Genomic DNA, 235,767 nt, shown 5'->3' on the forward strand with positions numbered 1-235,767 from the left:
TGAAGAGTCCAGTGGCCAAACTTTGCACCCCCCCCCCCCCTGAATTTCAGAAGCGGGGCAAATTTCCCACGGCCCTGCATCTATCGATGGCAGTAAAAGGGTAAAAACGAGGCTTTCCAGCGGACAAAGATTTATCGCTGAGAAGCATTGTTGAGGAAATAATACAGCAAATCTGCACTTCTTTACGTTTTTTTTTTTTTTTTGTGAAAGACAATTAAAACACTAAAAAGGGAAACCGTGTCTCCATTCATTCTAGTCTATTACTTCCATTTTCCGCTTAACTAATCTTGTGAACTCATAAAAGGAGCGTCACATTCTCCTGCCTGGTCGGCATCACTGTCATCCTCCTCCTCACCATCATCATCATCAACAACAACGGCAACAACAAAGAATCCAATTAGCTGCTGCGTGGTTGTCAAGCACGCTTTTGAACAGTTGCAACATCCAAAAGTATGAAGACGAGATTCTCTCCGGCCACCGGGAGCCAGCCCACGGTTTCTCCCCCCCCCCCCCCCCCCCCCAAAAAAAACCCCCAGCAGCAGCAACGATCCTTTTCTTCCACAAAGCAATTTCACACTCGGATTCCGACTTGTATGCTGCCGACCATTGGCTTTTTGTCCTTTTCTTTTTCTTTTTTCGGTGCCTTTCCGACGGCGACTGCTCACGTCGCCGACAAAATACATCAAAGGTGACAGAAGTCTGTTGCGTACACTTTGATATTGTTAAAGGAGGCTTTTTTTGTTCACTATTTTAAAAAAAAGCCTTCCCAGGTGTTTTAATAAGATGTGTGACGTTTCCAAGGACCAATAATTATACTTCAAGTCCACTTATTAGCCTGTTTGGCAGAGGCGGGAAAAGTACTTCGAAAGTGACCTAAATTGTTGTAAATTGAGGGGTTCATTGTTTTTAGTGGATAGCTGTACGTTAAGAATAGGCAAAAGGAGAGCTGGAAGCCTTTGAACGCAGCTTCTTTTTTTTTTTCAGTCTGCTCCGCCGAATACGGAAAATACGGAAGAGGTTAGGGCCAATGAAGAAAAAAAATAAGGTTGGCAAGATTCTCACTTTAATCTCAGAATTCTCACTTTAAAGTGAGAATTCTGAGATTAAAGACCTAGATTACATTCTGTTGTTTAATAATTGCTTTGACATTTTTTTTGTTGGTAGCTTCTGATTGGCTGTTGAAGTAAAGGAAAGCAGGAAGTGATTTAGTTGCCGAGAAGAGTGTTCTCGATCGTACTGCGGCGCAAACGTCCTGCTGAATAAAGCTGCGTTCAAACGGAATCCGTCTCCCTTTTTGCCGCTTCGTAAAGTAGAGCCATACATTCAAAAAAAGTGAACCCCCCCAATTTACAGGTGTTCCCGTACCTTTACGCTCAAATACGCCAAGGTGAAAACGGTGCAAAAAAAAGTTTGGTGGCCGCTAATCTGTGACATCATTGATCAACCCAGCCTGACTCAACTTTCAACCGACTGCAGTCGATTACAAAAAACAAACAAAACAAACAAATAACTTTGCGTGAGAATGTATCCACATGAGCCCCAATTGGAAGAAAGTATCCGAGACAGATGGCAGATTGCAAAGTTCTTTTGTTTGTTTCTTTCCGCCCCTGGTGTCAAAATGCGCTTGAATTCTCTTTGCAAAGGCACAATTGTTGCTCCAGCTGTCATTGGCCGGTGCAGGCGTTGCTAATAAGCGTCGCCGAGCCTCCGGCACGCCAACGTTGGATTTCCCATCGCTCCGTGCCCGCTCGCGCAGGTTTGGAGTCAAAGCGGGCATCGTTCCTGGCGCCAAGGAGCAACACGCAAGCCGTCCTACGCGTTGGGGGAACGGCATGAAAGAAAGTTGAGGGTGGGTGGGGGGGGGGGGCTCCTGGCAAGTTGTCAGGGAGGAAGTTGAAAGGGGCTCGCCACACGCCGACATGACACATGCGCCACCAGATAGTCACGCACGCTAATGTTGGCGGGAGAGCAAACGGCGTGCAGAGCGAGCGAGTGGGCCGCACGCATGGCGGTGCCGGCAGATTTCCGAGGATGAAAGCGGAATACGGATCGCAACGTGAGCGTGAATAGCCGAGAGTCTGTCGTACCAATGGAGCCAAAGAAACGGCGCTGTCAAAACAAACGATTCGAATGCGTTAATGCGCCGAGATTAAAGTGAATCAATTACAGGCTCTTTGAGAGAGCGCGTCACGGGATAAGCTCAGCGGATCCTCGCAGACACCGACGGACGGGGCCCTCCGTGCCGACTGGGTCGACGCGGAGAGAATGCAAAAGCTGTCCATTTTGCTTTGATCCTGAAGATATTTGCCAGCGTTCGCGGCAAAATGGAGTGCCGAGTGTGAAGACGTTCAATCGAGCCACAGCCCCAAAAAAAAAAAAAGACACTTTCCTCCATATCGGGAGTCTGGGAAATGACCACCGAGCCTGAACTGGCTCCCTTCCTCTGTTTTTTCCAGCACGGCTTCTTGAGACATTTTGGTGGGTCTACTCGCGACGGACACGTCTGTCAAATTTCATGTTGCATAGCGCAAATGGCGCGAGGGCCTTCATTTTCCTCCCCAAAATAGCAACATTCAGCAAACTCGAAGCAGCTCACCCTCTGCTGGACATGAAAGCCAAGGATATTGAAAGGACGTTGCGAAAGCAAATCCTTCTCAAAAGCCTCAATGTCAAAACGAGGCGACACTCTGGTGGATTATTGACGGATTAAAATATGCAATGAGGCCGACAGGTACTGTGAAGTCACAGCGCGCATAGCTAAAGTCGTCGGAAAAAGTCCTTGCCAAATGAGCGCCTAAAACTTTCAAGGTCGGGAACGAGTGCGTTTGAAAGGAGGGCGTCGGGACTCTAATCGGCAACCTATTCCCTCTTGCGTCGTTACGAACCGTCTCGCTGACTCGACTGGGAACGGCGGGGAAACAAAAGATACATACTGGCTCAAATGAGTTGCTTCGCTATCGAAGGTTTTTGGGCGGAGCGCAACTTTTTTGGTGGGTCTGCTCATGACGGACACCTATACCAAATTTCACGTTGCTCAGCTAAGCCACCTTCGGGGGCAAAATATTTGTTTTTTAACGTTCCGTAGGACGGACACTCCCCATGATAGACATGTCAACGGTTGACATGTCTTCCATCAGTAAACCCGCAAAAAAAGTCACAACAAGCTGTGTTGGAGCAGACACAGGAAGTCTGCCATTTTGGTTGGAAGCTGACATTTGACTTTCCAGGCCGCCCCTCAGAGATGGACTCCTCAAGCCTTTCTCAGATTTTTATTTATTCATATTTTTCATTTAGACCCTGGTGATGGTTAGACTTGCGGGGCCTTTTCAAAGAGATTTTTCCTCATTCAGATTTGGTTTTGGTGGACATATAAAACATGAGTGGACCCACCAAAAAAAAAACAAAAAAAAAACCCGTCTCAGGAAAGCATGTTTCAAAAGATATCGTAAGTCCGCCATTTTGGTTTGAAGTGAGCATTTTGGACTATTGCAGGGCGTCTCTCAAAGATGGACTCCTCCTTGAGGTTTTGTTGGCTTTTTTTTCGAAAATTCAGCTCCCGAAGCCCATTTGACTGCCGCAGTTGTGTATTTCATTTGGTAGACATGTCTATCATGAATAGAGACCCCCAAAAAAGTCTCAAGAAGCCATACCAGAAAAGACAGGAAGTCCGCCATTTTTGGCCACTCGTTGAGATTTTGTCCCATTTTTCTTCCAATTCAACACCTCTGGGGTCAAACCCGAAATACTAAAAAGGCGTTCACTGCGCAAAATGTGCAAAGCCCGGATCGTAAAGGCCACGACGCTTTGTTTTCTGGCAGTTGTGGACAGAGGCATCATTACGCATCAAGGCAACGGTGTGGTTTTTGCAAATGAGGACTAATGAGCGAGCTGGCTGTCGGCTCGTTTACTCGTTGGCGGCCTTTGCCGGAGTGGAGCTCTTTTTATGCGCGGCCGTCGTGTTGGTACACAATACAGCTGCCCGCTATTCTACCCACTGACGTTACGCAACATCAATGAGATCATCGGCCCGAAAGAACAGCACTCCATACCTGTGTGAGTGTGTGGTGGATTGACACGCGCGTGCGAGCCATGTGTTTTATAACGCCGGTCTTTTTTTTTTTGGGAGATGGACGACCGCAATGTTCTTTTATGTGGTTGGGGCTCAGCAGCTTCGAGGGCGTACGACGTCCTCAAGAAGATGCGTTCTTCTACTTCCCGTTGGCCCGGTTGCCATATACTGTAAATTGCAACAGATCAACAACAAAAAACGGAATCTTAGAACCAGAACCATTGCCAGATCAATGAAAAATTTGGCAAAATGTCAAAATAAATAAATCCAGGTTCCTCAATTGTATCCAAATCATGAGAAAAAGTAAATCAACAAATCTAGAAAAACAACTGATGGTGACATTTCTTTTGCCTGCAGCTTACTGAGAAACTGTAGAAAGAACTGGTAGAAATGAATACAGTAAAAAATATCGCACATAAATATTAAAAAACAATTGTACCGATTTTTTTTTATTTTTAAGACAAACCATTTTCCAGGGATTAAATGTAAATGCGTCATCCTAAAACGTTCAATACAGCTGACAAGTACTTGGACAGTCATTTGTGTGTGACACTCACCGGTCTGACTGGTGAAAAGGCATGTCCCAATATTTTTGTCCACAGAGCCTGCGTCTCATGGGGGGGGGGGGGAGGGGGGGACGCTGCACCTGTAATGTGCGTCGGCGGCCCCGCCCGGAGAGTTGGAACCATTATCACGCAGGTCGAAGCCGACGATGGAAGTGTTGGTTGCTACGGCGACCGCCAGGGCCTTGCTGCCCAGCAAACACACGCACGCGCGCGTGCCCACACACACACGCACGCAGCGGCAGGAGCAGCTTCTTTTTTTTGGGAGGGTGTTGAAAAAATGTTGCGGAGATGAGGTTGCACATTTGCGGAGGCGTGCGGGTCACCAACTCGCCATTTCATTTCGCGATTACTTCGGGATCGTGCGGCTCACAGGAAGAAAGAGGAGAGCCGTATGCTACGCCGGAGCCGCCGTTGGAGCATCGAAAGCACGGCGCCAAGCGGTTCGCTTATTTTTACACTTGTTACGGCACACTCAAGGACGTTCAAATTCACGCGAGACAAACGAGACGCATGAGGCAAGCGACACAAGACGACGGAGACACACGAGGCTCGACGCATCGGACATTCGAGACCCACGCGGGACATTTGGGGGCGCGACGCATATGAGAGATGAGATACATGAGAGGAACGAGACATGGAGATAAATGAGACGTGACATATGAGACACGACAGACACGAGACATTTGAGACAAGAGAGAGGAGACATGCATGAAATGAGACAAGCGCCAACCGAGACCGTCGACTGGACCCTTTTGGACAAGAGACAGCAGACAACCGCTTGTTAACCGAGACAAGCGAGAGAGGAAGTTGAAGCAATGAGCACCAGCGTCCCCGCGGGCGCAAACGCCATTCAGCCCCTTTGCGTCCGATCTGAACAAGCGAGGCGTGTGGATGGCGTGCCCGGGTTAGCATGCGAAGCGCGTCGCCCGTCATGTAAGATATGTACACACATGAGCCGCAGTCTTGGAGAGCCACTCGCCCGGTCGTCCTACGTGAGGCGGGACGTGACTCGGAATGAATAAGCCCTCGACTACCCGTCAAATCGCGACAGCGCCGGCTCTCCTCGGATTGAATCGCAGTCGCCAAATCGGAAACAACCACAGCTGACCAGGACTCACTATCGACATTTGAACGGTCCCCAAGCGACCGGTCGGGAGAATGGGACCGCGGGCCGAGCGCTACTTGAGGTCCCAGGCCGAGGTGCGCCGGGGACAAGTTGACACGACGCCGATGGCGGGAGGCCGGCAAGCGTCCCACTCGTCACTCGCGCACATCTGCGGAATGCGGATGCCGCCATCCTTTAAGGCATAGGAGTCAAAGTCAGGTCCTGGAGGGCCGCTGCCCAAGTCTCCCTGTTGCAACACACCCGATTCAAATGATCAGATCATCAGCAAGCTCTGCGCAAGCCTGACATTGAACCTGTTCATTTGAATCAGGTGTGTTGCAACAGGGGAAGACTTGGGAAACATGCACAGGAGTTTGACACCTATGCTTTAAGGGGTGACGGATAAATACAACAAAATAATATGATGTGACCCGCATGAAAACGGTGGTATATTTGAAACATAATAACACGACTCACGACGTCCCATCTGGCCGCAACACTCTCTGGTCGTTATGGTGACGTTTAAACGAGCCTTCAAAATAAGATACACCGCAAATTCCAAGTGCTTGAAAATCACGACTCACCATCGCCGCATATTCTGCAGAGTGGGCTTCGTGCGTGGGAATCTCCCGTTGAGATAAATCCGGATTTTAAGTAGGAGTCCTGACACTGTCTATTAAATGTAGCTTTGTTTTTTCTTGAAAGTCGTAGGCTTCTCTTCTGTCTCCTGGCTAGGCTTTTTCCCCTTCCCCCAAAAACCTTTCCAAAGACGTTTTTTTTTCTTTAACTCATTTTGCTAGCTCCCGAGTTTCATTTTAGCGGTAACCGATCACGTGACCGAGAAGCGCTCCTTGACCTGCGTCAAGAGTAACACACTGTAAGACGGATGTGACAGAGAACCCGCTAACTTTTCAAAATAAAATATCTTTCAGATTTCGAAAGAAATTAAACGGAAGTAATGTAAGTCCTTCATTCTTTTGCGCGGCCCGGTACCAAACGCCCCACGGCCCAGACGTCGGGGACCCGTGGTCTTCATCGTCAACGGGTTTTGATCGGCCGCTCCGTCAAACGTGTGGGCTGGTCATTTGGGGTAAAATGGAGGAGAATAACGATGACGCGGGCCCAGCGGGTATCGCTCGTGCGTACCAGATGGCCATCGAGATCAACGGAGAGCCCATGAGAAAAACATGAAGGCATCAGAGACGAGAGACAAAAGGTGACATGTGACACGAGTGACTGATGACACATCCCGTTTGTGACGTGACACGTAAGAGGCACGAGCAATGCGATGTGACACGTACGGACGAGAGGCACGACACACGAGACGTTTGGCATGAGACGCGAGCTGAGACGTGGGAGAGCGGCGGCACCTGGGGAGACCTGCGCCCAGTGACCCCCCCGGGGAGGTAAGATGAGGTGAAATAGGAAGTGGGCCGATGGCGTCGCAGGTGGGCGGCATCAAGACAACTTGTGAGAAGCGCGCGCGCGGGAGATGCGCGGCCGCGGGCTTCGACGTCCTCTTTTCATCCCTCTTTGACAAAGCGCGCAGGATTCGGAAGCAGCGGGCAGAGATGATGATGATGATAATGATGAAGATGACAACGGGTCAGCTTAGATATTTTTTTAGGCTGAAATTGTAATTTAAGTCGGAACAACTTTAAACGATCAACTACGGCAACGTGAGTGAGCACGACAAAGCAAGCTGGTTGTTTTCTATGTTCTGTATTTGGAAAGTCCAGTCCATTTCACTGGAATACATCATGTTTAAAAAAAAAAAAAGTTTCTCAAGATGGTGATTGGAGTGGTTTGTAGGAGGAAGAGGAAGTCACTTGCCTCCACATTGTCCCGCTCACAAGACAACCGAGCGGTCGCTAACTGCGTTGAGCTGCACCGAGGCTGCGAGGAGTTTGTTGCCGTGGCGACTGCCTCCTAACAGAAATCTGATATCCACAAGATCGACGCTCAGCTCCTTTTGGGCCCAGATATTTGCCGGTCTTCAACAAGTCTTGATTAGACTAGGGGGGGGGGGCTGTTTTCATGGGTCTTTCTATCTTCACTTTTGTCTTCATTCGGACATCTTCCTGTTGGCTCGGAATCAGAGAAAGAGAAAAAAAACGGACTTGGTCCTTTGAGAATTTTTTTTTGCCTTCAAGACGTCTTGAGTTGTCCCCCCACTCCTTCGTGTGCTTTGCCGACTCCTTCACTAAGTGAAAAGATTTATTGGCTTGAAATCAGTGCCCTTGACTTGATGCTTGAACAATGTTACATTTCTGTGCCTTCAAAAAGTCCTAAGCTGCATTTTTTTGCCTTCAGTTCTTTGGGGTACCGTCTTGTCCTCATTCACAGAATGACTTTGGTTTTTCAAGTACATTGCTTTTGCCTTGTGAGCCTGTTGCATTTCAATTTTTGATGGCAAATGAATGGAACAGTCAACAATGGCTTCGTCAGGTCCCTGCTAATAGAATACTTTCATCACTTACTAAGTCAGCAAGACCTAAGACCAAGGTGGCAAGCCCGGTCCCAAGAAGAAGCTGACCCATTTTGAAGTAAAAACATCCTAAAAGTGAAAGAAACACAAAGGAAGCCGGCACGTATTTTCTAAATGTTATACTTTATTTGGTAAGTCAATGCACAGTCCTTGCAGTGGTATGCATTCAAATGGAGTTTGGAGCACAGAGGTGCAAACCAAAACCGCAGCGAGCGATCGTCGCCGTCTTCGCAGCAGCAAAACGTACACAAAGCAAAGCAGCCAAGAAAGCAAAGATGGCCGCCGCCGCCGGACAAAGTCACGACACACAGTGCTGCTAAACAGACTTTTCGAATGAATACAGACGACACGAGATCACCATGCGTTGAGCCTCGTTACCCGAAAGGATAGAGCAGATCCCCCCCGCCCCCACCCCGGGGACGGGCAGGGTCGCTATCGTTGAATGCTCGTGCTCATTTACATATTCAAAATACATTCTGAGAGAAGATCCGAGTGGTATTCTCGATATTTCATAGTTTGGCGGACATTTACCATCTCAAGCTCGGACGAAGCAGTTTCAGTGGTTCGCTTCGCATGGCTCTCGTTGCCATCAAAAGGGTCAACACAAGAGATGTTGACTGGCGCGCGGCCACGACAGTCTTCCACGCTTGGAATTTTCTCACGACGTGACCCCGATTTGAGTCGTTTTGGTTTACATCTTGACCGCCGCATGCGTAGCAGAGAGCGCCCTCGGTCAAATGAGTGACATTTGGCAAAATATGCTTGCAATTGTTTTGTCATGTTTTTTGGTGCTATGCTGGCTTTCAAGCGAACTGTGGATGGCATTCCTCGGGGCAATTTTTGCACTGCTTTCAAAATATACATGTATTTTGAGATGCTCAAAGATTAGAGATCATATATGAATAAACAAAAAAAATATTTTGAACAAACAGGACCAACAAAGTTGTAATATTAGAGGTAAAAGTACCTCGAGTTTTTTTCCGCGTCCGAATTTCCAGATTCAGGAATAACGTTGTCCTACTGAGAGAAAGAGCAGAAAGTAAAAAACAACAACAACAACAACAACAAATGAATAAACAAATAAAGACATGTGGGGAATAAAAACGCTGACTGTCTTTCTTGCCGGCTGGGACGCATGACATGTCACTTGTTGGTGGCGCGCTTGGATCCAGTTTGTCTTTAAGAGAATACATCTTCATAAAAGTGTTTCCGTTCTTTTCAATGAGGCCTTCATGCTAAGGAAAAATAAATAAAGGAAACAGCATTTCGATTTTGTTATTAATGGTGCATTCGTGAAAGGGGGGCGGGGGCTGCGTTTAGATTTAGTTTTGAGGATGCGTTCGTGTCGGTCGGGCCAGTTGTGACCGGTGTGCTCCCACGTCAACCAAGTTCCGACAACCCGTCACGCTTTCATTGCGTTCCAGAGTCGTTTGCGTGAATAGTCCCGGCCGCTTGCATGCAAACATCCAAAACAAACCCAGCCACCCAAAAACAAACAAAGAACGTTAGCCTGTTGCGCTGCGGCACAATAACACGAAGTACACGCGACTGACGAGTGGATCTTCTCGTCCGTCGGGGGTCGTGCACGGTTAAGCGCCTGTGCAAGAGAAACTCAAGCGGCCCCAAAGCACAAACGTGGCAGCAAAGAAAAAACAAACACAGATGGAGAGATGGCAGACTTGCTCCAGCTTGTCCTTTTCTCGTACAAAAATTGGCACAGTTTTGTGGGACCGGTGCTGCTGCATCCTCGGCGGAGGCCTACGAGCAAAAAACCCTGCGAGGAGACGCAAATGGAGATGTTACACTCTTGTTTACTTTCAGAAAAAGGCTCTCCTCCGACATGTATCCATGGCGACGCGCTTGTTTTGTTCGCGCGACGGCAGCCAAGGAGAAACTCTCCATCGATATCGCCCAAAGAGGAGAAACGATTTCACAGTGCATTTTTTGGGGAGTCACAGCTTCGAACGCCGTTGAAGAAACGAGTCAAAGGAAAAAAAATAAAAGAAATAAAGCAAGAATTTGGTTTTACAAAAACCTATGATTAAAAAAAAAGTTGCATTCATTTATTTGTCGGTTTTTGTGTCAACAGAAGTCATGACATTCGGAGAATAAAAGCGCTTTAGGCGGAAAACTCGAGACCGCGTGCGTGCATATGAGTGTGCATGTAAATGCGCTTTTTGCGGGTGCACGAGACGTACTCGTCCGAGTCTTTCTTGCTCTCCTCGATGTAGGCGATGGACTCCGAGCGCAGTCGGTTGGTGACCTCGTACGTGCGCAGGGTGACTCCAAAGATGTCCTCGTGGTAGCGGTTCTCGTCCTGCCAACATCGCCGTCAACATTTGAGACTCGTTGTGCTTTTCCTTGGCTTGTTTTCAACTGCGGTTGCTAGCAAATCAATTTCAATGCTGGAAATTCTTTGAAACATCCTCCTCATGATCGGCCCAATGTTGCACAATTGCCATATTCGAGTGGAACGGGGAACCTGCTATGTCATCAATTTAAAGCGATCACTTTTTCTGATTTTTAAAATTTAATTTAATTTTTTTTCTTTTAGAAATGGATAAATACCGATAGCAGATATCGGTATCGGGCAGATCGCAGCCTTATTTTCCAAGTCTCGGGTTCTCATGAAGGCTGCCGGTCGTCGCCAGCGATACATAAGGCGCCCTCTTGTGGCCGTTCTCCGATCAGGAAGTAAACGACACGCAAAGCTGAGAATTGCATCCGTCGGCATCCTCTCACGGGCCCTTTAAGACGCAATGTCTGCAAAGCCATTTCTGTTTTTAAGGTTTATTTTCATGCTTCTAGATTTGCTCCCAAAAATTCGACGCTTATCATCCAACTCGATTTGGGTGCCACGACGACTTTCTGCAGGAGGCATCTCTCTCTATTCTAAAGCGTCTCAGCAGATGACCCCCTCCTCACCCTCAGCTTGCTGATGAAGAAGCCGGCGTCCTCCAAGCTCATGTTGCCATGCTGCTTGACGATCTGCTGCACAGTTTTCAGGACGTCGCCCGCCATGGTGACGTCTCCGCACACGTATATGTGGCCGCCCTCTTCGCGCAAGCACCGGTACACTCGTTCGGACAGGTGCTCGCGGAGGATGTCCTGCACGTATTTCTGGAGAAAAACAAAGAGCGGGAAGGACACCGCGAAATTGACAAGTAAGAATCGCAAAACAAAATACAGTATGTTACTTTTAATCTGATGGTGAGAAACAATTTAGATATAAAATAGGTGAGCACCAAACAAACGAGAGAAACTAGCAGTCCCGGCAGCGGTTGCAGAGAAGAGTCTCATCTCAAGGAGGCGCTATTGCTTCCGGTTTGAGAGTGAAGGTATTGGTCTCAAGAAGATGGTCATTACTGAATGCGCTTTACTTTGGAGTCAGCCAATCCTCCATGAAGTGTCTCCAGTGGGTCCAAAATGCTGCTGCTCACCTCTTGATTGGTACGCATAAGAGAGAGCACACAACTCCAACTGTGGTATCCCTTCACTGGCTCCCCATACATTTTAGAGGTCTTTTGAAGATCCTATTATTTGTTTTTTATTTGCCCTACAAACCGTATCAGGTCTACAGACCAGACACGATGAGAGGTACCGAGAACGAAGCAGAAGCTCGGAGGGGCTCGAGTACGCTCGCTGGCCATCTTTAAAACTCCTTTTATTCTTTGGCTTCTGACCCGGCACGAGTCTTGATTTTTAGTTTGACAGTTTTTCGTGCCTTCCGCTGTCTTTGTGATTCATTTCGTTTCGTTGTATGAATGATTTTTGCTCCATGTACCTTTGGTTTTCCGGGTTCTCTGGAGTAGGCGGTGTAGAGCTCCTTGAAGACCTCCTTGTTCCTGGCCTGGACGGTCTCCTCCTTGTAGATGTGGTCCATCTCGGACTGACGACATCCAAACACCAGGATCATGGGCCACGCTTCCACGCCTGAAAACGGAGACGCACAAAAGCAACGGTTGGGGGCGCACTCGTCGCATCCTCCCCAGCAACTGGAGAGAGGAGCTCATTTGACTTTCACGTTTATTTGTGCCGATTGGTCGGTGAGACTCCGGAGTTTGGCGATGGTTCCATTGCTTTTGATTGTTTCCTCTGACCTTTGTGTTGAAGGTCAAACATCCTCTGCTGCCAGAAGCTCCTGAAGGGGGCGATGCCCGTCCCGGGGCCCACCAGGATGCAAGGTGCTTGGTGGTCTTTGGGAAGCCTGAATAAGGGCGCGCTAAACAAACAAACAAACAAACCAACGTGGAACAAATGCGAAGCTGGCGCCAATTTGTTGCGTTCCCTTCGGTTTTACCTTCGAACGAAACAGGGCACCACTTCACCCTTTTCGATCCTGTTGAGCCATGACGAGCAAACGCCGTGGTGGATCGGGCCTTCTCCGTCTGGAAGGGATCATGAACAAGGGTGAACTTGGACCCCATCTGCTATTTTATGCTTTATTGCCATTCCACATTGCAGTCGATACAAAATAAAAAGAATTACACGTGCATTTGATCAAATCACCTCATTTTCGCGTCCTTATAGCTTAATGCTAACACATAAAGCAAAATGTCATTGACGGGCTAGCATAGCTAGCATCGATGTCAGACTATAAGACGAAGCAACGAGTATTTGAACACCAAACTCACGGAGAGTCAGTTGTTGAAGGCTTTTGGAGGATGGTTTCATTTAATTTCATTTTGTTTAGAGGTGCAACAATTAATCGATTAATCGAATCGATTAGGAAATGGATCCGGCACCATTTTGATAACACTCCATGAAAGTAGATGGACGATCTTTGAGTTTCATCGCAATATGACTTTTGCAAGCATCTGCACCCACTTTGGAAAACATTCAACATTTTTTCGGATGAATGTGATGCACCAAACCAGGAACTGAATCATAATGCGGTTGTTGATGCATCGTCTATGTGAAATAATGTCCTGTTTCAAAAGATTTTTTTTTCATGTGATTCATGAAAAAAAATTGACAGATGAATCGATTATTCGAATAATCATTAGTTGCAGCCCTAAGTAAACTCTTATGAATTTTTTTTTTTTTTCTTCCCGGGGCTGGGAGGGATGTGTGGACTCAGCGGGCCCCGGCGAGCAGGCCCTTGTTTGATTTTGACGAGCAGGCCGGGCGTTTTCCGTCACATTTGCTTTGTTTCGATTTTGCCTCCAGAGTAAATGCGGTTTGGCTCTCATTTATGACCAATTATATTTCCTTCACACACACTCCGGCTCTTTTGGAAGGCACAATGGTGGAATGTTGACACGGCTTAAGCTACTCTTATTGTGATGAGGATTATGACTATTATTATATTTATTATTATGACTGCAGCTTTGAGTGACAACGAGAGCAACGGAGCTCTTTATTGCTGCACTCATGTACTACTGTATGTAGTCCTCTGCCGTCTTAGGCAAAACAATTGAAAACCATTATTTTTACTCGAGTGCGTTTCGGATTCTGACATACACGACGAGTCAAAAGAACGATGCACGTCGCAGTGGGAATAATCACGAAGCCGCTCAGGAGATTCTGTCACGGGAGTGCGGCACGCTAATGGGGCGGACGGGCTTTGCACCTTTGGCCCGGTAGGAGACGACGGCGACGGTGAGGTGGATCTCGCCCGGGTGCAGGTCGGGCGAGGAGCTGATGGAGTAGTAGCGTTGCTGCAGCAGAGGCAGCTGAGTGAGCAGCAGCGTGGATGGCATCTGCACCGACGGGAACTCGTCCAGGACCTCCACCAGGGTGGGCGTGTTGAACCACTTCCACTCCTCGTACTCCTGCAGACCCTGAAAAAGACAGAGCAGAGAAAATACAGCACATGCTCGAGCCCTCCAACACGCACGCGCACACACACACACACGCACACGCACACACACACACACACACACACACACACACACACACACACACACACACACACACACACACACACACACACGACTTGATCTTGCCATGACACCCATTCAGGAATATTCCCACCAAAAAGCCAGGTTTTTATTCATTTTATCTTCTTAAGCAATAACATAGGGCGGCACGGTGGGCGACTGATTAGCGCATTAGCCTCACAGTGCCGAGGTGCAGGATTCGATTACAGCTGCGGCCTCCCTGCGTGGAGTTTGCATGTTCTACCCGCGCCTGCGTGGCTTTTCTCTGGGTATTCCGGTTGTCTCCCACATTCCAAAAACATTCGTGGCAGGCGAATGGAACAGTCGAAATTGTCCTTGGGATCAGTGAAGGATCTACACTGCAGTTTCTGGAGAATACCAGAGTGTAACGTCATAGTAGATGCTATAAACTACAGTGTCACACATCCAAACGCGGTGGTTTCGACATAACTGCCCACTTGGAATCGGAAGGAGCGTTTGTGTGTTCCACACGTGTGTTTTTGGCCTGCTCGACTTCTGGGACAAGCGTGAAAACTCCTCTCTCTCAAAGTGCCGCGATAAGAGGAACGCTTCTAGCCATCTGTGCATTGAATTGTTCCACAAATGTTAAATTGAACCAGAGATTTTCAAGCAATCGGGTTGGGTTTTTGCTATGAAGTGAAATTCTGTGCCAAAGAGGATCCATTTGGTAGAGGAGTGACATAACGGAAATGGATCCGATTGGATTTACCAGGCTTAACGGTTTCTCTGCGGGGACCATGTTTGACGAGCGATATTTCGGGGCAGGCTCGGTTCCTCGGATTTAAAGCAATAAGATGCGCAACTGTTGTGTTTTTCCGGCTGAATCCAAGCAGGTTTCCTCTCTTAGCCGTGCAAACACGTGGAGAGCGCACAGTGCGGCGGCGTCTGCCAACTGTTTGTATGTGTCATCGACATTTGGAAGGGGAGTATTTTAGGCAGCCAAAAGTTGGCTGCCACGACAAAACATTTGACACCCTACTCATTACACAAGAGGTGAACAGCCGGTCGACTCGAAAGAGACAGCCGCCATTCTCAAGTTTCGACGATTGGCCCTCCAAATGAGAGAAAAGATGTAGATTGCCGCATTGGCATTTCTCGCTAGCCGCTACACTGTGAGAAAAGATGCAGATTGCTACAATAGCTTTTGTCAGGAGCTGCGACATTGAGAAAAGATGTGCAGGTAGATTGCTACGATAGCTTTTCTCGCGAACTGCTACGCTGTGAATAAAGTTGCATATCACTCGCCGCCACACTGAGAGCAAAGATGTCATGTTATTCATATGTTCTCTTTAGGGCTAGCTGCTATCCTGTAAGCTAGCGTTTAGCGCTGGCCGCTAGAAATGATTAAGATGTGGACGGCATTTTTTGTTTTTGAATTTTGCGAAGCAACAAATAAAAAGGGTCAATTTCTCTTTTATAAAGCCTTGACTGCAAGCGCCTTCAACGAGGAGGCAAATCTGTGCCACGCGCACAAAGGATGTGAAAAGACAGCTTCAGTTCACATGTAGTTCATACAAAAATAAAAATGGAATGCCACGCCGGGCTTTTGTTTGCTCGACTCGATTCGGATGGCTTCCTTTCCGCGTCTTTATACGTCAACGACGACGGCGCGGATACGTGAGTCACCGCTTGGCCTCAGCCAGATTTGTTTTTTTTTCTCTCCTGCACTGCCAACTGTGGGAGGCACCGGCGGGACGGGAAAGTGAGCGGATGCTTTCAGTGGGACGTGAGTTCACTGACACTGCGTTTATTTCCATCAGGCTCAAGCGTGGCAGCAATGAAAGTGATGTTTCATGTTGGGCATCTGACTATTTACTACTTTGATTATTATTTGTATCTAATCTCATGCAAAAAAAAAAAAAAAGACATCACAGTGGCTATTTTTTTTTTTTTGGGAGGCGGAATGGGGGCAAGAGAGACTAGACTGCCTTGCTTGCCCACACACGATGACTTCACCAAGTTAGCTTTGTCCTTGTCGCCAGAACACTGTACGTGCTTTATATTTTGCTAGCAATTTCACTTATGGCCCTAAAGTGGGCCTTTTAAAACAAAGTGGCTGACTTGATTTTTTTTGGGGGGGGGGGCAAGTCACACTTGACTGCCTTGCTTGCCCACACACACAACAACTTTGCCAACATGGCTTTATCCTTGTTGCCAGTACACAGTACATACTTTATATTTTCTCGTAATTGGACTTCTGGCCCAAAAAAAGGCCTTTCAGACCAAAATGGCTGACTTGAGGCATATATTCACGACTTTTAGTGGGTCTACTCGCGACACGTCGTCTACCACATTTCACAGGTCAAACTGGCATCAGGGGGTGAACTATCATTAGCAGTGGTGTTGAGCCAAAATGGCCGCTCCAAACCGACATAGCAAAGTTCCCATGTCTTTTCAGGCATAGCTTCTTGAGACTTTTTTGTGGGTTTATTTATGACAGACATGCCTACCAAATTTCATGTTAAATTAAACTGGCTTTGGGGGACTGAGTTATTTTAATCAATTCTGGACGGTGGTACAGAGCCAAAATGTCTTCATCCGGGTAAAATCGACTTGTCGTTTCTTTTGGGAAGGTTATTTTTATTTATTTTTTGTGTGAATCTACTCATGACAGACATATCTACCAAATTTAATGTGGCTAAGTGAACCGGGCCTATGGGGCAGAATTTTCCTAACAGCGCACTGCACTGAGCCAGTTTCTGGGAGACACCACAACACATAGATTTAGGGATGAACAGGTTTGTTGATTGTGCGGGAGGGGAAAAAAATCTTCCCAAGTAATTTCAAGGTGGGGGAAAAAAAAAGAATTCCCTACCAAAAAAAATAAAATAACCCACACAGCAAACGATTGAATGATTTCGCCATAGCTTGCCTAACTTTAGGAACTTACCTTACTGAGCACCTCCAGTCTCTTCTTGTGTTTGTCGTTGGTGGCCAGGGCGGCAAACTGCTGCAGAAGGACGGGACTGGGTGGCGTGGTGATGTCAAGGAAGTACTGGAAGGCCTGGAAGATGGTGCAGGGTGGGATGCGGCTGGCGTTGGTCCAGTTACTGATGACGCCTGCCCGGGTCAGCAAAGATAGAGCTTAAGGATGCATGAAGCCTGAAGTCAGGAGCTAACGTTCGCAACTTTTCAACATGACGTTGCGCGTCCATCTCGTGGGGAGTTCCATCCTTGGTCTGATACTTTTCAATATTTACATCAATAATATAGCGCTTGCAATATAGAGCCAAGATGGCTGCTTCAAACCAAAATGTTGACTTCCTGGATATTTTCAGGCATGATTTTTTTTTCTTTTTTTCCCCCCAGATCTACTCGTGATGCACGTCTCCCAAATTTCATGTTGACAAGGGAGATTGGAATCAGGGGATGAGTTGGAAAAAAAAAGAAAATATTTTGGAGGGCGGGACAGAGTCAAAATGGCCACTTCAAACCAAAATGGTATACTCCTTGCATCAGGCTCAGATATGATCATCACTTCCTCATGGGGCATTTTAATATTCAATTGTGGCGTCCTGGAAAAGCACTAGCAAAGGACTTTTTAAGACTTAGTGACTCAACATGCGACTTGATTTTTGACTGTTTGTGTGCTTTCTACTGTCTTTGTTATGCATTTATTGTTTGTTGTTGTGTGAATTATTTTTGCTCCATGCACAGCACTTTGTCTTGTTTTGAAGTGCTCTAAAAATCCAGTCGAGTTAAGTTTTCAGGCATGGCTTCTTCAGACATTTTTGTGGGTCTACTTGTGATGAACATGTGTCACAAAATTTCCCGTTGATAAGGGATACAGAGCGAGAGGGCTGGATTTGGTCAAATATAGAGGCCATTTGTGAAAAGAAAGACCCATCAAAAACTGTTCCGTGGGTTAAAGTGGAGATGAAGTTGTGGGTGCATTAATATGCTGCAAGGATGTTTTTACCCTGACGGTCCAATTATTTCTTTTCCACAAGAAAAATGAGAAAGTGCCAAAAGGTCAGGAATATAAATAATAAATACATAATGATAATGAACAATGGCGGGAGAAAGCACCATGTGCGGGATGATTAATTAAGTGCAGAATGTCTGGAAAATCTTGGCGCCAGCGCTCCAAATCATCACGTAGTCATTGTGTACCCGCATACACAATCGACACCCGAATGCAAAACCCGCAAAAAACACACACCCATTACACGCACAAAATCATGTGCACATGCGCACGGACAAATACACACACACACGTATATACACCTAGCGCGGTGTTCCTCTCCTCCAGGAACTCGACTTTAACGATCTGATTGACATCGGGCGCGTCCTCCAGTTTGTGGATGAGAGCGGTCACCAGTTCCTCGTGGTTACCGGCGAAGACACCCAAATGGTCGCCGGGGTGGTAGCTCAGCTTGTCGTGCTTGTTGGTGTCCAACCGTACGAATATGGTGGAGCGACTGCAAAAAGAAAGCAACAATCTACTAATCCACTAATGGCTGGATTAAAAAAAACAAAACATACTGTAATAATATACAAGAAATGTGAATTTAGGATGTGGTACCACATTGCACGGTTACACGGCAGGCAGCACTGACCTCCACTGGATGCAAAAGTGGCATCATTAAAACGCAGACCATTACCACCCGTGACCGGTGTTGCTATGTTGTTTGTATGCGTTGCTGCTCCTCGTGTGGGAAATAGCAGTTGTTTGAAGGTTTGCGATTACCCTAACAGCCACGCTGACTTTGGTTAGGCCGTCAATTTGGCATCATGCGTTAGCATTAAGCTAGCAGACTTTCATTCGGATATGATTTCAAGCAGCAATGCATCGTCATTTCCCCATTTATCAAACGAGTCCAACGTGTAAACGCAAGAACAATGTGTAAAATTCATGCAAGCCATAAAGCTACACACTCACTTGGATTTGGGACTTTGTAGGTTTTGCGATTCCAGCATTTTGGCTCCGTAAACTGTCTTCTTGTGGATGGTGGACAGTGCTGGGGGGGGGGGGGGGAAAAAGCATTATTTTGCATTACACCAAATGATTGTCATTTATTCATTCATTCATCTTCCGAACCGCTTGATCCTCACTAGGGTCGCGGGGGGTGCTGGAGCCTATCCCAGCTGTCTCCGGGCAGTAGGCGGGGGACACCCTGAATCGGTTGCCATCCAATCGCAGGGCACACAGAGACGAACAACCATCCACGCTCACACTCACACCTAGGGACAATTTAGAGTGTTCAATCAGCCTGCCACGCATGTTTTTGGAATGTGGGAGGAAACCGGAGTACCCGGAGAAAACCCACGCAGGCCCGGGGAGAACATGCAAACTCCACACAGGGAGGCCGGAGCTGGAATCGAACCCGGTACCTCTGCACTGTGAAGCCGACGTGCTAACCACTGGACTACCGGGCCGCTTGATTGTCATTTAATCAATGGTAAAAAAATAAATAACATTTAAAAAAAAGAAAGATTATGCCTTCAGTTAATGCACGTTCATTTCGAATGGACACAATCATTGAATGAAATGCCAACAAGCAGTAAACGAGAATGAAGAGAGTGAAAGTAGCGCCATCGCGTGGACGACCAAATCGAGCGTAATGCAACATCAACAGCATTTGTCGTTTTCGTAGCAAGGCGACACGTTACCGCTGACAGAAAACGGTGTGAAATGTTGCTGCATGCTTTGAATGGGATAACATTTGTGCGGTCCCGCGGACAAATATAAATGCAGCGTGACACCACTTCAAGAGCGACGCATGCTTGGCATTTCAGTCGCCAGGCGGCCAACAGGACGCGCGAGACGCTGCTGCATGCCTGGAACGGCGGAAAGCAGTGGAAGAGATGGAACACGGCCTTTTGGTTTTACCGTCGGTGAGAGCCGGTGCCTCGGCGGCATAAGTCAGGCGGAACTTGCTCTTCTTCCAGCTGCGGTGGTTGCTGATGAGCGAGTCATTTGCTTTCTCGATGTTGACGTCGTCGCCCACGCAGAAAACGTCGCAGGCGGCCTTGAGGTGGGGAAACGAAGGCAAAACGGTTCAAAAGCAGGTGGAGCACAGTGGCTCGCAGCCCTGCCCACAATGGACGGCTTTTATTTTTCAGGGGCCTCGTTTTGTCATGGCCAAGCCTCAAAATAATCAGCAAACGTTGCTGGAGTCGTAACAATTTTGGTGTGCTTCTCATAGGAGCACCAGAGGTTGTTGTTTAGTACACTTAGCCCCCCGGCGCCCCCCCTACCCACCGACCTCAAAGACGCAACTTGTCTTGGATGCTGCCAATTTAAAGATATTGTATTTTGGGACCAAGTCTGATCCTCAAGAATCTTCCTTCGAGGAATGGCTCCGAATGTCCAATCCAGTCAGACCTACCGGAATAAAAATTGTGCTCTTCATTGTCAAAAATGTTGATCTCTCCAAACTACAGCCAATTCAGAGAAATGGCTGCCCATTTAAATAATTATAGCACACGGAAACATTTGATAGTTTGTTGGCCAGTGTCATTGAATGCAATTTGTCCCCAAAATGTCGGCTTCACACCAAAATGTGCACTTTCCAGGAGCAGCCGTTTTCCAGCCGAATGCTCAACAATTCTCATCACACTATTCTCATTACATCTGTCACTAACGCCAGTTGGTTTCAGGCCCCGGAAGACGTTGCCATACGTCGCGTTACGACAGACACGGCCACCGAACTCTGCATTGATCGGTCAAACTGCTGTGGGGGCCGACGGTTTCTAACATCCAAGCGCCTTTTGGGTCGGTGGGGTCGGGGCCCGACGGCCGTTTCCAAAAGGCCACGCGCGCTTGTTGAGCTGGATGCGTTGCAGTGCGAAAGCCACCTTGAAAACCTTCTTGGCCCAAGTTCTGAAGGACTCCTCCTGGCCGCACAGCTCGTCGCCCTCCCCCATGCGGAGGATGCGCTCCCCCCCGAGCTCCTCAAACAGCGTGTCCACGGCGTGGGCAAATGCGCAGAAGTGTGGGTAGGCCCTGGATCCCAGGCCGAACACAGAGAACCTGCGAGAGAAACACATGTGTGCGCGCGTGCGCAAACACACACACCCACCCACACACACAGACACACACACACACACAGACACACACACACACACACAGTGGGGTAGCGTTAGGCCAATGTAAAAGGCCCTCCATCCCCAAAGCAGAACAGGCCTGAAAATCCTGCCGACAACGTTTGCAATACTTGAGCGGTTTGCGTTCTTTCTTGGCAGGCGCGGCGTGCGGGTCTTTGCTGTGGTTTCCGTTGCGCGGCTTTTCCACCGCCGTAACCGTCGGGGGCCCGTCGGGCGCGGCACGGAAGCTGCGTTTCACAAGTAGACGTTGCGGTCGGATGCAGGCTCTCGCTCGCTCGTCACAATCGCGGCCCAATGATTGGTCGCTGCGTAGTTTGACCGGCCACCCGCAAATCAAGCACCCGATGAATCAAAGATGAATTTGCCTTCACCAAAGACGTTATTCTGTTTGCCATTCGTCCAGTCGTCGTCCTTTGCTGATTCCCAACATCCATCTGATCTTTGCATCCCTTCACCCTTTTTTGTCAATCAAAGCATAATTTCTTGCTTTTCAAACATCTGTCCATCCATCCATTAGTCTGTTGAACCATCCATCCACCATCCATCTATGCACCCCGGACGTGAAAATCGGAAGGAAATTGGTTGGCAGCAGTTGTCAATCCTCATCCAACCTTCCCTTTGTCCCTTCATCCACTCATTCACCCATCCTTCCACCCTTTTTTTGAAAGCAGGCTGTGCCAAGCCCCCCCCCCCCAAAAAAAAGCAATGAAGAAATTATAAAAAGTCAGATTGTTGGGAATTGTGGAGTCTTTCCGTACCCACTATATTGGGATTTGGTTCTAGTGGACGTGGAAAATTCCTTTGCAGTGATTGGGGAGTAGCGACTTCCAAATTGATGCCAATTATAAATGCATTGAAAATATATTCCCCTCCCCCCAAAAAAAGAAAACTGGATAAATGGGGATAAATGACCAATTCACATTTTCCATGAAAACAAGGAATACTGTACTGCTATCCCACCCCCAAAATTTAAATACTGGAGGGGGGGGGGGAAGACGAGTATATGGGGGCCCTCCGTATTAAACGGGTAGGGACTGAGTTGGCCAACAAATCATCATAACTGCATTGAGAAGGAGGTCTTTCTTTTTTTTTTTAACCCCCGCCCAAAAAAATCTCAACGCATATCACCAATAATCATTTGCCATGAAAAACAGGGGTTGTTCATCCCCACGGAAAATTTGAAAAGAAAAAAAAAATTGCAATTTGTTCAAACTACGAGCATGCGGGAGTCCACTTTAAATGCTCATTTTCGCTGTTGCCGGTCCCTTACACTGTGAATAGCAGAGGCCCACAAATACATCGGCAAGGTCCACTGCATGTAGGGGGAGGAGTGAGGAAGGAATTCCTAATGCAAAGTTTGGCAGTCTGCAAAAGCTTTAAGAAAGAAATAAATAAAGCTTGAAAGGAGGAGGAGGAAGAAGATTACGGCTGGTAAAGTTTTGGCGTACCTGACGTTGGCCAGCGGACCGGTGCTTTCAAAATCAAGTTTGGCTTCGGGCTCGTCGCTGGATGACTTCCTGGTGTCCGAGTAGGACGACACGCTGTTGAAGCGAATTTTGTAGGTCCTAGGAAAACAGACACACACACACACCAAAAAAAAAAAAAAAAAAAAAGTAAATGAATAAGAATAATACACTTTGCTCCATCCACCTCGTTTGATGTTGTCAAAAGATGACCAAAAATAAAGATAAAAATCATGGCGGTGCCGCCGACCCACTTTCGGTCTTCCGTGTTGGACGTCGGGTGTCGCATCTCCATCAAGGCGGCTCCGAATTTCTACGAGCACATATGAGAGAGTCAAATGATATTCAGCAGCTGGCAGAAATTTGGAAACAAGTTGTGTGTGTGTGTGTGTAGGGGGGGGGCAGGGTGTGGGGGTATACATCTGACAAAAACAGGTTGTGTTCCAAATATGTCTTGCAGGCCACTGTTATGGCTTCCAATTGAGGTTTTGCGCCACAGTTAGGCTTCGAAAGATGGGTTGGTCTCTTGAAGTTGGGTTTCAAGCCAGCATAAAAATGTCAAAGTCCCGTTTGAAGCCGGGTTCACGCTTTCAAATTAGGGTTCCTAAACTTGGTGAGGCACTCAAGCCGGGGTTTCTAACCTGGTTAGGTTTCCAACCAGTGTTAGGTTTTCAAAATAAGGTTTCAAGCTATGGTTAGGAGTTCAAATTGGCATGGTCGATACCACTTTTTTCAGATGGATACCAGTACCATTATTGACTGTCAGTACTCACCGATACTAATTACCGATAACTCTTTTGATATATTGAACTTAATTGAACACAGGAAGAAAAACCCCCCGCAAAGACTGAAGCAAACGACGATTCGCAGATTTTGTTTGCCTTAAGTATCGATGGCTGGTATCGGCGGACTCCATCAGTTGTAAAATACAGGCGGTATTGGTATCGCTATTGATAGCTGGTATCGGTAATCGCCCATCCCTAGTTTCAAACGACGGGTAGGGTTTTCAAATAAGGATTTTAAGCCAGGGGTGGCTAGGGTGCCAAATTGTGGTTTGGAGGCACGGTAAACGTTTCCAACAAGCGTGAGTCTTTCAAAGTAGACCAATGATCCGAAATGTACATTTTTGTCGAAATGCCGATGTAGCAACCTGGGGGCTTGGGTTCACGGTGAATAGGTCAAGAGTGAAAGGTCAATGAGGAAGCTGACCTCCCCGTTCTCAGGCGGGTCGCCGTTGCCGAAGGTGCTGGTCACCACCAGGACCAGCGTCTCATGCTCCAGGTCCACCACGTCATAGTCGTCCATGGACATCACCTGCACACGGACGGGGACAGAAAAAAAAAACGGGTAACTAATCCCATAAATGCCCTTAACTAGAGTCCACATTTTTTCGCCAATCTTTTGTTCACGTCAAGGGTTTTAGTCCACACCGCACTGAAACCCGCCGCTTGAGGAGGCAACGAGCATGATCCCAAAGCCCCCTCGAGCGTTTTGCGGTCCACACATCCGCCTTCCTCTTTGTTATTCGTCGAGGAAAAGAAACCCGGAGGCAAAGCACACAACGCGCAATTGAGTTGTGGGGAAGGGTGACGCAAGGCGCGGGCAAGAGCATACCTTTGCATCGAAAGCGTGTTTGAAGATTTCGCACAGCGTCTTGGCGTAGTCCTGAGACTTGCCCGTCTCGGTGGCAAACAGGATGGTGGCCTTGACCCGCTTGGCCATGGCCGCGCCCATCAGCTTGGCCGAGAACTTCACCGCCCTGGCGACACAAAGGCGAATCCGTTTCGACCGGACGTTTTCGGAACACCGTTTTAACAGACCTTTTTCGAAGGAGCTCCCCATACCGCCGAAGCATTTGGACACTTCTTTTCTGACCCTCATAATTTTGTGTTCTGCCACAAGACAAGCATTGGTCCAAGCAAATTGTCTTAAGCGTTAAGTGTCCCAAACGAAGTTCACGACTTGCAACGTGTCTTGCAAAGATGCCGATTCCATTTCACAATCGGAATGAGAACAGCGTCGTCGTACCGCGGAGTGCAACAAAATGGAACGGGCACAACTTGGGGAAAACACGACACCAGACCGAGCTCCTGTAAGGGGAGCATGGTATGGATTGAAAACAAGAAACTCCACAAACAGATCTACTTTATAACAGACCAGCACATGTGGAGGTGGAGTGGGGGAATCCAGCTGCGGAGCCATCAGAGCGCCACCACATCCCACTGTGCGGGTGCACCGTAATAGAGCATGGGAGAGGGCTTGGCGAGGGAAGCCAGCCAAGGTGTTGATAATTCGGGTTGGGTCATGAATTTGCGAGATCATACGCGTGCGTACGCATCAGTCTGTGGCCTTTGTCCCAGCGGCGTGCCAACAGATGGTCTCGTTGCCATGGAGACGACCCTCCCAAGCAGAAGTGCGGGCCACGGGAGAATGAAGAGATAAGGAGGCTCTCGCGCTTCTGGCGGTATCAAAATTCAAGAGAAGGAATCCAAAATGGCATATTTCGGCAATATCGTTTTCGGGAACAGGACGACAACATTTCAGTCAGCCTCGAGTCTTTCAATGGAGCAACTGGATTTTTCTCCTGCTCCCTAACATGTGCTTTTTATATCAAAGCTGACGCAAATGTTTTGGTGTGTCTTCAAGCTTCCACTTTTGCTTCTTCTACAAATGTGACTTAAGCTGTCTTTAGTGTCAGTACCACTGGAGGCAGCCTCATGATGTTGCAATACATGGGGGGGGGGGGGGGGGGGTCGGAGGCAGGGGGAAATCACACACACGATTTCACAGTAGTGCAAATGATCTTTTGTGATGCTTTCAAGCTGACTCAAGATCATTTCTGCAATTTTCTCCTGAGGGTTTTCTGTGTTTTCTTTCAACTTTGACTTGGCACGGAATGTTTTGCATATGAAAATGCCAACACTGAAGTCATTCAAAGAAACAGGCATGTGTTCAGACGCCCTTCTCTTTCCCACTGCACTTGTTGGCAGTGATCAAAAGACATTTTCCTGTCACAAAGCCAAACAATTGGCCTCTTGAATTTCAACACAGACATGCTGCAGCCCATTTCGGCAGCGCAGTTGCTTGGCACGAGGGCCAAACGCAATCAAACGCACACTTTGGGATTTGCAGTTGACAAACGATTCTAAACGACGAGTGTCTTTGTTGCGTTTGATAAAATTCCATTTGTAACGCTAAAAGATTCATTTTAATTTAATCATTTGCGTGTGGGTGTGTACGTCGTACGGCTGGGATAAGCTCCAGCACGTCCCGCGACCCTTGCGAGGATAAAGCGGATCAGAAAACGGATGGATGGATGGATGATGAGGGCAGCATGGTGGGCGAATGGCTAGCACGTCCGCCTCACAGTGCGGAGCTGCGAGGTGCGATTCCGGCTTCCCAATGATCTCCATGTAATGTTAGAAATACGATGTCGAAAAAAAAGCAAAAAGGCGGCCGACTCAGCCACTGAAAGACGGCGTGCGTACACGAGGTTCGTGCGTCAACGCTAATCAGCCATCTTGCCAACTTCTCCAGGCGATTTTCTGGAACCACTTGCATGCACAAGCGCACCCCGAAACAAAAGTGAGATGAGCATGCCCTTCCTCTCTTCCTTCACACCCCCCCCGCAGGGACTGACTGAATACACCTCGCAGTGGAGTACACAAACGTGATTGTTGTGGCACAACGCGATGGCGTCCGACGTTAATCTCATTTCCTGCCGAATGGCACGTTGAGACAAAAGTTTAACGAGAGAACCAGAACGTGCCATTTCTGGCAGATTCTGAAGAGCCGAAATCTGATGGAATTGTTGAAAAGCCAAACGGTTTGTCATTACACCTAGCCGCTATTCTATTATAGATAATATTCACTCACAGATTTGTGAATATCTTAGATAACTACAGTCGAGTCTAACTTCAGTAATGCCGTTGGACAAGGGAAATGTTTCAAATTCTTTGTCATTTGGGATTTGGACCGTGAAAATGCACTCCTTTCGGTTCAGCTCTGTGTTTGCATTTTGCTCTTTGGAATGGGGGCAGTGACAGACGGACCAATACTCACTTGGCCAGTTTCTTGAAGCCGATGGCTCTCTTCTTGGTGGGCGTCCCGTTGACTCCTTTCCACACGTGACTGTGCCACGGGTCCACCTGAGGCAGACGGGAGAGGTGGCGGCACATCTTAGAGGAAGGCTTGCACTACGGATTTTTCACAACACCACAGGAATGCGCTTGGCTTGAGGGCCAAATGAGTTTTAAGCATGGGTTGGAGTTTCAATGAGCATTTAAAAGACTTGGCGTGGGTTTTAAGTCATAATTGAGGGATCCATCGAGACCCTCCTGGACAAGATTTTAAAAGTTTTCCCATTCTTTTCAACAGACTAAGCAGAATCTGGTGTTGCTCATAAATGATTTTTATTCTTCCTCACTGATGGAACTTTTACGGTAAGTTTGAATACTTGTTCCTTGTACGTCTATGAATGTGTGGTGTAACTCAAGGTTCAATTTTAGGTCCTTTATTGTTCAATTCATATATGCTTTCTCTGGGTTAATTTCCATTGTCACGCTGATGATTACGTAGCTCTACATCTCTGTCTCCGGATGATAAGAGTCCACTGGATGCTCTTTTGAACTGCATTTTCGATATTAAAACTTTGTGAAGGGTTTTAAGCAAGGTCGGTGTTTGAAGGAAGCTGTTTTTGAGTTGGTCTTTTGAAAGTGGGGTTGGAAGGAACTCACCTGGTACTCAAAGGAGGGCGTGAGGCGGTAGTTGAGCATCTCCTGGTGGAAGACGGGCGTGATGCTGCCCGACATGGGCGGCACGATCCACACCCAGTCGCCCGGGCAGCCGCCTCGCACGCGGTACTCGTTCTCCATGTGCTTCATGAATGACTCGGTGGCCGAGTGGTGGTCCACGATGGTCACTTTGCACACCTGAGCGGGAACAAAGGCCTGAAAAAAATGCACAGCCGCCTCCGCTCTTGTCTGGCGACTGCTCGCATCTGGCCTACCACGCACACTATCTTTTACATGCAAAGGCCTGCAAAACTACCTGATTTATTTTCCCGTGCAGAGCGAAAATCTGTGAATGACTGATGGCCACGCAGATTTCATTCAGGGGAAAACAAAGATTTTGCACCCCCAAAACATTCTTGAAATTATGGGCATATCCTGCCGCCAAAAAAGCAATTTGCACAAAAAAGGTGGGTGTCGCCCCACCAAATATACTTAAAAATGTTACGTAATGCTGAAAAAAGATGTGCATAGATCAGGGGTGCCCAAATCCAGGCCTCCAGAGCCCACATCCAGCCATGATCAGCTCATCAGCAAGCTCTGAGAAGCCTGATAACGATCCTGATTGTTTGAATCAAGTGTGTTTCAGCAGAGAGACATCTAAAAGAGGCTGGACAAGGGCTCTTGAGGACTGGACCTAGGCGCCCCTAGCATAGGTGAATCCGCAGGGGTCCCACTTGGCGGTTGCTGCACGCCACAAAAAGGGCTGACGGCAACACACCTGCGCCTGGGTCCTGGATGCATCTAAAACGTTTTTAGATGAGTTAAATTCATAAAGGGCTTCAACTGATTTGGGGAGACTTTCCAAAGCATTCCGTAGCCAGAAATGGGCGATGTTGAGGCACATTCTTGGGAGGACATCAAGTCAACGCAAGCTTTCACGCCCTCCTGAAAAATTTCTGGCTTTTAAACAACAGTCTCGCAGCTGCACCGGGATTGGACATTGAAAAAATCTGCTCCAGGGGAACGTCAGAGTAGGGCCCGCATGCTGGCAATGACTCATCAGATCAAGGCTGTTTTCCAAAGCAAATGAAGGAGAAGAGCAACCCAATCGCGGCAAAGCATATTTAGATGTTGAATTGTTTGGAACAGCCATGAGAAAACAGCCCACAAAGGCCAAGACACAAATGCAAAGTGTGGCAAACGTCCACGATACGTTGGTGTCAAGCATCGGGTATAAAAGCTCCATTGAGCCCCTCATCAATACGTCCTTCCTCGTCCCCACTTTGCCGAGGACACAGCAGTCAAGACCCTTCCATCAAGGGTTCAGATTTCTCAGTCCTAACTAGTTTCCATAACTGACAGTGAGAATAAGGAGGAGGCACCTGAAAACTGTAGAGTACGGCGATGTTAATCTCCACCAGAGCTTGGTCTTTCCACAAGGAGGAAGTCTTCCTGGTGTCTAAGGACATCTTTTTGGCGACATCCTGTGGGCGGATACAATCCGAGTGATGACTGCTTTGGTTTTCATCGTTCAGAATTCCAAAAGCCCACCTCCAGGATGTTGTAGCGGGAGCTGTCGCAGAAGTCCCTGACGCCGATCTCGGTGCCCATGTACCAGCCGCTGAAGGGGCAGCCGGTGAACTCCAGGCCTCCGACCTCCAGCAGCATGTTGGAGACTGCGGGTAGGCCGTACCACTTTAAGTCCAGTTCCTTGAACCACTCGTACCTGGATACAGAAGCAGCATCATGAGTACAGGCAAAACCAGTATTTAACCGAGATGGGAACGAACCGACTCCGGATTTAGTGGTAGAATAATAGTTGTGTCCTCTGACGGTGTTGTGCGCAAGACCAATCTATCAGAGACCAAGACTTGCCCGAGCCCAGAACTCACCGACACCAAGACGAGACCAAGACCGTTGCGAGTCGAGGATGAGTCAAGACCAAGAGACTTCGAAGTGCTCTTCCAGCAAGAGTCGCTCCTTGCTTGGGCGCTGGTGTAAACGCACGTCTCGCCAACATTTGACTATATATGACCGTCCAAGCCATAACTGATCAGGGTTGGAACCCGCCCCGCCCTCCAGGATGTCACTGGCTTGGGAGTTGAGCGCTCTGACCGCCGAGGTCCTCTTCGAAGGCTCAGAGGAGGGGGGATCTTTCTAATGTGGACTCATGCAGCACAACGGCCTTTGGCGACCATCACAGTCACGTTTGAAGGCGAAATAAAAACTTTGTTTCCAAACGTTTTATAATCATTTTTCCCCCAAAAAAAAAAGGCTTCCATTTAACGCACAATTGGCTTTAACTGACGACCCCTCACGCCCCATTAGTGCGGTAAAAATCAGTTGCCCGCCTGGCAAACGGGAGGCCGCAGCCAAAACAAGCATTAGTGCAAACAAGCCACTTTTTGGCCTAACTGAAAGCCCTCTTCATGCTCCACTGGGAGATGGACGTCCACCAGCCAAACTGCTATCTCAATTATAATTGGCTGTGGTTGGACAATTTGAGATGACTCAAAAGAATGCAGGCAAAAATGTAGCGACTCACTTGGGGTGTGTGATGGGCACCTCCAGGACCAGGTCTTCCGGTATTTCAAAGAGTTCGGGGTCGTTGCCGTTGGCCTGCAGGAGGAGGGGCAACACGTCGAAGCGACCCTTGGGCGCCTTCCAGCCCAGTTGCGTGCAAATCTGACCAGCAGGGGATGGGGGGGAACAAAAACAGCACATCAATCCCCGCTTGCCAGCCACCAAGGTTATTATTATTCACGAAAATGAACTAAGCAACTCAAATTTCATTTAGAAAGTGACTTAGGGTGGTAATCTTGCACTCGACGAAACAACCCAACTAATATTATAGCTAATAGTCGAAAAAGCGCACGCACCTCTGTGAATTCCACGTTTGCGGGGTCTCCCAGGATGCTCCCGTCGGGCTGCTTGTAACCGGCGTAGCGGATGAGCTGACTGTTCCACACGCGGAAGTCGCGTTTGCCGTCTGTCCTTTGTGGGAAGATGGTAATCGCCGATCTGCAACGTAAAAAAAAAAAAAAAAAAATGGAGACGATTTATACGTGTTGCTGCGCCATGTGTGTTCAAGTAGCAGTTGATTGAAGGTTTACATTTGCCATGCGACGCTAATTTCTGTTTTCCTGCCTAGGTGGGTTTGCATTGGAAGCTAGCAGTAAGCTAGCAGATTTTGTGTTTTATACAGGTTGGTTGAATCTCCTTACAGACATTAGCCGAGGCGCTCATCCTCACAAGGTTCATGGAGCCGATCCCAACTGCCTTCGGGCAACCGGCCAATTGCGGTTAACGGAATATTTTAGAGTTACCCTTTGAAGTTAGGACGGCCCAAGATAAGATAGCAGACTTATCTGATGTGGTTGACAAGTGTGATTCATAGTCATCATACGGTCATTTGACGTGAGCCAAGTTGCCTCGGCTCTACAAGCAATCGCGAGAGGTCATTTACAGGCAACCAATCGGCTGCTTGCACAATCTTGCGATACTCTGAGGTTGCTTATCGAGACTGATGAACAAGAAAAACTCCTCCTACGCGGAGCAGATGGTGAAAAAAAACAGATTCCCCGAAGTTAAGCTCGTGGTTCGTGTGTTGGGTGGAACGGAGATGTGCCGCCGCCGCTTATCAAAGCAAGTCATCCCTTCCCGAAGGTCAGGCCGCGTCAGCTAACGAGCGTGACGCCGTCGAGTGGAGATGAAGTGTCACATGTGATTACAAGTCACTGGATGGAGCGCTACTGACGGACAGATGGACGCTGGCTGGCTGGATATTTTGTGCCCCCCCCCTTACCTGAGGTTGCCCTTGTTGGTGGCGTACTTGATGTGGTTGCAAATGTAGTTGTACATTCCATGAGCTGTTGTGCAGTCCCTTGCGTCGAAGACCTAAGAGAGGGAAGAACAAAAATAAAGTCCCATTTCAACAGTAGTGGCCAGTAACAAATACTTGGATACAGTATTTCGATGTTTCATGTACAGGGCGGGGTCTGACATTGAAACAGACACCCAATGATTGAAAAAAGATGAAATTGAGCTTATTTGGATTTATGTGGTTTCCACCTGACAGCAGCAATTTGCTTTATAATTTGCAAAGCGGCATGAAAGGGAGACAAACTCCAAGGGTGGCCAGCGCCATCCCCTGACTTCAACCCTGCTGAGGCAGCCAAAAGCTCGCGGGCCACTCAGTTGACGCCACCTGTAATTTGGACCACTGGATCCTCCCCACGCAACGGGCGGCGTTCCTCCAGGCATGCTTGGCTCCGTAGATGAGCTCCGTGTCTTTGAGCTGGTACGTCCCCGAGGCCTCGATCTCCTTGGTCACCTCCTCCAGGCGGTCCGCGTGAGCCTTTGAACTGTACCTGTGTGCAAAGCGGAATCAAAACTTGCACACGGATTTCATCAAATGAATCAGCTCCTCCAATCAAAGGGGGCGGGGGGATGTCCATTCCCGCATGATTTCAAAGTTAGATGATTTTTTTTTTGAAAGATGTCAAGTCAATGGCAAGGCAACTGAACCCACACAACTACAAAGCATTTCACCCAATTAGAACCCTTAGAGAAAGCGCCGATAAAAGTGCAAGATACTTGTGGACTGAGAGTGGAGCGGACTTACTCGTTTTTACCATTGGGGGACCTAAAAAGTTAACAAGGCAATCAATGAAAAAAAAATCCTTCCATGAAAACCTTTCACATAGATGCTGTATGTTGCATTCACACTGCTGCCAATCTTGATTGCCTGCGTTGCTTGATGGGCCGTTTTATTTGAGTGACATTGGATTCATGAAAGACGGGAGAGGAAAAATTAAAAAAAGTATTTTCTTGAGTGAATACTCGTACATACAATGCCGCTTTGTTGGGAATTCTTCACTCCTTCCCTGCTTGCCATACAGAGATTTTTATATCGTGGACCTGGATAGTTGCTTACGAATCCCCGTAAACAGTGAATGGTTCCGAACGACTATATAGAACCATTCACTTATTCCTAATCTCGACTACAGTGAGATTTTTCTTAATGTTTACAGGTCTTGCCTTTTGATGGAGGTATAGTACTGGTCGATGAAGTCTGTGGCCAAGGTGAGGAGCTCCTCTTTGGGCCGCACTTCGTCCGGCTTGCGGGCATGCAGGTTGGGCATCATGATGGAACCCTGGCACACGTTCTCACCACAAGTGGGCATCTGAAACGGACAAACAAAACAAACATGGACAGGTCTATCATAAAAGGATACCTATAAAGGTGTCGAGGACCCGTGCCACAAAATTAACAGGTTTGCCATTTTGGTATGAAACAGACATTTTGGAACACTTCCGTCAGCACCGCCGCTGGAAAGTTTAATAACAAACCAACAAATCAGTTTGTATACTTCCGGTGTATTTTCAGGCATGGCCTCTTCAGAATTATTTGCAGGTCTACCTACGATAGACTCAGCCAAAAAAAAAAAAAATCAAATGAAATCGAGGTCAAACTTGCTCCATGGGATGACTTTTCAACCTAAACGGGTGACTTGCAGTGGACTTTTTTGGTATGGGTGTTTGAGCTTTTTTTTTTCGCGGGATGCCTTCTCACGAAAGACATACAAACCAAATTTCGTGGCGCTGAGTTAAAACGGCCTCAGGTAGAGTGTGTCCAACCAGGCCAATTTTAAAATAACATTTCCTGTATGACTTCCAGACATTTTTGTGGGTCTACTCATGATAGACATCCTCCCTAAATTTCATGGTGCTGAATGAAACTGGCTTTGGGAGCCTGATTTTCAAATGAAAACAAATTCCACAGGGTTGCTACCAGGCCAAATTTTGGATCGGATAAAATGTCCGCTTCAAAGCAAAATTGCAGAACACGGTGTGTTTTCAGGCATGGCTTTTTGAGATTTGTGTTTACTCATCACGGAAATCACCACCAACAATTTTTTTGAACTAAATAAACAAATCCAATGGAGCGCTACCAAGCCAATTTTTGGAAAAAGGTTGCTTCCAACAAAAATGGCGGGGTTTCTTTGAATTTTCTCACCTGACTCCACTTTTTGGTGTATCTACTCATGGTAGATATATGGACCAAATTTCATGCCGCTGAGTGAAAATGGCTTAGTTGAAGAAAAAAAAGAAAAAAAAAAAAAGATTTTCGAAATGACTTTTTCAAAATGATGCTGATAAAGTCGAAAGCCTCGCAAAGCCTGATGACATTCCTCGAGATAGCTGACAGGCGATGAGTCACGGATGCGCCCGCAACAGGACGAAGTGTGGAAAATCCAGACCAAGATGAAGACGAGGAAGAGGAGGAAGCGATGCAAAGAGATTTCTTGCGCAGAGCCCACTTGGATGAGCCTTACGTCAGCTGTCGTTCAGCCTCAATACGCCAGACGATGACGGCGACTCCCGGTGTCAGGCCAAACTTGGCTCGTCTCGGGACGGACACGCTCCCGATGCGGCGGCCAAAATAAACCGGCGGCAACGGCAGCCGCGCCAAACACCACAAGGAAATTGAGCGCGTGGATCAACTAAGCGGGTGTGCGAAGCCGTTCCTGAGCGGCCTGAATGATCTTTCCAGAGCATGCAATATTGTCTTCCCAGACAATAAGAGCACCTATATTACATTTATGCGTGTGCAATATTGCACATGCGTAATAGACGATATCAGTTTTGTTTCGCTTTTTTTTTGTTTTGTAAAATGGGTAAGTGTACGGACAGTATAACAACCGACTGAGGGGGGCGCCATCAAAGGATCATGCCTCGGGCGCCACATTGACACGGTGCGGCCCCGTCGAGAGCACACGGCTAAAAATAAGAGGATATACAGTATTAAAAGCGAAAGATTAGAGCGGGGCGAGCGAGGAGACCGAGAGAGGTGATGGTGGAAAAAACAGATGAGAAAAGGGATGAGCGCGCGTTAAAAATAAAAGCAAATTGGGGGCATTGAGGGCTGACCCCTTTGGAGGCGGAAGACGCTCTCGTATCAAATGCACGACGCTAATAAAACAGCTTGCTCGTCCGCCACTTGTCGGCTTATGGAGAGCCGGCCGGCCGGCTGGCGTTAACCAATTGCGGCAACTTCGCGGTTGCCTGGTAACTGCCGGCAACTGTCAATAGTCAGGCTCGCCGCCAGACGCCTCCCCTCTAACTCCCCCCTTTGGAGGCCATCGCTGAAATGCAGTTTGTCTGTTCAGTACTTTTTTTTTTTTTCTCATTAAGTTTGCTTTATGAGTTTCAACGGGACTCAAAGCAGATTTTCATTCCGAAGCCATTGCGACACCACGCAGATGTTTTGCAGCGCCTGTCTCTTTCAGTCATCTCATTCAGTTGTTGGCCCTCGCCGAGCGGCCTGGACCGGAGCCCCCTTCAAAGCCCCGCTCAGCCATAAATGACCCCCACCTCCTGACTGTGACTCCGCTTGAATCTCCTCGCCGCATTCACGCAGAACCACGTTGTCTTTTGTTTTCAAAATACATTATTAAAAAAAATTAATTGTAATAAGGGAAGGCAATCGATAATAGATTCTTATTTGCATTTTCCACCCGGTTGCTGACAGCAGAGGAATAGAGAATGCACAGAGGGCAAGACATGACTCAAGTGGTTCTAAGTATGCTTCGTTCAACTTAGCAATTAGCATGTTGTTGTTATTTTTGAGAGAAAGAACTATATCGTTTATGTGAATCATGACGTGTACATATTTGGATGTGCAATGTACACCGGTGTCAAATCAATGAGCTTTCCTTCTTGGATGAAGCCGACAGCTTTGGCGGCGCACGCCTGACCTTGCTGGCGCTGTGGTGGAGCGTGTCGTTCAAGACGCTTCCGCTCTCCCAGTTCTTGATCTTGAGGAAGCGGGGGCACTTGGAGGGGCTTCCGTTCTGCAGTGTCTTGGTGGGCGACGTCTTGTCCGAGGTGGGGCCCTGAGAGCAGACGTCCGGCATTATTTTATGCATTAAAAAAACAAACAAACAAACAAACAAAAACAAGGTGATAGTTATTTTGTTCTGCATTCCGATTGAGTGTAATTCCACTGTCAGCCACTAGATGGTAACACTTTTTTTTGGCCCTAAATTTAAAAGAGTGAAAACAGTATTTGAAGATCAGCCAAGTTTTGGTCAAAGCCTGTTTGATCCTGCTTTTTATGTCTACAGAAAACAACAGTTGTCGAAGCATTTTCTAATGAAGAATATTGATGACTTATCTCGATGCCAGTGAAAGTGGAACATCAATTCAACGGACGCCCCCCGGCCCCCTCCAAAAAAAAAAAGATCCAGTCAACTCAAAAAGCCATTAGAGAATTGGACATGGTTGGGTGCAATTCATCACGGTGCCAGTAAGTGGTGCCGTGGTGCCATGAACAGACATTTTGGACACGTTTCTGGCTTGCGCTGGCCCGTCCGTCACAGCTGCTTTGAAAACGAGTAAGCAGGTTAATAAAAAATGCTTTCGGTCAAATCTGAAACGTTGCTTGCAGCCATGTTGTGAGTGTAATCAGTTCACATCAGCAAGGACGCCGCATCGATGAAATGGATTCATGGCGGCGCCCTATTTGAGTTGATGAAGTGCACGATGGGAGACGGACTGACTTTTACCACGCTCCCCATCGACTTCCCGTTTTCATTTGAAGGCCCCGTGATAAATACAATCAGCCACTAACGGCGGCTAACCTTTCAGCTCGCTATTGATTGATCATAGGCCCGCTGTTTAAGATCGGCGGAATCAATCACGCGTGCTTAGTCATTAAGCAGTGCCAAGCCAAAACCTCGCCACTTGCTGGTTGGAAAATCATTTGTGGTATACACACACACACAAGTTTTGACTTGTGTTGTATTTCAACGTACTTCTACTTGTCCTTTTTAAGTGTTTAAAATGCATCTTTTTAATATTCAAAATTAATTTGAACATTTTTACCCTGCAAACTAATGCATTTTTTAAAATTGTCAAAATAAACATAAAACAAAGGACTAACTCGGGGTTCACAATCATTGAGGTATTTATGCAATGCGGTGCTTCACGCACCAACACGCACAACGTTTTGGGAAATGGTTATGCAAAAATAAATAAGTAATCCTATTAGGAAAAAAAAAATCTATGCAGATGAGGGCGAGTGCGCATGACGGCCCAGGAAAGCAACGCGGAAAAGATTGGGTGGGACGGCCAAAGTGCGCACGACTGACAGGACTGCCAATCGTTGACACTTTTGTGGATGTCGGCGAACCTTCTTCAACTGCTTCATTATGCAGGAGGGCGGCAGAGGGGACGGTGGTGTTGGGGGGGGGGGGGGGGGGCATGCGTGGCTAATCCCGCAGTTGAGTGTGAGGGAGGAAAATTTAAATTAAACGGTAAGTGACACAACCTCCTGTTCACTCTCTATGCACGCACGCAGAGACGCACATTTTACTTTCCAGTTAATTCGACATTGCACTGAAATGTACCATTTCAACTGAGACACTTGAAAATTTTTAAACATACATATGCATATATTCATACATACATGCGCATTCACCTTTTGCGCGTTACGTCACAACCGTTGTCGAGAGGTAAGATCGGGCGCCCCGAGCCCGACCCGAAATTCGGGTCGGGCCTAAAACACACACACATGGGTCAAAACACACCCACACACAGAAATAAAGAAGGCTGGCGGGCAAGCAGTTCAGGGTGTTCCCCCAGCTTCTTCCCTGATTTTATTTAAAAAAAAAAAAAGTAAACACGCAGAATTAAAGAGTCCTTCTTTCATTTTTTTTTTTTATTTTGAACATTTTTAATTCTAAAATTACTTGCAGAGTAACACTGCTTTCTTTTAAAAGCATTCTACACAAATAAAAATGATTTGATTTCTTATTTTGCTGAACAATTTCAAAGGCCGCTAAGAATGATTTTTCCTGCACGGAACGAGTGTGACGTTCCGTCTCCCCCACCGCTGTTTGGCGAGGGGTGCTGCCTCCAAAAAGAGGAGGGGGGGGGGGGTGCGTGATGGCAAGCGCCTCGATTTTGCCCCATGGGAGTATTTCGAGGATCAACACAGTATGTGCAGATTAGGACACCATCGGCGTAATCCGGATTTAACGTCGCCGCTGTAGCAACGGCTTGTCGCCCGGAAGGATCTGAACAGGGAGGGGGGGCGGGGGCGTGGGGGTCAAGGAGATGCAGATTTTTTTTTCCCCCCTCCCAGAGGACGCACAAATTTGCCAGCTCACTTGGTAATAGCACAAGTGAGGATTAGAAACTTCTTCTTCTCCTCTCGGCTTGTCCCTTTTCAGGGGTTGCCACAGCGAGTCATTAATTTCCATCTTTCCCCGTTCTCTGCATCCTCTACTCTGACTCCAACTACCTGCATGTCTTCCCTCACGACATCCATGAATCTCCTCTTTGGCCTGCCTCTCCGTCTCCTCACCCACACTACAAATATTGGTTTCTGACCAACAGTGGCAAAAACAGCTTTTAGTGACAAAAACACGCGACTCGGACGCTAATTTTTTTTTCTGCTTACAGTATGTGACACTCCAAATTCTAAAACAAGGTGGAGAACAAATCTCATTTCCTGGAAATACACCAGACAAACACGGCGTGAATCTCACCGACTCATCACAAGGCTCCAGTTGAATGTCGCTGGCTTTTTAACATCAAGTTCATCATTCACTCCATGAATTGCGTCAAGCTTCTCTGGCGATCGCAACACTAAGCTTCGAATAACCGAGCTTCACTCAAAAACTGTTAATGCTGCGCGTATTTATCCGTACGCTACTAGTTGTCAGGTGGCTACATTTCTCAGATTTCCAACGTGTTGGCTGCTCTCTCCCTAATAATTGAAGTGAAGAGCCAAGATTCAGTGCCTCATCTTGAACTTCGCCTCAAAAGCTGTGCTGATCTTAAAATCAAAGCGACGCAAGGCTTCCCTCGAGTGGGGTGTCATTGGCATGACGGTGCTTTCCAATCAAAGTATGCTGAGAAACGCACAGTCTCGAAACAGTACTTTTTCTTTTTTTTTTATGGTCTTTTTTTTACCTGCTCGGCCTCGATGTTGTGCAGCACCACCGGCATGTTGTCACGCCTCCTGTTGTTTTCAGATGAAAGCTGCGGTGAAACTGTGCTTGCCACGCTGACGTCCCTGCAACAGAGGACAAAAACGAGGAGGGGGGCTCAGTCGCACAAGGCACCAACACACTTGTTCATTTTCAGGCATGGCTTCTTGACTTTTTGGTGGGTTGATGCATAATAGGCATGTCTAGCAAATTCCATTTCAAGTTTTAGGGAGTAAATTACACCAAACACTCCAGCCCCGATCCTATTCTCAGCTAAAAATGTCACGCTTTTTACACATTTTCAAGCATCGCTTTTTTTTTTTTGTGGATCGACTCCTGACAGACCTGTCTCCCAAATTTCATGTTGCTCGATGAAACAGGCTTCCGGGCCTGCATTTCAGACAACCTATTAGGAGGTGGACCCGATCCAATTTCCAGCTGAACCAAAACATCCGGTGTCTTTTTGTGGGCCTCTCTATGATAGACCTGTCGAACAAACGTCTTGTTCTCAAGCCAAACACGTTCCATGGGCTGAATTTTTAGGAAATGTTCCAAGTGCAATTTTCAGGTCACATGGCTCCTTGACTTGTGCGTCCGCAGGCATGGCTTCTTGACATTTTTTTTTAACCCCTCATCTTGGTGAAAATGAAAGCTGAGTGAAACAGACTCACTGAAAAAAGTGGACGATTTTGCCGATTCATAATGACAGCATGTGTCACTTTTAATAATGGACGCGGTGTCCTCAATTGCCATCAAGGCTCGTCATCCACTCAAGACGAATACACGTGTGCCTCAAAGGGCCCTCCCCCCTCATTTTTTTTTTTAAACCCTTCAACTTCCCAATTGTCTTCACGATGCGCAGGTTCAAGAAGAGCCTCAAAAACGTCACCTTTGCATGAAATCATTTGGTTCTTCTACTCCTCACGGTGCAGGCTTTCTGCTTCTTCTACTTCAATTAAAATGCCACGATTGGTAGAAGGTGTTTCAACCAACGCCGCTTTTGAAAACTACGAATACGGCATGAACTTTTAGGCTTGTCCAAAAATTTGAGTCTAGAATAAAACCCATTTCGCACAAATCTTAAAATTCGATCCGGTGAATTACAAGGAATAAAAAGCTGTTGTTTTATGGGTTAGAATTGGCCAAAAAGTGACCATGATATAAAGGCAAAAGCTCTTCTTGCACTCAAATAGTCTATGATTGATACACGAAAAAGAAAACAGTAAAATCAGACCCCCACGCCCACCCCCCACAAGCAAAGGCAAACTCAGGGGTTAAAAATGCGCCCTTCCCGCCGGGATGTTGCCTTTGTCTCAATCCACGTTCCATGCTCGTGCACAGTTTGCCTGGATAGATATCGGCAAACCTGGAGCGCTGGAGCCGCGCCCGTTTGATGTAGAAACACGTTTCTGAAGAGCAGACCCAGTCTGGACCAGAGGATCAACTCTCCATCTTTGGCAAAGAGGTTAGTCCTCAACCAGACTGGCAGGCGGCCGCACAATTTTGGGAAAACTCAGATCGGCTCATTTGTTTTTCTGCCTTCTCAAAGCTCCTCAGAGATGTGCCGCCAACTGTTTTCACACGATTACTTCGAGTATGCTGGCAAGAGTCCGCACGCAGAAACAAAGCTGCACGCTGACTTGACGACGACACGCTTGGAGCTCGTCACTGAGAGCACATGAGAAGGTATTCATCCATCCAATCATATGTTGGGATCTCCGGACAACAAAACATTCCCCGAAAAGATTCCCGAGAGGAGATTGCATGCAGGGTTGGCAACAAGTGTAAAAAGTGGTGCAGTTTCGGGCGTTCTGATGGTTTTCCCCGTGAAACGTTTGAGAGAGCGCCACAAGTGCAAAATGAAGTTTCAAGTGATGGAATTCAAGTGTAAGTAAAAGAGGCAAATACCATTTTGTGGAAGTTGGCAAGCGCACCGCAGCCATGTTTTGTTGAATTTAACTTGTCCTGAGTGCCAGAGAAATTGCATCAACAGCTATCGGACGTCCCGGGTGTGGCTGCGCTTAAAACTTGGGACTGCGTACCTGAAAAACTGCAAACACTATCAGCCACAGAGCACTAAAGTGAGTCACGCAGAATCAAATTCCCAGTTAATTCAAAAGGTAATGTAGCATGATTCCTTCTTGTGACTGGCTCCAAGTCGGCCTTTAAGATCATTCAGGAGCTCCAAAATTGCCGCAATGATCTTTGTTTCTGGCAATTCCAAACGCTTCCCAAGACGGAAAATCAGTCACTGCAATTATTCTCTGGTTTGATCAGTCACAACCCGCGTGCTAAATTCACCTATTTTGCAATAACTACTCCCAGGAGGGGGAGGGGGGGAATGAACTTGGGCCGTGCCCGTTCAGTCGAGCTTCCATATTGTTTTGCATGAGCAATCGAGTTCTGGCCCGGTTTTTGTCCTCCATGCAAGCTTTTCGGAAATCCGGACCCTCAGGCCTAGACACTGTTGAGACATGCCCAGATCACCTTAGTTCGCCTCTACACACCAGATAAGACAAAGATAACCGAGGGTAAACATTAAATGCTGTTCACACAGGGCCATCCAGGCCCCCCCCCCTTGTTATTAAATAAATAATATATATATATATATATATATATATTTAAAAACGGTGTAAAAACAATTCATGTTTACTTGTGCTGTTTTCGACCAATTTTTTAATTTTGTTTGACCATGCGGAACATTTGGGTGTACCGAGCAGAATTTCAGATGTGGATTCTGAAATGAGCTTTCATGAATTTCACATATCGCAGACCGAATGAGACAGAACGAGCCTGAGGCAAGCAGCGTCAAAAACACATTCTCCATACATATAATTAAAATCTTTCCCTTTTTTTTTTTTTAACTTACAACTGCATCTTGCAAGATTTGTTTTCTATAGGAACCCATTTGTCTCGTAACAAAGCGCACAAGAGTGCAACTGCTAAATTTTATTTGCTTACAGAATGAGCATTTGTGATTTACAGTAGTTAATAAAGGTGGTCAATTTACACTTGTCAAAAATTTTTTTTGAAGCGAGCATAATTTTATGGCCGTGGAAAATGCTGCTTTTGGATAAGAAAAAGTAGCCCTTCTTTGTTACAACAATTTTTTTTAAAACGACAAAATAAATGGACAATTTATTCATCCCGTGAGGGAAATTAGTCTCAGCAGCAGGCCGCGCTTCTCTTTAGTAATCAGCTTTTTACGTGTGAACGCTCCACAAAATTTAAAGATATATCGCAACAAAATACGTCGGCGCAGCACCGATGCAAATGTATGCCGTGTGTGGGCCCCGCAATTGGCTGGCAACCAGTTCAGGGTGTAGCCCGCCAACTGCGCGAAGACAGCTAGCATAGGCGCCGTACAACGATCGGATAATGGACGGATGAACGGATGCTTCTTGCATGTCTTTTCTTCCCGTGGAAGATGAAAGATACATTTTAAAATTGGGTCACTTCTAGCTTGTCCAATTCCTGTCGATCGCAAGTATTCTTCCGCTCCTCGTGTTTCAAGGATTAAAGCTCGCGCAAGAGATTTGCACAGATAGGGGCCGCGAAATTTACAAATCACCAGCAAACCATAAAACGACGACGCTTCGTTTCTATTGAAGCGCTCAAAAAGGGGGGGGGGGGGGAAGAAAAAAAAATCTCACCTTATTTAAGAACTAAGGTGGCCTCTACGGAATCACGCACTGAACTACTTTTCACTTTCTTCCATCCGGGTGGCCATGTCATCAATATGCGACATGCAAATAAAGTCCTAAATATGCAAAATCGCCCAACGTCCCGATTGCCGACGTCGGATTGGCGGGTGGTGGCTTTCGGTAAATGCGGCAAACTCGACAATTCAATCGAAACCTCGTTGTGGCAATTTATGTTCAAGCGGCATCATCGCGACCAATGAAACGACACGGGAACACACAAGACTCAAGCGCTTACCGTTCAAACGGATGAATTAGCAAGCGCAGGCGGAGCAACGTGACAACGATTTGTGGCAGTTGCGGCAAGAAGGACTAGAACTTCTTGTCAGCGCTGTCCACGCGCGCATCTTAAGTAGCGCCCTCGAGACGAATGAGGCGCGGCCTACCTGGATGATGACGACAACAAAGTGGACATGCTGCCTTCAAACCTTTAAATGGAGAGTGACTTGTGGGTATTCTCGGGTGTGGCGTGACCTCAATGAACACATCTCAAACTGGTTCTTCTGAGCTGAACAAAAAGCTAAAGAAGTTTGCTCTTTTCCTGTCTGGACAACTAATAAGTGGGGGCAAATCATAGCTGTGAGGTGTCAGCTAAGTATGTGACAAAACATCTCGTGGAGAAGTTTGCGGTGCGAGATATTCATCGGCCGATGACGCGTTGCATTCTCTGCAAATGACATGCTCGGGCTGCTTGTCCGGACAGATAATGGAAACTTGAATTATTAATCGCGCGTCAAAACAAACACTTTGAGGTTTCTGGAGTGCCTGGCGTAGCCATTGCGTGTGTGTGAGATCAAAACACGAGTTCGTTCTCATAGAGCGCGGCCATCAAATTTCATGTCCGTGGCGTGAGTCCCCCGCCCCCCTCTCCGAGATCGATGAGTTTTTCTGAATTGTGTCATCACAATTACCTTTTTAATTAAAGAAACCAGTTCTGAGGACAGCTGTGAACGGTTTCGAATGCGTCACCCCCCACCACACTCGGCATGTTTTGGGGTTTTCCCTGAAGCCACAACAGAGCAAACTGCAAAGGTTCAACGAGGAACAGCGTGCAAAGGTCAAGGATGAGGCATTTGAGAAGTTTCTGTCCTTCGCAGAGAAGGCCCGTCCGCTCGCCTTGAACTTTTGAGCTCTCCGAGAGAAATCCTGCCAGAGGGGGGGCATTCTAGAAGGGAATTTATGGTTCCACTGGATGAGATGATTCATTATCTTCAGCGAGAATGCGAGTTAGTTGTTCGAGTTGACTTTCCATGCCCATTCCGACATTGGGGACCGTCGTCAAGATGTTCAAGACTTACCACATCGGTTTTAGTTTGCAGAAGCGGACATTAAAGGAGGTGAGCCATTTAAAAGTGCACGTGCGCAGAATGGAATGGCGCATTCGGGGAAGGATGCTACTTACAGCTGAGATTGCCGGCTTCTCATATTTGGGGTTCAATGACTCCCAAAAGGCGGAAATCATAGAGAAAGAATGAATTCCAAAGCTTGGCTCAGTTGGACGAGGTCACAAGAACCTTCTGCGATATGACTGCCTCCCGTCTCCAAGGTAACACCCCCCCCACCCCCCGGTACCGACCACGAGGGGCGATGTCACTTGCAAAGCAACGCTACCTTGGCTGGGCTTTGAGGAAATGAACGGCATTTTCGCAGCCGGAAGAAACTCAAGTTGACCTTCTGCCACTGGACTTTTTGCAAAGTTTCCTGTTCCCAAACAGAAAGTAGAATTTACAAGCGGTGTGCATGTTTGGGGTGTGGGGTTGTCATTTTTCAATTGCCATTGCATGACTTTCTGCTGCTGTTCCAGTATGTCTGTTGCAATATTCTACGACTCTGACATCACCGGCCAATTGTTCCGTGTTGTCTTGGTCCCGTGATGACTCAAAAATGTGAATGCCCTCTTCAAGTGGCTAATTACAGGCGTCAGCCTTTTCAAAAAAATCTGACGGCCGATATAAAAGATCAATTTAAAACGGAGTTAACTTCAGCAAACTTCAACTTCGAATTCAAATTCATTTCTTGATTGAAATTTTCACTTGACTTTGTAAGAGATGCCGCTGAGAATCAGAACTCGCTGCGCTCCCCCGCCCCCAACCATTAAAAACAAACAAATCAAAATGTAACATTTTGGTGAGATTGAAATTTGGGGAAAATTTTTTCATCCCTGATCGTGATTTACTACCTCGGTTGAAATACTCGACTCGGACTGAAGACAGCAGCGGGGAAGTGGTGTGTCTCACCACTCAAGCTTTTACAACCACACCTGATTTTGCTTTTATCTCTCATGAACGTATTGTTTTGTTTTTCGTTTTTTTCCCCAATACATACTTGCGTCTGTATTTTTCCGGGCGCTCTGACGACGTCTAAAGGATACAGAGCCCCGAATCGATTGGTATTGTCTTGTGATGAAGAGAAAAGACGTTGCGGTGTTGGGAACGAATGATTTGTTTCAGTTTTCAGCCAACTTAACGCATGCGATGACCCTTGAAGCTCGATACAATTTTTCAAAAATAATTTTTTAAAGAAACAAAAGAGAAAATGTTTGTTAGGTTTTATCTTTTTGAAAACACTTTGCTTTAGTTATCTTTAGGAACGCAAGATCGTTTCAGTTTCCATTTTCTTACAAGCCTTTGTTTTTAATTTGTCAGCACTAATGGTTGTTAGCATTGGTTTGTTAGCATTAATAGGTCCAGTGGTTAGCACGTCCACCTCACAGTGCAGAAGTAGCGGGTTCCATTCTTCCTGTGTGGAGTTTGCATGTTCTCCCCGGGCCTGCGTGGGTTTTCTCCGGGTACTCCGCTTTCCTCCCACATGCATGGCAGGCTGATTGAGCACTCGAAATTGTCCCTCAGTGTGAAGGTGAGCGCGGATGGTTGTTTGTCTCCGTGTGCCCTGCGATTGGCTGGCAACCGGTTCAGGGTGGTCCCGCCTACTGTCCGAAGACAGCGAGGCCACGCTCCAGCACCTCCGGCCATCCTTGTAAGGATAATAAAGCGGTTCCAAAAAATGGATGGATGGATGGATATTTCATTAGTTGTTGTTCACGATAATCCAGTAACCACGCTTGCCAGTGAGGGGCAAATAAGTTTCCGGTCGGCCTCTTGGTCCATTCAAAATGAATGTCCAGAAAAACCAGAGTGCCCCAATTGCCGGAAAAAGGCTGAAATATGAGATGAGGGACACACGAAAGTTCCGTCACGCGGTAGCCATCTCAAATGAGTATTGCTGTGCGCCACTTTGCACCTGACCGAGTGACTACGAGAGCAAAATTAGCTCCCATCGTTTTCCTCGAGACAACACAACAAACAGGCGACGAAAGGGCAACCTATTTCCAACCTGAGCCGCGAGGCACGCCGGGATGCCGCGGTATTCTCTTCTCCGACAACTGCGCCAGTGAAAAAGGCGGACCCTTGGATAAGCTTTGAAAATCTTTAGCCTGTCGACTCAAAGCGGTTTAGGAAAGCACCGGCCATCACGGCGTGCCCTGCACTCGCCCATTCGGAGGTGGCCCGGACTTAAACGAGACGTCATTGTCGCAATGAGTCCCATTAGCGCGCTCAGCAAATGTCAGCATGTTTTCCGGATCATTGCGGCGATTCAAATGCGTTTCAAACTGCACGCGGGCGGCCCCATTAAGCGAGCTAGCTAAGCAGGATGTATCTTTATTGGCTTGACCCCCCCCCCCACAAACACATACACACACACACGTCTATGAGAAGGCGATCAATCATCGAAAGGGTAGTTACGGATGAGAAGCCGACACGCATGGACCGATCAAGAATGAGATATTGATCAGGGAGAGACGGCTTGCCTCAATTTGATTGCAATGGGTCACCGGCGCGAGCACAATGGATGCCATGCGGTTCGCGGGAGATGGAGGCAGTCTGGCCGGGAGATGCGTCGGGCAACTTGGACGGCGCTGGAATAATCATCTGCATTAAGTGGACAAAAGGTGCTTTGGAGGGTTTTTCACGCCGCTGTTCACCGCACGCAAGGCAGGACGTGAGCTCGCCTATGCTCGGAAATTCTTGCCGGTAGCGGCAGGAGAAGAATCGCATTCATTCATCAACAACAATAACAGTGACCAAAAAATAAATAAAATAAAATAAAATAACTCTCTGCTGCCAGGTTATTTTTGTTCTCATGCGTGAAAGGCCCGAAAAAAAAGCTCAAGGCCACAATCAAGATCTGCTCCTCTCTACAAATGTTGCCATTTTATCTGTCGACATGAAGTACTTTTCCGATCCTTTCAATTTGTTCTTTGAATGACAAATGACCCCGAAAATGTCATCCAAAATTCGAACAAAGAGCGAGTCAACAAGCACTTGTCTGAAATCAGTCATCTGTGCTGCACTCGGTTGTGGCTGATAAGCTCACAAATCGCACAAACCCCTCCTCGCAATCAACTCGACTGCATTTTGTTCCATCGGCACAAATCAGCAAAACGACGCCAGGCCTCAAACCGCCAATAAATGATGTCATGAGCGTCTCAGTATTCAGCACTCCGAAATCACTCCGCCAAGCTCTCTCCGATTGGATGCGTCGTCTGATGTCACAGCGACGACACTCCCACAAATGAATAAAAACCCGCCCCACGATTCAAGAAAGACTGCCTGAATGGAATGCGGGCGTTTGATGATGCACTTCAACCAAGCGAGCGGTACATTTCCTGGTTTCGATTTAATCTGTGTTGAACCAGTTCTCTTTGTCCTCCCGTTTATGTGGTGAAACCAAAACACGCAAAATGATTGCTCAGAGGCTGTCAAAAGGAAGTGGCCCTTATTTTCTTGTATCTATCTAATATGGTTGGCAACCTCTTGCATGAAATTATTCAATCTTGATATGATTGTATTGATAAAAAACACAGAGCCTCCGGCAACACAGTCCGACACTCGAGTCCTCTTAAAAGGTTTGCATGGGTGAGTCGTCCGCGACAGAAAAATGGTCACGACGCGCCGTACTGCGTTGCTCAATGGAGGCACCTGCTGGATTTTGTCATGATTGATAAAGCGAGTGCCAGAAAGTTGAAACAGGGAAATGAAAACAACTCTCTTTGCATTTGCCAATATGAGATGAAAAATACTTGCACAGGGCGGAGGCTGTGAAGCCTTTGCTTTTCTTTTGGGCTCCCTTTCACATGGGCTTGAAGGGAAGATTCATGCTTCATAACATCTGCGAATCTTTTGGCAGACTGTTCTTTTGGCCACGCGGGCCAAATCAGACAACGTTTTAATTTCATTTGTTGACAGCGTGACATGTAGCAGGGTCCGTCGAAAAGTTCGCGGGGCTGACAGGTGCATTTTTCCAGCCAAATATTTGCAGCGCAACTCGACGCCTGCCCGCCTTGCGTTGAACTTAACCGAGAGGTCCAAGCCAGCTCGTCAGGGAATCCAATTTGGCCCACGCAAAAAACAAACAAACAAAAACACGATTGCAATTGTTGCTTTTCCACCAAAACTATTTTTTTTTTTCAGTAGAAGGTTGCAATGGCAACCACTTAAATGACATTGCGCAACGGGCTGCTAATCAGGACTTGACGCACTTGTGAAGGCTAAAAGATGCCCCCCCCCCACAAAAAAGCGGGAGGGGGCTTGCAACTTGGCCATCTTTTGGCAGTGAAGAACACACTTCTGTGAAAACGAATGTAGCAACGTTTGAAGGGAGCGAACATCGCAAAAGGCCAGTGGACGGCTTCAGTCCAAAACCGGTTGCTTTCATTTCTCGCATGCTTGAAACGTGGCCGTCCACAAGGTAACTTTCTGAGAAATGACCAACTTCAAACGGTTCACCTCATCGCCATTTTTCAGCCGTCCGCATTTTCTCCGTCAACGATCAACGCGGCCAATTTCAACATTTTGTTCCTTCCGCACTCGGTGGCCGACGCGCTCCTTCAGGACTCCCGAGTTCAATATTCAGCTCCGCCATCTAATTCCCATTTTCAAACATCATTCCGACGCTCAGCGCCTCGGTCCGCATTTCGGCACAAATTCAAAGCATTCCAAAGCGGTTCAGCCCAAGTTGAACGCATTCCCCAAATGCCGAAACTGTCAAAACAAAATCCCCCTCCCCAAAGGTGGAGGGGGATTACCTTTCACATTGCTCCACAGATGCAAACCATCCCAACGTCAGGACGTTCATCTCACTCAGCACATCTGCGGAATAATCCTTCTCGGAATTCCGAAAGTTTCATAAACTAATTCTTAAATCAATGCGGAGATTGACTGTATCAATCTCCTCCAGTCGCAATTCTCTCCCCACATTCCAACTTCAAAATGGAAAAAAAAATCCCTGGTTTTAGTCAGGGACTCACTGGACCGTTTTGTGCCAACAGCCCAACGAGCGGCAACGCGGGACTTACCGGGCCACTTGAATCCCGGCGTCCCTGCGGGCGGCGTTCCTCTGGCCCTCGCCGTTGATCTCCTTCTTGGTGTTGCGGATGAGGCGTAGGACGGGCTCGATCTCCTTCAGCAGCTCGTCGTTTTCCTCCAGCCCGTTGCAGAAGAGCCCCCCGCCACCGCCCCGCCCCCCCTCCCTCATCAGCAGGGGGTCCTGGGCGGCCAGGAGCGCGATGGAGGGCGACGAGAGGTTCTCGATGGCCCTGAGCTGAGGCGAGCAATTCTCGTAGGATTTGGAGGGCGGGAAGGCCGGCCGGGTGACCCGCACGGTGCGGGGGCGGCCGTCCCCCGACAGGGTGGTCTCCAGGTGGGTGGTGAAGCCCTCGGGCCCGCGCAGGATGAGCACGGCGTGGCTCTCGGGCGACACGTTCTTCAGCGTCTCCAGGGCGCGCTCGTAGCCGAGATCCACCAGGGGCTTGTTGTTGACGGCCAGCACGATGTCACCCACCTGGACCAGGCCGCACTCCTCGGCCGCCCCGCCCCGGATCAAGTCCGACACGATGACGGGCGGTTTGGAGACCCTCTGCTTGACCAGGAAGCCCAGGCCGCCCACTTTCCTCTTGAAGAGGCGCACCGAGATGATGTTGGGCTGCAGCTGGCACACGCTGGCCTCAGACTCCTGCATGGCTTCCGCGGGGCGTGCGTGGGGACGCTCGATGTGCGCGCGTGTCCCCCGAGGAGTCTCTGAAAGCCAAAAAAAGAGCAAAGAGAGGCCATTCGTTGCAAAGACACAAAAAGCGAATCCACACTCCCCCATTAAGCTCCTCATTTGTGAGGGAAAGTGGATCGGGAAAAAAATAGCAGGCCGTCATTCAAGCATCAAACTTGAAAGCCGTGCGCCACCTACATGAGATGGCAAAGGATACCAAAAGAAAATAAACCTCGTCAAAAAAAAAAACTAAGCACAAACGACATTTTCGCCCCCAAATTGACAGCGCATAAAATGCACAATCATTCTTTTTTTTCTTTATTTGAACGTTTCTGGTTTGGTCCAGAGTCATAAAGTGGATGATAGCGAACTCCAGGAAAAGCGCAGCCTGCCCTTTTCCCATCACACCGGGAGGCGCGCCCAAAGACTTTGGGGAGTCAAGCCGCTCCCTCTTGGGACACCTCGACACCGTCGACCGAGTGAGGGAGGCCCCAAAAGAGGATGTTGCCCTCCCCCGCTTGGCGGGTGAAAAAGGGTACAGGCTGCCCCAATTTTTTTTTGCCTTATACGGCCACTTGCTGTTGACAGAAAACGACATCTGAGCGGGCTCAAGTCATGCCCGATCTCGACGGCCCCACCCGACACGGTGGCGTCATCGTCAGTCGACGGCAGGTGGCAAGATGGTCACCCGCTGACATGGAGCAAAACGCGGCATTTTCCGGTTCAAATTCTGACGAATTGGAGTCGTTCGAGCGATATTCCGGAGTCACGACCGACGGAGGATCCGTCAATCGGTCTGAATACGCCCCTTTTTGCCGACTCCGTGCCCGACGAGGCCTGCGATGCAAGCGCAGCAGAAATAACGGGCCGCCGCCGCGCGCAGAGGCGGAAGCGTGTCTGCGAAGCGGCACTCGGCGGGGCTTGACGTCACGTCCGCTCATTACAAATTAATCAGAGGGATCATTTTAGGCAAATACAAGACGAGGAAGCCTAAATACTTGACACCGGTGCGACCTTTCCCCATCAATAGCTGGAAATCGACCACCAGGAGCTCACCAATAAATTTGGAGAAATATTGATATCGTCGTCAATGAGCCCAACGGTGATGGCCCTCACACAATCCACCTGCCCTGTGTCAACCGCCGAGACCTTCCCGTTCTCCCGGGACATTAAGTGGGAGGTCAACACCAACTCCATCCTGAAAAGAGGCCCAGCCGAGGCTGCTGAGGAAGCGCGGCCTGCCACAGGAGGCGCTAAGACACTTCCGCACAGCGGTCACCGAATCGTATTTTACCGCCGATCACTTTTAGCTCGGCTTGATACTTTGCACATCGTTTCGCAGCCGTCATCATCGGGCGGTACTACCGTACGTCGGTACCCTCGCACGACGGAACGTCTTTCCATACTTATTTGTCATGTCCTTGCGTATCGTCGTCGTTTGTTATTGATGATACGAGGGGAGCAAGCACCACCGGAGACAAATTCCTTGGTCGTTCTACATACTTGGCCAATAAAGAGGATTCCGATTCTGCTTCCCTCCGATCACTCGGAGACGGTGTCCGTGACGAACGACAGAGCGAGGTTGCCCCGAGGCGTGGGAATAAGTTAAGGCGCCGGCCGGCCCTTTAATCCCACGCCGGCCCGAGCGGGCTCCCCGCCGAGGTACGAAATGACCGAAAAATGATGCAAAGCCAGCGCAGCTGGTGGCGGCGCAGCCCGGCTTTCGGGCGCATCCCGTGGCTTTGACTCACGCTCGCTTCCTTGGTAACGAGGAGATGACGGTGTCAAAAGTGGCAAACGCGGCTTCGCGCGCACTCGGATGGAACGCGCACAACGGCGCATACGGGCGTGCGGTCGAGCACAAGACACGTTGGGCCACGGTATGTGTCGTGCACACAAGGGGTGCGAAGCCTTGAGGGGAGACGCTCGCGCACACGCCTGGGAAAATAGATTTGCATATTTGTGTGCAAAATAGCGGCTCGGTCGACCGCCTGTCACAACAACAACACGAAACGGCCGTTTTGCTCGTTTCAGAAAGAAAGCAGAAGTGAACACGCACGCGCCTTTTTCGTAAACGTGAACGGTGGTCTCGTCTTCGATGTGGTCTTTTGGGCAAGGACGATGACGAGTTCATCAACAAAACGGTCAGCTGTTTTTGTCAACTTTGGCGGCAATTTTGTCTAACGTACGAAGGTGGCGGTCGTTGGGAATTTCGGGAGAATCTGTAAATATTCTTGTATGGTAAGCCCAAACATGCATTGTTTTGCTTTTCGTCACCATCGGTCATTGTTGCTGTTCGCATTCATTGAAATAAATGACATCGACATTATGTTAACGCCACGCGTCTCTGCGTAAAATGAACAGCAGCCGAGTCTTCAACAAACCCCATGTAAGCGTTTTCACGAACATGAACGTAAAATTAGGTAACAATTTAGACGATGAGGCTCGTGTTGTTGTAAACACTGTCAATGATTTCGGGTTTTCTTTTTTTTAATATTGACCGCATTGGAGTCCATGTACTTTTCTAAAACAAGACAGACTTCGCGCCAAAATTTTTTTTCATCAATCCAACATTCTCATTTTCGTAAACATCATTTAGCATCTTCATTGACCCAACGCATTTTTTTTTTCTCGCCTTTCTGAATACTGGTCACAATTTTTGGCCTTCTACTATCCCAACACTCATGTTTTCATATGACATTAGTGGCTCTCTAATGCACCAAACATACGTTTTTATAAACAGTTGTTAAAAACTTGACCCAACGACTTATCATCTGGAGTGATCTTCCAAAAAATAAAAATAAAAAATCGAATAAAATAAATGACAACTGCAAAGACATTTTGGGTTGAATTAACCTGCTGAGCATTTGATTGATGTTCAAGCTGCTTACTTTAGTTTGGGCTCGTAGAATTAAAGCATGCCCCATTTTGCACACCGACCCCCCCCCCCCCCCCCCCCCCCAAAAAAACCATGCACAAGTGTGTTGGTGGGGATGATTTTACGGCGCAACAAGTTCTCCATCACTTGAATAACAGCAACCGGCGGAGGTGCGAAGTCCCATTTTCAAGTTGCTTCGGCGCCCTCGCCAGCACATTGCACAATCCCATTTTAGCGCAACCATAGCGTGGAATATCAAGAATGACACAAAAGATCAGCTCACCCGCTCAGAATCTCAGCCGGAACTCTATGGATGCGCTGCAACTCTCCCCCCTGAAGATAAAAAAAAAAAAGAAAAAAAAGAAAAACTTGCTGTGAAACTCCTCAGCTGTATGCGCGGTTCATCCCTCACACACACACACACACACTCCAACGAAAACCAAGAGGAGGGATGGGACAGGGTATGGGGGTGTCAAAAAAGGCAAAAAAAGGGTGGGCGGGGGAAGGTGGAGGTTGATCTCGCGGTGTGCCTCTCTGGAGGCTCGCCTTGTGGCTCGCGCAGCGCTCCGGAGCCTTTTTAAAGCCACGGGAGGAGAGAGAGGGAACAGAACAGACGGGGGTGGGGGCAGTTTTGGAGGGGGGGGGGGGGCGTCGCCATCGCCTGCCGTCATCGTTCAGCTCACGGCGGGAGGCGCTTCGTCCTCATCGCCCCCCCCCCCCCCCCCCGCTGCAGAGAATGAAGATGGAAAGACGGAGCTTGCATCTTCTGTAGACCAGCGACCGCCACAGGGCGCTCGATTTTATTCCTCCATTTATTGAAAAGGGACATTTCATCCATGGGGAGCCGAAGGCTACTTCTCCGGCTCACGTCTTCGGGCCAGAGGTCGGCAACCTAGGCCGCATGTTGGTTCAAGCTCGCAAACGTTGGCCAAAACGGTCGTCAAGACCTTCGGCAGGAATTCGCTCGTGCTTTTCTTGAATGTGTTTGAAATTTCCTCACGCCGAGAAAAGTCAGTGTGCCGTCAGCCGCCCGTGACTCGGACGCCAAAGGACCATTTCACTCAACAAGGCCAAATACACTGGGGGGAAAAAAAATGTCCCGGTGAATGTACTTTTTTTTTAGGGTGGGGGGGGGCAAGCCTGCACACAACACAATCGAATCATCTGGATTTAGATATACGCAACTGAAAAGTGGAGTGTCAAATACAGTACAGTGTACAGTACATATCGCCCCCCCCCTCCCGCCCGTTAATTGCGTGTACTTGAACCTCTGCTTTCCAGCCCATCTTTGACCCCGCCGATGTGATGGCGTGCGTGGGTGCTTCCAGCAAACAGGTAAGCCGGGGCAACGCGCAGTCACTTTGGTTCCCCCCCCCTCTCGATATCATCATCATCATGGCGACTTCCGCCACGTGAGGTTACGCTTTACACCGGGAATAGAACCACGTAATTGTCTTCGTTTATCCCAACCACCGTAATAAGAGTGTCGTGGAGGAGTCCCGCTGCCGTTTTGCCGCTTATCTTGCACGGGACTCTCACGTGTTGATGTCAGTGGACGCAGAACCGGTGAAAAGAAGTGAAATATGCTTATTTTGCGACAACACCCCCCCCCCCCCCCCTTCACCAAGGATGTGCGCTTATGTGCACACACGCACACACGTCATTATGTCGATCACTTCCTGCTTGAGTGCTGCCATCTGCCCTCTCATGAAGCCCCGCGTGCGGATCACCGTGCAAAGCCAACCCCCCCCCCCCCACCCCCCACACACACACTTAACGCCCTCAACGCGGCTCGGCGACAGCTCGTCTATATTCAGCCGCATCAGATTCACTCACTGAAATAAAAACAAGCACTTCCTCACTTGTTCCGTCTCATCGGCGAAAAGGGCAAATAGGCAAGGCAGCTAGCTTTATTTCCGTCGCACGTTTCATACACAAGGCAACTAACTCTGTGTGCTTTAAATGAGAGGCGGGGTCTCCTTGCGGATTCTCCTTCATCACAAAAGGGTCTCAAAGAGATTTTGCAATTGTCAAACCGCCGCTGTGCAGGGGTTGGCTGGATTTACTTTATTTTCCGCGTGTGGCTAAAAAATAAATACCGTATGCTATAAAAGCGTGAGGGGCGGTCCAGTGGTCAACTGGTTAGCACGTCCGCCGTTCGTACTGCAGCGGTCCGGGGTTCGATTCCGGCTCCGGCCTTCCTGCGTGGAGTTTGCATGTTCTCCCCGTGCTGGCGCGGATTTTCTCCGGGTACTCCGGTTTCCTCCCACATTCCAAAAACATGCGCCATAGGTTAATGGAAGCAAGCAAAGGTAGCAACTGAGAAAAGACGGAAGAAAATTGGGGAAATCCTGCAAACGTTTGAATCTGGTACAGAAGACGGCAAGTTGTTTATGCCGTGCGGGAAGGAACGACGCGCTCGTTCCTGCGTGTGCAGGTGCGCCGCCATTTATTCCTTTGTTCTGCCCCTTTGGCAGTCATGTCAATCTCCATGGCGACACGCAATAGGGCGATTCTGCTGCCACTCAATTAAAAAAAAATTAATGAATCAATAAAAAGTACAACTAAATAAAAAGATAAATCGGGAAGAAGAGGACGGATGGAAAAACACTTCAACTTGGATGATGAAGGAGCAGCTGAGAGGAACATGGCAGCTCATTCAAATTTAAAGAGAGAATAGGATGAAAGAAAATGGGGGTTGTGGGGGGGGGGGTGGAGAAAAAAGCAACCTGAGAGAAGGAAGACAGATGACATCACGATTTCATTCAAACTTCGCTTTCTTGAGGGGGAGACTTGATTTCACAGCTCCATCCGGGGAAATGTCGTCTTATTGCACTAAATGTATTTTAACAACCTGGACTGTCAAGTTCATCGCTGGCAACTGAAGCCAAAGGGCAGCCAGCCACCTGCGCCGACTGTCGCTGGCTTCTATTTGGTTTTGTCTCAAAACCTTTCTCAGTGCGTCCTTTACGCCAGGATGCCCTGGACGGAGTCATGAGAGCCTCTCAAGGCATAAGCCATTAAAAGGAGATTATCTTAGTATGGTCAATTGTGACATAGAGTCATTGTGGTCTACACTTCCCAGCGTTTTTTTTTTTCTTGACGGACTTTGCTTTCATGCCATAGTGGATAGCTCTGATGGAGACAAATCTTTGAGTAGCGGGCGAGGAGGCTCAAAGTAGAGCCAATGCTCCACCACATTGAGAGGAGCCAGATGAGGTGGCTTGGGCATCGGATTAGAATGACTCCATGGTGAGGTATACTGGGCAGATCCCATCGGGAGGAGGCCCCGTGACACGCCGGAGAGACAATATCTGCCGGCTGGCCTGGGAACGTCATGGGAAACCTGCAGAAGAGCTGGATGAAGTGGCTCGGGAGAGGGAAGACTGGGCTTGGAAAACCAACTAATCAATACAATTAGTGATGTCAAGATACTGATTCTTATCACATTCCGCCTCTTCACTGCAAAAGGCCAACTTTTTTTCTCGTAATATTATGGTCATTTTAAAATCAAGACTCTAGTCATGATAACCCCCCCCCCCCCCATAATAACAAATCAAAGTATTTCAGTAAAGAAATCTAAATACAACCGAGTTGGGTAAGCTGATCATTTTGTTTCTGCTTCCGCCTTAAATGTGCTCGTCTCTCTGCTTTTTCTCTACATTGTTGTGAACTACGGTACTGAATTCATTTTGTCATATACATAAGAGGACTACGCCGGAAAAACAAACCCAAAAAAAACCATACACGGAGATGATAGACTTCAGCAAATTGCATTAAAATATTGAAATCAATCGGGGGTGGCAGTTAAAGTTTTGGACTTGGCTTTTTTTTTTTTTTTTGCAGTTGGCTCAGTGTAAAATATTGTGCTGATGTACTTATGGAGTTTTGCGTCAAAACAAAGGAAAACACAAACTTATTTCTCTTAATTCTCAGTTTTTTGGGGAACTTATTTACGTGGCCGTGCTAGTGAGATGTAGCAATTAGCAATGCTAGCCTGTTTCAGCATAACTAGTTAGCATGTGGCTATTACAAACCACCTTTCACAATTAGCTGAGGAACAAAAAAAAAGCTCACCTCGTGACACTTGATTCCCGTTTATTTCATTCCATAAAAGATAGACAGCTTCAGCTTTCGTCCTTTCGCGTTGTGACTTGCTAGCTGAAGCACAGGTGGACCTCGTCGGCTCAGATTGGACTGATTCGTTTCATGCTAATTGAGGGGTGCGCACGGGGCACGGCCAGGCCTTGTCTGACTGTAGATGTTTGGACAAAAACGCCAAATGAAGAAAAAAACGATCATTGAAGATGGAAGTGCCATTTGAATTGGGGGTGATATTTACAGCTAAACACTGAACATGTCTTTGTCTTATTTAGTAATTGAAACAAAGGTTTGCACCCCTTGTCATCCAGCCACCCTTGGAATAGTCCGACTGAGTTTTGACAGTTTCCCACTCGTGAGACAGATCAGCGAAATGCTTTTTAGTTCATTGCAGTTTAATCCAATGAAAAAACAAAAACATGACTATAAATTTAAGTAAGACTGAAAATGTTATTTAATTTGTTGGTTGTTTTTTTCCCCCCCTAGTCGAGCCGCAATATGCCTCCATACATATACGGCTGCAGGCGCTTTGCTTTGGTCAACTTTTTTGTTGTCTATTGGCAAGCCAACGGATGAACTGATGCGGTTGTTGTTTGTGTATTATTTTCTTTACGTTGCATTTGAATTCCAGGAAACAGAAAATGAGATTGTAAATGCATGTGGACCGGTTATGTTTGTACGAGTGCAACCTTGAGCCAGGAGGCAAACAAGCGTCTCGTCTTTTCTTTTTCGATGTCACCGACACCTGCAAATGAGGCGAAGTTCAGCCCGAGCCGGGTGGCGAGTGGGCGGTGGCTATTAGGCCCCGCGATGACAGGCGGGCGTCCTTGCTCTTCTTGTCGCCTTTCGAGTGTCCTGACGATGATGTTTTGTGTGGTTGCGTTTGATCTCAGCAGGCGCCAATTAGGCGTTTGGGACAAATTGTGGCCGCACACAAGACTGCGGCGGCTCCATGGCAGGCGCACAAAACTCTCATTTGTGTCTTCAATTTGGTTTGAAATGTGGATTTGAAACCCTACACTAGCTTGAAACCCGAATGTCTTTCTCAAAATTATACGCTGGCTTTAAACCCTAATTGAAAAACTTAATTCTGTTTTGAAACCCCAACAATGTCTTTCACAAAAATGTTTTATATTTTAGGGATGGGCGTAGGTGGGTCGGTCGGGGGTTGGGTCACCCAACCCACGTTTTCAGGGGAAACCGCAAATTGGAGGGTTTTCAGCATTTTCTTTCTTTAAGAATTTTAATGTGTTTACAACAACAAAATATATTTTTGGGGCCCAATTTGACTAATTTTCCGTTTCAATGAGGATCGCTTTTCGGTATTTGCAGGCCAGCACATATTTTGTCCATATTTAAAACGTACTCCTCTGTGCCCCTTCGATCTTGAAACCCTAATTTGAAACTCTAATCCCGTGTTCATAAATATTTTCTCAAGGGCAGTCGGCGTACTTGAATAAACGCACAACTGTCACAGCCTGTTGTCCAAAGAATGTCTCCTTGAAATGCAAATGACACGCCGAGTTAGAAACTAGCCAGGTTGACGGGTTGAGAAGACTTTAGTTTCAAAATATTTTGCTTCAAAGCATACATCGGGTGGGTGTAACTCGCCCTGGGCGGTGGATATTCCCGTTACCTCATTGAAGTTCTTTATCTCGTTTTCCCTCTCACGCAAAACATGTTGTCCAGTTGTCTTCGCATTGGAAATATCATCATAATACAAGCGAATAACAGAATCTGCCTGCAGTATCCCAAGATTACAACAGAGGGGTGTCCAGACTTTTTCTTCCGAGGGCATACATACAAGTGGAGGGACTCAAGGGCCTCATGGACATTCCTCACTCTTAAAGACCCATCCATCCATCTATTATAGGCGGGGGACACCCTGAACCGGTTGCCAGCCAATCGCGGGGCACACAACCATCCGCGCTCACACTCACACCTCGGGACAATTTCGAGTGTTCAATCAGCCTGCCGTGCATGGTTTTGGAATGTGGGAGGAAACCAGAGTACCCGGAGGAAACCCACCCAGGCATGGGGGGGAACATGCAAACCTCACACAGAAAGGCCAGAGCTGGAATCGAACCCACGACCACTGCACTGTGAGGCGGGCGTGCTAACTAGACCCAAAAAACACAACGATGCAAATTTCTGTTCCAGGCGCAGATGTTTTGTTTTATTTTATTTTTTTGATACGCACAGCTAGTTTGTCGGAGTGGACATGAACGAGCCAGGATGGACGATCGCGAGTCACAGTGGACATCAGACAATCACTTTGAACATTAGCAAGTCACAGTGGATGCGAGCGAGCAAGTGCGAGTGGATTTTAGAGAGTCCAAGTGGACCGAAGAAAGTCACAGAAGACGTTGGTGAGTCGCAGTGGATTTTTAGCTAATCCTGGTGACCATTAGCAAGTCGCAGTGGACGTTAACGATTTCTAGTCAACATTAGCAAGTCGCAGTCTCGTTTTGCATGCACATGAACAGATGGGCCGGCATATGAGCGCTGCAAGGCAGGCGAGGGTGACATCTTGTCTTCTTTGTGATCATTATGTAAGCGTTGGACTTTTTCGGGGACCATTGTGTCTCGAGCGTCAGACGTTACTCTCGAGTAGTTGGAGTGGCACCCCTACGGGACTCTCAAGTAATTAGAGCGACGATAAGGCGGAGGATACGGAGGGTGTGTTTTTTTTTACACCTGAGGTGTTGCGTAGCGTATTGCACGTGGATGGCTGTGTCCCGTCCGCGCCGGTGGCGGCGTACAGGTGCTGCACCAGGCCCGTGCCGCCTCAGGACATAAGTCGCCCCGGTGGGATGCGCTTTCGCCCGGCGTCTGCTCTGCCGAAACAAGCTTGCGTCTAATGAAAGGCTTCCTGGACATAATGAGCTCCGTGGGCGTCTTTGAAAAGAATGGGGGGGGGGGGGGGGGTCGCGTGGCCCAAACATTTTGTCCGTGCTTAAGTGACTCCGGGGCATTTTGTGGCTTCTTGCACTACATCGGCAGGAAATAAGACTCATTTTGTTTTTAGTGTTACTGTGCATTTCAATTATTGACGCTCTATTTACTTTTTATTTGCTTCCGGGACCTTTTATATATTTTTACTGGCCATCATTTACTCGCCAATCTGACAGGGGTTTTTTTTCTTCCTTTTTTGTGTGTTTTCGGTGTTGCTTCCACAGAAGTGGACTGGTAACAATGTGACTCGCAAAGGCCTTTTTACACACGTTCGAATTTTTTCAGCTGTTTAAAAACGACCTCAGACGGAAGGATCATCTTCTTGGGATATTCTTAAAGGATATAAGATGGTACTTGGCTCAAAAAGGGGGAAGATTGGGGCAAAACCAGCTCCACTGTCTTTATGCGTGGAGCCGGCCTAAGGTCCTCTTGCTAACGTCAAGCGGCACTCGCTAAGTTGAACTGCGACTCATCCAATGTGATTTGCTAACGCAGACTGGCCAGTAGTGAGACACAATGCATGTTAGCGAGACTCAGCGGATGATTTTCTGTTCCAAGCGAGTCACACTTGGATGATTACAAAGTCACAGAGGACAATAGCGGGCCACCATGCATGTTAGCGAATCACAATTTGTTTCCTCGCAATTGATCTCTGTCCATCTAGCTCGGATAAGAGAATTTCAACATCTATGGGAGTCATATAAAAAAAAAAATTCCTGCCAAACTTCCCAGCGTTCTTATCACTTTAGCCAGCATGCAGCACACCCAAACATTTACGCTCTGATGCTTGTTATGGAGCTGCTCTTCTTGAGATTGTGATTTTTTTTTTTTAACTACGTGCTGGCCAGAGGCTGCCAGACATCGAGGAAGGGGGAAGGCGGAGAGGATGAAGAAGGGAAGAACATATTCCAGAGAGTCCTGTCGTCTGGTGTGTGTGTGAATGTGTTGCTGCTCTGTGTGTGTTCAAGCAGCAACTGTTTGAATGTTTACAATTGGCAACACATCTAAACTAACTGCTGTTAGCCTGTTTTCCCCGTGTCTAGCACCTCTTCAATTTGTCGGTGGTACTTGCCATGCAGGGGGCTCGTCTTTCCACGACGGTCTATCTGGCTCCTTCTCCTTACTTGGCTTCTGTTGCTTGAGACATTGACGAAGCAGATCGTCTATGGGGGGCCACCTTCTTCATGTACACCTGTTGTTCCCATGAGACCTCAGTCCTTGCCCCCAAACCCCTTTTTACTTTGGGGCGGAACCGTCCGTGCATTGTAAGGATCTTTCTTGTCTTGATGGGAGTGGCTTATATGTCTTCCAGGAGCCGGGATACAGTGCCAGTGGGGTATCTGGTAACTTGGCAGGGGGTAGGCGTTAATGGCTTGGCTCTTATTCTTGGCGTTCAGCTGACTATTCCGAATCTATCTCACCCTCTTTTGGTATTTGGCCATGGCTGCCCTCTGCGCTGACTCGGCATGGTTGCTATTTGCATATTGAGATGAAAGAAATCTTTGCATCTCTGTCTATATTGCTGAATTCAACTTTGCTGATTAAAAAAAAAATAAAAAAGTTAAAAAAGCATTCTGGAATTTGTTTTAGAAAAAAACGTGAATAGAGTCACTCGAGTTATTATCGGATCCGCTTATCCCCACAAGGGTCATGGATGTGCCGGAGCCTGTCCCAGCTGTCTTCATGAATTAAACATTCACATTCACAGTCACACCTGCAGACAATTTAGAGTGATCACTTAACCAACCGCGCATGTTTTTGGAAACCGGAGTACCCAGAGAAAACCCACGAACATGGAAACTCCACATAGGAAGGCCGGAATCGAACCCTGCATCTTTGCACTGTGCGGCGGACGTGTTAGCCGTTTGTCCACCGTTCCGCCTCTTCTCAACCAAAGGAAAAAAGTTTGACCCTTGGTACTCAATATCTTTATGAGGGGGAGGTGGGGGTGGAAGACAACGAAAGAGAAAGAGAAAAAGAGCTTTTTTTAATTGTCATCCACAAACGTTGACAAAGTATGAGTGCAAATCAGCCGGTGGAAGGAAGAGGAAGAAGAGGAAGAAAAAGAAGCGAAAGAAGGCATCCTTCACATTCACAATTCCTAAAGCATATACCGTATACTTGATACCGTGTTGTCTTTTTATTTGGGGGGGGGGGGGTACCATATGCTCAATAACGTATATTTGTGTACAAGCAAGAACACAAAAGACATCCAGGAAGGAAAATAATGGTAAGCAAAGAAATGCAAAAACAACAACACTTTCTTCTACATTCAAAAGTAGTCGAAGAAAAAAAAAAAAAAAAAAAGAACCGCACTAATGCTAATCATTCGATTGTTAATAATCATAATCATCCGGCAAAGCTGGTCTATAATCTGTTCTGTACACTTGGCACAAATATGAGATCTTTTAGATACGGCCACTCACATTTGATTGCCCATTGCTCATGTTCCAAAGTGAGGCTGGGTGGATAATTACAAACAACGGCAACCATCAGCCGACACACACACACACGCACACACATACATATATATATACAGTATATATATATATAATGTTCATTCAAATGTATCAAAATCCAGCCCCAATAACCGTGAGGGGAAAAAAAATAAGTGAATCCTCAACCACCAAAAATCTGTGAAAAATTCAAGCGCCCTTATGATTGCAACATTTTAAAAAATGGCCCTCCTCAAATAAGTGAGTGAAAAGGTTCCCGCAAAAAAACAGGTGCAAAGAGGTGTCTTTGCGAATAGTGAAAATCTGCAAATTGTTGAGGCTGACTTATAATTGAAAGAATTAAATAGGCATACACTGTACTGTTACTAATTTGCAAACAATGTAAAAGAAATAACAAACATACAATCCCCCCAAAAAAGTTTGTTTTGTTTTGGGGAGGAAGAGAGGGGGGGGGGGGTTCTTCGATTTTTCATGAGCTGACGATATCTTGTACAAACATATCTGGTGTCGTCCAGTCCCAGTGAAAACTTACAAAAAACAACAGCAGGAGCAGCAGCAAAATCGCTTCGATTCTGCCTTTTTTTTTCCTTTTTTGCAACAATTTCAATTGACATCGTGCGATTGTCTGGGTTTTTTTGGGGGGGGGGGGTGGAGCAAAAAGCAGTCCTCAGCTCAGGTGGGACGTCTGTCAATCAAACGAGTCACAATGATGGTTGATTAAAACTAGCCCAATTGGCAGACATTTTTCTTGTTTGATGCGAATCGTGAAAAATCCAAAACAATAAAACGTCTTTTTTTTTTCATTGACACCAAGTTGTTATTGGGAGGTACAGCACAGGAGAGGAAACATTAGCGAGAAAGTATGCTGCATTACTATTTTGACAATTTATTATCTGTTATGGGTTATTGTTGTGAAAAGTCATGATTTTCAGAGATAAATGGTGTACTTTGTTTTTAAATAGAATCGGAATTTTGGGAGGGCAAAAAAGCATTTTATTGCAAATGCGTACCTGCTTTCAGAGATTTCATTTTTTTTTTTTTTAACATAGTCGAGCTTTTTGTATTTTTCTTTCCAGCGTGTCACAAATCCTTCGGTCTTAACTGAAGCCAAATTCCGATTTTTGGGTTTAGGGTTAGATTTTCTCGAGAGAAAATTCATTCAGAATTTTTATTTTATTTTTTTGCCAAATTCACAAAATATTATTCATTTGCAAAAGAAAGTTATAACTTTTCTTTTTACAAAATGACAGCTTTAAAAAACAAACAACAAAAAAAACATGATATGGCACTCTCATGAGATTTGCTTTAAAACGAAAATAAAGAGATATTTATTAATACTTTCTCCTAATGAAAATCTGCACCAAACTATATGACGTTCCTGCAGGATTTACACTTTTCTGCAAAACCTCTCCAAATGTATTGTATTGTATTTTTTTCTCAGCAAAAAAAAAAAAAAAAAAGGCTAACATTTGTTTTTCAACTTTCTCTTGTATGATTGTGACTTTTGTGACATTTTTTTTCTCTTCAGTGTCCCAAATCCTCTGAACTGAATCCAAATCCCGATGTTTTTATTTTCATGCGCGCATCAGGCCCTCAATGCATCATGAAAAAAAAAAAAATCTATAAAATCGGGGCGCATCAACAGTTACATCTGAACGCCCGGGTGGAAAACCTGTTGACATTCATGCGGCATGGCGCCGACGACCAAAAACAGACGAGAAAAAAAAAAAATATATAATAATAATCCAGCGGCCATTAAAGATCAAGCGCGGGCGGGCAAGCGGGCGGGCCCCAAGTCGCCCAGACTTCCAAAAAGGGATGCTGGCCACACAGTCACGTATACAACAGTCACATTCGTTGCTTTCCCACAAAGACTTGGTCAAGGACAGGAAAGGGTTTTTTTTTTAAAATATCTTTGTGGCGCGCTCATTTGACGTACTCTGCCGACTTCCAGAAGTGTCCCGGGTGCGAAAGGCGGCGGTTGCGCTTGGGCAGTTTCTCCAGCAGCTCCACCAGCTTGGAGAAGCTGGGACGCTCGTCCTGCTCCAAGGCCCAGCACAGCAGCAAAATGTCCTGACACACACAAATAATAATAAGGGGGCGTCAATGCCGGAGAGTCCAGGGTTAGGGTTTCACATTCAGGTTTGAAAAATGGGTTGCGGTCTCATTTTAGGACTTCAAGCTGGGGTGAGGCTTTCAAAGAAGGCTTTTAAACAAGGGCTGGGCGTTTAAAATGGACTAAGAGGCTCATATTAGGATTTCAAGCCATGTTTGATATTTGAAATGAGGGTTCCAAGCCATGCTTGAGGTTGGATTCGGAGGTAATGTGGATTAGTGTTTAAAATGTGGGTTGCAAGTCAAGATGAGGGGCTCCAACAAGGTTGGGTTTCAAATTGGCGTTTGAAGATTGAGTTCGGGTTCAAAAAAAGGTTTCAAGTCAGGATCGGGTTTTCAAAATAGGGCTTCAAACACGGGTAAGGGTTTCAAGTCATGGTTGGGTTTAAAGAAGGTTAAAAAAAAGTTTAGTGGCCATAGGGTTCTTTTACTCGTCTCGTTCTCGTCACGTCCAATTTTGGGCTTTTGTAAATGATCAATACTGAATACGGCGCGTGGATTCTACAAGCAAGCGCCTGTCTGAGCACCGTATTCGAAGGACGATGTAATGGTTCGATGACTCAGTTGTGACTCAATATCGGCTTGGTGAGTCAGTCGTGACTCTGTAGTGACTCGATTTCGACTCACTGATGACTTGTTCGTGATCCGGTAGTGAATCGGTGGCGGTTGGGTAGTGACAGGTTAGCGACTCAGTCGCGACTCTGCAATGACTCGATAGTGACTCAGTCGTGACTTTAACTCGAAAGCGACTCCGCGGCGACTCGGTCATGACGCGGATCGCCCGGCGAGCAAAGGCGGCCTCACCAGGATCTCCTTGCCCATGCCGGCGTGGGCCAGGCTGGGCTTGACCCCGCTGCCGACCTGCCACATGATGACCTCCGCCGGCTGACTCTTGTAAGGCCACTCGCGGGCGTGCAGCTCAAACCAAATGGTGCTGAAACGGAAGACAAACGTGAGCCAAACGGCGCAAAGACGACGTGAGTTAGGCGGGGAGCGATCAAGGGACTTGCCCCGCGGACGCTATCCGCCTCATCTTATACAACCGACCGAAGGTGTAGGGTTTCGAGTCAGGGTTTTTAATGAGCGTTTCAATCCGGGCTCAAGTTTTCAAATGAAGGCTTCGTGTCAGGGTTTCAATCATGAGTGAACGTTTCAAAGGAGGATTTCAAACGCGGCTTCCAGTTTCAAGTTCAAATCGAGAGAGCGGAAGGTAGGACAAAGGCGGAAGGTCCATCTGCGCTGCCACTTCGAGGTCACCCGCTGCCCCGCCTCCCTCCGTCCCCGTGGCGCTTTTGCATATTCATGAGCTCTTCTTTTTTTTTTTTTATTCCCTCACGACTATTTTTATCTCGCTCCAGTGTGACTTTCAGGAGTGGACGGACGGGGCGAGTTGGAACCTGTTGGGTATGCTAATTCCGCGGCCGCCGCTTACTTCCTTTCCAGCGTCCTCAGACATTTTCTCGAGGCGGCCAAGTGACGTAAATTCCTTCCTTCACGCTGGATGCAAAAATCCACTCACGGCATCGACACGGAATAGAAGCGCCGAGTCGAGTTTCCACCTTCAGACGTCGTGTCAGCGCTGGACATAACTCGTGTGTGCAAAGATCCTTTTACACTGCCGGCAAAATTGAGATGATTATGCTTTTTTTCTTTTTGCAGGTTTTGGTTTTCGGCTTTTCTTAGAGACGCAACTGGCGCAGAACGAGAGGACTGAATTTGACCCGACAAATTTTCTGCTTGCCAAATTCTGCCCCATTTTCAAGTCACTTTCCATATAAATGGCACAAACACACGGAAAGGGGAGGATGAAGTCAACCAGGTAAGGTTTGATCTTGCGCCGCGTTAAAAAAGGCGTATCTTGGGGGGGGGGTTCTTTGTTATGGCTCTTCAATACGAACTCAGAATCGAAGGATGATGTGACCTTGGCCATTTTTGCTTTTTTTTTTTGTCGTGGTAGGAACAGAAGCGCAACAAAGGCAAGACGCCATCTGCGCCGAAAGACCATTTTCCACTTCCTGCAAAATCCAGTAATTATCCGCCTTTATTTTTTTAATGCGCCGCCGCACCAACTAAATGGCACCCACAGAGGAGGGGCGGGTGAAGCTTAGGAAGAAGAATCAGAGCTGCAACAGAGCCGGGGCACAACTCGTATGGAAGAGGCCCTTTCGCACTGCCCACATTTGTGCCCGTTTGCCAAAACAAAAATGCTTTTTCCGGCCTACGCCGCCGAAAAGCTTCAATGGCTGCTTCGATTAGCTCAACGCTGAGCCGACCGCTTTGATGATAATACTGCCGTGAGGTCATTCAACGGAAAAATTGAATAGAGGAGCAGCCCGTGCACCAAATGGCGCATTACCGCCATCTACTGCCGGTTATGTGTCCTTTTTTCTTTTTGCTTGATGCATTTGGAGTATGGCCGCACGACTAAGCGGCCTACCCGAACGCAAAGACGTCGGACTGTTTGGAGAAAGGCAGCTTGTCCTCCTCGGTGTCAGGAGAGAGCTGCCGGATGATTTCCGGAGCCAGGTGACACAACCAGCCGCTCGGGATCTTCAGCTTGTCTTCTCTCCGACTACACGGTCGGGGGAAAATTATTATTATATTTTTTTTAATGCCATCTGAGTTGATGCAAGTTGCGACCTATCACCTGCCGGCTTGCAGAACCCCCGAGATGGTGAAGAGGCCGAAATCGGTGATGACCACTTTGCCGTTGTCGTAAAAGACGTTCTTGGACTTCATGTCCTTGTGGAGGATGCCTTTAGCGTGGAGGTAGCCCATGCCCTGCAAACGCACGCATACGGTTGGGTTGAGGTCAGGGGACGGCACTGGCCACCAGCAGCTTTTCCTCCCTTTATGCTGTCTTCCAAAAAAGATGAAGCGTATTGCTGAGCTTCCTTTTAAGGCTGTTCCGCGGGTTCTCGATGGGGTTGAGGTCAGGGCACGGTTGTTTGCAGGCAACCTCAAATTCTTAAATATGGCACGCGTCAGCGTTTGCAACGCACAAGGCAATGCTACAGGGCATCTGCGTGTTGGCGTTGTCGCCGATGTTTCATTACCTTCACCATCTCTTGTGCGATTTGTCGCGTCTTGTTGGCGTCCAGGACGACCTTGACGTCGCGCACCACCGAATAAAGCGTTCTGCCTTTGCACAGGCTGCGAGGAGGAGAAAACACACATGAGAGGAGAACTGCCAACTACCCCCCCCCCCCCCACCCCCACCGAGCCCTCCCACTCCCCAAGCCTGCCCGGACGCTCTGAAAGATTCCGCCGCCGCTTCTCGCCTGCAGCTGTCAGAGTACACAAGCGGAACATTGGATAGATTGGATTGTAACGCGCAGAAAAAAAGTTGAAGTTCCTATTTGGTGCAACGCGCTTCCTTTACGGAACGTTGCATGTTATTTTTTTATTTTATATATATTTTTTTACATTTCCGAATTCCACTTTTGGCGCTGAAGCAATGCAAATTTCCCCATTGTGGGACTTATAAAGGTTAGCTTCACCGAGAAAAATAAACGACAGGTGAAAGTACACGAGCGTGGCATCAAGTCTCCTCACGACTTGGGGGGGATGTCATCACAGCATATTCATGGAAATGTCTAAGCACCACCCCCATGGTGTGCACCTGAGGACCCCCCCCCCCACAATTCCCCCAACCCCGGCTGTGCCACGCAGGTGAGCCGAGGAACAAAAAAATGACCTCGGGCCAATGAATCATGCATACTAATGGGCAACAAAAGCGCGGCAGCCCCAGAAACTCCACAATAGCCATCCGTGATTATGTAACCGCTTGACACATGATGTATGCATGCAGCTATTGCACACGCGTATGAAACGACCGCTCGACTGAATACGCCGATGACGAATGGGCATGCGAAGCATGTGGGCAAGCGTGCGGCCCGACGACTCCGCCACCGAATGTGACTTCGGAACGCGGCAGCGGCGTTGAGGGCGCTCGCGAGCGTTCGTGACGGCGAACGGCCACAAAGAGCGTGCGGCAGACAAGACCGGCCTACCTGGTGATGATGGCCAGATGCGGCGGACTCATGCAGGCACCCATGAAGAGGACCACGTTCTCGTGACGCGTGTTGCGGTAGGCCATCACCTCGCGCTTGAAGGCCTTGAGTTGGTCCTCGTTGTCGCGCTCGATGTCGATGAGGCGGATGGCTACTTCGCCGTGCCAGCGCCCGTGGAAAACTTTGCCGAAGCGGCCCTTGCCGATCATTTCGCCTATCTCCAGCTGCTCGAAGGGGATGTCCCACTCCTGCAGGAAAATGCTGGTCTGGCTGGCCTTGCGTGGGAAGTTGCGGGCCGACAGCAGCGACAGGTTCATCTCCTCAAACTCGTCGCCCGATTCCTCGTCGTTGCCCTCCTCGTTCTGAAACGTCACGGCGACACGTTAGCGAGGCAACTTCGCCGGGTCGGAGCTTGACCAAAAGTTAGCAAAGTGAAAGTTGGTCGGCGCGTCTGTCATGATTAGACCCACAAAAACGCAACGAAAAGCCAAACACCAAAACAAACAGAAAATCTGCCATTTTAGACAAAAATGTACTCGGAACGTCGTAAAATTCAGCCCCCGAAAAATGTGACACTTTGCAACACCTAATTTGGTCGACATGTTCATCACGATGAGACCCACGAAAAAGTCTCAACGAGCCAGGCGGCACACTCTGGAATTAAAAAATCAGCACCTAAGGTCGGTTGCACGTTGCGACATGAAATTTGTCCGATCTGCTTTTTTACGTTGACCCACCAAAAAGTCTCAAAAAGCCAAGCCAGAAAAAAAACAGGAAGTATGCAATTTCTATTTGAAGTCGACATTTTTTGGCTCTGTCGGACTTGTAGAATTCTGTTAGTTGCATTTGGCAACATGATATTTGGTAGGCATACACATAAAAAAAAAAAAAGTTTCAAGATGCCAGGCCTGAAAACACGCCGGAAATCTGCCATTTTGGTTTTATTCTGGCACAGCAGCATTTCTCTAGAATGATATTTCAAAATTCAGACCGCAGCGTCAGTGTTGCTTCGCACCATACATTCTGTAGCCATGTCTATGAGTTGACCCTCAAAAACGTTTTGAAAAATAATCATACGGGAAATGGAAGTGTTTCGCTTTTGTTTGACGGAGACATTTTGGCTCACTCGCGTCTCCGAAATTGAATTGAAAAATTCAGCCACCCTGGTCAGTGTTACTTAGCAACATGAAATTTGGTAGACAAGTCCAGAGGAAAATAAATGTTGGAAGGAGATCGCAAACACGCTTCATTTACTTTTCCTACACAACAAGCGGATTTGTCTGATAGTGAAGCGGGACGAAAGTGTTTCTGTTCCTGTGTCTCTCGGTCTCACTTATTTCACCTTTTGAGTTTGAGGAGGAACACATGAGAAACATCGCAGACAAAAGAGTGAAATGAGGCTGAAGAGGGAAGGTCAAATTTGGGGCAGTCACATTTTCCTCTTCGTGTCCATCATGAGGAGGCCAACAAAAAAAGTCTCATCAGCTAATTTGGGTTGAAGCAGACGTTTTGGTTCACCGGCTTCGTCTAGAATTGTACATATAAAAAATAATTATTATTATCTGCAGCGTTAAATTGGGTAAGCATCTCCATCCAGAGGAGAACCACAAAAAAAAAAAAAAGTGCAGAGAAAGCATGCCGGAAAAAGTTTCGAAGGGCCGGCGTTTTGATTTGAAGCAGCCCATTTTAGGGTCATTTTGGTACTTCAAAATGAAACGCTGCCGAGAAATCTTTTGATACGCCGCTTCCTTTCAAACTTGCGTGAAAGACGAAGGAACGGAATTAACAACGCAGTCACTCTGCGTACTCATTTCGATGCGGGGACCACGAGTTTGCATTTCCTCTTGGTTTGGTTTGAAATATGATGCCTTGATGGCTAAAAAACAAAACAAAAACAAAATTGAAGCTATGAAAGGGGAAAACAGCCGGAGGGGGGCCGGGGGAACTCACCGGATGATTCATTGCGATTTGATTTGAAACATAATGTATTGCAAGGGTGAAAATGATCTATTCCGAGACGCCTGCTGGAATATTCTTCAAGGCAATTTCCTTGGCCATTCCCCTAAATATGTCATTTTTCTTGCGGGAGGGAAGACTTTTCCTTCACGACACTTCTTGCTTCTGACACACAACTTACCCGAGGGCCGAAATGATTCCCGCTTTTTGCAGCCATCAGACAAAAACAAGGCGCACTCAATATAGAAATAGACATGAGAAGAAAGATTGACTCACGTCGGAAGTCGGCTCCACTTCGATTTGAAGCAGAGGGTTTCCCTCGTTGCTGCAAGCACAAACAACGTCTGTCAGAAAATACCGATGGCAAACTTTCCGAGACTGCTTTTTTTTTTTTTTTTTTTTTAAATTTGAGATCAGATAATGAATGTCGTCATGTGAAATGTGGCTCGTTCAGTTCCGACTCAAATTGCAACTCATTCCTTCGGCTGGCTCCACCCTGCCACGGTTTTGATGTCCTTTTCCTGCCCCTTTGATCAGTAGGAGAAACGCAGCCCCTGAAAATTATTTCACTTTGGCACAATGAAATTTGGTAGACATGTCTATCATGTGTAGAGCCACAAAAAAATAAGTCTCCAGAAAGTCAGGTTTGAAGCAGCCATTATAGCCTGAAAGTGGCTTGGGTGCACGGCCTGGTTTCTAAAATAGATAAATAAATAGATAAAATTCAGTCGCTGAAACTTGAGATTTGGTGGTAATGACCATAATGTGTGAACCCACAAAATCGTCTTCAAAATCCATGAACCAACCAACACACAGTCTGCCATTTTAGTTTGAAGAAAACATTTTAGGGGACATTGGGCCAATTGCCCCCCCCCGCCCCCCCCCCCCCCCAAAGTGTTTTCAGAATTCAGACCCCAAAGTCAGTTTTACTTGGGTAGCCATGTCTATCATGGGTCGACCCACAAAATGTCACGAGAAGTGTAACATTTTGGTTTCAATCTGGAAATAAAAACTAAATTAAAAAAATCAAAATAATGGTTTGAGAGCTTGTTATTTTTTTTTTTTTTTTTGGTTTTGTTTTTAGAAATTCAGCCCCTGATATCCCCAAAATGACTTGGTTAGACCCCTACAGGATTTTCTTTTGTGGAGGCTGGGGGTGGTCTTGGGAAGAGCCCCTGATAGTACTTTTGTAAAATAGATTCTCAAAACCAGTCTCGTTTAGCAGCATGGAATTGGATAAAGATGCGTATCATGAGTCGAGCATCACATAGCGCACAGGAAGCTTGCCAGTTTGGCCGTTCGACTCCAACGGGTTCAATTGGTGTGTTGACATGAGCCTTGGATGAGGTTGAAAAGTGTCACATGGTCCTCCTCCGCTATCATTGGCCAGAAAGCCAATCCAATATGTTCCTGCCTCGCTGTGTGGCCCTCTCACATGGGGGGGGGATAAAAAAATAAATCAATAAAAACCCGCTCCTCGCTTCATCACCGTCGTAGGGCGGCCATCTTGACAAGATAAGGACCTGATTTCCTCTAATGAGGAGATCCCGCGGGGACTTGTCGGGGTTCGCCACCTGGCCATTAAGCCGACACGCTCCGGATGCCGCATGTTGGACATTCTCCGCAGAGAACGACTTGATGCGTGTGTGTGCGTGCGTGTGTGCGCGTGAGATGCCAGTTTACTCCACTTGTGAGAGGAAGCGTGGACAGATGCGTAGTTGGGTAATAGATCCGAAGGGAGGCGGGGAGGGCTGAAGAAATAAAAACCAAAACCAATAGGAATACATAATAAAATATGAATGCAAATCAATTCAAGGAAATCTGTGCGCAAAAGCCTATTGGGTTTTTTTTTTCCATCTGTGTTTCACTGGAGACACAACGGAATAACATCCGAGACAAAACTTCTCAAGGTGAAGAGAAACAGAGTAGAAAACGCGACAGGCAGTTTGATTGATTTTTACATTAATGGGATGTCCATAGCGCATCTGATTGAGGTGTCATTCCATTTGGTCATAAATTGAGGGATGACCCGATGATATGGCAAGGAAATGAGTGTGACGCCACCGCGGCCCTTTCAAAATAAAATGAGGACGCGTGGCATTATCGGCGATTGATGAATTCCCGGCCGGCCGCCTTGGCTGGCTCGGGAGCGTCTTGTTGACTCGCTGACGGACGGCGACGCTGATCTAATCAACGTCTGGGTCGAGAGGCATCGCGTCTCCTCGTCTCCTCGCTTCCCTCCCCGCCGAAATGCGCCTGGCGTGGCCGGCGTAGCGTGAAGCCCGCCAAGCGCTAACGTTAGCCCGCCGGTGATCGTCTCTCTCGCTGCTCCACTGAGCTTTGCTCGCCTCTACGACCCGGCCAAAATCGTCACATCGCCAGTCGGAAACAGATTAAAAAAATAATAATAAATAAAAGAAAATAATGCTCATAAGGAGTATTTGATGTGTGAATGCTGGAAAGCAAGACATACTTTGAGTCATATTACACCGCCAAAACATTCCCATTTCTCAACAAACTATCCCCCTGCCTACCCCTAAAAAAGAGCTCATTCGTGAGCTTCACTTTTTCCACAGAACAAAATTCCCAAATTAATGCAGAAATTTAAAAAACGGGGGGAATCCCAGCCCTTCCACATTTCTGTTTCGCGCTCTTGTGAACTAGCATACCTTGCAGATGAAAATCGGGTACTTTCCCGTGCGACGTTTTGAACCCGGCGGCATTAAGTGCGATGCGGTTCATTTATGAATTTTTACTGATGAGCCTCACGCTGCCAGTAGACCTAAAAATAGTCTCATCACATCTGACCAACGAATATCCCGAACATGAAACATCCGAGTCGGTCCTCTGACTGAATATTCATAACATCGTCGTTCAGCGGGAGGCGGGGGATGACCAAATGTTTTCTCAAAGGGGAGTGCCCCCCCCCCCGCCTCACCCCTTCCGGAAAAAAAAAAGATCCACTCTTAGCAAGGGTCTTCAAAAAAGCTTTTTGGGCTGCTGCTTGATGAAGAGGACCGGACAAGCTCATCGGCGAATTTGCCTCGTGATCTAAGTGACGCTGACAGCGCCGAGCAAGAGAGACCGACAACGTGTGTTCCGAAGAGTTTTGGGGCCGCCACCGCTCTCCGACACTCAAGACGAGGCCTTTCAGTGTGCGGGAGCAGCAACAGAAAGACAACATAAGCAATGTTTCGGAAAAAAACAAAACATTTTCCCCTGTCTAAGGTGACGATGATGATTATTATGATCATTTTTTCCAAATAAATCCTTCTTTGTGACTTGTTTCTTGTAATGGAAAGCAGACAATGTACAGTGTAGTACAGAGTATTTGTTTTTGCGGCTAAATGTCAAAATGTTTTTAACCAGTCATTTATGTCGTCCATATTTTTTTTTAAAAATGGACTCCTTTTTCCAGAATTGCACTTTTTACCAAAACGAAGAGAAACTTAGGGAATGTAGCTCTTCCTGTGCACATTTCTAAAGTGATTCCAACCAAGGTAATATCGGCGGACTCACCCCGGCTCCGACAGGACGGGATGCAGGATGACTTGCGGCGCTCTGGTAGGAGGAGCCTCCGGTGTGACGTCTGGGAAATTCAAGCACGGGAGAAAACGTCAGCAGTGGCATTAGCATCAACGCCAAGATTCTGATTTTTCCCTAACTTTTGACGTCACACACCCTTTTCAACATCACACCACTGGATCAGCGCGGCGCCGCAAACTGACTTGCGAGGGCGGGCGCCGTAAAGTTTGTGCCATTCACTTGATTTCTTTTGTTTTTGACCGGACTCGCAAAAGCAGCAGCGGCAGCAAACAATGGCCAAACTCACTTGTGGCAAATGCTAATGAGAAAAACGCATTAGTGGGAATAAATTGAATTGACAAAAGTGAAATGTACAAACAAGCACAGTAAGTGGACTCCTAAGTGGATCATTAGCACCAAAGTGGAGGAATGAGACGGATCCAGCACGCCGCGCTGTGAGGCAGACACGCTAACGCTAGAAGAGTTTCTCGTCAATTTGTGCGGACTTTTTTTTTTTGTCTTGAGAGAGCGCGCGAAAGATCAGGGGTGCCCCAACTCTGGTGGAATCAAAATTTAGCGATTTTCTTCAGACATTTTTGTTGATTTAAAAAAAAATTGGGGTTGGTTATGGCGAGAGGGGTGCGCCAACTGTGCGGAGGTATTATCGGGGGGTGCATAGTTGCAACATGTTTGAGAAAGGCTGTTTTCATCGGTTTCCCAGAAATCTCTGCAATCATTTCGTATTTCGATCGATGCGAGGACCTCTGCCGTGAATGCACTTTGGACTCAAAATGTGTGCGTCTCATCGAGCGAGCGCATAGTGACAAGACGTTGAGGACGCCGGTGAGGTAATTGGCTCCCGCGTGGCCGAAATTAAAAAGATGACTCGGAGAAAGCCGAAAAGTGTGAAGACGGACGGCCGCTGATTATTCAACGGCTTGATGAGCGGGCGCCGAGGAGGCGCGATCCAAACAATAGCCAAGGCAAGAGCTCTGGTTAAGACACAACAAAGACAATTCCGTCCTCAAAGAGCCACAAATGCTGCTTTTTGTCACCATCAATGACGGTTTATTCTTTGGGGATTTCATATCCATACTGTATATATTTTAGATATATTCACTGGGAATGGAAAAGACTGCAAATAGCAAAACGAATGCAAAGGCAACTTACCTGGAAATATGAACTGCTGTTTATATTTGAAGTAACTGGACGCTGCGGAGAGACCAACAACTGCTGTTAGGGTTTCACAATTCTTGTTTTGTTTTGTTTTTTAACGTCAATCATTTTGATTTGTCAGATGATTTGACATGTTCAACGGGAACAACCGTAAGTAGCGTTTGGTCCCAGTGGCCCCCTGGCCCCCCTGGCATCCTGCGGACTGGGGCCCCCTGGCTCCTTATCTTAAGCCAACAGCCTCAAACTTGGCTCTTGAACTGGATGGCGATTGGCAAATTGGTGCCGCTGTTGAATCCGGCTTCTTTCATCGACGGAAGCTGGCTAACGTCAAGCCTCTCCTTTCTCAAGAGCACTTTGAAACAGTCATTCATGCCTTCATCACACTGGATTACTGTGATGCAAATTACTTTGGAGACAGCCAATCCTCCATGAAGCGTCTCCAGTGGGTCCAAAATGCCGCCGCTCGCCTCTTGACTGGCACTCGCAAGAGGGAGCACATCATTCCTACTCTGGTATCCCTTCAGTGGCTCCCGAAACATTTTAGAGTTCTTTTGAAGATCCTATTGTTTGTTTTCAAGTCATGAAAGCTCCTATGCGGGTGCCCGATGCCTCAGGTCTGAGGACCGGACACGATTAGAGGTACCGAGAACTCAGTGGAGGCTCCGAGGAGATCGAGCCTTTTCCGTTACAATGAATAAAACACATTTTTATTCTTTGGCTTTTGACTTGCTTTTTAAAGTTGGACTGTTTTTGTGCTCTCGACTGTCTTTGTGAATTATTTCCGCCGCACGTACAGCACTTTGTATACAGCGGCGGCGGTTGTTTTCAAGTGCTCGAGAAATACAGGTGAGTTGAGTTGAGTTTTGGCGGCACCAACCAGTCAGGTTGAAGTGCTTCTGTTGCCGCGCCGACTGCGGCGAAGGGTGCAGCGGCGAGGGAGGCGTGGCGCTGCTAGGCGGCGGCGGCACGGGAGACGACGGCGTGGACGAGGTGGTGGACGACGGGTTGCTGCTGGAGTCCGGCTGATACGGCAGGGCAATGTGATCCTGTGGACGCAACGGCAAAAGCAAAAAAAAACAACCCAAAAACCTGATGCGAAGGGTACCAAATGTTTTGGAAACGTCAAGACCCCGGTCGAGTCTTTTTCATGTTCAATTTAAATAAGTGTAGGTTTCGGCCTTCTTACAAGCACGACATGATTTCGTGTCTTCATTGAAGGGAACGTTTTTTGTAAACATCAATGACGACGGAAAGTCTTCAAAGACCCTAAATTGTGCGTTTCCCCAAAAATGAACACAGATTCTGTCCTCGCTGAACCTCGTTGACGTGTTGAATCATTGAAGAAGAAACAACGAAGACGAAATTTGAGGGTCTTCTTGCAACTCCGACCGTTTCAATTTTGCCCTTGCGGCAACTTCCGCGCGTTGACCGTGACACGCCGCAATCTTGACATTCCCGTGGAGGTGACGACCGGCGACGGCGATCGCCATGGAAACAGAGCTCATCGGAGATGCCGCAAACACAAAGGAGCAACAGGAGGAGAAGAAAAAGTACAGACGGAAAAGAAGGAGAAGAAGACAGCCAAGGGAAGGAGGAGGAGAATAAAAAGGAGAACAAGAAGGTGAATAAGATCAAGAAGACAAAGACAAAGAAAACAAAGAAGGAGGAGGAGGAGAAGGGGAAGAACCAGGAGAAGAAAAAATAGAAGAGGGAGGAGGAGAAGTGGAAGAAGAAGAACAAGGAGGAGGAGAAGGGAAGAAGGGGAAGAAGACTGAGGAGGAGGAGGACAAGGAAGGCCAAGAAGGCAACAACGGGGAAGGCGAAGAAGACGATAAAGACAAAGAAGATGGAGAAGTCAATGACAAACAAAAAGCGCTCATCTGATTTATGTGGCACTTTTTTGAACAAGCGCTGACAATGGAGACATTTGGCACGCACTCTGGTGGCGCTAAACTCTGTACGGCCCCTCCGAAGGAGAAGCCAGAGCCGAAGAAAAAGAAGGAAGGCGACGGCGAAGGCAAGCGTGCCCCCCCCCCCCCCCCCCGCGTGTGCCGACTCACCTTGTTGATTTTGTTGGTTTTGGGCAGAGTCTGACTGACGTGCAGGTCGCTGTACCTGAGCGGGTTGTTGATGTCGCACGGCACCGACTCGGTTCGCACCAGTCGAGCGACTGCCAGCAAGACACAAACACACACACACACAAATGAAGCTTTTGAGAACCCAACAAAATCCGCCTAACGGCGTTGCAGAAACGAGCATCAAAACTACTTTCATTGGTCCTTCAAACATTTTGTTATTATCGTACTGGAAACGGAAAATTGGCTTGAGTTTATTCATTTGTGTTCTTTACCTTGAGTTACTCCTTGGTGATCTTCTCAGCAGAGAGCGAGAGGGGTATAAAAAAAACAAAAGATAAATGATCGTCATTTTCTTCAAGGGTTTGACGGCCGCATCGACATTTCCTTCACGAGGCAGTTTATAGAAAAGCCGACAAATGTGACGATAATCAGGTGGGGATTAACACCTGCAGAAGCGGCGGTAGGTTAGCTTCCATGCTAGCTTAGCTACCAAGCTAAGCGACATTTACAATGTTGCCGCACGGCCACCAAAAAAAGCTCACATCTCCGAATTCCACCACAAAAATCCACCCATCTTGGATCAGAAGAGATAACGAGACACAAATCTTCAAAATCAGAGTCAATCACAACGTATAGTAAAAATGTTTTCAAATGCCCGCAAAAGACCCGCAAAGCACTGAAACATCTCATTTTGGGTAGATTAAAATGGAATCACAAAAGTAGTAGTTTTTTTTAATTGAACAATGACAGGAAATATTTGAAAATGATTATAAAATGAATAATCACTTTTGAAATGACAAATGAGCAGAAATACCAAATATTTTTTTATTTTATTTTTTTTATCAAGGAAGCTTTTTTTTTCATGTTATAGATACAATAAAAATATTCCAAAAATAGGAGATAGATGCTTTTTTGGGGGTGGGAGGGCAGCAACAATAAAGTGTTGGGGAGGGACTTTACAATAACATTGTAGGAAATTTTGAAACCATTTCTCAAAGGCAAATAGTTGAGCTGGCAGTGAAAGTGACGCGAAGAGAAAAGCACGTACTGTATCTGCAAGATTGCTGATTGTATTTCACTCCCCGCAAAAGTGTTTTTCGTTTTACCTTTGAGGGATTCTCGGCCGCCTCGCTGGATGATGAGTAGATGGCAGGGCGGAGCTTCTTTGGTGCATTTGTTGTGGCACTTCAGCCTAAATGCGTGCGCACATGGTTGCACTCAATTATTGCAAATGTACAATAGAATACAATTGAACAGAATCGATTAAATCCCACAATGGAGACATTCTGCTTTTACAGCAGCAAAGTGGATGCTGCAGCACGACGTGAAGAAACTAAGACGACACATGCGGAGACTTACTTTTTTTTTTTTTTTTTAAAGCCCTGCAGATGTATAAAAACCAGGACAACATTTAGACAAAGAAAATCATCGAAAGCCTTGCTGTCTGTTTCGTAGATTTCGTCGAAGCTTTTTAGTTGACAATGCAAAAGAACGTTCAGAAGGGTGGCCATTTCTTAAAGGTGTGACACGATCTCGAAACGCAAGAGTCCTCAAGAAAGGTAAAAGGCATGTTCAGTGGTCAGTTATCAAATTGATTTGTCATTTCGATGTCATTGACACTTTTGTATTCAACAGTCGAAAAATGTCTTCTTTTTTTTCATATATTTTGCGGTGTCTGGATCTGGAACAGATGAACTGGATTGACATGATTTCCTATGTGACACTTTGCTTTGGATTTTGTATAATTTCAGATTTGGAATTGGAATTTGGAAGTTCAAGTGTGTTTATAGAATAAAACAAAATGTTGATTTGACACACGTGTCTCGATGGCAAACAAAACGGGAAAAGGTGAACTTCGGAAAACGTGTAGCTACGTACTTGCAGTTTTTACATTTGAGTCCAAACAGCATTCCCTTCCCACACACGATGCATGTCTGCGACATCCAGTACTTGGTGGAAAATCTGCACAAGAAGAAGAAGACAACGACGGGATGTGGATGACGGCGACAGGAAAAATAGCGCCGTGACATTTGGGAACGCCGCCTCTCAATCGGAAAGACCTTTCAATGGGGCAAGTGTTGGCCTTCCTCACAAGAGCTGTTGTTGGTGTTGTTGTTTTCCAAAACAACAAAATCAGATTTTAATCGGGGCTGAAAATGTCCAGTAGACCTTCCGAGAATGTTTACGGGCTGAAATTTCAAGGATGTGGACCAATAATTGATCGTCAACTTGAAATTTGGGCTTGCCTGTGATCTGTGTATCAAAATAGGTTTCAAAATGGATGCGTTAGAACCATGAACCATCATAGAGTGGAAAAACACTGTACACCCATTGTTGTCTTATTAAGGCGAGATATTCTGCTGCCTTTTTTCGTTTTGCTGCGTCACACCCCGAAGGTGTTATTTGACAGGCGAGACTGGCGCGTCAGTCACCGTGCGGTCTTCAAAAAGACAAGGGGACGGTGTCAGAGCAAATTAGTCACCTGCCATAAACCAGACGGCCGCCGCGCGCTCAACGGCTGCCGCCGCTGAGCGCGCTCCAAATTGCTTGTTCTCTACGGCTTTCGTTTTTCTGAGAGGTGGCGCCTTCCACGAGCGCCCACTTTACAGGAAAACTAAAAAAGAAATATTCGAGTAAATAGCCGTGGCAAGCTCTGTATTTGCTACCCGTGCCTTCAGTAAGGACTCCGTTAACCTCCCGCATTTCTGCAGCCAATCAAAACTTAAGAAAAATAAGATCTGGTTAACTTCACCATTCAATTGGATTTCCATTTCCATTTGATTCCATTTTGATTTACCCAGAGGTGAAAAGAGTCCTCAAATAAATCAAGTCACTCGATTAAAAAAAAAAAAAAAAAAATCGGAGACATTTTTTTTCTGCCTCCTTTTGTTTGGTGCGCACCGTGACAAGTAAGCCAGCTGCTGCAACAATTCTCGGTATACTTTTATTTTGAAGTTGTTCCTGGCCGCAAGTGATGGCGCGGCGGCAAACTCGACTCGTCTTCCAGACTGGAAGTCGCCACAGCCCATTTCAACTTTAAATTGCGATCGCAAGCTGTCGCCGCCAACATCAACGAAAATGTCATCCTGGAATCAGTTTCGATTGTTAATTCAGGAGACTGAAAAACAGTAATTGATCACGCAGACATTGTATCATATGCGCCTGTTGGCAACATGAACAGCTAGTAGCTCGCAGCTAGCCGCGAAGCGAGTGCCGTAAAGCGCTAAAAAAATTTAGCGGCCTTACTCAAATGTGACGTTTTGGCCGGCAAAATTGCCAATGAGGTTCTGACGTCACTTCACAGTCCAAAACCTACGTACAAATGCTTCTGGACGTTGAAAATGATTGTTCTTTGACCAAGCAAAAATATATACCTTTATACTGTATATATATTATTTTACCTAATCCGAAGACTCAATTATTAGATAGAATTTTAAGTAGGATGTCCGAATCCCAAAGCATTGGATAGCTAGCACCCTAGATTTACCGTAAAATCCGACCTTTAAACCACTACTTTTTTCAGCACACTGAATACTGTGACTAAAACTATGATGCGGGGAATTATTTTTTTTTTTAGGTGCTAATGACGTGGAATTTTGCTCTGCTCTGCAAATAGCTGAGGTGGATTGTACCTCATATTTTCTTTCGATTTAGTCGGTTCCTTTTTCTTATGATGATTCTTGGCGAAAGGTGAAAATGATGACGGCCCCACTGTTAGAGAAACAAGACAACTTGTCTTTCCACAAAACATATGTGCCTGAACAACAAATCACAATCTATTAAATGACGGACACAACTTCACGGATTCAAGTGAACTGACAACAAGCAGGCTAAAACTCTGAATAGAAAAAAAGTTTCCAGCATCCACATCCATGCGCCGAAAGCTGAGAACCGCAAGCACATTTCATGGAACGCATATCTAAATAAATGGTCGCCGCGGTCGGACTTTGCTGAAATTTGTGCGAAGCCACACACCCACCTTGTGGAGGTTGCCCGAACGGGCGCCTTACGTAAGAGGCCCTCCCCTCCCCAGCCCTCCCACACTCACCTGTGTTTGATGGAGTTTCCCAGATCTCTTCGGGGGATCTGCGGGGACCAGCGAGGCACTGACAGAGTGTCTGCCGAGGGGAGACAAAAGGATTTCCTCAACATGGCACAGACGAAGACCAAACTCAAACAGTTCCCAGGTGTCTTTTCAACATCAAACCGACCCGAGCGAGCACCTGCTTGAAGTCAACGGGCAAAGTGCCCTCGGGCTCGCCTTGGTAACGTGATTGGGGTGGGGGGGGGGGGGGGGGGGATTAGGTGACATTTGGGGTTTCCGCATCAATTTTGTTCCAATTTTCCCCTTTTACGCAACTATGTAGCGTCAGCATCCGGTCTGGTCATTGTTTAGTTGCAAGACTTGTTCCCATAGCCAACATTTGCATTTTCCTTTTATCAACCCACTGAAAAATCTAGCCCATTCCAGTGAAAGCATTTTGCAATTTTTTTTCTTTTTTTTCTCGTGATTCCATTCATTTAAAATTCTTGAAAATCGGAATAAAAATAGGTGGATGGAAACCCACCTTACATTTTCCCCTAACATCATGACAATCATGATAACAATATTCACTAGAAGGGCAAACGTTACTCGATTCATCGACAACTAATTGATTATCCAAACAATCGATCATTATTCTTGCTCTTCAATCGTTTGGAGCCATTGTTGAAATTGTCCAAATATTCGGAATGTCAGCTTCTAAATAGTCGAGAATGCTTCGTTAGTTGCAGCCCGAATATTGATCAAAGTAACGGCGATTGTCATTGTGGCCGCAGTCATGCAGCACGACACCCCGCGTGATCTTCAAGAAGCTCCGTGATTGTTGATTGGCCGACTTAGCTCAGACCATTTTAACTGATCTGCTCGGAACTTTATTGATTTGCTTCTTTTTAATGCAAGCGATAATGAGCCCAAAGCATGGCTGCTCCTTGTCAAAGCGCAGGCTGCGACAGTGACTTGCTGACAGTTAATCTCATCTCATGGCTCCATATTGCCCCCCCCCAACCCCCAACACCCCCCCCCCCGCCCTGTCTTCCTGTTCCCGCAGCCCCCGGGGGGCTGCCATCTTCTCGGCGCTCCGATGCGCGTCTCAATTACACTCAATCAAGCTGATAACTCAATTCAGAGCAGGGGCGGTGGGGGGGCGCATGATTGGACGCCACTCAGCACTGCTTAGTGTCTTTGTGAGTCTGCGGAAGGGAGCGCACATATGTGTGCGTGGGTGTGTGTGTGTGTTTTCATGGCTTTGATTACACTAGTACCTTAACTTAAGAGCTTCATTCGTTCCAAGACCAAATTTAATTTACTTGTACATTTCCCTGAACTGAAATGGCATTAAATTAATCCATTCCAGCCCCCGCAAAAAAAAAAGTGTTTTAAATAAAGGAAACGAGCACTGTATTATATAAGAAACAACCAAAATAAGTAAAGCGTATTCATTTAGGGATGTTCAATAGCTTTTGCTTTTTCAGACCGACCACTAGGACAAGTGTTAGCTTTGGTACGCCTACCTTTGATATATAAATTGTTAAATTTGGGATAATTGTGAACAAAGATGATGATTCATCGACGCGTCGCACCAGAAGTGGCGTCCTGCGGCTGAAAATGCGGTGCGGCCGCAGCCTGTGAATTTGGACAAAGCCGATGTCACCACAAGCCCACAAAATACACACAAGTTGGCCATTTTGGTCGTTTCCAGGCCTCCGCTGAAGGCAAACTCTTCCAAGAATACAATTGTTCCCAAATTGCAACCGGGAGGGTTGCACCAAACCATGTTGACCAAACACTTGACTTGATATGATATTTGGCAGGCATGTCTATCATGTGTCAAGCAACCAAAAAGTCTCAAGAATCCACACCTGCAAAAACAACTAGCAAGTCTGCCATGTTGCTTTCGAGTGGTTGTCTTATGCTCATGTTCTACTCTGCCTTTGGGTAGAAAGTAGACATTTTGGCATGGTCGCGACTTCTAAAATGATTTTTAAAAATAAATGAAGCCCCCGATGCCAGTTTCATCAGCATGACAAAGTCAGATATTCTTTCCCGGCTAGTGCTACTGCTAGCACCTTAATCTCTCTCGCTCGCCCCGAAAAGCTGAGCTAGGCTAAGTATTGCCTGGGGGCCACGTCCGATTCGCCTGGAGTCTATGAGGGGCCCTTTCAGGGCCCGTGAAAATAAAAAGTATTATATGCTAGATGATGTTGCAAGCGAGCAAGAGCTACGTTGCCAATTTTGTGACGTTTTCGCTATATTTAGTGACTTTTCGGACACCTCTAGCAACTATTTTTCCCAAAAAGAGATTAGCAAAATGACAACAGAGCCCTTCACGCGAGCGACCGTTTTATTTCCTGCACGGTGGAGGGAAGAGGGCCAAGAGGATTTGAACTTATAATACTCTGCGCAAATCGTCGGTTTCATAGACCGTATGTCTTGGCTGTATGACTTAACATCGCTGTCAATAATATACTTCCCACATATCTCTAAATTTGGCAGTCTGACTAGGAACGGCTAAAAGAGTTGGCGGTTGGCGCGCAAAATGAATGAACGCTTCTAGTTTTGTTTGAAATTCTTTTTTTGCGATGATAACAATCGAAACCATATCTAAACCTGCAGCAGTTTAATGAAAACAAGAAAATGTGCTTTTTCAAAACACATACCAAATGATGTTGACCAAAGTTGGCGTTAGCATGCTAACTAGGTGCTCAGCAAGCGTTCCACTTCCAATTCACTCACTTTATAAAAGATGCTTTTATGTGGGTATTTTTTCCTGTCATGAATTCTCTTGATTCATTTGGCACAAATGGATCCCGTTTCCTCTTCGTGTTCATCTTCGATGTGGAGCGACTTCATTTTGTAGGTGCACTCTTTGCCACCCCTCGCCCCGCATTTAAATTTAGCACGTCCTCTGAGCCAATTTCTACACGCCGAGTCTCAATGGGACCCCCCAGTCGGTTGCTAGGAGACGCGTGACGCAAGGCGACGGGCGGGCGGCCGGGCGGCGGCAGGCGGCCGCTTTGGTGTGGGCGACGTCACCCCGCATAGAAAAACAGTGGCAGCAGTTTGCTGGACCATTTATATCGTGGCCCAACACATCCCACACTCGCTCAGAGTGTGTGTGTGTGTGTGTGTGTGTGTGTGTGTGTGTGTGTGTGTGTGTGTGTGTGTGTGTGTGTGTGTGTGTGTGAAGACACACAGTGGTGGGAAGTAACTAAGTTGAAATACTTTTACTGTCCAGGCGCAATTTGCCAGCAATAAAAATACCCTCAATGACCAAAATACATAAAAAATGACCATGTGAAAAAATTGTCTTCTTTTGTTTCATGGAGCTTGGAACAGTCCGGAGAACTGTCTGTAAAAGTTTGGCTTTTGACCTTTTTGACTCAAGCAAAACAAAAGTAAGTCTTTTCCACAACAAGTTTGCAAGGTTTCGCCACCTCCGATTTGTTTATTTATGTCTCCGAGCAGCGTGTTAGCGCCTCTCGGTGGCGGCCGGGCTATGCGACAGGGCGGCGGGGCCTGGCCCCGGGGGCGCTCTTCATCAATTTTGCACCACACCTGCGCTGGCGGTCAGAAGCACAGCAAACACAATTGCTGGCATGAAATTGGTTGTGGAGGCTTCGAAAAGCAGAGAAAGGCGGCGCGGTGGTCCCAGACCCGTTTATCAGGCTGCAGGTGTGAGCTTGGCTCCAAGACATCAAAAAGGCCCCGATGAGCACAATAAGCGCAGGTTCAATGAAGACAAATTAGCTTTGGTGGGGAGAAACGCCAGATCAAATTGTCTTTGATGTTTGCGAAAGCACATGTGGGAGCTGCATTGGAGAAAATTTTTCAGGTTTTCGAAAGCCTAAAATTGTCTCTGATGTTCACGAAAATGTTGGATTGCTTGGTCGAGTCGAAAACCGTCGGCGCTCTACAAAACATGCAAGACTGCGACGAGCCGGTATGTCAAGAACCGATTAATCGGACAATTGTTTTCTTGGATGAATCAAAGAATTAGATTGAAAAAAAGATGTTTTCGAATTTGATGCCTCCATTCGAAATTTTAAATTGACATTGCAAAAAATGCGGCGACATGAGTGTGTACGGTCGCTAACATCTGTCAGAAAATGGGAGGAAAAAAAAAGGTTGCAAAGGTCTTGTCTTGAAAATAGAAAAAATAACCGCGGTAGCCCTTTGCATTCATCAGACGTAGCTCCCCATTTTCTAAAGTTTGTCGATGACTTGCGTTCGAGACTCCAAGACTACATTCTTTGCGCAAGCACTTCAGGAAGAAAAGATTGCTTTCGATTTTTCGGGACTTTGACGGGCTGAAATGGATTCGGTGACTTGGTTCCTCTAAACTGCGTTGCTGTAACTTTCCAATCAAATGGGCGGAAGGCGGCCTTTGCCAAATTGGGACTCTCATCGGCGAGAAATCGTTTGCGTTGACAGCGAGCCAGATGACAAAGCGTCACGGCCGGACGTCCCGGCATGACAATGAGCCTGCGCCCAACACGCCGCGCTATTATTCCGCCTCATGCCCCGAATGCCTTTTGTTTTTAAAATCTGGCGGCGCTAAATCGGAGGAGATACATCAGCCCTTCCCCTTCCCTTTGACACGGGCTCCATTATTCCCCCATTTATTCCTCAGCTCCCCGCCGTTTCCGCGTCCGCAGCGCCGTCTAATGCTTTCCGCGCCGTTCCTATATAACGCATTAGCTGCGCACAAACGACGCGGCGGCAGCGCCTCGGCTCCTGTCGCCTGCCCGCCTCGGCGCCTCATTGTTCACCGGTGGCAATTTGTGGCGGCGGCACGCTTAACGTCGATCCCTTGAAAAAAAAAAAAAAGCACAGATGGGTTATGGAGATGAGCGCGATTATGGGCCGGGGAGAGGCAAACGACAACACACAAAAGGACCCCCCACCCCACCCTAAAAAAGAAGAAAAAAAAATCAATAATTTTCTCCCGAGATGAGATTGTTTTTGATGTTCGGTTCATTGACTAAATTGTCTGAGGTGGTCAGCTTTGTTGAGGATCCGAAATTGTTTCGGATGCACTGGATTCTTCCGAGACAAAATTATCTTTGACGTTTCTGAAAATCATTCACCGGTGAAGACACTCGCTGTCTTTGACATGACAGTAGGGTAACCGTTGTGGCATTTTTAGAGTGTGCGCCAGTTTAGATATCAAGTGTGTGATTTAATAAAAATAATAACACATCAGATTGCCATCGTGCTTGCTCGTGGACACTCTGGTGGGGAAGCGCAGCGATATTGTAAAGTTTGATCAATATCTTTGCGTCTAGTCTCGCCTTCGCCAAAACAGCGCGCCGGCTATTTTGGTTTTGATTTTAATGCAAGGCCATTAAGAGTCATGGCACTGTTGGTATAAATAAAGTTTGTTGGCGACTCAGTGTGCTTTCGGCCCAATGTTCAACACAGCGCGCCATCGAGAGGAGTCCAAATATACCACAACTGTGTGTTCCAGATGTGCATGTGGAAGTCATGAATGAAAAGGAGAAGCGGTCTCACTTGCAGAGGGCGTTTCGGTGTGCACGGGTGGCGTGGAGGGCATGAAGGAGGGGAAGAAGAAGGATCTGAGGGAGCGCTCGGTGCAGTGCAGAGGCGAGCGCTGGCCGGGTAGGAAGGTGGGCAAGTTCTCGCAGCTGCCCATGCTGCTGTGGATCTTAAGGTTCAAGGGCTTGCTCTTCTTCTTGGCTCTGAGGGAGAAGCACAGAAAAGACGTTGGCACGTTGGCGACTGCGCGGAACGGAGTCGTCCCGCCTGCTTCACTCGCACGCGCATGGTCCGCAGCGCTCAAACAAGAGGCTTAAAAATCGGTTTGAAAACATTACAACTCGTTAACGTTGACTGTGACTCGGGTGTGACTCGCTAACACCGACTCTAACTCATTTTGACTCACCGACATCCAATGTGACCGAATAATTTCTACTCACTCATTTGTAACTCGCTGACATCCACTGTGAAACAATCATCCCCACTGCGACTTGTTTGTAACTCAGTATTATACCCTGTCACCCGCTAACGTCCACTCTGACTCACTGATGTCCACTGTGACTTGCAAAAACTCACTGTGGATCAAAAAATGTTCAGTGTGGCTTGCTAACGTCCACGTGACTCGTGTGTGACTTAATATTATCCACTGTGGCTTGTTTGTGACTTGCTAACATCGACTTTTGACTCGTTTTGTCACAATCATCCATTGTGAGTCTTTGATGACACGCCAACACTCACTGAGACTCATTTGTGATCCACTATCAATCACTGCGAATCGCCAACGTTCACTATGACTACCGGTAATTTCTGTCTCAATTTTATCCATATTGACTCGCTAACTTTCACTCTGACTCAGGACTCTTTGGGACTGGCTAACTTCCACTGTGACTCATTAACATCGACTGGGACTCAATAATGTCCACTCTGATTTATTTGTGACTTGTAACATCCATTGTGGCTCAATAGCATTCCCTGTGACTCAATAATGTCCACGAGGATACACAAAGATCGACTGTCCGCTCGCTAACATCCAATTTGACTTTCTACCGTCCATTGTGACTCGTTTGGTGACTCGCTAACATCCGCTCAACAGCCATCCCACTGAGGAAAAGCACCGCGAAAAGTTCACCCGAGTCAAGCAATCACCACAGGAGCTATGAAAACACGCGTTTGTTTCAAAAAAATGCACAAGGGGGTACGAGTACAGCGAGAGTCACTTTAATCATCATTAAGATACATTCCCCCGCGAAAAGTGGCGGATGACAGAGTCACGCAATTAAATCGAGGAAGCGGTGGCCTGCGGGTTAGCGGTTAGCGCTGCTCCGTTAGCTTTCTTTGTCAGCTGTTCCGATTGGGCCACTTAGGCGTGCCTTTCAATGCCGATGAAAGCTCTTTGGTTCTCCGCCTCCTTCGGATGCGGCGCAGACGTGAAAAGGAGGCGAGAGGAGTCCCCATTTTGGGACTTTTTTCCGAGTGGCTCCTGACGACGTTGGAGAGTTCATTCAGCCTCGGGGAGACGCACGGTTGCAGATTGCAGGCTGCACGAGCCGCACCAACACCACCTGGCAATAGGCAAGAGTCGGGCTGGGGGCCACTAGTCTCTCAGTGAGTGAGTGTGTTTGTGTGCATCTGCGACAATTTTATTTCATTACGGTAGCGCCTTGATTTACGAGGTCAACTGATAATTGTTGGGATACTTACGTTTGAGATGTTCAATACCTTTTTTTTTTTTTTCGGTACGAGCATTCACTTATTGAACCCTCAAAAACACCAAAAGTCTTTCCGATAAATAAAATGTCATTAAACACAATGACAAAAAAAACAACAACAACATTCTTTCTTCCTGATTCAAATCTAAATCCAGCGCCAACTAATGGCAAGGAGGATTTACCCCATGTCAGATTCTTTTGCCTGAAATATCTGTGGCTGCTATCGACGGCAGCCATGATGACCCGATACCTTCCATTCGATACCCGCTGTCAGTGGTCGCCCATCCTTGTTTAAGAAAGGACATTTTTAGTATTTAATGAAAGATGGACATGTTTTGTTGATAACTAACAATTTACAGTTTTCTGTATTTTTGAAAAGTTATTCAGTGGTCTGAGACTGTGCTCTCTCACTGGATGCTGGTGCGCACTTCAGGTCACCTGTGATCAGTCCAAGTCAAATAAAGGCACGCAATTCCATATGAAACTTCTTGCACGCGTTTGTGATCCGCACATTGCAAGGGTCATTGTCGCCGTGGCCATTTTCTTGCAATATATCGTGCGGCCCTAATTATTATGACGATTATTAGAAGTCATTCATCATTTTAATGAGGATTTCATCCAATTTTGTGAAGGATAAATTGTCTGACTTCAATCAAAGTGTTTTAATTGACTCGCCACTGCCGCCGTGGTGCCACATCTCATCAACTCCTGATAGAACTGATGGAACCGTGTGCCGTCTCCACGGCAACGGCAGCGGTTGCCTCGGGCCCACGGCCATTGCTCGGGTCCCTGCCCCCCCACCCCAAAAAATAAACAAATAAATGGGCAAATGTTTGTGCTGAAAATGTTGAGAAGGAAAAATGTTCCGTTGATGATATTTTGTTGACTTGAAGGTATGCAAAATTGAACTTGGTTTTATTTTGATGACAGGACGTTCTCATGAAAATGTAAGTCGTCTCCCCCTTTTTTGAGATGACTTTTATCACGCCGTCCTGTATTCCACACACACTGAAAACTTGTGCAGACGTGGTCACGTTTTCCAATGAAGTGCCTTCCGGGAAGAAAAAAGTTCAGCACTGTGTGACTGCTTAGTCATTTCCTGCTGTTTGGTGGCCAGGCCAGTTATGCGTCCCCACCCCAGGCCGCCACCCCCAAGTCCCCATCCGGCCCCGCCCGTCTCATCAGGCTCGTAAAATATGTCCGGCCGCCTCCTCTTAACACCGGTATAAATTCACAATCATGGCTCAGGCTATGAGCGCTCGTTAAGGCCGCTGACCCAACAGATGACGAACGGATGGAGGGCGCTCGTTCGGGTTTGTTGGTGATCATGAAGACAAGTTTGGCGTTTTAGGAAAGCTTGCCGCACGCCAATGACGGAACCTGCATTTCATTTCGAGTCGATTCGTTTTGGGTTAGGGTGTGTGAGTGGGGGCGGGAGGGGTCAACCGCGTATCTCGAAGCACGTGCACGGATAACAAGTGTTGGGGAAAGGCGACCCTTCGGAAGCGTCGGGATTCGAAATCCGCCACCAGCTGACCCCGATGAAAATCGGAAATTCTGACCGGCTGCCACCTCCAAATGCATCGTCGTTGAGGCCCGAAAGTGGTGGAAGGATGCATGGATTAACGAATGGATGAGATGAATAAATTGACGGATGGCTGTATGGACGGCTGGATGATAACTGCACGGTCGGTTGGATGGGTGTGATCCCCCCCCTGAAAAGGGAGGTGGGTGTGCGCCAGGAAAACAACCATCGCCAATGTGACATTTCCAAACCCAATCTGCAATGCAAAGAAGGTTCTAAAACAGCCCCACGAGCTTGTGCGAGAACTTTTTTTTTTTTCTTTTTCCTTTTTGGATTTGTTTTGACATGTTGCCTTTTTGTCGAACAAGCTATGTGGGGCGCACCAACATCGTGTCAGGATGTCATGTGGGCGCGTTTACGTTTGGTTGCTGTCGGGACGCGTCTGCATTTGGAGGACTTTTCTTGATTTGTTTTGACTTTTTTTTTAAAAAGGTACGCAGAGGAGGTGAGAGGGGGCGCCAGCCAACCCCGTCAGGACCTCGAAGGGGGCGTGCGGCTTGGAACAGTTTGGTAAAGACGCTCCGGGAAGGATTATTGAATAATTGCAAGTAACCATGGCAACGCCTGCTGTCGACTCGGACACGGAGGCACGACATGGAAACAGGTTTGCACAGTGCATCAGTTGCCATAGCGACCGTGGCACTCTATTAACACGAAAAAAGTCCAAGAAAAAGTGTGCTGATGTCTCTTGAGATGTTTCACAACTGCACGTCTGCTAATCATTCGATTAAATGTTCTTGCTCTGTATTAGTTTTAAGAAAGGGAAATTTAAAATACAATCATTTTAATCATAAATAAATGAAGTAAATGAGATGCATTTGAATTTAAATATTTTATCCTTTCATGCACCCTGTAAGTGGAACGTGATAACATGATAAGCTGTCCACTGTAGTGAACGCTGTCCCTGAGAGGGTTAAATAAATGAAAATACATATTAAGTTTTTAACATACATTATTCAAATAATCACTCGATCAAGTAATTGTAAACATTGCGTGCCAAAATAATTTACATATTGAGCAACAAATCGATAACATGAGCTACATGCATTTGCACATTAAAAAAAAATTTTTTTTTAAATTTCTGATTCAAAAAACATAATCAAAAAAAAATCGTTAAAAATGATCCAGTTACAATTTAACCCTTTCATGCACCCAGTAACCTGATAACCTGATAAGCTGTCCATTCAAGTAACCGCTGTCCCTCGGTGGGTTAAATGAACTGGACCGACTGAATGAATAAATGAAAGAACTCAGTCAGCTCATTTCTCATCATCATTTCAGATCAACGTAAACTCTCGATCAAATCTGGACTGACCTTTTCACGTCCTTCTCTTCATCATTTGCCTGCCAATGAGAATTCACGTTAGCGAGAAAGCTTCCCGTCTCAAAAAAGTTGGATCGGAGCGAGTCGCTTGGCCTTTAAATGCCCGCCTGCCTCGCTGCTGCTCACTCACCAAGGCCTTTGTCATTCATTCATTCTTCAGTCCGAAGAGCCTCTCACTTACGCTGCGAAAAGGCCAATGGGAGGCGGAAGAGGAGGCCAAAAAGGTCCCAAAATAACGACAGCGCATTTGTCCGCAAAATGAACGTCTGACGGCCCGCCTCCGCCGCAAACATGACAAACGGACCAACGGCACCAGCAACGAGCTCAGATTGGACAACGCTCTGAATCAAACAATCAATCTTTTCAAGTTTCAAGTGCAAACTCGATCCACAAGTTGTTCCAGTTATCGGAATGAGCATCGCACCCCCCACAAAAAAAAGCCAAAGAAAAAGTAAAGATTTTGTCCTTTGAACACCAAGTTCAGAGTTGCCTTCATGCTAACAAGATTCAAACTGCAATCTTTGAAAAGTCAGGGAAACTAATTTCATTGAGCAACATGAAATTTTTTAGACATGGACAGACCGATTCACTTAGCAATTGAATTGGGTAGGCATGTCTATCATGTGTAGACCCACAAAAAACAAAAAGAAAGTCTCAAGAAGCCCTGCCTGCGAACGCACAGGATGACCACCATTTTGGGTGCAAGCAACATTTTACTAAAAATTGGCTTGACAGAAGGCCAGGGGATTTTTGGGGGAAAATTCACCTCTGGCAGCATGAAATTTAGCAGACATGTCTATCATGAGTAAAGTCTGGAGAAGCCATGCCCCAAAACACACAGCAAATCTGCCATTTTGACTTAGAATAGATTGATAGTTTTGCTTTGTTTTTCAAAATTCAGCCCCTGGGGCTTGTTTCACCGATCAACCTGAAATTTGGTAGTCGACCCACAAAAAATAAAAAATCTCAAGAAGCCATGCCTGAAACCCCCACAGGAAGTGAGGCACTTCGATTTTGGACACCATCCCATGCATCTGATGACAACTGGCACTCGCGCTTGTAAAATCTCCCTCTCATCTCCTCGGGAAGGGGAAAAAAAAAAAAGGCAGCACCTGCAAGTTTTTAATAAGCTCTCCGCGCTCCTCGGGGGGGGGGGGCCCTCGTTCGGAGCGACTTAATTGGCCGGGACACAATAACCGGGGATTAGCCTCCGACCCTGGCAGACATTCTTCGAGCTGCCGTGAAAACGAGAGATGACACCTTCTCTCATTAGGGCCTGACTGCCTGCTCATGAATATGCACGAACGCTGGCTTCGTGCGCTCGTGCCTGATTGACAACAGGAGCTTTGACGACTTGCTTTCAACACACCGGCCCATGCGAGCACAGAGCCACTCAAGTGGACGATAAAGCCAAAGCTAAAGTCCACTCAAAGAGCTCTTCTGTAATGCACTTCGAAGGACAGGGAATGAGTGACGCTCGTCAAGTCGCTTCAACATAGTTCCGCAGAACCAAGATTGGCTTCATGGATGGCGGCAAAGCGCTACTATCATCAAAATGAAGCACCTCATCTCACTTCAACATAGGTTCTTCTGCACCACCGCGGCGGCGTAGCACTAATTGTGCTTAAATGAAGCTCCACGACCCACTTTCACATATTTCTTAGCCAGCACGATGGTGGTAAAGCACGCATTTAGTCTAAGATAAGAAAGATAAGAAAACCTTTATTAGTCTCGCAATGGAGAAATTCCCAATTCACAGCAGCAAAGTTATCAAAGGAAGAAGTAGAACAACAAAATATAGGAGCTAAATCAGGGGTGCCCATTTCGTCGATCGCGATCGACCGGTAGATCGAGGACTGGTCCCAAATCGATCACAAGGGGTGTAGGCCCTAATCATCCTATCGGTCTCATTTTCACAAAAAGTATTGAAAAAATAAAATAAAATAAAGCAGGTAAATCTTTAACCTACGGTGGCGCGTGACCTGCGTCACCGGAATTTGTGAGCGCTCAGCAGTCTGCGATTGCAGCTTGTGATCGGAGCCGTTGCGCTCTATCTTTTAATGTCATTATTCTCCTTCAGAGCTTGTTTCGTGTCCAATTCACTGAGAGCACGGGCAAAGAATAGAAATATCGAGGGCCCAGGGAAGCACTTTAAAACGGTACGCGTGAGCTACGATAGTTAACAGGCTGCAAAAGTGTGTCGCATGCCTCCGTGTCAGGCTGTTGCTCATCACGGCGCGCGTGTGTGTGCGTGCGCGGTAACGGGTCGATCGCGGGTGGTTGGTTGATCGAAAAGTCGATCTTCGGTCCAAAAAGTTTGGGCAGCCTGCCCTAAATGATCTCCTCAGCTCACTCCAACATAGTTCCTGGGCAAATAAACATGACACCGGATGGCAACAAAGCATTACTTTTTTTTTTTTCTTCACAGAGTCGAGTCTCCGAAAAGAGCAGCGAATGTGATCATAGTAGATGCGAATGTGTGGAGGTTTGCTGTACAAATTCACACAGCACTACAAAACGGCAAACCATATAGAGCAAAAGTGGCTAGGGAGTGATTACCCCCCCCCCCACCCCCTCACGACTACAATGTCTCAAGCAGGTTTGTTGTCGACGGCCAAATGAAGCCTAAAACCGACCCAGCAAACTTTCTGTGTCTTTTCTAGCATGGCTCCATCAGATGTATTTTGCCACTGGTGATCCGCATGTCTACCAAACAGCATGTCGCTGAGGTAATGGCAATCCCCCGTCGGCAACGCATCCACCGCTCGCCAGTCGCCTCGAGCGACTTCATCCGCTTCATCTCCAGAGAGAACACAGCTGCCGGGCTCCCAGAGGCTTCGGCGCATCAGCTCACTTGGGCGGCTAATCAATACTGCCGCGCTGTCGGCCTTCCCTGTGATCAAGTGCGCGACGTGCGGCCGCACGCACGTGCCCAATTTGAACCCTGACGGCCTCTGAGCCGCAAATGGCATTAGCGCACCTCGGCGGAACCAGCGCGCCCGGCTCTGCTTCCTGATTAGCCGGCAGTGGCGGCCCCCTGTTCTTACACTCAAATCTGATCAGGGCTCGCAGCGGACGCAAAACGAGCCTCCCCGTCGGGAACCGGGCCCGAGGCCGCCTGATCCGCGCCGGCTGGCTCGTTCTTTGTTTATGGACGGCGGGAATTAATCTGATTGGACTCCGCGGGAAGATTAGCCTCCCGAAAGTTAAGATGAGGCTATAAACTTAGGACTCGGAGCATATCCGCTAAAAGTGCGCGTACAGTGCTCGTGTAGCGCACACCAGTTGACGATAATACACCAGTGCAATTGTGCATGCACATCAAATGCTGTGTAGCTCTCAATATGTCCACCAAAAAACGTGTACGGCAGCAAAGTGATGGGAAAAAAAAAAGATGGAGGCTGTCCACTTTAGTACAACTAACAGTGAAATAGGTCAGGTCAAAAAAGACTGCCCTTATTTGATGTGGAAAAAAAAAATTGTTGAATGAAAGCGAAGTCGTCAAGGTGCAAACATGCACCGGAGGTCAATTGAACACTCTAAATTGCCCGTAGGTGTGATAGTGGCCATGACTGGCTGTCAATCAAAATGATTGGGTTGAACCCAGAAATGAGAGCAAAACTGTCACGCGAGCGTTTGAAGTCTCGACTTACTTGGGCGTGTGCGTGTCGTCCAGTCGGTTGCCCAGCTGGAACTCGTGCGATTTGCTGCGGTGCAGCGCGGTGAAGCCCGGCAGGAGGTGGATGAGCTTGCGGCTGGGGGGCGGCGGCGTGCCCGGCGCCTTGACTTTGTTCCTGCGCTTGATGGGCGGCGTCATGGTGTTGAACACCAGCGGAGTCCGGGGGGGTGCGTGGCCGAAGTGTCTCTGGCGGGGCGAGGGCGGCAGCGAGCGGTGGCCGCCGTCCGAGGCGGGCGGCAGCGGTCCCCCCAAAGGCCCGTCCACCGTCAGGCGCTCGGCATACAAGGGGGGGACCGGTGGGGCCTGGGGGCTGCGGCACGCGTGCTGGTTGTATTTGGACTGGACTTTGGGACTTTGGGACAGCTGCAAGCGGATCCACTGGCTGGGCTCCGGCTGGCACACGGGCGTGTTCTCCTTGCCCGACACGGAGGTGGGCCACTGGATGGACCAATCCTGCTTGGCCTGGCTTCCTGTGGGGAACGAGAGGACAGTTCACGTCTTGTCTGCATTTATTCATCAATTACCCAACGGTCTACAAATGGTGATGCAGAACCTGCCAAATGATTGACAGACAGTTGATTCCACAAAATAAGAAGAAAATGGTCAAATATTGGAGATCAGCTGTATATCCTGTACATCAGGAAAATGGTGTATGCTAGTAATTGTGCATCGTAAAATCCCGTGCATAATATGCATTTGACGCCCCCATGCGTTTTCTAATCTGCTTATCCTCATAAGGGTCACGGGTGTGCTGGAGCCTTTCTCAGCTGTCTTCGGGCAGTGGGCGGGGTACACCCTGAACTGGTTGTCAGCCAATCGCAGGGCACATACAGACAAACAATTACACCTAAGGACAATTTGGAGGGTTCAATTAGCCTGTCATGCATGTTTTTGGAATGTGGGAGGAAACCGGAGTACCCGGAGAAAATCCACGCACGCATCGGGAGAACATACAAAGTCTACACAAGAAGGCTGTTGCTGGAATCGAACCCATGACCTCTGCACTGTGAGGCCGATGTGCTGACCGGTCAAACCCCCCCCCCCCCACCTCCCAAAAGAAATCCCAAATCAGGGGTGTTAATATGACACAAAAACAGTCCAAAGGCACACAGTAGTAAAATCGTGTATACTAGTCACATGGCGTTCAGAGGTCAAAGGGGTCAGCAGTAAACCGGCGCATCGGAGTAAAACACATTCCAGAAAATGGTATGAAATGGTGACCGGCAGTAAAACGATGTCAACCGGTCAAATGCTGAATAGAAATTAGTCAGATGCTGCTTAAATGGCGAATGAGAGTCCATTTTTGTACACCAGTAAAAATGGTTGATGCCAGCCATGTGATATCAAGCAGCAAAATGCTGGAAAGCGCTCAACAGGTGCATGGCAGTCAAATGCTGACTTGACCGAAATGTGCGTGTCTCGATTCCCTATTTTTTTTTTTTTTTTTTTTTTTTTTGGAGTGGGAGGGGGGATTCCATGCACGCTGCGTCGGGTTTCATAAGCGCAGGCGCACATGCTAAGCGTGAGAGCGGGCCGACGCCCAGCTCGTCGGCAGCCGATGGATGAGCTTCAAATGGAGTCGGCACGACAACAAACAGGAGCGGCAAATATACTTTACCTCCGTTACTGTGCAACTTATCCTCCTCAAGTTGTTCTTTAGCAGGAAATGAAACAACAACAGGGAAAAGTCAAGGACGGGGAGGGGGGGGGGTCAGTTTTATAAATCCAGATGTGGAGTCGCTCACACCTCCTCAGTCTACTGCAGTCATTTTAGTCATTCTTCGTGGAGGATAAAGAAAACATGTCTGTGAGTACTAGTACATGATGGGTCGACATCAAGTATCCATTGATTAAAAGACGGCGACACCTTTTGGATTTTCATGATAGTAAGTCTTTATTTCACCTTGACTTTGTTTTTTTATTTTTAATTCACTTACTTTTTAATTCATTTTCGTAGCGAGTTTATAACACTTTTTTGGGGAGGGCTTGGTTTAGTTTTTATTAGTTTTAGTATTAGGGTTTTTTTTAATAAAATATATGGAGTACAAGTGCAAGATTAAAAAAAAAAGTCACTCTGTATTTTGTAATCAATTAAATTCCAACTCCCCAACAACTGTTTGATCTTCTGTGTTCTGTGCAGCAACACTGAAATCAATGCATTTCAAATGAACCCCGAACGCTCATTTCTGATATTAAAGACAAAAAAACAAGAACATATTCACTATGATTATGCTTAGTTGTAATCAGTTTTATAAGCAAAAGATGTAGTTTCTGTTTGTGTTTCGATCCGTTTGTGTTTCGATCACCAACAGTTTTCAAGTGGCAGCGGGGTCCACCGTATAGCAATCGCGTTTCAAGTCCTATTTCAAAATCCACCAAAATGTCCGCTGATATCCCGAAAAACTCGAGTCACTCCGTATTTCAAGGCATCACGTTAGTTTGGGAGCCCGCGGACAGGAAGGGAAATGTCCTGGCGCGGCCGCCATTGTCCCCACGGATGCTCATTTCCGTCAACCGGTGGAGGGGGGCGGTTTCATCTCCCAGTGCGTGCTGACTTTTTTGATGATTTTTTTTTTTTTTTGCTTTGCGACGTCTCAGAGGAGCAACAGGCATCAAAAGCTAACTTCAAACACAAAAATAAACACCGGCAGCATCAACTGAACTCAAATTATTATTATTTTTTTAAACGCACAAAAGGCCCCGCTGGAGTTTGTGAACTCGAGATGCGAAAGGAGCCGACGGCCTTTCCGCAAGAGGAAACGCGATGCTTTTCAGTTTATTTTTGGATTGGAACTCGCCCGCAGCGAAAACCGTATTTTCATTTTGGCTGCCGCTGAAGTCAAAAGTCACGTGAGCTGCGCGGGTCCTTTCCAACAGGATGCTAAATTTGGCTTCGTAGCCCGTGCTAGCGTTAGCATGTCAGTATCTGTCCAAACCAAATTTGACGACCTCCTGTGGAAGTTGTGGTACGGCTTCTCCAGACTTTTTGGTGGGTCTCCTCATGATAGGCGTGTCCACCAAATGTCATGTTTAAAAGTGAAACTGGCTTCAGAACCTGGATTTTTTTTTTTTTTGTATATAAAAACAAGAAGAAAAATCGAGGGGGTTCTACCTGACCAATTTTGGATAAAACTGCCAAAAAAAGTGACACCTTGGCTCCAAACGGGTCGTTTCCAAATGGATGCTAATTTTCCTTTGAATTCCGTGTTGGCGTGCGTGCCAGTATCTGTCCGCTTCAAACCAAGCTTGTGTCTTCTCAGGTAAGGCATTTTGAATTTTTTTTCTTTTTTTTTTTTTGTGGGTCTGCTTACGACAGACATGTCGCCAACCAAATCTCTTGTTGCTAAGTGAAACTGTCGTTAGGGGCTGAAATTTCTATGGATTCCTTGGGGGGAAAGATTAGACAATTGACGTGCCATTTACGTAGCATCCAAACAGGCGGCAGCCTAAACGGGCGGTGGGCAATGTTTTCGAATTCCTCCTCTTCTATGAAATCCAAACATGATTCGTCTTTTAACAAATATGACGATGAACCTGCGTCACATTGCCGCTTTGTGATGAATGAACGAAGAGTCTCCAATGAGCAAGCTTTTCAACTCAATGATTAGCGGTAAATTTAATATCCCCCCCCCCCAAAAAAAGGTGAGAAAAGGCTGTTGAAATGAAACAGGTGTCAGGTGAAAGCATAATTAATACAGCAAAAATGGCACGTTTGTCTTTTTCAGGTTTTTGTCACGTCGGGACCAGCCTAGCCTCCCATTGGTTGCTTGGCAACTGGATGGCAAACTGACATTTATTCTTATTTCTTTTATACCTCCACTTTTTTTTTTTTTTTTTACTGCGCTAACATGCAGATGCGGCGTTACACCTCACTAATTATCTTTATCCTTTTTACAAGCGTGTCCAAAATTTACAGCGAGGCCGGCTTCCAGATATGCAACTTTTTTTCAATTGGACCAATTATTCAACCAATGCCGTAGGTTCGGCCCACTTCCAAGGTTGGACTTGAACCAACACGCGCAGCAGAGAGCGATTGGAAGCGAGCGATTGAAAAGCTGATGGATGGAACACCAATCACAGTCCAACATGAGCTGAAGCCGAGACAACATTTGAAAAGCGGCGAAGAGGATACAACCAGAATTGAGAACAAGAACAATGGCCGTTGAAAAGAAGCACAAATAGCTTTTGTCTCTTTACTTTCTATTTCAGTTTGTCATGCGGTCTATGCTCAGCCCTAGAGGCCACTTTCACTTGGCAACATGAAATTTGGTGGGCGGGGCTTGAATGAGAAGAGCCACCAAAAAAAAAAAAAAAAAAAAACTCAAAAACCCAAACCTGAAAGTGAATTTTCAGGAAATAAAATGGAGGAGGGCTTCAAATAATCTGCAATGGGTGCATGTGCGCGTGCGTGGGCATATATGTTTCAGCGAGCGTGTGCACGCGCATGCTCCTGCATGTGTGCGCGTTCGCCACTGAGTGTGTGTGTGTGTAGTCGTGAATGCGCGTGCATGTATTTGTGTGCGTGTGTTGCAGCTGCCTGGTAAATGTATGAGTCATCCCGTTTGTGGTCCCAAGAGCGGAGAATTCCATTAGTTTCCCTCCTCCACCCATCACGGCAGCCGCAATGCCGGGCGACGCTTTCTCGTCCTCTTAGGCCGTGTCTAATCCGGCCGGATTGTAACAGACACGTTTTATATAAGCAAGCCAGAACTATGAGTCACGGAGAACAAGGGGGCAGCATCTCACACGGACATAATCTGTAATCCTTCATCTTGAAAATGCTTGAATGGGAACCGGATTCTTCCTTTGAGCGGATAAAGAGAAGAGCCAAATGCTCTGGGGAGGCGCTTCGCAACTCGACGGTGCTTCTGAAACAAGGGGGGTTGGGGGGGTAGGCAAAGTACTAAACGACGACCAGTAGGCGGTGTCATTTTGGAAAACAGATGCAAATATAAATGTTAGGAACAAAACAAAACAATATATCAACCCGGCAATTTAACAACATTTGCGTTACGAAGGTAAAGCGCTGGAGCAGAACTGAAAGTTTCTCAATTTATTCACACACACACACACACCAAATGACTGGAAGTGCAAAACAAATGTCCCCTTTTTTTTAACCAGTGTGTGGTTAAAATGAATATAATGCATGATAGAAATACGTAAAAAAATAAAATAAAATAAAACCCACACACAGAGTTGAAAAAGAAATTAAACACTTGAGAAAAAAAAGTGCTGATTAACTTGAAAAGGCAGGCGGGGATATTCGGGGAGGAGGCCGACAGCTCGTCTGTTGCAAAAGAGTCTTCTTCCATCGGCAAATTCTCACTCTGACGGGGGTTTTTTTTGTCTATTTCTTTTCTTATTCGATGGTCCATTTTGGCATACTGATCAAGGGAAAAGTGTCTTTTTCTGCTCCCCCCCAAAAAAATCATAAAGCCGAGATGTCACATTGTCAGTGAGAAGATGAATTTGCTCCAAATTCCTTTTGACCATTTGTGTCATTTTGGGATCGGCTCGCTCATGCTATCGCCAGCGAGCGCTTTCTCATTTGTCAGTCAAAGACATTACGACTGTTTCCTCCTCCTTTTCCGCTTCTGACTTCCGTGACCGGGTTTGCATGGAGCCGCGGATGCCGCTCAGAACGGCTCTGAATGACCGAGTGGAAAGAAAATGCTCCATATAAACAGGGGGAAGAGTTTCTATCATGATGTAGCTTTCACTAAAAGTGTTGAAACTCTCCCAACGACGGTGCTCGATAGACGAATCGACACAACAGCCATTCGATTTGGGACACCTAAAATGCGCCAGCGCCTGCAGCGGCGCTCCGCCTTACGCCGCGCAGGGAAACAACTAGTTTGCACTTCACAGCTACAACATCCATCCAGCCACTCACCCATGCGCAGACCATTCGCATATCAATAACAGTCCGTACAAGAACGAGAATTTGGGTAAAAACGGGACCTTGCTAACTCGATGTTCCACCGTACTCGACTAGACTCAGCGTCATTTTTCAGAGTGTGTTCAAAACAACCATGGCTGCATACAAAGTGCAGTCCATGGAGTTAAGAACCTGACGTGAAAAAAACCAAGACAATTCAAATAGTGAACAAAAACGAAACCAAAAAAAACAACAACCGAAAAAAAATTATACCATAAAAGTTTGAGTCGTTGAAGAAATGTAAATGAAGTTTTGTTTTGTTTTTCCCAAGGGGGGGTAAAAAGTGACTCTTTTCATTCAAACCGTGAGATGAGCCCCTCAAGAGTCTCCATTTTTTCTTCATATTGGCTGTCATCAGAGGGTGCAGGGGTTCCTAATCTTGTGTCCAGTGGACATTTCTCCACATGATGACTGAGGACGAAATTGACCTTTAGGCTATTTTTTTTTCATTCCACGCACGAGCCAAGCCCAAATAGCTTTGACTCGCCCGCCGTGGTCAGTCATTCGTTTAACGACCTTCTGGTGTCATCGTTTTAACAAGCGGGTGGGAGGCTTGCATTTCTCGACAGCTTCGCACATTGCCCAAAAAAAGACGCGTGCCAAGCGTGTGGCGTCACAGTCAAAAACATTTGTGAAGCTAACCTGCAATTGCTGCCAAAAGCTGCACCAGCAAAGGGTTGAGCAAAGGCTGGGAGTTTCCTTTTTTGATTGGGAATCCAAGCATGTAATGACCACCAGACGCCAGTAGATGTCGCCCTTGCGTTGCTTTGGATTTGAGACCAGCACAGCTTTTGAAAAGAAGATAAAAACTAGGGGGTGAATCTTAGCTTGCCCCGTCGATAATGAGGAAAAGAAAAGCCAACAGGTTGGAAGTTGGACCAGTGTGGGCATGTCATATATATACTGTATATATATATATATTATATATAAAGCTTCTTGTTGCTTTCAAGCTTAGCTTGTAGCAGATGTGTGCACATTGCAGCATGACATCTTTGATCCACTGGTGAAAAGGAAACTTTGATTCGCTCCTCTTTCATCTATAACTGCTTCAGACAACAAAGTGTATGCAGGAAAGTGGTTAAGCGTGCACATGCACTTTCATGTGTTGTTTTGTATTATTTTGTCTTTTTTTTTTTGGTTAACTTTTCTTTTGATGGCGGCGCGGACACCCGCGGTGGCTCCTCTTGTCTTGTTTTGTGTTGAGAGGGAGGAAATTTCATCTGTGCTGTATGTTTCACATACAGTACATTTGACAATAAAGTTTATCCTATCCTATCCTATATAATCTCTAGAGACAGACAGACAGACAGACAGACAGACAGAGAGAGAGAGAGTGAGATACTTCTACATACTGTGTGTACGTGTTTTTATCCACTGATTAAAATGTGATTTATTATATTCATTATAATGAATTACATTTTCCAAATGACATCCATCAAATGTCGTGATTTGATAGACAGTGTACGTCTATCTTGTGGATGCTTTTGAGCACATTAATTGTGACTTGGGGGCATAAAAGCAAAGCACAAAGACTTTTGGACGTGAACACGTTGTCACTTCCAAGCCAAGTGAGTCACTTGACGAGCGCAATTTGATTAATTACCAGACTTAATTAGATTCGTCTTAAGCGTGCAATGAGTGTGCGCAGGCAAAATAAACAGGAGGCCTTCAGCGGAGATGTGCTGCCGTTTGTCGAAAAGGTTTTCCTTCAAAGCTGACAACGTGTCCATGAGGAGAATGACTTCCATGTTTATTCTATTGGTGATGGCGCTTCGGAGAAAGATGCCATATGAAGCCGCATCTCGTTTCTGTGTGCGCCAAACAGAAGCACACGTTTGTAGCGATGCTCTACTGCCACCATTTGATCACCCTGTAGAATTGCAATGGTATTGCAAATTTGGTCTTTGTCGCCCCCTGGTGTCTCAACGGAGAACGGCAGCCCTGGGCTCCGCGGTGCAAACAAGAAGGAAATCTCAATAAAAGTCCAAGATGTTCTTTTTCTTCAGGTCACTGTCATTTAAAATATGAATGTTATATAAAAATCGACAATGCACACTCAAGGCGGATTTATTGAAATATGTTTGAAAAAAATTTGTGGACGAGAGAAAGGCAGAGGGCGGCTAACGGAAAGATATGTGTGTATGCTAATTGTTGCCAATTGGAAGGCTGATGGCACGGCAACGTTACACTTGACCCGCCAACGCTCCCAAAAGGAGACAAGTCCATTTTTGAAATCATCATTATCATCATAATCTTATTGAGTAACCCCCCCCCCACCAAAAAAACCCCCACACATATTTTTACGTTTCGTTTTGACCACATGAAGTTTTCAACTGACATCAGTATCCACTTGATTTTTGATATTTCCATTTGAAATGGTATTGACTTGTCTTATTGTTGAGGTTTCAGATGCAATTGTCATGTGAACACGTTCACGACACCAAAACACTGTGTTGAAGTTTCGCAATTTTATTTTGTCTAATGCTTGTACACAATATAATCATTTTGATTTGGATAAATGTTGAAGTAGATGTGTAGTCTACTTCAAAAATGAATTTGGATTCACATGATTTGAGTTTTCAATATTTTAATGCACTTTTCATGGGTTTCAGTTGGCCATAAAGTGCAATTTGATGTATAGAGGGCGACCTATATTAGCCTTTTTTAAAATAATTGTCCCAAGTTTTGCCCATTAAATGTATAAATGTTTTGTCATAAATTAGGTCAGGATGGTGTACTTGCGCTGTTTATCCACGAGATGGCACTCGAAGTGCATTCAAGACAATCGGCATTTTTGTTGTGATGGCGTGCTTCTCACCTTGCGCAAGAATTGCTATTCATTCGTAATTATTGAGACTAGACTAACTTGAGGAGTTAGCCAACCAACAAAAACATTTAACTTCCCTTTGATTTGATTTTAACCATGTGTGTATTCGAAACAGGGTGGAGTTTGCATGTTCTCCCCGCGCTGCCTGCGTTTTCTCCGGGTACTCCGCTTTCCTCCCACATTGCCAAAACATGCATGGTAGTTGACGCCTCGTGAGGATAAAAGCGGTTCAGATAATGGATGGATGGATGGATGGTTGTATTCGAAACGCAAAGACGATCACTGTTATTCTTTTTTGCACGGTCTACTTCCCGGCTTGTTCTCTGGTCAGTTTCTAAAAATGTTGGAGAATGGTTAAATGGGATGAATAAATGTTGGTGCTGATATGCGGAGGAGTTTTATTCATTTCAGGGGTGAAAATTTGAACGAAGAAAGAAGAAAGTTTTTTAAAAAACCGTCTTCCTCTCCTCTGGCTTTTATGCTAGTTGTCAAGCACTTACTGACGTGCGCATTTATCGCCACCCACAGGGAGCTGGGGAAACATACCTGCCAGTAAAACGTGCTTTTCTAAACGTTCATGCCCCAACTGGGTTTATTGATTAGATTTAATTTGACTTTAAATAAGCCTCTCAACAATATGGCTACGGTGGATGTTTTCCTGATTTGTTTGCACACTCCACTAGCCGGATTCGCCGCTAAGCGACTTGCATTGGAGGTCGAGACTTACCGAGTTTATGCGCTCTCCTGAGGCTGGCCAGCGAGGCGTTGAGGCGGGCACATTCCTCCCCGTTGGCGCCGAATTTTTGCAGCAATTCGCACACTTGCTGCTCGCTCATGTCTAGGAGACCCTCCAGCGTCACCCCAGCGGGGCTCATGTCCTGCCAGACCCAATATCAACACGGTCACATTCAGCGTTCCAACGTGCTGGAACCCATCAAAAGGGCAGACTTTAACGGTGTACGTTTTCAATCTTTCTTTCGATGAACTTTGCTTTGTAAAATATATTTTGCCACCACATTAAATATTTCCATTGGTAGGGAGGAAGGAGGATTCGAGGCTAATGGCCCCCTGAGTGGACGCCCCATGGAACGCCATTTTATGTGCCCCCCCTAGATGATTCCATCCGTGTTCTTCTACAGCATAGATGTCAAACTCAGGTCTTGGAGGGCCGCTGTCCTGCATGTTTTCCAAGTCTCCCTGTTGCAACACACCTGATTCAAATGAACAGCTTCAATGTCAGGCTTCTGCAGAGCTTGCTGACGATCTGATCATTTGAATCAGGTGTGTTGCAACAGGGAGACTTGGAAAAACATGCAGGACAGCGGCCCTCCAGGACCTGAGTTTGACACCTATGATCTACAGTATCTCGCCTCCCCTGACAAATATGAGCCGTCAGAGTAACATCACAAGTTACATCATACATGTTGGAAGCATGGGCAGATCTAGAAAACAGATTATGATTTGAATTTAAAACGTTATCACCTCAAACTTTTTTCTTTTTTTTTTGTGGGGGCGGGGGGTGTGGTCAATATTAAAGTGTACTTGCTGGTTTAGTCAATTTCAATGTTGTGATTAAAACTGACAGGCGTATTCTACTCCATCATTTGTGGTGTACTTGCGCGTGTTTTCAGCGTGTTTAATGACAAAGTTGAAGAAAGTGGCCAAAGTGGCCCTCACGTCCTTCCATTTTTCTGGATGCGGATCTGGAGACAAAAAAGTTTGAACGCCCCCTGGTGTACATTGTGTGCACAGCGTCCCCAAATGGACAAAGATAACACCTGCGCCTCATATGCATAATATCATTTGTTACGAATACTGTAAAACATTTGCATGAAATGTTCAAATAAATCGTAATAATACAACGAATTGTTGGTTGATACATGGCAGATTTCATATTTTGCGATAAAGGAGGGATGACTGCCTTGTTGTCCTTTTGACGGATCCAGATTGTTTCGATTCCGCTACAGACAGATGTTCGTGTTTTTGCGAAAAATAAAACAACCAAAGGTCCGTTCTTTTCAATGTATTCATTCAGTTCAGCGCTTTAACAGCCATCTTACTTGCCTATTTTAAAATACACACTTTTTGTGGCCAGTATGTGCAAAAGATTGCACTTTTTTCCCTGGTTTTGACCGTAATAGCGACATCTGCGACATAGCCGGACTGAGAAGGAAGCAACATCAAAACCACGTCCACAGAGCTACTGTAGAGTTAGTGTAGTTCACAAAAACGAACAAAATAAATAACATTTGAAAAAAAACAAGTTGATTCACGAAATGAATTTTTTTTAAAAATGCTTCAAAAAAGTAAATCGAATTGCAACGACATCTTGGTTGAAAAAACAAATGCAAACTAGCCAGATTTATGGTGTGAATATCCTGAGCTTTTATCTTTGTCAGTAATATCAGACATGCACTTGCACGGTTTTTGTTTTAAATGTATTATGAATTAATAAATCGCTATTGCCGTACATCTGTACAGGAGAAGGAAGGTCAAAGTCATTTGAGAATTACAGTTTACTTTACTACACAATAGTGACGTCCACAAGCACTCCATATATTTAAAAAAAAAAGTATACTAAAAATACAAAAAAAATCCAAATGAGTTCAGACTAAAAAAGTCAAAATGTAATTTAGTTTTTTTTTAAAATGAAAACTCAAGAACTATTTTAACCCTGCTACAGAGACAATAACTTGAACAAAGCACCTTAGAACGCTCAGCCACAAAAAAAAAAAAACACAGCATCTGGGTGACTGCCACCAAATGTTTGTTTTTAAAATTTTCACAGTGATGTTGGGCCGCACAATTTGCATATTGCCCCTCCCACCTGCGTGACCTCCTTCCTCAGGTTGACGATGCGGAACCAGTGGCCGAGGCGAGGGAAGTCGTCCAGCTCGGCGCCGCGTTCCTCCAAGGCCACTTTGCGCTTGCACGACAGCTGCCGGCTGAAATATTTCACGAGCTTGCCCTGATAAAACAAGCACAACGACAACGTCAAACAAGATGGAAAAGGAAAATATGGACAAAAACGCAGGGAAAAATAAATAAATAAGCATTACGCTCACATCAGAGCTAATGTTAGCTCACGGCACATTGATGGAAAGGTTCACAGTAAATTTCGGGGAATATTTTCTGTAACTTTCTGTAAAATATCTGGCATATTTCATGGTAATTATCTGGAAAAGTTCACAGCCAACTTCTGTAAACTTTTTCAGTACATTTCTGGAAATGTTTTCGGTAAATTTCTGGAAACCTTCAGAGTAAATTTATGGGAAAGTTCACGGTGATTTTAAGGGAATGTTGGTGCGAAGGAACTAGGTGGAAATTCGTTGAGGAGCTCCGTTTTGACAAATCCCGCGTTTGTCATCTGACCACTATAGGCAAATATAAATCGTGCATTTTGGAGATAACAATGTTTGTAAAGTTTTGTTGAAGTTGCAAAAGTGGGAAAAGTGACCTTAACCTGTTGCTTCGAGCACAAGCCTGATTTCGGTTCAGAGGACAATCTTTGAATTGATTCCGAGTGTAATAAATGACATGAAATGACCGGAATTCACTACATCGGGACCTTAACTTGTTGCAATATGACCCGTATGAAATGTGTTATGCCAAATATGTCATGTTCTCAGCCTGCTTTTATGGCTTCCACATGACAGCGAGAGGCCATCGGAGCGGTCGCGCTTGGACTTGAAGCGACTTTATGGCGATGATACGGCGCGCTTAATGGTGTTTGTTTCTACGCGGCGGCGCGTTGACGCCACGCGCTCACAGGTGCTCACGGCTCAAGTCAGGTTGGGCGCTCAGTCACTGCTGCTTGTCTTTTGGCTTTTTTTTTTTCCCAAAAACATCCGCTGGCGGGTTTATGGACTGGAATGACTGTTCCCAAACAGAAACAATGACAACAGGGCAGATTATGTAATACACTGATGATAAGATCACTGTGCACTCCACCCCTTTGGCCCCATCCACGGGAAGGTATCCGCACGTTGCCTCTTGGAGCTGAGCCTCACCTGGCCCCGTAGGCGCAGGCCCGGCCACCAGGCGGTTCCCAGCGAGCCCGACCTCCAGACTTGGCTCCAAGGCGGGGGTCCCGGTGACCTGCTCTTCATCATAAGGGGGTCATGCTTTAGCTGTCCTCTGTCACCAATTCTGTTCAGGACCGTGATGGACTGAATTTTTCAGCGCTGGTATTGGGAGGGCAGCCCGGTGGACCAGTGGTTAGCGCATCGGTGCAGAGGTACCGGGTTCGAGTCCAGCTCCGGCCTTCCTGTGTGGAGTTTGCATGTTCTCCCCCGTGCCTGTGTGGCTTTTCTCCGGGTACCGGGTTCACAAATGAAGGCGAGTGGAAGATCAAAAGGTGGATCGGTGCAGCGTCTGGTGCGATGCGGACGCTCTATCGGACCGTCATGGTAAAGAGGGAGCTAAGGCAGAAGGTGATCAACGTTCCTCCCCTCACTTATGGTCACGAGCTGTGGATCAAAATCCCAGATAAAAGCGGCTAAAATGAGTTTCCTCCGCAGGGCCTTCTGAGCTCTCCCTTAGAGATGGGCCGAGATAATCAGGGAGCGATTCGGAGTCGAGCCGCTGCTCCTTCGCATTGAGAGGAGCCAGATGAGGTGGCATGTCGCCCTGGCAGAAGGCCCACCCCGGGGACGACCCAGGAAGAGTTGGAAGAAGTGCCTGGGGAGAGCCAAGTCTGAGCCTCCCTGCTCGAGCTGATGCCCCCCGTGACTCGAGCCGGGAGAAAATGGATGGATGGATTTTTTTTTTCACCAAAGTCGATTCAGATCATTGGAAATGCACAAGTGATACATTTAAAAAATATATATGGAATAAAAGAAGTCAGATTTTGTCCCTCAATGCTGCTCAGTATTTGTTTGACTTTGCAATGGGGAGAAAAACTGGGCAAAAATCTACCGGTCATTATTTTACTTTTAATCAAGCACAGGAGTTGAATCGGTATTTCTAGTTTTGCCAGAGTGCTCTTTTTTTATTTTTATTTTTTTTTTATTTTGCTGTACACTTGACAGTAAAAAAAAAGTTTTTACTTTTGTACTAATGCAGTCTTCATTTTAGATTCTATCATTTTTACCTTTAACTGAAGCGCAGGAGCTGAGTCAGTACTTCTATTTAAACAAGTCCGATATTCTTTTATACGTTTGTAGTGAAGTCCATGTCAGATGATGCACTTTTTGTTAGTTTTGTCAATATTTCTACTTTTACCAGAGTGTTTCCGTATAATTTACATTAAAAAAAAACATTTTACTTTTGTACAGGGGAGCGTATGTACTTTTTACTTTTACTTAAGTAGCTACGCGAATTGAACCACTACTGTATATTCCATCCATCCATCCATTTTCCGAACCGCTTGATCCTCACTAGGGTCACGGGGGGTGCTGGAGCCTATCCCAGCCGTCTTCGGGCAGTAGGCGGGGGACACCCTGAATCAGTTGCCAGCCAATCGCAGGGCACAAAGAGACGAACAACCATCCACGCCCACACTCACACCTAGGGACAATTTAGAGCGTCCAATCAGCCTGACATGCATGTTTTTGGAATGTGGGAGGAAACCGGAGCACCCGGAGAAAACCCACGCAGGCCCGGGGAGAACATGCAAACTCCACACAGGGAGGCCGGAGCTGGAATCGAACCCGGTACCTCTGCACTGTGAAGCCGACGTGCTAACCACTGGACTACCGGGCCGCCCTACTGTATATTTGACAATTAAAAACAAAATTGTTCATCTTTCATTTTCTATTGAAGTACATCTCAGCCACTGTACTTTTTGTTTGTTTGTTTGTTTGCTTTGGATTACGTAAATCTGCACTTCTACCTTTACCAGAGTATTTTAGTAATTGATAATAATGCATAGTACAGTAAAATATTCAGTCAGTACTTTATTTTTTTCTTCATACACAAGTTGAATCAGTACTTTGCTTTTACCAGAGGAGCCCGCTGCATGCTCGAGAGCAAAAATTTGGTTATTGCTTTTTAACTTTTGTACCTATAGGCGTTCTCAAATGTATAAAAGTACAGGAGCAGCAAAAAAATTAAAATATATATACAGTATATATCAGACTTACGTTGGTACTGCATTACATTTCCCATCCTGTACTTTGTTTGACTTTTGTTTTTGGCAGGCATTGGATCGGCACAAATACTTTCCACCCGACTTTTATTTTCTCTTATGTTCACAAGTATGTGTCAGCCGCCTTGTTGTGAAATCGAGATTGTGATTACTTTTCCCACCTCCGGTATATTCCTATGGTCCCCTTGCATAACGAGCAAGAGGAGGGGGGGGGGGTTCTTCATGATGGGAAGGTGGGGGCTCTTCCTTTCTTCCTAATGTCCACCTGCAGAATACAACTGCACCCCCCCCCACCTTTATTTTTTTTCGCTTTTTTTCTCGATTTACTGCTCTGCACTGAGTTACGCAATGAGAAACCAAGAAGCCACTTGCACGCACGCGCCCGCTCGTACGTGCGTGCGCGCGCGCTCACTTACTCACCTCGAGCGTGCGCATCTCCTTCTGCGTCAAGTCGTTGGATGTGGCACATTTGGTCCTCAAGCCCTCCAGGCTGGAGATGCTGATGTCGATCATGTTCTGCACCAGCTCGCACTGCTGCAACGCTTTGTGCGCGCTCGCGTGCGCCGCACGCGGGCCGGTCTCGTCCTCGCTCATCGTTCCCATCCACGCACACGCACACGCACACTCCTCACCGCTCCTTTGCGTGCGTGTGTTCTTACGCGCAAGGAAAAAAGGTCCGAAGAGATGGCAGGAGGTGTCGCGGCGGCGTGACTTGCGACTCCATCACTGAGGAAGATGTTGATGCTGATGCTGCCTCATCACGGTGGTGATGGAAGAGGAGGAAGAGGAGGAGGAGGAGGAAGAAGAAGAAGAGGAGGAGGAGGAGGAGCTGGCAATGATGCGAGGATGGCGGCCGGCCGGCCGTCAGGACGACAACGACGATGGACGCGGAGGCTCCAAGGTGGAAAACTGGAGGGGCCTTGGGGGTGGCCTGGGGGGAGGGGTCCTCAATGCGGTTCAAGGCGATGAGGAAGGTGGTGGTGGTGCGGGGTACTCCCCCGTCATGTTAGCCGTCAATCAAAGCCGGGCAAATCTCGCGAGATCACAACCGAAACTCCGAAGCCTACTGTGGCGCTCGCAGGAAAAGCCTAGCTACTTTTAGTCTAGCTAAAGGCATTCACACATTTTGTGACCATTTCAAACAGTTCCAACTTTCCGCTCTTCAGCTCATCAAAAATGTTTTCACAATATCGAAATAACCCCCCCAAATTGGGATTTTGTTTGTATCTACCCATGTGAAACATATGAATAACTCATTTCGTAAATATTCAGCACATTTAAAGCGTTTTTCCCTTAGCTTCTCGATTGCCCCGCCCATATTACCGGAAAAAGCGTTCCCATTGGCTGTCTGTCGTGACGCAAGGACGCTTTTTCCGGTTTGTGTCTCGCGCGGCAAACACGGCGCCGAACAGCAAGTTGGAGTTGCGTCAAAGTTGCCGTTTCTGTTCCACAATTAAGTGATGGCCTCCACCGCGAAAGCGCCGCTGCAGTCCAGAAACTTACCCTGGTGAGCGAGACGCGGAGCCAAGTTAGCGAACGTCGCAAGGCCTGGTGCTTGTGCCGAGCTCCTCTCGGCTTCTCGCTGCATGTTGTCAAGTCCGCTTTCGTTTAAACCCGTGTATGGATGCCCGGTTGTTCTCGACAACATCTTATATCTCGTGTACGGTAGCAGAATTGCTTGAAACACAACATATTCCAATGACCTCCGGGTTCCCTTAGCGCAGGGCGGTGCAACTCGCAAATAATAAGAATTCTTATTATTGTAATGAATTTTAAAAATCGGATGATGCTTAAGTCTTCCTTGCCGGTAGTTAACGCTACAATGCGGCCGTTTGACCCGTCATCCAGGTACATTCCCTTTTTTCCAAGTAATATCAATGTTAGCGGAAAGAGTTTGAATAAAGGAACACAACAGTGTTAAAAATGTGTCGATACGTTCAAAATTAAGAAGTTGTGACATTTTAAAGGCTTCAAAAAACGGGATAAAATGTCCTCGTTCTAATTCTAAACAATGCCTGTGATCAGTTTTTAAGAAAAATAATGAAGCTGAGATCTTTCCTCAAGCAGGTATCTCACCGTGCGCTAAGCGCCAAAATACTACAATTTAAAACGAGGAGACTAAGGAGACTCCACTTGACATGCTTGACGGCGGAGCAGTACCAGACATCGGTAGTTCCATTTCAAACTGGACTGCTTGTGGTCCGTGTATTCTAGGGTGGAAAAATACCGACCGCAGAAACTAGACGACCTGATCTCGCACAAAGACATCCTGACTACCAGTAAGTTCAAAGCCAGTGACATGAAAAGTGACGCCTTCACGCGGTCAAATAACACACAAGCACATTATTTTGCAGTCCAGAAGTTCATCAGCGAGGACCGGCTGCCACATCTGCTATTCTACGGGCCCCCCGGGACCGGCAAGACGTCCACCATCTTAGCCTGTGCCAAGCAGCTGTACAAGGGCAAAGAGTTCAACTCCATGGTTCTGGAGGTACAGTATTTCTTCTCGGCCCCTTTGGCACTTGGTCGTGTTCTGACCGGCGCCGGTGTTACAGTTCAACGCGTCGGACGACCGAGGCATCAACGTAGTGCGAGGGCCCGTCCTGAGCTTTGCCAGCACCAGAACCATCTTCAAGTAAGACGGAGCACGCGTAGTTCCTACTTACTGCTTCAATCCTGCTTTTTTGGCCGACAGAAAGTGGCGTCTGTGGACCCGATGATTGGTGTACTGTATGTTGTGAGAAAATACGTTTGTTAGTTTAGAAAAACAGGATTTCTTGAACTTTAAACACATAGCGAGATCGCTATGCCATACCACATTTTGGTCTTATCCATCGCTGGTCTCTCTCAATCTATTCTTGTTTAAAATGCGTTTGTACTATTTCAAAAGCGTAGTTATATTTTAGAAGTGCCGTAAATGCTAGAATGGCTTCTTTGAATTGTCAAATGTGCGTCTTCAGGAAAGGCTTTAAGTTGGTGATACTGGACGAGGCCGACGCCATGACGCAGGACGCCCAGAATGCATTGCGGCGAGGTAAGCCGGGCGACCCCTCGTGCCGAAGCGCGGCAACGGAGGCAGCGCGTCCTTTCCGGTGAGTCGCGGTCTTAGTCCGTAACGTGTTGTCGTTGCGTCAGTGATGGAGAAGTACACGGAGAACACTCGCTTCTGCCTGATCTGCAACTACCTGTCCAAAATCATCCCGGCGCTGCAGTCCCGTTGCACGCGCTTCCGCTTTGGCCCGCTGTCGCCCGATCAGATGATACCCAGGCTGCAGCATGTCATCCAGCAGGAGAGGTGGGTGGCACCCTTTGCAAAACATTCGCCCGCCTACGCGCTTTCTTTGTAGTGCGGACCTCGATAGTTCCCTCAAAACTTCCCCTGAAAAACCTGAAGTTGTGATTCTGAACTCGGGAAAGAGTGAATCCATTTGCTCACGCACTAAGCTTGTGACGCCACCATTTATTTTCTTTTTGCTGTCATATTTTAGTTTGGTTTTACATTGAATGATGCGGTGGTATTTCTCTCCATTCAAACACAAACACGTTCAGATCATTTCAGTGGGAAGAATTTTCAATCGGGGTGCACCGATAGCGTTATTGAAATGCTCCGATATTAGGACTGCGATACTTGAAGGTCATTAGGAATGTACGAGTTTATCGAGGCACTGTTTTTTTTTGTTTTGTTTTGTTTTTAATATCCAGCATCGACGTCACTCCAGATGGAATGAAGGCGTTGGTCACCTTGTCGTCGGGCGACATGCGAAGATCCCTCAACATCCTGCAGGTGCCCTCCATCTTGTCCTCCGGGTGGCCATTTGGATGTTTGGATTGACGCCTACGTGTGTGTGTGTGTGTGTGTTCGCAGAGCACCAGCATGGCGTACGGCCGCGTGAGCGAGGACACGGTGTACACGTGCACGGGACAGCCGCTGCGCTCGGACATCGCCAACATCCTCGACTGGTCGCTCAATAAAGACTTCAGCACCGCCTACAAGCGTAAGTCAAGACGGGGGGATCCTCACGTGAAATACATCAAATATTCACCACAGCGTATTTTGGTCAAAGATATCGGGAGGGCACAAACAATTACGCAATGGCCGTTAGCAGGTTTTCGATGACAATTGAACAGAAGTGAGGCCTGCCGAGTGACATTTCTGTTTTCACGTTCACTTTCGCGCGTCCGCCAGAGATCCTGGAGCTGAAGACGTTGAAAGGTTTGGCGCTCCAAGACATCCTCACTCAAGTCCACCTGCTCATCCACAGAGGTACGGCTTGCCGTCACCCAGGACGCCGCTTCCAGAGTTGCATTTGTTGACAGTCAATGAGTGGAACCGGAAACGGCTTCACGTGTGCTTTCAACACTTTCAGATTCCTTCCCTAAAATCCAACTTTTTTTTTTCCTGTTGAAAACACAACTAACTTGGTCAAACACCAACATGTCATCTTAAAGGTTCCGCTTCACTCAAAGCGATTTCATATTTGGAGCCCGTATAAGCTTTTGAGGCTTTTGAACATACGGTACGTTGTACTTTATCAATGAAATGATCATGAAAAGATAGCCGCAATCAAGGCGGTTGCGGTTTGAAAGATGACGCCGGTGAAAATCGAGAGGCTCCCAGCAGCTCACATTCACTTCAACGTACGTCGTTAGCATACATTTTGGCGACGCGAGCCACAAGCTAGGCTAATTCATCGTTAGCGACATTAGAAATGCTGATGAAATATCCCCACCTTTTACTTGTGTCTGTTTGTCAATCATTTGAAATGGCCGCGCGCGTGTGTGTGTGTGTATGTATGTGTGTGTGTGTGTGTGTGTGTGTGTGTCCCCTGACTTGATAGTGGACTTCCCGCCTTCGGTGCGAATGAATCTGCTCATCAAGCTGGCCGACGTGGAGTAAGTCACACGATTAGGGGGGAAGGTGTGAAGCGAGCGGCGTCCTGCGCTAACCCGGCGCTGGTTTCTCTGCTTTTAGGCATCGGCTGGCATCGGGCACCAATGAGAAAATCCAGCTGAGCTCCATGGTGGCGGCTTTCCAGGTGGCGCGCAACCTGGTGGTCAGCGAGGCCCAGTGACGGCGTGGTGGACAATCCGACTCCCGCCAGACGCTTCAGGTCAGCCTCATTCACCTTTGCTCAAGCACGGCAATAAATGGGAACAAAAGTGTGCTGAAGTGAAGGAGTTTTTTTTTTATTTTTATTTTTTTAACTTGAGCACATTTGTCAACACGTGTCCACCTAAATTATCTTGGTTACGTTTCCTGATTGTCAAAAAAAAGTCCAATCTTTCCTCGACTTTTCCTGTATTAAATGTATCACTTTTTCCCCACAATTAGTCTCCAACCTGTCACTTTTTTTGTCAAAAGCTGTTGCTTTTCTTTTTTCAAAAGTGCCCCTCAAAATTTCTGATGAATTTTTATAAGGTGAAATGTGTAGCCTATTTGTTTTAAAACTATTTTACATTTCTTCATAAAAATATTTTGCCAAAATATCACATTTTGTTAAAAAGACAAGACAAATTTGCCAATAGCTTCTTTTGTTTTATAAGATTGATTTTTCTCACCCCTAATAAAAAATAATTTAACCATTTTCTTTGACGTATTTTCTTCTACAACCCAACTTCTTTCTTCAAACTATTACTTCCTTTAAAAATAAAAAAAATATTTTTTAACAGCAATATAGAGACAACTTAGCAGCCTCTTTGTGGGCTTCAGGTAAGCTCCACCCTAATCAAGAAAGAGAACAAAAAAAAGCAAAAACAGTCACGGTATGCATTTTATATGCAAAATTATTTTTTATTTGGTGAACATGAAAACATTATTTTCAAAAATGACCAAAACAAATTCCATAAAAAAACATAATAGCATTAAAATGAAGACTTAACACCCCCTCCCCAAAATAATACACATCTTGATCTTTTTGAAAGTAAAATCTTTTCAAACATATTTTGAAAGAAAGCCTTTTTCTTGTCATTTTCCTGCGCAAAGCCCAATTTTCATTTAAAAGAAAAATAAACTTTCAAAAAATGACTTAGAAAATTCACAACATGACAAAATTTCCAGAAGTCTGTTTTGTCGGCTTCAGCAAACCACAACTAAACACAATTCTAACAATAGTGTGCATTTTAGTGCTTTCAATAAAAGTTATTCAGGTTACAACATGCGGTTACACAGCAGTGGTGCGTGACAACCAAAATATACAATCAAATAAATTAGCAGCAGTATCAAATAATGCTAGTGCAATTATAAGAAAATTTGTCATGAAGAGAAACGCCACGTGTGTGTATGTGTCCGCCCGCCCGTCCGTCCAGCCTGCCACTTAGCAATCAAGTCGCGTGTGGGGCGATGTCGCGGTAGGTGAGGTATTCCAGGATGCGCTTGGGCAGGGGGAGCGGTTCCACCTGGTGCGTGGACACCGAGTGGCGCAGGGCGGCGCGGCACAGGTGGCGCAGATCCGGCACGGCCCGCGGCGCCCGCCAGAACCTCACGTGCCCGTTGCGGGTTCTGAAATCATTGCGCGCGCACGCAGACACACACACACACACACACACACACACATGCATGCAGGGAAGCCTCTTCTCTCGCCGCAGCAACATGACACAACGCGTCTTTTTGCAATATGAGTGCCGATATGGCTGTATTTTATTATTTGTTGGAATTAATATTGAAAAAAAATAAAAGCCTGAAAAAATATGAAGCCGCTTGAAGCGCAAAGTATTATAGTAGTATACAAATTAGCATCAATATGCACAATACATTTCAGTTTTTCAACATGAGCACTTTCTGTGAATTTAGTCTTATTGTATTTTCCGATGTATTAGTCTTTGTCAATACAGATTTTTAAATCTCTCAGAAAACTTTAAATATAAAATTCAGAAATTATTTAAACGGCAATCATTTTGGATGTAATCATTTAATTTAAAAACCTGTTTAAAAAAAAACAAACTTACAACATACAATACAAAAATTCAATTGAAAAGACTATTTAACTTTGCATTTTGTTGCAAGGTGTTTTTCCATAATTTAACATTTTCCATACTCATCCAAATGTGTATTTTTATCACTTAATTGATTGGAAAGTTGCCTTGAAATAGTTGTCAAAGGTCACTTGGGGTTTTTTTTTTTTTTGCACTTGGGAAGCGTTTGCCATACTTACCCAGTGGCGACGACTCCCCCTTGTGGATGGTACTTGCAGCACAGGCCGTTGGAGTCGCGGTCGGCTTCCGTCTGCATGCTCAGGCCCGGCTTTCCGGGTTCCCAGATGCCAAGAGCTCTGTGAAGCCGACATGCCCCCGTCAAGTCCACGTTACCCTGACAACCACACTCTGTACGGCAGCGTAGCCCGCCGAGGTCTCTGTGCCAATGCAAATCACCTGTCGTCCGTCACGATGGCCAAGTGCACGCCGCTGGGAGAGAACTGAATGGATGAGATCTGGTTTTGCCCGTAGTCTTCAAAGTAGTCCCTGTGGCGTGAGACAAGCCTTGGTTTGTTACCGTGACATGAGCAGCCCGTTTCGCCTCAGACATTTGGCACCCGGCGGCCTTTCAAAATAAAAGCCCATCTGGCTCCTTACGTGAGCGTGGCCAGCTTCTGCGCCGTGTACGGGTCCCACAGGTCGATCCACCAGCTGCCCCCGCTGAAGGCGGCGGTGGCGAGCAGCGCGCAGTCGGGCGAGAAGTCGCAGGCCGACAGCAGGTAGAGCGTTTTGTGGGCGCCGCCCGTCAGGTTGCGGATGAACGTGTACGAGCGAAGACTCCACAGGCACACCATCTGGTTAAGGACAACACGTAAGCGCAAGTTCGCCAGCGTTGACTCGAAGGGCACACGATGGCAGCTGCCCACCCTGTCAAAGCGCCCCACGGTGGCCATCATGCTGCAGTCGGATGACACGCAGCAGCAGCTGATCCAGTCTTTGTGGCCCGACAGCACATGAACCTTCTTACCTGGCCGCACAAGGGGACGATCAATTAAGTACACGTCGGCTTTCCGGAAACAGCAGTGCTCCTAAGATGTGACCAAGAATAGACACCTTTGAGCGCAAGGTCCCACACGCGCAGCGTCTTGTCGCGGGAAGACGACACGAGCGTCAGGGTGCCGTTGGGAAGGAAGAGCAAGTTGCGCACCACGCCCTCGTGGCCGTGAAGCTCCAACGTGGCCACGCCTCAACCAACACAAAAACATCAAAAGTTAGGCAACATGCTCACCTGGTGCCAAATAAGCAAGTACAAACACGTGTACCCGAGTACATTTTTCAGCTATCGTCACTTTAGTTCAGTATTTGTTTTTGGACCACTTTTTGGAGATCAGACGGACAGATAGCGGTCATACCAGCTCTGAAGTCGGACACCTTTCGACATTTTGTACTCAAACGGTACTTCTACTTTTTAATTAATATTGCTTCAAATGTTTTATGGCACAAAGTTGAGTTAATACTTTTGCTCTCACGGGAGCCTTTTCTTGTACTTGTTCCTATGTACTCAAGTATAGCGTGCAAGTACTTTTTCCACCTGTGGTAATGCGACATCGTCATCGCTGACGCGAGAGCTCACCAGTGAAAACGTTCCAGATTTTGATGGTGCCGTTTTCCAAGCCAGTGGCCAGAAGTAGAGCGTTGCCATCGTAGTTTTTGTTGCCTTTCGATAGCGAGTTGTTGGCACCAGCTGCGGACGACTTGGGGGCTCGAGGCCCGAAGGCCAAACCCCAAACGGGATGGCCGCAACTGAAGCTCTTGTCTCCTCGGTCCATATCACCATCCTGGCCTTCTCTGTGGGTGAGCATGACGAAAACGACAACAACAACAACAAACATGTAAACCATTCTAGAACTGGTCAATGGTTGTTCCAAAAGGAGGCCCCGCTGTGTTTGCCTTCAAACATTTGGACATCAGCTTTTATTTTGGAGGGCGCGTGTGTGTGTGTATTTATTTTTTTTTACATTGTCAAAGTCCCTTGTCATTTGCATCCCTGCTTTCTAAGTATTGAAACTTCCTAGAGTTTCACAAACGCCTCCTTTGAGGTTCAAGGAATATGTCTGGGCAACCACTTTTAACATTATTCACGAAGTGTCATTGCGTTTGGATTAGGTCACTATCGTATGACTAACAGTCGTTTGCTTTGTCTGCCTTTGTAAGATTACATTTTCTTCAGCCAAGATATTTATTACCTAATTGACATTCGGCGACAACTTTTTTTGTGCGCATGACAATTTTTTTCGGTTTTAAATAGCGTCAAATTTTCCTACGTTTTCACTAAAAGTTCGACAACTTGCATTGTTTCTTTTTTTTTTCAAATGTAATATTTTACTAGTTTACTATTTAATCGGCATTTTAAGACAAGGTTTTGCGGACACGATACACTTTTTCGTTATTATGGAGTGTCAAAATTTCCGAGGGTTGAACGAACACCTCATATGACGTTCAGGGCATTGTTTTTATGTGGCAAGTCATATTTTTTAATTGTGAAAAATAATGTGGTTAAGTCCTTTTTGTTTTTGTCTTTTTAAAAAAGATTGCAACATGTTTTTCCCAGGTACTAACAATTGAATCGTCAGTTGAAGCCCCGAATTAACACTTAAAAACAACCTCCTGTGACTTTTCCTCTTTAAAGAGAGCTGCGGCATTTCCCGAACGCCTCCGCGTGAGGTGGAAGGAGGTCGTCACGTACTGCGCGTCGAGGGGCCAAGCGACCACCCACACGATGCCGTGGCCCATGGACCAGGCGAACCAGGCTCCGTCGGGGGAGAAGTCCACGCTCCACGTCTCGCAGCCAGGACGGCCCTCCAACGACGGCGGCCGTCGGGTCTTGAGCTCCAGAATGAGCGCCGGGTCGGAGGAGGCTGCGGACCACCAAAACAACCACTTCAGTGTCCGGGGGCGGACGCTCGGCTCGCCTCGCCTCTTCCCCGGCCTATGTCGCCTCGGTGACGCGTTTACGTACACGTCGGTTGAGGCTTGGCCGCGTTGTTTTCGTTGGAGCACATCGTCGACGCGGTTGTCTTTCACATCGTTCCGCTTCCTAACCTCTCGGCGTCCGTCGAGACAAACAAGTTGGGACTCCGCGACGGCGGCAGCGGTGACCTCCTGTCAGGCATGAAAAGAAGGCGAGCCGTCTTTCAAGTGTTTCCTGCGGATGACGACATGTTTCCGAGGTTTGTCACTGGTCACGTTGTCGGTGCTCCTTGCGTAACGTTGCGTAGCCACGCCTCCTCGGGCTGGGCCGTACTGCGAGAGGTGGGCCGCATGGGAAAAACACCCCCTTCCCATGACCCAACCATGCATCTCGTTCTGGATAATTAAGAGTTGATTTGAATAATGGTAATAAATACCCTAATTTACTGGTCTCCAAAAGTTGTACACCTTAAAAAATGTGTGTGTGTGTATATTGTATAATGTATACATAGGCAACATTGATGTAAACAAATACACACCACCTTTAATAACCATAGAAATAAGCAAAACCTGGTTGATGGCTGTACACATTTTAATATCAACATAAAAACTATTTATTGTATGTACAAAAATTCTACCATGAACCCTTTTAGTCTCCAAATATACAATTGTGAACAATGACAGGCACTGACGTTCCTGTTCAGTTGCATTCTGAAGGCGATAATGCAGGCACGCGTTACTTAAGTTGACGTTCTTGTGGTGCAGTGCCCAAGCAGTGTTTACGCCATCGTTCCACACCAACATTGACACTCACATACTCACTGGGAGCAAAGGCACACTACAATCAAAGCAGCTAACTGCTAGAAAGTCACCAGGTCCGGAGGCTCCTCCCTGGCCTCCGGGTTTCCCGTGTCCTCCTGCTCACCTGTAGGGGGCGATATCAAAATAAACAAACCCCAAAACACAATTGATATGATGTCAAGCCTAGCATCAAGGGTATACCGGACGGGAGGCGATGGACCTGGACCAGCGTGGTCGGGTGGGGGTCCGTTACTGGCGGGAGGCGCGGAACGGCCTGGAAGATCTGCTCTTCGTCAGATTCCACCAGACTCAGCACATCGCCTCTGTCGCCGTCCGAGGACCTGCAGAGGAGCAAAGCGGTGACCGGAAACAATTATTTGGGCCTCAAAATCCATCCTGCACCTCCTTTAATAGTCTCGGAAAAAGACTGAGAAAACTCTGAATATGCTGCAGGGCCTCGAATAGTGGCCACTCCTCCAATATGTGGCATGTCCAATTTATGGCAAACCGTTTGAAAAATAAACACCTCAAATACACACTTCCTTCCCTCCTTTCGGAGAGATTGAGAAGATCAACTCTTCCATTTTTTTGTGGAGTAAATGTCTGTATGTCATTCCTCAAATACTTGCACTTGAAAATATGAACACCAACAGAATGCGTGCGCTTTTTTTCCCTTGATGTCACCATGAGTAGTTGCTGTTGCAGCACTGATGGTGTGAACTGACTGGCAGCAGGAGACTCACCCGAAAGGTCGCCCTGCAACAGAAAAAAAAAGAAAACGGGTCAGAAAAAGTTCTAATAAAACTTTGACATTTCTTTGGATGGGTAGTCAGGATGTTGATGGGGGGGAGCATAGCTTGAAACAATATTTGGGGGCTGTGCACCGACTCAGTCAAGGTACGTGGCTTTAGATTTTTGTCGGAGTCCGCCAACTATGTTGGAATGTTAAAGGAGGTGTATGTCTCAAATTATTTTCATGGGGGTGTGGGTTAACTCATGTGAGATGGGTTTTGAAAGAGGTGTACAGCTTAAAAAGTACACCAACTCTAAAGAGATTTTGAAAATGGTGTGTGGTGTAAAAAATATTCAGCAATTCAGTTGGGATTTTGAAGGGCATGTAAGGCTTGAGGGGTGCGCCACCTCTGTCTCAATGTTGGGGGTGTGGGTGGGTAGCTTGAAGAGATTTTATTTTTGGGTGGCGGGGGAGCAACTCTGTCTTCATGCTGTCGGGTGGCTGTTGCTTTAAAGACTATTTGGGGGGTCTGGCAACACATTGGGGATGTTGCGGGGATTATGTTGCTTACAAAGTACCTTTTGAGAGGAGTTCCTGGCTGAAAGGTTTGCAGTTAAAGCTTTCTTGACCTTCTCAAGGGGCTGCGCCAACTCCGGACAGTGAAGGGTGTGCATGGCTTCAAAAGTATCTTTGGGGAGGTGCGCAAATTCAGTGTTGCTGACAAAGTATCTTTTAGGGCTGCACCAACAACATTTTGGGGAGGAGTGCGGGGCTGAAGGAGCTTTGCGATAAAAGCTTTCCTGACTTTTTCAATGGGGGGAGCGCCAACTCTGTTTGGACATTGAATGGGATTCATTTGAGGGTCGCGCGGTTGCAGTTACCGAGGCAGATGCGATGTCTGTTAGCGAAGAGCAGTCTGGCCGTGACGGCCGCCAGGCCCACAATGAGTGCGGCGACAAAGATGCCAACGATGACGCCCGTGTAGTCGGAGGCGGCTGCCAAGACAAATGCGACAGCACGGCGTCAAGACAAAAACAAATGCGGATACTGGTCGCTCCGCATTCCAATCCTCCCCCGGGCAACTCACCAGTGACGCTGAGATACACCTCGGCCCGGCGCTGCGCCAGAGCGTTCTCGCTGCGGCAGAAGTAGGTACCGACGTCGTCGCGGCTGACGTTGGCGATGGTCAGGCTGTAGGTGGCGCCGTCCCGGCTCAGGGTGTGCTTGGGGCTGGGCGCCAGCGCCGCCCCTTCCGCCCCACGAGACCAAGTGGTGATGGCGGGCGGCACCGAGGCCGACTCGCTACACGCCAGCGTCACACTGTTGCCCTCTTGCGCCCACATCAGCGGAGAAACATGGGGACGCGGCGCCTCTGCAGTATTAGCGCGCACACACACACACACGCTGTTAGCCGCCTAGCGTTAGTTTGGTTGTCGCTTGTTTTGTGGTGCGCGTGCGTCGTGAGCATGCGCATGACGTACCAAGTGTAAGAGAGCAAGCGGCTTCTCGTCCGGCGGCGAGAGCCGAGTGATGCCCTGCGCACCTCAGCGTCTGGCCGCCGGCCAGCAGAGAGCGGTTTAGAGCCACCTGCAAGACGGATGTCGCCTCCGAGGCCAGCACATGGCCCTGCTCGGCCTCGTCCCTGCCCTGGGACCATTTGAGCTCCGGGTCTGGGTAGCATCCGGGCCAGGCGCAGTTGAAGTGCACCCAGGTAGGGTCCGACGACTGAAGCCACGAGCATTCGGGGTGGCGGTCGGAAGCATCTGCACCAACATTAAAGAAAGACAGACTCTCAATAATTGCTGGAGACTTTTTTTTTTTTTTTAATGGAAAAACTATTCCGATTCAAAGCATTTTTAGTTCCACCCTACCAAGCAAAATACTCAATTTTTGAATTTAATTTTAAACGTGATGCTCAAATACTGAAATGTTAGACAGCGGCAGCCTTAAAACTCCTCGTGGTATTGTCCTATTTTTAGTGAAACCCTTGCTTCACGTCCTCATGATTAACGGGCAAAAACAAAGTAGCTCCCCAAATACAGTCACGAGTGGGCAAAACTGCTCCCCAAAGATTTTTTTTTAAGCCTTAACATGGCAGCAAAAAGCCATTTGTGTCAAACTGAAGCTCCTCAACTCACTTCAAAATCGTCCTTTGTCGGCAAAAGTCCAGGCGGCAGCAAAGCACTACTTTTTGTCTCAATGAAGCTCCTCAATTAACTATGCCAAAATGCCATGGGTTCGACCCAAAAAAAAGAACTGAATATTTTAAAAGTTTCTTGATATACGTTTAAGGCATGTGACAATTATGGTGAAAAATACAATTACTTTCCATTTATATATAAGGTTTGACTGCAGCGTATGCAGAGCTGATACTGACAGTAGACGAGCAGCTGCGCGCTGGTGCTGGCGACGACGTGCGTCAGCGTGTTGTTGGCAAGGCACATGTAGAAACCCTGCGCCTCGGGCTGGACGTCTTTCACCCTGAAGTCCAGCCAGGGCGCGGCGGGAGCGGAAGCCAAGGGGGTCCCGCCAGCGGCGTCCACCAACGTCCCCGCGAAGCTCCACGTGAGACTCTGGGACGGGTACGAGGTGGCGGCACAGTGGAAGGACACGCTGGAGCCGCGGTGCGTGACCAATGTGCCGTTGGGCAGCGCCGCGGACGGCACGATGGATAGCGACACGTTCTCTGGACCACCTGAGGGGGACAATAAGACGGCGTCACACTTGATCTTGGGGAGGCAAACATTTTGTTCTATAATAATAAATGAACCAACATTTTTCATTTGAAAAGATGTTTGACTATTTTCCCTAAAATTGTTGGCATTGTTTACAGTGCGTTTATTATTTTTACTCAGGTAAATAAACAAATATTGAAAATGTAAAAATAATAACTCATGATGGCTCGAATTACAGAAATGAGCGGGCCTTTGCGCGCAACTTAAACTTTTAAGTTAAGATCAAATAAATTGAGGCGGCCCGGTGATCAAGTGGTTCGCACTTTGACCTCACAGTGCAGAGGTGCAGGGTTCGATTCCGGCTCGGGCCTCCCTGTGTGGAGTTCACATGGGTTTTCTCCGGGCACTCCGGTTTCCTCCCACATTCCAAAAACATGCATGGCAGGTTGATTGGGCACCCTAAATCGTCCCTAGGTGTGATTGTGAGCGCGGATGGTCGTTCGTCTATGTGTGCCCTACGATTGGCTGGCAACCGGTTCAGAGGTGTCCCCCGCCTACTGCCCAAAAGCACCCCCCCCCCCCTCGCGACCCTTGTGAGGATAAAGCGGATCAGAAAATGGATGGAATGATGGATAAAATAAATTGAACTGAGCTAAACAAGCCGTGACTTACTGGCTACCTGGAGCAGGACACGCGCACGCCACGTCATGTTCCCAGGAAGCGTGGCTTCGCAGCGGTACACGCCCTCGTCGCCCTCCGCCACCCTTGCGAAGTGCAGGCTGCCGTCGCTGAGCACCTGTAACCGCGGCTCGCTGCTGCCGCCGCCGTCCGGCTCCACCTCGATGCCGTCTTTCAGCCAGCGCGCCCCCGAAGGCATCACGGAGCCCTCCGAGTAGCACGGAAGGTGGACGATGTCGCCGGGCGCGGCCGTGACGACGGACGACTCGGACTGCTCCGGCGAGCCCGGCACGCCCGACGTCCAAAAGGCGACTGGAACAAACATGGCCGGTGGGAAGGTGTGGTAGCGCAGACGTGATTGCATGCACGGCCCGAACTCACCTGTAGCCAACACACAGGCGACCACCCACGTCCCCTTCCTCCTCCCCATCATCGCCACGCGATCTTCATGTCCTTACTTAGACCTATTACCCTCCAAAAAACAACAGCAACAAAAAAGTGAAGGAGAGAAGCGCAAAGTAAAAGGGAAAAAAAAAACACCCACCCCCGTCCGACCAGTTCGACCAGGTGACGTAAGCGGAAAAAGGACAGGTGAACTGGGAGGACAACCGGGCGACCATGTTGGTGTCACCTGGCTCCGCCTCCGGAGGACTCGCTTCATATGGGCTGCGCTCTGTTGCCTTTGCCTTTTGTTTTCTAGTGCTCGACTCGTTTACTCGTGAGCGTCGCGGTAGTTTGAGCTCGACTGCATTCATTTTGCTTCCTGCCGTTGCTGGCTAGGCTTCGGAACCAACATGCCACGCCCTGAACACACCTTCTTAAAAGCACAGGTAGCGTTTGTCTGACCACACCAACCAAGACATGATTCAGACCAAGACACAGTACTAAATATCAAAAAATTACCCCCGCCCACGCCCCCCAAAAACCAGAACAAAATTACCACCTCGTTTTTCTTTACGTTTGCAAAAACAAATTCAGCCCCCAAAAATATATTTTTAGAACTTGTACAATAAAACATCTTAAATGTCGCTTGACAAATAAACTTCTTATGGTTTGGAAATCAAACTTAATTATCGACGAGTTTGCTGACATTTTTCCAATTAATCGTCGGCGCTGCATCTTCTGTCGTCCTTTTTTGTTTTCTATCTTTCTTTCTTTAACAGATGAGTGTTTAGCGAGGGTTTGTGGAATTTTGGATGGTGATGGATCGTTACAGAACTGGACTTCAGACGCCAAGCTGTCGCCATCTCCTGGTCAGTATGACAAATGATGTCGCTGACAACTTTCGGAAGTTCAAAATTAACATCGAGCCTTTTTCCATTTATTTTTCATGCTATATTCCGTTTTCGTCTTAAAAATATAAACTGAAAATCAATCTTTTTTTCGACTTTCCCTTACTCCTTTCTGAACATTAACAAGAAAATAAAGTTATATTTCATTTTTGGTGTTTTTGGAATAGCATGATTAGAAAGAAATACTCCCCAACTTCAAAGTCATTTGGCACCAATATATCATAGGATGGTGCTGTAGTGAATAGTAAAAAAAAAAAAAAATCAAACAAGAAACAAAAAGGCAAACTGGGCACGTCATATTCCAAAGTCCTCTCTGAGTGAAGTTCCAAATATGACCAACAGATGGCAGCATTGGCCTTGAGGGGAACCCGCTTGGAAGTTACACGCGCACGCACGCCCCCGACACGGTTGATGTCTTTTATCATTTCATCATACCTGAGGGATTGTGCGGTACGGACAGCAGGTAAGAAGACTTATTCAAATATATTGCCATTTCAATTATGTTTCTTAAATCCACAAATCCAACTTTAGGTCGTCCCACCGGCGAGCGGGTGTGTGTCAATTAGGAAATCCGAGCAACCACCGACACGTTTTCTCTCTCAAAACTGGAACTTAACCCCTCTCTCTCTATCTCTCTCTCTCACTTTTAGCTCGCGCGCTCTATCTCGCTCTCTCTCTCGACTGCTTTTTGTCTTGTTGTGCTTTTAGCTCCTATCAGTACGACGACTTTGTGCCCCTAAAAGGTGAGCAACCGAAGTTTCGGGCTGGGGGGGGGGGGGGGGTGCGTGATTGACACTTCCTACTCGTGGATTAGCCGCTATCTCATGCTAACTCAAAGTCACGTGGGAGTCTTTAAATCGACGTCACTGCACTCGGAGGCGGCAACTTCACCGTCGTGGACTCTCCTGTCGGATGACTCGCATCAGATTTGGATGCTTATTAAGCGCCCAGTGTGCGTTCGCGTTGTGTGACAGGCGACAGCTGCGGCCGGGGCTTGCTTGCTTGGGTTTGCGGGCACCTGCTCCGCGTCGACTGCCGCCGTGGAGGAAAGAATTGAGACACGGACGCGTCGCTCGGTGGTTCTCGCCGGTGCTGCTGGTGAGTTGGATACACGGATGACAGCAGGTGGCGAGGAGGATTTCGGCCGTGTCACGCAATGTGGGTCAGCGTGACAAGTGCGTGGACCACCGTGGCGCTTTCACAGGGTCTTACTATCAATGCCGTGACTGACCCCCTCCTCCCCCCTCCCCCCCAACATGCACCCCTCTAATCCTGAACGACCGCTTTCTCAGGCGTTGATTCATAATATGCGCCATTCTATCGATTTTGCCGACCGACGCGCTGCGTTCAAAGCAAACGCGGTCTTGGTAAAAAAAAAATTAAAAAGCGTCGAAAATGACGTCATCCCCCTTTGGTGCGCGCAGGAGAGCGACAGGCGGCGGAAGCGTTTGTGCGCGCGCGTGCGTGGCCGAAGTGTACGTTGGAAGCCGTGCGCGCGCACGAGCCCGTTGTTGTTGTTCCTCGTTGGTGTTGAAAGAAGCGCGCCTGAGGATTCAGCGCACGTCGGACGTCACGCGCCTTACGTCACCTTGTCATACGAAGTGACCCAACTTTTGCCACCGTTTTGTCGTGCAAGTCATTGGCCGATCAAAGTGTCCGTCATTGTCACAAGGGGCGCATATGATTGGTCTGTTATTTGCTTGGAAATGATTGGTCAGTTGTTTGGAAAATGTGGATTTGTGTTCTTCATATTGCTGACCAATTTTAGTTTATTTTGCCAGTAAGTCACTGTTTGTGCAGTGGTTGAGCGGTCTACATGTCAGTAATTGATTGGTCAGACGTTTGGGAAATGACTGGTTGTATTTTTGGGCAATGAGAATGAATATTCTTTCTTGAATTTTAGTCTACATCGTTTATCCGTCATGCTTCATGCAGTCAATGTGTCAGTTATCCTCGCAAGCAGCAAGGATTGGTCTTGGTCTTTTTTAATGATTGGTCGACTGTTTCTCGCGCGACCAAACATTACCAAGTCTGGTGTTTTGCTTTGGTCATGCATGTACATGTGTTTTTAGCGTTTTGATTGAATGTACAAAAGTGTTTCAGGTCGGTATCGGATGTCGTAGTATCGGCAAGTTTCACATGTCTGGGTGCAGATGTAAAGGATCAGCGGCGCACATCCCCCTTTTTTTTTTTTTTTGTGGTGGTGGTGGTTGTATTCACTTCCTCATGAGGCGGCGGCAGCGCTGCAGTAAGTAGGCCAGGTCAGCCGTCACCATGTGGTCCTGCTCACACACATTTGTTCACGTCAATGTTTGACTGGCACGTCAGCGGGGCAGATTGCGACCACTGATAATGCATAAAACAAAACTCAAGACGGGTATGGCCATGGTGACAAGGTTCAGAGAATAGCAAGCACTAATCCTCTTAAGTGCTATCTTTCTGTTTGCAGATATTGATAATTGTGACCTATTGGGAGCTGCACACACCTCTCACCCAAATGGATATAAAATAACAACCTAAATTTCGCAGCTTACCAAGAACCATGTCAGCTTCTCAAGTGGATTGTCCCAAAACGAGGTACACGGAAATGGCAGTAAATCCAAACTAAATCTGCTTCACCTGATTTTGAATTTCGTCAGATGCGGCGAGAAATCGTTTGGCCATTTCATGCTGCTCTCGCCACTCGGTAAACACATCGGCGCATATCCGGGATATTCTGCTGTTCTTGGCCGAGTCATCTGGCAGGGTTTGCACGCTACCAAATTAGCGACAAGTTTGCAAAACGTATTGGAGCGTTGCCACTTTGCCTGTTTATTAGATTTTTTTTGTGGTGGTGCGATCGAGAGCTCATGAAATATTCAAGCGCTCTTGTCAGGCTTAATGTTGCGCATTGATTGGGTTTAGCGTGTCCAATGAAAGACGGTAGCCGTCACCAGATGACAATGACATCGGAAACAAATGTTTACTTTAGATGTCTCCCCCACCGTGGGGCCTTTTTCGTCGTTACCGGATTTCAAGTCAGTCGTAGGGTTTCAGATTGGGGCTTGTGAGGTGCTACACCCTTGTCCCGTCTTTCCTTAGGGTGGCTCTGGGGCTTCGTCCACACGACGCACCTTGTATCCCCAGATGGGACCTCCAATCGGTGCTTGACACTCTGTACCAGCCCCCCTTTGAGCCCCTGGCTAATGCGCGCCTTCAGTGCTTCCCCTCCTGCGTCCCCTATATCGAGGAATATATTCGTCCATTAGACCAACAGAAACAAGTTCAAGTGAAGACAGTTTGAAATTTTGTTGATTTTGGCAAGAAATAGGAAGTAGGTGCGCAAGATTAGCTAACTACAAAAACATGATGTGGTGGGCCAGATGTGGCTCCCAGGTCTCGGGTTTGACATGGGCACATTGGAGCGAGCTAACCCCTCCCCACATGTAACCACCCCTCTTCCAATTCTGTCTGTCTCCATACATGATCTACATTAGCACCGCCACTTCATCATCATTTAGCGGAGCAGGGCTAATTTTGGAAAGCGTCACAAAAGTCTCACCTTCACCATGTTTTTTGTTTGTTTGGTTTTTTTTCAAAGCCGAGTGGAGTGTGTCAGCCAGACTTAAGATGGCCGACCGTGACGGCCATGTTTGATACTTGTGATGAGAGGGCGACTGAGCCGGGTCTATTTTTAGGAATGGCCAGAAGCGCTCTGGCGGAAGACACGTCATTCTGTTGTCTGAGGCAAGCTAACCTAGCACTCGACAGTCAACCTCTGTTATTTTTGGGAAGGTGCTGATGGGCGGCGGGGGGGGGGGGGGGGGGGGGGGGTTGTCATACATCCCCCACCAAGCAGCTTCCTTCCTCTGGTGGAAACGAACGAGGGCTGCTTTACGCCTCCACTTTTTGCATCAATTTCCTTTCCTTTTACTTTCTTTTCTTATTTTCTTATCCTTTCTTTTCCTTTCCAGATGAAAACCAGCTGTTGGCATTCGCTATGAAATGTAGAAAAAACAGTTGCACAACATGAAATACGGAGAAACCTCGTGTGGTGAATTTCATTTGTTCCGTGAGCCCCCCCCCCCCCACCACCACCCCATTCTCAAACCGAGATCATTGACGACAAACGCCCATTGAAAAGAAAACAAAAAGAGAAACATGATGGCGTGAACATTTGTTACTGGCTGTCACGAGGCAAAAAAAAAAAAAAACAGGAAGTACAAACGAATCAAAATAAAAGCAGTGGCTGGGCTAAACATGGCTCGATAGAACCAATACTTCCTCTTTCAGACTGGCCTTATTTTTCACATTACGGTTTTTAGCATGAGTTAGGCTTCCAAAACGGGTAAGGTTTTAAATGATGTCAATCCTGAGTGAGGCGTGCGTTCAAATTGGTGCTGCAGGAGAATGTTAGGGTTTCAAGTAAGGATTCTAAACTTGATTTCAGGTTTCAAATGAGCTCAGGTGAAGGTGTCCCAAGCCTGCGTTAGGGTTTCAAGCCCGATTCCAGCTTTTAAATTGGGTTCGGGTTTGAAAGTATGGTTTCAAGTCAGGGTTTGGGGTTCATACATGGGTTCGGCATTTATATTCGGGTTGGGTTTCAAATTAGGGTTTAAAGTGTGGGTTGGAGTAGAAGTAACTTTTTGGATCTTAGCACAAGAACATGCATGTGGATTTGGCTCCTTTCTTCGACGAGTAGCAAATAGTTTGCGGCCTTTGAAGGCAACCTGAAGCTTTTTAGCGGAGTTAGCGTCACAAACGCTTGACGCTACCTCATCTGTTGGCTTATCAGCAAAGTGTGCGCCAACCATCCCCACTAACCCCGCCCCCCTGCCCACTACCCTCCAGCGTGGCCCTGCCTTAATGCCGCCGCTGGACGGCCTCCATCAGGTCAAGTGGAGATTTGCCCGCACCCGGCGCTAGCCGAGGCACAGATTGCAGATTGCGCCGCCGCGTCACTTTGACTTTTCATAACTGAACTCGTCGTCTGGACGCATACGCCAACTACAGACACGATTGGCGCAAACCCCACACGGGGCTGGCTCGTGTGGAATACACAACACTGTGGGGAAGATGAAAGCAAAGAGCCAGTTATTTTCAAAAGGCATTTTCTGACTTGAGTCCACGTGAAAACTTGTCGTACTTTGTGCAACTGAATAAGATAAGAAAACCTTTATTAGTCTTACAATGGAGAAATTCCCAGTTCACAGCAGCAAAGTTATGAAAGGAAGAAGTAGAAGAACAAAATATAGGAGCTGGAAATTTCCAACTTAAGATTGTTTTTGTCTCCAAAAAATGATACCGTTAATGGTGGTAAGCATAAATCGAAGTTTATTTTCTTCTTCTTTTTTTACATCAACTCAGGCTGGTCAGTCCTAACCGAGCCTTGTTGCGTAAACTGATGAAGCCCGCCCCGATGAGAGGCCTCACATCTTCGAAGACAACCAGAACAGTTCAGATACAGTCGATTCGATGCCCTGAGAAACAAATGCATAGCATTAGCAAGACAACTATAGCTGGAACAAAACCGAACAACTGTCCAGTGTAGTGTTTGTGATTTAGAATACGTGTATACTGTAGTTCGTTCATTTTTCATCATGCAGCAGTAAGAAGGCCAACTTCAAAATAAACCCTATCCATTCAAATAATATGTGGACCTCAAAGCCTCGGTGAGCTTTTATTTTGAAGGTGTTCCTAGCAGAGTGTCGCAACATAACGACTGACTCGACTCGTTTTCCAGTCTTTGAGGCAACGCCATCACAATCTGTTGTTACTCGCTACCAAATTTAACGAGATACTCATCTAACTTTCAATTACTGATTAAGAATGCTGAAAACCCCCCAAAACATTACGAATACGCTGCATTCTACGGCCCCGCTCTAGCGGCTGAAAGTGCTAGCTAGAGCTGTTGGACTTTATTTCCGGTCTCCGCACACCCTATCGGTGCCTATACACGGGTAAAGAGAAAAAAAACCCATCCCACTTTATGTTAATTGTTACGGTAATACATATTATAAAACGGGTGTGTATTATACACAGGATTTTAAGGTAATACAATCCATTATGATGTTCAAAGATGCACGCATGCACTCACACAACAAGAGAAGCAGATATTCCCCTCTTGGGTGGGGGGGTAGTGGAGGTCGTGAACTCTGGGGTGATTATGGGGATGATGAGCGGTCCCCGAGGACTAACGAGGAAACAATTCAGTGAGGAGAGCGACACGTCCCGCTTACGTCGCCTGACGCCATCCTTGGCGAAGCCACAATAAGTCAACAAACCCTTCAAAGTCACACGACCAAAATGAGGGAACTGAGACCGTAAAAAATAAAACCTGTTCATGGTCACGGCTCATCTTTATAATACGAGACTTGAATGAAACGGCTTCATAATCTCTGCCCGCTGTAGTGACTGAGGCTTCCTTAATCCTGCATGTGACCTGTAAAAGATCATAAAAACGTGCACGTTTCTTGGCAAGCGGAGTGTGGCCCCTGACAAGCCTCTTTAGTCTTAAAAAAAAGAAAATATCCAAATGGTTTGCACATGCTTGATTTGGAGCCGTGATAGCTTCCCGGATCGAGTGTTTAATAAAGAATAAGCTGAATAAGTAGCTTAGATAAAGTGACAAAAAGCTTTCTGACTCCGAGGATGTCACATCTTGTCTGCCGCACGCATGTTTCCTCTTCTTTTTTTCTAGAGATAAGAACAAAAAAAAGTTTTGAATTCATGAACCATCCTGTTTTTTTTTTTTTAATAAACAGTAAATATTTGTAATACACAGATTCCACCAATCAATTCTTGATCAGGAGCTCACGACAAAGCTAACGAAATGAGGACACATGCTCTAATAATCATCATCATCATGAGTGACCAACATTGAAAACACTTCAAAGAGTCCATTTTGATGGTGTCACGTAGCAAGGTGGTGGTGGACCCCAAAAAGCAGGCAGGAGGGAGGAGCAGGGTGTATTTGAAGAATTGTATTTAAAACAAAGAAAACTACATCCAAAACAAACAAAGTCCAAAGTATCAAACAAAAACCATGATTAAAGCTAAAACATAACAATGAACTAAACATGACAGAAACTAAGAGCAAACAGCAACACACATGACAGTAGCAAGAAGCAACAATGACCCGACACTGAGTGTTCGGGCTGGGAGTCCTTTTAAAGCCCTAATTAGTTATGACCAACAGGTGTGCAGCTGCCGGGGGAGCCCTACAGTGCCACCTGTTGGTCCCTAAACCAAATCATGACAGATGGAAATCGTGAAGGTGTGTTTTCATTTCGAAATCTGCTATAAAATCATTTCTAGCAATCTAAGAACATAATTTTGAGTGCCTCAACTGCTGCCTAAACCTTGTAATTCCATTTGTGGTACTTCACTGCTGTCATTGGTGTGGGCAAGCGCGATGGATATTTTTTTTTTTTTTTTTTTTTTAATAAACCTTTACTCCCACTCTCAGTGGAAGATTTCAAAGGAAGAAGTTCTGAGCTCCTGAATTAATTCTGAAAGTTGATGACTTTACGGGGGATGAAAAGCCGGATTCCTTGGGCTGGGAAAAAAAAACCCTCGCGGGCTCTTTCTTGCTGTATGTGTGTACATAATTTAAAGCATCGGCATGTAGCGGCGACGACAAGGCAAAACACAAGGAAGATGACTCAGTGGCCTACATGCACGTTTCCTCTTTGGGCTTTTCTCAGCTTTCATCTCGCTTTTTTTCCCCACTTGAGCCATTTGAGCCTCTTTTCATGCAGACAACCCCCCCCCCCCAAAAAAAAATTGCCACCTCACAGCTGTAATGTCAGAGCCGGCATTTATTTATTCTTTTGCAATACTGCCCCTGCACTGCTAAGTATTCATCCGTTGTCACATTTTTAGATGTAAAATTTGTCTTTGGCTAAAAAGTATTTCACCCTTCTCTTATTCATTTATTTTTTTGCAAACTTTAATGTATAAGATCATCCAAAAAATGTGAACGTCAAAGCCCAAGGATACATAAATTGCAGTTTTCAAATGGTGACTTTTAGGGCCCAACCCAATTTTTTTTTTTTCTTGAGACAGATGCAGTTTCTGTACGGATAATTTGGCAGAATAGAATTCCGATAACAGATTCATTGGCTGATTTTAAATAAAGATATCATGAATCAAATCAATTGATGCTTACAACAGTAAAGATTTAAATTACAGACAGAACATTTGACTCTTTGAAATGATTTTGTCCTGATTTGTTTGACTTTACAACAGGGAGAATAAATTCGGCCCAAAAATCGGATTAAAAAAAAATCTTTTGTGTGTATGTGTGTGTTGGGGGCTGGGGGTGGAGGTAATATTGGTCGATTAAAATCGGCGCACCGATTCATCGGGTCAGGCCCAAGATATATTTACCATTATGGGGGGAAAAAAAGACGATTCCAAGCTACCTGCCTGTTCTCAGAATCACTTCTCAAACTAGTTAACCATTTCTTAAAAAACGAAATGAGAGTTGTCAATGAAATTGATTGATTCATGTTGACACCTCGAGCTAGCGCAAGTGCTTTAAGAAGCAGCGGCAGTCGTCGTCGCTCGGCAGCATTGACTCGGGGCTCCGTTAATCTTTCTGCTACTCTTGATTGGAAAATCCTTGTGGGCTTTAGCATAGCGCTTCACTGTATGTGCACACACACACACACACACGTTTGCTGTTCCTGATGAAATGACTAAAAGCCGTGATGTTCACATGTGATGGCCATGTACTGTATGTCTGTGTGCTTTTTTTGGGGGGGGGGTATACATGTGTAAAGGCTTAGTGGGCATTGCACACTCTAACTACCACCCGCCCCAGGCTCCCACACCGACCCCCTTGCCCCCTCCCTCAGTGCTGGTATGGCCTGGTGGCAAAACACAGACTGGGCCACCATGACTCACCAGCCAGTGCGTGGAGGATCCTGGATAAGACACGCAAATTGGACGTGGGCGCCCAAAAGCTTAGCAATGACATCAGCCGTCCAATTCGCCGCTCGTTTTTACACGTAGCCCCTACCTCCGCATTACCGCCGTTCACTAAGTGTAGATTTAGTTTTATTTTTGGAACCTATAGCCTTCTGTTGTTTGCTGAAACGTTGCCATCGTGATTTTCCCACCCCATTTGAACACCAACGGTGGAGCAAGAAATGTAGGCAGATAATGTAACAACAGCTGCAGACATATATGCATCCTGTATGAAACATGACGAAGAAAATGAGCATACAGATGTACAGTCTGGGCACTGGTACCCAAAGTGGAGTCTCCCCAACTTTCTGTCGTGCATTTCTCGATGTGAAATGATGAGGCGTTAAGTATTGCTCCACAAAAGTGTGGCATCTGGTGTTGACTGTGGTTATGTTTTTGTTTCGTTTTTTTTTTTCCTGAAACTGCAGCCGCATCTCCTCGTTCACAGTTGACCTCATTTTTCTTATCGCACTGACAGCAGCTGTTCCAAAAGATAATCCCCAATGTTAAATCTTACTAGTCCAGTCTGCTTGGCAGGGTTAGCGCTAATTAGCGTTCTTGTAGCCAGTACTTGTAGCCACTGGCGACCGGCGTGGTCGTCTTTTCAGTGTCCCAAGTTGGGAATGAGCATGTGTAGAGGGTTGTTGGATTTACACCAATGTTGGCTGGGGAGGGTTGGGGGGGGGGGGGGGGGGGTAATGTGAAGAGATGTTGCCACTATATTGTTGTAGCCCCACGCGACGCAGCTAGCTGCAAGCTAATAAGTGAAGCTTGTAACTAAGCTAATGAAAGGATTGAATATTTGACTAACTAATGAGTAACTAGTAGACGGACCTACAGAATTTTAACTGACAATTTAGCTAAAGAACAACCCCCCACCCCCCAAAAAAACAAAAAAAACACTCGTGGATAGCCTGACAGGTTATTGGGGTTTGCATGTCATTATTTGAGGAATTTATTGTTGGGTTGCCAAAGAGGAGGCTGCGAAGAAGAGTGAGGAAGATGAGAACGAGGAAGCAGTTTCCCAGAGGCTCCTGCCAGTGTCGGTTTGTGTTGTAAATGATTCAGGGGGCATGCTCTTTATTTTTATACAACTATACCACGTGTGTGTCGATAGATATATTTTTATCCCACTCAGTCCTTTGCGCTTCTTTTATTATTTAATGTGCGATCCCACACTCGGATCAAACCGCAAAAACCACGCAGCCCACATTAAAGGGGAAGTCAAGTCAAAAATAATATGCTCCATGCCGTTCCACAAGTCTAAACACACGGCATTCTGATGAAGACTGCGTTTAGGCAATATGAATGAAGCATGCGGCCATTTTGATCCATTGCAGTGGGCGGCCATTTTGCCACCCGCTGTCCACTGAAAATGACATCACAGTTGCTCAGGGCTCAGGTAAAGAATGACCAATCGCAGCTCAGCTCATGAATGTCACATGACCAAAGCCAGAAAACAATTCCACCTCCAAAAGTGGAGTGGACATGTAGCGGTTTGTCTGTAACCCTCCGTTTTGAGTGAAACTTTTGCTCGTTGGTCATTTTACTCAACTGCAGGGAGCACCGGAGTCATATTTTAACTTTGGATTCCTTTTTGTTTCAGGAGGAAGAAAGATGTCGTTGGCGAGGAGCATCTGCGTGAAATCTGCTTCGGCTTTCAAGTGAGGACAAAAACAAGCAACAGGCTGAGGAGACAAAAGCCACAAAACAATCCCGCCACCGCTACATTCACACACAGGTAGACAAACCGACACAAGACATACACTTGGTAGGTTAAGGGCATTAAAAAGTCATCTTATGTTGTTGTTTTTTTTTTTAACATTTAGGGCACTTCTTTTTACATTTGTATGACAATTATATTTGTTAAAAATATTATTTTATTTAAAGCAAGATCCACATTTAATATTATCTGTCAAAAAAATAAATAAAAATCTGTTCAAACTATATATATTTTAAAAAATCGATAAAAAACATCATTGATTAAAAGCAAGCAATAAAAAACTGGTTTGTCAGATGATTTTAAATGTAAATTGTTTTTAAATTAATTTAGTAATGCTTAAAAAATGCTCAATCCTAAATTGCCTATTTTATATTTTTATTTCAATTATTTACTTTTATTCTGTTTATTTCAGGTATTTTTTCATAAATGATACTTAAAAATACCAATTTAATCTCAAGTAAGGATTCAAATTAAATTAAAAACCATGAAAAAAAGACTTAATGTTCCCTTTATTATGTTTTCTTGTTATGAAACAAAAAAATGAAATTAAAAAACTGCATGTTGCCTAGAGTGAGGGTAAAAAAAAAAAAAAAGAGACTGAAATCATAACAAGCATGAAGGTGATCATTGAGTGCGTGTGTGTTGCATGGCGCTAATTGGGTCAGCGTGACTGCTTGTAACGAGCAGATGCCCGTTTGCGAACCTTGAAGTCTGCCAACTCTGACACGAGAAGCCTCTCTGCGCTCTCCATTGCTGTCTGCGCTCTCTGTTCCGGTCGCTAGCTAGCCGATGCAAAATTGACCCGCTTGCCGTCTGAAAGTCGGAAACACAAGACGGTCAATGGCATCCTGTGATTGACAGCCAGGTGGGGCAGGGCGGATTAACAAATTGATTCCGCTCCTTTTGGAAGCATGATACATTCCTAATAACTGTCGAGACATGCCATTGCTCTGACACTTGATCCCTGTGCTGTATTGCAACAACATCATGAGGGTAAAGACACCTTGATTAGCAGACTGGACATTTTTTACAAGCCAAGAAAGGAACCCTGAAGAAACTAAGATGCCGTTGGTAGTTTTCATGGAAAAAGGCATTTTTAAAGCAATAAGCAAAACAAAAATCCTCCACCAGGAACTTTCACATACTCACAATTTGGAAGCTGCAGATCCGCATATTTGCAGATTTTGGAAAATATTTTTGAATATTGAATTTGGGGCGGCCCGGTAGTCCAGTGGTTAGCACGTCGGCTTCACAGTGCAGAGGTACCGGGTTCAATTCCAGCTCCGGCCTCCCTGTGTGGAGTTTGCATGTTCTCCCCGGGCCTGCGTGGGTTTTCTCCGGGTGCTCCGGTTTCCTCCCACATTCCTAAGACATGCATGGCAGGCTGATTGGACGCTCTGAATTGTCCCTAGGTGTGAGTGTGGGCGTGAATGGTTGTTCGTCTCTGTGTGCCCTGCGATTGGCTGGCAACTGATTCAGGGTGTCCCCGCCTACTGCCCGAAGACGGCTGGGATAGGCTCCAGCACCCACCGCGACCCTAGTGAGGATCAAGCGGTTCGGAAAATGGATGGATATTAAATTTGTACCAACTTCTGGGGTTTTTTTTCATGGAAAGTACTTTTCATTCAAGAATTATTTGGAGAAAAAAAGAAATCGAAATACATTTTTTGCCAATGCAATAACAGGCATGATTTTATGTGGCTTTTTGCTATTCGTCCATATCCCCCAACAACCACTGGGATGAATGGTTTGTTCCCTCCCCACAAAAAATTCCTAAATGACCCCCCTACCCCCACTAAAAATTGTCTTTAAATTTTGGGGGAATAAAAATCATTGGTACCAAGCTGTGGGTAATCAGAGGTCCACTTTACATTTCTATAATGCCAGTGGCATTAACAGTCAAAGCAGCTTGAAAAATATTTGTAAAACAACTCTGAAGAGTTGTGTTCGTTTTCACGGAAAAGGCATATTGAGCAATTGGAGAAAAGTCCGGTAGATCCAAAAATTGTATCTGCATCATCAGACAATGATGTAAATGATTATATATCATATTATATATATAATAATAATAATAATAATACATTTTATTTATAAGCGCCTGTCAAGACACCCAAGGACACTTTACAATAACAAAAAAACACAAAACAATACGGGTTGAGCAGCGGCAGCCAAAACGCGCCAGCGTTCACTCAACCCGAAAGTCAGAAAGGAACCACAAGGGAGGGAGAGGGGGAGAAAAAAACCCCACGCTCGAACTACCCTCATTTTGAGGATAATTTGAGTGAGGCAAAAAACTCCTGCACAAGCATATGACAGTTACAACAGGTCACAAGACATAAACAATGAAGACGGTGAAACAAGGGAATGTATGAGGGAGGGGGTGATGGTGGGGGACTAGCTTCCGTGCATACTTTCATCAGGGGAAGGTCGAGATAGCAGATGTTGTTTTGGTAGCAGGCTGCCCAAGAATTTATATACTGTATAGTATATCATATTCCACGACTTTGTGGCAGAGGACAATAATGTGAGAGTCTGGAAAGATGGACGTCGCCGTGGCGGGCTCAGTGATGCCTCGGCCCGCCAGGCACCACGGGGCTGCGGGCGGCCCGTCCGGCCCGCGGCCTCTGCTCCAGTTTGCTCGGTTGCACACGCACATTTCACACAGACGCACCACTGCTCTCTCGTCTGACTGCTCCTCTTCGCTCTCGCTCGCTGTTTTTCTCTCTGGTGTGGAATCGGCACGCATGTTGGCCGGATGCAGCCGGCTAAGGCCAACACGCGCAGGCAAGTGTTTGTTCCTGCTGACATGCAGTCAAAGGACACGCGCGCACACACAGTCCCAGACACCAAGCATCAACGTCAAGCTGGTCGAAACTGCACATGACACAATTTCACATCATCTTTCATGTCGCTCCCCCTGCGGTGTAGCTTATTTACATTGGAATGTAACGTTACAATCAGTCATCAATTGATTATATAATTTGTCAAGGCCCTAGGAGCATATTTACTCCAGGGTTCACAATGAATCCTCGGAATCATCGGCAGCTAATCAATCATGAAAATAATCGACAACTCTCTATATAATCGATTAATTGCTTTGAGACCTTGTTTAACTTAAAATGTCCAAACCTAAATAAATCTAATATTACCGTAAAATCCCGTGGATAATACACACCCCGCCCCTCCAAAAAGTAGTATTTTACACATGTGTTAATAAGACAAAGAAATGTTCACCTTGTTGAGACGTTTACCAATGCCGAGAACTGTCCTGACAGTACCTATCGGCACCGCCGCAATAACATTTCATACTATACAACACGTCACAAATACGGTAAGAAGGCCAACTTCAAAATAAGCCTTACCAACCCAGATAATAAATGGGCATCAATGACCACTACCAAACTGTTCCTACTCGCAACCGCCTTTAACCACACAACGGCGTCCTTAAATAACGTTCAGTCGCTAATTAAGGTTGCTCAAAAAAACGACGTAATTACGCTGACATTGTATTGTACGGCGCCTGTTGCTGGCATTTACTCGCTGCTGTGTTTGTGTGACGTCACTTTGCGAACAAGTGGTGTGTTTACGAGTTCGTAGACTGCCGCACGTATCTTGACAAACTCATTACAATCCCCCAACAGCAACACTCGACAATAAAATGCAAAAAAGTTCCTTAAAAAGTTATTGACCGGTGTAAGTGGAATGTTATTGTTGACTGTCAAGACGTAGGTTTTGTTTTATCCATTGCTCTTGCTCCATCTCAATATATTTGCTATTTTTTGAATGTATTGTATTACTTTCAAATGGTGTTTAATGACTTTAAAATAGAAGCAAGTGCCGAAACTGCCCAAAAACCCACTATGAGAGTACTGAAATATGGGTGGTCAGGACTGTAATCTTGCCCACAATGGTGGGGGTCTACTTGAGCCTTGAATGGGCCTCACGCTTCAGGTTTCTACATGTGTAACATTTTGCTTTTTTGCTCTGCAGTCTTTTGTGGTGTGGGCGGCCAATGCCGGACCTGCGGCGGGCGTCCGCCTGCCGTCGCAGCAGTCGTGGCAGCGTGGCCGGCAGCACCTCCTAGCCATGCCGTCGTCTACGCGCAAAGGGGCGCCCAAGGACCCCGAGCTCGCTGAGCTCTTCTTCAAAGATGACCCCGAGGACGTGTTCTGCGACCTGCACGAGATCGGGCATGGCAGCTTCGGGGCCGTCTACTTTGTAAGTCATTCTTCAAAGTGTTGGAGCTGATGCTGGAACGGCGCCATGATGACAGTGGACTTTCGACATTGTCGCTCAGGCCCGCAACTCGTATTCCAACGAGGTGGTGGCCATCAAGAAGATGTCCTACAATGGCAAGCAGACCACTGAAGTAAGACGCTCACATGCACGGGCACACGCCCTCTCAAGAAAAAGTCGACATTGACCAAGGTTCAAGGTACAACTGCAATCGATTTCGCCGGGCAGCAGGAAATTTGCTGGAAGCAGGCCCGCTCAAAAGGCGTGGCGGAAAACACGCAAAAGCCCCCGAAAAATATTTGCCGACGTTGGCCCCGCCCTCTGCAAGCCCTCGCTTTGCCCTCGTTTATAGTGCGACTTTCAGTGGAGGGGATGCTGTGCTTTTGATCTTTGCTTTCTGTTTCAAACCCAAAGTTCAGGGAGCTTCCTGGGTCATCAGAATGTCATCAAAAGTTGAATGAAAACGTCATGAGCTCCCTCGAGTTTTCCTTTCTATGTTTTTTGTTTTTTTTAAATTTCAAAATAACTGAAATTTTAAACTTTGACTGATCTTTGTCTTAATTTCAACTTGAACTTGAATTTTGGTCGATGCGCGTCGGAAACAAAGTTTGATAATTTGTCACAATCTCAATGCCAGGGTGGCACCAGAGAGGTCTGTACAACGCCTCCTAGCAGCAGATATGCAGTAACTGCTGTGGTTTTTCTTGCGCAGAAGTGGCAGGACATCATCAAGGAGGTGAAATTTTTGGGGCAGCTGAGGCACCCCAACACCATCGAATACAAAGGATGCTACCTGAAAGACAACACCGCCTGGGTGAATATTTCTTTGCACTTTGGATTGGCTCATATGTCTGGACAGCGCCACCTGTCTGTCAAATGTATGGAATACAAAATTATGTGCTTATTTTTTTTTCTTGTGTCTTTCAAAAGCTGGTGATGGAGTACTGCCTGGGCTCTGCCTCCGATTTACTCGAAGGTATTTATTTATTTATTTATTTGGAGGGAGGGAGATTGGGTGTAAATATGTGGAATAGAAACGGGTGGTCATTTCTATTTTTGGTTGGCCATTCAAGTTCACAAGAAACCACTGCAAGAGGTGGAAATCGCCGCCATTACCCACGGTGCCTTGCTGGGACTGGCTTACTTACATTCCCACAACATGATTCACAGGTGAGTGAACATCTCTTTAAGTCGTCCTTGTGAACATTCGCAAAAAGCCCACCGGGGAGACCTTTCATCTCTGGCGTCATATCTCAGCTTCTCTTATCATTTCTGCTCCACGGCCGAACGACCTTTGCACTGTTAAACGTTGCAGCGATGCAATAAAATGCAAACGTGCTACTGGAAATGATACAAGAGGGGAAAAAACGTCACCACATTTGAAGATTGCTGGATTCGGTTGGGCAACATGTACGGTAATCATCCAACATGCGCATCGAGTTTTACAATGAATAATACTGTCCTTGGATTTGGTCAGACAAAAAGAGCGCGTGTTTTTCTACATTTTGTGAATTGTTTCTCTGTTATAGCGTCTGAATGCCAGAAAAAATCAAATAATCTGATATTAGATTTTTTTTTTTTTGCTTTGGCTAAAGTATGAATGAAAATATGTTTTTTTTCATTATCCAGAATTGTTTTTCAACCATGGTTCAAAGTATGAAAAAAAAACAAGTTAAGCATCTTTATCTAAATTTTATAAAAAAAAATTGGGGGGGGCAACAAAACATTTTATCAGGTTTAGATTTTTTTTCATGTCTCAATTCTTTTAATAATACCACCCTTTTTTTGGGAAAAAAAACAGCAAAATAAAACAAGATGTCCAATGAAAAGCATGCATCTCCAAATTGTAGGATTTTTTTTCGGGGGGGATGGATAAACAGCAAAATTATCAGTTTTCTTCTGCTATAAATTCACAAAATCCCCACTTCAATTACAAAAACACTCCTTTTTACCCCCCCCCCCCCCAAAAAAAAATTCCAAGGAGTCAAGGACATTTTGCAATAGTTACACTTCGTTTTAGTTCATTTCATCAACGTAAGACGCCGTTTCAATTAGTTTTTGAAAGTTGTTCTTTTGCGGGTTTTCAGAGACGTGAAGGCGGGAAACATCCTGCTGACGGAGCCCGGCCAGGTCAAGTTGGCCGACTTTGGCTCCGCCTCCATCGCCTCGCCCGCCAACTCCTTCGTGGGGACGCCCTACTGGTAAGGCTTTCAACTTAGGGCTCCAAGTGAGGCCTTGAGGTTAAAATCTGGGTTCTGACACCACGTTAGGGTTTCATATTATCCCCAAGCCACACGTTTGAGTTTCTAATTTGGGTTTCAAGTCTAAGATTGGGTTTCAAAGGAAGTGTCCTTTTGGTACCTGTGCCTGTGTGTAATGGCGTGTTTTTGTGCGTGTGATCAGGATGGCCCCCGAAGTGATCCTGGCCATGGACGAGGGCCAGTACGAAGGAAAAGTGGACATCTGGTCGCTGGGGATCACCTGCATCGAATTAGGTAGCCTCACTTTGCTCGCCACGGAGACGAAAAAAAGGCGACTTTTGTCTGGCGTTTGTCGCCAATGGGGTGACTTTGATCTTGCGTCTGCTTCCAGCCGAACGCAAGCCGCCATTGTTCAACATGAACGCCATGAGTGCCTTATATCACATCGCGCAGAACGACTCGCCCACCCTGCAGGCCAACGAGTGGTAAGGCGCCACTGTACTCCCCCACACCGTACCGTGGCATCAACGTTCGAATTTCGTTTTGACATTCATTTACTTTTAGTGTTTTTTGAGCAAGTTGATCTGGGTGGGGGGGTTATTTTTTTCAAAATGCTTCGTTTTAGTGGAATTTTTATTAGCTTTGGGATTAGTTTTAGTTTGCTGTGAAATATGGAGTTTTTATGAAATGTTAGATTTTAAAAAATGGAGTGCAATAAAGCAAAGGAAACTCCAATCCTCAAACAACTTCCTGATTTTGTACGGATGTACTGCAGTACCTTTTCGTTTTTCAAGCAGCATTTTATTTCTTTAACGAAAAGTTTTTTTTTTTTTTTTCCCCAATTTTGGTTGTGTGCGGGTGGCCCAGTGGGTTAGCGCGTCGACCTCATAGTGCAGAGGTCGTGGGTTCGATCCCGGCTTTGGCCTCCCTGTGTGGAGTTTGCATGTTCTCCCCGGGCCTGCGTAGGTTTTCTCTGGGTACTCCCACATTCCAAAAACATGCATGGCAGGCTGATTGAACACTCAAAATTGTCTTTTGGTGCGATTGTGAGTGTGAGTTGTTGTTTGTCTGTGTGTGCCCTGCGATTGGCTGGCAACCGGTTCAGGGTGTCCCCCGACGACTGCCCAAAGACAGCTGGGATAGGCTCCAGCACCCCTCGCGACTCTTGTGAGGATAAAGTGGATCAGAAAATGGATGGATGGAATTTAGGTTTTAGTTATTGAATTCGATTTCCTTAACTCTGATCACATTGGATGCCATACGAAGGATTACAATTCAATGCACTCCGCTGCAATACGGTACAATGTGATATGATCTGGTACCAGCCAGGCACGTGCACACATAGCCACAAGGTGGTGCTCAAGCACCTGCCCTTTTGGCCCCCCACCCCATAAAAAAGGGCCCTTTTTTCCCTTTTTCCCCCCTTCATTCATCCGTATTAACCCTGGAAAACCAAAGAACCCTTTTCTTCTTTGGAAAAGAAATGATGAATTTTACATTGATGACTGCTATATGTTCACTGAACACCAAAATATATGTTTTTTCAAATATTTAATGCTTTTATCCTAATTTAGGATTCGGGCCAAATTTGACCCTTTGGGATTTAAGGGTAGCATTTGAGTAGCAGAATTTATAGGGGCCAAATTTGACCCCCGTGGGTTCTCCAGGGTTAAATAAATCAATAGATAAATCCTCTTAATTCACCTTCGTAATATTTTTTGTTTCAATTGAGTCGCACAGGTGATAGGATCACTAAGAGTGGGGATTTCTCATATCCACTGTGGCTTCCCGTCACCTCCCGCTTGTATTATTGACTCTGTTGGAGGGATGGAGAGTTTCCACTGCGTTTCCGTGGCAAGTTCAACTGGGGAATCTTCGGAATATTCCAAACTGAAAACTTTCCAGGGCATTTTACGGCATTTATGAGAACGAGATATCGTATTTACGCATAAACAGGAACTTTGATTTGTCATAAGCCGATGACAAAATAGCTCTCGTCCTACGACGCGCTTTGTCATGACGAGACATGACGAGATGCCGTTTCCTCCTCGTCCTCCTTCCGTTCACCACCACGGAGGCCTTCCACTAGCGTGGCTAACGTAGCGGCTAACTTCCACTTCCAGGGACTCGTGGGGCGCACGGGAAAACTCCGGAAGCGCTTGAATGTAGGGCACAAAATGCAATTGCACCTCCTCCGCTAAGGTTTGGCTTTCAAATGGGGTGATTGGCATTTTGGATCACGTCAAAAAAAACATGGAACAAAATTCAGCTGTGGAAGTACTTTGCAAATGCACTATTTGGCGATATGTCATTTATATTGGACCGTGGGAAAACCCCAAGTGTACCTTGAAGCTAATTTAGCCACTAATGTCTTCTCATCAAGTTATTTTTAGATCCTAGGCAGCATGTAGCTCCGTTATTGATTGTCTGATCTCATTGACATCATACGCGCCCCGCGTAGCAGGGGTGTGCATTGGAGATGTTGCGCATTGCATATCAAGATCACCATCAATGGTCAAGTGCAGAAATATTCAATAAATATCATCTTTGGTGCGGAGAAAAAACAAACCAACACAAAATGCATGCTTGATCAAGAAAACACTCCAGGCAGGAGCGACTTTGGTGTCTCGGACGACACTCAAGAGAAAACTTAAGCTGATGGAAAATTTGCCATAAGCTTTCAAAGCAGGAAGGCCAGATCAGAGTTTGCCAAACATCTGAAAAGAAAAAAAAAAGCATCGAGAGCTGGCGATGTGCATGACTTCTGACGGGCAGATCAAGCGTGAAAGAGTGATGCGAAGGGAAGTCTATGCAAACGATTAAGCCAAACATTTCCAACCAAGTATTCACAAGTCAAGGTTTGATTTCGGATTTGTTCATTTGTCCCATTACTTTTGCTGCCTGCAAAAATAGGAGCCACGTCTACAAACCCTTTGAATTCCTTGACTCGCAGTCGTTGAATTCCTTGACTCGCAGTCGCCTTATCTCCAGACCATCAAAGTTTCATTTCAAATGATTTACAGTCCAAGAGAGGAAAAGCGAATGTTTAGAAAAAAAAATGTGATTGATTATTGTTGATTATTGTCCATCTCCAGAGAAAATATATTTCATAAGGTGCTCGTTGATGATGATGATGATATCTTCTGGTGCAGGTCTGACCCTTTCCGGAGCTTTGTGGACTACTGCCTACTGAAAATTCCTCAGGACAGACCCTCATCGGGGGAGCTGCTGCGAGTGAGTCCTCGTTGCTGCGCTTCTTGTCACACGGACTGCAGATGTGTCTCGAGAGGGATTTTTTTTTTCAAAAACTATGAGGCCTACTCATGTTGTAGTACAGGCAGGCCCGGACAGAGTCATCTGAACTTTCTAGGCGAATTCCCGTTGGGCGGGGTTGCGTGTTACGCTACAGGGGGCCGCTGCTACATTACTTCCCTCTGGTCATCACATGATATACAGCACTGACTGCCTAACATTAAGAGCTTCATCACCAAGTCAGAGCAATTTTTTTTTAACCAATTTTCAGCGCAGCCTCCCTCGTTCCTTTTCTTCAAATGCAGTGGCGGCACCCCGCTGAGGTTCTGAAATGAGGTCGAAGGCAGCGGGATTAAAATGAGATTACAAATAGTCTTTTCCGCCGTTTGACCGGGTCACAAACGTTGTTAGACAAACAAACTAAAAGAGCCCAAATAATGTGCAGCTACACATGTCAAACATGAAGATAATAACGATGAGCGCCCGCGTTGCGTGACTGACGGCCAAAAAAAAACGCTCCAGCTTGCGATGGAGGCCCAAATCCTCACGAGGGGGTTTGAAAATGTCCAGCGCTTCAATTGTGCGGTTATTTGGACCCATCCATCTTCTACCGCTTATCCGGGGCCGGGTCGCGGGGACAACAGCTTTAGCAGGGAAGCCCAGACTTCCCTCTCCCTAGCTACTTCTTCCAGCTCTCCCCGGGGGATCCCGAGGCGTTCCCAGGCCAGCTGGGTGACATAGTCACTCCAGCGTGTCCTGGGTCTTCCTCGGGGTCTCCTCCCGGTGGGACATGCCCGGAACACCTCACCAGGGAGGCGTTCAGGAGGCATCCGAATCAGATGCCCAAGCCACCTCATCTGGCTCCTCTCGATGTGGAGGAGAAGCGGCTCGACTCTGAGCCCCTCCCGGATGACCGAGCTTCTCACCTTATCTCTAAGGGAGAGCCCGGACACCCTGCGGAGAAAACTCATTTCGGCCGCTTGTATCCGGGATCTCGTTCTTTCGGTCACGACCCATAGCTCGTGACCATAGATGAGGGTTGGAACGTAGACCGACCGGTAAATTGAGAGCTTCGCCCTTTGGCTCAGCTCCTTCTTCACCACGACAGACCGATACAACGTCCGCATCACAGCAGACGCTGCACCAATCCGCCTGTCGATCTCTCGCTCCCTCCTGCCCTCACTCGTGAACAAGACCCCAAGATACTTAAACTCCTCCACTTGGGGCAAGATCTCTCCCCCGACCCGGAGGGGGCACTCCACCCTTTTCCGACTGAGGACCATGGTTTCAGATTTGGAGGTGCTGATTTTCATCCCAACCGCTTCACACTCGGCTGCGAAACGCTCCAGTGAGAGTTGGAGAGCCCCGTTTGAAGGAGCCAACAGCACCACATCATCTGCAAAAAGCAGGGATGCAATACTGAGGCCACCAAAACGGACGCCCTCAACGCTTCGGCTGCGCCTAGAAATTCTGTCCATAAAGATTATGAACAGAATCGGCGACAAAGGGCAGCCTTGGCGGAGTCCTACCCTCACTGGAAACGATTCCGACTTACTGCCGGCAATGCGAACCAAACTCTGACATCGGTGGTATAGTGACCGAATAGCCCGTATCAGGGGGTTCGGGACCCCATGCCCACGAAGCACCCCCCACAGAACTCCCCGAGGGACACGGTCAAACGCCTTCTCCAAGTCCACAAAACACATGTAGACTGGTTGGGCGAATTCCCACATACCCTCGAGGACCCTGCTAAGGGTGTAGAGCTGGTCCACTGTTCCACGGCCGGGACGAAAACCACACTGCTCCTCCTCAATCTGAGGCTCGACTTCCTGACGGACCCTCCTCTCCAGCACCCCTGAATAGACCTTACCAGGGAGGCTGAGGAGTGTGATCCCTCTGTAGTTGGAACACACCCTCCGGTCCCCCTTTTTAAAAAGAGGGACTACCACCCCGGTCTGCCAATCCAGAGGCACTCTCCCCGTTGACCACGCGATGTTGCAGAGGCGTGTCAACCAGGACAGCCCCACAACATCCAGAGCCTTGACGAACTCCGGGCGGATCTCATCCACCCCTGGGGCCCTGCCACCGAGGAGCTTTTTAACCACATCGGTGACTTCAACCACAGAGATAGGAGAGCCCACCTCAGGGTCCTCAGACTCTGCTTCCTCCAAGGAAGACGTGTTGGTGGAGTTGAGGAGGTCTTCGAAGTACTCTGCCCACCGGTTCACAACGTCCCGAGTCGAAGTCAGCAGTGCCCCATCCCCACTGTACACAGTGTTAGTGGTGCACGGCTTCCCCCTCCTGAGACGTCGGATGGTGGACCAGAATTTCCTCGAAGCCGTCCGGAAGTCGGCTTCCATGGCCTCACCGAACTCTTCCCACGCTCGGGTTTTTGCCTCGGCGACCACCAAAGCTGCGTTCCGCTTGGCCAGTCGATACCCGTCAGCTGCCTCTGGGGTCCCACAGGCCATAAAGGCTCGATAGGACTCCTTCTTCAGCTTGACGGCATCCCTTACTGCTGGTGTCCACCAGCGAGTACGAGGGTTGCCGCCACGACAGGCACCAACCACCTTACGGCCACAACTCAGATTGACCGCCTCAACAATAGAGGCACGGAACATGGTCCACTCGGACTCAATGTCCCCCGTCTCCCCCGGAACATGGGAAAAGTTCTGTCGGAGGTGGGAGTTGAAACTCCTTCTGACAGGGGATTCCGCCAGACGCTCCCAACAAACCCTCACAATACGTTTGGGTCTGCCAGGACGGACCGGCATCTTCCCCCACCATCGGAGCCTACTCACCACCAGGTGGTGATCAGTTGACAGCTCCGCCCCTCTCTTCACCCGAGTGTCCAAAACATGCGGCCGCAAATCCGATGATACAACCACAAGGTCGATCATCGAACTACGGCCCAGGGTGTCCTGGTGCCAAGTGCACATATGGACACCCTTATGTTTGAACAAGGTGTTCGTTATGGACAGTCCGTGACGAGCACAGAAGTCCAATAACAAAACACCACTCGAGTTCTGATCGGGGGGGCCGTTCCTCCCAATCACGCCCCTCCAGGTCTCACTGTCATTACCCACGTGAGCATTGAAGTCCCCCAGCAGAACAAGGGAGTCCCCAGCAGGAGTACTCTCCAGCACACCCTCCAAGGACTCCAAAAAGGGTGGGTATGCTGAGCTGCTGTTTGGTGCATATGCACAAACAACAGTCAAGACCCGTCCCCCCACCCGAAGGCGGAGGGAAGCAACCCTCTCGTCTACCGGTGTGAACCCCAATGTACAGGCACTGAGCCGGGGGGCAATGAGCATGCCCACACCTGCTCTGCGCCTCTCACCATGAGCAACTCCAGAGTGGAAGAGAGTCCAACCCCTCTCGAGAGAACTAGTACCAGAACCCAGGCTGTGTGTGGAGGCAAGTCCGACTATATCCAGTCGGAACTTCTCTGCCTCACACACCAGCTCGGGCTCCTTCCCTGCCAGAGAGGTGACATTCCATGTCCCAAGAGCTAGCTTCTGCAGCCGAGGATCGGACCGCCAGGGTCCCCGCCTTTGGCTGCTGCCCAGCTCGCATTGCACCCGACCCCTTTGACCCCTCCCACGGGTGGTGAGACCATGAGAAGTTTTGGACCCGTTTTGCAAAATGGCGCCACAGTGAGCTACTGGTTACCGTGTCCGCTTCACAATGCAGAGTTGCAGGGTTCGATTCCGGGCTCCGGCCTTCTTGTGTAGCGTTTGCATGTTCTCCGCGTGCCTGCGTGGGTTTTCTCCGGGTATTCCGTTCCCTCCCACATTCCAAAAACATGCGTGGCAGGCTCATTGTCCCTCGGTGTGAGCGTGAGTGGTTGTTCGTCGTCGTGTGCCCTGCGATTGGCTGGCAACCGGTTCAGGGTGTCCCCCATCGACTGCTGGGATAGGCTCCAGCACGCCCGTGACCCTCGTGAGGATAAAGCAGATGGCTGGATTTCCAAAACGGCAATATTTGAAATGTTGTTGTGTTGTCAGCATTTGATAGAATAAAGCTCAAATTTAAAGATGTCGGTAAATGTCCCATTTTGCAGCGTTGCTGCACCGTTACATGAAAATCAGGAATTCGTTCCAACTCGCAGGCGCCCTCCGGTGACACTTCTGGCAATAGCGGGTCCAATGAAGGCGATTTTCAAGTTTCTGGTTTTACTTTCTCTTCCCCAGCACGACTTTGTGCGCCGGGAGCGGCCGGCGAGGATCCTGCTCGACCTGATCCAGAGGACCAAAGATGCCGTGCGCGAGCTGGACAACCTGCAGTACCGCAAGATGAAGAAGATCCTCTACCAGGAGAAGCACAACGGGCCCATGGGGGAGAGCCAGGAGGATGAGGAGGTGGGACCGTCATGCACACGGCACCCGTTTAGCCTTCGGCTTATGTTCCGAGCACTCGTCGCACAGGGAGACCTGTAAAAGTTCTCCCAAAAGAGGCGCCCGGCGTTCTTGCTTCAAGCTGTTCGGAGGGTTGGGTTCACGGCGGATTTTATTTTGACATTTCCACTTGTCGATCAGCTATCCCATCCATCAATCGATTTAACCAGACTCAAATTTCAACGGGCATGTGCATGTGTAACTTTGTGGACGTGGACTCGCAGGACAGTGAGGCGGCCAGCTGCAAGATGAACAGCCTGGGCAGCAGTCACTCCATACCCAGCACGTCGGTCAGCACGGGCAGCCAGAGCAGCAGCGTCAACAGCCTGCAGGAGGTTCTGGACGACATTAGCGTGATGCACCCGCACGACTATGGGAGCACCCTGGACTCCTCCGTGCACACTGAAAAGGTATTTCTGCCCGAACGGGCTGCGGGGCCGGGTGTCGCCAGGTTTGCATGTTCGCTCAACTCCCGTTTTTAGACTGCGACCGGGCTAAATTTGTCATGAAGCTGTTCAAGCGCGGCGGAATATGTGGCGTCAGCAGGTGGAGTTGCCCGCCTAAACGGGCTACATTGGGTCCTCTGCCGATGCAACAAAGCTTGTTGTCTGTATTCCTCACGCGTTACTTTACAGACTGCTACCCGTTTAGGTTTCTCTTGAAGAAACAAAAGCATAAAATGTCTGGCATAAGTCAGGTGGAGTTTGCCACCTCAACGGGCTGCGTGGGGCGGATGTCGCAAAGGCAGCGTGTTAACTGAACCCCCATGGTTTTTACTAGCACGCTGACACCACACATGATTTTTGTTGAGGCAAAGCGTAAAAGCGGGTAAAAGGTGTGGCATCAGCCTCTGGACTGTGCCGCCTAAATGGGATGCGTTGTTTGGTCAGCAGACAACCCAAAGTTGGCATGTTGGTTGTTTTTTTTTTTAACCACATTTTTCCCCGAGTGTTGCCAGATTCAATTGACCTCAAAGCAAACAAGTGTTTGATGCCTAAATGTGGTTCCAGCAAGTGAAGTCCTTTTGGCCAAATGGGCTGCCTGAGGTGTTAGCCCAACTAAAATTACAATGTTAAGCCGCACCCTGACTTTGGTTCCTTTCCTGGTCGCTACCCGTCTCACTTTTCTCTTGATGACAATGAGTAGTCATAAACGTAGTAGCCGGGAGAGTTTCCTGCCTAAACGGGCCGCGTAGGGTACTTGTTGATCTCCCCGCATGTTGTTACAAACTTTTACCAGGGTCGATTTATGTGGAAAAAGCGCAGGCATGAAATGTGCATGTTTGTCGTGTGTCAGGAGCAACAGTACACCTGGGACGACGGCATTCACCCCAAGAGCAGCCAGGCCCAAAACTACAAGAACCAGGCCCGCTTTGCGACCATCAAGTCTGCATCCTTGGTAAGATTTTCTTTTTTTCATGAAAATGATCCCTGCCAGTGTGGTTTAGCCACAGCACTTCACGCAGAAAAGGTACTGCAGAACAAATTCCCTCACAACTTGTGTGAAGACAGCTGAATGGTAGAGTGTTTGTTGAGGGTTTGATCCTCAGTCCTTGCGACCAAGTTGAAGTGTCCTTGAGCAAGACATTGAACCCCCCCGGATGCTGGTAGATGTGAAATCGGTCTGAACTGCTTTGAGTGTGGAGTGTGCTACCGCGCACATTCCCGCTGTAATTCCCGAACAGAATTTTTAAACTTGGAAAATGACAATTGCGCACAAAGGGAATCTCAAGAAAAATTTGGTCTGACCAACTTAAGCACCGGTGCAACCGAGAAAAAATATTGGGTGCACCGGTTTGAAAGGTTAGTCTGGAGTACTGAGACGGATGCCCTCGCTTTGCTGCTTTCTGGACTGCTAACACGGACAGCTTTTGGCTTGAAGCACCGTGTGGCTACAATAGGTGGCATCTGCTGCCTAAATGGGCAGCATGAAACACGCGGTGAATGTCTCAACGTGAGCTGATCGTCTGTATGCTCAGCCGTTGCTATTCTATGGACGTCCACCATTGGGACATTTGTCTTCCAGCATCAGAGGCCTGCTATACTGTATGTGGCAGTAGCAGGTGGAGTTTTCTGCCTCAACGGGCTGCATGATATGTTTGGTGGATTTCTCAACATTAGCATGTGAGCTGCAACATCACATTTTGTTACTTCCTAGCCATCGAGCTTGATTTATCTCGAAAAGAGCAGCGCCGGTTCAAGTGTGTGCGCATGATTGCTTGCTTTCCGCCTAAACGGGGTGTGGAAGATGCTATGTGGATGTCTCAACATCAAAATATATGCACCTCCACATTTTGCAAATTGCCAGACTGCTACGGGATTAGATTTTTTTTGTTCTCCCATTTTTGAAATGCCGACGGCATCGAATACCGTAATTGGCGGCAGCATGTCGAGCTTGCCAGCTAGACGGACTGCGGGAGTTATTCGGCCGACGTCTCAACGTGATGTAAAGTGTTATTATATATTACTTGTGTCGTTTGGGCGAGCGCGCTTAATTTTCTTGAACCACCGCTGGCGTAAAAATCGATGGCGGCAGCCGCTCGGCGTTTTCCTTTCACGTCTTTTCTTTCTCTCGTTTTCTCTTTGTGTGTCTTTCACTCGTCTGTTGTCATAGAAACAAGCCGTAGTAAGTTGTAGTAAGTCGGCGGGCTTTCACGTGGGCTTTTTAAACCCTCTGTGAACCGCTGTGTGCACAAGTGTGTGTGTGTGTGTGTGCCTCTGTGAGAATGTGTGTTTGTGAGTGAGTGTGTACGTGTGCAAGTGAGCGTGTGAGTATTTGTGTGCGTGAGTGAGAGCGTGCGTGTGTGTGTGTGTGTGTGTGTGTGTGACTGAATGTCTGTGTGCGTGAGTTCGTGTGTGTTATTTTGTGTTTGTGTGTTTCGAGCACCTGTGTGTGTGTGGCATGAGAGGGTGTGTGTCTCCGCTTGTGTGTGCGTGCAAGTGAGAATGTGTGTGTGTGTGTGTGTGTGTGTGTGCGTGCGTGTGTCTGTGTGTGAGTTTAGACGGGATGTGCGTGCGTGCATGTGCGTGCCCGCGGTGCCCTTGACAAAGGTGCGAAACACACGCTTGCATGCTCACGCCTTGGTTCATCCGAGACCTTCTATGACGCGCGCGAGCGCAAGTGCACGCGGCTCCTGGGTTGGTGTTGGATGACATCATCTTTTTTGCCCGCGTCCTCAAGCGGGGAGACAAAGAAAGCGCCGCCGGGCGTTCGCGCAGGCGTCTCCACAGATTGAAATGGTGGGATGGCTGGCGTGATCATCTTCATCATCATCATGGTTGAGGCGACGGTCGACTGGCGGGAGTTTTGTGCGCCCTCCATCCAAACGACACCACTGCAGTTGGTGCGTGGCGAGTCGGGCCGGAGTGAAGCGGACGGGGGAGGGGGCGCAGAGTTTATTCTAGGTCAAAGCAAAGCCCACTTGGGGGAACAACGCGGACATATCCAGCGCGTTTTTCAAAAGGGCTTTGGACGCGATTTGCCCCAACCTAACCTCCGACTGTGCGCACATACACGCATTGACCTCAAATCATTTTTCATTCATTATTATTTTTGTATCATTGACTGTATCTCCCCAAATTTCTTCTACTTTAAACTTCTGAGAAATACAAAGAGTATGGTTTTTTTTTCTTTTGAGTTGAAGTGCTTCGAATTGGTTCAACTCGGACAAATATTGCTATTCCCTTTTTTTGCCGCATCTTTTCAAGGCCGTCCGTCCAGTTGTGCCTTCATTTTTGATCCCATCGGCTTCCTTGTCCCAAAACGGACAAATGGAACACATTCAAAGGAGAACGTTCGAGTTGGACTCCTTTCATCAAATCTGTCATTTCGGCGGGTTCCCCCTGGCCAAAAGTCACAAATTGATGGAAACGCGAGATTTGGAAATGGGGGCGACAACCAACCATTATTTTAGTAAGCGATTCATCTGTCAATGTTTTTTTTTTTTTAAATCTGATGAATCTTTCATCCTTCCCTTGATTCCAAAAGCAGATCAACTTTTCAAAGTGGCAGTGCAAGAAAATGGCACAAAGTGACGCGAATTCAGTTCCCGCTTTGGTCCCTTCCATCAATAAAATATTGATGACTGTTCTCCAAAATCAAAGCAGATCTTTTTTCTGCCGGAGGCAGAGGAAAAAAAAACACCGAAAACCAGTCTGCTTTCGAAATATGAGAACATTTGCTGAAATTCCACACATTTGAACAAATTGAAGTTGTTGCGAAATAATTCATCAATGACCGATGAATTTGATCATCACTGAAGCGTTGTCCATTTCCAGAGCTGAAAGGCTTGAAAAAGAAGGGAGGGAGGTGGCGCCAAAAAACCGGCGCGGCGCCCGCTTGCCATTTCCCTCACTAACGTGCCCACCCGACCCCCCGCCACCCCCCGACCCCCCTTCGCCAAGCTCCCGTCAATGAGGTATTCATGTAACCCACCTGCTGCCCGCCGCCTAGCGTCGGCGCCGCTCAAAGGGCGGCTCTGTGCCGGCCTCCGCCTCCCTTTGCGTGCCCTGGGCACCAACCAGGGCACGCCGTTGTCGGAGGGGGCGGGCAATCTGGGCTCCCTCGGACCCCGGGGCCGGCACGCGCGCGGGGCCAGAGGACGCTGCCCGGGCCAGGCTCCCGGATGCCGCTGCGCTGGGCCGCGCTCGCCGCCATGTTGGGCCTGAGGCGTTCGGCCGGGACGTACCGGAAGATGCGCAGCCAGGACGCGCAGCAGCCCTTCCGTCGTCAGGTCTGCCCCGTTTCATGATTTGTAGGAAGCGCGCAGATGATTGAATTGTTCAAACGGCATATAGGTTTGATTCGCTCGAGCGATCTGGAAGGCGGAGTTTAATATGAATAAATCGAGCTTTTCATGTGCGAGGGTTTGTTTGGGTGGTGGTTGAGGAATTGAAGTGGGAATGATTTGAATCGATCAAAAAACCGGCAAGAAAAACATATGCACATAACAAATGAAAAATCTGCAAATGTGGGGGGAAAAAAAAAATTGTCCCGGCGGATTACAGAATGAGCTCAAAATGTCGACGTTGGAACGGTTCGAATCGGTTCAGAAATGTGGCAAGAAGTCCGCGTGGCTAGCGTCGGGCCGAAACCGCCGACTGGGTGTCACCATTTGGTACATTTCGATTTTTTTTTCACAGCTTGGCCAGGTCACTCTTGGAAAACAGATTTTGAGTCTCAATGAGTTTTTGGTTGTTGTTTTTTTTAACCAGGTTAAAATAAAGAAATGTCATGTCACAAATCCACACGTGCCGAAAATGGCTCCCGCTCTTTTTGTCGATGGCTCAACGTTAGTGTTTGAACAATCGTGCCGTTTTGGGGGGGTCTTGAAATGTGAAAATTTCTACCCGATGCCAATGACGTCTCAAATAGTCATTGGAGAGTCTGACGATGAACATTTGAATGAGATCAACAGTTTGACAATGGAATGATTTGAAATGGTCGGCGAATGCGAGGGGAGGAGCTCAAGATCAAAAATGTCGTGGAAATACACAAATGTGGCGTTTTGAAAAATCAGTTCAGGAATGTGGAATGGGCGGTGAAAATGTTTCCCGTTTGACAGGTTTTCTGTGAAATTGTGGGAACGTGATTTGCATTTATTTGGTTTCATGGCAACAGGCAATCGTTCAAAATGTGGCTATTGTGCTCGTGTGGGGGAAAAAAAAAACGTTGCCCAGATGTTGTCAGACTGAAGTTGGGATGTTCGTTTCAATGTGTGGCTTGAGAAGCGTGGAAGCAGCTGAAAATCAAAAAAGTTGAATATGTCTCGCCGAAAAGCATGATTGCCTCAGTCGTTTTCCAACATTTTTGGAAAACAAGAAGAAAAAACTGCAACTAACTGTGATTTTTAACCATCTGTCTATCGATTATTTTGTCGATTATCATCTTTAAAAAATGTCAATCCCTTTCTTCAAAAGCAGGACATTATGACAATGCAAAAAAAAATTGATTTGTGATTCAGTCACTGGTTTTCTCCGTCACATGTGAAAAAAAAAAAAGAACCAAAATGCTGATCGTTGTTTTCAAAAGTAAAAAGCAAATCATTCGTTTTTATTGAGCAGAAAGATCATGGGTCCACCTTGATGGATGACGACCGGTAAAAAGCCGAAATTCCCAGTCTTTGGACGATTTTCAATAAAAAGGGCATCTCAATGATTCAGCGATTATTTAAAAAAAAAAGATTGCTTAATTTGATCATTGATTCGCTGTCTATTAATCAATTGATAGCTAAGCACTTTTTGTGTTTTGGTGGCCTCCCAGAATTTTTTGTTTCTCATGTGACAAAAAAATTCTGATTTTACTGTCACACGAAAGGGCACAACGCTTAGAAATCCGGATTGAGTACGTGTGTGATTCTGGGGTTATTTGTTGGGATATCGTGACATTGTGTCATAGCTTGTGAGACGTGTACTGGGAAAACTAAAGAAAAAGAGAATTTCCAAAAAGAAAAATACAAAACGGGATTTTGTCCAATGCTAGCATAACAAACCAAACAAACAAAGGCAAACTCGCCACACGAGCTGGGACCGGCGCCCTAAGCGTTGCTGTCCAAGTGAAATGTTGCCGTTTTGTCTCTCAGGTGACCAAGCAGATCCACGAGCACGAGCAGGAGAGCGAACTGCGCGAGCAGATGTCGGGCTACAAGCGCATGCGGAGGCAACACCAGAAGCAGCTGATCGCCCTGGAGAACAAACTCAAGGCCGAGATGGACGAGCACCGCCTCAGGCTGCACAAGGAGGTGGAGACGCAGGCCAACAACGCCTACGTCGAGCTGGAGAAGCTGGCCAAGAGGCACGCCGCGCACGCCGACAAGGAGGTATGCGCCGACAAAAAAAAAAAACACCACAGGCAGCCAAGGACTTGGGAAGATGAGAAACAAACGGCCGCATATGCGCACAAAGAAGTGTAGTTAGGAAAAGCACATGTGCCGCATGTAGACACGTATCGTTTTTAAAAAAACAAATGCGGTTAGGAAAAACAAACAAAGATGCGTACCCGGACCAAGAGGTAGAGTTCGGAAAAGGGCTGCTCACGCGGACAAGGAGGTACCCTCAGGAAAGTCACAAGAATAACCCTGAGCCACTTGCTGCTTCACTGAGATGTGACCATTTGACGCAGATCGAGATCGGAACTTGCAGCCGCGTGACGTTTCACATACAATTTGCGGGCGATCGCGCGCACGCCAGCGTGCTAACGCGCCCGGGCGTAAGCCGTGCGCTAACATGCCAACGTGCTAACTCGCGCAGGCGAAGGCGTCGCTGGCCGAGGAGAAGAAGTTCCAGCAGCAGATGGTAGCGCAGCAGAAAAAGGAGCTCAGCACATTCCTGGACACGCAGAAGAAACAATACAAACTCTGCAAGGAGAAGATTAAGGAGGTGAGCGAGCCGAGTGCTAAGACGGTGTCGGCTAGCAAGACGGCTGGCGCTCATGTTGACAGAAACGTCCAAACGTACGCGTTGGGGCGTCTCGATTGTCTTTGACCGCTGAAAAAAAAAAAAGATTTGTTGAAGGTGAAAAAAACAAACAACCCCCCTCAAAAATTATATATACTGTATATATAACGGCTGCTAGTCAGGTTGTTGATCGCTAAGTTGTCTTTTGTTTACAAAGCGCCTACGAGTTGTTGTTGGCTGTACGCGGGGCGGTCTTTGACTTTCCCAAACGCGAGTCACCAATGACATTGTTGTCGTTGCGGTCGCACGGCAGGAGATGAGCGAGGACGCGAGCACGCCGAAGAAGGAGAAGCAGGAGCGTCTGTCCAAACACAAGGAGAACATGCAGCACTCGCAGGCCGAGGAGGAGGCCGACCTGCTGGCCCGCCAGCGCCTGCGGCTGGAGCGCCACGCGCGCGCCTTCAAGCGCAGCGCCCTGCTCGCCCGCCACCGCCTGGAGCAGGAGCACATGCGAGAGGTACGCGCCACACCCACAACGCCGCACACGTGCGCGCTCCATCAAAAAGAAAAGAGCAGCTGATCAAGAAGATGTGCATAGTGGGAGTATCGCAGCGTTATCAACATTGCGGTTCGAGTTCCCCAATAAAGATTTGTTGCCTTTGACCAAAAAAAAAAAAAAAAGCCAGCGGGTTGGAATTTGTCGCGGTGTGATGGTGCAGGAGCTGAACAAGAAGAAGAGCCAGAAGGAGCTGGAGCACGCCACGCTCATCCGCCACGACGAGTCCACGCAGGAGTTGGAGGGCCGGCAGCTGCGCAGCCTGCAGAAGCTGCGCGAGGACCTGATCCGCCTCCAGCACCAGACGGAGCTCGACAACCAGATGGAGTACAACGGCCGACGCCAGAGGGAGCTCCACCGTAAACACGTCATGCAGCTGCGGCAGCAACCCAAGAACATCAAGGTGGCTGTTACAAGAAGACTTCTGGGGTTTTTCTCTCGCACCTCGGAAAAAACATTATCCCTTTTGAAGCTTCCTCCCGTCACGTTGTTGTTGTTGTTGTTGTGCACGCAGTCGCTGGAGCTGGCCATCAAGAAGCAGTTCCAGGACACCTGCAAGGTGCAAAGCAAGCAGTACAAGGCGCTGCGCCACCACCAGTTGGAGGTGACGCCCAAGGGCGAGCACAAGAGCGTCCTCAAGGCGCTCAAGGACGAGCACACTCGCAAGCTGGCCGTCCTCGCCGAGCGCTACGAGCACAGCATCAACCATATGATGGCCTCGCAGGCGGTGCGTACCCACAACGGCGCAACGCGCATCTCTTCACAAAAGCCCCAATCGGTTGAGCAACAGGTGGACTTTTTTTTTTTTCGGCAACGTCTCCGCTATCAACGTATTGCGCAAGCTTGTAGAGGTCAAACATCAAAATACATTTAAAAAAATCAAGCATGACAATATCTCAAAAATCTCATATGCTCTGAGAAAAATTTAGCGTGAAAAAAATTATTTTACTTTTTCCTTGTTACATTTTACTAAATGACCATTTAATTTTCCGAGTTTTACAAGTCTTTTTTTTTTTTTTCAAATACATTTTCTGGCACCCAAAAAAAAAAAAAACATGATGCAATAAATGATCTTGTTTTCCCACGGACCATTTTCCCCAACCTGTCCAAAAGCCTTTGCGCCACATACATGTGTTTTGTGGGGGATGAAGGCCTCACGTTGTGATTTTGTTCTGTCGCCGTGTCGCGGCTCAGCTGCGCCTGGACGAGTCCCAGGAGGCGGAGTGCCAGGCGCTTCGGCAGCAGCTGCAGCAGGAGCTGGAGCTGCTCAACGCCTACCAGAGCAAAATCAAGATGCAGACGGACGCACAGCACGAGCGCGAGCGACACAAGCTCGAGCAGAAAGTCTCGCTCCGACGTGCCCACCTCGAGCAAAAGGTACAAACGCGGGTGTTTGGGCTCTTAGCACCCATGCCTGCAAAAAACTTTTTTTTTTTTGTTTTTTTGTGGACCTGCCCATGCTAATCGTTACTCGCAAGTGAAGCTGAATTCTTTGACGAGATTCTGGAGCGTGTTACAGAACCAAAATGGCTGACCTATGTGTTTTCACTACTAGCTTCATGACACGTTTTATTTTCTTCTCATGATGGGCAGGTGTACCAAGTTTCTGGCTCCTAAGTAAAACGAGCATCCAGGGCTGAATTCTTCTTCTTCAAAAAAATAAAATAAAATCAGGAGGCAATCTTAGACGTCAACCAAAATGTGAACCTTGACGAGGACCACCACCAAGATTCAAAATGTCACGTTTGCAGTCTGTGAAAGCTCTCAGAATGTCTGTCCTCGTTAACTTTCCATTGCTTCTGCACGGTGACTGGCGTCGTGTGTGCGTGGGCTCCACGTTTTGGTGTGTGCGTAAATGAATGCGTGTTTGTGAATTCTCCTTGTGATTGATATGCGTGCGTGCGCGCGCTGAAAGGAGAGCGTGTGGCGATGATGTCATGTGTTCAGACCACGGACGAGGCGGCTTGGTGGCGTTGTGGCGTCGACTGTTGCCCTCTGATGGCTGCCAGGGGACTTGGCGCTCCAAAACACATGACGTCATACTTTGCACAAACAACTCCAGCAGGACTGGCGTGCCTGTGGTGTTTGGGTGTGTGTGGGGGAGTATAGAGATTGTCAGGACATTAATAAACGTTACTTTGGTTTTTCATACTAGTAAGTAAAATGAACGGTAATTGGTTGTCCAGTTCCTTTCTTCCTTTTCGTGTATTGCCTCCGCCGACGTGCAATAAGTCATCACAATAAGTCGTCAACAGAATGGGATTTCAAAGTTCGGCCTAAACACACGTTTTGACACCGTTTTGCCCCCTTATTCCAGCTCTTTTTGATAACGTTGGTCTTGCTGGGAAGAAATATCTAGATTTTGTTGTGACGTGCCAACAAAACGGACCTGAAGCGGAAGGAACGTCGACGTGGAGTTTATCTCGTTTAAAGTGAAAGTGATCTTCGGACTGAAACTTAAAATAAGAAAGCGAGTGTGTTGTTGTTGTGGTCAGATGGAGGAGGAGTTGCTGTCGGTGCAGAAGGATCGCACGGAGCGCATCAAGCATCTGCTGGAGCGCGAGGAGCGCGAGCTGGACGCCTTTGACGCGGAGAGCGCGCGGCTGGGCTTCGCCAACTTGGCCGCGGCGCTCGACTGGGCCAAGGACGACTACAGATGAGGGGCGGGCGCACGCCCCTCCCCACCCCCACCCCCCCCCCCTTCCCCTTCCCCTTCCTCATCTTCTTCAGACAGCCAATCCGCGGGAGGACCATTCGGAGCCTTTGCCTCCGCACTGGCAGCCGCTGTGAAGAACAAGAAGAAGAAGACGACGATGAAAAAGTGGATTCCAGCACAAAAGGGCTCGCTAGCACGCGCCGACTTTGCACCCAAGGATTTGACGGGGAGCTTTTACTTATTTTCATATATTGTATTTTAACAGATTTCACTGGGAACCCCCCCCCCCCACACACACACACACACACACATTTTCCCTTCTCCGATTCAAGTGTTCCGATTTTCTTCTTCCGACGATGATGAGGATGATTGCATGCACTTTAATCACGGCCAGCAACCGACCGCGCTCGGCCCAACGGGAAGCGCGGAGGTGTTGACACGCTTTCAATTATATTTGTAAATAAAGTGCTCATGACACAACACCCACGTCGCCACCCTCTTCTTCATCGAGTACACCGCTGCGTTTGGGGCTTATAAAAAGTTGGAATTTCATGATTTATTTTTTTATGATTTATTTTTCAAATTTGCCAAATTATATGATTAACAAAAAAATCAATACCAACTTGCCACCATGTTTTTGATGCTGTTTTGTATTCTCGTCACCAAGTTTTCACACTGAATTAATTTGGGAAAAGATTTTTGTGACAACTTTGACTTAAATAATGCTGGTTAAATGAAAATATTTGCTTCTAATTTGACCTTTTATGTGATTGTAGGACTGCCTATATTAAAATACCATTTTTTTTCCAGACCGATAGCAGTCCTTGAAATCACTCTGCGTACTTACGATACTTCAAGCACCTTTGCTGCATAAAATTTCATTTAACACAATGGCAAAACATTTGATAATGACCTTCTCAAACTGCTGCAGTATAGCGCCAACTACTGCAGAGGACTTACTGTCGGCTTATTCTTTTTTTTTTTTGCCTCGTGTTGGCAGCCTCCACAAACACCTGATACCTTAAAATAGTGGCCTGAAAATTGTACTCGCCCATCGCTGCTTAAAATATAAATGACAATTTTAATGCATTTTAGTTATTTGTCAAAAACTTTTTTGAGGGCTGTGAAAATGTGGAGGGGAGTAACCAGAGAGAGGCAGTCAAGCCAGTCAGTGATCTGAAGCAGACAAGTTGATTGTGAAGCAGCTTTATTGATTCAACCCATTGATGTGCGCCAGGTGAAACAGCGGCCCCCGATTCCTCATTGTTGGTTGTTTCGTGCAAAGGAGGAGGAGTCCTACTTTCCCGCCAGCTGCTTGTAGAGTTTGGGCACATAGTCGTCCCATTGGGCCTGGTAGCAGGTGGCAGCGACGGGTGCGGCCAGCCCGTACTTGCGGCGGAAAGCGCCAACGCTGAACTTGCCGCGGCCGTTGCCCGAGCGGTTGGTAAGGACGGGCTCGGTGCACGACAGCCCTCCCGTCTGGCTGTACACCAGCCAAACGTAGCGGTGGAGACCTGCACACAGGAAATGCCATCGCTCGCTTCCCATTTTCCAGAACTTGGATTCCATTTTCTTCCAACTTTTACATTCTAATTGTGTCACCTGTTCCCTCAGGAGGACCGGAACCGACATAGTCGGACAAGACGACACCAGAAGACACGTCGTTTCCTTTCATGTTGACCACTAGGAAGTGATGCCACTCTCTGATAAACACAAGTCCACATTCGCTTGTTTCGACAAGGTTTGCGTGAACACATTCCAATACCTGTACTTTTTAGGCTTAGTTAAAGATTTTTTTAAAATTCTTTATGAAAATTTGACGTAAAATAATCACGTAGAAAATCAATGACCCATTTATGAAAAGGAATTTATTTCTCAAGATGTGTTCATGGTGTAACCTGAATTTGGGCTGTTCCCTGCTGGGGGCGTCCGGGTCAGTCAGGACTAAAGTGTAAAGTTTGCTGGGGTCACATCCCTCCCACTCGATGCATGTGGGCCGGTTCTGAACCTGGGGGGAGTGAAAGGTCAGCATATTCCAAACGAAAAAGTGAACCTAAAAAATAGCAGACATTTTTTAAACAAGTTTGAGACACGTTTGTCTTTTGTTTTTTCCGTATTATCTTCAATTTACTCGAAAATGTAAACATACGGCATTTAAAACGACACATGTTGTGACAAAATGGACTTGAAAAGGAAACCATGAATTTGGTGAGAAATTAGAATTTTCAAAGACACCAACTGGGCCACCACAGGATCTAAGTACTTGTGTGGCAGAAATATAAACGGATGGAGCTTTGAAACATGTTCTCGTCTTTCCCCCCAAAAAAAACTTTGATCGCGCATTACCTGCCACAACTAGCAACTCGGCTAGGCTAGACCGAGCTAAGCTAATGTAGCAAACCTGCGTGGGCGTGAGCACTTTGCCCAGCTCATCGATCTCCACGGAGCCATATTTGACGGTCAGAGGCTGGCCGGGCTTCTCCTCCACCTCTTGGAGTTGCAGCGGGCCACTCCACTGGTTCACATCCACGGGCATGTCTAGAAGGAGCCGCTAACCGCGAATTTAGACGCAAACGACCGTTGCCTCTGTTTGAATTCGACAAGGCAATGAGACGTTCAGGGACCAGCACTCAAAGTGGAAAGCCTCCGGAACACTCTCCAACATCTTTTCCTCATTTTGAATAAGATTGTATACATAACGACCTAGTCTCTCATTAATCCATATTTATGATCAGGGAATTTTCTTTTAAAAACTAATATTACTCAGGACTCGCACGACATTTAATCACCAAACACGAGCAGTGGCACATAGTGGCCACTGGAGGACACTAAAACTGGAATCGTGGTTTTGGGATCCGTGACATAAATTGTACATTGCATGCAGATGCGTCAGGTAGCACAGATGGAAGCATTTCAAACACGAGCCACTGATTGGTTAACATAATCTGCGTTAGTGTTCGGAAATGTATTGATGCGCAGAGCACTCTGTCTCTCCGAACCCACACACTGTCTGTCAGATTAGTGCACGGGCGTCGGAGTGAAAAAACGCGCCCGAGGTCAGTCGACATCTCTGGTAGTTAACGTTCACAAAACAGCTCATCTTTTGTGTCAATATTTTTTGTATTCATGTCGGTTTTGTAAATGGATTTTTTGGCAACAAAGCTTGTTACGTAAAAACACACGGACACAAAACAGTGAAGAGCGACGAAGATTGTTTTGTTTTGAACAGAGGACCGAGGAGTTTACTTTTTTGTATCCATGGCAGTTTGTTTTGTTAACTGAGTTTTTGCAATAAAGATTGTTAAAATAGTTTACAAAAGAATAAACAGGAGCGAGAAGTGTTTTGTTGTTGATGTTGTTGTTTTAACAGTGGAGCGAGGAGTTGACTAATACAAATGAGTGTTCAGATTCAGATTCAGAAAACTTGATGCCATCAAGAGATTTCCAGCCAATGAAAATAGGCGCTGAGCAGCATCAGCAACTAATTTTATTGGGTAAGCCCGGCCCCATGTCCCGCCTATACGAACTTCTAGTTGCCAATTATTGGACAACGTCCGTCGACGTCACCACGTCGCCTGCCTGTGCGATTTTGAGGAAATTGGCGGGGCAAACAGCCTGCTTCGAAAACATTAACCCAGCCTCTTTTTTCCTTCTTGAGTTTGATATCGCCAACTAACTTGTTCCAAGTGTTCCTTTTACAAAAAGAATCTCCAGACATGAATGGAAACGGTGACGTGGAGGAGCTTGGTGACAAGCTAGACAAGTAAGTTAACGTTAGTTCGCCCGGTGAAAACCGTGTCCAACAACGGGAAATGTTCAGCTAGTGAGGGAAGGCAGTCGGCGTGAGATGAGGATGCACAAAAACGTTCGCACGACTGAATTATTTCACTTGAGCAAGTCCGTGACGTGCTGCGTTTGTAGGCTAATTTGGAAATTCGTTGGCAGTAGCCATGCCGACAAAAATTAACAATTCCGAGCCGAGAATGAACAAATGCTCCTGAAATTGTTCATGTACATTGACAGTCACCGATGTATGTACGGCACAGGTAGGAGGGAAAATGATATCATTGTCAGAAGCGATGGGAAAATGTAGGCCAGCATGGCAGCTCACAGTAAGTTCACAAACCCAAAGCCCCCCAAAAAGGGCTCTAGAAGTCAACCAATTTACGTCAAAATTGCCAGAAAAATGTAAAACAGCAGTCCCAATGTCACTCAAAATGCAGGAACTTGTGGGGGTGGCTCGTTGAGAGGCCTTTTTTTAGAGCCATTCAGGAGCAGGAAAATGCATGCAGTACCAACTGGATAGGACGAATTTGTTTGTCCTATACATACATATATAAAATACATTATAAGTGACAGGGGTCTTTGTTCAATGTCTGACTTTGTTGGCTTCCTCTCAGGTTTTTGTCCATGGAGGAGGAGGACAACATGGAACTCTACAATAGGTAACAAAGCACCATATTTTCTAAAGCAGTGCTACCCTCACTTGCTCATCATTTTATTTTTTGAGATACAAGCTGTCGCCTGGTCATTTTTTGGGTGGCAGGGGGATGGGGGGGGGGGGGTCTGTGTTGCGAGCCAGAATTTGATTACACATGAATACTCGTCCAGCCAAGTTTGCCTAAGTCGCGACCCACATTTGTGTAAGTCGAGAAAACAGGTGTCAAACTCAAGGCCTGGGGGCCAGATGTGGTCTGCCACATCATTTTAAGTGACCCGCAAAAGCAAATCAAAGATGACAACTTCCATGATGCTTGCTATAAAAAATAAATCTGATTTTCATATGTAATAAATCAGTGACATAATGTAAGCATTTTCTTGTTACCAATCCCCTCATTACAGTTACTTAAACAATAAAACACTCTTCTTGACTTACAGTTTCAGTCCTCACGGCCCTCCAAGGGATTTATAGTGTGGCTCGCGACAAAAATTAGTTTGACACCCCTGGTCTAGAAAATGTTCTGTTAAAAAATAGCCCTTGAAAATATGCATACCATATCTTAAGCTTACACACTAATAGAGACGGCAGTAAAGTCATAATTACAGTAAATACAGTACTTGCGTTAAAAAAAAGGGGGGGCAGGAATATAACACCAATAAATGAGAAGCAGTGAGTCGCTTTTTGAGGGGTCAGATTCGGGTTGAATGAATGAATGAATATTTTATTTGCAACTCTTTTGCTTATGCCGCGGACATCCACTGTACGTACCCCCTGCCTGTCCTATTGCTGTCCACCAGAGCTCGCCAAATCTACATTGTGCGAATGGTTCTATATGAGAGTGCAGCATGAGTCTTTATGACAACATGCGTGGCTGAGGGTGCTAATCCAGGTCAGTGCTGCTGGGCCTGTCAGTGTTTGAGTAGCAGCTGAGCTGAAGCTTTGGTGTGGTTGAGTCTCCTGTTCTTTGATGGGATGATGTCACATGTTAGTGATGTCACAAGTTAATGATGTCACGTGCGGGTGGGCGCTTCAGAGTGGCTGTGCTGACTTTTCTTTGCTTGCAGACACATCCAAGACGGAAAAGATGCGGCCCGACAGGGAGAGATGAACAAAGCTTTGGAGCACTTCAAGATGGCCTGCAACATTCACCGCAGTGACAAGCTGCAGAAGCGAATTGGGAAAATTGAGGAGTTTCTGGCACAGAACCTGGAGGATGAGAACGACGACGAGTATGTGGACGTCAACAAGAGCGGTCTAAAGCTGTACAAGGAGCTTTACGACAAACTGTACAACTACCAAAGGAACGGCGTCGCCTTTTTGTACAGCCTCTACAGGGACGGGCGCAAAGGTGGGATTTTGGCAGATGACATGGGCCTGGGCAAAACCATCCAGGTCATTTCCTTCCTGTCGGCAATGTATGACAACGAGTTGATCAAGCACACCTTGCTGGTCATGCCCACCTCGCTCATCACCAATTGGATCAAGGAGTTTAACAAATGGACTCCTGGAATGCGGGTCAAAGAGTTTCACGGCGCCAGCAAGGCCGAGCGGACCAAGAACTTGGAGAAGGTCCAAAGGAGGAGTGGCGTGATCATCACCACGTACACCATGCTAATGAACAACTGGCAGCAGCTGTCGTCCTACCAGGGCCGCGAGTTCAAATGGGACTACATGATCTTGGACGAGGCCCACAAGATCAAGACCAGCACCACCAAAACCGCCAAGAGCGCCTCCGCCATCCCGTCCAAAAACCGAGTGCTGCTCACCGGCACCCCTGTCCAAAACAATCTCCGTGAGATGTGGGCTCTCTTCGACTTTGCCTGTCAAGGAACTCTGCTGGGCACGGCCAAAACCTTCAAGATGGAGTATGAAAATCCCATCACCCGTGCCCGGGAGAAGGACGCCACTCCGGGGGAGAAGGCCCTCGGGTCCAGGATGTCGGAGAACCTCATGGCCATCATCCAACCGTACTTCCTGCGCAGGACAAAGGCTGAAGTGCAGAAGAACAAAGACAACGCGCGAGCCGCCGGACAGTCTCAGAGTGCAGAGGAGAAGAAGGATAAGGAGTCTGAGGATCAGAAGGACTGTGGGGTCAGCATGCCCACACTGACCAGGAAAAACGACCTAATTGTGTGGACGTACCTCAGTGGCATCCAGGAGGAGATCTACTGGAAGTTCATTTCTCTGGAACACATCAAGGAGCTGCTCATGACATCCAGGTCGCCTCTTGCCGAGCTGACCATTCTGAAGAAGCTCTGCGACCACCCGAGGCTTCTCTCTGCCAGAGCCACCTCCACCTTGGGTCTCAGGGAGGCTCGGCAGAGCATCGACGACGATGAGATGGGCAGTCAGAGTATCGCCCACGTTCCCGATGACACTCTGATAGCCGAGTCCGGTAAACTGGCTTTCCTGATTGCTCTCCTCAAGCGTCTGCGGCATGAAGGCCACCGCACGCTGGTCTTCGCCCACTACAGGATGGTGCTGGACATCCTCCAGCGTATCCTGAAGAACCAAGGGTTCAAAGTCCTGCGGCTGGATGGGACCATCACGCAGGTGGCGGAGCGAGACAGACTCATTACCCTGTTCCAGACGGACAACAACTACTCCGTCTTCCTCCTCACCACCCAGGTGGGTGGTGTCGGCATCACCCTGACGGCGGCTGACAGGGTGGTCATCTATGATCCCAGCTGGAACCCAGCGACCGACGCCCAGGCGGTGGACAGGGTGTACCGCATCGGCCAGACCAAGAACGTGGTCATCTACCGACTTATCACGTGCGGCACGGTGGAGGAGAAGATCTACAGACGGCAGGTCTTCAAGGACTCGCTGATCCGGCAGACCACTGGCGACAAGAAGAACCCTTTCCGCTACTTCAGCCAGCAGGAGCTGCGGGAGCTCTTCAGCCTGGAGGACACCAGGTCCTCCTCCACGCAGCTGCTGCTGCAGTCCCTGCACGCCAAACACCGAAGCACTGACCCTGACCTGGAAATTCACCTTGTCCACCTCCACGCCATGGACATGTTTGGAATCTCCGATCACGACCTCATGTTTTCCCTCAACGTGGACCTTGACGAGGACCTGCAGGACCAAGAAGAGCAACAGTACATTGAAGGGCGGGTCCAGAAGGCCCAGGAGCTTGTGAAGGCTGAGTCGCATTTGCATATGCAGTTTGCAAACATCTTGGAGTCCACTACCGAGCCAGCACGGAGGCGAAAGTCGGCAAGTGAGCGTGAAGAACCCCTCAAGGAGAAGAAATCTGGCAAGCGCAGATCCAGTCTCACATGTTCGCCACGCCACGGCAGTTCGTCACCGGCCCGGGTGGACCCAGAACGAGCGAGTGACCGCAAGGAGGGTCCAATCGATCTCACTCAGGATGAAAGCTGGTCTGCGGGGAATCAAGAAAAGCTCATAAAGGAGAAGAGTCAGGAAGGAGGAGGTAAGCGGAGTACGACTGATGATGGAGAAGTCGCAGCCTTTTCCAAGGGAGTAAGGAGAGTTCCTCCGGATGCTTCGATCCACATCAGCGACAACGAAGACCTGAACAACTCAAATTTGGACGGCAGTCCGATGAAACCCCTCCAGAGCAAAAGACTTTCCGCCCTGCAGTCATCCTCGTCCAGTTTAAGAAACGACTCCTGGTCGCGAGTTAGCGCCAGCGGCTCAGAGCTGATAGAAGGGAACTTCAACCTACAGTTGGAGGAGAGCGAGCTCTCCTACCAGGATGAAGAGAAGAAGCTTCAGTCCCAACTGCGGCTGGAGGAGAAAGACATCCTGTACCAGGATAAGGAAACGAAGCTCCTGTCCCCAATTCAGCTGGACAAGGAGAGCGACATCCTGTACCAGGATAATGATGAGGAGGAGGAGAAGCTGCTGTCACAGCTTCAGATGTCAGGAACCTTTGATGTGGGCAAATCCCTGACGGAGAGGCAGCTCGGACTCGGCACCAAGTCCAACGTCTCCGATATGGACGGGTCTCTTATCGCCACTACCAAGAGGAAGAAGATAGTGCCCATCATTTATGACAGTGAAGAAGAAGTCGAGGTGGTGGTGGGCGAGGAGGTCATACCGCAGTCGTCGAAGGCTGCGTTCAAAAACCTCCCGCTGCATGGATCGTCCACGCCCAAATCCTCATCGCTCATCGGCTCTCGAAAGAGCGTCCGGGGAAACGTGTCGGTGGCCTCACGCCGCTCCTTCGTGCGCTCCATCCTCCAAGACCGCAAGAGCGGGGAGGACGATGCGAGCGCTCGGACGGAGGACACCACCGGAGAGCCCCTAAATTCAGATGAAGAAGTCGTCGAAGAGGAAGAAGTGGAAGAAGTGGAGGAGGAGGAGGAAGAGGAGGAGTTGGATCCCCGGAGCAGTCACCTGGAAGAGTCAACCAGTGAGCCCGAGCTGACGTCCTCCGAGAGGCTCGAGCAATGTGCCGCCAAGGCCGGGGTGGAGTGCGTCGACGGCTATGAGTCGCTGGTGACGCGAGGCCGCGAGTCGTTCAACCGAGGGCAACTCAGCGAGGCTCTGGATTTGTTCCTCAAGGCTCTCGACATCAGGCCCGGAGATCCTGAAATCCAGTTCTTGACCATCCAGCTGTACAGACAGCTCAGTCGTTCGGAATAGGAACTCTCCTCAGAACTCTGATGCGTTCAAATGTTCAGTACGTACATGTTTGCTGTTTTAGTTGGTTTCAAACCACAGACCGCTCGTCTTCTACAAAATGAGCGGATAAGATTTGTCATCTGACAGAAAAGAGCTCATGACAAAAAAAAATAAAAGCATTTTGTATGGTTCCAACTGAAGCCTTGTTCTTGAAAATCGATTCCTAATATCGTGGATATGCTTGCTGTTTGGTGCCCGCAAAGCCTCCTATTTGTGAATTTTGCTTTCGGTTTCTTAAAAATGTTTAATATTTTTTCACCAATACAACAAAATTTATCTCATGGAACATTTTCTATGCATTTATAATGGCTGTCAATTATATGCAAATTTTCACTATTCACAGGGCAGCTTGCTCCCTATACCCCATGTAAGCGAGTAGCCACTGTTTACCCACTTTTTTGGTACTTGTTTTCAGTTCATGATGCAAAACACTTTTCAAATAACTTCTACGCTTTCTGTGCAGACCTAGGAGGTCGGCGCATTGGTTTGTTCCGGGGCTCATTAAATGTTCGAATTGGTGATCCATCCTTATGACCTCAACCACCAGCTGGGTGGACAAACTACTTCTGATCATGTGAATGAAAACTATCTAAATGTACCGGGGGTCACCAACATGGTGCGCCCAGTGGTCGGACATGATGACTTTACAGGAATGTTGCATAAGTATTGTGTGAACCTGTAACCACTGACAGGAATTAATATAAATTAAATGTTGCATGCTGCTGTTTATTAATTAGCATGACATCATTAATATGTGAGCAAATGTGTAATTTCAGAGATGTGTATCAAATTGGGGCCCCACTGAACTAATCAGGAGCCAAGAAGGAGCTCTTACTTTCAAAAAGGTTCTATGTACCAACTGCTAATATTGTTCTCCATTTTATATAAGAAATTACTGTGTTGGTGCTTCATACATGGATTTAGTAAAGTACTTTAAATGAAAATGTAAACACATCTGTTCCAAAAGAGGACGAGCCATCTTATTTTGAAGGCCCGTTGGGGGGGCCGTGCTCGACGCTTTCCGGAGAAGATGAAAGTGACGTCACGTCAGGACCGGTTGTGGTGTGTTGGGGTCGCAGGGCGACGGTTGCCCTCGGGGACGTATGTTTTTGGCTGCAGACACACGCCAAGAACCACCAGCACGGGACGGAAAGGACAAAAGAAACCACAAGAAACACCACGGGGAATTCCTATGCAAGACAAAATCGCGCGTTCGGGATTGTTCGGGGGTCTTCGCTCGGACACAAACTTCGGCTCTTTCCGGATAAGTCGAAAGTGACATCACCTCGGTGGAACGTTGTAGAAGTGTGTTCGTAGGTCGAACGGTCGGTTTGGTTCGGGTTCGAATCGACGCCCATAGACCAACGAGACGGAACCGCCTCGCTTGGAGTTTAATGGACACGCGGAGGGAGAACACGGCTGGAGGCGGCTGAGGAGTAGAAGGCGACACGAGGGCTCCCAGCGGCCGTCGGCATTTCACGAAGGAGGAAGAGGTCGAGTCCGAAAGACGAAGATGATGGTGATGGCTTTAAGTGGACGAAGAGAAACGCTGCTGGAAATCTGCTGTTTTCTGCTTCTGATGACCGGAAGTGGACAAACTGGAGGTGAGGACGAGGAAGTCGACTGCTCACTCTCATGGGCGCTTTACACACCCAGGGGGTCAAACTAATTTGTTTTTGTCGTGGGCCATATTTTAGTTACCGTTTCCCTTGAGGCACATTTGACAATAAAGTCGACTTGAAAATTGAAACTTGAAACTTATGACTGAAACCATATGAAGAAGTCAAGAATAACGGTTTACTCCACTTTTGTTTCGGTTCCTGTCATGACGGGTTTGGTTACAAGAAAATGCTTACAATATCCTTCTTATTATTGCAGATTAGAATTTTAAATGTTGGTACAGATTTTACCCAGCATCATGGAAGTTGACATGTTTGATTTGCTTTTGCGGGCCACATAAGATGCAGTGGTGGGCCGGATCTAGCCCCCGGGCCTTGAGTTTGATAGCTGTGTTCTAGAAGCTTCTTGGATGCTTAACTTCACGTTAATTTGGGATGTTTTTGATCTACCATGAACTGCCTTGCAGACAACTTTATGTTAACACTCTGCCCCATCTTGGTTTGGGGTGTATGTGACATGCGGTACCATCGTGCTAGACACTTCTCTGGGACTCAAACAGCAATCCAAGACTCTCCCACCCCGATAGGTGCTGAGTGGGCTGCCCCCCTATATGTCTGCAACTCGGTTTTAATCCCCCGAAAAAATCCCTTTTCTCTCTGTATTGCTGCACTTCGCCTCCAAATGACAACATTTGGCGTTAGCCCACTGTAGGTCTCAGAGAAGGTGCGTGCTGTTTTGCTGTCACCTGACGGCTTAAGCGGCTTGGCTTAACTTAGCTTAACTTAGCATGGCCTCGCTGCCGGCAGGAGGTCAATCGTCTGTCTGTGTGTGTTGTCTAACCATGCATGCAGTTTGTGTGTGTACTGGCTGAGCAAAGATGCTAAGTGTGTTTTTGTTCGTGTCATCCAGACTCTCAGCAGACGCAGCATCTGTCCTCATATCAACTGACGTTGCCTCGCCCAATAGGAGGCCGGTGGAGGCGGAACGCCGACGGCTCGCCGCCCAATCAGGTGCAGAGATTTCACTCGTTTTTTTGACTTGTCTTTGTGTGTGTGTGAGTGTGAGTGAGACTGTGTGACCTCTGAACTCTGGAGTACATGCTAAGCATTTGATCAACTGATGCACCCACATCCTGCCACCTCTCCCGCTTCCTGTCATTACAACGATGACTTCCTGTCGGCAAGTTGTTGATGACAATGAATCTTTGACAGCACGATGTCATTGGCAGTTCTTTGACTTTCCATTGAGGGAGGAGGAGTCGGCGTCTTTCCTGACACACTCATTCACACAACAAAGATCCACGCGCATAACACACACACACACATACGCATTTAATAACACCCACCTGCAAACCTACGCACAAACCACAGACACACGTGTAACACACATATGCCAGACATACACTCACACACCTCAGAGACTCGTACACACACGCACACAAAATGCTGCTGCGTCGGCGTTTCCGCACTTAGTGATGTAGCATGAAGGAATGTTTGATTCTTGTTCCGGGACACGTTCATGCACACAGGAAGTTGTAATGATGCCGTCATGACTGAGACAGCAAGTGAGAGCATACCTGTCAACTCATACGGTTTAGCCATAGTTCATACGGATTTTGTGGTGAATCTTACGTATATGGCCGTATCGCACAAATCATACGGATTCTGAAAATTTCAGTTTTTTGTCCCCCCCCCCCCACCCCCCCTCCCTGACAGGTAGTTCCGTTTGCTTTTGCCCAGAATGGTGCTAGTCTACTCGAATGCTTTCATTTCCGGTAACTTTCCAGTAAATCACGTGGTTCCTAGTTGAAAACAGCAGAGTATTCATTGCATTACATTAACCAGACATTGTATTATGGAGATCTACAATAAATATCATTGAACATTTCGTGGGTTTTTTCCTGCCGTTATTTTGACATATAAAATGCTTTGGTATGTTATAAGGATTTTTTGCTCTTTATAAGGATTTTTTGGGTAGTTTATACAGGTTGGCGCTCCAAAAAGTTGACAGGTATGTGAGAGTGAAAGTGCACATGGGGGTGAGGCCATGTGATCTGGTGGTCATGTGATCAGGTTTTTCTGGCGAATAATCAGGTGTGTGTGTGTGTGTGTGTGTGTGTGTCACTTCCCGTTGTAGGTGTCGTACGCCATCGACGTGTCGGGACGCCGCCACGTAGTTCATCTGGAGCGGAACCAGTGAGTTGGCATGAAAGTTTTCGATAGCATCCAAAGCATTTGGGGTTTGTGTCAGGATGTTTTCAAATGTAATTCTTCTTTTTTTCTTTTCTTTTTTTTTGAGAAATTTTTTATATATATTTTTTAATTGTTTTCCACAAAAACATGTCATTTCTTGAACAAAAATGTCACAAAATGCTAAAAATAATGTCAAGTTTTAAAGAGAAGGTAAAATGTTTTTCGTCCAGGTGAAAAGGCACATTTTTGGCAAGAAAGTTTCAGAAACAGATTTTTTTTTATGGCAAAATCTCACAATCGTTGAAGGGGAATTTAAGTCGAAAATTACCTTTCCAATATGTTGCATGCGCCCCCACTAGTCTTAACATTCGGAAACATTCTGGAGAATATTGCAGAAAAATCGACGCACTTTGATCCAACTCAGAGGGCGGCCATTTTGCCGCTTGCTGTCCACTGAAAATGCCATCAAATGCTGTGTTGAGACAAGTAGGGCCACACAAAAAAAAATATTGTCAAGAAAAATATTGTGCCTTGACGTAACCTTTAAGAATCATTTTACAATCACTTTCATTTTATAACAAATGAATATTGTATGCTATCTCGACATTAAACTGGCTTTGTAAGTTTCCCGTTTTCTGTTGCCATCTTGTCTGAGACGCGTTCGCACAGTGCACCGACACGAGCAGACGGCGTGTTGCCGCCACGCGCTTTTTATCAGTGTGTTCTCACTACGCGCTGATAAAAAGCGTCAAACGAGATTGTTAGCTCTGTCTCGCTAACCTCCAACTTGTGTTTTTTATCTTCTTGATTGAAGCAAGCGAACTGTTTTCTTCCTTCGCTGTCAACTATGTCCCTCGGATGGCGGCGCGTGTCGTGCGTGACCTCGCTAAATTACAAAACAAATTGACGTTCTTGTTTTCAGGATGCTGCTGCCTGCCAACTTCAAAGTGTTTACATACGCGCACGACGGACAAATCGTCACGACGGCGCCGGACGTCCAGGTACGACACACAATCTCACTCCCAGGCGCACACACACATATACACACGTTAAACCAACTTTGGACGCTTAATTCTGTGTGTGTGTGTGTGTGTGTGTGTGTGTGTGTGTGTGTGTGTGTGTGTTAGAATCATTGTCATTTTCAGGGTTCTGTTGAAGGCATGGAGGGATCGTCTGTCGCCATGAGTATTTGTAACGGCCTCAGGTAGCACACACGCATTGATGTCATTGAGGCAGATGTAACACACATGCCTGCCGATCACTTTTCGTGTCTGTTTTGCATATTTCTGCTGACTTGGGTTTTCAGTTTGCAATAATTGTTGTTGTATTGTATCGTGTGCGGGTGCGTCATGCGGCAGGGGCGTGCTGCATCTCGACGACGACAGCTACGCCATTGAGCCTCTCGACTCCGCCCCCGAGCAGCACCTGCTGTATCGCCTACAGGATGTGACATCGCAGCCCCGTGGATGCGGGACCCCACATCGCCACCGCGCTCACAACCGCACGGAATATACGCACTTAGGAGAGCGACAGGAGATCCGCCAGCATGGCAGGGTGACCGCACGCATTGATCAGTTTGATTCATTGAGCAGTTTGAACAACTGCAATATCAGTGCTAGTTTTATTAGCCCGTCTTGGGAGTTTCCTATTATGTGTTAGCATGAAGCTCGCGGACATTCCTAACATATGTGTTGATAACTCATGGTTCGCTCTCCAGATGAAGCGAGATATTCTCCATCGCACACACTATGTGGAACTCCTGCTGGTGGTGGACAATGACAGGGTGACACACATGCACGCGCGTAACCATACATCGATTCAGTTTAATAAAACCGGTAATGATGATATAACGTGCAATTATTCCTTCTGCCAGTACAACACCATGAACAGGAACGAGAGCGCGGTGCGCGAGGAGATGGTTCATTTGGCGAACATCATCGATGGCGTGAGTAGACGCGAGCGCGCACACACACGCGCATACCCGCACTGAATTGTTGTGGTGTGCATGTGCAGATCTACATGCAGATTAACGTGCGGGTGGTCCTGGTGGGCCTCGAGATCTGGACCAGGCAGAACATGATCAGCACGGACGGGGGCGCCGGTGAGGTGCTCAGTCGCTTCACCCAGTGGAGAGAGAAGGAACTGCTGCCCCGTCGACGACACGACTCGGCGCAGCTCATCTTGTGAGTGTGAACGCGCGCGCGCGCACACACACTCGTTCATACTGACGATGACGATTGTCATGATGCAGGATGAAGAGTTTTGGGGACACGGCGGGGATGGCGTTTGTCGCCACCGTGTGTTCGAGAAGTCATGGTGGTGGAATTAACGCGGTACGTTTGTGAAAATACATTTAGATTTTTATTTTTTTTAACACACAGACACACTTGTAGTAGCAACACACATATGTAGGTAACTAGCACGTGTACTTGTAACGCACATTCAGGTAACATGCAAGTAACACACATGCAGTATGTTATAGTAACACCTATATTCAGGTCAATAACACACACATATTGATAACACATACAGGTGATGACACACATACATATGTACAGGTAACCGATGCACAGGTTAAAAAATAAAAAAATCACACATGCAGTCGATACAAATCACATGCAAACACACATACAGGTAACACGTACGCATTTGTAGGTAACATGCTCACTTCCCGTACGACTCTTTGTAGTTCACGAACAACAACGTGTTCGTCTTCGCCTCCATCGTGGCCCACGAGCTCGGTCACAACCTCGGCATGAACCACGACGACAGCCGGGCCTGCACGTGCCCCACGCAAGCGTGTATCATGAACTCTGGCGCCACGTAAGGCACGCACCACGCGCATACAAAACGGACACGCACACAGCTGCACCCCTAGTGACAGATGGTGCTGCGTTGTGTTGTGGCGTCAGAGGTTCCCGAAACTTCAGTAGCTGCAGCGCCGACGACTTTGAGAAGATGCTGCTGCACACGGGCGGCTCGTGTCTCCTCAACGTGCCGCGGCCCGACGAGGCCTACAGCGCCCCCTACTGTGGAAATGGCTTGCTCGACTTCGGGGAGGACTGCGACTGCGGATCGCAACAGGTGGTACTCGTGGCACAAGCGTTATATCTTGCGTGCATGTCGTGCGTGTGTGGAACTGGGTGTGAGTGTGTCCCCATGAGCGAGAGAGAGAGAGAATTTGTGTGTGTGTGTGTCTGTGAGCGTGTGTGTGTGTGGGGGGGGTCAGTCACACAATTGCGTGTGTATTTGTTGCGTGCTGATGTACTTGCACTTGCGACAGGAGTGCGAGAGCGACCCCTGCTGTGAGTTTAAGACGTGCAGACTGAAGCCAGGAGCTGAATGCGCTACTGGCGAGTGTTGCTACAACTGTCGGGTACTCTCATCACAGGAAGTCATCGCCGCAATGGTGACATGGCGGCCATCTGAAAACGTGTGTGTGCTCGTGTGTAGTTCCAGCCCGGCGGCACGGTTTGTCGCGCCAGCACAAATGAGTGCGACCTGCCAGAGTTCTGCAACGGCTCCTCGTCTCTCTGTCAGAGCGACGTCTTTGTGCAGGTCGGTGCATGCGTGTGTGTGTGTCACAACAATCACACATGTGACACACTCAAGATCGATATGTACACTCACACACATGCTCATAACAAACACACTGCGGACACACATTTGTGTGCGCCTGTTGCTAACTGTCACGCTCTTATGTCGCTAGTTCCGATGACGTTAGTGGTTGTTTGTTTCAGAACGGTCATCTGTGTCGGAATCAGGAGGCGTACTGTTACAACGGCCGCTGTCAGCATGCCGAAGACCAATGCAGGAGCATCTTCGGAGCCAGTGAGTCGCCTTGAAAAAGCCACGCGCACACACACACAACAAAGAGCGACAAAGAGACAAGATGTGACCGCATGTGTGTGTGCGCGTGTGTGTGTGTGTGTCTGTGTGGCCGCTCCTCAGAGGCCAAGATGGCACCAGAGATCTGCTTCAAAGAGGTAAACAGCAAAGGCGATCGCTTTGGGAACTGTGGATACCAAAACTACGGGTTCAAAAAGTGTGAGAGCAGGTAAAAGTGACAATCACACACACACACACAGAAGAGAGAGCATCATCTGTTTTGCCCCACAGAAACGCTTTGTGCGGGAAGCTTCAGTGCGCCAACGTCCAGGGCGTCAAAGCCTTTGGCATGGAGCCGTCCATCATCAGCACGCCCATAAGGGGCGGCGTCTGCTCCGGGGTGGACTTCATGCTGGGCTCGGACGTGCCCGACCCCGGTATGGTCAACCAGGGCACCAAGTGCGGCCGGGACAAGGTAAACTCCCGCGCCATCCGGAAGCGGCCGATGACGCCACGCTGACTTTGCTGCTTTCTGCCACCACGGCGTTCAGGTTTGCCTCAACTTTGAGTGTCGTAGCGCGGACGTCCTCAACTTTGACTGCGATGCTGACAACAAATGTCACGGGCACGGGGTGAGAAACTGGACACGCTGGCACCTTGACATACAAGCCACCTTACCTACAAGTACAGCAGCTACCTAGCTTCATGCTAACGCATAATAGACGGTGAATGAATAGCATCCATCCGGTAGCGCCACAAGCAATATTTGAACACGGAATGATTCATCAACCATTCCATATAAATGTACCCACAAGCACATATTGTTAAGATTAGTGCAGCTGACCATGTCACTGACAGTAGTTATGAAACTCTTCTTGCTATACCGCCCTTCAGTGGCGGGAAGGAGCCCAATTGAATTTATCGTAGTGCACAAACGGTGTAATGGATTAAAATCATTTCTAAATTGTTTTTAGAAAACATAGTCTTTCAAGTACTCTTTCCGTTATTAAGAAACATTTTTATCAGTTTTGTTGAGGAGGGCCTGCTGGCTGGAAAGAATTAAGGGCATTTCCATAACTTTATTTATAGAACACTTTTAAGGTGTAGAATATAGTGCCACCTAGTGGTAGATAACAAAGATAAAAATAACCTAAGCTCAAAGCGCCTGCATTTCGAAGCACACTACTACTGAAGCTCACTCACACACACACACACACACATAACCCTGATTTCTTTCTTTGTCTCCTCCTGTGGGTTAGGTATGCAACAACAATCGGAACTGTCATTGTGAAGACGGCTGGGCTCCGCCCTTCTGTGAGTTGCCAGGTTATGGGGGGAGCGTGGACAGCGGGCCCACCTGGAATGGTATGTACCCCCGGCCGCTACCTTTGCACCCTCCTAATGTTTGCTAATTAAAACTCCTGGGACCATCAGAGCTTCCGTTGCCGGTTGAAGAGAGGTTGTTTAGTTGTACCGTACCTAATATTAGGGGCTGTAGGAGAAGAAGAGAGCTTTTATGTCGAGAGACAGAGAGGAGCTGAAGGCCGTGCAGATTCGGCTGAGAAGAAAGATCAGGGAGGGGAAGAAGATATACAGGATGAAATTGGAGGACCAGTTACAGGCCAGCAATGTCACTGGTGTCTGGAGGGGCCTGAAAACCATCTCAGGCCATGACAGCCCAAAGACATTGACTGAGAAGGACAAGGACTGGGCAGATGGACTGAACCGTTTTTTCAACCGTTTCGACCAGTCGTCTGTCCCTTCCCCCAACCACCAACTGCAACCACTCTCACTGAGGACTTCTTCTCCTCCCCCTCCTCTTTCGACCAGCTCTCATCTACCCAGTCTGTCACCTGGTTCCTGCCTGTCCATCACAACAGAGCAGGTGAGGAACCAACTGAGGAAGATGAATGTGAGGAAGGCAGCAGGTCCAGACAATATCAGTTCCCGGCTCCTCAGGACCTGCTCTGACCAGCTGTGTGACATTGTCCAGCACATGTTCAACCTGAGCCTGAAGCTGGGCAGAGCTCCACAGCTGTGGAAAACTTCGTGCCTGGTCCCAGTGCCCAAGACCCCCCACCCTAAGGAGCTGAACAGCTACAGACCAGTGGCGCTGACGTCTCATCTGATGAAGACGGTGGAGAGACTCGTCCTCGCCCACCTTCGACCGCTCACTGGACCCGCTGCAGTTTGCCTATCAGCCTGGCATCGGCGTGGAAGACGCCATTATCTACCTTCTCCACTCAGTGCTGTCACACTTGGAGAAGGCTGGGAGCACTGTGAGAATCATGTTCTTTGATTTCTCCAGTGCCTTCAACACCATCCAGCCCAACTTGCTGGGAGGCAAACTGCAGAACGCCGGAGTGAACCACCATCTCACAGCATGGATCACAGACTACCTCACAAATCGGCCGCAGTACGTGAGGTTGCAGAGCTGTGAGTCGGACAGGCTTCTCTGCAGCACTGGAGCGCCGCAGGGGACTGTTCTGGCTCCATTCCTGTTCATCCTCTACACCTCGGACTTCAGACACGCCACTCCAAACTGTCACCTTCAGAGGTTCTCTGATGACTCTGCGATTGTTGGCCTCATTACAGAGGGGGACGATCGGGAGTACAGGGGAATGACGAAGGACTTTGTGGACTGGTGCCAGCAGAATCTCCTCCAGATCAACCCTAGGAAAACTAAGGAGTCGGTTGTGGATTTCTGCAGGAAACGGTCCTCACCAGCACCGATGAACATCCAGGGTATGGACATAGAGAGGGTGACCTCCTACAAGTACCTAGGTGTTCTTCTGAACAACAAACTGGACTGGTCTACAAACACGGACACCCTGATTAGGAAAGGACAGAGCCGACTCTTCCTACTCAGGAAACTGAGGTCTTTTGGGGTTCAGGGGTCGCTCCTTAAGACTTTCTATAACTCGGTGGTGGCCTCGGCCATCCATTATGGCATTGTCTGCTGGTCAGGCAGCATCTCAGCCCGGGACAGAAAGAGACTGGAGCGACTGGTCAGGAAGGCCAGTTCTGTCCTGGGCTGCTCCCTTGACACTCTGGAGGAGGTGGGCAACAGGAGGATGCTAGCTAAGCTAAAAGCTATGATGGACAGTCCCTCCCACCCTCTCCAGCCCGCCCTGACAGCATTAGGTAGCTCCTTCAGCCAGAGACTGTTACACCCGCGCTGCAAGAAGGAGAGATACCGACGCTCGTTCCTACCAACTGCTGTCAGGCTGCTGAATAAAAAATAGCAACAATAATATTAATAATAATTAATGATGTGGAAAACAACTGTAAATAGCACTGCGATTTATCCATTTTGTATTTATATTGCACTTAATTGAACGGTGTTTGTTTGTTTTTTTCTTCTTCTTTCTGCCTACATTCTTGCTGCTGGAGGCTGTAAATTTCCCCAGTGTGGGACAAATAAAGGATATCTTATCTTATAATAGCACCAACAATCCCCCACCCAGCCAGAAGGGGTCGCTAAGTACAGTTTTGCTGTCGTTTTTTTCGGTTACGGACGAGTGACATACTTGTGCTTGTTGTCATCTGTGTGTGTGTGTCTGTGTGTGCGTGTGTGTGTGCGTGTGTGTGTGCGCGTGTGTGTGTGTGTGTGTGTGTGTGTGTGTGTCCTCCACAGACAAAGACCAGTCACTGAGGGACGGTCTTCTCGTGTTCTTCTTCTTGGTACTTCCTCTGACCGCGCTGGCTGCCTTCGCCTTTCTGCGCAGGAAGCAGCTGCTACAGTACTTCGGCCTTACACGCAGGGGGCGCTCTCAGAGTTACCGGTGAGTCAGTCTACTCGTCTTCATTTCTCGACAAAAACACTGCCGCTGAAAAGTTACAGCCGTCAGCGCTTGTGATAACACGGTTGAGAGACGGCGAAAGCGTTTGAGTCTGTCTGCTCTCCCTTCGAGTTGGCTCGGACGTGTTGACTTGGGCGCTAACGTGCCAACCCACCAATGCCCCAACCTCCACCCTTGTCGCCAGGCCGGACGGAGCACCGTTGGGCAATCCCAGCAGAGGACCGCCTCCCAGGACTGAGCCGCCTCCTGTTGCCCGTGGCAACGCCAACAACATCCTCAGAAACGCGGTATGTACACACAGAGGTGTCTACCTGTGTGCATGCGTGCCTCATTATGTGTCATGACAAAGTTGCTTGGCTGTGTTGCTTGTGCTCTTACAAAGGTGTGGATGTGTCGTATTTCAAAGATCTGTCGGTGTATGTGTTACTAGTAGTGTTGCTACAACAGCATGTTACTAGTTGTGTTCTAACACATAGTTGTGTATACATTACAAGTCATGAGGTCACCAAAAATGTCTTCCTACTTGTGTTAATTTCTTCCTTTTTTTTTGTCATCCAGCATAACAGTCAGCTTCTGCTGCCACACGAGGTAAAACGAAAGCCTGTCAACACTGCCCCCGCTCTCATCATGACATTATGTACATGGGTGTGTAACTGTGTGTTCAGGTGGTGCAGACAAGCAGGAGCGCTACCTCGTACGCTGTGAGGCCACCGCCGCCACCTTTGTAAGCAACAAAACAAATATGTGACATAGCATGTGTGCATTAAGCACTTGGCATCGCAGCCTAGTTTTTTTTTTTGGATTTAGCATCGCAGATAGCCTTTTGGAATTATTTTTTGTGTCAGAAAACAAACCTGTAGCATATGTGAATTTACCAGCTGTCGTTGTAGGTGTTAGCATAGCCGCTAGCCTGGCTGTGGAGTGTTTTGTGTCAGATCCTAAATCTTAGCTTAGCATTTAACGTAGTGGTTAGTATCTCAGCTACCCTCTCTGCTTTGTTTTTTTGTGTTAGAAAGACACAATTGTGGAACTTGTGCGTTTTGCAGTGGTTAGCTTAGCATTAAGCATAGCAGCTAGTCTCTGTGCTTTTTTTTTTATGTCAGCAAGCCCACACTGTAGCATGTGTGTGTTTAGCAGCAGTTACAATGTCAGCCATTTGCTTTTTGGGTCAGAAAGCCATAACTGTGGTATGTCGTTGTTTAATATCATAGCAGCTAGCCTCTATGTATTGGTTTTTTTTTTTGGAGTGTCAGAATGCCGACATCTTAGCATCGCACTTGGCATTACATTTGGCCTCTGCTTTCTTTTTGTGTGTCAGAAAGCCCAAACCCTCTAGTGCAGCTCAACCTCTGATGCCTCAAAGATCTGCCCCTGCGCCACCCATATAAGCACTTTCTGTATCAGGATTCCACACTGCCTCCTCCAGGCTTAGCCCCGCTGAATGACGGCCAGGAAGCAAGAAACCGGGTCTTAGGCGGATCTGGACCAAAAAAGAACTTGTCAGAAACCATCCAATCAGATGTGATGAATATTAAGTGGCGGCATCACTCATATGCTGCCGGTGCTGTTTATGCTGGCTAATTAACACTTGCTGGCTCATGGCTAATAGCAACCAGGCCTGAGAGCAGCTTCTCTCTGATTGGCTGCTTTGATAACATCAAAATCAAAACCACTATGGCAGGAGTGCGAGGTCTGCCTGTTTTTTGCTTGTTTTTAATTGTTTATGCGGCGATGCCCTACGTGGAACGAGACCACTGGTACAGAGACTGAACAAAAAAATAATTTCTTGATCATCACTCGCAAAGAAGTTTGATTTTGAAAAACACCACTGTCGGGGCCGGCATAGCTCAATGGTAGAGTGGTTGTCTCCCAACCCATTGCGACCTTGTTGAAGTGTTCTTGAGCAAAATGCTGAACCCTCAGTTGCTCCTGATGCTGCGTCATCAATAGGTGAATGTGGTAACAGTGTACGGCGCTTTGATTACCCGAGGTAGAAATGCGCTAAGTTAAGTGACAGTCCAGCCCATTCACTGTTAACTTGTGGAAGCGCTTGTCTTGTCATAATGCAATGGTTAAAAAAACCTCACACACACTAGCAAAAAATGTTGATAAACTGAAGACTGCAACTACCGATTACTTCAATAATTGATGAATTTGTTGATTGTATTTTAAATGAATCCGATTTTTTTTTAAATCCCTCCCTTAATACACCAAAATCTGAATAGTTTGTTCAAGAGATGTGTACAAGACGAGCGCTCAAGCAAACAGCGACTTGCAGAGTGTGCGGTGTGGACTGTTTGGACTTTTCCTTTCCTGCCAGCGCACCCTGTGCCGGAACAACTGGTGTGTTTGACCGTGCCAGCAACCAACCGGAACTAACAGGAAGCACCGGTGTCCTCTGGTGGCACTCGTCTGCACGGTCATTGGAATGTCAAAAAGTGCTCTCTGGTTTGGTGTGGTTGGTTCAATGACGTTGCTCTGAATCAACTCTGCAAAACACACAGAGGACAACAACTTCCTGTCCACACCGATGACATCACACCGCCAAACTGTCCTGCCCCTCAAATAGGACAAAAAAGAGCATAGAGGTGTTCTATGGATGTCAACATCATTAGCATCGTCGTCAACTGTCCACTGCGGGGTGTTCGGATTGTTCGCCACTTACAGGAGATGCCATTTAATCATTATGTTCTTTTATTCAAGGGATTCAGAATGAATCCGATATTTGTGTGTGTGTGAGAGACAGATGGAGAGAAAGCATGGTTGTCTTTTTTTTCACCCTCAGCAGATTTTAAATTTGACATTGTGTGTTCAAGCCATTAAAATATGTTCTCTGCTTCCTGAGCATGTAAGATGAAAATGACTTGATTGTGTTGAAATTGATAACTCCCATCAGTAGTCTTTCCTGCTTGGTACACTGTTATCTCAAATATTGCCCCGAACCACAAAAATGTCATGGGAAATAATACTTTTATTTCTCATTTGTCAATGGAATCACAGGTGCTACAATATTAGAAATGACATCCAATGATCATATGATTTTGACTTTGTTTCCGTAACTGTCGCGGCCGACATTTTTTTTATGATTAAATCAAAAGGCTTAAAAAATTATCTACCTCAATCAAAAATAATTTCAATAACGGGGTTCAATTTAGAAATGTACATATATGATGTGAAAGTTCGCTTCTGACGCCTTGGTCAGACATTATGTTGTGACGTCACGCCATACGTCAAATGATGAGACTCCAATGATGTCCATTAATTTGATGAAAATCACTTCATCATTCTAGAATTGTACTTTTGTATTGTATATTGTTTAGTTCAGAGTTGTAACCTTTTATAAAACATTAAAACGCGAGTACCCAATGCCGTGAAATGCGTCGTCAGCACTGTACGTCGTGACTTCAGCACCGTAAACTACAAATTATTTTTTAAATTTATATTATGTGTACTATGATCTAGTGTTAACCTATATTTTAATCGACATTATTTACATTGCGATCAAACGTGGTCCGCACGTCAGTGCGTCAGTTACGTCACTTCCTGCTCGGCCTCACTCCCAGGCTCGCCGGGACCTTGCTGGAGCTGTCATTCATGCGCCGGGAGAGTCGAAGGGCGTCCGGGCACCCGGCAGACAGGCGAGCCGCTCCTCAGCGTTTCTGGAGGTCAGTAAGCCGCCCCGCGGATTGCTGATGAATATTTTACAGACGCGAGCTCGCTTCCGGGTGTCATTGTACAAGCTAAATCAAAAAATGCCGGCGGTCTCCGGAATTTGATTCCGACACCCCTCTCACTTCTTGTTAGCTGACATGCTAGCCCGTTAGCTAGCGCCGTTGACGGAGTTGAGCAACCTTGAGGCGGAACTGAAACGTGACTTTTAGTGGTTCCAATGCTCGCCAACGAGCGTGATTTTGTGCCAACTTAACTTTGGATTGACGGCATTTTGGTATACCTGCTCGCACCGTATCGCCCCCAAACAACAACCACAAAGAACCAAGTTGAAAGTAGGAGCTAGCAAGCTAATTCTACAAGCAAGTAGCTCTAATGCTAGTCACGAAGCCATCCAAGTGTTTCTACGCGAGAGTGTGAATGTGTTATTTATTAGTTCGATTTGACCGATTGTGTCACTCTTGCTGGGTGTTGAACATTGTTTTCGCAAGGAAGACGAAAAAGAAGGCTGCCTGAGATTGACGATTTGGGGAAGAGGACGCGATGATTGACAGGGGCCTCGTTCAGTAGAAAATCAGCCGAGTCTATTTTTAGGCGGGATTCCAACACGACCACCAATCAGGAATGGAAAGATTGCCGGTGGGCGGGCCTAGATGGGGCACGGAGGAGGCGAGAGAGCGAACAAGGTCAAAATCTTGTTCAGCTTCTTTTTCTCTGCTGGTCGATTCCAAAGTTACCTGCTTAGTTACGCTTTTCAAATCGAAAACATTTTGGGCGAGAAGTGTGAGAAAGGTTCCAAGACTGCTGTCACAACATTCAGTCTTTAAAGAGGTCTTAATTTCCTCAACTGTACTTATAGAGCACTTGAAAACAACCACCGCTGTTTACGAAATCCTCTACATTGAGCCAAAAAAAAAAAAAAACAGGAGACAGAGTGTTGACACCGTAGTCATTTGTTTGCTATATTTAGTGTCGTGTCTAAAGCCCTCGAGCGACTTTTTTTTCTCCTCCAAACAAAAACGACTTGTATTCCCACCAAGGGGTAGAACTAATGAGCAGAATAATTTTGTGTGACAGGAAACGTGCCCGGTGGAAGGCAATCACAGTTGATAGCTGACTTTGAGTTCAAAAAAATTGATGTGTAAATTTATACAAGACAAAGCACTTATTTTCACATCACTAAAAGAAAAGAAAACAAGATACATTTCTGTTTTCTGTGGAATTGGATCCTGGGGAGGGGAAAAAAAACTGTTTCAAAGCTTATTTGGTATTAGGAGGAACAAAGGAAATCCCACAAGGAAACCCAAAGAAACCTTGTTTTAAATGAGTTGTTTTTTTTCTAGAATCAAATTGGTATTAAAAAGTGAAAATCTTCTTTTTAATGCTTTTATTTCTCACATGTTGTGCATTTCATCCCAGGATCTGATTGGAGGAAGGCACCTGTGGAAATTGCTGTGCTGACGTGACCTTGAGGACGCCTTGATTTTGTAAAAAGAAGATTTCCTTTGGATTGAGCGCCATCTTTATCATACTCAGCGTTGCTTCGCTTGCGGCCACGTGCGCGTGAGCTTAAGGAGGACTACACCACGAATGCATCGCTTAAGGACTTGTGCGGCGCGTTTGCGTCCGCTCACCGCCTCGCAGGCGGCTCAGACTGTAGGCCCGCAGCGGCCAGTCACAGGCCCGGTCCCCTCGGGCGCAAGGACGTTGGGGCAATTCAGGTGCTACACGGCGCCCGTGGCCTCTGAGCCTTTTCTGAACGGGACTAGTTCCAACTACGTGGAGGAGATGTACTTCGCCTGGCTAGAGAACCCCAAGAGCGTTCACAAGGTGAGCGCCGGTGGGGAAGTGATGTGCTCCCTCTCTTGCGTTACAGTTAAGAGGCAAGCAGCAGCAGCATTTTGGAATAGCTAGAAAAGGAGGGCTGGCTGACTCCAAACCAAAGTGCATAACCGTGCACTTTGAGAGTTCACGGGTACAAATACTTTTGGATCAGACTTCCGAGAAGGTGCTGAGCTGAAAGGTGTCTGGGAGGCTTGAGCGGTTTTGAAAAAATATATTGTAATTTCTTCTTTCCACCACCACACCCCCGCCACCCTCATAATTGCGATAAGGATTTAATATGCGATTCTTTTCACAACCACAAGCAATCTGCATTACACTAAATAACTGATTCATACATAATGGACAGTTTTACAGGTTAGACTTGCATTAAAATAAAGGCTAACAAAGCTTGAATTCATATGAAATGTATCAATGATATGTAAACATGAAAATTGCGTTCTACTGCACTGCGATGTCGATTTGAATTGAATTAATTGTTTAACCCCCGTGCCACCGTCCCCCCTTTGAGAGAGGGTGAGGGGCTCAGGGTAGAGCCACTGCTCTTTCGCCTTGAGGGGAGCCAGATGAGGTGGCCCGGGAATCTGGTTGAGATGCCTCCTGGACGCCTCCCTGGTGAGGTCTTGCCGGCATGTCCCACCACGAGGCCAACCCAGGGCACGCCAAAAGACACTTGATCTCTCGGTTGGCCTGGAAAGACCTCAGGAACAACCTTGGTAGCGCTGGACGAAATGGCTTGGGAGAAGAAAGTCTGGGTTTCCCTGCTTTAACTGCTTCCCCTGCAACCCGACTCCGGATAAGCGGAAGAAGATGGATAGATGGATGGAACAGAACTATTTTTTTCCCGAGGGAGTAATGTAATCATCCATCCTAAGAGCTTTGCACAGGCGATAATTGGAATTCACACAGTGGAGATTGTTGACTCTTGTTGAAGTGTTGTAGTTTATTGTTAGTGTCTCTCCCTCACAATAATGGCGCTCTTTAAGTTCTCAATGTTTTTGTTCAAGCAAAACAGTGTGGGCTACCACAACTATTCTGTCCTCACCTGAGGACAGCCACCGTGGTGTTGTTGTTTGGTTCCTCAACAGTGACTGGAATCTTGGGGCGTGTTTGGGAATGTTAGCTGTACTCGGTCACCTGGCAACGCTCCACAAATGACTCACATTTCATTCCTCAGTAGAAACGGGAAGTTAACATCCAGCTAAACAACACTCCACCCTTTTTAAATATTGGTCAGAGTGTGACTCAGGCCCAGAGTTTGGGAATCTGTCTCATACGGACTTGTCTCATGACCACTCACTGCTAACTGCTAGCGGCTAACACTCAGCTAGGAAGTAGCGTGGCTGTAGCAGTGAATGTTTGCCTCTGAAGGATGACAACAAAGTCTTTGCTGACCTCCTCCTCTCCTGTGACTCAGGCCAAGAGATCAGGGCTGCTCGATGCTAACTGCTATCAGCTAGTTCGCACACTTAGGAGCTAGCATAGCATGTTGCATCTACTGAGCAAAATGTTAACCTCTGATGACTGACGACAGTGGTTTCTATCATCCTCCTTTTTGCCCAAGTCTGGCCCTTTTTCATAGGATGTATATATATTTCACAATGCTAATGCTCACCACTCTCCTATGGCTGCTAAGTGCTAATTACTATCAGCTAACATGGATGCTTAATAACTTTAGTTTGTCCCTGCTAATTGCTAGCAGTGATTGTATACACTTAGAAATAAATAAAGTTGAGTTGAGGAACTTAGTGTAGCTTGTAGCAGGTAGTGGAAAAACTGCTCTAACATGTATTGTCGTTCCCGTCTAGTCGTGGGATGTGTTTTTCCGCAACGCCAATGCTGGTGCCCCGCCTGGTGCCGCCTATCAGTCCCCTCTGGGCTTGTCCGCCACCCCTCAACTCTCCTCTTTGGTGGGAGCCCAGCCCAACGTGGAGAAACTGGTGGAGGACCACCTGGCTGTGCAGTCCCTCATCCGTGCCTACCAGGTACATGCAAATGCAAGCATTGCTAACATGTTAAACAGCATGCCTCCATTTTATTCAAAACCATTTACTGTTCTTAGCTAGAACGTGTTGTAGGTTTCAATGGTGGTTATTTTGTTTTGCCTTTAGAATCACCTGTGTGATCTCAATTATGGTGACTAATAACCTATGTTTCAGGTCAAGGCAAATTTTGAGTTTAAATTTAGTTTTTAAATCAGCTCAGATTTGTAATGATTAAAATAAATGGCAAAATATGTTGTATGGTTAATTTTAGGGGTTAAAAAAAAGATTATGGTTTTAAACAGTGTAAGAATAATTGACTTCACCTGTGTGGAGTTTACATGTTCTCCCAGTACCTGCGTGTTTTTTTTTCCCTCGGTATTCATGTTTCCGCTCACATTTCCATTATAAATCAAGATGTATTCCAAAAACATGCATGGTTGGTTAATGTAACAGCCTGAATTGTCCGTAGGTGTGATTGTGAGTGTGAGTGCTTGTTGTTTTTCTATGTGTTGTTTTAATATAGTATATTAAATGTTTACTCATGAATCAATTATGTAATGAGATAATTGAATGCGAAATAAAAAAGATGAAATAAAGAGATTCTAATGAAGCAAGTTTAGGCGGGAGGTCGCCACAGGACACGTGAGTCTCATGTTCGGTAAACTCGGGCCCGATTTGGACCTGTGCCAGCCCCGTGACTTTCCTCAGCCGCACGCAGTGCAGTCTTTCCCGGGAGGCACCTCATAGGCTTGCACTCCATCCTTGACAAACCACACGAGGATGAAAAGCGCTCACGCACACGTGACGAGTCAGAATCCTTCTCTCCCTGTCTGGAAAGCGTTGAAATCAGCTTGTTTGTAGAGGCGGATCCGTCTCACGCCATGATGACCGCGGAAGGTAAATAGTGATGCTCCTCTGCGTGGCTGTATTAGGCCTCTTTTTCGATTCCTCTGGTAACTAACTTGGGGAAGAAGAAAAAAGTTGGGACAATCAATAAATTTGACATCACGATTGGATTGATTTTCCCCTGGTGGATTGTGAACCTCATCACAAAATGATGAATATGGTCCGCTAGTGTTCTAAAACACGGTACTGATATCGTCCTCATTTCAATAGGAATATCGAGAATGTTCATATCTTGATTTCGATACAATAGAGATACATCACCCAGCCATGTTGGTTTAAAAAAAAAAAGCTGATGATATGGTATAAAAACTCCCAATGTTGTAAAAAAAAAAAGGAAAAGTAAAAAAGTTTGATGCAACTGTTTTCGAGTAATCAGGATTAGTAAATTTTATGAAACTCAGCCACTTTGCCCACAATCTGGAGAAAAATTGCTTTTTGTGTGTGTGTCAACAAACATCAAGCAAACCCTTGACTTTAACAGAAACATTTTGGCTGATCACCTCATCATCTTCGTTATATTTCAGATTCCGCTTCCCTCTGTTGCCGATTGGCAGTGCAGCTCTGCTTACCTTTTGATAGTGCTTCGATGTCATTGGTTGAGTCGTCGCTTGGAAATGTCACATCTCCAGCCAGCCTGGCCTCTCAATCATCCGTGTCGAAAATGGGCATGGGGGCGTGATTATGTAAATTGTCCCTGTTGTGATGTCACAATTGGACAAAATTCAAAATGGCTCAGTTACAAGCACTTTCGAGTCACTTTTACATACGTCGACCAAAATCGGTCGGAAAGAAACAACCGACAGGGGTGTTGAACTTTGGGGGTTACGGTGTAATTGTGTGTGCGTTTGCACTTGTACGTGTGTGTATGTGTGTGTGTGTGTAGGTGATGGGTCATCACAATGCCCACTTGGACCCGCTGGGCATCAGCTGTGTGAATTTTGATGACGCTCCTGTCAATAGCGGCTTCCAAGATGTTGGTGAGCAAAAGACGGAAAAGTGCTCCGTGCTCGTTGTGTTAATGTCGCTTCTCCGTCCCACCCGCTCTCCTCCTCCTCCTCCTCTTCTTCCTCCTCCTCTTGGTTGTGTTTGCTTGGTGTGCTGCCGTGTTCTCTCCTCCACAACCTGTCGTTTGCTTTTCCCACTCCTTGTGCTCGTCCATGTGTTTCCTCACTTGGCTTCACTGTCCTCCATCCTCCTGTTCCTCCTCCTCCTTCTCTCCCGGGTGGGCTCTGTCCTCGTTCCCCTGTAGATTCGCGGTCACCAGGTGGCCCAATTGGACCCGCTTGGCATCATGGACGCTGATCTGGACGCGTGCGTGCCCACTGACATTATCACGTCCTCGGACAAGCTGGGTGAGGAACTGGAATGGCTCTGCAGACTCCTGCTGCTCAGCCTCGCTTGGCGGCCCCGCCCCCGAACCCCCCCCCCCCCAAACCCACCCCTCCGCGAGCCCCAAATTACCCCTTTTTCCGCTCCATCGCTTCGAAAACCTTCTTGACCATCAGGAGGACCTCTCTTCTCCTCACTTTGGTCATACACTTTGAAGGAACGTGGAGAAACATCTGGAATGTTCGGAGCCAGCAGATCTCTTGTCTTGTTGAAGACTGAAGGTCCACGATGCGGGTTTTAGGGGAGCGAAAAGTCTTGTTACTGCTTCCACGAAAAGATTTTAGGTGCTAACTCCCAAGGATGTCACCTTTTGGCTTCCGGCTGTTAGGTGGGAATGTGAGCCCTCTGTAGAATTTGCGGCATTGGAGACCTTTGTCTCGCTGCTGAGCATCTTACGTTAGGGGTTGCTGTTGTTGTTGACAAACAAGAGGAATGGTTCAGTGACTTCAGGGTCAGCGGTTCTCAAACTTTATGGGTCCACAAATGTTTCCAAAGACTCCCCCGTAATCAACGACAATGCGTAGCCTTAAATAACATGGGAATCATTTCTCTCTTTAACAATAATCTGAACATTGCTAACCTTTTTTCACTCGTTTCCACGTATTGCGATTCCTGCACGATGAAACTCAACGGCCGAGCAGAATGTTATGCACCTTCTGCGCCACACAAACACCTCGATCGAGATAAAAAAGACCCAAGCAGAAGTATTCCTTTGGCCAATCCGATCAGACGTCATGTCTAAAGTTCAGTCATGATAGCGTGACGTAAATGCGCGGTGACGTCGTCGGTGACGCACTTGACAATGGTGGCTTTCTGACCAAAATTGGTCTGCGACGACTGGAGAGACCTTGTTTTAAACTACTTGTAACTTGTTTTTATCGAGCTATTGCTTTAAGAAAAATGTGGAGGGGGGGGGAAAAAAACAATTGCAACTGTTCTGTTCGGTCCATGACTGCCCTCCATCATGATAAGTCACGTGATGCTGCCATCGATCTGCACGTGTCACACGGCTTTCAAGCGTCTGTTTCGATTGAATGTGTTAGCGATTGGAAACGGCAAATTGGAGTCGATCACATCACATGTAAGCAGCATGTAAAGCTCTGGCTTTCGGCAGGCAGCTGTCGTCAGCGCGGAGTTGCAAACCATTTTGCGCACCCCAGGTCTCTGCTTGAGGCGTTTCGGGACCCCGGTTTGAGAACCACTTTGTGAAGTTTTGTTCTTGCTGGAGTGTGTTGCCTAGCGCCTCTAACAACTAATTAGCTTTAGCCTCGCTTAGCTCTCCTGCTGACGGCAAAGAGGAATTAGCCCCTCCCCTGTCCGTCTCCCCCCCGCTGGCTTGGGCACGGTGTCCAGCCTGGGAAGCGACAGCGGCGGTGTCTGGCACCGTTTGTGAGCTCCTATGCTAGCTGCTCCCCTAGTGGCCATTGGTTGTGTTGTAGAAGCGGGTTGTCGGTGACTAACTTTTCCGGATGTCTCCTCCCTGTGCTGCCGCTCCCTCCACCCCCGTCCAGACGCGGTCAAGGATCGGCTGAAACTGCTCACGGTCGGAGGTACGAAAAGCAGCGCTGCTGTAGCGTAGCGTTGCAAGCTTGTGTGTGCGCCACGGACCAACTTTTGCCTTTCTTCTCCAGAGCAGCTGAGAGTCGTTCTTACAGTTTACACTGAGATACACACACTCACTAACCCCTTCATTAGGTACACGTCTAATCAGATCAAACAGTGTTGAAGTGGATCCCCTCTTGTTGTGTCGTTTGTTTTGCCGTGTGTGTAGTTAGCTTCTAGCCGCTACTGCTGAGTGTGTGTCACGTGACTGTAACGATGTTGAACTGAGATTGAAGGTGAGACGCTGGCATTGTGTGATGTGTCAGGTGTGAATAGATGTTTGTCCCATTTGGAACATCTCAGCAGGAGTCTGCAGGAATCCACAATCACGGTGAGGTGAGCCAGACGGCCGCCACGCTCACGCGATGCTTGCTGAACCCTGATGTTTTCTTTTGGCGGCCGAGCGGCGTTCTTAACTATTGGTTGCTCGTTGGTTGATAGATCCCAGGTTGTTTCCGGACAATTTGTCAGGACCGTTAAGAGGGAGGGACGTCAAAAGTGACTCCCAACACTTCCCCGTCATCGTGTTGCCTGATTGCTATGCAACAACTACCCGCTGCCGAAATATTAATTAATCACCCACATGTCTCTAATCTCCCCCCCCCCCCCCCCCCCGTGCCTTCCATCTAACTTCTACCCCACAAATTTCATCTAGCTGGCAAATCATTTTCTCTTCACTGTCGCCTGGATAAATATCGCTGGCCTAACTGCTGTCTTGCGCCCGAAACTTCATGTCACCTGACTCCGCTTGCCGAACCCACCACCTACAAAACATGTCACCCATCACTTATGCGTCAAATGCAACCTCGGACTGAAGCATCATCTGATCTGAATTCCAGTTAACTCACATTTGAGGTCTTTGACTTGACACCTAACTCCCATCGTAACCGTCATCTTTCACCGCTATTTGACAGGTGCTTGTCACCTCATTTTTCAATCTATAATCTATAATTCTTTGTTATGTCAAATCTACCAAATGAAAAAATAGCCTGCGTTCTCTCAAGCGTCACTTGCCTGTCAATTGACTGATGTCCCACTGGCAGCTTAACTCCCCCAACTGCCAGGTTAATTGTCACCCCCCCTCTTGATTGCCATTCACCTGCCGCCTAACACTTAACATGTCGCCTGAAGTCCACCTCACGATTGCATAGACTGTCACCTAACTCCCATCTGTCAATCCAACTGTCACCCAAGCGACACCCGCCTTCTATCCCCCTTGTGTGGCACCATGGTCACGTCTGCGCTCGTCTTTTCTGTCCTGTCCCGTTTGCTCTGGTGACGGTGTCCTCCTACGAACATGGTGACGTTGCGTTAGCATGCGCTTGACCGCGTGCGAGTGCCGTCGCCTTTCACTGTCGGGACGCGATGAGGAGGAGGATGATGGTGTCGTCTTGGCCGACCGGTCGAAGTCACCTGGCGCTGATGAATGAAGGAAGCTGCGACGTTCGAGGGAAACTTTGGGTTGATGTATCGGAACGGCGACTCTCGCTACGTTCCGTCCTTGCGGCCCACGCCTTCACTCATCACGGCCGAGTGGCACCTCTGTTGGCCTCTTTGACACGGACCTCACCTGCCACTTTGTCTCCCGGTGCATGCTGGGACGCGTAGGCTTCTACGGCCTGGACGAGTCGGACCTGGAGAAGGTCTTCAGGCTTCCCACCACCACCTTCATCGGAGGTTCCGAGAGCGCTCTGCCCTTGAAGGAGATCATACAACGACTGGAGGTTTGCACTCTCGTACATACTCGCTGTCCGGGGAGGGGGCGGGATGATGCAAATTAGCCCGATTGCGATGTGACAGTGGGGCACAATTCTGTGACATGTTTTGAGAAAAATTCCGCTGAGAAAAGCGTGTCAAATCTATCCCTCACACACACACTCACACTTCCGTACGTGCTATTCGACAACTGAGAAGGGCCTCGGACGCAGATATTTTCAAGACATCATTTGACAATTGACTCGGGTGTTTAATTTGAAGCTTCTTGGGCAGCCGCTCTCGCGAAAGCCCCTTTACGTGGAGTGCTTCACTGTCCCCAGATGGCGTACTGTCAGCACATCGGCGTCGAGTTCATGTTCATCAATGACCTGGAGCAGTGTCAGTGGATCCGGCAAAAGTTTGAGACACCGGGCGTGATGCAGTTCAACCTGGAAGAGAAGAGGACACTTTTGGCCCGCATGGTCCGCTCGACCAGGTAGCGCCGCCCCCACGCCCTCAACCGAAAACGTCAAAACAAGCGCGAGGAAGAACGTACGTCGACTGGCGTGCGCGTGCCATGCAGGTTCGAGGAGTTCCTGCAAAAGAAGTGGTCAGCCGAGAAGCGGTTCGGCCTGGAGGGATGCGAGTCCCTCATCCCGGCTCTCAAGACCATCATCGACATATCATCCGGAAGCGGGGTGGAGTACGTCATCATGGGCATGCCTCACAGGTAGCACACGCGCACCCCCACTGCAGTCTGTCATCTGGTATGCCTGTGTGTGTGGCTTAAATTTGTTCAAATAAATGACCAATTGCCTCAGTGAAACGCTTGTAATAAGATTACATCGCGCAGACTAACGTAACACCTGTGGATAAGTTCATGGTATAGACGTTTCGTGTCCGTGACGTACTTGCCCCGGTGTTAGCCGGCTCAGACTCTTTGCCTTAGCATTGCAACGAATCCTCAATCAGGCAACGGGCAACTGAAAGTTAGAAGTATTTTTTTTTCTCCATGCTGTTTTTTTGCCGGCCAGGGGACGTCTTAACGTTTTGGCCAACGTGATCCGTAAAGAACTGGAGCAGATCTTCTGTCAGTTTGACTCCAAGCTGGAGGCGGCAGACGAGGTAGCGAGCTCTCCTCATCGATTCTGCTCTGGTGTCCATCGCCGTGGTTATGCCTCGCTGATGATGCGCCGTCTTCAGGGTTCCGGCGACGTCAAGTACCACCTGGGCATGTACCACCGCAGGATCAACCGCGTGACCGACCGCAACATCACCTTGTCCCTGGTGGCCAACCCGTCACACCTGGAGGCAGCCGACCCGGTAGTGCAGGGGAAGACCAAGGCCGAGCAGTTTTACTGCGGGGACAACGACGGCAACCGGGTGAGTTGTGGTGGACCCGCCCGACCCCGACCCGGACCCTGACGCCTGCCCCTCTGCATTCAGGTGATGTCAATCCTCATCCACGGAGACGCCGCGTTTGCCGGTCAGGGAATCGTGTATGAGACCTTCCATCTTTCCGACCTGCCGTCTTACACCACGCACGGCACCGTGCACGTGGTGGTCAACAACCAGGTTAGGCCCACCCCTGGAGGTCATACCTTCTCACTTGTTTGACTGCACATGGATTTTATGAGGCAGACTCTTAACATTTGTCAGAATAACATTACGATTAACCTATTAATTCACTGATGAATTTTTAAAATGTATAATGAAAAGATAACTTTTTTTTTGTCGCTTAAGACTTATATCAAAGATATGAATTACAGGCAGATCATTTGACTGTTTTACAATTCTTCTTATTCTTCAGTATTTGTCAAATTTTACAAAGGAGAGATAACTCATCACCAGTTGGCTGTTCTGGTAGGGGTGGGAATGTTTCAACGTCATCTTCGCCTTATGTTATAATGTGTAAAAAAAAACGGAAGATTTTAAGTCTTTTTTTCGATGGATTAAGTCAGGAAGAGGACAAAGCGCTTTTTGCTGCCTTAGTGTTATACTTCCCTTTCTCATCGGCTAGATTGGCTTTACCACGGACCCGCGTATGGCTCGCTCGTCGCCCTACCCGACGGACGTGGCGCGCGTGGTCAACGCTCCCATCTTCCACGTCAACGCCGACGACCCGGAGGCGGTCATCTATGTGTGCAAAGTGGCGGCCGAGTGGCGGGCCACCTTCCACAAAGACGTGGTGGTGGACCTGGTGTGCTACCGGCGCATGGGCCACAATGAGATGGACGAGCCCATGTTCACGCAGCCGCTCATGTACAAGCAGATTAAGAAGCAGAAGCCCGTCTTGCTCAAGTACGCCGAGAAGCTCATCGCGGACGGAAGCGTCACCCGACAAGAGTACGAGGTATGACCGATTGTAGGCGGAATTTCTCAAGGAAAGTGTGAACTACCTTTGAAATTTTCCCAGTTATCCAATTCTTTGGAAAGTGATCAAAGCATCCACATTTGATTCAAGAAGCCATTGGCACTTTCACAGTTATTTATATTCTGTTCTTAATGTTATTCCCAAACTTGGCAAGTAATTTCAGTTGTGTATGCAGGAGGAGATTGCCAAGTACGACAAGATCTGCGAGGAGGCCCATGCCCGCTCCAAGGATGAGAAGATCCTCCACATCAAGCACTGGCTGGACTCGCCGTGGCCCGGTACGCCATCCCCAGCGCGCGAGAGCGCTCGGATCCTGTCCGGGGTGCGCATCAAGAGCTTTTTGTGCGTTTTTGTGCAACAGGTTTCTTCACGCTGGACGGGCAGCCCAAGTCCATGAGCTGTCCCTCCACCGGACTGACGGAGGAGAACCTCAACCACATCGGACAAGTGGCCTCCTCCGTCCCCGTGGAGGACTTCACCATCCATGGAGGTCATGTCGAAACCACACGTCCACACTGGCCCATCATTTCATTTCCCTCACAGTCACACACACGTTCACTCTCACTATACTGTATATCTGTCTCTGTCTGCCCATTTCTCCATCTATCCAGCTCTCGAGATCTATATCTGTCTTGCTCTCTGTCTCCATCTGCCTATCTAATCTCGTCTGTGCGCGCCACGTGGGGTGTTCAGGTTTGAGTCGCGTGCTGAAGGGGCGCGCCGAGATGGTTCGTCAGCGAACGGTGGACTGGGCCCTGGGGGAGTACATGGCCTTTGGCTCTCTGCTGAAGGAAGGCATCCACGTGCGTCTGTCGGGCCAGGACGTGGAGCGAGGGACGTTCAGGTGGGTTGCAGCCACTCGGTGGAGCATTTCCACCTTGAAGCACTTCATCTGCTCTTTGCACACGGCTGGGCTCAAAATGTACATCAGCCTGGCGTAATTTGTGAAGTATTGGGCGAGTTAGGGGAGAATGTGACCGATGGAGGAACAGGGACTATGTCGTGATTTTCATGATCGTTATCTTAGCTGCGCTATTCTGCAGACGATTGACTGCTTTACCTTGCAAGCAGGTTTGACATGCAAGTGCGCTTTAGGCGTTCGACCACTAGATAGCGGTGTTGCAAAAGTACTCTCACGTTTATAACCACTCCTGCTGGAATTTTTCCCTAAAACGAAATGTAGAGGAATTAAAATGTATATTTACCGTTACCGCATACTTTTGTATTGCAGACGCCAGCTCACTTAATGCTAACATATGATTGGGAAAGGCCACAGACAGCCTAACAAAATTAGCCCTAGGTTGTAATAAACCCATAAATAGTGCGGCATTACCTGCAGACAGACAATACAACAATAATCCCAGGCATTTATGTGCTGTGTAAAACGAATATATCTGGAGCTTAGTTGCTCCTGTCTCCGTGATTTATCACCAGATCCATGGTACCTACTGTATAGTACTCTTAGGTGTCAAACTCAGGTCCTGGAGGGCCACTGTCCTGCATGTTTTCCAAGTCTCCCTGTTGCAACACACCTGATTCAAATGATCAGATCATCAGCAAGCTCTGCCGAAGCCTGACATTGAACCTCAGGTGTGTTGCAACAGGGAGACTTGGAAAACATGCAGGGCAGCGGCCCTCCAGGACCTGAGTTTGACACCTATGCAGTTTATGTACTCTACTGCCGCTTGGTGGCTAAGGCATACACCAGCAGCACTGTCTGTTGAACTGCAGCATCAAATCTTGAAAGCGAGTACTGCCGAGTGCTATTTTCCTTAGTACAAACTGTTTCGGGATGCTGTTTGGGGGCTCCGACGAATTAACGCCACTTCCACTCATTTCAAGGGGTAAAGCTGATTTGAGACGCGCGCGATTTGAGAGGCAAGCGTGGTCACGGAATGAATTCAACTCCCAAGTCAGGGCACCACTGTCACGTTTTGCCTTTTCACTAATATGGCACATCTTACAAATTTGGCCGCGGTGTGTTGACTTTTGAACACAAGTGTATGTGCACTTTTCCAGCCACCGTCATCACGTCCTTCACGATCAGAACGTGGACAAGAGGATCTGCATCCCCATGAATCACCTTGCCCCAGACCAGGCACCTTACACCGTCTGCAACAGCTCCCTGTCGGAGTACGGCGTCCTCGGTCAGTCCTCGTTTGCTCGAGATCCCGCCCGCCGCGGCCCCGCTTCCTGCCCGTGTAACTTACGCGTCATGGTGTTCAGGCTTCGAACTGGGTTTCGCCATGGCCAGTCCCAACGCGCTGATCCTGTGGGAGGCGCAGTTTGGCGACTTCCACAACACGGCGCAGTGCATCATTGACCAGTTCATTTGCCCCGGCCAGGCCAAGTGGGTCCGGCAGAACGGCATCGTGCTGCTGCTGCCGCACGGCATGGAGGGCATGGTGAGTATGACAGTTGGTCCTTGGGGATACGCCGGAACGTCGCCGAGTTTAATGCTAACATGTCATGTGAAACGGCGTTGACTTCTAATAGAAATAAGCATCGATGGGAAAGCAGATTTAACGCTACAAGCAACAGCGAGCTTTACAAACACACACACACACACACACGAGTAACATCAATAGAGCACATACGGTTCTTGCTCTTGTTAGCTGTCATGGCGTCTTGACAAACAGGTTCCGCGAGCTATTAAAAGCTTGCTTGAATGTAACTCGTGGAACCAAAAATGCCATTGGATGCAGTTTTTCTCATAAATGACATGTTTTTCCTCATGGCACCACACATAGATGCACTTTATTTTATCTTGTGTATTTGTAATTGTTCTGTAACCAAGCAAAAATTCTATATTCTTGTATTTGTATCCAGACGTTCGGATTGTGCAATGAAATTTACAGTAGGATATCAAAATATTTGATCGCTGCAGCTCTTTAAATGATCGTCGGCTTCAAATTCGGTGATGTAGCATGTGTGTGAAAGACGACCAGCGATGTGACGGGAGCGCGGTGTGCGCCTCGTGACGTCCTCTGTCTCTCTCGTCTTCAGGGTCCGGAACATTCTTCCGCTCGCCCGGAGAGGTTCCTTCAGATGTGCAACGACGACCCTGACGTCATGCCCGTAAGAGATCAAGATGTAGTTCTGGTTGCACACTGTCCTTGCGTGTGTGTGCGCACGTGTGTGTGTGTGTGTGTCCATCATTTTCCTGTGCACCGCCCAATGGAGTTGTCTCCTCCCCAGACGCTGACCGACGACTTTGCGGTGCGTCAGTTGTACGACTGCAACTGGATTGTCGTCAACTGCTCCACTCCTGGCAATTATTTCCATGTGATACGGCGGCAGATCCTGCTGCCCTTCAGGAAGCCGGTCAGACTGAAGTGCACTTACGCACGCACCTTGGGGAGGACGGCCTGCAGGGAGTATAAAAAAAGAAATTTGACATCTCCCGTTTCTATTCATAGCTGATTGTGTTCACCCCCAAGTCGCTTCTGCGCCACCCAGAGGCCAGGTCCAATTTTGATGAGATGCTGCCAGGTTTGCTCTCTTGCTCTCCCTCTACACACACACACACACACACACACACACATGTATATGCTTGTGTGTGCTTGTATAATGTTTGTCATTCCTGCTCATCCCTCGTACAGGAAGCGAGTTCCAGAGGCTCATCCCCGAGGACGGCGTGGCGGCCCAGCGTCCCGATGAGGTCAAGAGGCTCATCTTTTGCACGGGCAAAGTTTACTACGAGCTTACCAAGGAGAGGAAGAACCGTGAGATGGATGCGACGGTTGCCATTGCACGCATTGAGCAGGTACGCTGTTGCTTTTTGAACAGAGTCCCCATTTCTACTGAACTTTTCAGCGGACTGGGTGCAAACGTCGCCATCATCAATAGGGGGTATTTGATTGAGCGTTTTCGCGCTTAGTCGACTGTATAATTCAATATCTGAAAATCCCTATGCGCAACTATGTAGTTTACTACATAGAAGTCCCTCTTTCGCGATGAGAGTTGTGAGTGATGTCAGGCCGAAACGGGTCCTTGAGTAATTCTCGAGTACCCGGAATAGCTATTGACCAGGATGCCTGTGGCGTGTGCTGTGCATCCAGTTGTCTCCGTTCCCGTTCGACCAAGTCAAGGCGGAGTCGGAGCGTTTTGCCAATGCCGACCTGGTCTGGTGTCAGGAGGAGCACAAGAACCAAGGCTACTACGACTATGTCAAACCTCGCATCAGGACCACCATCCAGAGGGCCAAGCCCGTCTGGTCAGCGCACCACACACACGTCGCCCTCTCTCTTTCTCTGTAATTTCTTGCGCGCCCTTCTCTCCCGCTCTCTTTTAACCCCTAACTTTTTCTCCCACTCCCTTCTTGCTCATTCCCCTCCTCTCTCTCTCTCTGTGCTTTGAGACACACTTCACTTTTTTTTTTTTGCCCTCAGGTATGCGGGTCGTGGCCCCGCCGCAGCACCCGCGACGGGGAACAAGAACACTCACCTTATGGAGCTTCAGCGTTTCCTGGACAATGCCTTCGGTCTGGATGCCTTCCAGGATCAGCAGTAGACCTCCTGATGACCTCTGACGCTGCAGTAGATGGAGTGAACCCTAACCTTTGACCCCTGTATCCCTCTCACACATACATACATACACACACGCACATCTAAAACTCCAAACAAGTTCATTTTCTTTTTATTTTGTCCTTTCTCTGACTTTGCTAATTAGATGTCACTTTCACTCTGACAGGATTTTCCCAGCAGCACCTTCTACAGGCTGCCAGTGAGAACAAAATGATTTCTGTGCAGCTTTTACTGATTTTAACACCCCACCTCCCCCCATTTCCCCCAGCCATCTTTTTCATAGACGTGTGGGAAACATCTTCTGCATCGCACATTTTTTTTCTCCATACTTTTATGAACGAGTGTCAGGCTTTTTTTGTGGTCGCCCAAAAACAAAAAAAGAAACCAAATAAGTTTGGTTTGATCAAAGATGGCGAAGAACCCAGCCGGGGACTTTTCCTTTGTATTCCACTTTGTTAACAGCACCGCTGTTTGGCCTTCAGCGTGTCTCCGTGGCAACGCTGGAGATTATTTTTGTGGCGAGTGTCGGTGCCAAAGGAGAGTTGAGCTTTGACGTGAACGACAAGAAAAGATCATGTATTTATTTTCCTAGAGGGGAGCCGCCACGTTCTCTTCATTGTTTTGCTTCATTCAATAAAGATTTGTTTACTCCACACATCTTTACGCTTTCTCTAATGACATCATCCCTCCATCGCAGCTGTACAGTACAGATAGACAGACAACAGACTGGATCCCATTCGATGTCAAGGCACATGCAGACAAACAACCACCACATCCATGGATCCGCTTCACCTGGTAAAATGTTTTTTGATAACTGAGTTGTTTCCATTAAATCCACACCATTCACTTAATCGGCACACCCAAGCTCCACTACTCGTCATCACAGGATTGGTCCCGGTGTCGAAAAGGTGGGGCGAGAAGTTGCCTACCTAGCATGAGAGAGGACCGCCCCCTAAAAACAGGCTCATTTCAGACAGGTGCAATAGTGTGAGGGTTTTAAAAGATGCCGTTTGCAAGTGATGGACAGCATGTTTTGCCAGAGTACTACAAAATAAGGCATCATCCCGTTAGTCTGTTTTAGTATGTAACAGAATATATTTTAAAATAAGACAACACAAGACGTACATTAGCAATATCGGGTGCTGATGTTTGAAGTGAGAACACCCAACTCTCCCGTCCTTGCCTCCCTCCCTTCCGTGTCAACCAGCTCTCTCCTTCCTCCTCCAGTTGGCCGCCGTCTTCTCCGGTGTGACAGCGGCGATGCGGAGCAAAGCCGCGGACGAGCAGCCCACAGTGCCCGGCAGTGCAGCGCGTTGTGGTTGCGGTGCTGGTGGTCGGGGAGCCGCGGGGCAGTGGGGGATGCTGACGGCTGCTGAGGCCGGATAGTCGACGCGGTGGTCGGCGGGCGGGCAGGCAGGAAGGAGTCCGGTGGTGAACCCGGAGCTCCACGGGCGAATCTGGGGTCTCGGTGGAGGATATTTTGTGGACATTAAGGGACGTGTTGAAACAGGTCGTCCCGCCTTCAGTGACTAATTTCGGGCTTGAGCTACTTGATGACCCGGAGGCCCGGAGGAGCACAGAGCGCACAGCCCCGCAGTGGGGCTTGTTCGGCGGCCAAGCGGAGTAGGTAAAACGGCCCCGCGGTTCCTCTTGACATACGCACGTCGCCGCGCTTGACTTTCGTCAGCTCCCCCACACGCGCGTCTTTTATCTAAACCGAAGACTAAATTGTCTGGACTCGGACATGGTTAACAATAAGTGTCTTCGTGAGACATTAGCTGGGTGTTAAGGCTTAGCTTGCTAACATTGCATTGTCACCAGCCGGGCTGAGCTAGCCCAGCTCGTCGAGCTAACCGCTCAACATCTGGAGAAGGACGACTACTTTTCACAAGGCCCGCGTTCATGTTGGGATTTTTTTTTTGTCATCACATATTGCTGAGACGTTTTTTGAACATTCGGCGAGCGGGTGTGATTGAGAAGCCGAATCGTGTTTTTAGCGGCGGGCTGCTGAGTTCCATGCCGGCTGCTCGCACTAATGCTAATGCTAAGGCGAGCGGCGTCGGCGCCTGGTTATCGGGTTGGCATGAACATGAGCAATATTCCTACCAAAATGTCTCCGACGCACATTTTCAAACGAGGCTCGTCTTCAGTCACCTGACCTCAATATTAGCTCACGAATCAACCTAAAGACTATGTGTGCGTGTGTGGTTGTAACGCCTTTGTGTAAGTGTGTGTTGTGTAACTGTGTGTACGTGTAGTTTTAATTCTTTCTTGTGTTTATCTGTTGTGCGTGGTTGTACAATGTGTGTGTTTACAGCCGTTGATGTCCTCACGTGGTCCAAACATCTTGTTCATCACAACACACGTGATTTTGAAAACTGGGTGTGTTGATGAGTTTATTGTGTGATTACAGTTCCAAATGTGTATCAGCACTTGCCCCTCTCCAAATAACAAACCCAAACAAGTTTCCCATGTTGATGTCAGCCAAGCTGGCATGCCCCTAATTTTTGTGGCTGCACCTCATCTCTTTTGGGTGACGAGCGAGCGTGGGATGAGGGAGAGGTCTCAGCCAATTTAAGGTAATCTGATTGGCTGCTGTTGACTGTCCGCAGGGACCCCCAATGAATCCGCTCAATCACATGAAGGCCGGACTGGCCGGCAACCCACACAGGTACGTAGGTCCACGCGCACACTAGCATACAAACACACTCACATTCACACACTCATTTACACACCCTCTTCTCACTTTACAAGCACACACAGACACACTCATAAAACTGACACAAACATGTTAGAAACACACACATGCAGTTGGCCCTTGCCTCGTCCACTCACCCCTCCCGCTCCCTATGTCCCCAGTGAGGGTTCATACGGGTATGAGCCCTCCAGCTGGCAGCAGCCCACTAACCAGCCCCCGGGGTCGCTCTCCGTGGTCACCACCGTGTGGGGGGTCACCAACCCCTCGGCCAGCCAGGTATGACACATACAGTGTCACGCTCTGCGTACGCACTCTTGCCCGTGTCTCACATGCTGCCTTCTCTCCGCATTAGGGCCTGGGCGGCGGTTCGATGGGGCCTGGGGCCAACCCGGCTGGGGCGCCTGTGATGCAGGGCCCCGGGGGGCCATCTATGGCAGGGGCCCCGGAGGGCTATGTGGGCCAGCAGAGCTACGGGGAGCTCAACAAGGCCTATCCGAACCAGGTCACGTACGGCCGGCCTGGTGGGGGCTACATGGGCGGCCCGGGCGGGTACCCGGGAAGGTGGGTGTCATATGTTTAACCGTGTGGTGCTCACAGGTGGTGACTATTTTACCCTCCCACCCCCCTCACACACACATAGTTACCCCCCCAACCCCAATGGATCCAGGGGGGCAGCGGACTTCACGCAAGCCGCAGCAGCAGCCATGGCAGCTGCCGCCGCCACGGCAACTGCCACTGCCACGGCGACCGTGGCTGCCATCCAAGAGAAGCAGAACCAGGAAATGAACTACGGACAGGTAAGCACCACTTCCTGTCTACTTCTCCCGCATCTCACCGAGTGGCGCAGGTCTGCGAGTATGTGCAAACGTACCAAAATCACTTTTTTTTTTTAAATCAGTATTAGTTCAAGGTAGCAAACACATACTATAACACTCGTATTGAGATATGAATGCACACACACTTTCTCTCATACACATGCAGGTTATAACCAGACACACACAAACACACATGACAACCATGCACATCCACAAATACAACAGACGCGCACGAAAATAATATGCACACGCGCGTGCACACAAACATACAATCACATCAGCCAAGCACACATCACACATGCAGGGTGGGCCACCAACTAGTCGAGTCTACTTGACTTCTTTGAGGCCCTCCTGCTTCTGGTGGGCATCACCTAACTAGACCACGTGCCGCACCTTTCCGTTGTGTCTCAGATGGGCGGCCCATCGTACAACAGCCAGTTCATGGCCCACTCAGTTCCCCGCGCCCCTCCTGGCATGGGGGCAGGACCCGGCCCCACCAGGGGCCTGGCCTCTATGAGCCCCATGTATGGGCCTGGAGGTCCCCAGAGGGTGGCGCCACACCAAAACTACTCGCCTGGACCACAACAGCCTCACCCGCGGCCCCCGCAGGGCCTGAAGCGGCCTTACAACCCAGAGGTGAGCTGCCGCTTGGCCGATCAATCGGCGAGAGTGGAATCTTACCGATGGCGTTTCCCCCTCAGGCCTTCCCGGGGGCGCCTCAGCAGTACGCTGTTCCCGTTGGTTCCAGTTCCACACCGGGTTCAGGTGGGGGTGGGCCGCCTGGATCGGGCTTGTACTCGCAGTACCAACCAGGTCAGTTTCTGACAAAATAGTTTTCACGCTCAGGTTTAACATCTAATGCAAATGTCGCCGCCGTTAGCTTAGCCCTCTTGTTTTTGCCTTTATGAACTCTGCAGGTACTGGTAGTCCATGCCCCGTCCCACAAAGGGCAGGCTCCACCCCCTCCTACAAGAAGCTGTCCCTCCCCCAGTATCCCCCGTCTGTGCTCTCCAACTCGCAATACTACAAGGTGTGTGCGCGCGTGCACACTTGAGCGTGCCCGTGTGTGTGTGTGCACTCGTGTAAGTGTGTGTGGTTATTGCAGGAGCAGTTCAATGGTCAGGGTGGAGCTTTGAATGTTATGTCATCAGGGGGAGCCACAGGCATTTACAATTCCTTTAACCAGATCTCTGGGGTAAGTGTGTATGTGTGGGCTGACGTGTGTTTGTGTGTATGTGTGTGTGTGTGTGTGTTGCCAAATGTCTGTGTGTGAGAGTGATTTTGTGCATGCGGGCGTGTGTGTGTGTATATAGTCATCATTATTCACCTCGCGCGCGCAATGTGAGTCAGCCCAGCCGAGGGCTGCCAGGCTACCCCAGCTCTCCGGTCCCCGGGAACCCGACTCCGCCCATTACGCCCGGCAGCTCCATGGCGCCGCCCTACATGTCGCCCGGCAACAGTAGTGACATCAGCAAACCTTCCTTCCTGCCCGACATCAAACCGGCCCTGCCCACAGGTGCGTGTTCAATCAAACCGCCTGCATTGTGGCACCACAAGGGAGCGGGCAACCTGACTTCCTGTTGGGCAGGTAACCCGAGCGACGACCTGCGTCTGACGTTCCCGGTGCGAGACGGCGTGGTCCTAGAGCCCTTCAGGTTGGAACACAACCTGGCGGTCAGCAACCATGTCTTCCCGCTCAGAGACTCCGTGTACAAGACGCTCATCATGAGGTCACTTCCTGCTCCCTTTTCACAAGAAGAGTTTGACCTGACTGGAAGTGCTGAACTGTGTGTGTGTGTGTGTGTGTGTGCATGTCTGCGCGCACGCACATGCAGGCCAGACCTGGAACTTCAGTTCAAGTGTTACCATCACGAGGATCGGCAGATGAACACCAATTGGCCAGCCTCAGTTCAGGTAAGACAGTCATATGACAACCAGCCTCGTGACGCTCTGCTGAGTCATGTGACAGTCATTTCCTCACTGCTTCATCCCATGCCAAATGTTGCCATGTTTGGCAAAAAAGGGCGTGGCCGCCTTGATTTGAACCCTTCTATCTCATAAACCACTGGGTCAATCTTCACAAAACTGCTATTGTGGGAAAAAGAATTCAACCAGGATTTCAAATATGCAATCACGTAGGTGCGTCATTTAGCAAGATGACCTTTTGACCTATATGACCATGAATTTGACCTCGTGGATCACCTGACTTTGACAATTCCCCCCCCCCCCCCAAAAAAAATTAAAAAGAAAAAAATCACGCTCCCTGTGGCCGTCCCGTTCCTCAGGTGAGCGTGAACGCCACGCCACTGACCATCGAGCGTGGCGACAACAAGACGTCGCACAAGCCTTTGTACCTGAAGCAAGTGTGCCAGCTGGGCAGGAACACCATCCAGATCACCGTCACCGCCTGCTGCTGTGTCAGTCGAGCGCCCCGCCGCCCGCTCTCCTTCGGTCCGTCTGCCGTCTAACGTCCGTCTCACCGTCTGTCTCGTGTGGTGTCGCGCAGTCGCACCTGTTCGTGCTGCAGCTTGTCCACCGTCCGTCGGTGCGTTCGGTTCTTCAGGGGCTGATGAAGAAGCGACTCCCCGCCGAGCACTGCGTCGCCAAGAGTGAGTCGCGGCGACGGTCGGCCACATTTGACAACATTCTTCACGCCGTTGTCGTGTGTGCGTGCGTGCAGTCAAAAGGAACTTCAGCAGCGGCTCCATCCCCGGGACCCCCGGGCTCAACAGCGAGGACGGCGTGGAGCAGACGGCCATCAGGGTGTCGCTCAAGTGTCCCATCACTTTTAGGCGCATACAACTGCCAGCCAGAGGACACGACTGCAGACACGTACAGGTACGTGCTTGTGTGTGAGCGCGTGTCTCCGGTAAAGCCACGTCTGCGTTTTGAGCTGGAATCGATGTCGTTCATGCGCCCGTGAGAATGAATGAATTGCACGTGAGACCAGGCGATTTTCATTCGCAGAAATTCAATTCGTAGATCCACTTTACTTTTATTTATATTTACAACCCTGTTGTGAAAGTTCTCTTTTATGCTCTAAAGCCACTTCCTGTGCGCAGTGTTTTGACCTGGAGTCGTACCTGCAGCTCAACTGCGAGAGGGGAACATGGAGATGTCCCGTGTGCAAGTATGTCCAGAAACGCACATGTACGGGCTCCTCATGTCGCCATGGTAACATTCCTCTTGAACCTGTGTGTGCCCGCGCAGTAAAACCGCTCTGCTGGAGGGTCTGGAAGTGGATCAGTACATGCTGGGAATTCTCATCTACGTTCAGAAGTGAGCGGCTCGTGCGGCGCGTACGACAGTCGCGTGTTACCCTGACGTCACGTGGCGCTCATGTGACAAGCTTGATAGCCAAGCGACCATCGCGTGACGGTCGTCAAGCTCCATTGACAGTCTTGACGTTGTCATGTGACGAGCACGTGGCAGTCACGTGACAATCGGTGTGTTAGCGATGCGACTGTGATGCACATACGACGCCGACATGGCGGTCGTGTTGTGCTCGGGTGACGTTTGTGACGGCCATGTTGTGCTCACGGGATCTTCATTAAAGCTCAATTGACCATCACGTGAGCGTCGGGCGTGACGGTCACGTGATGCTCACGTGACACTCGGGACGGTTCTGTGACGCGCACAGGCGTGACGTTCACGTGCGGTTTGTGTGCGTTCAGTTTCGAGTACGAGGAGATCACCATCGACCCGGTGTGCAGCTGGAAGCCGGTTCCGGTCAAGCCGGACGTCCACGTCAAGGAGGAGTCGGACGGCCCGGCGCTCAAGCGCTGTCGTACCCTCAGCCCGAGTCACATGGTGCTGCCCAGCGTCATGGAGATGATCGCCTCCCTCGGCCCCGCCCCTCCGTCCGCATCCTCGTCCTCGCCCGCACGGTACCCCGCCCTGGCGGCGGCGGCGGCGGGCGCACGCAGCAACACGCCCGACTACTCTGGGGCAGGTGCGCACGGAACGCCCAACGCTTTAGCAATTTCTTCAAAAGCTTGAGAGTCCTTCAAATATGTTGTGCCTCGAGCAGGCTTGGAATAGTTTCAGATGTTTCTTCTTTTTCTTTTTTTTTTTAATGGAATTTTAATTTGTTTTTAGAGGCAAGTTTTCATTCGGCAAAATGTGGAGAGTGGAAAATCTGTGTGCGCATGCACGCGAGTGCATGCAGGTCTGATTGCGTGCGCGACAGTTAGCGCGTTAGCCTGCATGCACTCGTGTTTGGCTGCGTTTTTCCAGATGAGAGCTGTGAAGTGAGTCGTTTGTTTTGAGATATGGACTCGTATCTCAAGGCACAGGTCATCTGGTGAAAGAAGTCCACTTCATCCGAATGCTGTGTGCGTATTTCAGCTCCGTCGTATCCCAGCCAGACGCCGTTCTCGGACGTGAGCGCTAGTCCCGTGACCCCGGGGACGGTCGGGGGGGACTTCTCGTCGCCCGACCCGCCCCCCCTCTCCTACCGTTCCGAACTGTCCGGCGCCCTCCTGGCGGTCGACAAGCCACCGCCGCCGCCGGCGCAGGTACCGCCACCGTCGTTGCGCGAGCGTTGACAAGACGTCAACACTCGCTTCCTTTGCGTTGCTTCTTTCTTGTATTTTACTTTGTTGTTTAGCCACCCTTCCGCTTTGCTTTTTTGTCCCTTTCCTATTCTTCTTTTCCTTCCTTCGTTTGGTTGCTTACTGACCTCCTTCCTCCCTTGCTTGTCTTCTTTCCTTCATTCCGTCTTTTTCCTTTGCATCCTTGCTTTCCTTCCTAACCTTTTTTTTACTTTTTGTCCCTCCTTTTCCTCCCTTGTTTCTTCACCTCTCTTCCTTCCTGCTTGCTTGTTCGCTTCTGTCAATTCATTTCCTTCCCTTTTCTGCCTTTTTCCTTCCTTCACCTTTATTCTTTAGTTCCCTTTCCTTCACTGCCTTCCTTTTCTTGCTCCTTTGCCTTCCTTTTTCCCCCTTTCTCCTTTCCTTATCTTCCTTCCTTGTCTGGATTTGCTAACCGAGCTTTTGCTCGTTCCTTGTCTACTTTACGCTTGTCCTTCTCAGCCTCCTCCTTCCTTTATCTTTCCTTTGCTTCCTTCTTTTTCTTGCGTTCTGCCTTTTTTTCCCTTCCCTTTCGACCTGAATTGCTTTCTTCATCCCTTTTCTCTCCCTCCTCCCCTTTCCTTCGCTCTTTACTTAACAGCTTGCTTCCTTCCGCCAGATGTCCGCTCCCCACGGCATTCCCCATCCTCAGCAGCCGTCTGTCGGTCTCCACGGCAACCCCCAGGTGGGCGGGGCCGCCAACCCCATGCTGCAGCAGCTTAGCAACCACAACGCTCGTCTCCATGGTGACGCCTTCAGCCTCGGCCCCGGCGCAGAGGTTCCGGAAGCTTCTCTCGATGTGAGCCGACTGAGTTCATGGCGTGTGTGTGTCAGGGCTGCAGTCGTTTGGGGTGGGGGCGGGGGGTGGTTCAGTCCACTTGGTTTTTGTTTTGTTTTCATGTTGGCTTTTGACTCTGTTGGTTTTAATTTGTTTTTAGAGCCGATTTGTTCGGATTTTTTTTCGGGGGGGAGAGCCATGTTTTGTTTTAGATTAGTTTTAGTACTAGGTTCTTTAAGAGAGACAGAACATATGTCAAATGCAAGATAAAAAAAATCACCATTCCATAATAAACTACAATTCTCTCTTTTGTTTGGATGCACAGCTTGACCGAATTCAGATGATTTTAATTGACAAAAAAGTAAAATGTAGGTCATTTTCAATTCATTAATTACAGTTTTGTTTTACAAACAGAATAGAGTTCCAGTTATTTTTTGATTTTATTAAAAAACGTATTTGCTTTCAATTGCTTTTCTCCAAATTTTTGGTTGTAGTTACTTCATTAGTTTTTGTGAACTAAAATAACTTCCATGTGAGCAGGAGAGTGGGCGCTTGTTTGTGTTGTCATAGTAACGTGTGTGTGTGTCTGTGTATTTTGTTTCAGCTGCTTCCGGAGCTGAGCAACCCAGACGAGCTGCTGTCGTACCTGGGCCCACCGGACCTCCCCAGCGGTGGCAACAACAACAACGACGACCTGCTGGCTCTCTTTGAGAACAACTGAGCGGACTCGACTATTCCTCTTTGCTCTCGCTCGACTTTTTACACTGGTGTCATTTTGTTGTCTTTCAACAATCAAGTCCCCCCTGCCCCCCCTACTTAAAAAAAAAAAAACAATTTTCAGGTCCCTAAAGCACCACGTGTTAGTCAATGGATTTCCTCATGCCCATTTTGTTTTCCCACTTTGGAAAAGCCAAAGTTGACCCTCTAACCAAAATGCGAGAAATTCAAGCAGGTGACTCACTGATTTTTTTTTTTTCCTCTCTTCCCTCCACTTTTTGATGTTCCGCTTCTGCTGTCAGCGGATGCAGCAGCCTCCCGATGAACAGGAAGTGGCAAAAACTGTCAAGAGGGACTTCCTGCTTCGCAGCCTTCGATTAGACTTTGGCTGGGACTCGCGCAACCAAACGGGGGGTTGATCAGACCCGGCTTCTCGTCACCAGGATTTGTAGACGTGGTCGCTGACTTTCCATCCTGTTGTCGATGACCCCACTTCCTGCCGGTGACGTGGACGCCTGCCAGACCCAAGAAAATAAAACGGGATTCCTTCGTCTTGCAATAATCACAGGCAAAATGAAACCAAAAACATCTTGTCATGACCGTGTAGGGCTGGGCGATACAGCTGGAATATTTATTCATGATATAAGTATTTCAAAATTGTTTATGTTGATAATTTTTTAAATTTTATTTTAACCAAATGAAAATAAGAAAAATGTATTCAGTGTCTTAAAGGTAAACTACAACAATACCATTCAAAATATCTGGTAGAAAATAAAATAATTTTCAAGGAATGGACACCAAAAAAAAACTTTTTTTTTTGAACCCCAAACATGCTTTTATGCTCCAAATTTGCTCTTAACTGTTTGTTACTATCGCCCAGGCCGATGATGACAAGTTCGCATTTCTTGGTTGACTGCATTCCAAAATCGGTTTTGTGCAACTGAAGAAATATGTCGTTTAAACCATAATCAACTTTATTTTTATCTGGACCTAATTCATTCCTTCCTCCTCCGCTGCTTCCTTGGATGTACTTCGTCCTTTAATAATATTAAGAACTGCAAAATCAAACCTATAAGTGACTGTGATGATGTTGGTTTTGGGTTCCAAGCCACCGCGGGCCGCGTCCTATTTCTTACATATTTTCAATATTCTTTGATCGGCTCTTTTGTCGCAATGATGACTGTGAATAAAGGGAAATGACTTTTACGAAAGCCCACGTCAACCTTTCAGGACAGTCATTGGAAACGTTTGGTTTCACTCATTGAGTCTTGAGCGCCTCTCAGCAGGTATTGGCCCGTTCTTCATCAACATAGCTACCCCGGGGCTCAAGCAATCTTTGGCTCATTTTTTTCGCCGTGCAAATGACCGCGCCCTGTGCGCGTGAGCGCGCATTCTTCTCCTTCTCATCCCGCCCCTCGCTACAACAGGAGCGCGCTCAGACTGCGGGTGGTGACGTTGGTCCATCTCGCGCTGCCCACAATTGGCCACGCGGGGCGTCCGTCATGTTGTGGAGCGCTTTGCTTTGAACTTCAAGACTTGTCGTTTGATAGCAGGGCGGGGCGACCTTTGGAGAGCCTTGCAGACTGCACCCTGTGGGAAACTCTTCTCTTAATTGGCCCGTACTGTCAACGCACCGAACGCAGGACAAATGTGAGCCTGGCCAATCAGAAAGCGTGACTTCGCGAGCGGGTTTAGTCTTCTACCTGCTGATTGGCCGCAGTCTGCACCAGTCATGCGCGTCGACGCTCGCCAATGGCCCGATTGAATTATCACCGCCTACTGTGTTTTATATAAAGTTTCTCGACAGTCGGCCATCTTTCTCGGTTCATTGTCATTCATCGCGGCTCGTTGGTCGTCGAAAAATCTTCTTGCCTTCTTCTCGGGAGTGAAGCAGCGGCAGACATGGCCAGACCAAGAGTGTTCTTCGACATCACCTCCGACGGTGCGGCTCTTGGCCGCGTCGTGATGGAGGTACGTCCGCCCGCTTTTAGGCGCGGGGTGAGGCGAGGCGTTAGCACGCGCTTCCTTTGTGCGGGCTCCGGAGCTAATCGCCGATGGCCGAACGCGGGGCCCCGGGCGACCTTTGAGACGGGCGGGAAACCGTCTGGAGGCCAACACGGCGGCGTGCGGTCGGCCGTCGCGTCGCCGCCAGCACCCTGGACGGCTTAGTTTGAGCGTTAGCAACGTTAGCCTAGCGCGCTAAGCTCGATGAGTCATGCGCCAGGCTAACGTGCTAATGCGGCGTGTTGCGCGTGCCGTCGGCTCCATTGAGCGGGCTTCTAGTTGTAGCCCGACGTCAGTGTTCCCGCCGTGTTGGACGTGTTTTTACCGGCCCGTAATTGGACTGAGCATTATAAAATGGCTTTCCGAAAACGTGACCAAACTTTATGATGTAGTCGGGCATTGCGAAATTGCCGATGTCAAATTGATATCAATAGCTGCATTTGGTGGATCTGTTAAACAAATTACTGTATGGGAACTGTGAATGTGTCTAGTTGGGGACCAGCTAGGCATAAGAAGATACCTATGCAACTTTAACATGTTTTTTACGTGTACTCCCATTTTTTTGCGTTTATCAACAGGTTAACAACCTAGCATACATTGATAGCTCTAGACACTAAGAACATTTACTAGTCTCGCAATGGAGAAATTCCAAACTTCATATTTAGAACATCCAAATGACTACTAGTCATCTACTGCATATTCGGACACACATGCAATCGGATTAAAAAAGGCATATTTTGTTTTTGCTGCTGGTCTCCAAATATAGTCGGAAATTCAATTACAGCAGCAATACTGGCGCACATGCATGCAGACAACCTACTCATTTGCTCACTAATATATTTGGCGAAACGGATGAGCACCAACAACTTTTATTTTAACTCAAAATTAGTTCAATTTATAGTGAAAACACTTTGGAGGTAGGAGTTAAGTAATAGCGTTATTGGATTTGGTTCATCCCGTGAAAATTCACATGAAGAATTTGCTACACAAATGCAATGGAGGAGAGAGGTTTTAGAGTAAATATGCAACAGAAAACAATTTACTTGTATACGGGCAATGAAATTTGAAGATGTGACGAGCTTCAAGGGCTGCAAATTGAAGTCGCAAAATGTTATGACTCTTTCACATCCAACATGTCCGCAACGTTGATGTACGATTGGTATTTGCGCCAGGGCTCGGTGTGGAAATTTTTTTCCCCCCTTTGGATCCGGTTTTCCCGCCCTCGCCCGCTGGCGGCTAATGCTAACGTAGCAACGCTGTGAGCACGCACGCACGCCGTCTTGTTGGCCGCCCGCTCTGCTTCTGCAAAGGGGGGCCGCTGAAATACGGGAAGTCCTGTCCATGCAGGCGGCCCGGAGCTTGTTTTCCACTGGTGACTCGGGATCTTTATGGCTCCGCCTGCGCCACTCGGCGGGCGGGACTGCGACACTTGTGCCTTCTGGAAACTTCCATGCTGCGGCGGGGGGGATAGCTTCCCTTTGTACCCGCGTGACCTAAGTCCTACCTCGCTAAGCGCTCCTTTGGGGTTTTCGGCCTGAATGCGAACTTTGTGCTTTTTATTTCGGGCTGCAATGTCGAAGCCCAGAAATACTGGAGGTTTAAAATATATATATATATGCGCCATGTGGTAAGCATGAGCACACTTCCTGTCCTCTTTCGGGCAGAGATTGGTTTTGCATTTTCTTGTGTTGGGGGGGGGGGTCCTGTGCTTTTGCTTTGATTCCAGTCGCTTTTGCCTCGGGAGGAGTTTGTGGTGCATAGCTCTTGTCATATGCTGAGGGACTCGGCAATGGTCAATCGAATCGCCACTTCTTTGGTGCTGGTTGTAATGTGGAAGACAGCCCGTCAACCACGATTTTTGGCTTTTTCTGCTCAAGAGAGTAGGGAGCAGCAAAATGAGGCCAGCACCATGCTGATTTTTTTTTCCCTCTAGGTTGCTTTGGTGCAGGGACAGAGATTTGCTGAGTGCCACTCGGGACCCAAATGTGAACGTCCTAACTTACGGCTTTGAAGCGTGCCTTTGTACAGGGTGGACAACACATCCAGAGGATCCATACCACACTTGAGTCCGTTGCAGGTCTCCACGATGGATGGGTGTTCTTTGGTCTTCGGCCCTGCTAGAATTCTCCAGTGTCGGCGCCTTCCACAGAGTATTCGGGAGATGTCGGCCTTTGTTTGCCCGTACTGCTTCCTTTTCAGATTTTTTTTTTTTCCTTGTGTGGCTGTCTTACTTTTGGACACCTTCAATTTTGACTTTGCTTCTTCCACACTTTGTTGGGTGCCTTTGTCTTTGGACCGCTCAGGCATCTTGACTTTGTTGCTCCTGTTCGAGCTTTCACCGGGTGTCCAGTCATTGTTGAACACTTCCATCAACTCCAGTCACTTGCCATCAAAAGTGGTACCCAAAAAAAATAAATTACAACTTGCTTATACTGATTCAGTGTTGAAATTGTTGGTATTAAAAAACTCACTGGATATTTTTTGGGCGAATCGGCAAGCCCTCGTCCTTGTAGTGAAATGTATCCACTACCTTACACATTTTTTATTTGTACATTATGGAGTGTGAGGTTTCATAGGATTTTATTCAATGTCCCCAATGTGTGGCTACTCCCAGGATTTTTTAGACCGTAAAGCGCACTCAAAATCCCCTCCCCCGTCAAAAATCAACAGTGCGCTTAACAGTCAGGTGTGCCTTTGTTTGAATATTAAATAAAGTTTGCCTTATTTGCTGTACTGGCATGTTTCCCTTAATGTGCTGAAATGCACCTTTGAACCCAATGCGTCATGTATGGACAATTCTAAAACCTGACCTGTTATTTGAGACCGCCTAATAATTTGGTATCCCTTTGATAGTCCAGAAAAATACAGCAAGCATAGATTGGGATGTAAATGTTTTTTTTTTTTTAACAGCCCTCTAACATTTTTATGTCCAGCCGCAGCTTATTTACAGTAAAGTATTAAACGTAATGGCTTTTGATAAATTCTAGAATATGCATGAAGTTCAGGTTGTAAGGATACAAGTACAATAAAAATTGTTTTCTTGAAATTTGTCAACTTATCGTTATGTGCAGAATAATCAGAAAATAGGCATCTAAATTTTTACTTTGGAAGTTGCCATTTCAATCTGATTGATGGCAACCCATCAAAAAAAAACAATTCGGTGGTTTTTGAATCCCTAAACTGGGTCAGGGGACAGGGTATTTGAGGGGAGGGTGGTAATGGTGAATGAGTGTTTATTTTGTATTTTTAAACAAATGCTTTTGTTTTCAGCTACGCTCTGACGTGGTTCCCAAGACCGCAGAGAACTTCCGCGCCTTGTGCACCGGTGAGAAGGGTTTTGGCTACAAGGGTAGCACCTTCCACCGCGTCATCCCTCAGTTCATGTGCCAAGTGAGTGAGCAAATTCTCTTTTCCGGGTACCGCGTCAAATGTTTCCCGAGTGGAAGGCACCAAGAGTAAAGTGCAGAAGAGACGAGTGAAAAGTGGCATCCTTGAATGTTGGACCGAAGACCGGAAAAGTCGATGATTTAGGAGAAAGCTCGATAGGTTGTGTGGCAAGGCAGTCAGGCTCGACGCTTCTGTGCCGCTTGCGCCGACAGGGCGGGGACTTCACCAACCACAATGGAACCGGAGGAAAGTCCATCTACGGGAACAAGTTTGCCGACGAGAACTTCGCCCTGAAGCACTTGGGACCCGGGACCTTATCCATGGCCAACGCTGGACCAAACACCAACGGCTCGCAGTTCTTCATCTGCACCCAAAAGACCAGCTGGTGAAAACCGTCCACTTGTCAATCAAACGTTTTTTGGGGGGGGGGGGGGGGTCCTCAAAAGCTCTTAATGCGTATAGTACCAGTTAATAAGGTTAGTTGCATGTTGTTATCAAACCTACTTGTTTTAGATATTTAAAATCTAAACTGATGGAAGGACAATCCCGGGATCTGATAAGGGTGAGAATTTAAATGCTTCCCCAGGGGCAAAGCCTGATGTGAGTGCGCATGCGTGTTTGGTCGCCCTCAGGCTGGACGGCAAGCACGTGGTCTTTGGCAATGTGGTGGAGGGCATAGACGTGGTCTCCAAAATGGAGGCCAAAGGTTCCGGCAGCGGCAAGACCACGTCGAAGTTGGTCATCCAGGACTGCGGCCAGCTCTGAGCGCGCCACCGTCTACCTGTCGCATCTTGGGGGGGCCCCCCCCCTGTCCACCCAACCCCTTTCCTCCAGCCTGTCATTCATTCCACGTTCCAGCTGATCTTGGAACAATTCATTTCCATTTCTGTTTTTGTAACAATTCGAAACCTGTCGCTGCATTTTGACTTTGCCTCTGAACGTTTGGTTTGCATTTAACAATCTGCTCCAAAACGGTTTTCTTTCATCGACAAGTAAATAAAAGATGGCCTTGGTGACTCGACTGTTGCTCTAATCAATATGCGCTGTGCGTTCAAGAATTATGATTCAGCACAAGTCGGTATAGTCTAGTTTCAGATAACCGTAATTCACGGGTAATTGTTGTCGGCTGGATAGCGGATAGCAGTTAGATATCTTGGAATTTCATTTGAATTAGAAGCGAACTTGGATATCTCACCGTGTCGTTAGCCTTCCCGATGCGAGTCGGTTGCCTTTTCGACATGTTCAGCCAAGGCTTGCTGTACACGGCTGACCTCTTGTGGCGGCATTGGGAACGTTTCAAGAGGACCACATTGTTGAATCTACGATCAACTTCAAAACAATCTCCATTTTCAACAACCTCATTCCAGACTGGTTGTTTTTTTTTATGTTACAAATAGTGATACATTGACCTAGGAATGCCAATCGTACATACTCAAAACACCAGCAACGCGATCTCCTCTCAGAGCTTCTCTCACCTTTGCAAAAAAGATTGCCACAGGATTCAACTCCGCTACCTTATACTGGTAGAGGTTCGGGGACCAGCTTTCGTTTAGAGCCGTTTCTCCTTCGACCCGCATGAAAAACTGCTAGAAAGTCATCGCTCCTTGCGGTGCGTTCACGGTACATCGGAAACAGCACTATCCCTAATAAACATCACCTGAACAAAAATTTACAAAATAACGGTCTTAAAAAATTTGGGTCGCGCGTGTGTTTCAATTGTGAATGTATTATGTTGTGTGCTTGTTTTGGTGAATGAGTTCATCTTGAAATCGCGCACAAAGCCACCCCGAATACAAAAAGTGATTTGGCGCTTGAAAAAACAAATTGAAGAAATGTACGGTCAAGTCGTTGTCTTCCTCTGTTCTTTTATGTAGCTTGTGATGTGCCATTGCTCGGGTGTTAGCGCACGTTTTCAAACTGAGGAGGGTGTCAGGTGACAATCACCGCCGCCGCTACAAATAGCACGGTGACGTGCGCAGAGACACAAACGCGCACAGAGTGAGAGCGCAGGTCGAAGAGCAGCAAAACGTCAGAGGTAAGACATTTGGGATTCGTCTTCGTCCCCCTCTTGCCCCACCTATTCCTCCTTGTGTTCTTCCTGTTAGTTACAGTTTTGGGTCCTGGCAAGATGAAGTGCGGGGCGGTCGCTCCATGTGACGTGTCGTCGTTGCTCAGCGTTTGGGAATCGCGCGTCAGGAAGCATCGACGACGTCAAAAGAAAGAGCAGGAAAGAAAGGAGAGCAGCGCCCTCCCCAAGTGAGACAATTGGCCACAGTCGCCGTTGTTCACGATCGCCGAGTCACTATCACGACGTCAAGTCTCACTCATGCCGATGTCCGATTTTCAGCCAACGAACAATTTTGAGTCCTCTTGACACGCCGCAGCCCGACTCACAACGACCAAAAGTCTAGCTTGTCCGGAGAATTGTTATGCCTCTTGCCGCACAATGTGACAAGTCCTACGGGCAGGGGTGTCCAAAGTCGGTCCTCGCGGGCCGCTGTCCTGCCTGTTTTCCAGCTTTCCCAGGAGCAACTCACCTGATTCAAATAATCAGGATCGGTCTAATGCTGCTTCAGAGCTGGCTGATGAGCTGATCATCCGAATCAGGTGCGTTGCAGCCCAGAGAGATGGAATACGGGCAGGACGGTGGCCCTCCAGGACCGGAGCTGGACATGCCTGTGACCTATGCCGTCCTTCGATCGGTTCTTCCCCATTGACCGATCAGAAGATGGCAGGAAGGCATCCTGCCTATGACGAGAGACTGGGCGTAGCGTTCACTCGCCAACAAACAAAAATTGACTTGAACAAAAGGAGAAATATTGTTACGTATACATCGCATTTCAATTCATGGTATATTTGCTAACTGCAAAGCTAGTACCCGATTAGCAAACGATGTGTTATTGAACAAATTGGTTATCCCAAGTTCTTTTTGGAGAATAGAAACTCAATAATGCCCTCTCCTCACCATCCAGGAAATAATTGTTATTAATATATGTATTTTTTTGCCTCGACGTGACTTTGACAGCTGCTTGTCCTGCCTCCCCGATGAACCTGTGCCAATGGACTGAATCTTGATTAGAAGCACGTTACAAATTGGGTCGGACACTGACTTATTGCGTGACATCTCACCCAGTGCAAGACAGAGAACGATTTTTTTTTTCTGGTAGTCCGAAAGCAGCGTGACCGTCGTGAAGCACAAGACTCGTGTGGTTTGAACAGGCCATAACGCATTTTCTTCCATGCAACCGGACAAAGTTTGAAAGTTCACGCAAGCGTTTTTTTTTACTTTTGCGAATGCTATTTAAAGATCACCCAGGTCAACGTGTATGTCTGTGCGTGCGTCTGTATGTGTGCGCGCGAAGGATCGAACAACAGTGGCACGATCGCTTCTACTCCAGGAAGCCCAACTCGCAACAACGCAACCTGCTCAACGGCCACCAGCACAAGTCCACACAAAACACACAATCAGGTACACACACACACACACTGGTACATTAGTAATCACGTGTATATGCAAAATTAGTGCACTCCAGACGTTAGCCGCCCCAAGTGGCGCATTGCTAAGTCTTTGGTGCGCTGTCAGGTGAGCCGCCTGCTGCTGAAGGTCCGCCAGAGAACGTTTTGGTGGATGCCGACACCGATGCGTTGTCCTTCCGTCTGTCCGGTGAGCAGTGGAAGGTAAGCTAAAGGATAATAAGCTTGCACTTTCACAACGCTACCTTGACTTGGATTTGTGAGCAAGCGTGTTACTGAAACCACACGTGACTGAATTGCCAAAAACAAGAAAGCATTGTATTGCAAAAAAAAAAACGGACCTGCCCAGCTGATCGAGCAACAGAAGTAGCTGTATGTTTACCTTTTAAGGGGCGTGGCCCAGCGCATGCGTCAGCAACACGGTCGGCCTGAGCGTGAGCTTCTGGGTGGGAGTCGTGACCTAGAGCAGCTCCATCTGAGTGTTTTTGTTTCGATTGGATGGATGTGGATGTGTGCTAGTTTCACTACATGTGTGCGAGTATGCGTTTGTGCAAGTGTCAGTTGTGCTCTCCGTGTGAAAGTGTCTTTGTTTTGCTGTGTGTGTGTGTGAACGCCTGGTTAGTTTTGCTATGTTTGAGTGGGTGTGAGGAATGTGTGTTTTTGTGTGTGACCCTCGCTGTGTGTGTGTGTGTGTTAGGTTTACTGTGTGTGTACTGGGAAGCACCAAAAAAAAAACCCCATCCAACAAGCAACGGCTCGCAAATCAAGGTGATGATGGCAATTAAGAAAGACAACGTTGGTCTACTCAGGATTTCCCAAAGGATCTGGAGTGGAAGACGTTTTTGCTGGAGTGGCACGTGAGCGGCACCAAAATCCAGAAGCTTCCAGACTTCTTGGCGTCCTTCAGCTTGCTGAGAGTTTTGGAGGTGGCCAAGAACAAACTGGACCAGCTGCCTCCCGACATCGGTGAGGTCCGCCTCGGCCCGTCCACCCTTCGTCCGTCTCAAATTGCCCCCTTTGCCAGGAAAACTTGTCCAGTTGCGCCGGCTCAACGTCAGCTACAACCGCCTGTCCTGCGTTCCCCCCCAGCTTGGGATGTGCCGCAACCTGGAACGACTGGAACTGGCCGGAAACCGCGACCTCTCTGAGCTGCCTTTCGAGGTCACCGACATCCCTGCTGGTTGCGCTTGCTAGCATGTGTTGACATCACGTTTGTGTTTGTCGACGTGCTGCGGTGAAAACAGGCACTCAACCAATGGGCTCGTTGGGCTCATTAGCACGTGTTAGCGTTGATTAGCATACGTGCGGATGTGTTAGCATATGTGCCGTGGCGAAAACAAGCTGGTTGGTCTCATTGGCATATGTTAGCAAAGGGCTCACCAACATGCTACCCACAAGCACAAGTTAGCCCCAAGGGACCTCATGAGTGACCGTCAGGCCCCAAGCAGTCGCTTTCATTTTTAAAAAGACTGGCGACCCTTGTCTTCGCATCTTTTGCAACGTGTGCTGCAATGAAAACCGCTATTAGCTCACCGCGGGTGTTAGCACGACATCAGCGCCGACGTGAACGTGTGTGTGCCCATTTGCAGCTGAGCTCTCTGAAACGTCTGACACACCTGGACATAGCGGAGAACGGCTTTGCATCAATACCCGTGTGCGCTCTCAGGATGAGCGCTCTGCAGCTCCTCGACCTCAGCGACAACCGACTCGGCGACCTGCCGCAGGACATGGACAGGTAGCGAGCTTGTTCCTGTGCGCGTGTGTTTTGGTTTCACTTTATCTGCGTATCCCTGCGTGCGCGTCAGGCTGACGGAGCTGGCGACCTTGTTCGTGCACAACAACAATCTTTCGTATCTTCCTCACTGCCTCACCAACATCGCCACGCTCAAACTGATCGTCGTCAGCGGCGACCCGCTCGTTTGTGTACCCACGCAACTCTGCAGCAACCCGAACATCAAGTACGCGCATGCATACAAATACATATTCAAAGACACGTACACGCAGGAAGTGACGTGCGTACCGGTGTTGCGTGTGCGTGTCGAGGTTCATTCGCCTGTACGACAGTCCGGCCAGTGGCGAGAAGGAAAAGAAAACGGACGTGACGAGAACCACAAGCCAAGGACGGGATGAAAAAGACGAGACAAAGGACGGCAGGGAGAAAGAATTCATGGACGTTTACGTCAGCACGCTCAAGGACAGAGGTCAGAGGTCACGTTTCACTACAAAAACGACTTTTTTGCGAGTGTCTTTTTGCATATATTACAAAGTGTCAATAATTGACTTCGCTAGGAAGTGTCCGGTTTTATTTTCTCAGGTTTTTGAGTTGACTTATTTTGATGTCGCTGAGTCAACTTTTATTTTCAATTGTCATGAAGGATTTTTCCTCTCAAGTCTTTGTTGATTTTTAAGTGTCAGTTTTTATTTTGAAATGTCACCGGGATTGAAATTATAAACCACAACATTGCTAACACTTCAAAATAAGTAAGTTAATAGTACTCCAAAAATCAAAGTTGACTTCATCCTTCAAAATAAAACTCTTAACATTTCAAATTAAAGTTCACGCTGCAAGAACTGAGTCGACTTCATAAAACTCTCAACACTCTCAAGTAACAAAAAAACTTTCTTTTGAAGTCGTATCAAGTTAGCACGCCAAATTAAAAGTCAAGTGAACAATACTTCAAAATAAAACCCAACTCAATAACAGTTCCAAATATCACATGAACAACTGAAATGCTGCCTTTGTCCCCTCCCCACCAAAAGAGAACATACCCTTCTCCACCACCAAGGTGACCATTTCCTGTCTGCTGTGACCCCGCCCACTGGGAAGCGCCGCGAATATGCTCATGCTAAGCCGGAATTTGATTGGTGGTCATCCATCATCCTGAAGACGTCACTGTGGTTTGATCATTTTTATTGTTGGAGTCAGAATCTCTTCAGTAATTTCTCATCTTTTATTTTGGAAACCAAAAGATTTTTGGGGGGCGGGGTTTGTTCAGTAACGGGGAAAACTCTTTCCCGAATGCGATTTCCAAAGCTTGCTGCCGAAAATGTCATATTTGTAAATGAGGGCTCGTAGTAAAAACAAAAAAACATCCAAATATGAGCAATAAAATGATTTCTTGTGCTTTGTTTCTTTCAATTCAAATGAAATCATCAACAAGGCAAAACACTTCCATTTTCCAATTCAAACAGCCAACTGCTCCCCTGTCAACATCAGGGCACCGGTGGACAAACCAAGAAAAGTTGGACTTTTGGGGTTGGCGTCTTTTATGAAAGGTCAAAAATATTTGATGATATGAGCAGGGATCCTGTGGTGCAATGGGGCCAGCATCTTTTTTTTTTTTCTTTTTGACAGTGCACTAAAAATGTGCTGCCGGAACAGGAAATCGCTCCAGGGGGTTCTTTCAAATAAAAACTCAGTCATGCGACGTTTCCTCGGAAACAGGAAGTTGCAGTCGCCAACGGTAACGACCATGCCTCTTCGAAATTAAAAAAAAAAAAGTCTGGAAAAGAATTGGCACATTTTGCAAGCACCCGACGGGTCTCCGATAGGCGGAGGGAGGCCCGTCAATCACATGCTGCTGTCCTGTAAGAGTGGCTCGATGTCCTCGGCGTCGCTGGGGGGCGTGACCACGGGGCCGGCGTCCTGAGCGGGCGCGGCGAGCGCGCCCGCGCCGCCCGGCTTCCTGTCCGCGCATGTCTTGATGGCGGCGGCCGGCGGTCGCTCGTTGATGAAGGCGGCCACGATCAGCGCCAAGACTACGGCGCAAGCGCCAAACAGGAATGGGGGGCCGGGAACGCTCGACTTCTGCGGATGCACCAAAATGTTTGTATTTCTTCATTTGACTTGATGTGTGAAAACGCGCACGTCCCTGTGTGTGCGCTTTATCGTGTCGCGCATCCTGTCATTGTGTGTGTGTGTGTTGTGCACGTGTGTACCTTAATGTGTTGTGTGTCCCGTCCTTCTGCAGGCTGAACGTCGCTGAGCTCCACGTTGAAGAGGAAGAAGATGAATCCGTACAGTGCGGGGCCCAACCCGTTACACAGACCCCGGATGCCGGTGATCATGCCCTGGACCACGCCTGCGGGCGTAGGCACACGCACATAAAGTTACAAACGCGCCCCCAGACACCCCCCCACCCCCCACTTCCTGAGAGACCTTGCTGGTCCGGGGCCGCGCTGTGCGAAACCAAGGCTGAGACGGCCGGGAAGGTGATGGAGGACATGGCGGCGACCGTGCCCGCCGCCCACATCATCCTGCATGGGGATAAAGCGGCACCGTGACATCCCCTTCATTGTGACTCTCGGGTTGCTGAATGACCACTGCGCCGCCGGCACCCCCCCCCACCCCGGGGATGACTCACCAGGGCTCGGAGCCGAAGGCGTACCAGGCCAGCTGCAGGAGCTGGAAGGTCAGACCCAGCAGGACCGTCTTCTTGTTGCCCAACGTACGCATCAGCACGCTCAGGAGAAGCGTCTTCAAAACACACGCGTGCAACGGGCACGGCGCCCAATCAATTACAAAATCGCACGGGGACTTAAGAGTGCCTTGGAAAAGGATTGTGGAGCGCAGATTTAAAAAAAAAAAAAAGTCACCAAGTAAGGGCACACGCAGGGGCACCAACAGACATGAACAACGCAAACACACACACACACACACACACACACACACACCTGCGCAATGATAGACAGGATGCCCACCATGGCGATGAAGGCGGCAATGGCGGCGGGGGAAAAGTCAATGACCTAAAAGACAACAAGGTGCGTACTTGTTAGGTAAGGCGCATCGTCGTGTTAACGGAATGCGTGTGCTTGCGTCTTTCCACCTGTCTGAGGTAGAGGAAGAAGCTGGAGTACTGCCCGGCCTCCGGCAGGTACGACAGGAACACGGTGACGCAGATGAGCATGACGGTGGAGTCTTTGCCCACGCGGCGCAGCGACTGGACAAACGATAATGCCGGCTAACCGCCAAAAGTCCCTGGAGCCGCCCGATCGCCCCCCCACCCCCACTCACGGCAAAGGGGTCCGCCTGCTCCCAGGAGAGCGGGAAGCCCCAGGTGGTCAGCCGCATCTTGTCGGGCAGCGACTCCGGCATCACGAAGAAGACGAAGGCGATGTCGGCCACCGAGATCACCGTGGCGACCAGGACCACCAGGCTGTCGCCGTGGCGCGCCGACAGGTACGCCCCGATGGCGGGGCTGGTCACCAGGCTGGCGGCGAACGTCGCCGACACCTGAGAACACGCGCGCGGGTGAGGGCGTGGCGACGGCGGCGATGGCGAGGGAGCGCGGCGGAAGCGTTACCAGGCCGTATGCCGTGCTCCTGCGCTGCTCATCCGTGATGTCGGCCACGTAGGCGAAGATGACGGAGAACGTCACGGCGAAGATTCCTGACACGGCGATCAGGGCAAAGTGCCACCTGGGGACACGTGAGGACAACTCAACACACGGTACACTGCGTACGTGCGCCGTGGCGTTTGTGTGGGTGACAACATGTATGTTTTTTTCACGACATGCGTGTCTAAGGTGATGTGAGGGATGACATTCAGTGGCTCTAAAAAGTCGACACACCCCTGTTGAAATGCCATGGGGGGGTCAAAATAAGTGAGATAATGCTGTGGTTGCATAAGTGTACACACCCTTTTATAACCAGCCAATTGAAACAAACAATTACATTTAAACTCCCATTAAGTGGAAATCAGGACACACATGCCACCATTGAAAGTGCCTCTCATTAACACCACATATTGCCCAACTGTTTTAGTAGGCCTTTTTTTTTTCTATCCTCGGTTTCGCTGGACCATTTCACATCATACAGCAAGCTTGGATCATTTTGTTATAGTGTGCCTATTTAGATGCATCGTATTTTACGTGATCGCATGTATGGAAATACCACAATAATGAAGACATCTACGTACGTGATGACGAGTTGACGACATGCACAGACGTCACGATGTAAGCAAGGAGAAGAGAGTTTTGACATTTGACATAAGGTCACGTAACACAGATGCACCACATGATAACACATATGTGCATGATGAAAGTGGCGGAACCAGTGAACACTTCTCTGTTCCCTTGAGTGCAGCTGTGGATAAAAATTCCAAGCGTGCGTTTCTTTTTCAGTTTTCCTGACGCTCGTTGAGGCTCAGAGGCTCACATGATGCACACGTGACGGTCAAGTGACTATCAGCGGGCTCAGTTTGCCAGCCCGGTGTGCTCACCAGGGGCTGATCCTCATGAAGGGGATGGGCGCGCATGTGAAGAACACAGTCATCAGGAGGAAAAACTTCCTGCCCCAGATGTCAGACAGGGCACCGATCACGGGGGCCGACAGGAACGACAGGAAGCCCTAAGATACGTACGAATGCATTTGCACACGGTGACACACGCATGCATAAACAAGTGATGAAAAACACACGGCTACTTTATTCATCTGGAAGTGAACGAACACACATTTGTTTGCGCGTACACACACACACAGACAAATACACGTTTATGTTTGCACACGGGCCGAGCACTCACCTTGACACCTTGTATGAGTCCGTTCATGAGGAACGTGTGCTGCGGGAAGGTTTCGTGAAGAACCTAAAAGCACAGTGACAAAGGCAGTTAGCATTGTAGCCTAGCTGAGCTAACGCCGAGGCAAGTGGGCGTGTCTCTCACAGTCAGCATGGGTGTGGTCAGCAGACCCCAGGCGAAGAACTCCAGGAAGATGACGATGATGGCGTGCGTTACCCTTGCTCGGCCACGCGTGTGCTGCCACCAAACCAAAACGAAGAATACCGAAACATTGTCACTTCCTGTTCCAACTACTTCCTGTTTATGTCCATCTCTCCCCTTTTCCATTTCATGACAATACCAGCGAGACATTTTTCATCACGAGTTTTTTTTCTTTGACTTCAGAGCAAGAATTCAAGATACAAGTGGTTTATGAGCAGTGGACTCAACTCGACAGACTTCTAAAACAACGAGAATTACACATTCTATCTAAAACCACCATACAACTCGGCCTTCTGCGAGCCTCATGCCAACGCACAGAACAACCAACAGGCTAGTGAAAAGGATAGGTTTTTTTTTTTTTTAACACAAATGGTGCTGCAACACGTGTACAGTGGACCTGGCTCGACCACAAATAGGAACAATCTGAATAAGCACAGTAAATTGCCATTGTTGTCATTACCCCCCCCCCCCTTCCCCTAAAAAGCGTAAACACCGAATTTTTTTTTTAAGTGAATATGCAAGGTTTTGGCTAATAGGTTCCCCCAAATAATCCAGAAATATGTGAATCCTCAAACGATGAACTGCGAAATGACAGAGTTCATGACGACTTCACATTTACCGTTAATTTCACCTCGCTCAACTTTGCGATGACGTCAGCGACGATGGATAAGTCAAGTCAAGTCAACAGTATTTATAGAGCACTTTCAAACAGCCATCGCTGCATACAAAGTGCTGTACATGGAGCAAGGATAAGGCAGGAAGTGATTTGTGCAGCTCGTTTGTTTACATAGTTGGCACTCCAAATGTGTCAAAGATGCACGACGTTAGCACAGCTGTGGGAGATAATCTTCAAGAGATAATTTGGTATCTTTTCCTGTAATCTGCTTCATTAGCTGCCATTGTTGCTGGCGCCCGGTGATGCTAACGTTAGCCGTCGATGCTGAGCTAAATGGCTTACCGAGCTACGGACCAGCATGATGTCGATGTTGATGTGGTCAGCCTCGTCGGCGGCGGCCTTGCCCGCGATCATCTCACATTTTGGAGCATCACTGTCTCGGGGTGTCCGCCTTTCTTCCAGCGTGTCAGCTCGTCCCAAGTTTGGTGTGCCGCTACGTCAACCGCTGCCCGGACTGACGGAATGAAACGTCACCTTTCGACACTTCGGCGTCTCGGAAGTGCGGTGCCAGTTGCCCCGCAAGACGATGCTCGAGCTAATAATCACGGGACCAAGGACCACGAGTTTCCCGTTTTTCTGTTCTTAAAATAGCTACGAAGTTATGGAACAACATGATGATTTTGTAGAGCAATATTGTCGAACTGACCAATTGAAAATGTGAGCTCGACTCAAGGAAAGAAATTAAGATTAAGCAGTGTACAAACAACAAAAAAGAGTGCTCGATAACCGACTATGCTGTCATTAATGAAAATGCCAGAAAATATCATCGTAAACATGCAAGTAACCATAGCAACCAAGGGGCAGGAGGTTACCAGCTCACCAAAATGATCCATCACGATAACCATCGTCAACTTGTACACAAGTGAGGTCAATAAGGTGTGGAATGAAGTTATAATCCACATTTTAAATCGTTCCACCTCTATTTTATTACGATTTTGTAATACAGAGCAACTCGAGTAATGCGAGGCAAAAAAATATTAAAACGAGTGTCTAAACGTATGCCTGTTTTAATTTTTGACTGCGCACGTTAAACCAAGTCTTTTAAATAAGATTATACAAATAAATAGAGTTACTCAAAATAATATACTAACTTCCTACTGATAATAATATCAAAATTTCCCACATTTACTATAAAACTGCTCAATTTTCAAAAAGGCATGTGAGTTAGCAGCTTGTGGCTTTGGGGTCCTCTCTGCTTTGTAGGCGCTAGAACGGAGCCTTACACAAAACAACAACAACAACTAAAAAGCGATAGTTTATTTTTACGGTGTTCTTTTGTTTACACTCAAGCACCCAGGTGGTTAAAGTAACAATTTTCCATGGCTTCTACGGCCGCATTGCTTTCGACCGCGTTGGATTACTACAATGACGAAGAGGAGCTCGACAGCGTGGACGACGACGAGCGAAGCTTTCGAGGGAGAGACTCAGAAGAAGGTAAAGAAAATTCACCTACACACTCGAAGGAAATCAAAGAACAGCAACAATATGGCTTCTGACTTGCTCGCGAGGGTGACATTTTTATTTCAATTGCTGGTCTAGTCGCGCGTCTCAACTCTGATGATTGCTTTAGGTAATGACGATGATGTGTTTGAAAAGTCATACTACGGGGGTGATGACCGTCGTGATGTATCGCGATTGGCTGGCTCGTGCTAACAGTCGGATGTATATTTGATTTGGAAGCGTACTAATTGTGGTGATGAGGTTGAAACTCATTTCAACATAGTGATCGAGTCGATCTCGGCTAGGCTAAAATGGCGAATGCTGCTACATAACATCACGCCCACTTGTCTTGTTTTAAATCACATTATTTTTTTAAATGACACACTTTTTTTTCAAAATGACGCCTTGAGATGATTGCGCATGTATTAGGCCAAACTAAAGTAGACGTTAGTGGTTTGCATGAACAGAACCAGCCAGTAGAGCAGACCCCCCCCCCCCCAACCTTATAGCACTCATTCATTCCAAAGAGACGCGACGACATTACGGTGAATGGCGAATAAAACAGCCGGGACGACGACGACGACAAGGACGATGACCGCCAACCCAGGTTCGCTGTCAGAACTTCGCACACACACTTTTGGTTTTGGTTTTGGATGGTGTGTCTCGTGTCGCTTCCCGAACCTCTTTCCGTGTTGAAATTATGCCCCTCACCCCCCCTCGTCCTTAGAACAGCTGACCGAGCTAACTTGAGCTAGCACTCGCATCGTGCTACCTTCTTGAATAGATCAAAATGTCATGAAAAGCCAAAGCTGTTGTGCCCGGTGTCGGTTCGCCGAACTTCATTGAACCCGGGTGGGTTCCCTTGACCGACGAAGAAGAAAAAGAAAAAGCCGTGGCAGTGGCCAAGTTAGTTAGCCAGTCGACTGGCCTCTTCATGCGGCAAAAAAACTATGAGCTTCCTTGTCACTTGCCCTTTGAAATGACTGTCGAACCGAGACCAATCCCCAAGTTTCGTGACTAGACCTAGACGAGGGTTCACCCGCCTCCTGTGTGGATTCAAGTGCCTCGCACAAGCCTTGTAAGCAATAATGGCACTACAATATGCTGCACTAAAGTAAGATAAGATAAGAAGATAAGACTGATTTCATGGTTTGACGTTAGCATTGACCTTCTGCCAATAGAGGGCGCTAAGAGACCGCGGAACGGTCATAAGGATGTGTTGACTTCACTGGAAGCATGAAACATCTGCCGTGACACGGTGCCGGCCGGCCCGCGAAACTTCGGGACAAAAATCTCGTTTCCACCAAATGACTTTAATAGTTCTTACACGCTGGATTCAGTCGATGCTTCCTCTTCCTCTCCTCTTGTTGATGTCCGTCACAGATACGGAGGACGCCAGCGAAACAGACATCGCCAAGCACGACGAAGACGACTATGTGGAAATCAAAGAGCAGTACGTCGTGATCTGTTTGTCTTGGACACGCTGGTGCTTGTCACCTGCTCTGAGTGTGCGTGCATGCTTGTGTGTGTTCTTCGCAGAATGTACCAGGACAAGCTGACCTCACTGAAAAGACAACTACAGCAGTTACAAGAAGGTGCTAAGTTTGTCCGGGCCGTGCTCAACGCTGACCGCTGACCGCTGACCAAAGTCGACAAAACAACTGTTTCATTTTTCATCATCCGCGCTGGTTTCGCAGGCACGTTGCAGGAGTATCAGAAGAGAATGAAGAAGTTAGATCAGCAATACAAAGAGAGGCTGCGCAATGCAGGTGAGCGACATTACGAGGAAGGCCAACTCGCCAATTCTTGTCGTCGTCGCCTTGGCATGTACGTTACTACAGAGCATCCCCAATCAGAAAAGAAATTCACCGATTCTCATACCAATCACCGATACCACCGGCCGGCCCTTTTGATACAAAAATTTCCCACCCAAAACAATGACGAGATAAATAATTTCCCCAATGTAACAATTTTCCTCAATCGTGAATGAAATTAATGGCAATGTTATATCCTTCCAATTTCTAGTTCCTGATCGTAACACGGCCGATACTAGTCTTGTTTCCGTCACAAGTACGATACCTTGAAATAAGGCTGGTATCGGCACTGGGATGATACCTGGTATCGGTACTCGTCCATCTTTAAAGAACATTCTTTTTTTTCACCCAAATTTACTTTGAATAGTCAATTGGCAACTTTATACATATATATTTTTTGGACTGAAAATCTTACTATTTTTTTTCTCTCAAAAGAAAAAAAAACGTATTCTTGTCAGGTTATGACGCTATGCACATATGAAGCATACACAGTAAAATGTCGAAGTGACTCGCGAAGGCATAACAATAATAAGAATAGAAAAATTATACTAATAGCAATAATAAAAATAATAATGCTGCTGTGTGTCGTTTGCAGATCTCTTTCTCCAGCTCGAGGTGAGTGAGCCCGCGAACTGTCAAACGTCCTTTGACCTATGCGCTCGGTCATGACTCGTATGGCGCGCGCGCCCTTCAGACGGAGCAGGTGGAGAGGAACTACATCAAAGAAAAGAAGGCGGCGGTGAAGGAGTTTGACGACAAGAAGGTGGAGCTGAAGGAGAACCTCATCGCCGAGCTGGAGGAGAAGAAGAAGATGATCGAGAACGAGAAGTTAACCATGGAGCTCACGGGCGGTAAGAGCCAACGCCGTTTGTGGCCGGGAGATTTAGCGTTTCGCTCCATGTGGACTTCTTCTTCTTCTTTTTTGTTTCAGATTCCATGGAGGTCAAGCCCATCATGACCCGCAAGCTGAGGAGAAGACCCAACGACCCGGTCCCGATTCCGGACAAGAGACGAAAGCCGGCGCCTGATATCCTTTCCGTCAAGGCTCGTCAACCTTTTCTTGACATGGAGAGCGACTTTCTTTGGGTGCTGATAAATCCGCAATTTCCCCATCGCTGGCGGTCATTCTTTTTTATATTGCCCACTAAAACATGGCCGTTATTTATCTGCGAGGTACACCTAAGCAACGTCGCTTTTTCCATTTGTTATTGGGTGCGGCATTCATTTCTTCAGCTTGACCTTAACTCTTCACACCGCAGCTCAATTACTTGCTAACGGACGACCAGATCATGGAAGATCTCCGAACATTAAATAAGGTAATCATCGTGGGGGGCTGGGAAGGGGGGGGGGGATACAGTAACAGACGAACCTACCTGAGCCCTTTTGTGTTCACTCAACGTCTTGCCGTCATTTTGTCTTCTTGCAGCTCAAGTCGCCGAAACGAGCAGGTACGACCCAACCCACGCGGGCAGCCACATTTAGTTTCAGAAGATATTCGGCAGTTTTCATTTTCAAATAAAATATTTTCAAGTAGCTTACACTCCAAATACACCCCAAGCTACGATGCCAATTTCCTGATGATGCCACAAGATGGTGACAAAGTGCTACTTTTCCATTAGACGGGGCTACGGCCTGACTACGTGAAGCTCTTCCCCTCATATCAACGTAGTTCTTAGGCACCGCGATGCTACAAGAATGCACCCAAGCACTAGCCCCTTGATTCAACATCCTTGGCACCAAGATGGCGTTTAGACTCCACACAGGGTGGGGGGGGGGGGGGGGGTCCTGCATGGTCACTGCTGTATATTGCCCCTTGAAAAGCGTATGTCTCTCTTTCTTTCCCGGCTCCTCCCGCAGTGTCGCCGTCGTCTCCGGAGCACGTGCCCTCGGCGCCCATGGAGTACCCCGTTCAGCGCTTCGAGGCCCGCATCGAGGACGGCAAGCTCTACTATGACAAAAGATGGTGAGTCTGCCGCCCCGCCGTAACGTTTCCCCCAGAGGCTCTTCCGCCGCTCGCAAAAAAGTTTCGGATCTCGCGCTCGTCACTCTTAACGGGGATTTGTTGTACTACAGAGCAGCGGCGTCCAACCGGCCGCTTCAAAGCCACGGGTGGCTTTTTCGTCCTTCCGATGTGGCTTTTTTAAAAATGTTTGTTCATTTTTCAAACGTAATTCAAAGTTTTAAGATGACGCTGCTGTTGTAACATTAAAATGAAACGCTTTCCTTCCCTCGGCAACCAAAATGCGCCTCACAAGTGCCGCTGTGCGACACCGGGCTCGTGAATTGCGCGTTTCAGCTCCTTGTTACACAACGGCAAGTGAGTTGCGCACAAAGGAGGCAATTGGCAGCATCTTCCCAAGTTGCCTGCTGAGGGGAGAGCAGACACGAACGATCCAAAACATCCTTTCCAAGTTCCAGACTTTCAACATGAAAGCACGCGCTAGAACGACACGCTGTCAGCCCACTTTCTGGATCTATTCACGTTTCGCAATCAATCAACAAACAAAAATTTTGTCGATGTCCCGACACAAACTGCCCAAAAGTTCCAAGTGGCGGCCATTTGATAAAGAAGGCGAGCGACCGTGATATCAATGAAGAACTTTGAAAACTCCTCTGCGGCTGATACGGCAAGGATGTCCTCACCGTCCGTGTTTGCCATTCAACAGTCTTCACGAAAAGGTACAAGTGAATCGAAATGTTCACGTGTCCGCTTCGTTCTTGGTTGATCTCTTTCGTGCTATTTTTCCACGTCAAGCTAACGTTACTCTCGTTTCGATTGTTGTTGTATTTACGGCATTTCTTGTGGCAACTATTGCTTGGGGGTTTTCAATCATGTATAATTCTCGATAGGACACTTTCCCGAAAAGAAATCATTTGCCAGGTGATGTATTCGAGATGCCTTTCAATTTGTTCCCGTTTGTTTTTTTGCGCACTTTGTTCCTGAAACAGGAACCGTTGTAAACTCCGATTTTGGCCACCACAATATACTGTCCGTTTATGTGCTGTCTAAGTTCCGTCCGGAAATTATGTTGCGAGCTTACATCATAACTTGATTCACGAGCTAACTGTTGTGCGAGACGAGCGCGGTTTTTCGTCATCATTTTCGAGCCGTTTGTGCGATTTGCAAATGTCCTCTTTGGTACTGCTCGTACTCACCACTAGATGGCAGCATTGCATCCTTCACGGCAGCCACTCTCGGATTCCAAAATTTGAGCGATTTAACTCTTTCAGGGACCGCGGTTACTACAGCAGACAGCTTATCGTGTTATCAGGTTATTGTTGGTGCATGAAAGAGTAAAAAAAAAAAAAAAGTCGTTCATGTACATGTGTAACTTCAAAGCCTTGCGTGTGTTGACACGATTTTGCCAAGACTGCTCTTCCGAGAAAAGGTTTCCTGCATATGTTGATTTATTTTTGTGGGTATGATCAAATGTTTTGCTTGCCTCAGACAGTTTGAGGTTAGACAACAAGAGATCAATAACACTTTGCCTTCTATTCATCTTCAGCGCAGGAGGGATTTACAATTATCCCCCAAGTCTTTGTTCACTGGAGCGGCGCTTCCATTTTTTTTTCCCCAATTCAAGAGTCTCCCGGTGTCTTAATTTTAAACAGACAACACATGCTTTATTCCACTTGTCACCCTATTCCTAAAGCGATTCTATTTGTTTATTCCCCCCCCCCTCCCCCTCATAATGACAATGTGAACGCCAGGGAGAAAGGATGTGCCTCCTTTATGCGTCTATGTGTCTGGATTCCGGTTGACGGATATCAACGTCCATGGCACCTCATGAGTTTAAAGCCCTCGTGTGTGTGTGTGTGTGTGTTTTATTGTTTTGTTTTTTTTTGTTTCCCCCCCTCAGGTACCACAAGAGCCAGGCCATCTATCTGGAGTCCAAAGACAACACTAAGATCAGTTGTGTCATCAGCTCGGTGGCCACCAACGAGGTGGGCGCTCTTTCCCGAGACCCAATCAGACAGAATGTTTTTGTTTGTTGTTTTTCTTTTTTTTGTCTTACACCCTTTTTGTTGTTGTGTAGATTTGGGTGAGGAAGACCAGCGACAGCACAAAGATGAGGATCTACCTGGGACAGCTGCAGAGGGGAGCCTTCGTCATTCGGCGGCGGTCGGCAGCGTGAACCCCCCCCCCCAACCAAAAGTGTAAATTGTAAATTCGTCCAAATGTTCATTATGTTTGTTTAGGCAGTTTTGTCAGATTTGATTCCTTTTCACAAATAAATCTGATCAAGTGTTTTTACTCAAACAGTCTTTGGTAATGCTGTTTTTTTTTTTACTTGAAAGGGATACTTGACTAATTTTGCAATTTTCACCCCAAAAATGTTTTTTTTCTATAATGAATTTCATCCCGTCATTGCTTTTCATGTACAATTTCCACCTTTAAAACCAGATTTTGTCTCTTGTCATTCGACAGCAAGTGGCAAAATACGTTTTTAAAGATGTGAATTGTACATGAAAAATAATGACGGTATCAAATTCAGTCGCCTTTGGGGGCTAAATTTTTTTAAAAAATTCTTTCGGGTCGTACTGAGCAAAAATGGTCACTTCAAACCAAAACGACAGACTTTTGGGGGGTATAGTTTCTTAAGCCTTTTTTTTGTGGGTTTACTTGTGACAGACATGTCTAGTTAATGTCATATGTCTGCGTGAAAGTGGCATGAGGGCTGACTTTTCAAAAAGATCCCAGGGGGCGGTCTCAAGCCAAATTTGGCTGCTGCAAACCAAAACAGTCAACTATCTTTTCTGGCATGATCTCTAAAAACCTTTTTGTGGGTCCACATGTAGGAAAGATGACCCAATTTCATGTAGCTCGTTGAAAACTGCCTTTTGGGGACTCATTTTGACGGATGAGTTTTCATGTTTTTAGCAATCTGACAATCTTGAGGAGACCAGGAAATGGACTTTGAACCAAAATTGCTGACTTCCTTTGTGTTTTGGGGCATGCTTTATTGATTTTATTGTGGGTCTCCTCATGATAGTCATGCCTACCAAATGTCATGTTGCTAAGTGAGCTGGCGTTGGCATTTTGATGGTTGTGAGCGTGAGTGGATGTTCATGTATGTGTGTCCTGCGTTTGGGTGGCGACCAGATGAAAATAAGAATTCCAGGTGGTGCTATTGAGTCCGTTTTTGTGCGGGAAGCGCCTCCATTTTGACCAGGTTGTGTCTTGGCGCCGCGAGCCGTCCCCGCCGCCTCTCATCTCTCTCTCGTCACTCTCGCTCAGCGGGCCTGTGGAGCGCTCATTGCTTGTGTGCATAAAACCTCACCCGGGGCGTCAATAAAAAAACAAAATTGAAAAAAAGCAAATTCCCCCGGCGGCCTTCAGTCGGAGCGCCCGATTTCATATTTCCTCTTTCATCTGCCGACACTCCAAATTGAGTATTCGCCACGCTGCGCGTTCAGCAGCTGCGCGCCGTCGGCTTGAGCGATCAAGCAGACGGGCAGGCAGCACCTCATCATTCAACACGACTTGGACCGACTCAACCGCATATGGACCTCAAAAGTATTTTTGTTTCGGAGCGTGTAAAGGTGGAGGTGCAAAAAGACGAGTCGAAGGCTGCAAGAGGTGAGGAGGGTAAAAGACAGAGGAGAGGGTGCAAAGTGATCAGATTAGATCAGTTCAAGAGGCAGGCGAGGAAGATAAAA

The 235,767-nt window shown here is 47.6% G+C and overlaps 15 protein-coding genes and 1 long non-coding RNA gene across 41 annotated transcripts; 10 read left to right on the forward strand and 6 right to left on the reverse strand.

The window, feature by feature from the left end:
• Positions 1-8,332: 8,332 nt before the first annotated feature.
• nos1 (nitric oxide synthase 1 (neuronal)) lies at positions 8,333-52,515 on the reverse strand. 7 transcript variants are annotated; one of them, XM_086110477.1, is made up of 31 exons: positions 52,281-52,515; positions 48,434-49,154; positions 38,361-38,463; positions 35,138-35,275; positions 32,418-32,563; positions 32,002-32,022; positions 31,585-31,747; positions 31,183-31,274; positions 30,257-30,398; positions 29,923-30,062; positions 28,929-29,103; positions 28,760-28,861; positions 27,381-27,575; positions 26,707-26,792; positions 24,259-24,403; positions 23,854-23,958; positions 22,899-22,957; positions 22,630-22,746; positions 21,292-21,408; positions 20,933-21,107; positions 19,965-20,103; positions 19,014-19,092; positions 18,359-18,552; positions 17,022-17,191; positions 13,801-14,011; positions 12,529-12,616; positions 12,329-12,450; positions 12,013-12,161; positions 11,154-11,348; positions 10,427-10,545; positions 8,333-10,002 (listed from the first exon to the last, which is right to left on the reverse strand). In XM_086110477.1, exons 2-31 carry the CDS (start codon positions 49,093-49,095, stop codon positions 9,987-9,989), a joined length of 4,365 nt encoding a protein of 1,454 aa, XP_085966603.1. In that variant the 5' UTR covers positions 49,096-49,154; positions 52,281-52,515; the 3' UTR covers positions 8,333-9,986. The 7 variants fall into 7 exon arrangements, with proteins under 7 accessions (XP_085966603.1, XP_085966599.1, XP_085966605.1 ...); XM_086110473.1 differs by lacking the exon at positions 52,281-52,515 and having other exon boundaries at positions 48,434-52,015; XM_086110479.1 differs by lacking the exons at positions 48,434-49,154; positions 52,281-52,515 and adding an exon at positions 42,317-42,527.
• An 8,508-nt stretch (positions 52,516-61,023) lies between these two features.
• ksr2 (kinase suppressor of ras 2) lies at positions 61,024-109,706 on the reverse strand. 2 transcript variants are annotated; one of them, XM_086110960.1, is made up of 21 exons: positions 109,481-109,706; positions 105,800-105,940; positions 103,700-103,850; positions 95,826-95,861; positions 94,182-94,677; positions 85,926-86,113; positions 80,421-80,490; positions 78,251-78,334; positions 77,479-77,564; positions 76,645-76,665; positions 76,355-76,464; positions 75,172-75,340; positions 74,289-74,330; positions 73,113-73,182; positions 69,870-69,918; positions 67,638-67,999; positions 66,681-66,777; positions 66,272-66,405; positions 66,062-66,196; positions 64,429-64,558; positions 61,024-63,582 (listed from the first exon to the last, which is right to left on the reverse strand). In XM_086110960.1, the coding sequence occupies exons 1-21, from the start codon at positions 109,661-109,663 to the stop codon at positions 63,436-63,438; spliced, it is 2,901 nt and encodes a 966-aa protein (XP_085967086.1). In that variant the 5' UTR covers positions 109,664-109,706; the 3' UTR covers positions 61,024-63,435. The 2 variants fall into 2 exon arrangements, with proteins under 2 accessions (XP_085967086.1, XP_085967087.1); XM_086110961.1 differs by lacking the exon at positions 95,826-95,861.
• A 125-nt stretch (positions 109,707-109,831) lies between these two features.
• Positions 109,832-114,388, forward strand: rfc5 (replication factor C (activator 1) 5). Of its 2 annotated transcripts, none has more exons than XM_086110963.1 (11): positions 109,832-109,961; positions 111,275-111,339; positions 111,415-111,551; positions 111,616-111,695; positions 112,021-112,094; positions 112,196-112,355; positions 112,763-112,844; positions 112,926-113,055; positions 113,247-113,324; positions 113,899-113,953; positions 114,033-114,388. In XM_086110963.1, exons 1-11 carry the CDS (start codon positions 109,942-109,944, stop codon positions 114,130-114,132), a joined length of 981 nt encoding a protein of 326 aa, XP_085967089.1. In that variant the 5' UTR covers positions 109,832-109,941; the 3' UTR covers positions 114,133-114,388. The 2 variants fall into 2 exon arrangements, with proteins under 2 accessions (XP_085967089.1, XP_085967088.1); XM_086110962.1 differs by lacking the exon at positions 109,832-109,961 and adding an exon at positions 110,424-110,567.
• A 438-nt stretch (positions 114,389-114,826) lies between these two features.
• Positions 114,827-119,356, reverse strand: wsb2 (WD repeat and SOCS box containing 2). 2 transcript variants are annotated; one of them, XM_086110389.1, is made up of 9 exons: positions 118,992-119,356; positions 118,719-118,890; positions 117,606-117,820; positions 117,086-117,217; positions 116,899-116,999; positions 116,630-116,826; positions 116,429-116,518; positions 116,212-116,328; positions 114,827-115,559 (listed from the first exon to the last, which is right to left on the reverse strand). In XM_086110389.1, exons 1-9 carry the CDS (start codon positions 119,032-119,034, stop codon positions 115,382-115,384), a joined length of 1,245 nt encoding a protein of 414 aa, XP_085966515.1. In that variant the 5' UTR covers positions 119,035-119,356; the 3' UTR covers positions 114,827-115,381. The 2 variants fall into 2 exon arrangements, with proteins under 2 accessions (XP_085966515.1, XP_085966516.1); XM_086110390.1 differs by lacking the exon at positions 118,992-119,356 and having other exon boundaries at positions 118,637-118,783.
• LOC147205474 (uncharacterized) lies at positions 118,144-120,279 on the forward strand. Its single transcript, XR_015100861.1, has 2 exons — positions 118,144-118,583; positions 118,662-120,279. It is a non-coding gene; the product is annotated as an uncharacterized LOC147205474 (long non-coding RNA).
• On the reverse strand, positions 119,517-124,440 carry vsig10 (V-set and immunoglobulin domain containing 10). Of its 2 annotated transcripts, XM_086110388.1 has the most exons (10): positions 124,374-124,392; positions 124,211-124,293; positions 123,824-124,141; positions 122,854-123,171; positions 121,958-122,239; positions 121,564-121,848; positions 121,358-121,471; positions 120,487-120,499; positions 119,945-120,084; positions 119,517-119,867 (listed from the first exon to the last, which is right to left on the reverse strand). In XM_086110388.1, exons 2-10 carry the CDS (start codon positions 124,260-124,262, stop codon positions 119,803-119,805), a joined length of 1,587 nt encoding a protein of 528 aa, XP_085966514.1. In that variant the 5' UTR covers positions 124,263-124,293; positions 124,374-124,392; the 3' UTR covers positions 119,517-119,802. The 2 variants fall into 2 exon arrangements, with proteins under 2 accessions (XP_085966514.1, XP_085966512.1); XM_086110386.1 differs by having other exon boundaries at positions 124,211-124,440.
• taok3a (TAO kinase 3a) lies at positions 124,022-160,970 on the forward strand. 6 transcript variants are annotated; one of them, XM_086110381.1, is made up of 23 exons: positions 124,022-124,167; positions 124,993-125,082; positions 125,464-125,584; positions 135,680-135,814; positions 139,787-140,014; positions 140,094-140,165; positions 140,745-140,846; positions 140,963-141,008; positions 141,106-141,202; positions 142,120-142,233; positions 142,436-142,527; positions 142,625-142,718; positions 145,386-145,467; positions 149,679-149,846; positions 150,107-150,292; positions 151,179-151,280; positions 156,463-156,699; positions 157,130-157,258; positions 157,590-157,793; positions 157,996-158,235; positions 158,347-158,559; positions 159,027-159,209; positions 160,328-160,970. In XM_086110381.1, the coding sequence occupies exons 5-23, from the start codon at positions 139,883-139,885 to the stop codon at positions 160,490-160,492; spliced, it is 2,658 nt and encodes an 885-aa protein (XP_085966507.1). In that variant the 5' UTR covers positions 124,022-124,167; positions 124,993-125,082; positions 125,464-125,584; positions 135,680-135,814; positions 139,787-139,882; the 3' UTR covers positions 160,493-160,970. The 6 variants fall into 6 exon arrangements, with proteins under 6 accessions (XP_085966507.1, XP_085966509.1, XP_085966508.1 ...); XM_086110383.1 differs by having other exon boundaries at positions 124,028-124,167; positions 135,680-135,737; XM_086110382.1 differs by lacking the exons at positions 124,022-124,167; positions 124,993-125,082; positions 125,464-125,584 and adding an exon at positions 125,981-126,219 and having other exon boundaries at positions 135,680-135,737.
• A 708-nt stretch (positions 160,971-161,678) lies between these two features.
• pebp1 (phosphatidylethanolamine binding protein 1) lies at positions 161,679-163,260 on the reverse strand. The gene is made up of 4 exons (XM_086112501.1): positions 162,890-163,260; positions 162,387-162,496; positions 162,091-162,191; positions 161,679-162,002 (listed from the first exon to the last, which is right to left on the reverse strand). The coding sequence occupies exons 1-4, from the start codon at positions 163,022-163,024 to the stop codon at positions 161,785-161,787; spliced, it is 564 nt and encodes a 187-aa protein (XP_085968627.1). The 5' UTR covers positions 163,025-163,260; the 3' UTR covers positions 161,679-161,784.
• Positions 163,261-164,121: 861 nt separating this feature from the next.
• Positions 164,122-169,688, forward strand: ercc6l (excision repair cross-complementation group 6-like). The gene is made up of 3 exons (XM_086112536.1): positions 164,122-164,251; positions 164,889-164,933; positions 165,994-169,688. Exons 1-3 carry the CDS (start codon positions 164,205-164,207, stop codon positions 169,541-169,543), a joined length of 3,642 nt encoding a protein of 1,213 aa, XP_085968662.1. The 5' UTR covers positions 164,122-164,204; the 3' UTR covers positions 169,544-169,688.
• Positions 169,689-170,628: 940 nt separating this feature from the next.
• LOC147205479 (disintegrin and metalloproteinase domain-containing protein 9-like) lies at positions 170,629-183,869 on the forward strand. 3 transcript variants are annotated; one of them, XM_086111446.1, is made up of 24 exons: positions 170,629-171,186; positions 172,112-172,212; positions 173,339-173,397; positions 174,317-174,395; positions 174,522-174,598; positions 174,753-174,948; positions 175,112-175,177; positions 175,268-175,339; positions 175,408-175,577; positions 175,646-175,727; positions 176,084-176,217; positions 176,307-176,478; positions 176,678-176,770; positions 176,848-176,952; positions 177,135-177,225; positions 177,346-177,451; positions 177,514-177,697; positions 177,774-177,854; positions 178,482-178,587; positions 180,860-181,007; positions 181,210-181,312; positions 181,584-181,613; positions 181,691-181,749; positions 182,344-183,869. In XM_086111446.1, the coding sequence occupies exons 1-24, from the start codon at positions 171,096-171,098 to the stop codon at positions 182,411-182,413; spliced, it is 2,475 nt and encodes an 824-aa protein (XP_085967572.1). In that variant the 5' UTR covers positions 170,629-171,095; the 3' UTR covers positions 182,414-183,869. The 3 variants fall into 3 exon arrangements, with proteins under 3 accessions (XP_085967572.1, XP_085967571.1, XP_085967573.1); XM_086111445.1 differs by having other exon boundaries at positions 175,112-175,339; XM_086111447.1 differs by lacking the exons at positions 180,860-181,007; positions 181,210-181,312; positions 181,584-181,613; positions 181,691-181,749; positions 182,344-183,869 and adding exons at positions 179,053-179,107; positions 179,216-179,296 and having other exon boundaries at positions 175,112-175,339.
• A 708-nt stretch (positions 183,870-184,577) lies between these two features.
• On the forward strand, positions 184,578-201,668 carry LOC147205480 (2-oxoglutarate dehydrogenase complex component E1). Of its 4 annotated transcripts, none has more exons than XM_086110409.1 (23): positions 184,578-184,690; positions 186,114-186,524; positions 188,345-188,521; positions 190,311-190,404; positions 192,328-192,366; positions 194,027-194,142; positions 194,455-194,609; positions 194,697-194,843; positions 195,148-195,238; positions 195,317-195,496; positions 195,560-195,688; positions 196,134-196,466; positions 196,663-196,765; positions 196,849-196,977; positions 197,181-197,331; positions 198,507-198,634; positions 198,714-198,892; positions 199,494-199,565; positions 199,686-199,811; positions 199,907-199,979; positions 200,090-200,253; positions 200,549-200,703; positions 200,879-201,668. In XM_086110409.1, exons 2-23 carry the CDS (start codon positions 186,285-186,287, stop codon positions 200,997-200,999), a joined length of 3,102 nt encoding a protein of 1,033 aa, XP_085966535.1. In that variant the 5' UTR covers positions 184,578-184,690; positions 186,114-186,284; the 3' UTR covers positions 201,000-201,668. The 4 variants fall into 4 exon arrangements, with proteins under 4 accessions (XP_085966535.1, XP_085966538.1, XP_085966537.1 ...); XM_086110412.1 differs by lacking the exon at positions 190,311-190,404 and adding an exon at positions 190,677-190,779; XM_086110411.1 differs by lacking the exon at positions 192,328-192,366.
• A 457-nt stretch (positions 201,669-202,125) lies between these two features.
• Positions 202,126-211,803, forward strand: LOC147205481 (zinc finger MIZ domain-containing protein 2-like). 3 transcript variants are annotated; one of them, XM_086110414.1, is made up of 22 exons: positions 202,147-202,636; positions 203,331-203,395; positions 203,626-203,684; positions 203,873-203,987; positions 204,064-204,272; positions 204,352-204,508; positions 204,938-205,162; positions 205,228-205,339; positions 205,444-205,556; positions 205,632-205,721; positions 205,877-206,042; positions 206,115-206,256; positions 206,362-206,440; positions 206,812-206,943; positions 207,033-207,135; positions 207,207-207,364; positions 207,589-207,656; positions 207,737-207,805; positions 208,201-208,478; positions 208,874-209,043; positions 209,717-209,896; positions 210,480-211,803. In XM_086110414.1, exons 1-22 carry the CDS (start codon positions 202,567-202,569, stop codon positions 210,594-210,596), a joined length of 2,877 nt encoding a protein of 958 aa, XP_085966540.1. In that variant the 5' UTR covers positions 202,147-202,566; the 3' UTR covers positions 210,597-211,803. The 3 variants fall into 3 exon arrangements, 1 of the variants encoding a protein (XP_085966540.1); XR_015100865.1 differs by lacking the exon at positions 203,331-203,395 and having other exon boundaries at positions 202,126-202,640; positions 209,416-209,896; XR_015100864.1 differs by lacking the exon at positions 203,331-203,395 and having other exon boundaries at positions 202,127-202,636; positions 209,416-209,896.
• Positions 211,804-212,391: 588 nt separating this feature from the next.
• On the forward strand, positions 212,392-217,004 carry LOC147205482 (peptidyl-prolyl cis-trans isomerase-like). The gene is made up of 4 exons (XM_086111908.1): positions 212,392-212,563; positions 215,867-215,986; positions 216,196-216,368; positions 216,616-217,004. Exons 1-4 carry the CDS (start codon positions 212,495-212,497, stop codon positions 216,746-216,748), a joined length of 495 nt encoding a protein of 164 aa, XP_085968034.1. The 5' UTR covers positions 212,392-212,494; the 3' UTR covers positions 216,749-217,004.
• Positions 217,005-217,950: 946 nt separating this feature from the next.
• lrrc2 (leucine rich repeat containing 2) lies at positions 217,951-222,581 on the forward strand. The gene is made up of 10 exons (XM_086111905.1): positions 217,951-218,018; positions 218,089-218,239; positions 219,346-219,452; positions 219,567-219,661; positions 220,267-220,423; positions 220,482-220,618; positions 221,047-221,192; positions 221,263-221,415; positions 221,501-221,658; positions 222,218-222,581. The coding sequence occupies exons 2-10, from the start codon at positions 218,112-218,114 to the stop codon at positions 222,265-222,267; spliced, it is 1,131 nt and encodes a 376-aa protein (XP_085968031.1). The 5' UTR covers positions 217,951-218,018; positions 218,089-218,111; the 3' UTR covers positions 222,268-222,581.
• slc71a2b (solute carrier family 71 member 2b) lies at positions 221,851-227,810 on the reverse strand. Of its 3 annotated transcripts, XM_086111902.1 has the most exons (13): positions 227,673-227,810; positions 227,135-227,306; positions 226,120-226,212; positions 225,979-226,041; positions 225,678-225,805; positions 224,761-224,875; positions 224,472-224,690; positions 224,284-224,397; positions 224,132-224,203; positions 223,822-223,934; positions 223,617-223,714; positions 223,397-223,539; positions 221,851-223,265 (listed from the first exon to the last, which is right to left on the reverse strand). In XM_086111902.1, exons 2-13 carry the CDS (start codon positions 227,204-227,206, stop codon positions 223,029-223,031), a joined length of 1,467 nt encoding a protein of 488 aa, XP_085968028.1. In that variant the 5' UTR covers positions 227,207-227,306; positions 227,673-227,810; the 3' UTR covers positions 221,851-223,028. The 3 variants fall into 3 exon arrangements, with proteins under 3 accessions (XP_085968028.1, XP_085968029.1, XP_085968030.1); XM_086111903.1 differs by lacking the exon at positions 227,673-227,810 and having other exon boundaries at positions 224,159-224,203; positions 227,135-227,367; XM_086111904.1 differs by lacking the exons at positions 226,120-226,212; positions 227,673-227,810 and having other exon boundaries at positions 227,135-227,367.
• A 223-nt stretch (positions 227,811-228,033) lies between these two features.
• Positions 228,034-234,367, forward strand: suds3 (SDS3 homolog, SIN3A corepressor complex component). Of its 2 annotated transcripts, XM_086111907.1 has the most exons (13): positions 228,373-228,422; positions 228,820-228,899; positions 229,676-229,745; positions 229,832-229,887; positions 229,990-230,061; positions 230,702-230,721; positions 230,801-230,957; positions 231,038-231,133; positions 231,361-231,422; positions 231,533-231,554; positions 231,964-232,069; positions 233,967-234,051; positions 234,144-234,367. In XM_086111907.1, exons 2-13 carry the CDS (start codon positions 228,842-228,844, stop codon positions 234,240-234,242), a joined length of 903 nt encoding a protein of 300 aa, XP_085968033.1. In that variant the 5' UTR covers positions 228,373-228,422; positions 228,820-228,841; the 3' UTR covers positions 234,243-234,367. The 2 variants fall into 2 exon arrangements, with proteins under 2 accessions (XP_085968032.1, XP_085968033.1); XM_086111906.1 differs by lacking the exons at positions 228,373-228,422; positions 228,820-228,899 and adding an exon at positions 228,034-228,286.
• Positions 234,368-235,767: the final 1,400 nt, after the last annotated feature.

Source organism: Hippocampus guttulatus, chromosome 5 (assembly GCF_054856545.1).
Source record: "Hippocampus guttulatus isolate MCC_2025c chromosome 5, RoL_Hgut_1.0, whole genome shotgun sequence".
Taxonomy (NCBI): domain Eukaryota; kingdom Metazoa; phylum Chordata; class Actinopteri; order Syngnathiformes; family Syngnathidae; genus Hippocampus; species Hippocampus guttulatus.

What these genes read in the sequence shown, in the direction of transcription:
- nos1 (XM_086110473.1), bottom strand. Translation starts at nt 49,239, where the DNA reads ATGAGGAGCTTAATGGGGGAGTGTGGATTCGCTTTTTGTGTCTTTGCA. An exon ending in AACACGCTTTCGATGCAAAG is followed by an intron (nt 23,959 to 24,258) that starts GTATGCTCTTGC and finishes GTCCGTGTGCAG; the next exon opens with GTGATGTCCATGGACGACTA. An exon ending in GACTGGAGGTGCTCAGTAAG is followed by an intron (nt 14,012 to 17,021) that starts GTAAGTTCCTAA and finishes TGTCTTTTTCAG; the next exon opens with GGTCTGCAGGAGTACGAGGA.
- ksr2 (XM_086110960.1), bottom strand. Translation starts at nt 109,663, where the DNA reads ATGGGAACGATGAGCGAGGACGAGACCGGCCCGCGTGCGGCGCACGCG. An exon ending in TGAGGAAGGAGGTCACGCAG is followed by an intron (nt 103,851 to 105,799) that starts GTGGGAGGGGCA and finishes TGGGTCTGGCAG; the next exon opens with GACATGAGCCCCGCTGGGGT. An exon ending in TCACCAAGGAGTAACTCAAG is followed by an intron (nt 76,465 to 76,644) that starts GTAAAGAACACA and finishes TCTTGCTGGCAG; the next exon opens with TCGCTCGACTGGTGCGAACC.
- rfc5 (XM_086110962.1), top strand. Translation starts at nt 110,521, where the DNA reads ATGGCCTCCACCGCGAAAGCGCCGCTGCAGTCCAGAAACTTACCCTG. An exon ending in CCAGAATGCATTGCGGCGAG is followed by an intron (nt 112,095 to 112,195) that starts GTAAGCCGGGCG and finishes TCGTTGCGTCAG; the next exon opens with TGATGGAGAAGTACACGGAG. An exon ending in CCACCTGCTCATCCACAGAG is followed by an intron (nt 113,325 to 113,898) that starts GTACGGCTTGCC and finishes CTGACTTGATAG; the next exon opens with TGGACTTCCCGCCTTCGGTG.
- wsb2 (XM_086110389.1), bottom strand. Translation starts at nt 119,034, where the DNA reads ATGTGCTCCAACGAAAACAACGCGGCCAAGCCTCAACCGACGT. An exon ending in GCTTGGCCCCTCGACGCGCA is followed by an intron (nt 117,821 to 118,718) that starts GTACGTGACGAC and finishes GCTCACCCACAG; the next exon opens with AGAAGGCCAGGATGGTGATA. An exon ending in AATCTGGAACGTTTTCACTG is followed by an intron (nt 117,218 to 117,605) that starts GTGAGCTCTCGC and finishes GTGTTGGTTGAG; the next exon opens with GCGTGGCCACGTTGGAGCTT.
- vsig10 (XM_086110386.1), bottom strand. Translation starts at nt 124,262, where the DNA reads ATGATGGGGAGGAGGAAGGGGACGTGGGTGGTCGCCTGTGTGTTGGCT. An exon ending in CGCCTGTGTGTTGGCTACAG is followed by an intron (nt 124,142 to 124,210) that starts GTGAGTTCGGGC and finishes TGTTTGTTCCAG; the next exon opens with TCGCCTTTTGGACGTCGGGC. An exon ending in GGTCCATCGCCTCCCGTCCG is followed by an intron (nt 119,868 to 119,944) that starts GTATACCCTTGA and finishes CGCCCCCTACAG; the next exon opens with GTGAGCAGGAGGACACGGGA.
- taok3a (XM_086110381.1), top strand. Translation starts at nt 139,883, where the DNA reads ATGCCGTCGTCTACGCGCAAAGGGGCGCCCAAGGACCCCGAGCTCGCT. An exon ending in GCTTCGGGGCCGTCTACTTT is followed by an intron (nt 140,015 to 140,093) that starts GTAAGTCATTCT and finishes ATTGTCGCTCAG; the next exon opens with GCCCGCAACTCGTATTCCAA. An exon ending in TTCGTGGGGACGCCCTACTG is followed by an intron (nt 142,234 to 142,435) that starts GTAAGGCTTTCA and finishes GCGTGTGATCAG; the next exon opens with GATGGCCCCCGAAGTGATCC.
- pebp1 (XM_086112501.1), bottom strand. Translation starts at nt 163,024, where the DNA reads ATGCCCGTGGATGTGAACCAGTGGAGTGGCCCGCTGCAACTCCAAGAG. An exon ending in AAGTGCTCACGCCCACGCAG is followed by an intron (nt 162,497 to 162,889) that starts GTTTGCTACATT and finishes CACTCCCCCCAG; the next exon opens with GTTCAGAACCGGCCCACATG. An exon ending in AGGGAACAGCCCAAATTCAG is followed by an intron (nt 162,192 to 162,386) that starts GTTACACCATGA and finishes TGTGTTTATCAG; the next exon opens with AGAGTGGCATCACTTCCTAG.
- ercc6l (XM_086112536.1), top strand. Translation starts at nt 164,205, where the DNA reads ATGAATGGAAACGGTGACGTGGAGGAGCTTGGTGACAAGCTAGACAA. An exon ending in CTTGGTGACAAGCTAGACAA is followed by an intron (nt 164,252 to 164,888) that starts GTAAGTTAACGT and finishes GCTTCCTCTCAG; the next exon opens with GTTTTTGTCCATGGAGGAGG. An exon ending in AACATGGAACTCTACAATAG is followed by an intron (nt 164,934 to 165,993) that starts GTAACAAAGCAC and finishes CTTTGCTTGCAG; the next exon opens with ACACATCCAAGACGGAAAAG.
- LOC147205479 (XM_086111445.1), top strand. Translation starts at nt 171,096, where the DNA reads ATGATGGTGATGGCTTTAAGTGGACGAAGAGAAACGCTGCTGGAAATC. An exon ending in AGATCCGCCAGCATGGCAGG is followed by an intron (nt 174,949 to 175,111) that starts GTGACCGCACGC and finishes TTCGCTCTCCAG; the next exon opens with ATGAAGCGAGATATTCTCCA. An exon ending in GACTCGGCGCAGCTCATCTT is followed by an intron (nt 175,578 to 175,645) that starts GTGAGTGTGAAC and finishes GTCATGATGCAG; the next exon opens with GATGAAGAGTTTTGGGGACA.
- LOC147205480 (XM_086110412.1), top strand. Translation starts at nt 186,285, where the DNA reads ATGCATCGCTTAAGGACTTGTGCGGCGCGTTTGCGTCCGCTCACCGCC. An exon ending in TCACCCGACAAGAGTACGAG is followed by an intron (nt 196,467 to 196,662) that starts GTATGACCGATT and finishes TTGTGTATGCAG; the next exon opens with GAGGAGATTGCCAAGTACGA. An exon ending in CAGAGGGCCAAGCCCGTCTG is followed by an intron (nt 200,704 to 200,878) that starts GTCAGCGCACCA and finishes TTTTGCCCTCAG; the next exon opens with GTATGCGGGTCGTGGCCCCG.
- LOC147205481 (XM_086110414.1), top strand. Translation starts at nt 202,567, where the DNA reads ATGACCCGGAGGCCCGGAGGAGCACAGAGCGCACAGCCCCGCAGTGGG. An exon ending in CTGGCCGGCAACCCACACAG is followed by an intron (nt 203,685 to 203,872) that starts GTACGTAGGTCC and finishes CTATGTCCCCAG; the next exon opens with TGAGGGTTCATACGGGTATG. An exon ending in AGGAAATGAACTACGGACAG is followed by an intron (nt 204,509 to 204,937) that starts GTAAGCACCACT and finishes GTTGTGTCTCAG; the next exon opens with ATGGGCGGCCCATCGTACAA.
- LOC147205482 (XM_086111908.1), top strand. Translation starts at nt 212,495, where the DNA reads ATGGCCAGACCAAGAGTGTTCTTCGACATCACCTCCGACGGTGCGGCT. An exon ending in TTGGCCGCGTCGTGATGGAG is followed by an intron (nt 212,564 to 215,866) that starts GTACGTCCGCCC and finishes TTTTGTTTTCAG; the next exon opens with CTACGCTCTGACGTGGTTCC. An exon ending in TGCACCCAAAAGACCAGCTG is followed by an intron (nt 216,369 to 216,615) that starts GTGAAAACCGTC and finishes GGTCGCCCTCAG; the next exon opens with GCTGGACGGCAAGCACGTGG.
- lrrc2 (XM_086111905.1), top strand. Translation starts at nt 218,112, where the DNA reads ATGAAGTGCGGGGCGGTCGCTCCATGTGACGTGTCGTCGTTGCTCAGC. An exon ending in CACACAAAACACACAATCAG is followed by an intron (nt 219,453 to 219,566) that starts GTACACACACAC and finishes GTGCGCTGTCAG; the next exon opens with GTGAGCCGCCTGCTGCTGAA. An exon ending in CAGCACGCTCAAGGACAGAG is followed by an intron (nt 221,659 to 222,217) that starts GTCAGAGGTCAC and finishes CCCCACCAAAAG; the next exon opens with AGAACATACCCTTCTCCACC.
- slc71a2b (XM_086111902.1), bottom strand. Translation starts at nt 227,206, where the DNA reads ATGATCGCGGGCAAGGCCGCCGCCGACGAGGCTGACCACATCAACATC. An exon ending in TTCATGAGGATCAGCCCCTG is followed by an intron (nt 224,876 to 225,677) that starts GTGAGCACACCG and finishes ACGTGTCCCCAG; the next exon opens with GTGGCACTTTGCCCTGATCG. An exon ending in GGGACACACAACACATTAAG is followed by an intron (nt 223,266 to 223,396) that starts GTACACACGTGC and finishes GTGCATCCGCAG; the next exon opens with AAGTCGAGCGTTCCCGGCCC.
- suds3 (XM_086111906.1), top strand. Translation starts at nt 228,172, where the DNA reads ATGGCTTCTACGGCCGCATTGCTTTCGACCGCGTTGGATTACTACAAT. An exon ending in AGGGAGAGACTCAGAAGAAG is followed by an intron (nt 228,287 to 229,675) that starts GTAAAGAAAATT and finishes TGTCCGTCACAG; the next exon opens with ATACGGAGGACGCCAGCGAA. An exon ending in ATCTCTTTCTCCAGCTCGAG is followed by an intron (nt 230,722 to 230,800) that starts GTGAGTGAGCCC and finishes CGCGCCCTTCAG; the next exon opens with ACGGAGCAGGTGGAGAGGAA.